This window comes from Lepisosteus oculatus, chromosome 2, assembly GCF_040954835.1.
Source record: "Lepisosteus oculatus isolate fLepOcu1 chromosome 2, fLepOcu1.hap2, whole genome shotgun sequence".
NCBI lineage: Eukaryota > Metazoa > Chordata > Actinopteri > Semionotiformes > Lepisosteidae > Lepisosteus > Lepisosteus oculatus.
Window position 1 is genome coordinate 28661663 of NC_090697.1, and position 245693 is coordinate 28907355.

Consider the following 245693-nt stretch of genomic DNA (forward strand, 5'->3'; position numbering starts at 1 on the left):
ACAACAAGCACCCCAAGTACTGATTTTATTGTCACATCAAAGTTCAGACTACTGATCATTAAAAATCGCATCCCCTCAATTTCACTTTTGGCTTGTATAAACTGATTACCCTAAAGTTTCCCCTTACTTCACCTAATAGAGGAGTTTTTCTCTCCTCCTGTGATCTGCTGATGAAGAATGGTACTGTGTGTCTCCAGGTGGGGCTGCTGGTACAGAATGGTGCTGTGTGTCTCCAGGTGGGGCTGCTGGTGCAGAATGGTGCTGTGTGTCTCCAGTGGGTCTGCTGGTACAGAATGGTGCTGTGTGTCTCCAATGGGGCTGCTGGTACAGAATGGTGCTGTGTGTCTCCAGGTGGGGCTGCTGGAATAGAATTATTACTAGTAGTACTGGTAGTTGTAGAAATAGTAGCAGTAGAAGTAGTTATAGCCTATACTTCTATACTACCTACAGTATATGAGTCTTGAAACTCATGGCTAAACATTGTTCAATTATACAAGAAATAAATTCCAAGTCAATTGAAATTCAGTCAAGATTTCATTTTCTGTAAAATAAAAAGCAATTTCTAAAAAAACTCACATTTTCTGTTCCACTAAATAGCTCTTCAGACCAGCAGCTGGCAAAAGGAAGAAAAAACACATATTGAGTGGCATTACTTAATTTATATCGAATGTCTTAAATTAGAAAGTACTGAAAGGTTCCCTAAGGTATAAAGGACCAGACATTTCATTTATAAAGACTAATTAGTGATGAACACATTCAAATTGTACATAAATTGTAGAGCCATTTCAAGATGTAGTATATAATAACCTCAACCTTGTACAGTTATTTCACAAAAAATATTAATAACAAAGCCTTTGTCACCTATTACCTTTTAATTTCTCAAGTAATAGAGACAACTGTTCTGATTGAAAAAGATATTGTGATGAATACAGTTCTTTCAATTGGTAAATTAGCTTTGATATAACCCTAGTATATTAATGCCTGCGATATGCATGGCACTGTAGTTTAACACTGTATAATACTTAAAAGATCCCCAAATTTCTTAAAGAAAAAAATGTATTGTCAAATCTGTAGTCTAAATCCATAAGTAATAGTATTCAGCCTGAACATTTGTTTTAATTAAAAAATATATATATTAACTGTGCATTGTTTACATTTGTATCGTTTGCATCAACTGGGACATAATTGGAAGAAGGTGAACACTTTTGCAAGGCACTGTGAGGTGAATGCTATATTTTTGTTTATAACTGTTTATATGTTTATATGTTGAATGTTTATAACTGGTGTAGTCATGTGGCCATGCTGCTCCTTGATTGTCTGCTGTTCAGTTTTCTACTGCGCTATTGAGAACATCCTCCAGCCAAAGGTAGGTGCCTGAGGTTGTAAATGAGAAGGATGAATAGAGGAATGAGAAGCTTGTGAGAAAGCAGGAGGAGAGCCCCCAGAGATCAGACTGGTCAGACTGTCAGGCTGTGTCCTGACTACTGCTCTTCATCTCGGTATGTCTTCCTCCCTTCTGCATGGAGTTTCTGTTTGGGGATTAGCAGCCATGGCAAAGAAACACAGACATCCCACCATCCAGACAGATCTCAGCAGATCTCCTACTTTCTAGACAGACCGTAGTATAGACTTTGACCTTTGACCTGCAGCAATCCATGCAGTGCAAAGGGCTTTTCTGATATAGGCGTAAGCCTTAGTGAGAATAAGACAAAGACTAATAGGTTGGAAAGATGGCATAAAGACATTCGGCAGAGGCCTGTCACTCAGCAGGAGGCTCATGAAACCTGAGCACTAGGAAAACCCCACAATGAAAAGAAAACTACTGTGTTAGAAGGTTTGAATGCTAAAGTTCAGCTTAATACAAAAACCCACTCTAACCTATCCAACACCACCTATCACCATGAGTCCCTTTATATACCAGACTCTGTTTAAATGCACCCCTTATGAGAATGTGACTCCCACCATCACCAGTTATTTTATTTAGAAATTAATTCACCTAAGACTTGAGGTCTTATCAAACTCTCATAACAGGTCAGCTGCACCTAAAATGCTCACTAATCCACAAAGGTCATAGATAGGGTGATAGATAGGGGAGTTTATTTGCCATATGTAAATGCACGCTGGGATTCGTATTCACATTGTTCTGTGAGGATATGCACAGTACATAAACAGCACCTCAAAATGTAGACATCACATTACAAAACAGTAAATGATAAATAGTATGAACAGACAATATAAAAACAAAACAATAAATAAGTGGTAGCCAAATCAAAAGTGCATAAAAAGTGATGTACAGTAAGTAGTGGAGTGCCACAGGGATCTGTATTAGGACTGCTGCTCTTCTAATTCATATGACCTAGATTTCAGAATAGTTAGTAAACTAGTCAGGTTTATAGGTGATACCAAATTAAGAGGACGAGCAAACACTCATTATTAGCAGCAGCAGTGTGTGTTTTTCTGAAAAGAAACAAGTAGAGATGAGCTGAAGAATAGAAGAAAAAAACACTGTTTAGGTTAGGGAACTCTTTCATATGTACAGTATGTGTTATTCACACCAGAATAGGCTCCACAGTATATATACTGTAGGCTTGTTTCCAAAGAACAGGCCTCTTTCTTTTTAGTTTTCCAGTACAAAATAAATCTATTTGAGTTCCTTGTACATACTGTATGCAGACACTACACAAGTAGTTTTCCTGCCTTCAGTCCAGTGGCAATATTAAAATCCAGGGGAAACAATAGCCACTTAGAGACAGACTGTACAGTAGGTCCTCACTTTACCTGAGGAAAATTACTGGAATCTCAGTAATAAGCACACCTGGTGGACAAAATGTTTCCTACAGGACAGGTGTATCCATCCGAAGAGTGATTTTACCATGTTTTTACTCCTGGGTTTTTGTAAAGATTGAAGCTGCATCCTGTCGAGAAACCAGAATAACACCAGTATGTTTTTTTCATGAAACGGGATCTTCAAATTTAAGAGGGATTTTATTCTGACAGAGAAAGACTGGAGCAAAATGTGAAAATTAACAATAAAAACCATCTCATTTGCTTTGAAGCATTAGAGTCAAGTTCTGGTTAATTAGGCTTAATTAATTAGGTTGTGACTACTTTGTCAAAATTGATAAAAAGAATCTCTTTTTGTTCCTGATTCAACTAAGATGCCTGAAATGAATTCCCACCATTTCAATAAAATTATACCACAATACATAACATTATTTAACCGTCAGTTTCTTTAATAATAACATCATATAAAAGTTCCTAGACCACTGATTTCATACCATATTTATAATGAAATTAGTCTTGCTATTATAATTTTAAATGAACAGTGTGAAATAGCGAAAATTTGAAACAAAATATAATATGCTTATTCTATATATAAATATACTGTATACTGTATGTACAGTATAGTATATGATATATGTATAAACTGTATATATTATAAAGAGAAAGCTTTAAATGTAGCATTTAAACACTAGAAACGTATTTAATTAGCAATTATTTTGCAGCCATCTTTTATGAGGGGACACGCATTTAAAAGAAGTAACCTATAAAATGCTGTATTTTTTGACAGGATATGATCACATAATGTGATCTATGTGTGAACAATACGTTCTTTCAGCACTGTCCCACAGACATCAGAATGTGAGTATCTGAATATTTGTGATTATCTGAATATTTCATAATATCTGGTTGGGATTAATGGTATGTTGTCTTTATTTTGCGATTACTGTAAAGGCTGCATGAATGCTAAGTGGGAAAAAGATGTGTGTTTTTTTTCTCATTTTTGACTGCACAGCCCTTCTGGGCTTTACATGAATCATTCATGGCGAATGTGTTAGCAGGTTAATTATCAGATATTTTAAATCAAACCCACACAGTCAGTTCAGCAACCTGGGTAGTCACTATTAAAAAGATAACTAAGTGCACTGATATAACTGACAGATACAGGTGGGGCCTTCAGGCAAGAGCAAGCTAACCCATTTCCTGACAGCACTGGGAAATAGTGCTTTTAATCAATGTATGTTACCTGCAACATCGAGCCTTTGTACACCTTGAATGTGATTGATAGACTGCGTGTTTCGATATTTGATACTTTGCTGGCTTCAGTCTAGTGTCAAATGGAACTACTACATGAAATCCCAGAGGTTAAGTGCAGCCTGACTCAGGAGCTCTCAACATGAGGTGTAAACCTCAGCAGTCCTTTGCGGACTTTTTGATCTTATTGGATTTGTACACAGAAGGCAGTCGATGATTCATGCTTCTGGACAACAGGGACAGTTCTGCCTGATTTGTGCAATATTTCTTGGCCTACAATCCATGATTAAAAATGAGTTACTATTGACTTCCCTGCTATTGAGTCTCCATTCACAAACAGTGCTGCACCTTGGACAATATATTTCTGTCTTCACTTTCAAACTGGGACCATCTATTAATTACAGAAAAAAACTATTTGTCAGAAAAAAAATAATAATTCTGTTTTAATTGAGAAAATACTTAGAAGATTTATTTAAAGGCTAGGGTAGTCGGGCCACTTATGACACTGAATGTGAAGGACAATGATTGCTTCTCTATTTTATGACAGCTAGGAGTGCATAATTCAACTCAAGACTAGCTCAAGTGCTTCTACCATAGAATGTATGAGCTTTGTAAGGTTGGCAGTTTGGATAGTTAGCCAGAAGGAATACAACAGATACAGAGTAAATGGGAATCAATGAGATTTTTCATTGCTTGTCTGAAAACCTGTCTTCATAATACTTCATAAGACATGGACTAAAACAAATCACGTGTCTGCACATATAAAAATCCCATACTGTACAGTAGCTTCTGTTTTCTTTAATGCATATTTCATCTTACATTTTTCAGAATAATATATTTTCAAAAATATGCATTATGGTGCACACACCTCACAGAGAAAATAAAAAACCATTAGTAAGATGCTGTTGCTCATTCTGGGTAATGTAGCAATAAACATGCCTCCTGAGCTGACATGTGTTTCTGTCAAGGATTTAAGAAGAAATTTGGCAGAAGCACTATTTCTCCTCCTGGGTACTTATACATCACACACCACAATATGACAAAATATATCTGTCTCTTAGATAAGAATATAAGATTCCTGACCACTGGTGTATGGATCCCAATTTTCCAAATTGCCTTCTACTGTATACAGTACACAAGGTAAGATCATGTCCTTGGAATTATAGGGACATCATGTCTCTTGAAAGAGTTCAACAGCTCCTCTCTGTGTCAGGGGACTGGACTTTAGCCACAAAAATTTGGTTCAGGTTTGTGATGGGGGCATTGACAGGTGTGTGTTGAGTGGTAAATCAATCCCAGGATCCCACCACATTCAAGACACGTGGCTTTCATTGTCATTCACTGTCACTGTCATCGTCATTATTATTCACTGTGGTCCGTTATCACCTTCCTTGTCATTCACTATCACTGGCATTGTCGTTATCATTCTTTGTCATTGTCATTTGTTTAACTGTCATTGTCAATCACTGTGCCAGTAATTCATTGGCCTTGTCATTGACATTCGCATTGATTTTCAAATTTCATTGACGACATCATTATCATTTATTATCATTGTCATGATCATTATCATGCATTGTCCTTATTGTTTGCCATTGTCATTCATTGCCATTACCATTCACTGTACTTGTCATTGTCATTCACTGACATTTCCATTGTCAATGTCATTCATTGTCACAGTCATTGTCATTTATTGGGATTGACATTTCCTTTATCATTCACTGTCCTTGTCATTCTCATGTACTGTTATTGTCTTTCATTATCACTGCCATTGTCATTCACTGACATTTCCATTGTCAATGTCATTCTTTGTCACTGTCATCATCCTTGCCATTATCATTCACTGTCCTTGTCATTCATTGCCATTGACAGTTCCAGTATCATTCACTGTCCTTGTCATTGCTATGCACTATTATTGTAATTCAATGACATTGCCATTGGCAAAGTCATTCAATGTCATTGTCACTGACCTTGCCATTATCATTCACTGTCATCCATTTGCATTCCCATTACAATTTTCAATTATTGTCCTTGTGTTTGTCATTTATTGACATTGATATTTTTCATTGAAATGATATTTTCGTTTATAGTCACTGTCATTGTCTCTCTGGGCACTTAATGATAAGCCCTCTGAATCGACAGTTGCCAGCTCCTTACAAAGAATAATAATCACTTGAAACTTAAAATTATTTAGAAATTGAAGATTATTATTTAGAAAAGCAAAAGTATTGGCTGTCAGGTTTAAAATGAATCAAACGAAAACTTTCAATATTCCATTTCCTAGAGGAAAACCAGAGGTCAGTGAGTGAACTGTCATAAAATGTCAAAACTCCATGTAGAGGAATCACACGTAATCACGCAAATTATGATTTGCAGAGAACCGACCCAATGAAGTGTGCTAATTCTCTTTCAAAGACTGTGCATCTTTTGTGACTGGAAATGGAATAGGTTTTGTATAATAAATGGTTTCTGTAAATTTTGCAGAATATCCAAGATAACTTCTGTGTGCAATCTGTTATGGTTACACCCTCCGCAGATTAGCTTCCTATTTAACTTGGCATGTAATTTGTAAAAATTAGTGCTCAAAAATGAACGGATTGCAGGTGTTTGAATTTAATTTGAATTGTTTAGATTTTAATGAGTTCTATTGCGTGTAACTCATATTTAATTTTACGAAAACCAATTTTGTAAAAAGATTAAATGCTTCAGTCATTACCCAGTTTTTTGTTAACGGATAAAGCACCTCACCAACATACAATTTAGATTAAAAAAAATCCTTTTTGACAAAACCCAGAAAACTGTCAGTAACCCCTTTAAAATGCTTTTTGTTGGTTCAGAAAATTAAAAAAAACAATGCAAAAGCAGATGAGAGTCACAAAGATACCCCAGGCTACCTTTATTCAAAGACTGAAAAACAAATGAGGCACAACTATGTAAAATACAGTTTTAATAGCACAAGCAGGAAAATGCTGGAGTGGAGAGCTAATTGCCTGGAAGGTGTCCCAAACACACAAAGATTCCCTTTACTGGTCTAGTTTCATCAGGTTTATGCTTTTACAAATGAGTACTGTAAGAACACTACAACCCGAGTCAGATGACCAGGAAGTGACAGCTTTCTTTATTTTATGCAGCATGACAGTCACAGTCACCCAAAACATCCAGACAGACCAACCAAGGAGTTCATCAGGAAATACAAGTGGAAAGTGTGACACTGGCCAAGTCTGTCTCCAGGTTTAAATCTGAACTGAAGTCAGTAAGCCATGAGAACAGGCAAGAACCCAAAACTGCTGCATTAAAGGCTTTTAAAAAAAAATCTAATGATTTCATCATGAGTTTGGTGAGCTCAAGGGGTCACAAGGCTTCAAACAGTTATTGCCTGAAAGGGATAAACAAGCAAATACTGAATCTTACAATCTAAAATTGAATTAAAGTGTCCATAATTATTGGAACACTATCACTTTATCACTGGGTTGATCACAAAGTATGTTTTTGTTCTAAAATAATCAGATCAACATGTTATTAATTCCATGATAATAGATAAATTGCTTGACTGCACTTCAAAATGATTTCGACTTTCAATACCTGTGGAGGACACTGTACAGTATATTTTTATAATGTTTTTTTCTCCCCTTTCATGAAACATGAGCTGTTCCTTTAAGGCCTGATGGGATCTGAGTTCAATGTAAGAAAAGCTGGTTGCTAAGAGGTTTGAGTTCAATCTGTTGTTATTCATTGTTTATTTTTAGATCTTTGTTTCGTCAACCTTAACACCTTAGAATATCACACTTAGTGATTCCTTAATGTCTTTGTATCGGAGCGTACAGTACATGCAAAGAAGCATTTCATTGCACTTGTGCATACTGTATGACAAAATAAAGTGAACTGAACTAGAACACAGAGGATGCATCCTTTAAGCCTGATCTCTTGAGTGGTGACAGATGTCCAGACTGCATCCATTACACACAAAAAATCTAAACATAGTAGCCTCGATCTTCTTGCTAAAGAGCATGATCATGCATTAGAGCCCGCTGACACTCTGGCTGTGTGCTCATATGACTATGACAGAGGTGGCTCCACTGTCGTCATTGACTTCCCTTCTCCTGCTTGGCAGAACTACAGTATTTGATCACCTCAGTACTGCGTTTCCTCCACTTAGTGCATCGATGGTCCCCTCACAATCTAACTGAGCTTGAACAGTGCTGTAAGGATGAATGGGCAAACATTGCCAAATCTGGGTGTTGGTACTGATCTAGCTAACCAGAATTATGGCCTTAATTCAAGCAAAAGATACTTTCAGCAAATACTAACTCAGGGGTGTGTACATTTAGCTAGCCCACTGGGTTATCATGACAACAAGCACAGTAGGTGATCATTTGTAATTACTTTTCAGAATGTTTGAGAATTTGTTTTTCATTGGATGAGGGTGTGTTACAATGTGTAAGCAAAGGTAAAATAAATTATATTTTAATGTGTCTGGATTTCAGATTGTGAGGCCACAACGTGTGTTACTTTGGAGAGGGTGTAAACTTTCCATAGATATTATATATCAAAGTGCTAATACATGCAATATATCTCATGTTGAAAATATATACACTACTGTATATATCTTATTGTTAGAGCTATAAGTGACTACAGAAGTCACTAAGGGTCTCTAAGAATCTAGATATGACTGGTAACACCTGTGTAATGTCAACATTTCCAGCTTCAAGGCAATGGGATGTTTAGCTGAGATGTAGGAGGTCCAGATTCAGTGATCAGAACAATCATAAAGTTAACCTTGGTTTACCATAGTTATTAAAATTGTGGGTAAAGGATTATGTGTAGACAGTCCAGAAAGACACAATATGAGAGAATGTTGAAGCAGAGTGTGGAGGAGGAAGACAAGAGACAAGATATCAAAGGTGCAACAGCTCCTTGTTACAGATCTCCTAGAAAGACCAGATTGGAGGTAAATATTTGAACCTCTTTAAGAGACCTTGTTATTCTGTGGTTTTTAGGGGAATCTGATTTCCTGAGTAAAGAATCCCTCAGTTAAAAACAGCCTTTCTTGGTTCATTTGTGCATTTTAGGATAGGGGGCAGGTTGCCATTAATTTGGTTTGCAGAGTGAGAGAGAGAGAGAGAGATTGAACTGCAGATTGTATTCTATTTACTGTATAAGGCAGCTTATCTTTTGGCCTTTGTAGGCGCTATTTAAGAGACAAATACTGTACTTGGTAGCTGTCTGGGTTTTTTCCTGGGTGGTTAGAACATAGAGTACTCTAGGCGTCTGGTACACCTTATTTGTAAATTTGTAACTTGTGTGTTGCTTGTTTATGCTGTGTGTAGTTTAGTGCGTGTATTGTGATTTTCAATAAATTTGTTTAATGAAGTGTGCGTAAATTATTACTCACTTCACCAAAGCTGTGCCAGAGAACACAGAATTCATATACCTCCAATTACACCAACCGCTTATTTCTGATATTTCTCTATTTTGGTAACCCTTATTTGTAACATTATATTGTGACCTATTGTAACAAGTAAAGGTTTATTCCATGCTGAATAGAGCCTTCTTCAGGTGTGTCATCTTGACACGTGTATGTACTTGAAATTCTTTATATTGTTCATATATATTTCCTGACGAATAACAACATCTAAGAATCAGATGCTTTGTGAATGTTTGAGTATTGTAAGTTTAATATGATCTGGCTGAACCCGCTTGGTTAAGGGGCTGCCCCTTGGCCACAGGACTGAGAGGCTGGGTCCCCTGTTCAGAGAGAAGAGTGACCCAAGGGGCAGCTACGGAGGTGTGGATGAGGTTATAGAGGGAGACTGGAGACAAAATGCCAATGTTTGTGGGAGGCATATACTGTATAATAAATGTCAGGCATGATTATAATTTAGAGCAGCTGAATGAAATTGGCTTGTTTGTCATTATCCCTCTTGACCTTCAGTTGGGAGCTTACATTTATTTTGTCTTATGCCCCCTTGTTTGGAAGTCCAAAAGTACCGCTTACCTTGTTTGAATCACCCACTCATTGTGAATTGCGGTCGTGTCCGTACTGTATTTCATTTTTGCCTGTATGCACACTCTGTCAGAGATGTTTCCTCAGACTGCGTGATTCCTAATTAAAATCTGTCCTCTGGGCGCAATGAGTTTCACCAGTGTGACAAACCTTATACTGTGTGATCACATTTCATGAGATTAGCCCTGCAGTCCTTTAAAATAAATCATTTTCTTTTCTGAAGATATTTAATCGAATCAAGGAAATTCAGTCATTCCCTGATATGAAATGAAAGCACTCCAGCTACAAGAAAATATTTGTGTTCATTTTCTTTGGATAAAATTATCCTCTTTCGAGTAAGAAAAATCATTGCACTTCAAAATATCTTTGTAGAATTTGTTTTATTATGAAGGAAGGGGATCAATATACAGTATTATGCCCATGAAATACATTGTTTTTAAGGTAGTTATAGTCATAACCCACTAAAAAAACAAATGTTTAATACATAATCACCATAATAAACATGCATTGTAATTATTGCTTTTGGCAAAATGTAAGTAGAAATTATTAGTACTGTATAAAATCATCACACAGATATTAAATACATAACAATATTAAAGAACACAGTGATTTAAGAAAAACTTTATATAAAAATGATTAACTAGAGAAGTTCTCCCAGATCTTCTTAGTACATTAGTACTAAATACACTTTTTCCCTGAGAATTACATTTTAAAACGTCATACTGCTCTATTATTCAAAACTGTAGATGCGCAGACACAAATTTAACACGTATCTCACGGATATGAAATGGAACCTGCTCTTATGACACACAATAGGCCTCTAAGTTAAATTTACTTTCAGATGGTCATATAATCCCACACTGCAACAAAGATAAAATTCAAAAAGCACAAAACAGTAAAACCTTTAAAATAAAGAGTGGATTTTTAGGTCCCTAACAGTGTCTTGCCTAAACTGAAAATGAATGAAGGAGGAAATTATTAATAGGGGCATAATAATAAAAAAATGAAAACATACTTAACACTGGACATTCCCAATTAAGTTACTACCTGAATTTTCTAACTGCTATGTTCACCTTAGGGTCACAGGGGAGCAAGAACCTATTTCAGCAACCCACAGGCACTCACCATGATACACCCTGTATGGGACACCAGCCCATCACAAGGCATCACAGACACATAGAGACAAACTCACACATTCACACCCATGCCATTTTCTCTAGTAGCTAATTAAGCTAAAAAGTAGATCTTTCAACTGTGGGAGGAAACCTATGCAAACCTAGGGAGAACATACAAACTCCACACAGATAGCAGGAATTAAACCAAGGGTTCCAGCTCTGCCAAACAGCAATGTTAACCACTGTACTGTCCACAGTTTATCTTCAAACAGTGCTTTTATTTTTAAAGAGGTTGCAGAATTGTGTGAAAATACTGTACATAGGACCCCTTTGTACTGATCTTCACACAGGGATGAAAGCAAACCAAGGCAGTAGGACATAACCTGGTTCATGCACGACCTAATTGAAAATTAAAATCACAAACGTTTGATAAGTGAGAAATTTAAATGCAATGAAAATAACAAGTGTAGGTTTTTTTTTCTGCTGCAAAAATCCATTGGCTTAGTAACAGTCTTACCAATGAAAAAAACACCAAACTTCTGTGTTACCCTCAGACCTCAGGTAGAGCACTGTGATCTGCTCACTTGCATTATTAAAATGAATAGATTTCATAATTAATATGGAGTATCTTAAATGATGAGTTTAAATCATGATAGTTCCCTTGGCTCATTTGTCCATTTGTCTATACAGTAAATAAAACAGTACAGTTGCCCAAAGAGCTTACTAGGGCTGAAACAATTAGAAAGACAATTAACATATAAGGGGCTCTTGCTATGTTGTCATTTGCCATAGACAAGGCAGAAGCTTTCTTTACTTATTGTTTTAAAGGGATTAGCAGCCTTTGTCTTTATGGTTATGTCATGGGTGACAGCAATGAGTGTAAAGCAGTGATTTAAGGGCTATGTTTACTGTACGTTAATTATACATATAAAGGCCAGTATTTCTATCAGAGTTTGATGTGTATTTTGTTCTGTTTTGTGTCTGATGCCCTTTCAAGGTCTCTAAGCCAACAATATACACATACTGTACATAACTTTAGAGCAGGTGACAATCAATAAAGACTGAATGGCACTGTTTGTCTAGACACCCATCAATCACCACACAGTCAGAGGTGAAGTTAGATGGTGGGGGGTGCTGAACAAGCTGGAAGAGTCTACATGCAAGACACTGTTTGTATAGCTGTTATTCATTGTGAAAATATTTTATTATTATTATTTATTATTAACATTTTATCTTGTGGTGATATATTAACAATGAACATTACAACAAACAGCAATTATAAAACCAGTCAGTACAGCAACATAGTCTATTAATAACAGCCAGTAATAGCGTATCAATTAATATTGATTGTGAAATTGTTTCAGTTATGAGTGGTAAGTATAGAAACCTAAATTATTGTTTGCATTATCTGCAAATATCAATTACGCCGAAGAAGCAGGAGAAACAGACAGAATAAAATAGCAAAAACCAGTGATGGTGTCCTTCTTCCAAAGATGGACCTCACTGTCACTCTCGGCTGGGACTTCACTGTTCCCCAAGCTCTGTGAAAGACAGAGACTGGGAACTGACTGTACTGGATGTAGGATGTGCCTGTTTTATTCTATTTTGGATGTTCAAAAACTTGCATGCCTTTAATGTTCTTTAGAACGTACATTGCTAAACAAATGAAAATATAGATATTTAATGAATTCTTCTTGCTCGCAATAAAATATAGATGATTACTTATTCAAGTGGGCAGTAGTGGTTAGCATTGTTGACTTGCAGTGCTGGGGCCCTGGGTTCAATTCAGCTGAGGTGCTATTTGTGTAAAGTTTGTAAGTTCTCACTGTGTTCATGTGGGTCTCCTTTGAGCGCTGTGGTTTCCTCCCAATGTCCAAAAACATACTGGTAGGCTGACCTTAGGTGATAGTGTGTACATGTCTGTGTTGTGTTTGTGTGTGCCTGTCCTGTGATAGACTGGTGTTCCGTCCACAGTGTATTGTGCCTTGTGCCTGCTGCTTGCTGGGATAAGCTGTGGCTCCGCTGTGGCCCTAAATTGGAAAAATTGGTAAGGACATGGATAAATGGATCATTGGACTTGTAGAGGTACGTAAGAGTCTGTGTTTATTTAATAATATTCTGCAGATTATGTGTTCCATTTTGCAGAAGGGGTTGCTGTAATAAGAAAAATATATTATTATATTACAAGAACTGAGACAAATGGCTAACAGGTGAGTCTAATTTCTCAGCAGTTCCATGTAGCATTAATGGTGGAAACATAAAAGAGCTGTGAATATACAGCCTTGGTTCCAGCCTGTAGAGTTTGCTTTTTGGGTCTGCCTCTTGAGTTAGAAGACATAAACCAAAGATGAAAACTACAGAGTTGCCTATGATGGCAAAGCAAGCAATTGTGAAGATGAGAGCAGTGAAAATTCCCATTGTAACCATTGCAAAGAGACTGGGCATTGCTAAACCAGCACAGTGGAATGTCTTGAAAATGAAAGAAACTACTCAAGGAATAAGTCATTGGAAAAGACCGGGTTGCCAAGTAAGACGACAGCAGCTGATGACAGAAAAATCATTAGAGCTGTGAGGAAAAACACTAATATAACAACCCAAGAGATGACAGACAGTCTCCTGAGTGCAGAGGTGTAAGTATCTCAGTTAACTGTGTGCAGAAGACTTGCACAGGGGAATTACAAGGGCTGCACTGCATATTGCAAACCTTTTATCAGGACTAAAAACCTAAAGGCCAAAACAGAACTTGTAAAGAAGTACAAAGAAGAGTCACAGCAGTTCAGGAACTGAAACTGAAAGATAATCATAAAAATGTATCAAAGACACGTACAGGCAAAAGTGCGGAGAAAGACTGCAAATGATCCTTATTTTAAGTTAATTTGTCCCGGTATTAAGCACACCTGAAATTGAGGAGCTTGAATACAAAAATGTTTTTGTTCTAACATGATATAACATGTATGGACAAAAGTCCAGAAGTAAAAGCAGATATTCTGTACTTTTGACTCATACCTGTCAGGGAGGCGTTCTTTCCGGACCCTATGCAGACGACAGAATCCGGGGTTGAGTGAGGAAACACGGGGAAAAAAGGCATGTGGGAGTCAGAAATGAAGACAGGGGGCGTATCCATGGAGTGCTGGTGGTCGGGGGAGGTGTGGCCGAGGCAAACAGTCCAGAGATGAGTCAAAAGGGAAATCCAAAACGGCGTGAAAGTCCAAAGCCAGGCGATCCATCCAGACAAACAATAAAAACCAGAACCCGGTCGGGACCAGTGGGGGACAGGCACAGGAACAGAAACTAAAACCTTAACGGTGCCAGGCGCATCCAGGTCCTGGACTTGCCTGGTACGGAAACCAGAACAGAACAATATCCATCTTTTTTTCTGAAACACAAGTTTCAATAGTACATAAAAAGTGACATATTTCTTCTCACTCTTCCTATATTTACAATTAACACTGAACCTTGATATTCTGCATTTTAAAACTAAACAGGAAGCTCTTCTTTATACAAAGGAGAGTAGGAGTGTGGAACAAGCTATCCAGCCATGTTGCTGCAGCCAATAACCTGGTTGCTCTCAAGAAATAGCTGGTTGAGATCCTCCAATCCGGACAAGGTGGTACTTCTTTTATACTGCCCAGTCGTTGTTGAAACCGATACCCTTGGTTCTTCCAGGAAATAGCTTCATAAGATCCTTAGATCAAATTGCTGCTAAATGTTGATGGGGACTGTGAAGCAATTTTATGGGGATCTGAATCTACTCCCAGGAAAGGACAGATTAATGTGTGACTTTGACTTTCACTTTGACTGCAAGTCTGATACATTCGACTCGCCCCTTGTGTCACAGCATGAGTTTTTTCACTTCTTGTGAGCTCTGCAGAAAGAGCAGAGCGTGAAACTAAATTAAAAAGAAACTGCCTTTCCAGGCTCAGTGCCTCCTTGCCCTTCTAGTTCAGCAGTTCCTCTGTCAGCAGTTGTAAATACAGAAAAAGGCCCCAGCAACAGGATTAGAGAAAAATAAAGTCCATGTTGGCCAAGTTCCAGCAGGCAAGATTAGACCAACTGGCACTAAAGCAGAGCCATCTGACCTATATGCCATGGCTGCTCATATTTTCCCCCAAAAAAGTGTAACATTAACTGAGAGCTATACTAAGAGCTTCTGCCATCCACAGACACAGAACTTACTTGCCCCTGCTGTCTGCCATTGGATAAAAAACTCACCTGGCTGACAGAGAGCAGTGATACAGGTGTACTAGTTTCAGAAGCACTGGGAATTCAGTAGTGTAAAAGACAGGTGTTGAAGGTTCATTTTGCTGGTGAATTCTTGCTCGATGCTGAGTTTATCTTAGGTCCATTGCAAATTCTCATGTACAATGACAGTCCAGAGACCCATTTATATTGCTCCACTGAGCATTCACTGGAGCAATTTGAGTTAAGTACTTAGCTCAAGGGTAGAACAGTAGGTACTGCCTGTATTTTTTTTTAGTTTTGTCTAAATTTGGGATCAGTAGACTAATGGGTAGAGACAGTGCGCTCTCTGACAAGTTTGAACATCATCTCCGGAGAGATGCTCTGGAGTTTTGTTTTGTGTCGGTTAAACTATAGTATGGAAAATATTTGCTCGAATGTTGGGGGAGGAATGTACTGTATACTGTAATATCTCAAATTCAGAATGGCTCAGAGATGTGGTGTTTTTAAAACTCAAGGGAAATAAGAACAAGCAGCCTTTGTTCAGTATCTCATTAATTAATAGAAATAAAAATAAGAGGCCATCTGTGCATCTTAACAGTGCAGGGTGGAACACACCAAGGCAGGCCTTCAATCTATTTCTGCAGAGAATGAATAAGACACACTGCAAAAAAAAGGTGACTGTTTCCGTATGTGCAAATGAACATAAAATCAGATTTTTTTCATCTCTGCCTTGCCACTAGGATTCTGTTCCTTTCTGAAAAAAATAAAAAAGAATGCCACAGAATTCATTGCAGGACAGTTAAGATTCTCTTAAACCCATAGGTGCCTATTGCATTAACTTATCTGGATAAGTTAAGGATAACCTTTGATCCTTAACCTCTAACACCACCTGAGTCAACCCACTGTGTCTAGGATATTTCTGTGATGTTGCCAGACACAGATGTCTGGTCAGACACAGTCAGATATGGGTTACTGATAATGGTCCTACTGACAGAATGAGCGCTGTAACCTTGTCATTTCTGCCACAGACTCAAAATGTGAGTGTGGCACTGAGCATGCTCAATGGGGCACATGCACAGTCCCCAGCTCCCCCATGTTAATAGGACATAAAGAATCTTCGGTTTCAGACCAGAAGAGAATAAAGGGAATTTGGATAAACAATTGTAAATTTACTGCAAAATGGCAAGCTGTAAGATCATGGTAGGATTTTCAATATAATGGGTGCTGTTTAATTATTTCTGACTTTTTATTGTAACCTTAAACAACATATTACTTCATCAATGTTACTGGAGACACAGAAGGGTTATTCTTTTGATTCATTTTGGAAAGTCAATGCATAGCTTTCTGAATGGGCCTTACTATTGCCTGTGAAATAGCTGGATATTATGCTGTTATTTGTTGTTCTGCTGACATATGCTTCAATGGCGTAAGGACTCAGGAATGAATCTGCACCCACATCAGATCGACCTGCTTCTTCAATCATTGCCCTGTAGAACCAAAAGAGACAAAAAGCTTCTGAAATGTATTCTCCACTGGTTTTCCGCTATGCAGCAGAAGTGAGTCCGAGACAAGGAAACATGATGTACTGTACAATCAATCGCATACACAATGAACATTTGCTAAGAAACTCAGGCATACCCTCAAATCAAAAGACTGCAAATGTTATTGTTGTATTGGAGGTATGCCATTCAATTCCTAATTGTATCTTGGGTTTGCGTCTAAGACACTCAGAGTGCTTTATCCAAGGACAATGAAATGTTTAGGTCATTCATTCTTCCCAATAATTCTCAGTCCAACATAAATGAGCATGATATCTGTTGTACAGCTTCTAGTGGCTTTCAATGGCAAACAGGAATCAGTGCTTTAAAACACTTTGTATTGCTGGAAACGTGAAGCTAGCTTTGGGCATAATGCCTCAGTAAACTGTCCACAGAACCTGAATACACACTAAAAAAATGAAGCTGTCATTCCCTTGAATTCAGTAGTTGTTCTGGCTTCCTCACGCCAGTGATGTGGTAGAGTCCTAAATCAATTTTCATAATAAATATGACAGATTATATTTTTAATCCATCAATGTGGATAATCATTCTGAAAATATCCGATCATTATTCCAGGCCAGAGCTTCACAGGCTGGTCCTGATGTATGCCTGTGTCTCTTGGCTTTTGTTCCAGCCAAGCTTTTAGATGCTCAGCTCAAAATGTTTAATCAAATGATTTAATTATGCCATTTTATTTGCTTTTAATCCCCTGCAAAACTGGTTATGTCTAGTTGCTTATTGCATTTTGCAAGTACCTTGAAATTTCCAGCAAATCTCAAAAACTGAAAAGCAATTTAAAAAGCCCAGGAAAATGTATTGGGTTAAATTGATGGCTCAATAAAATAACTGAGCTCCCTGGTGGAATGAAAACTAGCAGTCACTCCAGCAACGAGGTTGAAAATGTCTGCTGCAAGTTATGGTTGAGCTTTTCAATCAAGTCTCCAGCTGTACAGTGCAAACCCAATACGTCCGGCACAGGTCTGCACTGTACATTGTCTTTTTGGTGATACGCAGCTCACATGCCACAAAAACGAGCCCAAAATGTTTCATGTCCATGTTTCACGAAGGAGTTACGACCTACTGTGATCAGGAGCTTAATTGCATGACTAAATGCAAACCAACATGCGAAGGGAGAGAGACTAAATATATCCTGACTAGAAAACAGCAGATACTTTGAATAGCTACTGTGTTGAAATCCTTACTAATGAAGATGTTGCAAGTACGTCTGCCACTCAAGATACTATTCAGATTATTACACAAGTAATAGAAAGCTGAAGACCCAATCTGGAAGCTTTTACCCCAGTGTCATTAAAAATTTCAATTTCGTTTAATACTGAGGACATTCTGTAAGTACAATACTGGAAACATGGACATTTATGCCAGCATTTAACAAAACAGACAGACTATGATCCAGAAATCCACATACTGTAGTTATCTTGCTACAGTATACATGTAATGCAAAATACTGTAATCCGTGATTATGCACATATTAGAATCATATCCATATAGTTACAGCCTTAATGGGAGTAATTCATAATTTACAGAGGCTAATTATGCTCTAATCTTAACTAATCTTTTTTACACATTCCATTTATAAATTATTTGTAACACGTAATATCTAAACATGCCTTTACTAGAGTTTCGTTAACTTTTTAAGAGCTTAGTCTCTCAATGATTAATTGAAAGTGTATTAACAGTTGTCATATATTCATATATAAACAATTAATTCATGTTTCAGTTTAAATATCTTGTTTGTTGAGCATTTATAAGTTGTGATTTCCAACCCGTAAAACTAAAGTGCAGTGTCCCAGGTCTTTTACATTTTTGTCCCGGGTCTCAAAAGGCCTTTGACAAAGTAATAATAATAATAATAATAATAATAATAATAATAATAATAATAATAATAATAATAATAATTCGTTTTCTTTGAATTTATACGGCATCATTCATATCAAGTGATTACGATATATGTAGAAGGGGTCCCACTTCATTTACTGCCTTGGTCACAAGACAGACGTTGGGCTCTAGAAACTCTAATTAAGAAAATACATGATAACTTTAGCAATTTAATTAAGAAGGTTAGTTTTAGGGAGGCCAGACTGGACTTCAGCCAGGATACCAGGGTTAAGAAATATACAACAAAGTCTACTGTGACACCATAGTGGACCATTGGATTGGAGATTTTTGGTCCAGGTGTGAGGAGCACCACCTGCTGGTCCTTAATTGGTCCATACATTTTTCTAAGAGGTCACTCATCCAAGCATATACCAGGAGTAGCCTTCTAAGACCTGACAAGATCGGGCTGCAACAGGGTAATAGGAGACTGTTTGAATTATCTCAAGACTACCTCTTTGGCAGCTTCACTCCTTGCAGTTGCAATAAAACCCAACTTCAGCACAGAATATAGAGAGTAATAATTGTGATATACTGTATAATAACAAAAGACACACCCAGGTTTGGGGCTGTGTGCTGGAGCTGGAGTTCTCCTTTGCATTTGTAAATAAAATAGATCATGGTGCCATGAGTAGACTGGCGTCCCATCCAAGGTGTATCCTGCCTTGTAACTGTTGCTTGCTGAAATAGACTATGACTCGGGAAATGGATGTACTGAATAAATGGTACCAAGAGAATATTGCGTAATGATTCAAAGCTAGGGGTAACTTCCGACACCTGGGATGCAAGTAGGACAGTACAGCATGACCAGATTTGTAAAGTACACATCAAATAAAAAAGTTATAGAAAATAAACAATGCTCTCTGTTCAGTTTTGGTAAATGTTAGACAAAAATAAACAATGGAAGGACAGAAACAATATGTGAGCTGTAATAAATGACAATATAGGTGGTATAGTAGTTTCATTACTATCATCAGCATCTAGGCAGTTTATAAAAGCATTTAAATATTGAAAAGGGATCTCGGGCACACTAGCATAACTTGAATGTTGTGCTTAAGCCTTTTTAAACCAGATCTGGAATTTATAGTTCTGGCCTTGACTTTACCAGTAAGTCTTGTTCTGGAGAATGACTGGGGCACAGACTAAAGGAACCTAGTCTTTTCAGTCTCAGTAAGAAATGGAAAAGGGGTGCTCTGTCAGCAAGGTTTGACATAAAGGGAATAAACATGTCATCAGTTATTCCAAATGAAGGACAGTAAGCAGAACCAGGTGGCTGGAAACTGGAATAGGATAGCTCTCAACACATGGAGTCTGGAAAAGATACTGTTTTGGAGAAATTACCCGGACACATGAGGACAGAGGGACTGGGATCTTTCCAAAATGCTTTAAGCTTGACACTCTGAGAGCAAAATCATTTTTTTTCTATTTCTAGGAAATGGGAAATTAACACTTCTTGTGTGCTTTTTATAAGCAATGGGTTTGTCAAATACAGCTGGTGGCAGGAGTAGGAGTTAAGTTTAGTAAAGTTTAATTTTAGTCAGCATTATATTGCTTAGGCCTCTCTCCTGCAGTCTGTAAGAAGGTTCTTCAACTACTGTATATAAAACTGTCACATAACAGTCTGCCTTCTGAATCTCATTTAGTCTCTGTTACTCTTTTCATTTTCTGTTGATTCCACTCTAAGTTTAATAGGACAGTTGAGCTGCACACTGTGTGTTTGGATAAGGCTTTGTCTCCTGACGCTGTGACATTCCCTGGAATAGATTCCCACACTTCACAGCAAAACCTTCCCTCTGATGCAGACTGACGTTAATCCCTCTTGGACTCTACAATATGTAGTCTACCGTTCACACTGTCAAATGATTAATGTAAAATATCAAATTGAGCTCTTAATAAAATGTAAGTAATGTTACACGGAAGATTAGGTATTAGTTATAAGTAGGTTTTAGTAATGTTATTAGAATAAAATCTGTCTCAGGAGACTTTTTTATCAGAGTCCTTAAGTAATTTTCTAGTGTGATTTCTCAGTTATACTTTGAAGAACCCAATTTCTCCTGCTTTATCACTAAAAAAATACAGTAGCACAGATACCATTCATTGTCCACTTTATCTTGTCATTTGACTGCGGTTCTCTCAACTTCTGCGGTTCCTAACCTGCTGGAGTTGACAGAACCAAAGACTCTGTTTTTTAAATATTAAATTGGTATCAAAGTGTTCTTTTTTCTTTTGAATATACAGTATAATTCATTGTGATAGATTGTGTAAATTAATTAGCAAGAAGGTTTGTCAGTGTATCAAATGGCCTCGCAAAAAACATTTACCTTCTATAAAAATACTACTGTTAGAACGAAAAATTAATAATAAACAAAATCTGCTGGATGTACTGACCTCCTACAATGCGACCAGTATTCAAGAATCTGGAGCTGTATCAGACTGTAAATAAAAACTACAATAAACCAAGCATTCCACCCCTAACAGCGAAGTTGCAGGTAGTGAACGTTTTTCATTAACTAAACCAGAAAAACGATTCTCTAAAATTTGATTATTCAGGAAATGTATACTGTACATACAGTAGGAACATAAGAAAGGTAGCAACAAAGAGGAGGCCATTTAGAAGGCCGTTAGTTAGTAGTTGTAGTTAGTACTGTAGCTAATTGAGTCCAGGATGTTTCTTGAAAATAAAACAGGGCATCGGCTTCAACAACATGGCTGAGTACTTTGTTCCATACTCCTACCGGGGAGTTGAGAAGTTCCTCTTGTTCTCAATGTTGAAAAATGTCTATATACAGTAGTAGTTTCCAGAAGTTTCATCTGGTTGTTGTTTCACTGTTCATTCCAAACATGTCCATTGGATTTATCAGTGCGTTTGAGGATGTTGAATACCAGGTCCTCCCATATGGTTCTCTGTTCAAGAATATAAAGGTTCAGTTCCTTCATTTTGAAGTATATTGTTTGCAATGTGGTGACCAATATTCTAAATGGGGCACATTGAACAATTTTAACATAACATCCCTCAATTTCTATTCCATACTTTTAACTATACAGTACTTACCCTTTCCAAAATAACACATTTTGTGGCCTAAAAGCCTGAAATCAAAGCACATTAAATTAGAATGTATTTTAACTTTATTACCACATACCCTCCAAGTGAAACATGAATGCTCTGACATTCTGAAAAGCAACTACAAATGAACACCTAGAAAATGTGGGAGTCACAGTGGCACAGTCGTTAGCATTGCTGCCTTGCAGCGCTGGGGCCCTGGGTTCCCTCTGGACCCCTGTGGTCGCATGGGTTTCCTGCAGGTGCTATGGTTTCCTTCTACAGTCCAATTACATTATGGTGGCTAAATTAACCTCTGGGAAAACTGGCCCTGGTGTGAGTGTGTGTGTCTGTGTCTGTCTGCCATGTGATGGACTGGCATCCCATCCAGGGTGTACCCTGGCCTGTTACTTGCCAGGATAGTCTGTGGCTGCCACACAACCCTGTACTGGATACAGAGGTTAGAAAATGTATAAATGGATAAGATGGATATATGCATAGTTTCCATGGGCAGCATTTCCACAAACCCATACACAAATCCTATGTTCATCTGTGCTTTGCCCTTAAACCTGGTTTTCAGCACAACCAGAATAAGGTCCTTAAAATCTACCTTTAAATCTTTCCAGAAGTCAGTGCTGTTGAGGAAACTTTTTTAAGATATGAACACATAGACAGATACTGTATATGTTGCCTTGCAATAGTTATCTTGATGACGTTTAATTCTCCTTTTTATTTGCTTTAAATCAAATACCTATTAATAGCCTATTGACTATTACTTAATGTGTCTTTGATACTGCTTTTAAATTACAAATTAAATATTAATTAATTATTCATTGATCTCCCTGTAAAAAAAAACATTCAAGTTAAACTGCTTCATTGGGAGCTATTGTAGATATTAAGACTTCAGATCAACGCTGAGGAGCAACTGTAGAACCCAGTGGGTGTGGCTTTACTGGAACACAAAGCAGTCTGTGTGATGTGCCTCCTGCTTGGACATTGCTTGAGAAATTGTGATTATGTTTAGTCTTCAGAAGATATATGAGGAAGATTAAGAGTTCAGGGGAACAGCAAAAAGATTTATTCCAGGACTTAAAGGAGTGTGCTTCAGAATGAGGACAGGCTGAAAGACCTAAACCTGTGTGACTTAGACAGACGTCACGCCGGGGGACGTGGTTCTGAGGGTTTGGACTTTAAAAGGTATTAAAAAGACCAAACCACTAAAAGAAGAAACTGAGTAAAGAAGATTTTTCGCCAACCAAATGGGCAAATAACTAAGCAATAAAATGGTAAAAATCCCTGCATTTCTCTCTCTCTGAGTCCTTGGTTTCACAACAACAGTCATAATAATAATAATAATAATAATAATAATAATAATAATAATAATAACATTGCAACATGTAATAGATTTGGTTTAGTAATAGATCTGGTAATAGATTTTGGTACAGTATTTTCAAAATACTAAATAAGCAGCCTTCCCCGCTTTCCTTTCACCGGTGGTATTAGTTCTTTACTTCAGTCTTTAACCAGTTAACAGGTCACCCTGTCTGTGCTGTAACCAGCCTATGGGGAGAGAATCGGGAACAGAGATCCCAGAAGGACAAGTCTTTCTGCGTGGCTAGTTCCATTTTCTCCTGTTTCTGTAATGTGACGTGTCATGTAGTGGGAGCTACTGTAGTCTGGGCCGTGTCTTTTCAATTGCTTTCCTTGTAAACAGGAGGGGTGAGTGGTGCGCCATTGTTATGTAAATGCAGAAATGAGAATTATCATTCTGCAAAGTTATTCCCAGAGCACCGGCTGTCATCAGCTTCGAAAACGTGCACTTTTCATACAGACACCTACACATGCACACAGTCATGTACAGCAAGGGTAATCCAAATTTTCTTCAGTGGCCTTTTTAATATATTCTGCCAATGAATGCAACACCCAAACACTGGTCTTTATTTGGCTGCAAACCCAAATGTTCTGAACCCTTTTTTGTTTTAATTTGTCTGTTCACTTAGCCTGTGAATTCCTTCTTTTTCCTTCTCTTATTAAAAGGAAAACTTCCATACTCTGTCAGGAGCTCCTTTCCTTAATTTTGTGCTGTATTACCTTGCATAACCCTTCATGACTCCCTTAAAAATGGCTTTGTAAGCAACTGAGTTTTCTACACATTATAGTACGAGCAGTCATTTGGATTTCTGTTCTTATACCACTGTCCAGGAGCTATGCAATGTCAGCACCCTGTATTTGAAATAAAAAAAACTAATGGCCTTCCTGAGGAAAACAAAAATAATGACAAATATAAACTTGTACTCAAACCAAATGTCCATTTTGCAGTCCTCTAATGAAGCTGCCATAAAACTGCTTATTATTTCCATGAACAGCATTCTGTTTAGATGTACCGTAACGGGGAATGATTGAACTTTGTGGTATTCACGCCCCAGAATGGACAAAAATGTTCTACCTGTGCGTGGCCTTTTCTTTTTGATAAAAAATTGTTGTGCAGAAAAAAGTACAGATACCAAGGCAGAGCTGGGATCTCACTTATCTGAAAGCACGGGGCCACTGCTGTGCTGCTATTTTAGAGTTTATCTTGAGTGGGAAACAAGAAATTGTCTCTGTTCAAGATGACCTCTTCATGTCCTTCGTACAGACACTGACATACAAGGCATGACACTGCGTGATTTGTTCTTTCTTTCAGAACCTGCATCCAGTTACCCTGGATACATAGCAAACCAGATTTTTCATATTTAATGCAGAGAAGCGTGCCTGCAATTCAGAGTGTACAGACTGGAGAGTAGGAGCGGAGGGGCAGAACCTGGCTTGAGTCGCTGATGTGTAGTAAATCATCCTTTTGGGAATGAATTGTCCTTTGAGGTGTACTTTCTTCTCAGTACCTAAATCACACCCTTGTTAACCAAGGCTGATCCTCCATTGTTGTCAAAGATCCTCAAGGTAATATAAAATAATTATTAGGATAAGTCATTTCATAAAGTGATATTGTTAACTATGCTTAGAAATACAGTATGCTTCGTGCGGTCTGGATCACACATTGTATCAGATCAGTCCAAGGTGTTATGATTAATCAGTTAGAAGGTAAAGGAATCAGTAATAATTATGAAAAAGAATTATAAAAATAGAAGTAGAAGTTCAATTCTCCTTTTTCATAGAATGGTAGACAATTCATCAAGAGTATTCTATGGAGCTTAATATCAAGGAAAACCTTTAGAACAGGCAGACGTGCTCATTCAAGAAGGCTCAAGAGCTCATTAGTAAGTCCTGATGAGCGTAATAGCAGTGGCCAATAATAACAATTGTACTTTAATGCAACTTTTTATCACAAAGGATCCAAAGAACTGTACAGTACATGCTTCACAGAAAGGGATCATCTTCATCCCCAAAGATAATCCACTGGCTTCTTCCACACACCAAATGGATAGACAAGATCCTCAGATCATTAAGTTACAAACTACAGTACAAAACTAAATGAGAAAAATGGCCTCCTGCTGTTTGCAATATTTCTTCTTATGTTCTCAATAGAGTGCAAGCCTACCTGGAGGCACACAGCACCATTCTGCACCAGCAGCCCCACCTGGAGACACACAGCACCCTTCTGCACCAGCAGCCCCACCTGGAGACACACAGCACCATTCTGCACCAGCAGCCCCGCCTGGAGACACACAACACCATTCTGCACCAGCAGCCCCACCTGGAGACACACAGCACCATTCTGTACCAGCAGCCCCACTGGAGACGCACAGCACCATTCTGCACCAGCAGCCCCACCTGGAGACACACAGCACCATTCTGCACCAGAGGACCAACCTGGAGACACACAGCACCATTCTGCACCAGCAGCCCCACCTGGAGACACACAGCACCTCTGTGTACCAGCAGCACCACCTGGAGACACACAGCACCATTCTGCACACAGATCAGGGGAAAGATAGAGAAACTTCTTCACAATTGAATTAATGGGGTATCTTAAGATGGCCAAGCTGTATAGCTTGTATAGCTGCACCATCAATCCACTTAAGCTCAGCAAGTGTGAGCCTGGCCAGTACCAGGATGGGAGGCCCCCTCTGAAAAGTTAAGTTTGCTACTGGAAGTGGTGTAAGTGGGGCCAGTATGAGACACTCACCATGTGGTCCGTTGGTGTCCCACTATAGGGATGGGAACATGATGCTATAAAAAGGTGCCATCCTTCAGATGTAAAACTGAGGTCCTGACTCTCTGTGGTCAGTAAAAATTTCAGGGCATTTCTCCAAAAGAGTAGGGGTTTTACGTCCTTGCCAAGCTTTCCATTGCCCTTCACCAATCATGGTCTTGTAATAATCCCCATCTCTGAACTGGCTTCATCACTCTGCTCTCCTCCCCACTGTGAGCTGGTGTGTGGTGAGCGTTCTGGCGCACTATGGCTGCCATCACATCATCCAGGTGGGGCTGCACACTGGTGGTGGTGGAGGGGTCCCCATTACCTGTAAAGCCCTTTGAGTGGAGTGTCCAGAAAAGTGCTATGTACTATAAGTATATTATTATTATTATTATTATTATTATTATTATTATTATTATTATTATTATTAAGAAACTGCTAGATGTGATCTTTCTTTCAGAACAGGAAAGAAAGTGTGGAACAAGTTATGTGGCTGAAACCAATACCATGGCCTTTAAAAAACAGCTGAATGAGATTCTAGGATAATTTAGCTAGTAACAGGCCCAAATAACCACTTCTCCTTCAAAAACTCTCTTACTGTACATTTCTATGGGAAAGGTTTTCTGACACATTTAAAAGCATGACAACTGTCTTGTGGTTTACAATGAAGTCTGTGTTTAAAGAGACTGGGATGATGAGACATTAGGGACAATTGGACACTGCAAGGCTGGAATTTCTGGAGGTTTAAAGATGCTTCCCACATTGGCATTTAAATTGACCTTATTTAAAAAAACGTCCCATTAACTGACACTTATATAAAAACACAGGCTGCTCAGGAATAACAGTCACCCACAAATGCCAGTCCTTTAGAACTGACCTTAATAGATAAAACTGGGGGAGGTTATAAAGGGGGTACACTTGGGGCCTGGAGTATTGAGAAGCCTTTATCCTCTATATATAAATCTGTCTTTTTAAAAGTTCGTAGTGTTCACATGTGCCAAAAAGGCAGAGAACTACATTTCCCAAAATGCTGGGGGGAAATGGTCAGCTCATTTCCTGTTTAATGTGCTCCAGCTGTCAGCAATTACAGTCAGTACTTCCTCTCTGGCTTTAAAAAGGGTGTGGAAGACAAGATGACAAGATTGCTGTGATTTGTCTGATGTGGACTTGGTATGGGTTAGTTTTTTTTTTGGAGTTTAGTTTGAGGAACTTCTACTAGCCTTTTTTCTGGCAATGTCATTAAGATCCCTCTGGCTGTGACATGGCAACCCTGGAAATGTAACTTTTCGGTGGTGGATATGGGCATTTTTGTTAAAGGCCTGGGTGCAAGTGAAGCCTAAAAATGAATGATTACATTAAGGCCATGGTGCAGGATGCTACAGCACTCCAGCAGCTGGCTGTAATGCCACATGAACAGGATCAGCTTCTTGAAGAAGAGTGGAAATGCACCCACCACTGCTTACAGTTAAAGATGCAGAACACTGCTGTGGAAAAAGTGATGGTGGTGATGTAGGAGCTTTCCCATCTGTGCTAGCCACTGCCTGCAGAAAATGACTGCTATGGAGGAGGTAGAGGCATATTTGTCTCTTTGAAAACTCATTGGTAAGAGCAATAGCCTCTAGCCTGGTGGGACTTAAGTTTAAAAAGAGCAGAAGGTCTACAATGACCTAAAAGCTGCTGAGACCTGTGACTAAAGGTAGAAAGGAATCATGCCTGCCATACATGCTCGGTCCTTCCAGCCTGGGTTGGCACTCGGATCCCAATTGCTCAATTTCATTTAAGAAAGTGGCTTCAGCCTGAGGTTGACCATGCAGCCAGGTGGAGTCAACAGTCCAGTCATTTTCTGAGATGGCCTTTGCCATAGAAGCTACCGTATAGCCACAGAACCTAGACTGATGTGGGGAGGCCGAACAGAAGAGGATAAACGTGGAGGATACCAAAGATCGGGAACAAGGGATTTGAAGAGAAATATCCCCTTGACATGGAAGTACAAGCCTGGCTTTGACCTACAGGGTTTCTTGGTTAAGAACTGTGGCATAAGGTTAGTGAAGATCCCTGAAGATGGTGGGGAAAGTTTGGAGTGTATTTTGAGGGAGATTTAGAAAAGAGAACAAATGTTTTCTGGGAAATATTGACTGTCAACTTCTGTACAGTAATGTTTGCTGACCAAGTTACTACTTTGTTAGACTTGGGCAGTATGGTTTTCCTATTGTCAAAGGATTTAATCAATCTTTTACAAATTGAGGATGGAACTGGGAACACTTCCTTACAGGTCACCTTCGGCAGCTGATGCTGGCTGGTGTTGCCAAGGTTTGAGGCCGGCCCTGTGAGCTGCCAGGTGGGAGATGTACATTACCTTCTGAAACCTGTGGTATTAAGAGATTTCCCTGACTTCCTGAAACTATGGCAAATTACTGTTATGCTGTGCCCCTGAATGGAAAATGAGACATGGTGAATTAATTGCTGGAGTTTAAATGGCTTATTGAGCAATATAGTAATAAGGGGAATCGGAATGGAGGAGTCCATGGGCAAGAGTCCCTGAAGGGTAAACCACTACACCCTCCTTAGTGTAGCTCAATGTCTGAGTGAAATAGTGAATGTGGTTCCTAATTGGTGGATATGCCTGGCTTATGCTTGATTGAGATGGCCCTGATGAGCTCCTTCCACATGTGGATTGTTGAAGCGGTGTTAATACCACAATACTGCAGCTCATCAAATAGAAACACCATTTAATTGCAATACCCTGATCAGGAAGAATCCTATACTGTTGGTTCTGAAAATGGGTAGTACTATATATTTTTGCAACAATTACTGGAAATTTAAATGCATTCTTCTAGTCATGGGGTTTGCATCAGATTTGAACAGATGAATTAATGGATAAGACCTGGACAGCCAGGTACTGTATATCCCCTTGTTAGATCCTCCTTAAAGGGATATTGGCACTTCCTGTGTAATGGGTAAAAGGGAGGGAAAAACTGCTTTTGTAACCCGAAGGACTCGGTACTAAGAATTTAATGGGTTTCAACTGGAAACGAGCTACTTTACCACCTTTCTGGTTTTAAAAAGGCATAGCAAACAAATCGGTTAAAAGAGCACCTAAGAATTTTTTTGTAACAACTTCAATATTTCTCAATTCAGAAATGCCTTGATGATCACCTTAAGATTGTTTGCTTAAACTTCAGTACTCCAAAACAGTTTTGGCCCAAATGTTGGAAAGGAGGTTTGGCTGAAGTATGCTTGCTGGCCTTTTCACTGGTGATTAAGTTCATGGACAGTAGTGACCCAGCACCACTGAAAACAAAGCCTTATCTTAAGAGTTGTCAACAGCTTCTAGGGTTTGATCTGTATGTGTCAGGTTTAACCCTTATGTACTGGAATGAAGGGATGAATGCTTCAGTTTTGTGTACCTCCACCCGTCTGTGACAATCTCCTTGTAACATCGTAAAACTTCTAATTAATCTGTTCATTCTGTGTAATGTATAACCTAACCAGGTTTCACCATACTATATCAACCCTTCTTAGGTTGATTATAGTTGGTGATTAGGCTAAAGTTTGGGTTGGGTTGGCTAGAGCAGAAGGCAGTTTTCCCAAAGAGGCAGTCTCTCCTGGCAAACTGGAGAGGTGCCTCCACCATGTCTCTGATTTTGGAGGTCATCTATAGATATTTACTCCTTACCTAGGGAAAGGGAGAGCTACAGTCCATCTGTCCTCTTCTGGTCTTTCTGAGGTCTGTAACAAAGCACATTTACCTGAGACTTCTTTTTTTGTTCATATATTCACCTTGTGTCCCTGACGTTCAGGCCCACAGAGGATACTGTAATTTTCTTGATTTATTGTCTATTTATCCATACAGGGTGGAGAGTAACCCAATGGATTCTGTGCCCTCCTAGCCCATGTCTGAAGTGAGCCACTAGGGGGGTGAGTGTAAATTAAATTGCTATTCAACTTCTATTCAAACTTTGAGTAGCTTCCAATGGTTACAAAGTTTGTCTGCTCTGTTGTAGTTGTAGGATTTATTAAACCACTCGCAGATTGCTTTCAGTCCCTCCAGTTTTAGCATTGGTGTATAAGCTGTCAATGTCTATTATGAATAGGAGGACTTCTTGAATTGTAGCTTTTCTGACTTTGACTACCAAGTCAAGTGTTTGTTACTTGGGCAGCATTTATAAATGGGGTTGAGGAAATGGACTCTATACTGTTTGCTGTTGTAAGGCTCACTGGACACTATAGGTCTCCATGGGGGGGGGGAATGGCTGAATGTCTGGGACTATGTGTCTTTGGCCGTATCCCTGGTCTTGATTTGTCTCTTATAGTCTTCAACTTATTTATGTTCTACTAGAAGTTGTACACATTTACGAGATCTCTAGCCCTGTTTGGGGTTCTTCTAAACTAATGTAATGTTCCTGACTTAATACATTGCGGAGGCACACAGAAGTTTCCCCATCTGTGAAGACTGTCGCACTTCCCTTGTCTGCCAGATTAATGACTTGCTTACCTTCAAGTTATTTTAGGTAATGAGTCCCTACTGTATGTGCTCGGTCTCCACAGGGTTTTGCTGGCCTCTTGAATCAGTTCTTGCATGTTTCATAGCTGCGTTTAGGCATGAAGGGGATCTTACCCACCCCCCACCCCCCCCCAAGTCTGCTTTTCTGACCCTTCTTTTGAGCGGGCCTTGCTTAAGAATTAAGGTTAATTTCTTCAGTAAGGGGGTGGGTGTTGTTGCTTTGAGGGTTAACAGTTTAAATGTGTGCAGTGATTCAAAGTTTGTTTAGCTGGTGTGGTGGTTCAGTGGCTTTTATTCCCCTGTACTGTATATGGTAAACTGTCTATAGTTAAGGTTGTATTGGGGACTTGAATTCTTTTCCTACAAAATTCTTCTTTGACACTAAGGTGTAGAGTTGACAGCAGATTGAGGTACAGTAGTAGTCAATGTATTCTGCAGGATAGACTTCTATAGTTTCAGACTACAGGTCTGCCTTGGAGAACTATGAGTGGGATTCTCCACATGTGTATGTATTCAACTAATTTGTCTAATGTCAGCCACTGTATACTGGGAGAAAGTCAAATTTGTGTTCCTGATTACTTAAGATGCAAATGGACAAGTGAAAGTTTATTTCTTGCTGAAATGAGGGGAAATTGGCATCTGAAGCACAGGAGAACAAAGTTGGGAGTGGCAATGAGCTGGGAGCAGGAGAAAACCGGACACTGCTTGGTGTGAAGTCAAAATATACAAACTTAAGGAAGATTAGAAGGCAATCTTCATGTATATGGCCTCGGTGTTCTTGGTCCATTCCAGACCATCATTGATGTGAACGGTCAGGTACTTGTATGAATCTAACTCTCTCCACGCCCCTCCCATGTCTACAGACAAGAGTAGGTTGGACCATCTTCCTCCTGAAGTCCATCGCCAGCTCCTTAGTCCTTGCTATGTTAATTTGCAGGTGGTTCTCCCCACACCACTCCACAAAGCTGTCCTCTGCCTTCTGCCCACCCTCAATACATCCCACACTTGTGGATTCTGAGAACTTCTACAGGTGGAATAACTGAGTTATAAAGTCTGAAGTATAGAGGGTGAAGAGGAATGGGGGGGGGAAGAATTGTCCCTTGAGGAGCCCCTATATTACTTGCTACCTGTTCAGGTAGTACTACAGTCTCTCAAACTAGTCTGCCCATCAGGTAATTGGTAATCCAAGAAATTTATGGAGGTACCCACTTGCTCCTCTTCAAGCTTCCTAGCAATAAGGGCTGGATAGTGTTGAAGGCACCAGAGAAGTTGGGGGAGGATACATGATCCTCACAGTGCTTGTCCAGGTGGGAGTAGGCCCTTTGTAGCATGTAAATGATTCTTCCACACCAACATTGGGCTGGTAGGTGAACTGCAAGGTGTCTAGTAATTGAACTAATCAGGGATCTCAGATGGGCCAAGACCGGCCTCTCTAGTGTCTTTGATGTGAGAGGTCGGAGCTCTATAGTCATTGAAGATGGTGGAGCACCCTTTTTTTTGGTACTGGGACCAGGCATAATGTTTTCCAGAGCACGGGGATTCTCTTCAAGCACAGAATCGGGTTGAACAGGCACTGGAGCACTCCAGCACTTCATGGGATGTAGGAAATGGTCTAGCTAGTTAAAGCATGTGGTGGCACTGATGCCGTCCTCAATGTATTGCCTGTAGAGGTCGGGGACAAAGCCAGAGCAGGAGGGGAAGAAGCATTCTTCTACCTAGCAGGCAAATTAATGTAGCTGGGTCCTATTCTGGTGCCGATGGCAACTCCACTTACCTTCTGACAAAGGTTATTGAATGAGAAAGCATTCAGTGGAAGGATCAATTCTGCAACAAGCTAGAAGAGTGTGGGTGGATCAAGCACTTTGTCTGTAGTGTGTTGAGGGCTGCATGGTGTATGTAGAAATGTGGTCTGCATGGCAAAAATATAACATTAAGGCCATGAAACTGGAAATCGTTAAGTTTGGAGAGCATGGTTGATGTCCAGTGGTCTCACAGGGCTGAGTTGTGAGACAGTTGCATCCTGAGACAATGGGGTGTCCAGGTGTGTTGGGTTTGAATTTTTTTTGGAAAGTAAAATTGAGATACCTGAGGATGTTCAATGATAAGATGGCTTGCCTTCTGGGGGAGCTCCTTGCTCTTGATACCACTTCCTTTTGGTAGTTAGTGATCGGATGCTATGGGAGAGACGGTAGGCAGAGTGTTGGTTAGTTATCTGGAGGCTTCATTGATATGGATCCTTCTCCCCCCCACTCCCTTCCTTGGAGTTGAGGTATCAGATGAACATAGTTATAAAGAGAAGATATGGAGCTGTTAACCATAAATTCCTTGGCCTCTTTGAGGGAGAAAATGGTAGAAATCATCAGTTTCCTTACAACTGAGGTCTGAGTGTTGTACCACCCAGAGTCGGAGTCAAAGGAAAGTGTTAAATTTCAGACAAAACCCTTTAGTACGGATTATAACTACAACATCAGTAAAGGAATAGGAGGTGGTTGGAAAGCCTGGTCTTGGGACAGATCACTGTGAAGGGACCAAATGCTGGTTTGGTGAAAGAAGGGGGAAGTAGCCCAGGGAGGAGGAGAAGGAATAACCAAGATCTAGAGAGATTTAGATGAAGTGGGTCACTACAGAAGTACAGTAGTTCAAGTAGGTACAGCAGCTGTTTTGGCATGCATAGGTTAAAACCTTTACTTGTTCCGATGTATGCTGACACGGCTATCTACTTGAACTAATGGATAGGGAAGATTTGCGTAGTTGTCCATTTATAACTATGGTGTTGCCTGTTGCCTTTATTGATCCAACTTCTTAAGATAACTTAAGATAGGCTGTGAGATGCAAGATTTAATCTATGCTCTGGGGAAGAGGCCAGCAAAAATCAGGCACCTTTTCTTGACCACTAAGACCCGGTCCATGTTTTTCCTTGTTTTGATGAGGCAGTGAGCCTTGAATTACTGTCCCCAGACTCATTGGAGAGGATTTATGGCTATGGTGTGTGGTTGAGCCAGAGGTACTGGTGGAGATGGGGTATGGGTTAGTGCTGCCATTAAGGTTGCTGAAGGAAAGATGGTTAACCATTGGTTGGCTGGCTTTTCCTCCTGAAAGGTGAGTTGTCCTAGTTTCAGATCAGAAGCAGGTTTGCTGGTAGTTTTGCTACATCTGTTCTCATCAATCTTTCTGCTTCACACAAGCAGAACTAAACAAGGCTGCCACCATGCCTTTTGTTTTTGCTTTTTTGCATTGAATATGTGGAATAAAGTGTGTGTATACAACTCATTAATGGCATTTGTGGCGCTTTGAAGTAACTGTCTTTTAATGCAAGAACAATCAAAACTATGCAAGGGTCTGAATTTTGCAAAACGGTCATCCCTGCCTCTCCTTTGAACTTGTGCCCAATTCATTCGTCCACAGTGCATGTAAAATGTTTTTCCATTTCTATTTTCCAATTGCTTGGCATTTCCGTGGCAATATGGTGTCCAAATTGCCCCCAGTAAGCATATCGGGGATAAAAGCATATTTTCTCTCTGAAGACCAGGCTCCACACAGGAGCACAGACTGTTTGCCATGCTATAGTATGTTCATGGAACTACTTCCATCAGAGGATTGGTGTTTGGGGGGGGGGGGAGATGGGTCTTCAAACAAGTTCTAAAAATTTTAATGTGAAATGTAGTTTTACTCATAAGTCACTCCTGTTTTTTTTCCCCTCTTTATTGCTTATGTAAGTTGAGTGCTTTTAATATGCACAAAAGAGAACCAACATGGCAATTTTACAATTGCTTACACAGAACAATTCAGATGCAAGCATTCAGTGAATTACTAAACAAACCCGAAAAAATGTAATTGTCTATCTGTATGCTTTTCATTTATCATAAATGAATGCTCCCAAATGAGGTTAAAGAGTAAATGATTTGGGGTACGTTTCCCCAAAAGCTTTGTAACACAAAGTACTTCATTAACTTCAACTAAAGATTAATTGTTAATTAACGGGTTTCCCAAAACCCCCTCGTAACTAAAGTAGCATGTTAAATTCTTAATAATCCACATGCTCCCTGACCCACTTGTTAACAGCTTAATACTTCTTAAAATGGCTACCTCTTGCAACAGACCGAGATCACCAGGCGGAGCACATTTAAATTTCCAGAAAGTTCTCTGGAAACAGAATACCAAGATTATCTGTATACTTAACCAGATATGAAAATTCAGATGTAATGCATAATTTAAGTTAAATCATTGGGTTGTAGTGGCAGCTTGTATCATTAGCCTATAACGGCTACAATAGCAGAGGGTCTCTGCATTGAACGTACAGGTTATTTGCCATCATGGACTTCTTAAGGACATTGTGGCAAAGGTTCCTGGGAGTGCCCACGATGTCTTCTGACACAGCTGGATTGGCCCAGATGAAGGCAAGAAAGGGCAAGTTTTTTGGATGGCTACTGGGTGATGGCAGGTATCCCCTCCATGCATACCTGTTGAAACTAATCCCCAGATGTGCTGTGTAGTCTTGTTCTTCGGCCACCATCAGCAAAGCTGCAGTGTGGTGGAATGCAATATAGGTCTATGGGGGAAAATGCGCTTCTGCTGTCTTAAATCTGGTGGCATCAGATTTTTCTCCTCTGCAGTGCTGCACTTGGATAGTTGTATGTACAATGCTGCACAACATTGCTGTTAAAGAAGCCATACCCCTTCCCAAAAAAGATGAGGAAGAAGGGATGGAGCTGGCAAATGTCCACATTCCTGATCTTGCAGCAAAAGGTGTATATCAGGTGGGTGTGGAGGCTAGGTAGGCCATCAATACCATTTTTACATCATTTTTCAACAGTTGAAAGACTTTTTGAACTTCACTGTACTTGCGTAATTGCCTATATATTTGAGGAAATAAGCACACTGTGCACAGTCTGAAGGAGTGTGGAAAGTAATACATAATCAAATTTACTAATCTTTATTTAAGAACTGTGGAAAAATAATATAAATATGCACAATTTACAAATTGCCTCCAGGTGGTCTGTCTGAAAAAGTAAAGTAATTAATATACAGTATACATTGGGAAAAGTATGGTCCAGGCATGTTCGTAACTCGCCTTGTTCAGAAGGCAGTATTATTGGCACCAATAGAGGGCAGGCCATACTGTGTCTTGGCTAAAATTCTAGCTTTAATTCCATGATCTGCGTGTGGTGCCTCTCACCACTCCAGAAGCTCACATTTTAGTTGGAGCTTTGCTCTCAAATTGTAGCCTCTCCCTTTCAAGAGCTATTGGCTCTTGTCTACAGTCATTCGCCTGTGGTTCAGGAGGTCTCCTTCAGACTGGAGCCCATCTGAGACGGCCCAGGGGCTGAATCTTTTTGGAACAAGGGGATGGATGCTGGGGCAAGGAAGCATGGGGTGGTGGGGTTGGAAACTCATTCCCACAGACATCTATCCCTCCAGATGTTCCCTCTGTAACAGACCCAAGGATTGCCAGGACTCTTTCTCCTCTGGGGAAAGGGGCAATGTTTTCTTAATTCTGCCATTTTTTCACACAGTGCCTGACCTAGGTTGTGATGTGCAGGAACTTATTCTTTCCATGCCATTAGTCCATCATCCCACTTTCCTTTCTTTTCACTGTTGGAAAGGCTGCAGCGTGCTTTAGTCAACAACATGCTGTCCATCTCATCTTAACAAACAGGCTCTTTAGAAAAGTGTGGTTTTCTTTTGCATTCAACTTGGGGAGGGGAAAAAGGTCTGGTTTTGTACCTATTTATACACTTTCACTTAATTGGTAATTTAATTATGATGTCATGTTTACTTACTTTTTCTTCCCACCAAAGACCGAAAATGACACTATAGAATTGAAGTATTGTCAATCAATTTGTGATGCTTTTTGCCTAGCAAATTTGGGGGCAGGGTTAATGGAAGTACTTTATACTCACTGGTAAAATAGCCAATTAAGAGGTTTTGGGGAAATGCTCAAAAGTAGCATTGTAAAGTTGCTCAAATTTCTATGATTCATTGTTTTTGGGGAAACTCGCCTGTAGTACATAAAAGAGTAACCTGACCTATTCGTTATTCAAAGTGCTGCTTTATTTGGATCTTGCCTGCCGTTCTGCCCCCAAAAAGCCAGAGGCTACTTTTCAGTACAAAACAAACTCGCTGGGCTTGTTCTAGGCATGAAAACTGAGGGCAAATATTCACATTTTTAATTATTTTGTAGCCTATGATCTCTTCAATTCACTCTTCCTTCAGCATAACCCTAACAAATTGACTCGAATTCAGCAAGTCTCTAGTCCAATTGGACACATTATGATTTAACCAATCAAACTTGTATGTTCTTCATGCACCTGCAGTGAAGATGGTGGCTGTCCAAAGAATACTGCTCTGAAATCTGAGGCACCGTTTGAGATGACTGCACCATCCACAAAGTCCAGCTGCTGTGCGGTCAAATATGAACGCCCTAGACCATCTCGGTGACTGTGTTAATAGAGAGATACAGGCTGCACAGGGGTGGAATAATGACCCTCCTTGGTAAGAGGAACCCACAGAAATTTTGCCATTAGTCCTACTGTGCAGTTCCTGACAGCCCTCTGATTCTATGCCACTAGTGGATTTCTGCAGACTGTTGATGCCCATGGCCTTAGCAAGGCTGTTATCTCCAAATCCATGCATTCAGTGACCATAGTACTGCTGTACCATGTGTGCACCTACATTACATTTCCAATGAGTTGGGATACCTTGCATGAAACCAAAATTGGGTTATCATGCTATTGGGGGAAATGCCTGGTGTTGTAGGTGCAGTGGATGGGATGCTCACCCCTATACACATTCCCACCCTCTTGAATCCCAGCTACAGCTATCCTAAAGGGTTCTTGGCAGTGAATGTGCAGACGATATGCAATCAAGAGCTTTTCACAGACATTGTGGCCTGGGACTGCATGATGCCTTCATCTGGGCCATCTCCCGAGTGTCAGATGGCAAAGGATGGTGTTTATTGGGTGCCAGCGGGTATATTGCCATCTCCAGTGTTGAATTCCCAGACCATGGCTGAGGAGAGGTATAACGCCACACACTGGAGGATGCATAGTGTTGTAAAGTGTGCTCTGGGTATTTCAATGCCTACACAAATCTGGGGGGCTTAAAATTTCACCTGAACACTGCTGTGCTGTTAGTGTTATACTGCAAAACATTACAGTGCATGCTGGCATATGCAAAGCAAGAAAGTAGTTGGGGCATGGACTTATTTCACAAGGGAGGCTCAATTTGGTTTGTTGACTGGAAAGAGTATGTAAATTGACAGCTACAACATGTCATGCTATTGTTTTATGGATCAGTTGTACAGAAATCAATGTAAAGCCTATTCATTTTTACTTGATTAACTTGCCTTGTTCTGAGGGCAATATTGGCACCAAAATGGAGGGCCTGTTGAGTTGTGCCCCTGCCAATGTGAGCTGTTTATCCAGGATGTCAAGTTTCTTTAGAAGAACCAGCACCTGATGGTGCCTCTCCCACTGCTGGGGCTCTTGCTTCAGCTAGATCTGTTATTTCTCTAGCTGAGGCCTCTTTCCAGTGTGGTCAGCTCATGACTACACCCAAAAGCATTAGATTGTGCCCAGGGCCCTCTCCCCTGGAGTGAGGTATTGTCTGTAACTGCCCTCCTGTCACGCCCTCTGCAGCCAGGGGGCGCTCCTTCTCTGTCCTGTCCCTAATTTCCGGTCTGCTGTCCTTCCTGTCCCTCTCTTCCTTGGGCTATATATTTCCGGGTCTTGCACTCTGTCCTCGCTCAGCATTGATGTTCGGATGTCCTGAGACCCGCCTAGCACCAGGGCTCCCCACGTCCGCTCCCTGAGGGCAGAGGTTTCTATACGGCATTCCTGAACTCTTGGCACTAATGAGCCCGGGCCCTTTTCCCGTCTCGCCGCTACGCATATGGGTCTTTCTGCTCTCCTGCTCCCCACGGTTAGTCCCTTTGGACGTCCGTGACACCTCTGTCAGTCTTGGATCTCGAGCTGTCTGACTTCTGTGCCAGATTTCTTATGCAGTTTTGCAATGTCATCTTTTTTTTTTTTTCCTCTCTGCGTTTGAGACTGCCTCAAGCTTTTGAAAGCAGCACCTTTTTTTTTCTACCTCCAACAGATTTTAATTCTTGTGAATGTTTCCAGCTGCTTTTCACCATTCTTCCTTATTTATGCAGGGAAGGAACATTTAATTTTGAGCCTATTTATAAATGACTCATTGACTAAAGGATTTTGTGTGTAATGTTTCTCCATCACTGGTTTTAAAACGTTTATACTTTCCGCCTGTAACATTGAGGACATTTTGAATACGTGAAATTGATGGTTTGGTTTTCGATTTGCCGATGCCTTTTTCTATGCTGATGCAGGGGAGAACTAAAAGTACTTTAAACTATTTAAATTTCGGGTTACGAAGCCCTTTGGGGAAACACTCCCAGATTAATCATTTTCAGTGACACCCACCCAAGTGAAATCCTAATTTAAGTCACAAGAAAATGCACACAGATTGTTCCATTTATACTTGGTGAAAGGTCTGTTTTGATAAGTTCTTTTTGCTCCTGGGCAGCACTAAGGTTACGAAGACAATTTGTGTAGTTGTATGCATTTTCATGCAACCATGATTTTTTTTTTAATAACTCTCCTGCCTTTTGTCTTGGATTTTGCTTCCCATTAACTAACCAAAATGCTTATTTCATTTGGCCACTTTCAGGTCACAATTCTCAATCTCATCTGCATTATTCTTGACGTATCCGGAAACTTTGTTCCAAACAGTCTTGCATAGAAAGAACGGTCTCCTAAATGCTTCTCTAAATTCACAGTGATAAGTTTTGTTTTTTTTGTGATTAATCAATGTAGATACTGCAAGTGAGTGCTCTGACAAATCCTATCTACTGTGGTTTAGTCCCTGATTCAAGACGAGATTCAAATTCTTCTGACCTCTTTGACGGTAATAGACTCAATCCCATGAGCAGTTGCAAGTCTAACACAAATAACTATTCCAGTTAAAGGTACTTAATGCTCAAATTCACTATGAATATTGAAAATGGGCAAGAGGGTTACTAGTGACCCTCCTCCTACTAAAAGACATGAATACAAATGAGGTCATTCATCCCAACTACTTTTGTCATTTTAGAATTAGCTGATTAGACAGTTGTTTTTGAAAGGTGACAGGGTATTGGTTTCAACAAACTGGCTGGGCACTCTTTTCCACACTCCACCATTCTTTGTGTAACGATGTGCCTCCTGTTCTGTTTTTAAATGCATTTGACCCTCTCAGATGTCTCTGGGCTTCAGAATATGGGCAAAGTTGCTCCTTTATCAATGACCAAATGCAAAGGTATGTTTGAAAGGGGGCTGCTGGTAAATCGGAACCAGCAGGGGTTCTGCAAGCCAGACCACACAAACATCTATGCGTAATCAGGTGCTGATTCAGGGCTACAACTTGCTGGCATTCATCACAATACTGACTCGATAGCCCAAAGACGGACTACTGCAGTTAACGGTTTAAAAAAAACACGTAACCTTACCCTAAATACAGGTTTGTTGGTTTAGTGGTGTTCATTATCTCGTTATTGTTTGTCCAAATGTAACTCTGAAATAATTACTATATTCCCTAGCACAGCTCTGTGAAACTTGAGAGCTGTACAGCATTCCTCCTGCTCAGGTACTCTGGATTATTTAACATTTTATTTATATTAATCTTTTTTCCTTTCTCCAAAATACTTGCAGAGTTATTCAGACCCCTGAGTCGGTACTTGATGAAACACCTTTAGCAGCACTAACAGCTGTGAGTATTTTTGGATATGTGCTAGGTATCTCTGCTATAGGTTTGCTGTAAGTCCTTTACTGTGATGTCTTTTGCCTACTTGGCTTTGCTCTCTTCATGATCCACATATAGACACTGCTTTGGAGCTGCCTCAGCAAAACATCCCCTCAGAAAATGAATGAGTTTACAGTACAAATATTAACTCAAGTAAAAAAAAAAAACTTGCATATGCCAAACAATCTCAATTTCCATTTGTTTTTCCCTGAAGTTTAGTGCATTATGAAATTGAATTTTGTCCCATTTCTCTCCCCTTTCAATTTCAGTTTTAATTAATGCATTTAGAAATCGGGGAAATTACCTCTTTGTATTCAGAGCTTTGCATCATAATTCCAAATGCACACATTCTGCCAAAGGTAATATACAACCTCACATCAACACTGCAGAATATATTCCTCAAATAGTGGGTGTGGTAGAACTGGAGAATAGCTGAAAACTCATGTGACTTTGTGATAATTACGTTTGAAAGGACTTTTGCAGGGATGATAATGTCCAGCTGTATTATGAGTTGTGGCTTAACTGCTCATCACGTTGATTTGTACATTTCCTTTTTTTACCAAGGGAAGGTTACACTTTGCTCATGTACAATTTAACATTTCAGCAACACAGGCATTAATGAAATGAGATTCTTGTTTTTTAGATGGTCTGAATTGTTTTTTAGAGACTCTTATTCCACACATGCTAAAATGTAATACCCTTAATACTGTACATCAGGTGAAGTGCAAAGAATCTTAGGTGGGTCTTATTTAAAGTGTCCATGTTATTATTTTTACAGTGATGCGGTTATAAACAATTGAGGAAGATGAAACGTTCTTCGGTGTGGCAGCACAGAATTAAACATCAGGTTGGGATGGGAGTTTCTTAATTTGATGATTTGGTTTGTTTACACATACTACCTCTTATATTGCTCTTGATAGAGACAGGATGGGTAGACGGTACCTCTCCTTTTCCTGATAAGAGGTTCTCTAACTCGGTACACCTTGATGGATCCTCTTCAGGAAATGGAGTTCTGCTCCAAACAATCTAACCTTAACCTGACACCATTCCTAAACGTACTACCCAGTCTGCCACCTGTAGGCCCCCACAGGGAAACAACTCTGAACCCAACACCAACCCTTCCACTACCTTTCTCTCCAACACTCCTCAACCCAAATGCCCAGCACTAGGCCTCTGCATTGCAAAGTGCACACATACATGCACAAATGGAAAGCTTGGAATTACTTTGGAATGTGGTGGCAACCCAACTAATCCTCTTCACTTGAGCCTCTGATTTCAGCAGGACGCCTGGAGAGTACAAAAATTGCTAAATTTAGGTAGAAAGCTACCTGGAGTGAAGTTCATACATGCTAGCTCCAGCTTTGAAAACACAAATCCACTAGGACAGTAAAACGAGCATTTCTTTCCCTTAGGAGGAACAATGGGGGGGGATATAAGAGCCACTCTTTGAATATGGAGGCAGGAAAGGTGTTCCCTGCTGCTGGAATCAAACTTGCCTTAAATTACTTGGACATACTAATTCCTCAGGAACAAACCAACCAGGAGGAACTAAATACTTTAAATCAGGTGAAAGAATGATTTACACTGTATGGAGACCAACCACAAGCACTTGTTCTAAGAACGTGTGTTAACAATTTTAAACTAAAGCCTCCCATAGCTCCAAGAAGCACGCAAAGGGATACGACCTCAATTCTACTGTCTACCTTCAACCTACAGTACCAGGATACACTAACAAGCAAAGGGAATATTACTAATCAAGGGACTTAAGTTTGTACCCAAAACAATAATGGATAACAAAAACACAGCTGTACACAATTATATGAAGTATTAAAATTAGTAATTGGTTTAAATTAAAACTCACTTCTTAGAGGGAAATTTGGAACCAGTCCCCTTGGTAGAAAATTCCAGTTGGGATCCCGAAGGGGTGCACTGTTCTCAAGAAATAAGAGCTAATCCTAATGTTTTAGGAAACAATTAAAACTAAATCTAAACCACAAAACATCTGACAACCTCACACATGGGAAAACGAAGACACTGCAAGTAAAGGATAGGACTATATTTAAGGACATGTTTAGGAATTACAGCTAAAGGGTCAAGACCCAGGTGGCTTGCTGCTGTTGGACATTAGATCAAGAAACTTCACTTGGATTGCTGCAATCAATGTCCTGCTGTGTAAGTGAGGATACTGCTAGATGGCTCTTGTACAGGAGAACGTGTTTTCAAGTGAAGCATTGGTTAAAGGATCAAATAAAGCATCTAAAAGCAGTTAATGTCTGTATAGATACTGTACAGTACCTCAGTGTAAGACACTTGTGTACTATGGCTTTCAACTGTACCACTTTCATGCCATTTACTGAATTGGTATTGTCTACTGGGGGAGTGTTCTAATAACATTCACCTAAATAATACACCCTGCCAGCAGAAAACAGTCTCAAAGTTAATTGTCCTGTTCTCAGATTTCTCTATAGTCACAGGTATACACAGCTTTAGGTGACAGAGGTTTCTTTTTAGATTTTAGACAAATCTTGGAAGAGCAAATGCTTCTAATCAGAGTGGACTTTTGCTGAGGTCTGAAGGGTCCCTTGAGCAGAAACAATGAAGTTTACCTGCAGTAGGTAAGATGTAAATTGACGTTCAAGGAGCAGTAGAGAAACATTCTCTGAGCCCTTATTGTGGTTTTGTATAGTAAGAGGAAGTAGTGAAGCAAGGGAGAAGGGAAGGAGTTGAGACTTGGAGCTTGTGCCAGGCAAGAGTCCCTACTTCATTATTCAAACAAAACCTGACCGGAGCTAAGTATTTGAACCATGTAACAGCACTTGCGAGTCTGTGTTTTTAAAGATCTTGAGGTTCCTGGGTAAAAGATTCCTCAAACATCTTTCCTGCTTTATGAATAGGGATATACTGTAGACTCCCATTTTTTGTGGCATTCCAGGGTGCAGAGAGGTTTTTAACTGCAGGTTGCTCTGTGTTTTGTTAAAGGCAGCTCATCTCTGATGTGGGCTTTGTAGGAGTTTAATGCTTAGTAGTAGTCTGGGGTTTTCTGGGTGACCAGAATGTTAGACCTCTGAAATGCTTTGCTTATAAATACTGTACATATACAACAAGTGTTTGTTGTGCAGCTTCTTGTGATCATTAATATTTGTTTAACCAACTGTGCCTGATTTATTACTCCTACAACAAAGCTGTGCCAGTGAACAAAATTCACATACCTCTAATTTTTTTAGCCACTCGTGTGTATTGATAGAAAGCACTTAAATTGGTGTTATGAATGATAATTTTATTTATTGACTAGACTGCTTGGGCAAATCCTGATTTTCACAATTTTTATCTCTGTTCCCCCACCCCTCTTGTACACAGGGATACCATGTACAAGACCCAAATCACATGCTTGATTTGCAGTCAACGGCATGTTTCCTAATGAATGTGGCATCACTCAACAAAAAGGCAATATTTCCCCTTAACATTTTGTTTGATTTTCAATATTTAGGATTCCCCCCCTCCCCCACTTTAGGCACTTTAAAGCACTTTGCATGAAGGCTGATAGCCCAGATGCCTTTTCCAAAATTCAAAAGTAATTAAAGGGCAAGGTGCATATCTCGTCTTAACAGAACACTGCTGTTTATTTAATAATTGAATTAATGTTGATAATGACAACTGGATACAGGAATGACTCAAGATAATTAGCCCATTAACTACAATGTGTTTTAATTGTGCTAGAGCCAAATGAAGAAATGGCCCAATTCCTGTTGCATTGCCCCCAGGCTAATTTTATTTGGCAGTGACTCACTCGTGTCAAGTGAAGCAGGAAGGAAAGCAGGGCTGGTGTTTAGCTTTGCATTTTTGGTGTGAGTAGCCCTCTTCAAGCTCTGTTTTTCAGTTTTTATATACTGTGTATACAGTATATAGTGTGTGGTTTTACTGTCTACATCCAATGCCCTGTACTTGACTACAATAAATACCATCTACTAAGTGCTTGTTAACTTGAGTTATCTAAATCTTTTTTTAATACACTGGATCATTGACCGAAATCAGATTCAGCAGGACCCTGAGGCTCATAGAAATAGCTCACATCTGGGTTTCCTTGTGGAAGCGAGTACTGCTTTATTTTTCCCCCTGTCTGACATCTTTTGTCCTATATTTATCAAATTTACCAGTGAATGCATTTACATGACAAATGCTTTTGGTGGATGTTAGTGGTAATGCATTTAAAATTAGAACAGAGGGAGCTCCTTTCCACAAAGGGTGGTGGGAGTGCATAAGGTACAGTAGGTATTGAAACAGATACCCTGACTTCTCTCAAGAATGCACTGGGTGAGATCTTTGCATACCTGTATATGGGTTGAATAGTCTCCTCTTGTCTCAGACCTCTTATTTTCTTCCCTACAGATTTTCCTCTTTGCATGTTCATCTTCCTTTGATGTGGAATTAGGCAAGGAGTTTTTCATCAATATTTTAATTATAAAGTGCTGCAAATCCAAACATTGTCACTGTAATCCCAGAGGAAAAATCTGTCTACAGTACAAATGTTCCTTTATTCCTCGACTTGTATTTCACAGCCAGAACTGCAACTGGAAATGTTATCCTCTGAAATCCTATTGCAGTACAGATGACTATATAGTTTAATTCTAACTTTTTTTTTTAGTATACGCTTACATGTAATGGAGGTCAGACTTGCTGGTCTATAACGACTTGGGTCATTTTTGTCACCCTTCAAATGGATGGACACATCAATTACAATTAACAAAAAACACGGGCTAACAAACATACTGTACACTCACTCCAAGGCCAGTTTTTCCTGGAAGTCAATTAACCTACCAGTATGCCTTTGGGGTGTGGTAGGAAACATGAGCACCTAGAGGAAAGCAATGCTAACTACTGCACCACTTTGTTGCCCTTTATTACATGTTTACACTAACTTCCCCAGTGTCAGTTTTCCTAAACGCAACACTTATTAATTCAGAAGGACATTCTTATGCATTAAAAACCCACTGAAGGGCTAAGAGTTTAGCAAAAATATTTAGCAAAAAATGCATGTATGTGGCTTTTTCTCTTGGAATGTCTATCCAAGTAAGTTTACTTCAAACTTGTGCTCTGACCTCTCACATCCCTACTGTGATCTGGATAAAATCTCTGGTTTCCTCTAAATACAGCTGCTGGAATAGAGATTTGTTTCTCAGTTTTTGGTCCTTGTGGCATGTTGCACTCCCGAGCTCTGCTTCTTTGCTTAAGCTGAGCGTTGATCTTCTACTTGGTGAGCACCTGTGTGAAATGCTTGTTTAATAGTCAGCCAGTTCACTGTTAGCATCTTCCCATTCTCCTTTATCATCACTGACCCCCTTAACTTCATTCTTCACTATTCTGTTGCTGCGATAGTGCTGACAATAAAACCTTTGCAATTGTTTTAGACTTCATTGCAATATTCCTTTCCATCTCTCTTGGGCGTTCTAACCTCTAAGCCTTGAACCAGGCTACTACAGTCTATAGTTACAAAGTTATTAAAAATGTTTAAAGGCTGAAAATTGCCTCTGGTGGTCTGTGACACGAGTTCTAATTTCTGAGTTGAGAAGCTAATTTCCTTTTTCACCTGTTTCCAATTCAATATATTCTATCTTTAAACAAATTACACTCCATTTTGAAGCATCTTATAAAAATACTTCACTATTCTGTGTTTCTATTTGAGGGATTCAACCTATTGTACCACTGTGTTCCAGATTTGCATTTGCTGAATCTTGGTGAATTGGTTCTGTGCTTCCAATGGGTTTTCTCTGAATTGCTGCTACTCTCCATGGCTTCTGTGACTAGCCACCCTCTTTCTATTTTTCTTTTACCTTTTTAGTCTGCTTTTCTCCATTTAGAGAACTTGGATTCTACTTGTACAGTTTCAAAATCTGCAGATAAGTATACTGTACCATACTACAGTATGATCAGTTTCTGCAGGGTTTTCTTATCAGCCTTGTTCCTCACATTTGATTGCTTGAAAGCATAAGATCAGTTGAAGCATTGTGTATAGGAGTTGAGTAAGGAAGCAGGCATTAGCCATGCCTACTACATCTTAATATCAGACAACTGTCAAGTGTAGAAACTGCAGCAGTAATACAGTACATTAGCTGGATGGGGAAATAATTCTGTCCATGAAAGGGAATAATCTAACCAAGAGGCAACAAAATTAAGTTCTTACTTCCTACTGTATATACTGAAACCTTGGTTGCACTGATAATTGCTGTTGGCCAGGGATTGATGTCGGTTTTCATCAGTTATGTTAAAGTTATTTTAACAATTATCTATTATGCTCTCCTGCTGGTGGATCAACAGTGGTAGCCAATCATTGTCCATCTCCACCTGGCCTTCAGATCTCTCCTCTGCCTGTCCCACCCTTTGAACTGCTTTTTCTGTCCCTCCCAGTCAGGCCAAGAGCTGATGGCTCTCTTCACACGGATTGTGCAGGGAATCTTCTGTATCCACTCTCCACTGGAAACATCACATCTGCTACCCTTTCCCTCTCTAGTCTTGTACTAGATATCTCCCCCCCCCCCCCCCCCCATCTGAAAGGCCTCCTCACATCCTTCCTCCCATGGCACTTGGCTCAGTGAGGTTGATCTTTCTTACATTTGGGGACCACATCACCACAACTGACCTTTAGGATGTTTGAACTCGGGGAGAACTTCAGCCTTCCTCCAAGGTCCACCCTAGACCACTATCTACAAGGTTGTTGGAAGAGTGTCAGACTGTCCACAGCAGGAAGGAGATTGGGAGGGGCTCCAACCTCCACAGTTCCGGCCACATCAATCTTCTTTCGCAAAGATTCTACTTTGTCCATTAATCTCATCTCCACTGCTCTGGTCCTTCCACCCTGCTCCTCCAGGTACTTCACTTCTTTCTTTACCATAGCTCTCCTCTCCTTTTGAGCTGGCTTTTCCTCACTGTTGAAAAGTCTAAGACCTCACTGGGAACACTTGCAACTATTAGTTCTGTGCTGGGTCCTTTACTGTGGGGGACATCCTGAGAAAGTGGGACACCATCAAATTACGAAATGGCCACGGTTTACAGATTTGCTCCAGGGTACTTAAATTAATTTCTTTGTGATCCTGCAGGTTGTTGTAGTGATGTGAGAATGTTAATTTACTGTAAATATCAAAAATTGGAACAGCAAATTGAGAGTACTTGATGACTTTTGAAATCAATCTGAATAACTTAGTCTCAGAAGGATTTATATACCATATACAATAGCACCAAAAATTGCTTAACACTTAATAAAATATGAGTGAAACAATCCATTGTGAAGAATTAATCAATTCAGAGTTAAAATACATTGACTGTTATGGTCTACATAAGTTTTATCATAATGTCTTGTATAAGACATCACTTTCATGTTCTGTTACAAGTCAGTCTGGATTTACTATCACAAACTAAACATCAAACTTTTTTGAAATAATAGTTCAATTCTCCAGGATTATGTAAATGAATTTTGACCTCATCAAGGATGTTTGGCCAATGGATCTTTGTGTAAAACTGAGAACTGAGCTAGGCTCAACTGGTCCAGGGTCCAAGTAGGCAGATGCTCGCTCTGTGCAGGAGCATCCCACTGCAGAGAGAAGAGAGAGCTTTGGGTTGGGCCACAGGCAGCTCTGCAAGAAAGTAGCATCATCTTGATATCAGTCTTTAAATGTATTTAAAGCAGTCTGTGTATTGCCTTCTTGGGTCCTACAGCAAGATAGGCATGTGGGAGAATTCAGTTCTTCCCAGCTATAGCTTGGGACTGAATGTTCTCGGGTATTCAGGATGTTGACACAAGTTCAACTGTCTTATTTTGTTAGTCAGATGAAAATAAGTGGGTTCAGGAACATGAGGTTGCCTCTTTTGCAGAAAAAATACCTTGGGCAGTATTCTGTACTACTTGAAAAATGTCAGTTCAGTTGTAGAGAGATTAGTTGGTGAGTTAACCAAGGGAAAAATACTTGAGTGCTAGATTTTAAAGTGTAGCATCACAGATGGTGATTGGTTAAGATGTTATCAAATACAGTTCTGCTACTCTCCCTGCAGATCCCCCCCTTTGGAGAATCTTCCTTTTGGTGATCAACAATGACTTGAACCTACTATGGTCATGGGAAGAAACCCCCTACAGACTTAATGGAGCCCATCTGTGCTATATTTAATGAGATTTCCAGCATTAGATGCAGCTTTACAATGCCTCTCATCAGAAGATCCTCTTCCTACAGTCATCCGCATTTACAGTGAAGCACCAAGCTGCTTGATCAACATAACACGAAGATTAGTGGAATTTTTCATTAACACTTCAGTGTAAGAGGCCTTGCTATTACAACAGCAAAAGCTGTGTTTAACTGCAGAAGATTGTAATGTGAGCTAGGTTCAGTTATAAGGACTCTGTCTAAATTCTGTGTGAATGTTTGATAACAATGGAGAATGATCTGGTTCAAATTGTATTAAGCAAGGGCTCCACCCTTAATAAAACAGTTTTATCTTTGCTTAATAACCTATATTAGATGAAAGAGATCTGATATTCATAACTCAGCAATCAAATTATAAGAACTTTCCCCACAGAATTCAACCATTTGCTTTACACATTCCCGTTTACCTGATCTCTTTGGGTGACCTTTTGGCTCTCAATGTCCATTTTTTTTAATTAGCAAAGAGTTCTCTCTGTTACAGTTCTATTAATTAAGCTAAGGGAGCAGATTGATTGCACACATTGTATTTTTAGTCATGCATTGTGCAGGAGAGACCAATAAAACTCAATTAGCAACCATAGATGGAAGGTTGAATAGTTTACTTTATACCAGTAAATAGATGCAATTCAAAATGACTTTTTTTTACGTGTACACGTTATGGACCTTTTTTTATTGGTGACATTTTCATTGATCAAAACATTGTAGAAGTTATTTCTTTCCTTACTGTGAAGAGAGTAGCCCTGGGACAGGATAGGTTCTTCTGGAAAGGGACTTGCTGTCCTGCCCTGGAAGGGAGGTAAAGACAGCTGGTGGCAGATCCAGCAACACTCTCAAGGCTCCAGGGCTCTGCCCTCTGCTGGAGGGGGCAAACTCCTGATAGTTTGTACTAGCCAAGCTCTGAAATACACAATTTACAGCCTCGATTTACTTAAAAGGATCAATTTGTACTGTTTGACTTCATTCAACTGTGGAATATGCTGGATGTTGACTTAACTATGCCCTTTCATAATATACCAACCAGCATCATCACACCCACCCCAGGTGAGCTCAGTCCAGGCCTGTGACAATACTTACCCACAACTTCTCTCACGCTACAGTGCACCATACTTTCACATTCCTAATATTTGCTAGGTGTAGGGTTCTGCTCACCTCCTGGGAGGACCGCTGTCTGGCTCTGCAGTAGAAACACTAGACATCTAGTACATCACCAGCTGAGTTTGGAACCAGAGGGGCAGCCCTGCCCCCTCTTCTATCAGAGTCTGGGGAGCAGTCAGGTAGCATCGCCGAGTCTATCAGACCTTTAGTATTCAGCAGAGTCAGGAGCCAGAAAAGCAGCCTCAGTTTCCATCAGGAAAAACTAACCAGTTAGGCAGGTTGCTTCCCTTTCTGGGAAGACTCCATGGTCTTCTCCACATGCTGGTCTTCTTTCTTCACGTATTGCAAACATTTCCACTGCATCTGTCTGTCAGCATTTGTAGCTTAATAAGGCTGCTTTTGCCAGGGGTCTCTCATAGGGCCCTATTGGATGGGTCCACCTCCACCATCTCCATGACACCTACTGCCATCAGGCCAACACTGTCCCTGCTGCTCAACTGCTCTGACTCTCCAGCATTCTCACTCATACAGCACACATTTCTAACACTTCCATACCCCCTGTCATACCACTTCTCTGCTGACTACAGCCAGCAGCCACTTCTGCTTGATACAGCTGCTTTCACTGGGCTCAAGACTCTTTCCAGCAGGAGAGAGTCTGATGATGGGTAGTGTGTGATTATATACTGTAGGATTTCAGCTCCCACTTCTGAGTTCCCAGCTGCCACCCTTTATGGCAATAAGTCATGGCAGCTCGGACCTCCCCGATAGGCATCAGCTGTCCCCATCTTACAGTAATAAAATGCCAAACTTTTGATTAGCAAAAAGCTTGCATACTGTATATTCCAATCATCTTGTTAGTTCCATTGAGGCTTAAATGTGGAATGAAAATCGCAAGGATTGGGAATCCTTGATTTAGGACAGTGATGCTGACCTGTTTGTGAACTATTTCTTTGTGCCTACCGTATACCTTGCCAACATGTTAATATTTAAATGCATTTAAGTTACAGTATATGCTCCACAAGCAAGTGTGTTCAAACTTTTCTGTGATCTCATTCTACAGTATTTGGTCTACAGTATTGTTCTGCAGTGTTGCATTATCACCACCAGTGTCTGGGTACTTTAGACACATGATATGTTGCCTGAGGGTTAACACAATTAGATAAAATGGAAGTTAAACATCACCATCTGCCCATAGTAGCTGTGCATATTCCTCTAATAGCTTGGCCTTTGATTTCACATGCAATGTCTGTAGGCCAGTGTCAGATGCACACGAGAATAGAGGCAAAATCTGCATTCTTCCTTTTCTGTCGCGAGAGGAATCCACATCTAATCAAATTCAAAAGTGCAATAAGGCGACGGGAAACAACACCAATCTGCCTAAGTCAGTTCAGACGGCTATGCTCCGATCTGACACTCTTATTGCCAGATTTGACATAACGTGTCCGTCTCTGTATATCTGAAAAATTGACTTGAATCTTTTATTTTTCATATTCATGCCTTTAAGCAACTCAGGCAGTGAAAGTGCACCAAAATGCCACAGTTCATTTGGACACCGACTGTTTCTGCTTGTATTAAGAGCCCCCAGGGGAGATCAATCTGAACAAAGCTGTGGATATGTGTTTTGACAGTGCACGACTGAAAATGCAAAACCTTATAAACCAGAAATAACATTTAAATGTGTCTACCAGTCGACTTTGTTTATGCAACTTTTTTCTGTCCGTCATCATTTTACAGGTCATGAAATCTTACATTGTGTTCCATCGTCTTGTTCCATAGAACAGGCAGCTTGGCTCTTATTTAATACAGGGATTACTTGGCCTGATTTACACAGTTTTTACATCACTGCAGTGTTTGTATTATTATATTGAACCTCCTTTTATTCTTCATTTCTTTGTCCCAGTCACTGTTTTTTAGTAATAGTTTGCAAAAATCAAATACATGGATCTAACAAAACGACGAGGCACAGCTTTATCTTCCTGAGATGAACTAGTAAAATTGTTTCACACAGCTAACTTGAAGCTTAAATACTGTACCATCAAAAACAAAATGCACTTCAATGACCCTATGGTAGAAATTCTTGAAATATAAAACAATTATATACAATTAAGCAGAGGATGCCAATGTAAAGTACAGTAGTATTGGAAACTCTGGATCTGTTTAGAGCAAGGTACTGTATCCAGAGAGTACATACTGTAAGAGGTAAGGCAAAATAGTTCACAATATCCCTTTAATACAGTTAAAATTGTCAGCCCAAAAAAAGTGATATGACAGACAGGAATGTATCTTGTGTGGATGAACTTGCAGACTTGTACACTTTATTGCTGATTTATATGGGTAGAATGAGCAAGAAAAAGTAACCGTGAGAAACATTGAACCTCTGTGCCTTTGTTACACAATGCACAAATAGCAGTAATAATAATAATGATGACCATAGTCCAAGGCAGACAGATATATTATAGTCCAAGAAGCAGACTACATGACCCAGTGATACATGCTCTTTATTGAAAGAGACTCTGCACAACACTGGAACAGGGAGGCAGACAGCACTTCATGGTACAGGACAGTGGATTCCACAGACGGTGTACACAGAGAAGGGCAAACATACTGAATCAGGTGCCTAACAGCATGCTTGTGTTTCATTTATCAGCAACAGGACTCACCACTGCTTCCCACATCATCCGCAGAGCACCAGTCTGGTTGAGCCAAGCAGACAAGCAGTCCTCCTTCTCAGGCTCCCAAGGACATGGGAAGGCAGATGGTGGTTCAATTATATCATAATTCTACACTACACATACAGTAATTCAACACAGAATAATGAACTGTACTGCTTTTCCTTCAGAACAGAACAAAATTCACCATTGGACACATGTCTTCTGTAAGACATTGTATTTATAAAACAATTACTTGGCTTGTTATTTTTTTTATTAGGTCTCACTTGTTCTTTTTTATTTCACATTTATTTGGTCTTATGCATGTCAATCCTTTGTCAGAATGGACTGTTCCTAATGTGTATATACTGTAGGATGTCACTTCTTGTGAATAAAAAACACAGAATCAGCATGTCTGATAGTCTACCACCAGTGCTGTGCCTGATTGTCATTGGTGGCCTTGAATGACATTGACTGTGCTTTATAACTCTAGCCATTTCTTTGGAGATAGAGGAATGGGGGCACTGTGTGTATGTCCCAGAGAAGACTCTATGAACGTCTTCTGCTTTACAGGAAAAAGGTAATATTCCACCCAGCCTACAACCAAGTCCTAAGTCTTGTAGCCTGTATTATTGATTTAATAATATTCACTCTGACATGGGTCCCCCTCCTTTCAAATATATTTTCAAATATACATGAGAAAAAATTATACAGTATCCCACAGAGTTAACTTCCTTTTTTTTTTCTCCTAAAAGGAAACGTTTAGGTTTTCTCCAATAGCTTGCACAGCACAGTGTAGCGAAGTACAGTATTTGGATATGAAATTACATTAAAAGGGTTTACCTGGTAGAACAGGTTTTCTTACAACTTTTCATCTGGCTCAGTTTTGATATACAGCTACTGGTCAGTGCAATATACAATATAAGCAGCCAAACGTCTCAGAAAAAAAAGTTTCAGATAATTACTGTGTACCACTCATCGTAAACTTCATTTGGGACCCAAAATCCAGCACTGAGCATAAAAACTGTCTAAGTAGTGTGGGAAGGCCAACCCTAATCCAAGCTGGGGTTACAACTGAGCATTTCCGCAATGCGTCTTTGAAGCTCTCCAGTTATCAGATTTGAAAACTGTAACTGTAAAGAAGATTCTGTATCTTCTTTAGACACATTTTCAATCAGATGAATGCTCTAAAAATGGTATTGAAGTGAGAGTGCATTTCAGGGCAATGTAAGGCTTCAGTTACAAGAGCCATTAAATGCTGACTTCAGTTAAACATCTAGCTGCACATTAAATGACACAATTAAGAGAATTTACCCAGCAGAACAGATTTTAACTTTTAATCTGACTCAATTTTTGAATAGAACTACTGAACAATGTAATATACAATAGAAGCGGCCAGAAACGTCTGAAAAAAAAGTTTCAGATGGGAGCAAATTACCACTTGTCCTAAAGTTCACTTGGGACCCCAAATCCAGCACTGAGTGTAAAAACTGTCTCAGTAGTGTGTGAATGCTAACCCTAACCCAAGATGGGGTTTTAACTGTGCAATTCTGCAATGTCTCTGAAGCTCTCCAGTCATCAGATTTGAAAATGTTCCTCAAACCAAAAAATATCAGTCTAAAACAATCAAAACCATCTATACAGTTGTTTTTCATGTAATCATGTGCGATGTGCATATCAAAAGCTGATTTCTGGTAATATCATTCTGGTATGAAAGATAATGATAAAAGCCAATTTGAGAGACTTGACTGGTAGGGGCGACAGTTGAAAAAGACCAGGATTTCCAAAGTGGTTCAGACCTTGGTGGGTTAGGGGCCATTAAACTCCTAGTTACTTTCCTTGTGCTGTCATAATGATGTCAATATGTGATGTGACATCATAATAATCTTAAGTGATGTCAGCGAGGACGTGCCTCTCCTCCAATCAGAGAGTCCTCCTTCACGTTCTGCAGAGCTGTAACGTGTCAAAAGGAGAATCACTGGATGAAGAGGCCGGTCTGCACTTTTCACTCTCCAGGTACAGGGGCTGTTTCACGAGTTACACTGTGTACTTTAGAACATGAAAAGCTGCACTTCTGTAAATTGTGCAAATATATACTGTACATACTGTGTATCGTAGACTACAATGGAGGAAACTTCAGTGGAGGAAAGTGGCTGAAAATAGTTTTGAAAGAGAAAATAGTATTCTAAAACCCAGAAATTATTATTTTGCTTTGCTATTCTTCCGAGCATAGCTTTCTCCTGTGTTACAAAAATCCACATTTTCTTTTTACTTGCCACATAGAATATATGTGTCATATATTTACCCTGGGACACAAGCGAGCTTGTCGAGGTGAAAGGTATTCTTTATATTCTTCATACAATTTCATCACGTGGAAAAGTGTACATTGATGAGCCATTTCTAATTGATTCATCAAAATGTTTACCATTACATTTTAAAATGCACTGTAGCTTGAAGAAGAATTCATTTCCTGCAGCCCCTTCACCCTGCATGCTAACATTTGCCTGGCTCGAAGTTATCAGTACACATCTCTACACCTGCCAGCTCTTCAAGGCATCAGGAAGAGAAGAAAATGAGATTTTAAAATCTCAAAATTTAGTTTGGTGCCAGAAAACCTCTGATTGTGTAGCCTACTGTTTGTGGAAATCTGAGAATTGTTAACAACATAGGAACATTTACAAAGTGGAGGAAATAAGAAATTTCAGATTTTGTTTCAAAATCAACAGTAAAACACGAGCCATAAAACGCAAAAGGAAACTAAATGAAAGTTCATAACTGAGAAAGGGGTTAAGGGACTGTGGAACAAGATACCCAGTCATGTTGTTGGACCCTGGCTTCTTTCAAAATCATCTGGAAGTTTCTTTGGGTCCATTTGCAATTAAGTAGTAAACCTGGTATTGATGATAATAATAACATTTTATATGTTTATTTTTTAAATTCCTCCACAACCATCTGCTTTCTAACAAATACTAAACTATCTCCTTGTTTTAGACATAAAGAGATTTAAAATCTGGGGTTATGAAGAAGTATGCAATACCATACTGCAATCAGTTGATTAAAACCACACAGTAGCGGGGGGATATTCAGTTATTAAATATACTGTATACTTCCTGAAACTTTTAGATTAAAATAAACCAGGCAGATGTGCTTGACTGTCAGTTTCACAACAGTCATGTTTTCTTGAAGAGTGAAGAAGTACTGCAGCTAATTTCACACTGCCTTTCCATTGTCTCTTCAACTCAAAGATTTCATACCCAGTACGCTGTGCTTTTCATGCTTTATACATCTTTATTTGTGGAATTACCCTCTGCTTGCTCCTTTGCAAGCTGCCTATGAACATAACCCCCCACTGTAATCTCTCCCATAGTGTGTCCTTACAAAGGAATATTAATTAATTTGTCAGTTGTTGTGGAGGGATGGAATAATCAAAGGTATTCTATTTTGGGTTCCTTTACTTCAGTGTTATAAGATATTGCTTTTAACTTGTGGGTTTCTGCCTGAGGGGGTTGTTGTCACTGTGTCTAGGACTGGGGAGCCAGGAGTTGACAGAAAATTCCCCCAACCGAGAACTGTCCAGTAGTGGTAATTAAAGCTGGGCCAATAAACAAGAGCATCTGTTCTTATTTACAGCTTTCAGTGTTATTCTACAAAAAGGTTTTAACTTTCAAACGTTGTGTTATTCTCTTCTGTTAACAAAGCAAACGTGCCTCACAAATTGCATTTGATTGATTAAGAAGCAAGGGTTTTGTTTGTTGAGTGAAATGCTGCAGTAAACATTTGAGACAAAGGTGTGCTTAAAACTGCAGGCAGAGATTCACAGAAGTGACAGCTTATCTCATGCCTGTGATACACTCCCCTGCACTTACTACTCGCTGCCAAGCTCAAGCAAAGATGGTAAACTCTGCTCACCTGCATGTTCATCCGATAATGTGAAACGACTTTCCACTTCAGTGGCAGCAGCAATTCTCATTCTCAATGGCATTTCAATTGAGGCTGCAAGAGAAGGGGGAGGATTCCGAAGCTGTTCGCTCAGTCTAAAGCACTAGAAAGTCACAGATTGGTAGCAAGTGGCCAGTCAAAAGTCAGTTTATTATGCAAAGTTGGAAATGTGGAGGAACAATATATTGTCAGATGAAAAAAGAAACAATCTCCTCATTCTTGAACTTTGTATAAATTGAAATAGAGCTGCCAAGAAAGAAAACTATAAAATATTTACTGTAACATAAGTAGGGTGATGTAATTGGGGAAGTACTGCAGGGGTCTGTACTAGATCCACTAGATTCAATATGCTGGTAGAGTTAATAAGCTACACTTTAGTATCGTTTGCAGATGACACCACATTAGGAGGATGCACAAACACCACAGAAGCAGCAGATGAAACTCAATAAGATTCAAGACTGGATAAAACACCTGGCAGATGACATTTAATGTAGAAAATTGCATGGCTTTGCATGAAAATGATAAAAACACAAACTCTAATTACCTGAGGCATAGCACTGAGCTAGAAGAATAAAAAAATAAAGTGTCCATCCTTTGTAAGCAAAAAAATATTTTTTATTCTTTTCTCCGACTTGTACTACAATTGTGTCCTGTGATTAACAGAATATTCTCAGGGTTATTGTGTAATATTAAAATGCCTGTGGAGAGAGCATAGGAGAAGATGTGAAATATGAGTCTTCATTGTAAGTGAAATTCTGGACGAAGCAGCTCTTTATATTCATGACATGTGTCTATGGCTACTGTGAAATGATGGGACTGAAATTGCTCATCCTGTATCTTATGTTTCAAATGCTCAAGGGCATCAGGACTCTTGATGCATATTCTTAATGCAGAATTCTTTACTACAAGACATTGGGGACACTGCTCACTTGAAGTGCAAGGCCTGTGTATTTAAAGTGGATTTTCTCTTTTTGTTTGGTTGAATATACATTTCGTTCTGAGATGCGGCTCTCGCATCAGGACAGAAGAAGTATTGCACAGCTGGCACGGTCTCCTGACTTGGGGGTCTAGGTATCTGGTGGATCTAGCACTGTGGAACAAGAGAATAATTTCCTCTTCCTTTCCTCCCACAGTTGATAGACATCCTGGCAGGTTAATTAGCTTCTGGAAAAAATACAGTAAGCTTAATTTTCAAGATTCAATGCTGATATTGTGAAAGATAAACATAAACCAAAACTGAGCTGTCCTTATCAGCTAACTGGCTAATTAACCTGCCCATCATCAGCTGTGCTCCTCACAATTATTCAATCAATCAATCGTTCATCCAAGAATTCTTCCATTTTCAACTTTGCCATTGCAAACAATTTAACTACAGGGACAGCATACAGAAAGGAATATACAGTAATGTATGATTACATGCAATAATAGAAATTATTAGGACTCAATCAGTCTTTCTTTTCTTTCTTCCAATAGGAGAACTTACCAAAGTCATTTAATAATTGTTTCCAGAGCAACAGTCTGTTGGCAAAAATATGATTGAAGTACTGTAAGTTTCCAAATGTTTGAAATATGGAATATGGGAGTAAAACATTTGTTTATCCTAAAAAAGGGTTGGGCATCAGTCTGGAGGACAGAAACAAGATAAAAACACCAGCCACACAGTCAGCCTGACTGAACAGTGAGACTGACTGGAACACTGCAGGCCTATGGGTATTAAACACTCATTCCCCACATTGCCTGTGCTGAGTGTGAGCTGGGTCTGCATTCTGTGTCACTCTGTGGGATGAACAATCATTCCCTCTGGGAAGTTCTATGGTTTATTTGCTGAATGTTGTCTGTGTTTTTAATTCTTCCAATGAGAATATGATATGTTCCCTCATTTGTATTTAGTATATCTTAGGTACCCCGGCTGATGAAGTTGTCCACAACACAGAAGATGGCAGAGAAATATCATGATATCGGTCGATTTCATCATGCAGTGTAATGTACACTAAAGGGGGGCATTCCTTTTAAGAGAGAGAGAGAGATCAGTTTATTTGCCATATACAATGTCTTGCATTAGGAATTTGTCTTTTCGTATACCCCAGCTTGCTCTCCATGAGACACACAGGCACATTTATTGATGAAGCTACAGTACTGGAAGTTATCATTGTCTATTTTTGTCTGCTAACAGAGTAAAAAAATTATGTATTGGAATAAGATTGTTAAAGACCATCTTTGCACATTATCCATGCATATCTTTCATAAAATCAAGAGTTCTTGTGTTTAAGATGAGTACTTTCTGAGATGTACTGTAAGACTTCTTTTTCAATGTGTCTCACTGGCAGAAAAAACTTGCAAAGACAACAATGGAAATTGCTATTAACACCATTAAACAAAACCATATGGTAATGAGTGTCTCATGCATAATTGAAGGCTGTAGAGTTAATTTTAGCGATTCTTGCCTTGTACATAATCAATATTATTCACTTGTTTACTAGCATTTTTAAACAGATTGCAACTGAGCAGTTCTCTGCTTTCTAATCCAAGCTTCCCATTGTGCATGACAATGTTGAACTGGCTTAATGAACTCTTCTTCTGGGGAAGTGTTATGATTTCAGCTGCTGTAGTAGCATTGGAAAGAGAATCAAATAATCATGCGATGTTGGCAGCATTGAGCAGAATGCTTGATTTCTTCAAAATAGGGATATCAATCCAGACTATTGCAACAGAGTTTATTATACTTTGTGATGTTGAGTCTAAGCATTTACTTTGTTACTGCCCTGATTTCAAGGAATGTGATCCGCTATGATAAATCAACAGCCTGTAATTATCTGCATAAGATTTGCACGTTGCATGTTATTTTTAAAAGACAGCATTTAGCCACACTTTTAGTCTTGTATGGAAAAATGAACATAATAACTCAGCTGACCTTGCAGATTCTCAGAAGTTCCTCACTGCACCCAGATTACCTACAGTAGCTGTCTCTGTCCCATTTAGACAACTGTCTGATTTTTAAATATCCGTTAACTATCCAGGGCATGGCTCTCACTGCTTTTGAAAATTATTTACACCTTTCAAACACAAAAAAGAAAGACATTTGTCTGCACAAAAACAGTGAGACATTTCACATTTTGCTCTACACCTCTTATATAAACAGTTAAGAAAGTTGCAAATGAATGGAGGCCATTCGTCCCATCTGGACTGTTTAGTACTGTCACGCCCTCTGTAGCCAGAGGGCGCTCCTTCTCTGTCCTGTCCCTAGTTTCCGGTCTGCTGTCCTTCCGGTCCCTCTCTTTCCCTTTGGCTGTATATTTCCGGGTCTTGCACTCTGCCCTCGCTCAGCATTGACGTTCGGATGTCCTGAGACCCGCCTAGCACCAGGGCGCCCCACGTCCGCTCCCTGGGGGCATAGATTTCTATACGGCATTCCTGAACTCTTTGCACTAATGAGCCCAGGCCTTTTTCCCGTCTCGCCGCTACGCATATGGATCTTTTTCAGCTCTCCTGCTCCCCACAGTTTGTCCCTTTGGACGTCCGTGACAAGTAGTTACCGTAGGAGCTATTTGCTCCCAGGATCTCATCCAGCTGTTTTTGAAAGAAACCAGGGCTTTGACTCCAACAGCATGGCTGTTCCACACTCCCACAACTCTTCGTTTAAAGATGTTCTCCTGTTGTCAGTATTAAATGTGCACTCATTCTAGGTATTTTCCAGTTGTGTCTCTGATTCAAGTTTCACTGTTCATTCTGAAGAATGCAAGCCATTCTTCTGTGTTGACTTTGTTAAAGTCTTTGAGGACTTTTAATAATTGTATCTCCACTTTTTGAACTTGAACTTTATTGCCATATGTAACCGGTACATGTACTGGTACAATGGTATTCTTGCTTACAGAAAGTCTCTCGATTTGTTAAAACAAGTGCAAAAATACAAAGTGTAGACAGTGCATCAAGACAATATACAAACAAGCAGTAGACAATGTACAAGTAAACAAGTAAACAGTCTGAATGTAAACAATGCAGATCTGTAAACAATGACCAGAGATGTGCGATAATAAAATAAGAAATCATAATGAGGTAGATGGTATAGGTGTGGTCTGAGAGGCATGGCTAGATGGGTGTTCTATATTTAAGACTAAACACTTTCTCTCCTGTAAGCCTGCCAGTGTCTATAATGAGGTTGGAGTGAACAGGAATTTAAGTGATCGCTCTTCTGTAGTGATTCCAGAGCAGCAAAAGCTTTTCTGTAAAGTTATGACCAAAATTGTAAGCTGTGTAATAAAGTAGTGTGTTGTACAATTTTAAATCTGACATTCTTTGATTTAAATCCTGCACTTTTCGTTATATATATTCAAATATGTTCCCTTCTTTTTTTGGTGCTCCCTTGGTCTCTAGAATATACAGTATATACAATGTGTCGATATAAAAACCCAAAGCAATTTTCAGAAGTAGTGTTTTCAATCTTATATTTCTAGTTTATGTTTTTGCTACCTGTATGTAATTTTCTACATTGAGTATAAATGTTATTGTTACATTTGCCCAAAATGTAAGTTTTGCAGCTTTGACACTGTTTAATTTAGTATTGTCTGCGAACTTGACTTGTTTGCAATTTTGTTTTCTTTTCAAACCTTATCTACAGAGGAAATAGATTTTTGTATCACTGATATTTCTTCCACTGCAAAATCTACTTTATTATCCTTGAATTTTTGCCCTTCAATCACACAAAAGCCACCGCTTATATGTATCCATTAATAAAATGTATGGATTTCGTACAAAACTCGGGTGCACATGGAGACTGGGGACTCCTTTGTCTTTTCTTTTTCACTGTAGACTGTCATCTCTTACCATTTTAATTCTGGAGACTGCTGTCTCCGTACATATGTAGTCTTGGGTTAACATTTGTTATGATAATTGCAGATAATTATACATAGGAATAGTTAACATAGGTCATCATCAGAGCTTTCTGTTCCCCTCTAGAAATCCATTCAATGCTGAGACTTTGGATGGAAGCAAATACTGTAGCTATTTGTAGTGTTGTAATGCTCTCGTTTGAACTCCCTGGAAAGTGGATTACAGTCTTCACATATATACTGTATACAGTATTTGAATGACATAATCCCAATATGGTGTTTCTGCAAAGCAAAAGGTAGCAACTATTTTGTAAAACAAAGGGAAGATTTAAGTGATTAGAGATACATATTCCAAAATGGGATAATCAATAATTAAGTAAATAATCAAATTGTAAAGAAATGCCAAGAATATATCCAACTGCGTGGTGTAGTTAGAGGCACTTCAGATCGTTGTAGTCTAGAACAGCTGACAACAATGAGTAATTAATCAAAGTAGACTAAATAAGTATTTTTTAACAATAACAATAACAGCATTTAAACCTGCCATCCATCTTTCTAAAATCCTATATAATGCCTGAACATGCCAAAGAGAAATATACTGGTGTCCTTAATAAAACAGAATAAAATCCCATGCTAAGCCTCTCTTTTTAAAAACACAGGCTCCGAAGCGAATGGAACCCTATCTCCCCATTCTAAAAAATGCATCACACAACAGGAGAGAACGTTTTTAACCTGGGGATTCCTTACGAAGGAATATCAGTGTTTCCTAAAATAACGGACAGCAAGCTTTCTCAAGCAAGGTTAAAATACTTAGGTAGAATCTGGTCTTTTAGGTTGATTTGATTAAGGTGCTCTCACCTGGCACATGTCTCTTCCTCTCTTGGTCTCTCTCTCTTTCCATCTCTTTCCATCTCCCCCTTCTACAGCTGCCTACCTGTCTTTTTTCACTGATGAAGACTTAATAATTTATCAGCATCTTGATTAAGGTAAAACAGAAGATTGCTTTTGATCGATTGTCCCTAGGCTACCTACAGCTCTGGAAACATCTCAGTCTTCTATTATTGTTTCTAGATCCTGAATTTTCTAAAATAACAGACAGCCAGTGAGCTTTGGCTTCTCTTCAACAGACAATTCAATAGCACTAACAATATGCACTGTACTGTATCTTGCCAGACGAAAATGTCCTTGTGTGCACACACAGATTTGTGTGTAAGGACAAAGGGCACACATGTGGGTTGTTGATTCAAATGCAATATGTTTTGATTATTACTGTACATATTTTTCGTGGTCGTGATAGAAGGAGCAATTGAGTATGTCTGTATATACAGGGCCTTGCAAAAGTATTCAGACCCTTCTTGTGGCTCCTCCTTTTGTGCAGTTACCAAGTGATCAGAATCAAAATCAGCTTTATTCACCAGGTACAAGTACATTTCATGAACAAGGAATTTATTGGTGTACATGGTGCTGCATTAACATTCTACATATACTGTACCATCCCTGAACAAAACATCAGACATCATTAAGACAGTCCACATACTGTATAACTAGCAATTCTGCTTAATCAAAAAGATAGCCATAGGAAAGAAGCTGTTCAAATATGTGGTAGTTCTGCTCCTTCCAGAGGGAAGATTATGAAACAGGTGTTAACCTGGGTGGAAGGGGTCATCAGCAATCTTTCCTGCCCACTTATTTGCTCTGGAATTGAACAAACTGTCTTTGGCGGGCAGATGACAGAAAATGGCCCTACCTGCAGAGCAAACAATACATTGTAATTTGCCTTTGTAGCAGGAAAATGTGTTGCCAAATCAAACGGTTATAGAGGCAATGCTCTCAATAGTAGCTATGTAAAACTATATAAAAATTGGTTGAGAGACACCATATTTTTTCTGTTGGTGCAAAAATACATTCTTTCATATGCTTTCTTTGTGATACTGATATTCATGTCATTCATAATATTTATGAATACAAACTGTCACACAAGTTTGTATGTGTTGAATAAGTTTGAGTTTGTATAAGTTTGAGTGTTGAGTGTTGAATATGTAGATATTCATGTCCCATTTAATGGTGTTAGAGGACATAATTCCCAATGACCACCACACTTGCTGCCACATCACTGACTACCAGAGAGAGAGATTTTGGAGACTTTTTACTGGAAATCAATCACTATTTATACTGTGTACACAATTTATAAACATAATATTTTAATCAAAATACAAAAGCTTTAATTCTCAAACTAAGGACTTCTAAGTTTTTAGGTCAGAAGCAGGTTTCTTCTACAATTTACCAGTACTTTGCTCCATCTACGGTCTTGTCTGTGTCTTGACAAGCTTCCCAGTCCCTGCTGATGAGAGTCAGGACTAGAACAGACTGCTGCCACCACCATGCTTGACAGGAGGGATGGTGAGGCACTCATGCTTGAGTGAGGCACTGTGTTGGGTTTGCATTAATTGTAACTCTTTGCATTTAAAACATAATAGTCTAGTTTCTTTTTTGGGGGGGTTGAACATGAGGAGTAGGCTGTGCATATCGCATATAAAACTGCGGGTCTGAATACATTCGGAAGACATTGTTTTCCCTGCCTTCACCTTCATTTGCTCCTTATCTGCTCAATTCATTCATTGGGCATGATGTGACACATGAAACAGTGTTTAACTGTTTAGGTTCATTCCCAATCACTGGGCACTATTGTGTCCAAATCACCACCATTGAACAGATCACAATACTTTTGTAAAGTGCTGTATACTGTATATACAGTACACTCACTTATATACAGTACACAAAATTATATTTTGTTAGTCTCAGAGATGAGCAAGCAGTCAAGAGATTTAGTGAAAATGTGTCAGTCTCACCTTAGAAGGGAGCTCGTTAGTGCAGAGCCTTCACTGTGCTCTAAGTTGCCTGGGGATATTAAACCTGTGTTCTTTCTGCTACTGAAACTGGACGTCAGAAAACATAGAGACACTCACAGAAGAGGTGTAATAAGGTGGCTCGAGCTCTCAGACAGGTCCGGCTCAGAGTGTTGTCTAGCAGATGCAGCCTAATAGGTGGACAGATACAAAAAAAGAGTGGATACTTTAAAAAAAATGACCAACACACAAATGTCATACAGTAGAGTCTGAATACTCAAAGTACGTTTCTTTCTTCTTAAGAAGTAAAGGCATAATAAAAATAGGGCTTCTTTCAGAACTGAGTTTAACAGTACCTAGGGCCTATGAAATTGTTAGGGCCTAAGAAGGAGGGAAACACTAGTGACTAACGAAAAATGAGCTGAAACAACATGCTTGCCATCAATTCTAGATGTTCCAAATTACTAATCATATGCTATCTAGCAGCTGTTCTAGAAACTAGAAGAATCGCAGTGATGGTCGCTTGACTCGCTCCATCAATCACAGGGTTTAAGCATTATAATAGTTTAAAGTGCATCATGTCAATCGACGTAATTCAATTGGCGTTTTCCCCTCTTTTTGCACATTTCGGAGTGAAAGTGCCTAGAGACTATGAACACCAAAATCCAGCACTGTTCCATGCATCTGTGCATTATGACTTCAGAGTCGCAGCAATGTGGTTCCTATCCTGGAAGCATAAGGAGAACTACACTCTGAACAGGATGCCAGGAAACAGTTAGAGCAGACAATTAAAAAAGCAATCAATTAAAAGTTTGGGCATTTCATGACATCTTGTTTTTGTTATTATCTGAGAGTTGGTTATACTTTTGTCTTAAATAGATTGGCAAACCAGAACTTTTTGGGAAAGTCAATGGCACATGTTAGGAAGGTCAGTTTGTCTCAGGGCACACTCGATTTCAAGAAAACAATTTACCTAACTAATGTCTTTGAAAGGTGGGGGAAACTGGAACAGACATACTGTACTGTAAAAAGCCCATGTGAAACCCAGCACCGCCAGCTGTGAGGCACCAGAGCTCATTGACATGCATCTACAGTATGCCACTCCTGGCAGGCCATGAAAACTGTAAAGTTTTCAGGAAACCAAAGACAAAAGAGAGGCAAATGCACACGTCTCCATTCTTCGCTTCATCTGCTGTTCTTTTTATTGAGCCTTCTTGCATTTCCTGTTGATGTTGCTAGTTTTTTTTTTTATTTCGCTTGGCTCACATGACTTCTTTGCACTGCTGGGAAACATGAATTGGTATAGATTTTTTTCTGCAGTACAAACAGGAACTCTGCACCCTGTACAACTGGGGTTATGGAAAAAGATATTAGCTATGGTATACAAAAACAGAAAATCTGAGGTTACATTGGATACATAAAAAATAAGTTAATAAGTTCAGATAATAAATTGTATGAAAATTTGGATAAAGAATTTTCATGTCTGCTAGTTGTGTATCTCCAGGATACAAATGCCAATATGATTTCACCCCATTTCAGTCCCCTTCAAAGCTACTGGGACAGCAAAGTCAAAACTGTTATTTTTGCTTTTTAGTCAAGAAATCAGAATTGAAGATGAAAGATAAGTGCAATATAATACACTGTATGCATTTACTGTGGTTATTCCATTCATACATTTGATCATCTTAGAACATAAACACACTTTACGTATGTTCACCCCAGCAGTGTCAAGAAAAGATATATTTTGGAAAATGCTTTATTGCAGCCATTTTGAGTCCTTGCCTATTCTGACATGATTTATTTCTTCTTTTCTTTTCCAAGACCTAGCAGAATGCATGCTCAGCTGGATTTGAATCTGGAGTCTAACTGGGCCAGTCTGAGATTTTTCACTCGTCTCTCCTGATGAGCTTCTTAGCTGAACTGGTCACGTGTTTTGGGTCACTGTCATGCGGTCTGCTGACATGCCACCCGAGAAGCATTTTCTTCTATGTAAGCGGACATTTTTTTGTAAAGTTCAGAATTCCTTCAGCTGCTTCACTGGTTACATCATCAGTAAAGATGAGTGAGCCATTTCCAGAGGCAGTCATGCATGATCAGGTCAGGCTAAGCCAGACTTCCCATGTAAAGTGAGGGTCTTTGAAACATCTTCAGTACATTTCTTTCTCCATGCTTTAACCTTCCCATTGCTTTGGTGAAAGTTTTTCCTGGTGTGTCATGTATCCGTGAACTAGTGTACCATTGTACTTCTGAAGCACATTCTAAAGCCTGGTGGAGATCATGTCATGTCCCCGATAAGAATGTTATAACAATAATTCCATATACTTATATAGCGCTTTTCTGGACACTCCTCTTAAAGCAATTTGCAGGTAATGGGGACTCCCTGCCACCACCACCAATGTGCAGCACCACCTGGATGATATGACCGCAGTCATAGTGCACCAGTACACTCCCCACACACCACCTATCAGTGGGGCAAACAAAGTGATGAAGCCAGTTCAGATATGGGGATTATTAGGAGGCCATGATTGGTAAAGACCAATGGGACATTTCACCAGGACGCCGGGGTAACACCCCTACTCTTTTCAAGACATGCCCCTGGATTTTTAATGATCACAGAGAGTCAGGACTTCAGTTTAAGGTCTCATCTGAAGGACGGTGCCTTTTTACAGTATATTGTTCCCATCACTATACTGGGGCATTAGGATTCATGTAGACCGCAGGTTTTCCCAGGAGGTCTCCCATTCAGGTATTGACCATCTTAACTTCAGTGGGTTGTCAGTTGTGAGTTGCAGGGTGATACAGCTGCTGGCTTATAATGTGCGCTTTAACATCCTTATCTCTTTTGTTCAGTTAATTCCTTTTTTTTCTGAGCAATTTTGATTTAGCTGCTGCTTCTGGTTAGGCTGCAATACATAGCAACTCCTACAGTGTTGTTGACTTCCAAAGTGCCTCTCCAAGCTGGATGGGGAGAATGGGCCAGAGCAGTATGTGACTGTTTTAACAGGAGGGACAGGCTGGGAGGATACACTGATTTGCTTCGATTGAATAGATAGTGTCAATACGCTTTAATCAGAAGCTTCTTGATCGGTCGTTAAATTCATTAGAATGTAAAACATCAATTGAGCTGAAAGGACGAACAGACCTCCAAACACTTTACAAAGAGTAACAAGTGGGGGAAAAAAAGGTGAGAGTGACAGAACCTAGTGACAGTGAAAATGAAAGCAATTTTGCACATCGAGAACAACGTTGAAGCTTGTCATTTTCACCACGTCTTACAAAAGCACAGCATGAAGCACTTTCTCCAGTTCTAATCCCCATTTTCTCAAGTCTGGGTGTGTGTGAAGGTATGTGTGTGTTTGAGACTTAATCTCAAACAGATCATTTGAAACTTGGTGTTGGGTCACATTAAAGTACGAGCACTTCTGCGTATCTAAAACACCTACTGTACCCCCCAGCTGTGTGACATCAGAACATAAGAACAGTTACAAACAAGAGGAGGCCATTTGGCCCATTTAGTCTATCCATCCCCTCTGACTCCTTCAGTCCTGGAGCTGCTCTGGTTACCATGAAGGTCTGTGAGTGTTCCTGTATCAGCTGATGATCATACAGCTGTTTCCCCTTCTGAAGGTTCATTAGTGTGATACAGCAACTTTTACCAGTGACATGGATATATTTGTGTATCCTAGAATGCAAACTCCTTATTCATTCTTTATACTCATTTTGCTCTGCCAGGGCACTGCAGTGCCATTTTTCTTTCAAACATAAAAAAGCTTTTAAAGACCAAATTACTGCACTAATGGTGCTTTCACATACCTATGATAAAAGCCTCTAAGAATTGTATGGATGTACTGTACAGCACAGAGAAAGGATCATTTGAGCTTCATATATTTAATCATCCTTAAATACTGTTTGATTAATAATTTCAGTAAAAATAGCTCTCATTCGTAAAGACTTTTGATTCAAGCTGAAAGAGAGAAGCCTCTCCCTTTATCCATGACTCCTGGACAGAACAGGAAGTGTACATGTCATTTCCCACCATAATATACTGTACCGAACCATTATACAATGTATTTTATTGTAGATTATAATTTATGCAGGGTTTCTGTATTAAACTTATTTATTAAATATTTTTTGTTTGAATCAAAGTTTCTATTTACTGCAAATGCTACTAATACTAAACAGTAACTAGTAGTATTAGTATCAGTATTCATATTGCAGGCCTACTCTTTCTCAGGGTTAATGCTAACTAAAGCTTTACTAAGAGGCATTAGCACATCAGATCCCTTAAAAGAATATAAATCAAGCCAAGACTGGATTAATGGCACTATTAAGCCATTATTTTCTTAAAATAACATCCTGCAACATCAATAACGGGAATTTCTTAGCTCTCGGAGCCATAGAGCATGTAATGGTGAAAACAAAGCTCATCACTTGCAGTCATGTGAAGCTGGTGACAGCAGCTGTCTGTCTGCGGTCTGGGGGGGTCTGGTGTGCACAGCCTGGCTTGCTTATCTGTAAGTGTCCTACTGTATATCCCACCAGCCAGATAATACAATAATTACAGGACCTATGATAAAAAAAGCCTCATATTAGTTTTCCAATGGCTGTCACATGGTGCAAGTTCTTTATCCTCACTTATAGGTCAGGCTACCTTTTCTTACACTGTATTATTATACGAATAACACAGCAGGTTGATGTGGGTGATTCTTCTATTTTTTTGTCTACTAGATATTTTGTAGACTACCATAACAGTTCCATTTGCCATCATCACTCTTAGTATTTAGAAAGAACTTCAAATCCCTTAGATCCCTGAACTCCTAGATTTGGATAACAAATTGTTTCATTCACCATTGACATACAGTACAGCACACTCTGAGATGGTGCAAAGCTGCCATTTTACTCCAGTGGTTCAGTATGCACCAGTTAGGTTGGATACACATTTGCATGCTCTTGAGAGGGTAATATGCATTAGTCACTGCAGAGGGAGAAGAGTGCTGATCTATTAATTTAAATAGGGCTTGCACTCGCACTTCTTTAGAAAAAAAACGAAACTATTTTTTTTTTACATTTGCATTTATTCATTTGGCAGACACTTTTTACAACCTTCAAAGTTGCTCAAGGTGCATAGGGTGCAGATAACAGTATCATTAAATGACAACAAAGCCAGAAAGAACACTAGTGCAGAGTTAATGAAGAGCTGGGATGTTGCCCAGCGCTGAGGAGTTTCAGTGTGGCCTGACAGACAGGAAGCAGTGACATCAGAGCACAGTCAGTAAGTGAGGAGCGGTCCCAGGCCTCTGGTGTCATGAATATCCTGAAGAGATAAGCTGTCAGTTTCTTCTGGAAGATGGTGACTGAGGCCTCAGTTCTGACTGAGGCAGGTAGGTTGTTCTACCACTGGGGGCAGCCCAGAGAACAGTGGGACCTGGGATCTCTGGCCTGTCGACAATAGCATTGCTGTTCTTAGTGCCCCATCAGGATTGCGGGGTGTCCTGACGCAGTCCTCCTCAAAGCCCTGCAGGTCGACACCAGGGTTGTGAATCTAATGTGAACTACAGCCAGAAGCCAATGAAGAGAGGTGAGGACTGGCGGATCTGAGTCTTTTGGGAGGCTGAAGACTACCTGGGCTGCAGCACTCTCTCTGTGCAGAAGCGGTCTGATGGCACCCGTGGGGAGTCCTGCGAGCAGCTGCAGCCTGGAGGTGGTTCGAGGCAGGGCAAGGAGCTGAGCTGAGAGCTGGTTGTCACAGGGAGAATCTGCAGGAGGGAGTCCAGTGTGTGAACCTGAGGCTCTTGGCAGTCTTGATGGAGCTCACCTTTGCTATGCCCTCTTTAGTTCAAACTTAAATAGATATATTCATACACATGTCAAAAATCAGAACAAAACCACACCATGCCTTACCAGTAGGGGTGGCCGCTTCCATAATTCTACCAAATGACTGCTGAAATAAAAGCGGTCTGCTCAGGGGGGAAGGGTAAGACCATTGTTACATGTGGATTGACTCGCAAGGGCAAGGAAAATCGATACAGTGTGCAGAAGCAAGGAAATGATGCAAGAAGGGATGAGAGAGAAAGTTACTAATGTCTGGTGTGGTGGCAGGGATGTGGTATCAAATTTGAGCAGGCAACTGATGGATATCATAAGAAAGGGTCATGCCCCAAGATGCACTCAGAGAGGCACTGAACAAGATAGCGCCACCCCACAATGCTTTGTGACAGCCGTGCTTTGCGATTTGTCGCCTCAGAGCAGCGTAAAGGACCTTTCGCAAGGTGTCTTCCCAGCGGACTCGCAACATTCAAAGCCAGGTAATGGGCAAGGGGTTGTGACAGGTGCTGAGCAGATGCCAAAGCTCAAAGAAAAGCAGAGTTCGATATGCGAAAGTGCTAAATTCATCCACAGCGCAAAAAAAAAAGCCCATCACGATTAATTGGAAATTCCTTTCGGCAGGAGCCCGGCACAAATGCTGTCACGGCGGCGTTCTCCAAGGTCCTGAACGTTTCTGTTACAAATTAGAGCGACTTCCAAGTTACAAATCAGGAAACCGTGACGGAGGAAAAGCAGAAGCGGTAACTCGTTTTAAGTTGCAGGCAGCGGGCTCCAAGTGTGTACAGTTATCTCATGCCTGTTGTCCAGGAAGAGTACAGGTTCGTTGTCCAAAATGCTTTTCTATAAGAGATATTATCCTATTAGAGATATTGGTAGGTTGCATTTAATAAACGCCAAAACGAAGTAGCTTCACCATGATGTATGAATTGCAATGAAATTAAAATGTTTTTCACGTTGCAATACCGCGGACTTAAATCTATTTCTAAGGGGGCACAGTGTGGTCCCAGAGAAAGAAGTAGTCGTGGAGACGTCCGCAGTGTGAATTTAAGCAATTATAATTAGAGACTTAAGTGGCAACACCTGTGTAATTGCCAAAGCACAAGGTGAGACAAATTACCTGGCGAGAGAGAGACCTCAAGGTGACTGCAAAGTAAATAAGTAAAGCAGATTGGAAGCGCGGCTCTTAATCTTGGCCTAAACGCCGAGATCCTCTGCTGGAGAAGTTAAACTGAAAAAAAAAATCAGTATAAAGATTCTCTTGTTAGGGGCTATGAAATAAAAAGCAGAGGGGCTCGGCGGGTTTTTGTTGCTGATAAAGCGACATGACTTTCCACCACTATCGCGTACACAGCAACACGATGTTAGGTAAAAGGGCCACGCCGTGGACACCCGTGTCGCCCGCTGGCTGGGGAAAATCGGGGGCCGCTCGGGTCTAGAGGCACGTGAGGCACAGCTGTGGCACCAGCTGGCGGCGCCTTCCTGACTGCGGCGGCCGGCGCTTTCTCCGGCTCTGCCCTTGTACCGAAGGGAGACGGGAAGACGCCAACCTCCCGCTTGAGGTACTCGGCGTCTCGCACCTTAAACCAAACGTCACCACGCGCAGCGGCCTTCTGAAAAGAACAAGTATCTAAGCATAATTAAATTTGTGTTTGCGGCCGTTTTGCACTGACGTAAAACTGGGCTGTCCTGCCGAAGTGAGTTTGTTCAGAAGAGCCGCAGAGCGCTTTGTCGTAATGAAACAGACCGCTGTAGCGGTACCCCCACTGACTATAACTGACGGGGACGCGGTCCGCGAAGGTGTTTGGGCTTCGGTCGTGTTTGCCCCACCGGCGCTGCTCGCTCTTTCTCCCCCACCTCGTTCGCTCCGATTCGACGCTGCCTGTATTTCTTTCGCTTCTTCTTTCGCAACTCCGAAAGTATTAGAGCTGCCCAAGTGTCTGCTTCTGATTCCCATCGCTCACAGAAAGAAGACAGCGGATTTAACTTGCTTGGCTTCTTCTTCGGCACGGCTTAGCCTTCTATTATTGTGTGCGATAGCTTAGGAGGAAATTGCTTTGACTCATAATTACACGCGCTAATCCGCTTCTTAAGCACAGATCTCTGACTACGTGTAGCCAGTCCCCTTCTGTCGGAGACAGTTACAGACGTTCGGATTTGCATTGATGTGAATACAGTTAGAAGTGTGGCCAATGTCAACAGGAGTTAATATGATAAACAAGTTAACTCTGTAGGTTACATGTGCAGGATGTGGGGGGAATTCCGAATAGAATGCTAAAGAGGAGTATCGGGGGAACGCACCGTTTCTGTATTCATTTTGTGTGTGCGTGTGCTTGAAGACTTGCGGTCTTTTTTCTACTTTTTTTTTCTCTCCCGTCGTCTTCCCTGCTCCAGCCGTGCTGGTTGTGCCATCTAGAGATCTTCGCGAGCTCACTGCAGTTGTCTGCTGTCTCGCGCGCAGCTTCCAATAGTTGCGCTGGATTCCTGCTCCCGGACTCGGGTCTCCGGCGCGAGGCACGCTAGCTCGCCTGGCTGGTATAATGAACTTGAAGATTAGCGCTTCGACCATGCTGACACTCCTTCTTGGACTCTCGGGCCCGAGTCGCTTTCTCTACAGTCGGCAGATGTTAAACACGTCGGTGGCGTTCTTTTGAGAGCCAAAAAAAACTCACCCGACAGAGAGCGTCCAGAGAAGGTAACGCGTCGGAACAGCGCTGTAAGAAGCATCCCGGAGGTTTGCCGGGGTCCTGTGATTACACCTGAGATTTCTGTTGGAATATACGCACATGGAGTCTCCAGCGAGAGGATTTTAAACCGGATTTGGGGAGCAAACTGTACAACTACTCCTGTTTTGCGGCGTCAGCCGCACTGGTTACCCTGCTGGGTGTCTGAGGCTCTTGTGGAAAGGATGCGCGCTGTGGAAATGGTTTGCGTGTTATCGTCTGGAGATAAGAGAGCATATTGGAGAGCAGTACTGGAGTGAAACAAGCGGGTACTCTGAAACCTCTCTGAGATACAACGGATAGATGTCCGCTTACAAAGGTAAGGGGGAGTGTGTCCGAGCGCCGATACCGGGGCAGAATTCGTCGCTCAGTAGTATTCCGAAATTCTCTGTGAAAAGCTAATTTATAGCTAAAGTGTTGTCGTATACATTTTCGTGCTGTACAGTAAATCCTAATAATGGTGCTTCTAATCATCGTAATAACGAAACGGCAAATGCAACTCTTTTATTTTTAAGTACAAGCAAGGCATTTTTATTCTGTGTTTGATGCCATAGTATGATGTTTTCCTTCATCAAATGCATGTTGAACCGTGACAGATATCCCACGCTGTTTTTTTTTTTCACAAATCACCCCAGTAGCCCGCAGCTGTTCGCAATGCCAAAACAGTCTCTTGACCTACCCCGCGGTGTTATTGACAAGTGCCGAATGTAAAACAAATGAACGAATAAACCACCGGTGTCTTCCCCGATTCCCCTTCGAATTGGTTCTGCACACACTCGTTCTTTCAATGAAACCCAGTTTCGTCAGGATCTGTTCGAAGTGCCGAAAAGCGCAATGGAAGTGTTTAGTAATGTCCTTTTGCAGTTGCTGGAGATGTTAAGATTTACCACAGAACATAAATTTGAAATGATCTTCCTTACTGCCGAATTTTCGAAACCAATTTAACCACTAACAACAAAAATGAAAGACAAACATTAACTATATACAGTACCTGTAATTTACCAGCTGTTTATCCTACAGGAAGAACAGACATGTACAGTATATCCATACCTTTTTAAGGGATTTATATAATACACTAGATTCGTTATTTATATCAAAGCTGTCTGTGTATTATTGAGTGAAATTAAACTAATGAATGAACAAATGTCGGCTTAGTATTGTTTGCTTTAGGTCTGGAGTCCGTGGCAATTAGGACAGAAGTGAATGTGAACAGTCTTCGCCCAGAATAGACTCCCGTCGCACACGCAGATACAGTATAAACGTCGAGAGTTTCTGTTTTCGAGGGGCAATTTGGTGTGGTGTAGAAACCTCAAGGCGGTTTCGGAAACCAGAGTTAAAAGTGCGTGTGAGCCTGTCGAGGGGGCTGGGCAAATGGGGAAGTATTTTGTGGTTGTTTGAAACTACTGTAGAACTGATCGCTTTGAAGACAGCGGTCTGGTGTAACATACAGTAATTGACATCATGCAGCCCAACTTTGTGTAAGGCGACGCAGTGCCGTCCCTTTTAGCACTTCAGGCTTCGACTGGTGCGAGAAGGGACATGTCTTACAATGGTTCGGGTACTTTCACAGAACAGGGGGCTAGCACCCTTTGATGGGACCTGTGCTAGTCCTGGCGTGCTTCAAGAGGTGAAATCCCAAACGCGGGCGAACGGAGTGTGCAGTCTGGGGTCATATGAGCGGATACTGCCTTGGCAAAACCCGACCTCTCTCTCATAGGAAAAAAAAAAGCGGTCAATACATTGTAAACAAACATATCCGCGCTCACAGCCGGAGCTGAACCCTTCCGTGAAGCCTTGGTGTTTAAGCAAACCTCGAGGCTTCTGATCATCCAATTTACAGAGCGTGTTTAGCGCTGTGTGTTCAAACAATAAAAAGTTCACAGCGTGTGATTTAATTTGTTGATGGCTTTTAAATGCGATATAGGCACCGAAGAATATTCCATTTCCAAGATGGTTGTCTGTCGGAAGACCATGGTGACAATGGAAATCAGTTCGAATTAAAGCACCGCGGCACTAACAACAAGCATTAACAGATTCCCCAGCGCTGTGCTTCATCACGTCTGTCACGATACTGGCCTTCATCCCCACAAAAAGTGCGGGATCCTTGTCTGTATTGTGTTAATGATACGAGGAAGGATGCGATCAATGTCACGTTCATGTAATTAATTCATGGTGTATATTATAAACACATTCACACCTCTCAGGTTGTCGTTTTTTTAAAAAAAAGTATCCTCTCAAAGATTCTGCAGAATTAAAGAATGGTGAATGTGTTCAGCATTCCTTCTGCCCACATTGCGATCTCCCCGGTAATGTGAACCCCAGTTTTGACCACCTCTTATTAATCTGACTATCGTTCTCATTAAACTGAAGAGCAGCCTGTCGGGGAGTCGGAGCGTGCTGTGTGCTGATAGCGCCACGGCCATTGCAGGTAAAATGGGTTCATCTGCATTCCAAACGTACGTGATAAATCTTCCTTTCCCGGCCCCGTGGGCGTGCCTGATTTTATGAGGTGGAGAGCTATTGGAAAGGAGTTTGTAACGGAGTTTTTAACGCAGAGCGTGATAGCAGTGTTTTAACCTTTCTTCTCTGCATGCAGTGTGTGTGTGTGACGGGCGATTGAGTAAGCAGTTCGCTTGCTGTTTCTGAGCGCGGTTGGTGTCTCTGAAAGCTGGGTACACAACCCTGGGTCAGTTCAGGTGCGGACATTTTGGGGTCATCGAACCGTTAATTATCAGGTTGGGCTCACTAGATTACTTCCAGTAGGTTTCTTGTTTGTTACTAGTGACTTTCAGTAGTTGGGCCATAATGGAATTGAAATTGAGTGATTCCTTGCTTCAGGAACTGTGTGAAAAGCACAATTTACTGATCAGAAATTTGGATTCAGTGACAAACTGACTTTGCTGTCCCAATACTTCCCGAAGGGAACTATGGATATCATCTTCCTCCACAGATTTATATTCCCAAAATTATTTCTGCATTTTCTAGACCAGTCATTTGTCAAATCTTTTTTATGGAGAAAAATCAAACTGAATAAATTATGCAGCCTTGACTTTGCAATTCTCCCTTATCTGACAGATCTGATTAGCAATCTTTTTCTCAGTGTGTTTTTTCTCCACCTAACAGCTTTTCAGTGAAAGTTTGACACACAGAAAGTGTTGGCTCTTGCTCATTGTAGTCAGCTGGATCTATCAACCCGAGTCATGTTTCTAATTGTCAGTCAAGGGGAAATTCAAGCTTAGTTCTTTTTGTATTAAAAGCTGAAAGACTGAAAACCATGAAGCAGCCCTGCATATTAACAGCAACCTGTTCATGTCCTCTGCTGGACTGCAGTGTGCAGTATATGGACTTGGTATCAAGCTTAGTTTGGATACCTAGTGGCAGTATGATTTGGGTCATGTTGTATGATAAATGCAGCTCCAAAAGTATTGAAGACATTTCTTCTAAACAAGCAAACAAAATACTTCTGTAAACGTCTGATTTCATTCTGCTGCTGCCATCTTCAGTTACATCATCAGTAAAGGCAAGTGAGCCCATTTTTGAGCAGTAAGCAATTTCTCCATGATATTCTGCCTACCAAGCCTCAGAATTGGTTCAGAAATTCAAAGATGAGCCAGGAGAGTTTTCAGGACACATCAGACCAGAAGAAACATTTACCAAAGTGATGGGGATGTTAAAGTGTGGAGAAAGAAAGGAGCTGTAGCTGTCCCAGAGACCTTCACCTGAGAAGTCCAGTGGGTGTACTGTATATATTGGGTGCACTGTACTTGAATATTTTGAATGAGGCTGAATGAGTGAACTTCCACTGGCAGTCTAAAGAAACAATACTTTGTGACTGGGTTTCAAAGAGCCTGTGATCTTACTCCCTCTTTTTATTTGTGCACTAAAAAGAGAGCATGAAAACGACAGTGCTTGTCACAGCCAGAACCAACGTGTGGAGAAGGGAGGAGGAAAAGATAAAATACTGCAGAAATTGCATTTCCTTTAATTGCAATTGAGTTAATAAGTAACTGTTCTCCCTCTGTATCCTGGTATTGTTAGTACTGTAGTTAATGACCCAACTTTCTTGAGTGAGAGGTCACTGGAAGGATGTTGTGAATTTTCAAAGTCTGGGGAAGCAAAGGGGAATGTTTAATTGATGTTTGCCAATTTATTTGTATGCACGTTCTTATCTTGCTTTTGCTTTCACAAAACACTACAACTACCCCTCACCCCTGCCTTTTCTCTCTCAGTGGTACTGCCCTAAAGTACTCTAAAAACACCATAAAATAGTTACAATGGAGCCCCGCTATAACAAGGTTTTGTCTGAGTTAACAGTAGCACCCCAACACCCCACTGTCTCCCCCTTGCCACCCTGGGTCTCAGCAGTCCAGAGCTTCAGATACAGTGCCTTGCAAAAGGTTTCAGAGCTTTCCTATTGAGTCCCATGTGTGCAATTAGCAAAAAATGTATCCACATGAATGCTTGAACAAGGTTTCAGAAGGTAAGATAAGTTAGACAGTATCAGCAAGAATTAAAAAGAAAAAATAATGTCAAGAATGTATTATTATATATCAGCTTAATATTGCATGGAAGCACCTTTGGCAGCAATTGCATCTGCGTGCGTTTCTGGCTCAGTCTCTACCAGCTTGGTGCCCATTCTTCTTGGCAGATCTGCTCAAGCTCGCTCATGCCACCACCATTGCATTGATGTTAGGAGTATAGCTGAATGAGTGAATAATGTGATGTGTTGGCTTTGTATCAGACGTTACACTTTGCATTTAGACTACAGAGTATATATTTTTCCTTATCTGACTACAAAACATTTAGTGTGTGTACTATCACATACTGTGAATGCTTTGTTGCTAACCCCATGCAGGATTTGAGCTGTGTTTCACACTCTGACATACCGGCCAGTTTTGTGGAGTGACTGGGTTACTGTTGACTCATGCACATTTTCTTCCATCTTATTAAACTCTCTAACCAGTTTTCTCCTTGCCTGACTGCTCAATCAGGGGGATAACCCGATCTAGCCAGTGTCTGGGTGGTATGATACACACTCCAGTTCTTAAACATTGACTTTACAGTGCTCAAGGGGATATGCACTGTTTTTGAATTTTATGTATACAGTACCTTTCTTCTGCTTTTTATCCCTGAGTCATTTTGAAAGATCCTTGCTCTTCACAGTGGGATCTTTGATTGCAAAGGACCTTTATAGAGATGGGTGTATTTATTTTGAAATAATGTGAAGCACTATTATTGCACACAGTAAGAGACCACTCATGTAATTGTGTGGTTCATTAAGATAATTTTGTACACTTTAATTTAGGAGTGCCACAGCAAAGGGTTTGAACACTTGAATACAATCACAAGGTTTCCATTTTTTCATTTTTATTTTCCTCTTTTTTTTTCTTTGAATATGTGGAGTAGGCTGTGTATTTAGCCAATTTCAATTGCTATTTCAAAGTGACTGCAAGTTTTAAAGCAACAAAATGTGAAAAGTGCACAAGGGTCTAAATACTTTGCATGATACTGTATATGGTGACTCTCAGCACAGCGCCAGCTGTGTTTTTAACTGCAGCTGGTCCAGCCTACCAGGTCTGTCTCTGCTGCTTTGAGAATAGAGTCACTGCTCAGCAAGAGGACTGAATGTGACCATGAATAGGAATATCCCTATTTGCGGTAATGGACAAACAGAAAGAGACCAGTTCCCGGAGCTAAACAGCCTCTGAACACTGTCAAAATATCTAAAAAGCACCCACATAGGGGTCTAAAGATAATTTCATTTGATACTGTCTGTGAGCAGTCAGATATACTCTGTGATGGAAACATAAGTGGATTATGTGATGGTTAGCATTTTTGGTAGCAGATTTGATAATATTCAAAATACTGCCCAAGCAAATGGAAATGGAAGTGACTTGCTATCCCTGCTCTAGATAGTCATTTAAAATTCTATTTTAATGCTTATGATAAAAGACCGAAACAGAGAAAAACCCTTTCTTTGGCCACAGAGATCAGATTGAGTGTAAAGAGAGTCTCGCCCCAGAGGGGGCGTCTTAGACATGCGTTTGTCAGGGGACATGTAAGTAAAAAAAGGATGAGGAACCTGAACGTATACTGTACTGTAACTGTAGACCCTGGAACTAACGAATACCATTCTCATCGAAAATAGTTTTCAGAATGTGAATCCCTTTGTCACTCCAATGACAGGAGAATAGCCTGTCAGGAATTTATGATTATGGAAGCTAAGCTTGATTCTTGATAGAATTGGGGGTTGACAATTCATCATAACTGACATTTAATAGACACCAGACTGCTTCTGTTAAAAGGGGTAGAATTTATTGTAACTCATTGAGTCGGCTGATACCATAATTCTAATGGAAGACTTATTTGAACAGACTATCAGGGAATCTGGCATGCTGTTGGTAAACAATACTGTCATGATATATCTGTATATATACTGTACTGTATGAACGAGTAGAGGTTAATTTTGCTCTGAAACATGGAAAGAAATAGCACAATGTTTCGGCGGTTGTCGTCTTCATGTGAGCAGCTGACGAATACTCAGCCTTTGGCTTACAATTAACCTGTTTGTTCCTTTGCAGTCTACACATTGATGAAGCACTCCACTTGAACCTGTCTCTGTAATTACATCCTCATGACGAGATATATTCATGCACAAACTCCACCGTTTGTTTCCATGACTCAGCTTATTCCACATTCGTATTTCCGATTATTTCTGTGTTACAAGAAATATTTGCCCATTACACAGTACCAGTTATTCCCTCTAAACTAGGAAGTATAAAAAAAAGCTTGAGCCGAAAATGCTTGCATGTGGCAAGAATTTCAGTAGCACCTGTTTCGTGCTCAAACAAAGCTGCCGTTGCCCTCATGCGTGGCTCTGTGATGGAAGCCAGAAGCTGAAGCTTTTTAAAACCTTGCCTGTGAGGGTGCCAGTGGCTGTGTACCAGTAATGATAATGAACAGCAGGGACGCGACCGTGGTCGGTGCGCAGGGATTTCCACTTTGCATCTGCATTTGCAACAGTTCAGGCAGTGTTTTTACAACAGAAGATGGCTGTGATTTAATGGCAATTTGCACTGTCTCACCAAACACATTTGTATAATCTAGTACCTAGCCCTGTGTCTGTCGCTCTATTACTGTATTTTCTTTTTACTATTACCATGAATATCAAAAACATATTTTACAGATCTGAACCCTGTGGTGTCAAGGGGAAACATTACTTAATATTTTTATTCCTGAATTGACTCCTCCCCCCCACCCCACCCCCGATCATACAGGCTTACAGGCACAGGTCGCTTCTTGTGCTCTGATGTCTTTCCAGTCCTAAGAAAAAACACTATCTTTGCACTGCCTTCAGAGTGGGAATGACCATACAGTCATGCATTCCTCGTTACATTTAACAGTTTTTAAAATGTAAGTAGTAAGAGCTGGCTGGGGAATTACAGCTGGGTGCTAAATTGTGTTTGCTTGGAGTTTGACCAAGATATGTTTCTTCTGGGCCAGATGAAAGACCCATTTAACCAAATGACAGGTTCTCAGTGCCAGGAATACGGTAAATACTGTAAATATGTGGTCTCCCTGGTTGTGCCCTGTGCTAGAGTGGCTCTGCTACTACAGGGGGTGAAAATGGAGGATCAAATTCCATTTTAACAACAACCACACCAAAAGCAAGCTCTCTGACTCACTCGGGAGTCTTGGGCTTATATACAGTATAGGTTACTCACTGTTCAAAGGCAAGCTCAGCTCTGTTCTAGCCAGCAGTAAACAGCTAGGTTTTATGATTGCAATCTGAGACAAAGGAGGGCCAGACCCGGAGATCATGTGACACGGGATCCTTGATGAGTCTCAGGTGGAGCAAGCAGGCCGATGAGAAGCTGAGCAGCTCTTGAATGACATTTCGTCTCCTCTGCATGCCCCTCTGCTCTGACCTGCATTGATTCATTTCTCTGGGAATGGCTACAGCCTCTGGGGTATGTTTTTAATTCACACGAGTAAGCAAAATCCAGGCTATTTGTATTTTTGGCCAACGCAGAGAGAAATTCTACAAACACCAACAGAGCTTGGATTACAAAGATGCAACGTCATCTTGGGAAGGAGGGTCAGTGGTATTGAGAGTGATTGTAGGGAAGGCAGGGGATTATGTAACAATTCCGGTGATATTTATAGTGTTCTCCAAAAGCATTGTGACAGCAAAGCCCAAATAATCAAATATTGTATATCCATGGAATTACACAAAAATAATATATATATATAATGTAAAATGTTTTATTTTAAAGCCAGTGATTTCATTTGTACAAGAGCATTGGGACATACTGTATTTAATTAATGTAAATTTCAGCATTTGGTTGCGTAGCCCTTTGAGGCAATAATTCTATATGCAAGGCAATAATAAGGCATGCTGTCTGCAACCCATTGAGCTCGCCAAGTTCTCTGATCATTTGAGATGCTTCGCTAAACCTTTGCTACAGCCAATTTGAGTTCTTACTTATTACATATTCCTGGTGTGCTCCTAATTAAGTTGTTGCTTCTGCATACAAAATGCATGCTCAATTGCATTTAAATGTGGAGACGGACTTGGCCAGTTTAAGATTTTCCATTAAAAATTATGGAAATGGTTTTAGGTTGTTGTCATGCCGCATGGCTAAGTATTGCCAAACAAGAATGGAAGCACTTTCTTCTACATCAGCAAACAAAAAGATTCTGTCATCTTTAGAATTCATTCTGCTGCTGCCATCATTAGTTATATCATCAGTGAAGACAGGTGAACCAGATTCAGGGGCAGTCTTGCATGACCAGGTCATGACATTGCCTCCACCATGACTTGGTATTTGCTTGGGAGGTACACAGATGAGCCAGGAGACTTCTGGGACAGTTTTATGGACAGATGAGACCAATTTCAGCCTTCACCAAAGTGACAGAGAGGTTAAATAAAATGTTTAGGAATAAAACATGTAGTGATGCTCCAAAGACCCTCACCTCATCTGTGAAGGATCCATATTAGTATCTGATGACGACAAACTTAAACTGTTTTGACCGGAAGGTAAAAATTACAGATTTATCCACTTTAGATATTTCTAATAAGCACACTGAACAAAGACTTTTTTCCCGAGGTCTGGGATCAAGCTATGTTTCTTTTTCAAGGTACATCTTTACGCTAAGGTTTGTGAGAGTGTGGAACCAACCTCCAAGCAATGTTGTTGCAAGTGATACCCTGGTTTCTTTCAAGAAACTGTTGAAAGACCAACTCAGCTCAATTAGCTGCTAGCAGACAGAAGCTATAGAGTCCATCCAGTCCCTTTTTTATGTTCTTCCTCTCTGGGTCAAGCAGCAGTTTTTTTTAAATGTAATCAGCCTTGTCTGGAGCAAGTCCTGCTTTCCTTTTCTCATTTTCCCAAGGCTGGAAGGGAGGCGATACAAGAGTGTTTGACTCACATTTGATTAATTTCCAAACATGTAAACTATCTCTCCTACAGCACACAGTTGTTATATATTGATTCCGAGCAAGTTAACCACTGTTTGAAGAGAGCTGTATTTTTCTTAATGAAATCTGAAGTGGAGAAATTGATTTCACATACATTTGTCAATGTTGATGAATGGGAAATTCAAGCTGAACAATGTCTCTTGAAACAATGAGCTGAGCTGAGCCAAATATCTTTCCCACATTAAGTTGTTTGGTAGTTATTTTCTGTTTGCACTGGAAGTATAAATGGAAGTTTAGTTAAAACTGGTGTTCATTGTACATTGTACATTAATAAGACGTATTGCTTATCCTGTATGAGCAATGGTGTGGTACTAAGACGTTGTAGCAACACATTGCAGTTTGATTTGGAGACTATAAGAAACATGCCTCTTTTGAAGGAAAACGGCAATACATAGCACAGTACTGTCAGAACACAATTCTGAAAGCATACATGCGTACAGCACATAACGCTGCTTGACTGGGTTTCCTCATTTTCTGACAGCCGTGCACTGGCCCTGAAGGATTAGAGAGATGCATTTTTAAAACCCTCAATTAACCTGTGCACATCATAGCCATGTTTGTGCACTTGGCACAGTGGAAAGAAGGGAGTTCACACCCTGGTTTTTCAACACACATTAACACGTATCAATACTTTATGGTGCTGGTTGGCACAGTGCTACCATTATTACCCCCAGTGCTGGGGCCCCGAGTTCAATCCCCTGTCATGGAGTTTGCATGTTCTCCCCATGTTCGTGTGGATTTGCTCCATGTGCTCTGGTTTTCTCCCGTGGTCCACAAACATACTGTACTGTGAGTGTGTGTGTCTGTGTGTGCCCTGCAAAAGACTGGCATCCCATCCAGGGTGTATCCTGCCTTGCACTTGTCGCTTGCCAATGTTCCAGTTCCTCCCCGACACGGTGTTGGATAAAGCAGTTAGGAGTGAAGCGTCTTGTTTCTCGATATAAAGCCTAGTGTACACAAGTCGGAGTGGGCAGTTTTGGCTATATGAGTTCATTCCAGGTTTTCATACAATTTCCATCTTCCACTGTTGTATAGAAATGAAGATCCATTTCAATTTCAAACTACATTTTCCAATCAGGGTTGCAAGGGGGCCAGAGCCTATCCCAGCAAGCAACAGGCGCAAGCCAGGGTAAACCTTGAATCGAATGGCACACAGGGGCACACACAGAGACACCCTCACACCAGGGGCAAAGTTTCTCAGAAGTCGATTAACCTACCAGTATGCCTTTAGACCTGGAAGCATCCAGAAAAAACCTGCGTGAACACAGGGAGAATATACAAACTAAATGTAGATAGTTTCCAAGGTCCAGAATTGAATCTATGGCCCCAGTGCTGTGAGGCAGAAATGCTAACCACTGTGCTAATGTACCGCCTAGGAATGTACAGGAATATACAAAATTTTATGGAAAAATGTCTAACCTGATGTTGTTTTCCAGACATCTTCCCCCTAACTCTTTAATTTCCCTTGAATTTATGGCAATTATAACACGTTTTTCATAACACCGAGATCTTCAGGGACTTACTTATTCTGTTATAGCAGAATTGGCTGCATTTCTTTCCTGTTCCATAAGGAGTTTATCTGATCTCAGATCAGTAATTCACAAATTTGTTACAATCTCACGCAGACAGATAGAAAGCTGCTGCAAGTGTTATTCTATAACGAAACCTTTTCTTAACAAAACAGGAGATGCATAAACCTTTTTTCTTTGAATCAACACAAGACTACGTTACTGTATTGGCGCATTACAAACTGTTACCTAAAGCTCACCTGATCCTTTTAATAGAAAGCATTGTTAATTGTTATTAATTTCTCATCTAATATTTTTTTCTGGTGAACAGAATGTCCCCAAATATTGTGTGGTTGCTTAAATCTACTAGTGACAGAATAGATTATAGCATACCTAACATTCTTACCTCTGCAAAACTATATCCATTGTTCAATTTTATATAAAGTCTTTCAGTAGAATGTGTGATCTTTACATGGCAACCTGGAAACAAGCTGCATTTTCATTATTGTTGCAATTTGTCTAATGCAGGAAAGTACTGTACCCTGGCTTGTTTCCAAATGCGTATTCTGTTTTCCAATGCCTCTAAGTAGACCATGGACTTTGTGAACACATGGAGCAGCTTCTCAGTGGCACTAATAGCTAAATATATGTGTACATATGTCACTGAATTCCTCTGTGACGTCAGCTAAGTACATCCTTAACTTCATGTGAGCAGCTGTCTCGGCTCCTGGTGTCGGACTCATTGTCCATTTTAAAGAAAAACCTGGCAGCTGTTTCTGTTGTCCTGTTTAAAGGGATTTGGGACCTGTCTGGCAGAGCTGTGCCATGTGGCTGCTGTTTTGACCCTTGCCAATCTCATGCCAAAGGGTAACTCTGTTTCTGTAACAGTTATGGGAACATGCACAGAGCGAACCTGGAAGAAACCTCATATCAACAGCAGGACTATGGAAGCCACACACAGGCTCTCCTTGCAATATCGAGGGAGGGGTTGAAAGATACCCTGAGGCTGTTACTGTTATACCTGTAGATACAGAGGTGTGTCCCAGATAGAAGCAGTGTAAATACAGAGTGGAGGAGGGTGATCCACACACCCTATAATGCTCTTAGCCTTCTTTAAAACCCTCTGTGTGTAGAGGGCATGTATGTTAATATGATTGGCCCCAATGGTTTTGCTGCTTATCTTCACTGATTTTCCCAACCTTTTCAAATTAATGGTATGTATGTTGCCAAACCAACATGTGAGATAATCGGTTTAAAACACCTTCTATAAATGAGTTGTAGAAAAAATGTTAAAATAGTTCTGTCTACCTTAATGTAGCTCAGTTTTTTGTCAGTGCAGTCCCAAGTGCTTGTATTCACCAAAAACCTTTAATTACAGTCATTTGGAGGGGTGTGGCATTTTTCCTAAAATCAATTAGTCCACAAAATTAACAATAAGGTGGACAAGACACAGCTCTGAGGGAATCCAGTAGAGTAGTGAAGTGAATATCAGATAACCGGTTCCACACTTCAACTTGCTGAGACCTATATGTTAAGATGTCTGGAAACCATTTTGTCAAGTTACGCTTTAATCTATAGTTCTATTAGAGCTTCTGAGCTAGCAAGAGTGATTGAAAGCAGAGGAAAAATTATCAAATAAGATTCTTACAAATGTCTGCTTGGTCAGGTTGCTGATAAACAATTTGAGTATTTTCTGTATGCAACACACAGTAGTTTACCTTCATTCTGATCAATATGAGGTCAAGACGCTCAATGATGTGTGATACAGTTTTTTTCATAATGATATCAAATAACTGTGGAGGTTTTAAATAAATTGCTCATAACATTAATATACCGTAACTCATGATTCATGATCTCGACTTTGTGCACAGCTGTACATACCTGCTATCCTGTGTGGAGTATATTCTTAACACATTAGACAATCACAGGACCAAATGAGAGCATAGTGACTGCTGCTTATGAAGTTCTTCATGCCGAATTTTCCTAATTTTGACAAAGAAAAGATTTCCCGAACTGAACATAATCTTCAGTTGCACCATTGTAATCAGTTATGATTTAATGACTGCATGACATTGACAGTGGTTTTCAGATGTGATAAATGCAGCTCGAGTATTTTGCTACGTCTCTTTTTCACCAGTACTTACACCATTAAACAGTTAAAATAACTGATCATACCATCCTTTAATAATGATTAATGATGAGTATAGTGTGTTTGTAGATGGTGATAAAGATGTTTGTGTATATTGGAATTACTGGATTATATAACTACAGTTTAAATGTTTTCTTACTCAAGTTGTTTCTCAGCATGGTCATATGACACTAATTTGTTAAACACTGGGAAGATTTCACAATTGGATTATTACCCTTTATTATAATTTCACATAAAGTACATGATTCCAAATTTCTTTTCTCTATTTCATGCTTTGAGTGGTTTTATCCCTAACCTGCAGGAGAGTCTGGCAAATAAAATATTACTTTTTTCAAAATCTAAAGATTCCAAATTCTTTGTGATAAATGATCATTACTATGCTATAGAATGGCACGGTAGTTAACAATGCTGCCTCACAGAGCTGGGGCCCCAGGTTGAATTGTGTGTGGAGTTTTCCTCCCACAGACATACTGGTAGGTTAATTGGCTTCTGGTAAATTGGCACTGGAGTGAGTGTGTGTCTGTGTCTATCCTGTGATGGACTGGCCTGTTCAGGGTGTATCCTGCCTTGTGCCTTCTGCTTGCTGGGAAGGTTTGCTATGATCCTGTATTGGATAAAGCAGTTGGAACATGGACCGATGGATAGAGTGCTGTCTTCCACTCACAAAGCAAAGCTTTCTGCAATAGTGAACTGCAGGTTCAGATTTGCGAATATCTTTAGAAATGCTGCATGCTTTGTTTGGTTTCTCTCTGTACTCAATTCTCAGAGTTTACCCATGACGACAGAATACCTTTAACAAGAAACACAGTAATATCTGTCAGCCTCACAGACCACACACACAATACAGTTCATGCCCCTGTCATTTTACACAAAGCTTAGACTACACAAGCAAACGTTCACAGAAACGTATCTTCTGTCTGCTGTCTGATGTCAGGGTGACATTCGTCATGCTCCATGCTGCTGTGTCCTTTCATTTCAAATTGATTTTGCTCAGCTAATCAGTCCCATTTCTCAAACTGTTCGAAGAGGCCACACACACAGGTGGAGAGCCTACAAAGCAGTGTGTTGTAAGCATACTTCTCTATACTCCTAAAAAATAAGCAAACACCAATGTCACGAACAGCACATTGACCGCATACAATGTCCTGTTGCAGAGGAACATTGCCAGTGACAACATCACAATGCCTTGACTGACATTATCCACAGGATGATTTTAAGCTTATAAGCCATAAGTGAAGTTTGTATCTCACAGAAGTAGTCTGATGTTTAAAAGGACCTATAATATCATACTTGGAGTTAAACGGAAAGCTTGTTGAGTGGCTTTCAAGAGATAACATTCACATTTCATTGGGTTGTCTGCTCTGTAAAGAAACTGTAATTTAGTGGGATCTGAAGCTTATCTAGCAAGGGCTTAAACTGGAGAATGGATGAGCCTGTCAGTTCCAGAGTGTTGCTGAAATACGGGCTCACAGTGGCCAACTCGGATATCATGTCTTTAAACATATTTATATTGCCACACCAGGTCTCAAATGACCCAAACAAGAGGGTAAGAAGAAAAGTCTTCTACTGATAATGTAATAATTTATATACACATTTCCCATAAATGCAGTTAGAGGTGAAAACTGAAAATCTATTAAATACATTTGAGATTGTCATTTTGAAGGATTTCGCAATATGCAAGTGCATCTGTCTCGGGAACTACAATCATGTTTCGTCTGTCATGTTGAAATGGAGCATTAACTCTTGTTTTTTTTATGCCACTCTGCCATGTGCATTGGCACTGGTAAGGTTTTGCAGTTCATTACCTTGAACGGATGTCTTGGATACAGGCTTTTGTTCCATATTGTAGACTGATAAGAAATCAAAAACAGCGTGTGCTGAGGATCAGAATTTCAGTGATCGCTCCTGCTCTGCTCCCCGGTTTCCTGAGCTTACCTGCCGACAGCGCAGGGGGCCGGAGCAAACCTGATGGAACAGGAATGTGAGACACAAGCAAAGCGAACGATGTAACGGGCACACGTACAGTAACGCAAGCGGAGTGAACGATGAAACAAAAAAATGTGACCGGAACACGATGCGCCATGCTGTACTGAATTCCTTCAGTGCTGGACTGTTTCATTTAAATGGTTTTCTAGACCATTTAGGCTCCCACCTAACGCAATTCATAAAAATAAAAGGATAAGAAAACAGAAAAAAGGACATGGAAAATGCATTTTAGGATTGGTATTTAAGCTATTGAAATTCACACTACTACCATCCGGGAGACGCCTTTGTGTCCTCAGGTGTTACAGTAACTGACTCAGGAAATCGTTCATTCCCTCTGCAATCTCATTCTGAAACACTGTAAAATAACTCTTATCTTCTGAAACACTGTTGTCTTCTTTGTCAGTGATGTTTGTCTGTTTTTATTTTATTGTTGTGTTGGACCTAAACGTCCCCCAGGGGATAATAAAGCCTGAAATGACTTAAATTGAATTGAATAGGAATCAATGGAGCAAAGCTCTGACACGATTTAAACTGATCAATAACAACGGTCTTGGCTTGTTCCATTCATTCCGAGTCTATATGTTCTGAATTTACACATTATTCTCAGTTAATCTATTGTAGAAACAGTGGGCTGGGTCTAGGAGTTGTCCTTTGAGTGAGAAATCGCTCGCACCTTGATTCACACCTTCCCAATGTGACCCTTTATTAAAGTGGCCCTCTGTGGCCAAGTGCCCCAGTATCCATGGGAGGCTGGAGGAGTACTGCGTTGGAGCCTCTTCTTGTAAAATCATGTCCTGCAGCAGCTTCAAGGCATCGGACAAAGAAAATCACAGCAGTTGTGTTAATTGACTAGATGACGTCACGGCAGTAGTGTAACTGGATTAATGAGAGCTGAACCTCTGCACGTCTGTGTAATCCTTGTCCAAAGGGGTGATAAGAGAAACACTCACAAGCGCTAAAGCTGTAGCCTTGACACAAGCACTTGATCAATGGAGACAAATCAATGCAGAGTCTATTAGTTGGGGATTTCAGTTTCTGAACTTCCTGTTACTGTAAACAATGCATATAATAAAATGATCTCATTGATATTCACACTGGAAGAGCATAAAGACCTCACATGGCTCGAGATTAACAATTTACTTTGTGCAAATGGCCTCCAGTTTCCAGGAGCTATTTTGAAGGGGCCATTTGAAATGCAGCTGAAGTCTGAGACATAAGAAGTGGCCCTTTCCTCCAGCAGGTTATTTAATCTAAATTTCAAAACACTGCTAGAAAAAAATGGTCTTCCAAAAACTACTTACTTGAAAGGGAAATAAAAGCCATTCCATTTATTCCATAAGCACCTAGGAGTCTGACCCTGACCCCTATAAACACAGACCAGGACTCCCAGAAGGAATGGATACATTAATATACAGCACCTGGATGTGAGCTCATCAGAAAAACCTTATTCATTCCTTGCCCAGCAACATTTACAGTACATGTGTATACATACAGTACGTGTTTTTGTACATACAGTACAGGCACACATACTGTATACCAAATTGATTGATGTAGTGTGCGCCTGCACCAACATTTTCTGCAATAAGACATTGAAAAGCTTTTGGAATAGATCCTTTCAGACATATTTATGATGAGAATTAATGTGACTTCAACTCCTTCCAGTGCTACAGAACACTGTGCACTTTGGGTCAGTCACACAATGCAACTCACACAACTACAAGGATGAAGTACAAATTAAAGAGGTTTTCCAGAGGGGTGTGGAGGTGACAAAGGTTGACTTTCAGTTTCACGCAATGAGTGAATAGAGGAATATTATAGGAGATTTGATTGATATCTCTATCATAATGACAACGAAACAGGAAAAGTAAAAAGAGTAAAAGCTTGTGTGAATAATTAATGATATATAATAGTTGTTATAATATTATGATTTTCTACATATAATAAGTGTGCCAACAAGCCAAGCCTAATGGATAATATGATGGGAGAGAGTCCGTAGCTCCCTTGTGCGGTTCAGCTCAGAGAGACTGAGGGAGAATCTGTTTCACACTGATAAAAAAAGAAACATTGTATATCCTTTGTTCTTCAATGGCCATGTCAAACACCGCAGTCTTTATTTAGCTATGAATTCCCAGGTCCTTCTTTCACTTTTATGTGCTTTTCATTGTGAATTAATAGAAAATTGGAGTCCGAAATAAAAGGACAGCTAGTAATTTCTGTGAGCTGTTTTTTTTAAGATTCTATTTTAAGCCTTGGATCAACAGTCACTGGTTACATTTTCCAATTGGTATATGTGAAAAAACAGAAGCAAATTAATGACAGAGCATGCAATTCCACTTTTTAGAGCAATAAAGCACACGATGTATTCATCTCTTGCTTAGTAGTTTAATCCCCAAAGCCCCGTCTGCATCGGCCTGTCTGTCTTACATTGCAGCTGTAGAAAAACAGATCTGCAGGAGCTAGGCAAGTCCATGATTTAGTTCATGAGTGCTATTATTACAACATTCATGTGTCAATAGAAATGCAGACATGTACTGTACATATGCAGTATTCTATCTATAGGCAGCCTGTATCCTCTGTTAGTTAATGTTTTAGAGCATCCAAACTTCTACTTGTATGAATGAATGAGAATTAAACAAACATAAGCTAGATTCCGAACATGTACACTAAACAAACCATATTCATCACATGTAAAAAGCCAACTATGTTTCAGGCACATGGTGCAAAAACCTAAAGACAGTCTTTCACTGTCTATATCCAGATCATCTGTGTTAGATAAGCACAGGGAACTTGCAGGTTTTTAACAATTTACATGTTGAGAAGCATCTAATCCAAAAGCTAGCCTGAGATCTCGTGAGACCAAGACTAGATCTGACTGTAATGAGCTCTGATTGCTCAGTCCCAGCCTTAGGATTAGTCTCAGTTTAAATCTGTTCATAGAAGAAGAGTTAAACCAAACTCTACTGACATTTTCTGACATTGAACGGGAATGCAGAGATCAAGGGATTCAACTATACTTATTTCTTGTGTCGTTCTTTTCTAGTCGATCTTTTTCACTGTCATTCAAGTGTGAGCGGCTGTCGCTGAAGACCATCCGTTTTTGAACGGCTGCATGTCACTGCATCATCTGCAATCATTCTGAAACTTGAGGCGATGATTTTCTTTCCTCCCAACTATGATTATTCAGATGATCTGGACTCCGCTGAAGAAGCTGTTCTGAAATGCTGAGTATTTTCAATTTTTTAAAACCTTTTCACCCTCTAAACCTCCCCAGTGCACCGCCCGGTTCTGATTTTCCAAACTTCTCTGAATTCTTCCGTTCTCTTTCCCACCCTCAAGAGAGAACAGCACACAGTTGTGTGGGAACTGAAGAGGGCAGACGATTTCTGAATCGGTGCCATGAAACCGTGCCCTGAACTCACTGCGGATTTCTTGCAGAGTGTGAGGTGCTGGTGCTGAATGGCTTCAGAGGGCGAGTGCAAAGCTACCGTGTGTTGGTTCACCTGGAGGGTGATACTGTGAGGAGCTTTGGAATCTTTAGCTCTAATAGGATCTAAAAATAAGCTGCTGCTGTTCTGCGTCGCGCTCAGAGTGAGCAGCTATAGGCTCATTGCAGACATAGCCTCGGGTGTGTGTACAGTATCTCTCTATAAAGAGCAACGCAGCCTTGTTTTAATAGCAGCGCTGGGGCCAGCCTTTTGTCTGCACAGCCATGTGAACGCTGTAAACATCTCTTCCCCTCTTAAACTCTTCCTTTCTCAGTCTGTCTCCCTGTGCTTTCTACAGTGTGTATCCACACACACGTTCTTCACTAGCAGCTTCCTAATCAACCTGAATCTTGTCATGCTACTAAACTGCTATAATTTAGGTTTAAATAGAGTGGAAGTGTTAAAATTAATTAAAATTAACAGTAGATCCGGCAGCCATGTCCTCAGTCTCATTATAATGTACTGTAACTGGCAATTCTCTGCCATTGATGCCATTTTTACGTGTTAGTGTTTGTGCAGAGAGGGGTACAGGGTTCTTTCTGATAGGTTCCTCAGTTGAAAACTGTCGGAAAATAATCGACAAAGCTCTTAATGCCATGTGTTATTAGCTTGGAATTACATTTTTGCATGGTCCACATCTAGAGACTTGTTTTGCTGCAGGTTTTTAGAACAATATGATATTGTGCCTGGATACTGTTGCTTCACACTGCAAAGTTCTGGTTACTACCTTTGCCTAAGGATCAAAAATCAACTTAAATGCAAATACAAACCTAAACAAAAAAAATACTCATTATTAGGGACTACTCATTATTTCATGTAGTCCCGCAGTGGTGATAAACATTTACCCCGCGTATAGAAACAGAGATGTTTCTGAATGAATGAGATGGGATTTTGTAGGCTGCAGGCCCTTTTCAGGAGAGATCTAGCAAACACTCTCCTGAGTTGATATCACTCATAAAGATAATGATTTACATAAATTAAAATGTTATGTCAAAAGGAATGTGATCAGCTCTTTGCAGATGCCATTTTCGGCAAAGAAATTACTAATGAAGCTTGCATTTACAAACACAACTACAGAGACAATTTAAAAGCCTAGCTTTAAAGTAGCTTCTGATTAAAATTACATTTTGAAAGAAGTGAACTTAAGCCTTTGCAAAATGTTTCGGCCCATCTTGTTTGCTTGGCTAATGGATATGAAAATCTCATCATCCTAGTTTCTGAAAATCAAATGCAATCTGATCAGTTTAAGCAGACACTCAACTCCCATACCTTTGAGGAAAAAAAGTGCCTGAAGCTGCTTTGTACATTTTCAGAAAGTTTTCAGACAGCTATGAAGCCACCGATCTGTCTTAAGAATGCGAGTGACCCAATCCCAGAATTCTTGGTTCCGATCCAAAGGTGAAAAAAAGTGTCTTTGTGGGTTGTAATAGTATTAGAGACATTTTTCTTGACACAAATGAAAACTGTGGGTTTATGCCAGTATTATGTTCTGTATGAGGATGCACCTCAGTTTTGCAGTCATGTGCCTCTGTTTTGCAGAGGTTTTATTGTGTGCCTGTATTGTCTGCCTTGGTTTTTGTGGCTACGTTAGTTTTGCAATGTATTGTAATATTCTGACACTCCAAGGCATGAAATCACATTATGCTTTTGCTCCCACTCTGTACTTTTTGTTCTGTTCTTCAAAACAGTGTTACATCTACAGTATAACACATCTAATGTAACTACTGTATTCATTCCATGAAACGAATAAGCATTCACAAATGTAAGAGTTTTTGCTTAACATTGAATGTAATGTGTTAAATTAATATATAATTATTATTACTAATTAATAATACTAATATTAATTTTCTTTTTGACTTTCAATACCTTTACTATCTTTTTCACCTTTAATGTGTCACTGTGGTGACACAGTGGTAAGAATTGCTGCCTCAGTGCTGGGACCCTGGGTTCAGTTCTGGGCTTAGGGTGCTGTCCGTGTGGAGATCTTCAGACAAGATCCAGACAAACACGTTGACAACACAGAAAGTAGAAACACAATGTAATTTCATTCATCATTCATTTCTGAACTTTCATTAATTTGGTGTTCAATATTATAAATGCCTTCAAAATGCTTTCCCAGGTGCTGTTTTCTTCCTATAGAACAAGTCCTGGTGACAAGAGCTCACCTCTAAGAGCAGAAATCAGGTTTCCACCAGTAGGCAAAGAGTTCAAGCACATACAGAGCTAGTCAGTCTGACTCTTAATGTGGCTGTCTATTCAACCTATCGATCTGAGGTCGATGACAAAAATAACTACATTTACTATGATATGGCCATCCGTCCACCTGTTATCAGGAAGCTTCTTATCTCAGTGAAGGTCAGAGCAAGTCAGAGCTTTTTTTTATTTGTAAGAACTGAAGACAGGTCACATACAGTACGAGAGGATCCATTGATCTCATCTAGCCCTTTCAGTAGTTAATAGTAAATTGATCCCAGGAACTAATCGAGCGTTTTTTTGGAAAATGCCAGGGTATTGGCTTCAGCAACTTGGCTGGGTAGCTTGTTCTGCACTCCCACGATCCCCTGTGTAAGGAAGTACCTCCTATTCTCCATTTTAAAGCATAGTTTCCACTTGTTCCCTCTGGTTGGTTTTCACTGTTAGTTCTGAAGAAATCTGATGGATTGACTGTTTCAGTCGTTGAGGACTATGAATATTTAGATAGATAGATAATACTTTATTAATCCCATAGGGAAATTGATGAATTGATTAATTGATTTGTGCCCTCCTTGTAGAATTCTCTGTTTAAAACTAAAAAATATATAATTTATCCCATCACTTTTGTTTTATCTCAGAAGCACAGGGCAGAAGGTGGGATTAACAGTAGATTCCGGCACTCCTCTTGAACTCTCTCACAGGTCCTTTAATAGACAATTAATTATCAATAATTCAGGAGGTCAGGTGTCAAGGTGGTCAAGGTGGAGGACAGGCGTGGTTTAAACAGTGGGCTATACTTGGGTAAGTCTTTAAGGATGGGACTGTCAGACCCCACACACACACACATTTAATAGGGTTGGAGACCCCTGGTTTAGAAAACTGCCAAGGGAGGAGGTGGAACATTGTGCAGGTGGCTGGGATTAAAGACTGGAGATACAGGTCTGAGAACAATTTTGTGAGCCTTTTTGTGATTTTCACATTTTTCATATTTGAAACCTTTAAAGTTAATAAATCTTAATCTATGTCCTGATAATAGTAATACAATAATATTTCAAGTTAATCTGATGATGCAATATTCAAAATGCACATGTAACTTTCAGGAACTGGTGACGCCCCCTTGAGCAACACTGACTACAACTAAACCGTTACTGTTGAAACCGTTGATACCCTCCCCAAGTGTATGAGACTTCATAAAATGAAATCTGGGAAATCTGAGAGGCAGTATCTGATTTATGGAGTAGTCCCTTAATGAGAAGAAGTGAATCCCACTGGCCTTTTGGAGATGCCCTGTCAGGGTTCTGTAAGATTAAAGAGAAACAAGGAGACTCAAGGAAAATGCAGAGAATTTGCATCTGCATCTGAAACATCACAGCACAGGTCACAGCCAGTAGCTGAGAAGTCTAGGGTGTCAGAATTCCTGTGCCACAGGAACAGCAGCTTTCCTGAAAGGTGAATAAGAGTAGGTGGTTACAATGCTACGTTTCAAGAGGCTTGTGGGGATAATTGGAGCATATCGGTGGCTTAATTATGGGGAAAATGAAAGAATAATCATTCTCATGACCAATAAACTAAATATAAAAGCAGCCTTTTGTGCATAGAAGTAGCAAGCATTTTTCCAGGCCATTATGGCAGTAAAGGGGTAGTCTTTGTTCAGTGTCCAGTATCCAGCAGCGAACCTCATTGATTTCAGCTGATTTATGAGATGCGCTAAGAAAAAACAGAAATACATGCAGGCAGTTTTACTTAATGTGCAGAAACACTGGCACTCAAGATCTGCAGAACACATGGTGCGCTACATCGAATTTGGGAGCAGTAATCACAAAAGGAAACTGCTGTTATCAAAGCCTTCTCATGCCTATACTGAGTGCGAAAAGTTTGTTTCATGATTGCATTTTTCTTTGGTCGATTACTGCTCATGCAGTCGTCTTTCTTTTGTGGGGGCTACTGGCATGAGAGCTAGTGCTGTCAAGACAGTCATCGCTGCTGGATCCAGGGCTGGAGAGCCTTCTGTGTGGAGTTTGCATGTCTTCTTCATGCTTGTTCTATGTTAAAAAAGTAAGGATCTTCACGGAGCCAGTTCCCAGCAGTGAGATGTCAACTTTCTGACAGGACTGCATCCTCCCAGACATACTGTACTGTATCTGCTTCCAGAGTGAGCAGACAGGGATAGACGCACTCTTTGCTCATAGGTCTTGGTTTGCGTCAAGGGAAAACCATTCCATGTCCTCATGAAAGCCCTTATCCCAGACAGACACGCACACTCTTATAACACTTCACAATAATCCATGTGAGGAGCTGGGAATTTCAAACAAAGGGAAAAGTACAAACTGCATGAGATCCATTAGACCTTTAAAGTAGCAGTGTCACTTTCATAAGTGCAGCAAATCTAATATTCTGCAAGGCAAATATTCAGAATGCAAAGGAACAAGTAATAGGTTTATTCCATGCTGAAAAAAAGAAGAAAGAGAACACAACATTTGGCCGTGGAGCCTTCTCCCACCTGAAATATTCAGAATGACTTGCAAGTATTTTAGTATTTTCCTTTCAACTTGCATTTCTAAATTAAATTACAAAACTATTCAAACTCTTACATGACAACAGCACTGCCACCTTATATTGAGATCTTATCAAAAGCTGGACCTGGTCAGTACTGGGCTGAACCTCCACTGAAAAGCAATTTGCTGCTGTAGATGGGGTTGGTCGACCAGCACGATTCCTGGACAAACACTGCTCTGATTTCGTAGTTTGACTTTCCTGAAGTAATCCCTTAATTCAACTGGCAACCGGTGCGGCCGATTCTCACTTCTCCAACTAATCTGCTGTGCAGGGGGGCTGCTGATATAGAATAGCACCAAACGTGATATAGGCTTGCTATAAATAAAGGGCTTTGGAATCTTTTGCAATGGAAAGCACAATATATTTTGCAATGTATTAATATCATCACAGCCAATATCGTCTCAAATTTCACAAAAGCTAAAAACGTGTCATCCTTCCACTGCACTTTGTCAGTAAAACATTCTGGTCTGTTCTCAACGTGATCAGTTTCCAACTACCATACAATCTCTGTCAGTGGAGCTATCCTGCATCTCTAGATTCGTGATACGCAGGTAGATCCTTAACTGAGAAGTCCAAACAGACTGCTGTTCGAGCAGATGGCCCGATTCTTTTCCAAAATGTGTTTCAGGTTTTGGAAGTACAGAGAGCCACTTAGCATGTGCAACCCACAGAAAAATGGGTAATTCTGAAAATAAACAAGGGAAATTACAGTACATCCTCAGTATTTTTAACAAAATATTAATTAAAACAAATAACGTACCATTTAACATTAAATTCTGTAGTTACATATGCATTTAATATTTAATGATGTTATATTTAATTCGAAAAACAGTTACTAATGTAATGAAGGTTTAATTTACTAATTACTTTGTGTACATTTGAAATAACTGTATATATGTAATTATTTTTATGACAGTAAATATATAAAAATACATTTTTATATCTCCTTTTTACATCTGATGCAACTTGTGAGCACCTACTGTATATATACAGTATCATATTTATTTATAATATTATAATATATATATTATAATATATTTACTAATATTATATTAGTACATATGATAGAGCATAATAGTTTTAACGTAAAAAATAAAACATCATTAGTTTAATCAAGGGTAAGTCATTAAGACTTACTAAAGAAGCTGCTTAGAGTCCTTTGGAACAGAGTTTAATATCTGAAACCTGTTCTAAAATGTCCTACACTCCTGTTGTGTTTTCTCAGAACAAATTAGACAATTCAAATTAGAGTGTTATTGTTTTATATCCATAATATACAGCAGTTAATGAGTAATTTATTTGTGCATTACATTTTTTCTTTGAGACACACTAAACCACCAAGAATGGTAAAGTTGTAAGGAATACCAGAAAACAGCTGGCAAAGTTAAGTGCAGTACCCTGTCTCCCAGAGTTTCATAAAGACACGAACAGTAATGGTAGGGAAACAGTATCAAGTGACAGGAAATAAAGACTATTATATAGTCAAACCATGCGATGATGCCAGTCTGCCCAGATTCTGGAAGAAAAAAATATGTAATTTGGCCTGAAAAAATCCCTAGTGTAGTCCTTTTTAAAAAAGTACACTTAGTATTATTTTACATTGAAAGTTGCTGCTGTATCATCTTTCATTAATGAGTGAAGTATGAAATGTATACAATAGTTTCACTATGCGCTCCTTTTCTTCATCAGAAACATCTGCTCCAGGATTGAAATTCGATTATCTGCAGCTCCTCCCACAGTTCATTCTATTTTTTTTTTATGTTTGAACATATTTCTGCTTTATTATCCTTCATTCCAACAGACTGGTAGGTTAATTGGCTTCTAGGAAAATTGGCCCTGGTGTGAGTGTGTGTGTCTGTGTCCTGCAATGAACTGGTTTCTCATCCACGGTGTATCCTGCCTCGCAGAGTCATTCTCAGAACACGCTCTCTGCTACTGTGACCCTGAATTGGATAAGTGGTTATTGAAAGTGATATGAGTATCATGTCATGTCATTTTCCAAACTGCTTTACACCATACGGTGTCACGGGAAGGCTGAGGGGGGAAATTTGGACCGGACACCAGGATAACTCCATACTCTTATCGAAAAATGTTCAGGGATCTTTAATGACCACTGAGAGTCAGGACCTCGGTTTAACGTCTCATCCGCAGAACGGTGCCTTGTTACAGTATAGTGTAAAAAGTTTCCTGTTACTATACTGGGCTATTAGGACCCACACAGACGGCAGGGTGAGCACCCTCTCGCTGGTCTCACTAACACCACTTCCAGCAGCAACCATAGGTTCCCAGGAGGTCTCCCATCCAGGTACTGACCAGGCTCAACCCTGCTGAGCTTCAATGGGTAGTCAGTAGAGAGCTGAAGGGTGATATGTAATGATGATTCTTGATCTTAGTCTTTTTTTGTGCATATATATAGGCTCCACTGAGAGCAATGTAATGAAATGGGGCTCTCCCATTTGGGACCCAAGCTCTATAACATGGAAAAAAAGAAACACTATTATTATAACAATTAATGTTTGTAACATAAAAGTAACATTACCATAATTTCCATTACACAGTTTCAATTTCCTGTGTATCCAACATTGTTTTTTTTATATCATTGAACTGAAAAGCTCAGAAGGGGAAATGTGAAAATGCTTAACAGAATATGTTTTTTCTTCTCTCATGTTTTTCTGTGTCAGTAATAATAATAATAATAATAATAATAATTCTTGACACTTGTCAATTCTTGACATAGCGCTTTTCTGGACACTGACTGCAGGGTGAGCACCCCCTGCTGGACCCACTAACACCACTTCCAGCAGCAACCTTAGTTTTTCCCAGGAGGTCTCTATCCAGGTACTGACCAGGCTCACAGCTGCTTAGCTTCAGTAGACTGCCAGTTGTGTGTTGCAAGGTGACATGTTCTTGCTATCACTGTGTTTTGTTTGCCCTGGTGGAGTATTAATCATGAGGAAGCAGCTCATTTAACAGAAGAACCAACACAACATACTGTGGCGTCATCACTGCAGGTCAGGACAGTCTCATTTATCATGGTATTGTGATACCATGTGGTAACATAATAACTGAGCTGGTGCTATAAGGCATCCATTCTGGAATGGTCAGAACTGTGCTTTTCCTTTAATATTCAACAGAGCCATGCATTCATTTTGAATGATTACATAAAAAGACAAAAACACAGGCTTCAATCATGCAGATTTTATTGCAGTCTATAAATGTTCATCAGCGCCTTGTGAAACAGCAAATCTGATGGGGTTTAAAACCACATGTTGGTTGATAGAAAGGGTTGTATGCTTAATTCATACAACCTGTTACAGGAGGGGTTTTGCCCTGTGTGATCAGTGATGAAATGGTGATTAAAAAGAAGAGAAAGTCACTGGGCTCATCTGACTCATGTGGTTGGTCACATTTCATTGTCCTCTTCTCTCCATTCTGTACAACTTTCCACTAATAAATATTCATATATATTTATATATGCTATTTATATTTATATGATGATTTATACCATATTTCTGTTAAATATTATTCTATATTTTATTTATGTGTGCAATGTCATGAATAATATATAATACTGTGTATCTGAGATGCTCAGAGCATTACAGTGGCATCACCCCACTGGCCTCTCATGACCAGTGTTGGAGAAAATTACTTTTAAAAAGTAACCTATTACAGTATGTAAGGGATTTCTTTTCAAAATGAACAAGAATTTTGGGGGAAATAATGCTTACTTTTTGAAAGTGTTGTGTCTAAAAGACCCCTGCCAGAGCCTGGCGTTTTGCTGTATGGTGTTTGACACAAACCTATCATATACAGTATGCATCTTACAAAGTGAGCTTTGCAAGGCTATGGTGTTTTTCTAATAACAAGTTGGAGTTACAGTATGAATTATTGCAAAGTAAATATCCATTATCTCTGGCCGTATTGCAATGCTAGAAGCATTCTGATTCCTCTCTGCATATGTGATACATAAAGTACATAAAGGAACAAGTACAGATTAATGCCACCCTGAAAAGTACCATAAGAGAAAAAAAACACACAGTGACAGTGTGACGCAGTGGTCAGAGCGCTGTGACTGAAAGGCCGTGGGTTCGAATCCTGTAGGAGACACTGCCATTGTACCCTTAAGCAAGGTGCTTCAATTGCTCTGGTCAAATACCCTGCTGTAGAAATGGGTGCAGATGTATAGTGAGTGGCTTTGGATAGAAGTGTCTGCTGAAATTACTGGTTCTGGTTAGTCCTTGTCAGCTGTCTACAGGAGAAAGTGAATGCAGGAAAGCCTACAAGCTTAAAAGAACTGGATCTTTGCTGATTGTTTAATGCTGCTGAACCCACTCTTATACGGTCATCACTTTGGCTCCTGATATCTTATTTTTACAGGTGTCTTTGAATCCTGTGACACAGGTAAATGGTGGATTATTGATCCAGGAAGGTCTTTTTCCCTCACTACTCTGCCATGTTCCCTGCAGCAGTCGACCTGTTTTCCCAGAGTAAATAAAAAGGCTTTTTCTGCTAGAAATACAATAAATCTGATTTCTGGAACAATGTTTCAGTGAGAATGTAAAACAAAGGAAATATTCAATCAGGGATTATAAGTAATTGTCACACCTGAGTAGACACCAGCTCGTAGCTCTTGGTCAACCTGGGAAACCATAACGTCAACACCATCGCAGACTTTCTTCCCAGACCCATCAGGACACATTTGGGTCGCCAGTCAGTGAGCCCATCCCCCTGTCAATGAGACACTCAATATTCCAATAATATTCCAAGAAATCTGCTGGGTTGACTTTAGACTTGACTTTGTATATACAGTATGTCTTTGTGTAGGACTCGGGTATGTGTCTGGTTGCTCTTGATACACTTTTAACCATAATATCCATTGATTTAAAATCTACATTGCCTTTGAAAAGACAGTTGCAATAATGTACCTCTTCGTGGAATTACAAATTTGTGCACATTTTTAAAGACGTTTCACAAAAACCCGACTGTTCAAACTGAACATTTTTATGGGTAAGAATGCAAGGAAGGTTTGTCACCAAAAGAGGCAAAGACAGGTTTATAATCAACAAAAACATAAAAATAAAAATATATAGTATTTTTCCTCATTGTTATAGAAGTAAAAAAAAAGCTCAGATGCAGACAATTTAATAAGTCACACAATTAGTTGTATGGCCCTTGTCTGTGTGTAATAATATTGGTTTTCATGATTCCAGAATAAATACTGTACACTTATCTCTGTAAAAACCACGGCCAGGGAATGATTCAACCATGAAGACCAAGGAGCTTTTAAAACAGCTCAGCAACAAAGTACACAGATCAGGAATAGTGTATATAAACATTTCAAAGAAAATTATTATCTCTTAGAGCCTGGCGAACTCAGTTTTTAAGAAGTGGAAGGCAGCCAGACACTGTCTGGATCAGCCTGTCTCTCCACACTGATCAGCTGGGCAAGGAGGAAACTGGTGAGATGCCACTGTGAGGCCAACATCAACTTACGAAGAGCTATAATAATTAAGAGTGTAGTAGTAGTAATAATAATAAAGTCATAAAGTATCGGACCTTAAGGTCCCTCAGTCAGGTTTTTGATCTTTTTCACCCATAAAAACATTTTGAGCAAAAATATATTCATATCAATTTTAACTTACTAATATGAGACATCGTTGGTAGGGGGTGAATACCTTTGCAAGGCACTGAAAAAGGTTAAAAGTGAAACAACATTCTGGACCTGTTGATTTGCTTGAACCATGTGAAGCAACTTGTCACCCTTGATTACAATACTACTAGTATTACTTTTCATAATAATGATAAATCCTTGTCTGAAATTCATGCTGTTGGTTGGCACAAGGGGGTGCAAGGGACTGACTGGAGCAAATGTAATGTTAATATCTCACAGCATTATAATAAAACTTAAATGGCTGCTTATTTGCACCATGGAATCGAGCCTAGTGTGTGGAATTGAATCTCCCTGTGTGAGCCTGGTATTCATCAGAGTGGGAAGACCTGGATCAGCTCATCATAGTTTCTCTGCAAGCGGTATATCCTCAGGCTTTCCATAGCTCATTTAAAGCTTTGATTTGAAGCAAACACAACAAAATGTATAAAAGGCCAGGAATAAGAGTGTTTTCTAAAATGCAGGAGGCGAAAGCCTTGCAAACAATCAAGATGAGAATTTGCATTTTCAAAATGCCATTTACCCTGTGGCACCATACGGCTTTGCATTATTAGACACAGTTTTCAGCAATGAGGCAGTTGCTTGAAATGGAATGATATTTCACCAACCTAATGTTATCCAAAAAAGAGGCTTCCGCAATTCAAATGATAAGTATGTCATGGTGTATTTAGAGTAGGCAGAAATAGTCAAACCAACGTTAATGCTGACATTCTGAGCACTCCTAAAGTTTATATACGGGCACTTTTTAATAAGTGAAAAGATGTTTGATTCTACATCCTTACATCAGATAGTAATAAGCAGGTAATTCTGTTAATTTGAGAGTGTTGCGTTCTTATTGCCACTTCTGAACCTGAATAATATTTTGACAAGAATGACAAGAAAGGCTCCTATTCTCTAATGAAATACATCTATGGCTGTAGCATGGAGTGTTCCTCACTGAGTATAGGCCAGCATCAGCATGGTTTGACCAGTCTAAATCAATCAACAAGACTTGTATTGTTGTAGTTATTTTCAATTGAGAGTGGGGGTTGCATGCTTAGGCAGAGCTGCCAACTTAGGGATTTAATGATATTTAAAGTGCAGATTAAACCTCCCAATGACACACATGCTTCAATCAGTCGCAGCTGATTAACAGGGTGCTCATAAATCCTGGAACCTGTTTCCAGCCTCACCGCAGAATGGGAAGGGATGATTCATTTCGTGTGCAGGGTGCGTGGCAGTGGAGCAGTGGAGCGGGTGTGTGCCGGCCCGGGGGTGTCAGGTGTGTTTCCAAAAGAGTGTCTTCTCTAAAGGATCTTGTACTGTACTTCTACCCCCAGAGCACAGCAGAGGTGGGGGATTAGAAAGCAAAGCTCCGAATTAGGTTAATTAGGGGAAAGACACCTGACTGCTCTCTCACGTGGTCGGAAGGGAGATCTCCCAGATGCTGTTTTTCTTAGAGCGCTGTGCCCCTCATGTTACCCAGGAAAGAGAAACACATGCCTGCATGTTATGGGCACACTCTTGTAAAATCACACAAGAAGGCAAAGTGGAGAGAATATTCTTGGAGATGCAGATGCTTTACATTATATACAGGTACAGTGTATGTATTTAAGTAATGCGCTACACATGCAGTATACTGCATATGTGCTACAGTATATGTTACATCAATTTAGTTACAACACTACAGCAGTACTTGTACTTAAAACTTGCAAGTGTAATACTTAAGATGCATAGGACTAATGTTAACATTTTTTAAGGAGAGCTTCTTGAATATGAGCTTTGTAGAAGCTTATTGCATTTAGTTTGGGGAAATGCCCTAGTTTATAAAGCCTTTTGAAATATCTTTATATACTGTACAGTATGTATTGTGGGGAAATAAAAAAGTACAGGATTTCTTCAGCACACATGTATCTTTTTTTATTGTCAAAGTTCTTCATAAGAGTCATGTGTTTACAGTGCAGAATTTCCAATTTAGTACATTATACTTTGCATTCAACACAAAGCTTGGCTAAACAACTGTCTTTAGTGACCATGATCGAAACAGCACCGTTACTGTATACTGTAGCTAAATTGTGACAATAAGTGAGAATAAAATGCTTTTTTCAACATTTTTAAACCCTATTTAAGGCCTGGTTAAAGGCTAGTAAGGAATTGTGGATTCAAAATGGATTCCCAATTTATGACTAAGCAACCCAAATGGATTTAGAAGTTTTGTTCTAAAGACAAACTAGCACAGTTCAGATAAAGGAAAAAGATCAGAAGGACTATATTGGCCACAATCTAAATGAATCCATCCCTTGATGCACTGAAAAATTAATACATTGTTTCAAATGAAATGAATCAAGCCAAATCCATTTTTAAAAGGCCCACAGTGAATAGAGCTCAGTGCTGGAAATGCCTAATGGAATACTTTGTGTTCCACTTTGTCTTTTTGGGCCACTTTACTGTACAGCATGTGGGAGCAAGCTAGCATTAGTGTTTTTGTACAATTCTATCGTATGTAACTCTCCATAGGCTTTGCAGCTATTTGATTATAAATACTACATATTTTGGGTTGGCATGGTGACGCAGTGGTTGGCATTGCTGCCTTGTACCACTGGGGCCTTGGGTTCTTTTCTTGGCCTGGGATGCTGTCTGTGTGGAGTTTGCATGTTCTCCCCATGTTAACATGCATTCCTCCAAGTGCTTCACTTTCGATTCCAAATATGTACTGGTAGGTTAATTGATTTCTGGGAAAATTGGCCCTGGTGTGAATGTGTGTCCAGTATGTCTGTGTGCGTCCTGTGTTGGACTGGCATCTTGTCCAGGTGTATTCTGCTTTGAGCCTGTTGCTTTCTGGGATAGGCTCCGGCTCCCCTGTGACCATGAATTGGGTAAAGTGCTTATAAAATGGATGAAGGGTATAAAGGAAAATACTACAAGTAAAAGAAGGGAGGCCACCAAGAGATATTCCATATGTTTTACCTTATAACAAGACAGTTAAAACAATTAATCTTTGTATCCAGGCTAAATAAATAACTTTATGGACTGTAATATATAAGCATACAGTATGAAGTTTAGGTATGAAAAATAAAGCAAACTGTGAATGTGTCCTTAAGCAGATGTTTTAAGAAAAGTGTCATTCAGCCCATCTGGCCCATTTCGTACTTTGTAACAAATGGATCCCAAGATCTCATCCGGCTGATTCTAGAAAGAAACCAAAGTATTGGCTTCAACAACAAGACAGGGTATTTTATTCCACACTCCCACAGCACTTTGTGTAAAGAAGTGTTCCTATTTTCAGTTTGAATTGCACTTCTCTGTGGTTTCTGGTTAGTGCTTCACTGTTTGTTTTAGAGAAGGCTTTGGGTTTGCTTTGTCAGTGCCTTTGAGGGTTGTGAATATATGAATCAGGTCCTCATACTTAGATAAGATGAGGGAATGACATTGCATTATATGAAGGAAAGTGTAGAAAGCAAGATTAATCAGTGGTCTGAGCATGTGGTACAGTAGAGTAGGAAGAATCAAATTTGCAGTAGGCATTTCTTTTGTGAGTACATTTCTAATAAAGAATAAAATAATCTACTGGGTTGCATTGTGAGTGTGAGAAACATGATTAAAGCTAATTTCCTGAGTCCATCAATGCATGACAGGGTAAGATTGTCCCTAATTAGGACTGTGACAAAGATCACTGATGAGGAGATACCATCAGACCCATCTTACTTAAAAATAAAGGTAATAAAAGTGTCACAAGCATGAGGTCCTGAATAACCTGCTACCTGATCTTACCAGGAATTGTCTTCTTTTTGGATCATATGTTTCTCTACATCCCTTTGTGTTAAGAATGCCTTTGTTGTATAATTGGCTGCATTTCCTAATAGGTTGAGTGGGGAGATGTGCCAGTGTGCACTGGCAGAGAAAGAGCAAGTAAGGGTTAATTCCACCCAGAAAAGACACAGCGTTTCAGCTGTTGAGCCTTCTTGAGCCACTCACAACTGAAGAAGACTGGACTGCCAGAATAATTCCATATGGGTGGAATAAACCTTTACTTGTTGCATTTCTAAATGTACTCTACCTACCACAAATTGTTCCAGAAGCCGCCTTTTCGCTGTATTATTAACTAACTTAACTACAGGATTTGCAAAACTGCCAAAGAAGATATGTGAGCAACCTGATCACTCACTCAATTTAACATAATGCAATTACACGGGTAAAGTCTTACATAACATTACCTCCAGGGTAAATCACAGCTGTTAAGGTGTCTTTACTGTATTATGATGCGCTATCAGCATTATCTTTGCAAATTGGTTTTTCGACATTCTCAGAAAGAAATGCAAATGAAGCCTTTCCTTTTGTAGTTAATGGGTGGTTTTTACATCATTTTAATAATCACATTAAAGTTATTAAAAAGACATGGCTGTGGAAATAGGAATGTTGAGTCATAGTAAATATCAATACAAATATGGCAACTGCAGAAAAAAAGCTTCAGAATATGAATTAACCAGGACACATTACTCCGTACTTTGTGTGATCAGGCTCTGTTTCTTTCCATTCACTGTGTGAGGATACCGAATGCACACATACAGTATCACAGTGTTGTTTTTTTTTTCTTGTCACTCTTCACTGTGAGAAATGCTCTGTGATTAGACAAATATTCTCCCCCCAAATAGCAAATCAAAGCCCAGAATTCCCAAACCATAAAAGCATAAACCTACTCTCTTAGCAATCAGCAGGTGGATAGAAATCAGGACAGCTCCCAATCCTACTGAGGGAGAAATCTCAATAGAGCTGCAGCCCAGAAAGTAGTTTCCTGTCACGGTGTGAGGAATAGTGAGTCTCTCATATAATAATAATAATAATAATAATAATAATACAATGTTCTAGATATTAGTAAATGTATTGCTAATTTGTAAGGTTATGGCAAAACTGCAATCCTCAGAAATTAGTGGATTTCTTTAAAATCAGCACTGAAACATACCAGAGAACAAAAGTGAATATTATGTAGAATTTTATCTAAAACTAAGAAAAGAACGAATTTCTTTACACAATGGGTGGTAGAAGCATTGAACCTGTTTGTGAAGCAGATTCTCTGGTTTCTTCGAAGAAACAGCTGAATGAGCGCCTGAGATCTATTGACTAACGCCAAATGGACCAGACTGGTCGAATTGCCTCTTCTCGCTTTCCTTCCTGTAACTTTTCTGTCATTGGAAAAAACAAATCCCGATATTTCAGTTTGTCAATACACTTAAACTAGTATGGCTCTAGTTTTGACAGCTTATTTAGACTTCCACCTCTTGCATTTCTGGGTGCATCGCTGCACTGATGGTGCTTCTATGCGCAGATACTGTATCTGCTGTAGTATCGGTATCTGCTGCTGTGGTTATCTGTTGGAATGTTGTAAAAACGCACCACATGGCAATGACATTCTGTAGAAAACCCCATATTATGCAGAGAATGAGCATCTGCTGGCTGTCGCTACAATACATTTTTAACTTAGCATGTTTTCAAGGATGCCTGGAAAAGAATAAACCTACTCTCTTAGCAATCAGCAGGTGGATAGAAATTGTTTTACAGTAAAAAAATAATCATCCTCTGACTCAGTGGGACAGATGTCCTTTTCCCGTCAAAATGCCAGGAGCCAGTTTTCCAACTTATGTAGCTCAATAGATTACTTTCTTTCTTAGGCTGCCAGACTTTCCTCCTGATAGCCTGTAAAACAGCAAAATCCTCTTGAGCTGGGTGCTAAAAGGCTGACAGCTGGGTTTATTTGTCTAAATAAGAGTCCCCAGATTAGGCTGGCATCATGATTTCATCCAGACGTTGGTAGGGGGGAGCTGTAAAGACATAGGAGATGCAAGGACTTTGGCTTAAACCCATAACTCAGACATTAAATACCTGCGTGGGCCCGTGTGCATCTGAAGATCAGCCAAGATATTACAAAGGAAAATTTAGATGGTAGATAAATGTGCAAGCAGTGATTGTGGCCTGTCTCTTATTTGCTTTCCTGCTTCTTACTTTTGCCATATCTGTGAATGTAGCGACCTTGCCAGTTAGGGCAGGATCATAACAGACTAGATCACAGACACAGATTGTTTGCTGTTCTCTATAGGCTCACTGGACAGCTACAGTACATCATTGAAGCAAGTAATACAAAAGCACAGCTGAGTTTGAGGCCACTATAATACTGGAGTTCAGGGTCCAAACACTGCTTTGCTCTTTAGAAAAGGTGAAAATAAACAGCTAACAAAAACATCGTGCCCTAACGGTACTGAAGATTCCCTTCTTTCTCTGGCCAGATGACATGCAGAAGCTTCGTTGTCTTAAGCCCTAAGCGTGACCCTCACACAGAGCCGTAGCAACGGGTTCGAGCTCGTCCTCAGCCTGATGTGCTCACTACACCGCAGCCTGGTCCCCCAAGGAGATCTTGTCCCTGTGTGGAGACTGATGAAGCTGTTTTGAGTCCTGTAGTGCAGAGCAACATTAATTACCACTGCAGAAAGGCAAAACAATAGCTTTCTGGAACTTCCTAGAATTTGCTCCACTTTTTTGCTCAGATGTAACTCTGAGCCTTGTTACAGGAGTGACGCTGCCCACCTCTGAAATCTTAACAGTGCAAAGCTCTATGGCAGCAGAGTACCTGTTGCAGGGCTCATACAGACACTCACACCAGGGCCAGTTTTCCCAGAATCCAGTTAACTTGTGTGACATCACGTGGGGGATGTTCAGTGTGGAGGCAGAGCCCTGGATGAAGGGCGATGCGTTACTATAGGAGGGCTCTTTAAAAACACCCTGAGCATCCCCTGAAAAGAGAGAACCTCCACCGGCAGTCCCGGAGGGGAATGTAGCCGAACGTAAGACCACTGTTTTTTTTTCTTATTTACTTTTCTTTTTTCCTGTCCTGTCGTGTATCTATCAAGCCGACCTTTTTCAGATGTCGAGTTTTTATTTTGTTTTGGATTTCTGCTCCCTGCTCTTCCAGTCTGGACCCTGTCAAATAGACTCAGTCCGTTCTGGCTACCGCCCTGCTGAGCGCTAACTCTTTTTCCCAGGCTGGACCCAGTTAAATAGGGTCAGCCCAGCCTGGATGTCATGGCGCACAGCGGCGAATTTTTCTTTTGCCTTTTTGTTCTTCTTTTCCCCCTTCCTGTGTTATTTTCAGTTCGCGCTAACCTCACGCCGGTGCTTCCGTCCCTCAGACGGGGCATCGGCTAGGTGTAACGGGGCATGGTGGCAGGTGTAACAGTGCGGCTCCTCCCACTTCCGCACTGTTACACCTGCCACCATGACTTTGGAACACAGGGAGAACATACAAACTCCACACAGACAGCACCCCAGGTCTGGAATAGAACCCAGGGCCCCCCTGCTGCAAGGCAGCCATGCTTGCCAGTGGGCCAATCCCCGCAGCACAAACAAAAAAGCATTTCTGCTGTCCGTTCAAAACAGATAAAACCATACAAGCTGCACATACTCAGCATCTGAAAGAAGCAGAATAATAACAACATTTAAAATGTTGAACAAAAATTAATGAAAAACCCAGTGGTGTGGGATGAGAGAGCAGGATGTCATTATTACAGGCTTACAGCAATATTGCACGAGTCAGCAGTTCTGATGCTTATTCTAGAGAAAAACAAACAAACAGCATGCAAATGACAAGCAAGAGGTGCTGGCAACACTAGACTCTTCATCCCATTTGATATCAGAGGCTGATGAAGGTGACTGCAAACAACTCTGGGCTTGATTCTGCTTTATATTTATATACCAGGAAAATAAACACATATGACAGGTTGATATTGGACTAATGTGTAATGTGTGTGTCCAATTGCACTTACTCAATTTCAAAAGCCTGCATTATTCATGCTTCTATATACGAGCTTCCTGTGCAATCTGTGTCATTGCTTAGGTTGTGGTACTTTGTCAGGTGCAGTGTGACTGAAGAGTGCTGAAGTCAGAGACAGGGAGGAGCTTCTCCAGCAGAGCTGTTGTAAGGGTGCGCAGCTGTCGCACGGGAAGGAAAAGGGAAGATGAGTGAGATATTGTGGGGAGTCATGTTTCACATCTCCTGAGGTGGACAGGAGCTTTCCACTTCCTTTAATAGATCCTGGTGTACTGCTTTTATCGATGTGTTCAGTTCCAAAAGCCACACACAGCTGACTTCTAGAGTTTGGCGCCATTTAAAATCCAATAGGACTGGCCATTAAGGGGGCAGCTCTTTAAGGTTAATAGTCTTCATGCTTCAGATTCACTCATGCCCCAGCGATGAATCAAATGCATGCCATCTATTGTGTATGTGTATTGTTTGTGAGCTTCCTATCAACAGCAGAGTGTCGCGTTGTTATCTTACTGAAGTTGCACACACTGATATCTGATGTACTGCAAAGGAAGTGATTAATTAAGAGGAAGCGCATGAGGAAAAGATGGCGATGTCGCGTTGACATCCAGCATTGTGCGTGCCTTGAATTACTACATATGTAGGTTCTGAGGTCATATACAACAGAATCTGAAAGAGTTCAAGCTCAGTAAAAGCCTCCATTGCAGAACAAGCCCAACACAGTCTGCTCAGGCCACATGGTGCAGACCAGAGCAGCGTTTAGCCCTCCCAGCATGCCTCTGAGTGCTGACCAGAGCGGAGTATTGCCTGCCATGCGCATAGACTGTCAGGAGAACTGCTGATCGAGCCAGGCTGCTGAGTTGTAATGGGTAACAGGGTTGGGGCATTGGTTTTATATTGAACCCCAGGAGTCAGTTCTGCTCTCTGTCACACACACCCAAGCACACAGCTTCTTCTTGACATCCAAGAGCCAGCTTCCTCTGCCCCTGAGAACCAGTTCTGTTTGTACTTCCAGGAAGCTCATTAATAATAAAGGTTGAAAATGTAAGACAATTGTAATTAGTAGTGATATTGACTTGAAAGAAAGAATTTACAGCATATTCCTCTGAGACTGTGATACTCAGCTGGGATCCTGGAAGACCCTGGATTTTCTTGGTTTTGTTTCAGTTGAGGGCACAATCACCAGTGCTGATTGGCGCTTGTAACTGATCTGCTTGCTGCTTGAGAAGTTTTTTCTGCTCTTCATTTTAAAAATCCTTGTAGCTCTAATTGCTACCAAAGGTGTGCTTCTCTAACAGCGGCGCCCACATCTAAATACTTATGCAATCGACACATTTAAGTTTTTTTTTATCTTTAGTTTTTGCTGACAATTACTGTAACTCTTCTTAGCCCTTGAAGCCTTCAGTCTGAGCGTTTTGGGGTTTGGATAAAATATAAAGTAGAACAAATGTGCGTGCATCATTTTGGAATTTACCTGTACTAAATTGGACATCATAGGAAGGGTCTGAATACTTTTGAAATGGACTGTGTATGTAGTGTGTGAAGGGGGAATCACTTTATTGATTTAAAATAACCTTTCCAGTGACAGTTTTCATGTGATATTGATATTGGCCTCTTTTCTGTTACTTCATTGTGAATATCAGCACGGCTCAGATGACCTACGCTCGTCAGAAGCTTGTTTTTGGTGACGGCTGTGAAAGCAATGATGGAGTCTGGTTTCATGAACCTGTGCCCTCATTTCAGACCAAGCTGTACTTTACAAGATACCACCCTAAAGGTATATCAGTCATAAAATGAGACCTATTAAAACACAGCACAAACGGTTACAAATGAGGCTCTTTGCTAGGTAATTGATCAGAGAATTTCATCCAGCTGTTTCTTGAATGAAACCAGGGTATCAGCTTCAGCAACATAGCTGGACAGCTTGTTCCACACTCCTACAACTCTTTGTGTAAAGATGTGTCTCCTGTGCTGATTGGAAAATGTATCCAGCCGTTTCTTAAAAGAAGCCAGGGTATCATCTTCAAAAGCATGGCTGGGAAGCTAGTTCTAGATCTGAACATTACTAGTGCCGAAAGGTATGCAGGGATCGTATCAAATTAGAAAAATCCTTGCTTTGAATTAAAAACTTTATTTTTTCAAACCTGATTTTGAAGCTTGGAGTTTTGACCTTCATAATGGAGAATTCTGTTTGTTATCAGAGAATAGCCCAAGATGTTCCACTAACAATAGTAACACACAGGACTTCTAGTTCATTATTGCACTTGACAGTAAAGGCAGCCTGGGACAGTTTCTGTGTGCCTTTGACATGGGTTTTTACACTCTACAGATCTTGGCTCAAGTCCACTAACTGGGTTGGTCAGATTTCTGCTGATTGCATTGTTGATTGCTGTTCTGTCCTGCACACCTCAAGGAAGTAGCACCTAATTCTGTCCTGTTTCAATAGTTAGTCCACTGCCTTTCAGGTGCAATTGTACCCATGAAGTTCCTGCTGTAGATTTTGATCTTATCTTTCCAGCAACACCCCTCTGTTTTCACAGAAGACCTTGCTGAATTAAAAATGCCTTTGCCTAGTATACAATGCTTGTAAACTATAAGTATAATATTCATGTGCATTTGTTAAATTTGTAACTGGTGTCATTTTCATTGAAAAATGTTGTCATTAAAACATAATTTAGCTTTTGCATTGATTGCATTATGTGTTTTTGGCACAACTAATAAGGTTTTTGTTGGATGATTACAGAACTCTGTATGGTAGTTATAAAACAAAACTGCTGTGTGTATTGCCAAAATAGTACTGTAAAACAACATTTTTAAAGTTTTGATATTTTACCCAGCATACTAATGGTCATAAATCCACTCAAGAATGAAGCTGAAATCTGGCCATTAGCATGTTGTGCTTCAGCTTTGATGAGCCTGATGCTTTCAGAGGAAAAGATGAGAGAAGGGCTCTGTAATCAGTGCTGGAGTGTCTTCCTCAAAGCGCATTAGACACCAGTCACCATATGAGCCTGGAGGATGATCCTGTTAGAGCTAAGAGGAGGCTTGGTCAGAGCTTGCCCAGAGATTTCACAAGGCTACCCTGAGCTGTAAGAAGTGCCGTTTGCTGCTACAGTAAGTGCCTCTCTGCTCCCCGTGCTACAGATTATCTCCTGCCCAGTATGGTGCTGGCTGCTGTCCTGCTCATCGTAGCCGTGACAGAGGCTGTCCTGGCTTATAAACTGGCGCAGTGAGGTTCTGCCATCTCAGCCAGTCCAGGAGTTTCCGGGCACAAGCCTGCTGACGAAAGGGTCTGCTCTCTTCTCTCTTCCATTGCGGATAATGAGATCGGTCTTGAATACAGCCCCCCCCGCTTCATTTAACGACAGTCCTGCCTGTTTTACACTGTGTGTTTTTGCCCACTTCAGTGGGGAAATGTTCGCCTTCTCTGAAGTGCGCCAGCGCCTGGGCGATCGAGTGGATGGATCCTGGGGTGAGCTTCCAGCTCTGTAAAAACACAGCAGTTATACAATTATGACTAAGTACTCTGTCATAATCCTGAAGGTTGTAATGAAGTGTAAAATGTACATTTTTGGCAGAGCTATTTTTAAAAAGGCAATCTCTTTCCTATATAACATATAATATGATCACATCACTTTTACTAATTGCTTATCCAATTCAGGGCTGTGGGGGAGCCAGAGCCTATGCTAAAAACACTAGGCACAAGACAGGATACACCCTGGCCTAAACACCAGTCCATTGCAGGGCAGACAGAAAACACACTCAAACCAGGGCCTGTTAATCCACCACTAGGTCTCATTAAGGGAGGGGAAACCAGGGAGAGCAGACAAACTGCACCCAGAGAGCACCCCAGGTCAGGATCTGAACCCATGCCCCAGCACTGTCAGGCAGCAATGCTAACCACTGTGACACCATAAACACATGTCATGAAGTATTGTAGATATACAGTATAGCACTCTCTCTGCCTCTGTAGTCTTGAATTGGTTTTCATATGACGTCAAACAACCGTCACCCAAAATTCTTGAGAAATGCTGGGACATCATGACTTACTGTATCAATGCGCCTCAGGAGCGCCTGATCTTGCTGGGGAGCAGTTAGCCAATATCCACACTACGCCCGTAGGGGGCGCTGGAGAACACGTGGAGCTTTTAAAAGGACAGCGAAGCGCAGCGCTCCCGCATTCTTGGTGCCGTTAGAACTCTAGGAGAATGACTGTCTTCCCTAACACGCCCCGTCGGCTGGAGAAAAAAAACAAACGAGCCTTGTGAGGTTTTCTAAAAAGGAAAACAGCGTTCTCTAAGAAAAATAATAAGGGGAATTCTAGGGGCTCCTTTGCTTGGTTCCCGATTTGCATGTTTCATTTTCATGCAAGAAGAAAACTCTCCTGCAGCGATAGCTATGCAACAAAGTGACCCAGGAGACTCTGTAAAACGCTACTGGGTGTATATTTCTGAATACTTGCATGATAGGCAGCACATTCCTTCCGTGGAAACTGCAATGACGCGCTTTGTTTCACTGTTTGAGAAATGACTGTGATGCCTTAATTCACAGGCGGTGAGAGCTGTCAGCCAGGAAAAGAGGGGCGCTGCATTTTTAACGCGTAAAGTAGGCAAGCGCAGAAAGGTAGCAGAGCTCCGTACTGTCTACTCTCTTAGCGATGCTCAGTGATGTTTTTATTTCATGAAGTCGGAATGTGCATTTAATTTGGCACAGCGGTGTACGTTCATTTTAATTTGCCTTACACGCAATGCAATGCAGTGTGTAATAGAGGACACTGAAAACTCTCCGTGTCTTGGTGCGGAAATTTCGATTTCCTGTATTGCATATCCATTTTAGAATGGAAAATTAGTACTTCAGATGTATTATGTGCGACTTTTTTTGGGGGGGGTGGACGTCGTACGCATAATTATGGACATCGAATATTCACAGTTACTTCACTGAGAGTCCGAAGTATCAAATGTTTCAAATGAAAGTAAATTGTTTTTTTCAGTTACAAAATATTAAACTATTATGAATCTGTTTTTAAAATTATTCAATTTTAAATGTTTTATGCCTGGAATCTAACAGATGTACAGTACCTAATTATTATCATAGACTGTATTAAGCTTCTTGAGGTAGTAATGTATTACTCGCTGTAATAGTTTTGGCAGGAAAACCTGACAGTCTGAACAACCCATAGACATGTTTATTATCGTATTAACAATAAAAGGGATCATCCATCCTCCATCCATTTTCTAACCAATACAAGGTAGAGTCTTTGTGAATGTTACACATAAATCCAGATGGTGTGTCTCCATGCCATTCTTGTCTGGGTTTCTGTTAAAATGACCACAGGGGTCAACCTGCAGTATCCCAGAGTTTACAGTTTATTGTTATTAATATCACTGAGCACAATATTCCTCATAGGGTGAGATTTTAAAAATCTTTACACCATAGAGTGAAAGGCATGTCTCAAAGTGGAACAATCATGCCCTGAACACCCAAACCTTGTCAGAACAGATTTTAACTCAAGGATCAAAATCCTTAGTACAAACAAAAAGAACATAGAACTTGTTACTAATATCCGTGTCAGATTCCACCCAAAGGCAGTGGCCTATACTTTTTTTCCCCCTCCTCAGTCTTTTCTGCTTTCCACTCAAATGAAAGGCAAACATCAGTTTTCTAAACAAGCACTTTTTGTGAATGTGCATTTAAAATGCAGAACACTAGGTGTGACTTTACACAAATGGTGGTGAGGGTATGGGACAGTGATGCTGTTGAAGCAGATACTCTGGTTTCTTTCCAAACAGCAGGATGAGATCCTGATATCAGTCAGCAAGTAACTAATGTACCAAACGGGCTTGATGGACTGAATGGCTTCTCTTACTTGTAACCATAAAGGAGAGAAAGAGGAGTCAGTAAGCACCTAGGGCAGTGCATTCAGGGTGGATACAAAGGGTTTTTCATGACCATTCCACTGTTTAGTTGAAAGCCTTCATTTGATTAGTTCAGAAATAAGAATTTTAAAAGGTATACAGTAGTGTAAATGTGATCTTTATACTACATTGGAGAACATTTAACATCACTTTCCTTAATCTAAATCCTACACTTTTAATTAGCCTTGCATTAACGATGAAACAAGAATACAATAAATGACAATACACTTGTCAGCCTCTTTTATTGACTCTCTACATTGTCTAGAAAAGAAATGTGTGTCAGCATGATGAGCACCTGAGTCCTTCAGAAGCAGCTTCTTCTAGTTCACTGTAGTTCACTGTCTTCCCACTGTATTTGGATCATATGGCTCTACAACCTGCATGTACTACTGTACACTTGTGTACCACTAAGATTGTACACAACAATGTAAGAGAAAGCAGAAAATGTTAGAACGTTCTACAAGAGTTTTAGCAGCTACGTGTTTCTCTGTTGTGAGCCATAAAGGAATTGTGCAACTACGAAAGACTAGGACAGAGTAGATAAGAGCAATTAAAAAGCAAGGAATGTAAATGTTCTTCATGTAAATGTGACATTTATAAGAAAATTAAAAGCTCACTGTCCGGGGCTTGAGAAAAACAGGAGGTCTTTGATGTCTACCAACATGGCTCTTCACTTGGAATCAGGCCAAGAGTTTGATTCCCCTGCATACATTACACAACAGTCTCTCTTATTATTATTGATTCTTTGATTAGGGTTTGCAATCCAGACAAGTCCTAACATTTAACTGATTTGAATTGCCTTCAAAAACTAAACAAAAGAAAATTCAGCCTGCAGAGCGACTGCCTCTGGAGACCAAGGGCTAGCAGGAGACGGCAGAAAACTCCAAATCCAAATGAAAATCATCAATGGCTTTCTACACGAACAAAGAAAAAGACTCCCGCACAGTGCTCTGTCCTTACATGCTCAAGCAACACCTGGTTCCCTGCCTTCACAAGCAGATAAAGTGCTTTTACAGGGATAGAGCACAGCAGGAGGTCTTCCAGATGTCCTGTGCATTCTGCCATATCTTCTACATTTCTTGCACTGCAATAAAACCTAGTGTGTTTTGTATTAGAACACATCAATGGCAAACTGTCCACACCCTTAATAAAAGCTCCAATAAACTGTCTGTCTTCAGCCCATACACAGCATGCCGTGTTAAGGAAGAGGCAATAAAACGCCTGGGAGTCACGAATGTAATGAGTAAAAAGTTTAGGAAATAAGCGTATTTCTGAAGTCTAAATGGAATAATGTAAGATAATCATACCCTGAACTGCACCCCTAAACCGAACACTAGTGGCAGGGGACTGTAATAATTTTTGCTATAAGAATTTGCTTCAATTTAAACTCCTTCAAAAACAGTACATAACGTGGTTTAATAACTTGCATCATCCTTTACAACCATATACTATGTGCCAATGACATTACAGTCTCATAATTACTCATAAAGTTTCACAAGACGTAGTTGTCATTTGAAATCTACGAGCAGGACACCGGCTATAGAGAAGTCAGGTGGAAATGGTGGAAGTAGCCATGAAGGGCTGGAGAGCCGACCAGGCCCTTCTGCACTGTGTTTTGAGACCAAGCCAAGTTGGTGGAGATCTGCAGGTTGAGGACAGTTTCCACTGCTGTGCTCTTGATACTGATTGGGGTGTGACTCCCTCTGGGTTTCCTGAGGTCCACAATGAGTTATTTTGTCTTTTTGACATTCAGGGCCAGATTGTGGTCAAGACACCATCTTGTAAGATACTCCACCTCACTCCTGTATGCAGACTCATCGTTGTTGTTGATCAGCCCAATAATAGTGGTGTCAAGGAGTACAGCCTAGGACTGAGACAGCAGCCTGGAGGAGCTCCAGTGTTTAGGATCACCGTGTAGGAGTCTGGCCCTGGTGTGACTGTGTGCGTGTCTGTGTTTGTGTCTGTGTGTGCCCTGTGATGGTCTGGTGTCCTGATGTATCCTGCCTTGCGCCCCTTGAATTATAGGCTTTGGCTCCCCACAGCCCTGGACTGGATGAAGTGGATGGAAAATGGATAGATAGTATGAAATTAGCAATAGGAATTCAAAATAAATAAACAATGCAGGGAGTAGTAAAGATACACTTCACCAAACTCCGAGATTCATACAAAACTCGCTTTGGTGCTCTTTTGTGTGAAATAGAGCCTTGACCAGACAAGACTCCCATGAGTCTCCAGGCATGCTTAACCCAGTCTAGAGCGTTTTGTATCAGCAGCACATCACTCTGTCAGGAAAGGAGCTAACCAGCTCGTGTTACTCTTTATAATCCCACAGAGCACATTCTACTTCAGTACCGTACCATTTCCTAAATGGAGCTACATCTTCCTCCCCCAAGCACTTTAAGAATCTAATTGCAGTGAAGGCGCACTTACTCACAAGACCTCATTTCAGCTCCGTGCTGTGCTCTAGTTTGAGTGGCAATGTACAGTATTCCATCCCTCAGCGTCTCAGTGTAGGGTGGACATTTAAAACAGAGGAACAATCTCACTTTCTTTCTCTCAAATTTCAAACAGGGTCTGCTTTAAGTACGCCTGCAGGAGGCTTTCATTGCCTATGTGACGAGTGACGCTCCATCTGACCCAGAGTGGAGTGGATTGTGGTCGCACGCTGGCTCGATTCCACACAGCTTCCTAGAGAGCGGCGAACTCTGCTACACAACACAGCCAGCTGCACAGTTCTAGATTTCTGCATAGTCCTGGGTTCTAGGGGGCGATGACACCACAGCAGTGAGCCCTGCTACACCTGCATGTTCACTAAGTGAAGTTAGCTGGCTAACAGCAAAAACAGCTGTTAAATCAAGTGAACTTAAGAAGTGCTGACATAACAATTCAGATCATTGAAAGAACATTTTTTAAAATAATGGATTAAATATTTTTGCTATTAAGCATATTGATTTAAATTAATTTCAGGCATGACCAAATAATGCATTATAACAAGACCGCATATTCAATCAATTTTTTTTTCCTCAAAGTTTGGTTGTCTGGGATTAACTGCCTTGCTGCATTTCTGCAGCCTAACCAGTCAATTTATCTATTAATCCAATTATTTCACAATTATATATAATGGACAGTATATAGGACTTTTTGTGAGGTTGTTTACAGCTAATTATTCAAAACACTGTGTCACAGTTATTGAGTTCTTTGAATTAACTAATTTTCTGAGTTAATTAAATAAGTAAACAAACTATGTACAGTAACTGCAACAGGAAATCAGAGATACTGTACCAGGCCCTGCAGGTGTCAAGGTCCTGACAACGAGATCTAGTGTTGGGAAAATCATCAGCAATCATTCCAAATTAAAAAAAACGTTTATTTTATTAAGTGCTACATACAAGATAACCTGGAGATCTGTTTATTCAGCAGGACATTAAGTGAGTAATTTGGGTCAAGCGCCTTGCTCAACAGCAGCAATCCTGACACACTGGGCTGTAGAACCCTTACCACTCCTCCCCAGGGAGGCTGTACTGGCATGGCCAGGCTACAAGCATCACCAGCTCAATCCTATATTATATCAGAGATGAAAAACCCTGATAGTCCAGAAGGGTCTGCAGGTCACTGTTAAATCACCAGTTTCAAAGATCTGGGACATTATATTGTGATCCATTAAACAGGTGATTGTTTTAATTATGTACTGTAAGTTAGGACTAAAAACGAAGTACTCTTCAGCCCTCAAGGACTAAAGTTCTCTTAAATGGATAAATGGCTTGCTTGATTTATCAATAGCTAACAGGGCTGGGTAATCTTTAAAAACAAGTGTCCTATAAGAATAACTGGACAGGGGCTCCAGGAACAGGGTCCAGACCTATGTGTTGTATAAATATACAGTACTATATTGTGGCATACATAAATTGGAATTTCCATAATAAAAATAATATATTTAAATTCAATATATAATTTCCAGCCAGCTTATTCTTTCCTTTCTCTCATACTGAAATGAGCTCAGCAGCGAAACATCAAATTAAATAACCATGCATTATTTAGTAGGCATTTTAATTGCTAATTTATATGTTAATAAATGTAGCTCACTCATGACTTAGAACAGAGGTTTTCAACCCTCTTATTAACCTCCCTTTTTGAAATTCTGTGAAGTAGCCTGTTAGAGGTGTCTAACAAAGGCGAGGCAAGGTTGAAATCTGTGATCCCACTATTAATTAAGCAGATAAAAGCTTTCTTGCTTCATTACCTTACTATTTAAACAGTTAAAGAAAAAAAGAATAATAATTGCTTGCATATGTAACATATTCTATTCACCTCAAAAGATGCCGTTCCCACCTGGAGACACACAGCACCATTCTGCACCAGCAGCCCCACTGGAGACACACAGTACCATTCTGTACCAACAGCCCCACTGGAGACACACAGCACCATTCTGCACCAGCAGCCCCACTGGAGACACACAGCACCATTCTGTACCAGCAGCCCCACTGGAGACACACAGCACCATTCTGCACCAGCAGCCCCACCTGGAGACACACAGCACTATTCTGCACCAGCAGCCCCACCTGGAGACACACAGCACCATTCTGTACCAGCAGCCCCACTGGAGACACACAGTACCATTCTGTACCAACAGCCCCACTGGAGACACACAGCACCATTCTGCACCAGCAGCCCCACTGGAGACACACAGCACCATTCTGTACCAGCAGCCCCACTGGAGACACACAGCACCATTCTGCACCAGCAGCCCCACCTGGAGACACACAGCACCATTCTGCACCAGCAGCCCCACTGGAGACACACAGCACCATTCTGTACCAGCAGCCCCACCTGGAGACACACAGCACCATTCTGTACCAGCAGCCCCACTGGAGACACACAGCACCATTTTGCACCAGCAGCCCCACCTGGAGACACACAGCACCATTCTGTACCAGCAGCCCCACTGGAGACACACAGCACCATTTTGCACCAGCAGCCCCACCTGGAGACACACAGCACCATTCTGTACCAGCAGCCCCACTGGAGACACACAGCACCATTCTGTACCAGCAGCCCCACTGGAGACACACAGCACCATTCTGTACCAGCAGATGAGAGGAAAGATAGAGAAACTGCTTTACAATTGAATTAATGGGGTATCTTAAGATGGCCATGCTGTATAGCCAAGGGATTGTTAATGACCAAGTAATAAAGACCTCATTTTAAAGTCTCACTCCTGCAACGGAGTTCCCCCAGTCACAATATTGGAGAATTGGTTCGAAAAGTGTGGTCTATAGGAAAGAGCACCACCTACTGGTCGACCAGCAACATTTACAGCAGCAACCTGGTTTTCTTAAAAAAATGCCCCACCAATTGTGTGTTCTGGAAAATGCGATAGGTATCCTAGATTCTAAATTCAGTAGATTTTGTTGAAGATAATTTATTTATTGATTCTGTTGTATTGGAATGGCAACATTGTGTAAAAAAGGAGGTAATTAGAGTGTCCCCTCTAATATAACTGCATCACTATTTTGGATTTCACTCGTAGAAGTGAAAGCTACATGTTGGTGACACAAGATGCCAAAAGTAGTAAGACGAGGTTTGTACTGGGGTCTCATTCTCATCACTGAAGACCAAAGCTCATTTCCCAGTAACACTTTCCTGGCACTCAGCACTGTTCAACCAGCATATCTGGACACTCAATGAGAACTTTATTTCCAAACACCAGCAGCAACACAATTAAAATGCAGAGGTGAACTCTTGCTATATACTGTAGCTCTAATTAAGATATAAAATATGAAATATAAAATGTATAGAGCAGCTGTACTTTTGTCTCTAATCAATTCACATTTAGTTTGAGTCGTGATCTTTTTCACATTCTTCCCAGTTTTGTAGTGTTTGTGGTATTTAAAGAATGCACTCCAGCTCAAGCGACAGAAATCCATTAACAAGTTCATTAAAATTTAATGGATTAATAAAAGGTAGGCTTAATTGTAACAGTGGGCATCGAGGGTCAGCTAGATGGAGCCAAAATAACTTAATAAACAGAAAGCTGCTGTAAAGCACCGGCTCTCCGCTCTTGGTCAGGGTGTCATTGTGTTAGCTGGGTGTCCACTTGAGACCTGTAAACAAGACAAAATATGAATGCACAACTTCAATTAAATCATTTCACAGCACTTAAAGAAAACATTGTTATTTAAGCTGTTTCTTTCAATGTCCAGCTCGATGAGCTCCAATCAGGACAGGAGGCGCTTCTTTACACAAAGGGTGGTGGGAGTATGCCATGTTGCTGATCTGATACCTTGGCTTCTTTCAAGAACCATCTGGCTGTGATCCTTGTATCAATCAGCTACTAACTACTGAACAGACTGGATGGGCCAGAAGATCTCCATTCTTTTGTAGCCGTGCTCCTGGTCTGACAGCAGCCCAATACTGGGAAATAATTCAGAACAGACATTTCAAAGTGGGACAGATGGAGGAGCGCGTGAGTGTGTGTGTGTGTGTGGAGTGGGAAGGGGGCAGCAGCACAGCAGCACAACAGATTCCAATTTGTGAGAAGAATTGGTACAAGACCTCAGCCCCCTCCTAGAATTACAGTGATTGTTATAGCAGGTCGATAATAAGATCTTGTGCAAGTGCTATAATAGGCTGTGGCATCTCAGGGGGAATTTTATCAGGGTAATGAATTCCTGCTGAAGGAGACCTGTGTGGAAAGTGGCGGCGTCCCGGGCTGATTGCATTACTTTCACTTGATTTTTCCCTGGTCCCTCGCTATGAGGATCTGTGCCAGGTGAGAGGCGGGAGAGGGAGAGATGAACAGGGCTGTGCCAAGACCCCCTGAAGGCTCACTCTGCACTGCAGGGTCGCAAGAAGTCACAGTGCGGGTCTGTTAAGGTTCGAAGTGAGTTTTACATGGTCACCTTGTCACAAAAAGCAGCTTTTACAAACTAATAATAAACTTTATATACCTTTAAAAGTAACATCTCCAAGCTTTTTACTGCAGGTGTAAAAAACAGTTACGAGAATAGCAATTTACAAAGGACATGTACAGTATACTGTAAGGACATATAGGAAAAACAAGAGCTCGGAAGTGCAGTAGAAGATACAGGATCATTAGAAAAGGTATCAGACATAGACACTGATTAAATAAAGGCCTTTATGAAAAGAAAAGTTTTGAGTCTAGATTTAATGCACTCAGGGTAAGTAACTCCATGATATCCTTCAGGATGAAATTCCAGAGCTCAGGGGCGTAACAAGAGGCCCTGTCAGCCACAGGAGGTAAACTTTACGTGTTATAATATAGAAGGTACTGGGTGTATGTAGAACAAGCCATCCCCTTCATACGAGCTCAATGTGTTCTTAGAAAACAGCTCATAAAATGAAAACTTTTAGAATGGCAATTCCTGTGTTATAATCTCTGATTGGTTCCAGACCTCAAAAATACTTCCTCAGATACCCAGACATCACTTTAATACAGCACAGAAGATACCAGAGTATTCAAACAATAACATTTCTGGTTAATTATTCAAGTAACACACTTGAAGCCATGAGCTGATGCATAAACATCAGGTAGGAAAACAATGAAATGTCTGCTCATTTAGAGTACAGTAATTATAGCATTACAGTCATTAGCAAATGCATAAACATTAAGCACTATCCTGTACTACAGTACATGCACTTAATATAAAAATGTATATAACAAGTTATATGTATATATAAAAAGTTAAAATATCATAAAAAGTAAATTCCTCATCTGAGAAGATGCAAGAAAAGAAGAATCTCTGAAGCCCAGCTCATGAAAATCTGCTTGTTAAAGTAAAAACAATGGTAGGAACTACTATATCACATATAAATGAAAACTCGTATAGAGGTTGCTCATATAGCGAAGGATTCGAGTTTGAGATTTCCGCACACAGCACAATGGTTATTCTCACCTTCCAGTTGCTGTGCAATGCTACATCCTCTCTCTGCAAACATTCCACACAACATGTGTCCCTCTCTCTGGGTCAGCATGCACAGAGTTGACTATCACTCCTGTCTCTCCAGTGTCTCTCTCTCTGGCTCAGCATGTGCAGAGCTGACTCTCCTGTGTCTCTGGCTCAGCATGCACAGAGTTGACTATCACTCCTGTCTCTCCAGTGTCTCTCTCTCTGGCTCAGCATGTGCAAAGCTGACTACCTCTCCTGTGTCTCTCTGGCTCAGCATGCACAGAGTTGACTATCTCTCCTGTCTCTCCAGTGTATCTCTCTCTGGCTCAGCATGTGCAGAGCTGACTACCTCTGTTGTGTCTCTATGGCTCAGCATGCACAGAGTTGACTATCACTCCTGTCTATCCTGTGTCTCTCTGGCCTAGCATGTACAGAGTTGACCACATTAATAATGAAACCTCTCAAATCAACCTCGATAGCACATGGACTTGATCAAGCAGGCAGCCAGACTTGTAGATCACTCACTGTGCCAGCCAGCAGCCTACTCCAAGTCACTGGAATGGGCAGAGTTAGATCTCATATACAAGTGTAGCTAGAGAGCTGTGAGTTGTGCTACTTCTAGTAGCATTACCAGTAGCTGTAGAAGTAGGAGCAGTAGTAGTAGTGAGAGTAGCAGTAGCAGTAGCAGAAGTCCAGTATAAGCAGTAGCAATAGTGATGGTAAGAAAGGAATAGCAGCAGTGGAAGTGTTAGCAACAGTGCAGTGTGAGATACAGTCCACATTACATCTGTGATTTATTGTAACACTTCAACAGGGAGCAGGAACCAAAACAAAACAGATATGATGTGTTTTGTATCTAAGCCAAAACAATGATGCCAACAATATCTTTAAATGTCTCTTTAATGAAGACATTTCATTTATGTTCAGCCTCTCTCTGCTTTGTAGAGAGATGTGATGGACTGGCCTTCACATCGTGGTCCACAGAGCTGGCCGTGTCCATGGCGTACCTTTAGAGCTAAACTACAGGATCTAGTTTCAAACCATAAGGAAATAAGATCCTAGGGAATAGGAAACATGGAAATGAGAAAAACATCTGTGGATTTAGAACTTTTAATAAAGTTCCTCATGCATATGAATGCTCAAATCACAAGGGGTAGACATTAGGAGAAATGTGAGTTGTTGGATTGAGAATTGATTATTGAATAGAAAACAGACCATACAAACAAGGAGGGAATACTCAGACTGGAGCAAGTTAGTGGAGTATCTACAGGTACCTGTATTAGGACCATTACTCTTCTTAATTTATGTCAATGATCTTGATTCCAATATAGTAAGTAAACTAGTCAATTTTGCAAATAATACCAAGATAGGAAATTAACAAACACTGTTGCAACAGTAAATTAAATTTAAAAATATTTAGTAGTTCTAATTCAGCTGATGATGTTTAATATAGACGTGCTAGGTATGGCATGCAGGTGGCAAAAACCTAAACTAGATATACAGTACAAACCTGATACAGGTACTGTATTAAGGGACTGTCCTACGCTGACAGGCTGAAGAAACTGAGTCTCTTTAGTCTTGAACAGAGAAGCCCATGAGGAGACCTGATACAAGTATTCAAAATTCACAAAGTTAACTCAGCAAATTTCTTCATATTGAACTGTGAAACACTAACCAGAGGACTCTAGTGGAAACTGTGTGGAAGTGTATTTAAAACTGAGAACAGGAGGTACTTCTTTACACAAAAGGTGGTGGGTGTATGGGACAAGCTGCCCAGCCATGTCATTCATGTTAATGTCCTGGTTTCTGTTAAGAAGCAGTTGGATGAGATCCTGGATTCAATTAACTACTATCTACCAAGCAGGTCAGGCAGTGCGAATGGCTCTGTTCCCTTGTACCCTTTTTTATGTTTTTCTTTCTGCTGAGGACTGAGAAAACCGATGTGTTGACTTTTTTTCTCACAGGTGAAAGAGTGACCTAATGCAGAGGAGTGCTACGACAGTGTCACATGACAAGACACAAAGGGACCTTGCATCTTTCAACATACAGTAGAAGAGAAGAGAGAGATACCCAGTCATCATTCCCAGGCAGTGAGACAGGTAGGACAAGTGCACACAACAGAACCTGTGTTCAGTTTCCAGTTGTTGGTGTCATGCATACAGGTCACAGCTATTGTAATTAAGAGTCTGTTGATGTGCGCTCTCAGATGATAAGCATCAATTCCTTTTTTAAACTATTTCTATTTTTATGGTACTATGAATGTACTGCACACTGTACTAGATTTTACAAGTGGACTCTTTGTAGGAATCATGAATCATCACTCTAGCTAGATAGTTTTATAGGAAGTGATTTGAATCTTCAATTCTGTACTTTTTTTAATGCAAGCAATAAGTCACGAGTTATTGCTGTGTCCAATAGGAGATGAGCATTACTTGAAACTGATTTCTAGTCTTTCTCTTCCAAGGGTTTTCACAGTGTGTGTCCACCTTAAGTTAAAGAAAACATGTTATTTCTATTGCTGTTGTTCATTTCACTGCTCCTGTGTATAATAGTTGCAACAATGACGATTAAGAGCAGGTTTGGTTATGTGGACGTGAAGTAACTACTGTGCAACGTAGCTGTCTTACAACTTACACATCAATTAATTGGTCATGACATAGTTCAATTAATTATTCAGTAAGCTGACAGCTAAGCCTGAAATGGCAGCATGATGAGTAATCCTGATATATACTCTGTCTCATTTGCAAATGGGAAAAATGTTTTCATATGAGCTTCCGGCCTTGACACAGAAGATAAGCATAGACTCCATTAATACATATGAGAGAAAGAATAGGGATTTATTGATATACCTGGTTTTCACACTTTGTTTGTGGGACAACTGCCTGGCTAGAGAAGGAAGCCTGTCTCTATACTCAGCTCAATGTAAGGAATCCCCAATGAAAAGGTATGCGGATCCTATGCAGATGCAGGAGCAGGTAGATATCCAAAACAGGCGTACAGTATGATCCGAAACGTCAGGCGAGATCGTGGTCAAAAGGCGAAAAGTAGTTTGAAAGCCAGGAGATACGGAGACAGGAGTACCATCCAAAGCAGAAGGCTAGGTTCAAGGTCGAGGGTAAAAGGGTAGTTCAGAAGCCGGGAGAAGTTTTGCAAGTGAGGTACAAACAGTCTCTCTAGAAGACTCAATACCGAGCAGCAGGAAGCGGGTTTGGATTGTTTAAATAGCGCTGCCTGTAGGGCGTGTGGTAATGGATTAACATGTGCGGCGGCGCTTGTTATTATCAACCTGCTGCTGGCACTAGTTAGCTCTCTTGTGGGTTGATCTGGGCTGGCTGGCGGTCGTGACACTCAAGGGCTGCTGTACTGGACATGAACCTGTTGATGGTGGACAGGTGTCAGCAGGAGGAATTCTGGGAAATAATGGTCTAAAACAGGTACCCAAAATCTAATCCTGGAGGGCTGGATCCTGACACTTTCAAAGGTCTCTCTCATCCATCACCTGATAAAGACCAAGGAACGATGTTACTGGTGGCCGATGAAGTACATTTAATTATGCTAATTTATTAAGTACTTTAAAAACTCTGGGTCAAGAACAAATAACATTGTGTCCCTCACACAGACCTTTGGGCATTTCTAGGTCTTAAGTCTCATATTTATACCCTAGAGAGCTAAATGACAGGAAAAAGGGTTTGTCCTGAACTTATATTTTTGTACATAATATAATCCATTTGCAATACTCTGCACATACAGTAAGTGTGCGTCTTGGAGCTTTTGTTCTCTAGTAGTTATAATGCAGTTTAGAAAGCTCTTGGTTGGATGAGCAGAATCATGTGACCGTATTCTGGCAGTTGCTAACATAGTTTAGGTACTAATGAGCATCTTCAAACTGTACAAACTCCTAGGTCTGTACTTTCCTGCTTTCTCAATTCTGTGACTAACAATTGTTTCCATTACTCCAAAGAACTAGGACTGTATTGTCTTGTGTTGGTATAGAATCATAGTGATTTCATTCTTCATATGTACAAACCTACAGTATGAGCTATAAACACAAATACTGTGTCAGTGCCATTCCAGGAGTGCTGAAACGGCCCAATGTGACACTGAGCTTCTAAAACACTCCTGAAAGGCAATGCACTTATTTTACCCAGTATGCACGTGAAAAAGGTCATTTGAAATCCCCTTTGAGTACCCCATATTGAACTGACGTTTTGAGAATAAATATGTGTACATTATATCCAGCATAATGTTAATTTAGGATGAATCTGGTGGTGATTAAATGTTCTTTTTTGATAAATGGAGCAGGTGATCTCCAATTCTCCAATATAGTCTGGCCACTCTCAGACTGAGTTCCCAATTCAGTGTGCAAGAGATGCATACAATACCTCTGAGCTGACCTACATAGACTTAGAGATGTTCCATGGGATGACTAATCATTGTGGTATTTACTAACACGGCGAGTGTTTGTGGGTTTCTCTCATCCTGGCCTTCATGGTCTCAGAACATAACAAAAAAAAACATTTACAAGCATATGACTTAACTTGGTGAATTATTCTGTACTCATTCCTTTTTTAAACTCTCCACTGAGACAGGAAGCTAATAGCAACCTAAGAGCAAAGCTTCACAATGCAATAAAATAATGGTGACCTGAATGACATTTCAATGAGAGGTTGATTGAGCAGACTATCCAATATCTTCAGCATAGAAATTCACTATTCTAGTGTCCTTTGTGACTTCAGTCACTGAAGAATGAATGAACCCAAAGTAAATTGTACTCTTTTTTCAAAGCAGCTAATCAGAAATGTTCAAGAAGCACTCTCAGTGCTGTGTTTTCATTGTCTCCTTACAGAAAGCTCTGCTTTGAAAGTCTGTTAGTTTTGTAAAAAGAGAAAGGCACCAGTAACCTTGATCAGGTGCCAGAAATCTCAACTTTGCCCACATGCCTTTAAGCTAAACTTTCATCACTTCAGGATTGTACATTTAGATACATATTTTATGTGGAATTTGTACTCTTCTGCAATGTGATGACATGTGAGGAAAGATTTTTTATACTTTTTGATAGTCTATCACAACATCATACCTGCTTACATGTTGGTTAGGCTCATAATTGGCTACCTAAAGTCAAATCTCCATCGCCTTGGCTGTTCTTTAATTTGAGAATGTCCCAACTACACAAGGTGTTCAACAAGGTACAGTGCTGGGAATTTTTCCAATTTCGTATTTACCCTTTGCCTTTCGATTAGAATACTCACCATCAAGGATTTCAGTTTCCTAATTATGCTGAAAACATTCTGATTTTCTTGTGCGACAATGCTTTACACTTTAGGCATGTCTGTCAGATATTAAGCTATGGAAGCAGCAGAACTTTCTTCAGCTAAATCAGTGAATCAGCTAAAAGCTGGTGATATAAAATAAATATAAAGTGATGATGAAAGTGTGAAGTCATGGTGCTACCTTTTGACTGATTTATATTAAAAATGTCACAAGGGCATATTTTTTGCACGTGGCTACAATTCTTTGGATACAAATAAGCTCTGCCCATCTGTTGTACGTGTATTTATTTCATCAACAACAGACTAGTATAACACCTTGTTTTCTGGGGTATCTTCATCTTTAAGTCCATTTCAGATTCTGTGGCTTGTGAGCGCTGTCATTTGCCGAAGGGTTTGTCTGATAGGTGGAGGACTCCAGTGCGGTGAGTGGTGGCACCTTGAGTGCAGTCAGTTTTAGGTGGATCTGCACTGTCTCAAAGGCGATAGATTTCTCTGCAGAATCCCAAGATTCTAAATGTTAATGATGAAGAAACACAGCACTGCCAGACTCATCATTCTATATATACAAACAGACAGCACTGATAAACAGGTTCTTTAATTTGCAGTTCTTGCAGCTATTTTATCAACTATAAATGGACTAACTGACAAAAGACTTTACAAAATTTCTCTCACATAAGGATTAGGTGCAGACTTTTTTCCATTATAAGTGAAGCAAAACTGGCTTAAGGCATAAGACTTCCATCATAACTCACAGAACCACAAGGCCATCTCAAGTGCCAAAGGAACACATGAACTGATTGTGATTCATCCTCATTTGAAACACAAGTGTGACATGCAATATCAGGCTGACAGCTTTAAAGGTTAAGCTTGGGCTCTGACTATGTGTGAGACAGATGTATAGAGGAGGCTGTTCTAAAATAAAATGGCTTCTGTGTGGAGGTGTGGGATGGAATTACTTTAAATCCAGAACAACTGCGCGGTAATACATGACTGAAGACTCATTTTCAGTTTGCATCTTAAATCGCTTAGAAATCGTCATGATAAAGACTTTGTAAAATGATACATTGATAAGTTATCCTATTAGCCAGTGTTGTATATTTTGCTGTTGAAAATTGTTGAAAATTTTAGAAATGATCTTGCTTTAATACCAAGCAGGAAGATTAACGTGTGCTGAACAAGTATGGTACTTATAGAATATAATATTCATTCTCACAAAATTAATCTTTGTAAGTTCTGGATGGATAATGACAACCAGGCCACTTTCTTCCCAGCTGTTCTAAACCATAATTAAACCCAATATTGTCTCACAAATCCTCTTCCTCCCCATCTCCACCTGCCCAGCTGCCCTGGTTCACTCCCGACTTCCCTGTCCTGCAGGCAGGAGGGTGGACCTCAGCCAAATGGGTTAAGTTTAATCTCACTGCACCTACAGTAAATACCTTATAAGGATCCTCGAATGTTCATTGACACTATTTCTCATGAAGTGTTATTGGACAGGGGCGGCACAGTAGCACAGTGGTTAGTATTGCTGCCTTGCAGCTCTGGGGCCCTAGGCTCAATCCCTGGGGTGCTGTCTGTGTGGAGTTTGCATGCGTTCCTCTGTGTGCTTCCACAGTCCAAAGACATACTGGTAGGTTAATTGGCTTCTGGGAAACCTGGCCCTGAGGTGTCTGTGGGCATCTTGTTATTCAGTTGTATTTGACAATTCAAGTACCGAAGGTTGTGTGTGAATGATTGCTTCTCACAGGCAATGCCACTGCAGGTTAGCAGCTCTGGGAAAATGCTGGAGCCAGACCTGTGTGCACAATTATATCTGTGTTTTTTAGGAAGGCGACAAAGTGATATGAATGTTGTTATACTGCCTTCATCCCAGTGAATTGCATGATGATTTACACTGCTGCCTCACACCAGGGGGTGTTGGATTTCGTGCAGACCTGTGGAGTTTGCTTGTTCTTTCCTTGCTCCAGCCTTCTGCCCAAGGCTTCCAGGAGAGGCCTCAGGATGACACTGCCTTTACCAGGAATAAGCAGTCTTCTGATAGAGAATGGATGGAGTCACAGAGAGTAGCATGGCCTTAATTCCCAGCACACGTGCTTTATGAGACAATATTAAATGGGCCCTGCACAGTGAAGTCAGCTGGGAAAGCTATATTGTCTGATAAACGTATCAGGCGGTACAGTAAGTGCTACCTACAGCAACTATGGCAGCCTGTAAGCTATTATCTTTTCTTTGCTATTTTTATGCAATATAATTTGCCCACCAAATGATTTGCAATACCTAACTGCTGGCTATCAAAGTCTTTTTCATTACTTCTTCAGTTAAAAGCACATGAGTCTGAGTTTGAATACCCGTCTCTGCTGAGGAATGTGCACGCCGAACTCCAGGCATTGCTTTGCAGGAGGGAAAACTATTCCATATGTGCTCCAGGTGTTTTTACTGTAAGCAATCTGTGAGTATGGGAGCTGTAGAATAGGACAGACGATAGATGATCCTCCGTTCTTATTAAGGGCTGATGCTCAGCACTGAATCATGCAGCAGCTCCCAGAGGCTCCTTAAATACCTTGTGGACAGTCAGGCTGTGAATCCGTGACCAGCATTTTCCCAGTGCCTGAAAACCCAACCAACCACGCAGGATTAATACAAAAAATAGCAATGATTCAAAAAATATCTGAGCGTACTCCCTCGCTTCATCTTAAGTAATCTAATTCATGCTCTGCAGAAGGATGCATTTTGTACCCTTTTAATTTTTCCTTTTCATTTGAATTCATGAAGTAGAAAGGGGAGGGAAAATTAGTGGAAAAAACAGAAGTAGTGTTGCTGTTTTTATGACAGGCTGTGTTAGTGCTGTGCTAGAAGGAGCAGAACAGACTCCTATGGACAATGGACTCCTACCTGGAAGGTTGTAGGTTCAAATCCCAAGTGAGACACTTTGAGCAAGATACTTCAACTGAACAATTCTAGGAAAATGTACACCTGTATGTACGTATTTGTGCAACTATAAATGATAGGAAAATAGTCAGAGATGTGAAAGGGACAATCCTATATAGGGGCACAAAGTGACTCTCCTCGACCAATAGGTGGCACTCTTCCCTGAGGACCACACACCAATTCCACATCAGTACTTCAGTGTGGTGAACAATATTTGATTGCCAAGCCCTGGTCCTGCAGTCACTTTAAAAGAGCACTAACAGTATGATACAAGTACCGCATACGCTTGTCACCTCTACATGGGGCAGGGAGCCAATCTAAATCAAACTTTTCAAATAAAGAAATGAGACTTTAGCCAATGTCCATGGTAGCATACTTCATTCCTTCATCAAATATACAATAATCCAGTATATTACAATAGTATACACATACTGTATACAGTATACTCGCGTTTTAGGAGGTGTAGTAGCTAGGTTTCTGTAATAGTGCATATACCCCAAATCGTGTATAAACAGAACACCTCTCTTAGATCATCTTATTCTCCTTCCTTCGACAAGTGTAAATGTATTCATATGTGCATATAAATTAAAGTAGTATTTACAGTATTAAATAATAATAAAATGCAAAGAACATAGCAGATACGTAGCTCTCATGAATAGCCTTCTCATTGTCTCTAACTACACAAATCAAAGACTCATTCTTGCCATACACACACACCAAACTGGTTACCATCATCTCACACCTTAACTTTGTAAAAATCTCAATTTTTCACTCATATCAGGTATTTTCCTGACTTGCCTTTCATAAGAATAAGAATAAATTAATGCGACACATCTGAAGTGAAGTGTCTTTGTTCGAGTTGCTTGGAAGGCTGGCAGAGCTCACCCCAAATTGCTCAGCCTGTTACTGTCTGAGCACCTGATCAACACACCCACGGGCCACATGGTGCCTGTTGACACCAAGTCTGCCTGCCGCTCAGAGAGAGGGTGGATTTACACCTTACCGTCTGCTATTGCCCCAGAAAGTAAAAGATCTTCGAGTGAAAAGGAAACTTTTAAAGAAATTTCTTTACTAATTAAGTAAGAAATCCATCCTAACATGTTATGGATATTGCATGCCAATGCTCACATGCCCTTTACATGGATGAAGTTTACACAGCATTCCAGTTTGGACAAGTGGGTGACCTTTATAAATACAGTAGGTAGATCCCTGAAGCTACAGGTGAAGGCAATCGTTTAGCAGAAGAATATCTCAGAGGCACTCGATTCGGCTCTATTATTATATAAATAGAGTATATAATAATAATAATTAATAATTGCTTCCACTTATATAGCGCTTTTCTGGACACTCCACTCAAAGCGCTTTACAGGTAATGGGGACTCCCCTCAACCACCACCAATGTGCAGCCCCACCTGGATGATGCGACGGCAGCCGTAGTGCGCCAGAAAGCTCACCACACATCAGCTATCAGTGGGGAGGAGAGCAGAGTAATGTAGCCAAATCATAGATGGGGATTATTAGGAGGCCATGATTGGTAAGGGCCAAATTTGGGAAATTTGGCCAGGACGCCGGGGTTACACCCCTACTCTTTTCGAGAAACGCCCTGGGATTTTTAATGACCACAGAGAGTCAGGACCTCGGTTTTACGTCTCATTCGAAGGACGGCGCCTGTTTACAGTATAGTGTCCCTATCACTATACTGGGGCATTAGGACCCACATGGACCGCAGGGTGAGCGCCCCCTGCTGGCCCCACTAACACCTCTTCCAGCAGCAACCTTAGTTTTTCCCAGGAGTCTCCCATCCAGGGACTGACCAGGCTCACACCTGCTGAGCTTCAGTGGGTTGCCAGTTGTGAGTTGCAGGGTGATATGGCTGCTTTATATACTGCAAATACAGCTAAATATGTGAAATGTAGCTTAATTTGCAACAAGCAACATACAATTTGCATATGCTGGTAAATATGCATCTTCCAAAGTGGATGTTATTGAGACCAAGACATTAAATTGCACATCATCTTGCATCCCATCGCCCACGGAGAGCAGCCGGAGCCAGGATTATTGTCTGTCAGACGAAACGATGCATATATTTCAAAGCGGAGAGAAAGAGGCCTGTGCAGCATCACAGGGACAGCCTGCTGTAAGTTCTAAACATCGCGCTGCTGGGAAGAGCTTGTCTTGTCTCGCCAGCATGGCTGCCTTTCCAAACTAGACTCTGAACACTGGCTGTCTCTCCTTTATATGAAGTTGAGAGCAGAAGAGGCTCTCTTTATTCAATTAATATTTGACACAGGCTGGGAATGAGGGTAGTTTTAAGCGGTTCAGCACGATGTCATAAAATACCAGGATTACCACATTCTAGCCCGACCTCATCAGTCAGAACCCCAAAAGCTGGGTCTGGTCTCAATTAGCATTTCAAATGGCAGCCGGGTACATTCCTGAGCTAAAGGGAATGCAATACACTAAGAGGCTGAAGAAACTGGAATTCTTTCATCTTAAACAGAGGAGACGACTATGTGGGGAGCTGATACAATATTTAAAATCCTCAGACACGAACCAGGGGGCACAAGAGGACACCACATGGAAGTGTGCTTAAAACTGAGAGCAGGAGACCTTTCTTTACAAAAAGTTGTGGGAGTGTGGAACATGCTCCCCTCCCATGGGGTTGAAGCTGATTTCTTTCTGAATCCTGGTTTCTTTCAAGAGAAAGCTGGGACGGTTGACAAACTTGGCTCTAGCTATCAAATTAGATGGGCCAAATGCCCTCCTCTCATTTGTAACCATTCTTATGTTCTTAGGCTGCTGCGATGTGTCTGTGGCCCAATAGGTGATTCTCTTTCCTTCTGGGCCAGAATCTCACATCAATACCCCTTATATGGTGACTGTAGGAGGTGTCCTCCTTTGGATGTCATACGGAGGACCAAACTATTTATCATTAAAGATCCCAGAGCTGTTTGTAAAAGTAGAAGTGTGCTGGTGCTGTGTGTCTCCAGGTGGGGTGGTGGTGCAGAATGTTGCTGTGTGTATCCAGGTGGGGCTGCTGGTGTAAAATGGTGCTGTCTGTCTCCTATTTGCAAATATTTTTATATATCTATCAGAATATTATATACCACTGCACTATACTGTGCTATACTGATGCAATGGGTATGTACACTACAGTATATGCATTTAAATGTATATAATTTGAAATGACCTCAGTGTACTAAGTTAGGCCTTTGCTAGGATGTTTTCACACACACCCTTACCAATGTAAATATTCAACAAATCTCAACAAAATTCAAATTCAATTTTTTGCTGATGTTTAATGGACATGACTGAAGTGGACACACATACAGTACAGACATTAACAAATTAACAGCCTTGGCACTTGTATATCAGATCACGTACATAGTGAGCAACATCCCTTCAGTTCCCTGTGCAGTGACAGCCATTAACCCGAGACGAGTGCTGGAGGTGGCTGATTATGCTGACTTCAGAGCAGAGCCCAGACATGAACAGGGTCTCATTAACATCAAGAGCAAGGCAGCTCACACAGAAAAAAAACATCACAGCACACGAGCCAAAACTAAGCATCTCTAATTCAATTAACCAGGCACTTAATTCATTTAGATGATTAATCAAAGTTAATCATTGGCTTTAAAAAAGTCTCCGTTACCAGAAGCAAAATCAAAAAAGTGCCACACTGATAATAAAATGTATTAAAGGACTTCTGATATGAAAACGTAATTTTCATTTTCACTTTGGATTAAAACATTGGTTCCTAGTTATCTGAGCTCACTCATGTGTGCAGTGTTCCAAGCTGGTTGATGTGTTTGGCATGTCTTCATCTACATCAAAACTGCTGACAGTAAAGTGTTCAGCCCTGCACATTGAACAGCATAGCAGTAATCATTACAATACTAATCCCTTGTATTTACATAGTGCCTCTCATCCTGAAGGATCGCAGAGTGCTTCACATACAGAAGGAGACTCTCTTCATCCTCCACTGAAGTGCAGCCCCCACCTTGGTGTCATGCAGCAGGTATTCTGTACCAGCAGCTCTACTGCTCAGAACAAACTTCAGATGAAGTGCTGATTTCAAAGTCCTGGCTCGAATCACCTGCAGATCATGGAATCCTTCCAGAAACCATTATTGATCTGGGCTAAAATGTGCATATTGAACTGAACAGCACATTTTATAGTATGTGTATAGATCAAGTGCCTTTCCAGAGTCCCTGATTCCATTTGATGTTCACAAATATCCATGGAGTTAAAGTCATATATGACAGGCACAGCTCTGCTTTAGGTGACATTAGGGAATTTCCCATTGGCCTTTACTAATCATGGCCTCCTAATAATCCGCATCAATGAACTGACTTCATCACTCTGTTCTCCTCCCCACTGATAGCTGATGTGTGGTGAGCGTTCTGGTGCACTATGGCTGCTGTCTCTTCATCCAAGTGGGCTGCACAATGGTGGTGGTGGAGGGGAGTCTCCATTACCTGTAAAGGGCTTTGAGCGGAGTGTCTAGAAAAGTACTCTATAAGTGTAAGCAATTATTAATTAATATAATTATTAATGGAGGGAAAGGCAGACTCTAGATATTCTAAATGTGAACGCTGGCATACAAACTTGGCTTGTTTTGGACGGCGAGCTTCTTGCTTTTTCTTCAAATCTGCTTTAGTAACACTTGACTGTGATTGTTCCTGAGGAAGTTTCCTTCTCTGTGAAAATAAGTGTAAACGCACAAACAGTGGACGAAGAAGAGACTGTCCCGAAATGAAGTGACTTTTTACCACAGTGCTGTGGCCTGGTCACCTGCTGTCATTGTGTCTCTATAGGGATATGAGGATTCTTAGTCTGGCTCTGCCATATCTCCCTTATCAGAGAGGTCAAGCTTTCCACTCCACTCATGGGACTCCATCCAAAGGAACAGTGCGGAGGATGCTATCCCTCTTACTGCCTGACACTGGCACCGAGACTGTTCCTGAGACCTTTTGCATGTATCCACTCTTGCTGTCTCTTTGTCTAAGTGAGCCTTTGGTCTGTTGAAACAGGGGCTGTGATAAAACGGTAATCGATGCGTTTGCTGACAAAGGCTGGGATGTCGCTTTTTTTTGTACAAAGAGAGAAAGACAAACCTTCTAACGGAACAAGTAAAGGTTAATTCCATGCTGAGAAGTAGAAAGAAGAAACACTTCTTTTTCAGCTGCTGAGCCTTCTTCAGGTGTTATGGTTCTCCTCCCTGATTTTCAGTGTAGAATTATCCTTCATGTGCTCCTTTGAGGCCATCGCATGCTTTAACTTTATTACCGAGTTCATTACATTTGCTCAGTTTTCCTCATTGATTTTTAAGTCCATTTTGCACTGGCTATAAAACTGCAAAGACTCATGCATTTTCTATATAGACAGTATGTCAGTGCTAAATTAAAAATACTTGCAGAGGCCTGCATGAAAGAAGGTGCAAATATATTCTTTTCTAGTAATGGTACTGTAGTTCCTTCAGCACGCATCCTGTAGTGTCAGAGTACTCAGGAGACTCAGGAGACCTAAGAAATCCTGATCACACCAATCATACCTTATAAATTAATACTTTTAGAAAGAGACAAAGCAGAAGCAAAGAAAATCAGGTCAGAGAGGTTCTAATCTTAATCTTACATTTGGATAAATTAACTGCCAAGCTTTGGTAGAACATTTACAGTATGTGTTTTCCAAACAAATTTCCCAAACCAAAAAAGGTGGTCTCATATATTCTACTGCTTTCCAGGATTCCCTGACACTGTAAACTTCCATAGCAACACAAAAAACACAGACTCTAGTCATGATATTAGGAGTCCCAGTCAAAGACAGCTCTGCGTCTGTGTACAGCTACATCTTGAACAGGAAATGACTTTAGTTCAAGGTCTGAAGCATATCACACTCTTTGAACATGAATGCATAAATACTTCATTTTATGAATGTGAAGGCATGAAGAATGCATGTTTCACAAGTCCCGCCAGCGATCGGATTCAGATTTAGGGAATACCGATGTACCAATGGATTTTCTATGGCCAGAGAAGGTGAGGGAAGTCTGTCCCACATTCACAGAGTCAGCTACACTTTGCTTACTCTTGAGGCAGTGAGGGCAGTTGTATCATTTGCCTGGCAGATACCTTTTATCCAAAGCCCCCGATACAGAAGATGAAGAGCAAGATTCTATAATATGGATAATAAGAGAAAATGAAAAACTATTACTTGTTCACCATGGGCAAATGAAAGGATAAAAAACTCAGATGCAGATGTGAATACACAAAGCATGAACAATCAACAGTGGTCAACAGCAATCAAGTCAACAAGTTTAAAATGTTCAAAAAAGTTTAAAAGTACTGTATATTTGCTGGAAAAATGCTATTTTTGGGATCATCTTTTAAAAAAAGTATGTGTTCTCTTTTGCTCTAGGTCAATAATGTGCTAAATATTCATTCATTGGTCTCCTGTGATTGAAGATGATTGTCTTCCTTCAGCCTGAAGTTGGCCAATCAGGCCAAAAGGCGATCCTCAGTCTCTAGCAGGGTTAGTAAGTGCAGGTGTCGTCTCAGGGAGTATGAGGTGGTCCAGTCATGGTGAGCTCTCTCTGACACTCTCACTGTGCTTCCTCATTCTGACATCTCAGAGTCTCGAAATCCTGGGAGACACCCTCCCTCCATCTGCTTCGGTCAGGGGGCATAAACTCCCAGGAGCCGATACTGATGTCATATTTCTATGTTTCCTTTTACCATCTATTTGAAACACTTCTTCTCCTGAGGAGGAGTTTGCTAATAACCTCTTACCATATCTTAAGTATAGAAATGAAAGCAGAGCACCTAGGTGCTAACGAGCGTTTTAATAGTTATGAAAGTACTACACTACAACACAGCAGTCACAGCAGTCTACATGAAAAAAACTGCTGTCTTTTTGCAGTGCAAATGTGGTTTCTAATGCAACAGGGTTTTGCCTATTTTTAATCCTGTTATCCTTGTTTTTTCTCAGATTTTATCACATGATACCACAGTGTAAATAAGTGTGGTTATGCAGTAAGTGTAAAGAACAGCATACTGGTTTGCTGTGCATGTGGTCAGGGTTCTGGAGGTTGTAGGTTTGAATGCCTCGCGAGACAGGGCTGTTGTAGTTCACATCATCAGAGCTGGTCCAGTAAAATACCCAGCTGGAGAAGTGACTTCATGTGCAGTACATCACCAGCTACTGTACAGTATGTTACAAGCAGCGCTTGTTTAAGCATTAATTGATCACTTAGGCAAGTAATGTTTCTGTGAAGGGAACTCTAGTCTTAAACATGTTCTGATTCTTGTTCCAACTGATCTTTAAATTACTTCATTCTATGGGCTACCTGTTTAATTGTACACAGATAATTAACTTTCCAGGCCTTTAGAAACTGATGCTTTAATATGACCTAGAGTATAAATCCTGCTGCACTGGGGCCTGTCCAGGACCAGAGCTGCAAACCCCTGCTTTAGAAATTTTCAAGAAACAACATTTTAAATCTTACTGTATAGTCACATGATGGTGATGGTGACAAATCCCAATGAAAGCCACTGAGCTCATTGCATTACTATATCCAGACTATAGCCAGCTCACGGAAAAGAGAATGTCTTTATACTTTACAAAAATTAGTTGAAAGCAAAATGTTTCAGATGGCAAACTTTTTTTTCCTTTAGAACAGCAAGAATATTACCAGCGAAGAGTGTCTTGCCCAGAGCTGCTGACACCACAAAAATAAAGTTGGTTCTGCAAATATATTGAATAGGAGAAGGTTCATCACCTTTTCCATGCATACTGTATTTTTCTGAGCTATATATTTTTATGAATATTACAAAACACATCGGGTGATTCTGATCTTAAAGGAAGGAAATGCCTTTCATATCCACAGATATTTTTGTAGTTTTAAATAGGTACAATAATAGAGGTACAGTATTTCTTCACAAGAAAACTTTTAAACCTTTAGTTTGGGCTCTCTAAAGAACAGGAAGCATGAAGGTGAACCATATTGCATAATTGTGTGTAGGAAGATTTCTCTTCATTTCCCAACTGGCAGATGATGTTTCATGTAGACAATTGCAGGGTTTTGCATGCAGGTAGTAAAGCTATAAACTATAAAAATAATTCAGAGGGAGTGTGGAGTGGCCTTGTTTATAACTGTAAAATATCCCAATTTATTGTGCTTCAGTTTCTGTGTCAGTTTCTGTGTCCAAGTGCCTCAGACCTTAAAGATTTCCACCTGGCCTCCAAACAGAAAAGAAAGAAAAGGTTCAGAAAGAAGCCTTGTTATTCATTGCTTTCCATCTTGCTTAGCATGTGATTATGACTGGCCAGCCCAACACTACAAAGAACACCTGTCAGAGATATGATGCACCCATCAGTCAGGAGATCCCTGAGCCCAGGGTTGGAGACTCTTGCATTGTCTTGCATCATGAGTTTGCTGTAAATTCTTCATATAATGGCTTTAGTAATTACAATGATGCTTCATGAAGAACCTGTGAACAATAATCATTGTGTGCAGACATTTGTGTGTAATTGATTTTTTCCCCATGTTTGAGATTTAATTTGCAAGAGTTTCATCATGGTCCGTGTTGACTGGGGAGTGTCACGGGATCTGGTCCTGACTCCCGTAAAGTGCGTTGTTTAGGACCCTATGCGGATGGTATAATCCGAAAGTGGCTGGAGAAGGACATTAGGGAAAACATGGTGAGGAATAGATGACGAACAGAGGGAGCAGGGGGGAAATGTAGGCAAACAAGTCCAAGGGGAGTCCAATTGGGAAAAAAACAGGGAGCAGTCCAAAATCCAATACCCGGAGATCCAAAGCCGAAGACGAACACAGGGAACAGGAAACCAGGAACATAGAAGATAAAACCATAATGGAGCCAGGCACTATGAGCCTCGGACTCAGATGGTCAAGACGCCATTGTGAAGCCGGTGCTGTCGGGTCTCTCCTGGACCCACTGGTAGCCGGGCTTCCAGGCGTCCGTCTTCTAAATGCTGAGCCCTGAGCTTCAGAGGCACGGGGTTTAAATAATAAAAGGGAAACCAGGGACAGGTGTACGTAATAACGAAACAAAAATACAAAAGGGTCGGAGCGCCCTCTAGAGGAGGGATGACAATCGTGACAGGGAGCAGTTTTGTGTACGGTTAAGAAATCTTCTCTGAGTTATCTGTCATCTCCTGGACTGCAAACTCCTGTGCTACACTTCTCAGAGATTATACCTTAGATGAGTAAGGCAAGGGATCATAAATATGGAAGGTGATTGCTTAAATTATCCAATACATTTTATATTAAGGGGCATTTCATGGTTAAGTGATTTTTCAAAGGTTGCTGAGTATTCAAGAAAATGGGAGCTTTCTGGAAACAGCATTTTCTAAAAAGCTTTTTGAAGATGTCTGCTGGCCCTTGTTTCCATTTATCTTGAATCACCAGCGAAACAGGTTTGATGATCTGAAGCTGTCTCCCAGCTCTCAAACAGAAAAGGGGTGAGAACTGAGGAAAGATGTCAAGGTCTGACTGTTAATATTCCTGAAGAATCCAAGAGCATAAATGTTACTAGCAATAGAGTGCATGGTACCAGCAGATCATTATTTGTGAAATGATGCACTGCAGACATCAAAGGCAATGCATGAAGACTGAGAACTGGTTATCGACGACACATCAGTGCCAAGATGATGTCAGATGTCAAGATGTCAGATTGGGGGTAATTAGTGGAGTGGCACGAGAATCAGCAGGACTGCTAGCCCCCCTGACTAGTACCAGCAATCTAGCCATAATACGTGTACTGTAATTATTAAACGACCAAAATCGCAAAATAAGACAAAGGCAAATTTTAATCAGTCATACAAACAGGATATAAAGAGACTAGGGGAATACCAGAGAGCACTGACCGATTGGTTTAGTGGTAAATCCTCCCCGATCACTCCTGATGTGCAGGTGACGTCTGCCCAATCACACCCGATCACTCACTGATCACACCCGAATCACAACCGACTTACAGTGGGCCTCTCTCCAAACACACTTGACATACATGTAATCACCTGACTTACAGGTCAGATCTTCCCGATCATACCTGACTTACAGGTGACTTCCCCCCAAATACACCTGGGACGCAGTACAGGTAAACACAGGAAATGTAGACATTAATGAAAGCATTCATAAACGCACTGCATAACACCAATAAAACAGCCATATATCTATTAAAGATTAAAATCACAATATTTGGGAAATTAGCCTTGTTTGTGCTGTTTTTAGGAGGAGGCAGCTTCACGGATTTGGTAACTAGAAGGCGCTATATCACAAAAGGGAAAACAGCAAATGCTAACTTCAGTGGTACAAATGTAGCACACAGAGATGTGGTGGGGATGACAGTTTATTCACAGATCTTAGAACCAAAACGTATTGTTATTTCTGTGACTTTAAAGCATACAAGAGAGAGCACGTAACTCACCTTACCCTCCCTCTGGACGGGAGGGCTCTAAGAATAAGAAGCAGTAACAAAATGACCATAACATTAATTACAATTCAGCCTTAATTGACCTAATAAAACAGACACAAGAAGAGGAGTTCTTTTGGTTTCTGAAACAAAGCGCCTTTTAATGAATGCACGGAGAACGATTGAACTCGTGTTCAAAAGATCAAAGACACAATGGTGCTTGCTCTAATTTCTTTTTTTTTTCAAATTAAAAAGAAGCCCGAGCAGTGCCTTGGCACCCTCCCTGAAAAATCAATGCAAGGCAATTTAGGACAGCAGTTCATCGGGGTGTTGGAGGAGCTGTGATGTGCCTGTAATAAATATAGTCAGACCTATTTGAGTTTCTCACCTTGTGCTGTTTCCCTTCTCTCTCTGAGTCCCTCCTGCTGTGAGTCCACATTTCACCTCACGTTATTTTCAAAAGCGCCTTTCACAGAGCCCACAGCCGATGACCAGGAGGTGAAGTCAAGCAGGGAAATAACGCAGACACTCTTTTAAGGGCGAGGTTAAGAGGTGTGTGTCTGTCTGCACAGAGAGAGGCAGCTGAAGGAGATCAGGAGAAACAAAACCCAAAAAGAGTAATTTAACAAATGGACAAAACTTGTCAGTACTTGTCTGTCACCTCTCTGACGTTGCTTTGTTGTGTTTGAGATTATGAACAATTAAAACGTTTAAAGAAGAACAAATTTTATTAATCAAACAATCACACTAAAATAAATCCTAGGGGTTTGGTAAACCAGTATCAAATAAAATAGCGATATAATTAAAAGGTTTTTCGAGCTCCAGTGAAGAACATTTTACTAAGAACTATTTACTAAAAATATGTGAAAGTGCTTTCAAGAAGGAAGGATTGTTTAAATGTCTGTCAAAGTGCCTGGCATTTGAAGTTGATAATATGTTTCTTCTGATATGCTCTATGGATGGCTAGCTGTGTAAATTGGAGCTGTCCTGTCCAGGATTTGATTGCAGCTCAGATCTTACCAAAGCTGGATCTGCTCGTTTGTAGTTTAATCATAAAAAAGCTGACAGCTTCTACCAGCAATTCGGGTCAAGTCCTGGAAAACCTGCAGACACACTGACCCTCCAGGACCAGGACTGGACACCCCGCAGACACACTGACCCTCCAGGACCAGGACTGGACACCCTGCAGACACACTGACCCTCCAGGACCAAAAGTAAACCTGGAAAATGTCTCAAGAATCTTGCAGTTTTGCAGGATAAAGGCAACAGAAAACCCTCTTTAACAAGATGAAGCCACCTTGACATACTCATTTTGTTCCATAGGCAACACGACATTGAATGTTCTGACCTGCACTAATAAACACCTGACCGTTGTCCATGAAAGCTGGTCTAAAGCTTACAGGTACAGTATCTAGTTATAGCTGCTGAGTCTCTTATCCTATAACAAAGCCATGACATCTGTAGAACAGTGCTGAAAAATCGCTTCAGGTTGCCTTTCCCATCACTGATGTGGAGTTGAAAGACCTTATCAATACCTTTGTTAAGAGTATTAGTGTCTATTAATCGAAAGGTCAAGCGATCCGTTTTAACTGTTAAAACAAGCCAGTTACAGAGAGAATCTCCTGCGAGCTCTAATAACAGAACAGTGGGAGACACGATCAGCTTGTGCAGTTTCCCTTGGTGTTTGCTATACTGTGGTGGATCGTGAGCAAAAACACACTGCTCAGGATTAAATATGAGACTGTGATTGTGATTGTTTCACGTTTTTTTTTAACATGGTAAGAATTGACAATTAGCAAATGACAGTAAGAGTCAGTCATGCTCCTGATAATTTTAATTATAGGGTTTATTTTCTGCTCTTTGCCTTTGCTGGGATCCTTGTGGAAAGACACCGTTTAATCAATTGAAGCACGTTTAGAGTACCTTCATTCTTCACACTGGCGTATTAAACGTTGCCGCCTGAGTCACTGAGCTTTGAATATTCCTCTATGTCCCTGAAGGACAGGGAGGCTATTTTTGGCACCTCTCGCACGCGAGCTCACTTGTCTCAAAGGCCTTGACTGGTGTATTTTTTTGGAAGATGGTGAAAAAAAGAAAAGGCCTCTGGAGATGAGAGGTTGTCTTTCCAGGGAGGAGACACCACAAGCAGGTAAATACTGGATCTGTTATGGAAATATTTAGTCACATTTAAACAGGGGAAATACCTGTAACTGACCACATGATGCAGAAGATATGGTTTCATTTTCCAGAGCCAATTATCCATAGAAAGTGTTCTCTCTCGATAGGAAAACACATTTCCACAACTCCTGCTCCCATGAGTGAAGACTCCTAAACACTGCTTCAAATCTTAGACACATTAAGCATTTCAGTTGTGTCGCTTAAATATGGTTTAACCCCCCAAAAAATTTAATTTAGTTCAAACCCAAGGAAATTTAGTTCTGCCTTCTTGTAGACTTCTAGAGCCTTCTGAGTGATTAGACCAGTTAAGGAGTTTGCCCAAATGAAGGTAAGACGGGGTCGAGACTGGTCCATGTCACTAGCTGACCATATGGACTTCCTGAGTGACTTTGTAAAGATGCTTGCAATGAGTGCGGGATGAGCTCAATGGTCATGGGGTCATAACTGGATTATGTCAATAGCTGATTGTGACTGCAATTCCTCAAATGGTGGAGTACAACTGGCTGACTGTGGCCACCTGGGTGTAGCTAGCACACAGTGCTATAAGTGAAAGACATGCTTCTCTTCTAATGTCAGTGGTTGGCTGGAAGGTGGGCATGTCAGAGGAGAGCAGACAGGATGGATAGGGAGGTGGAAGTGTCATGGGGAGGGCAGGTGGAAATGCATGGGGTTAGAAGAGAGGAGACAGGGTTTGGGGCATGTCGGAAGGGTCTGTCTACACTTCCTCATTCTCATCCATGTGCAGTCATGGGGTTCATGGCTGAGAGCAGAGTGGTAAAAAACAGATGATTGGCTATTCAATCATTGGAGGTTCTAAATTTTAAAAAAAGCTCAAATCTCCAATCTCCATGTCTTGAATGTGGTAAATGAATCTCTTTTTGAACATCCCAATGTCTATCCTGCTTTTAGATAGAAAAGAAAAAGAAAAATACTGAATCAAATGAACTACAGCCTTAGAGAACATTGTACAATTTTACACATTTCTTCCAATCTATTCAGTTTAATATGAGACCTTAGACCTGTAGGAATACTTCATTTTCTGAAATATTTCATATTCTTTTTATCTGTTTTCTTCTCATTGTTCCTTCACTGGTGACAAATGAACGGGTTAGACCTCCTGTCCTTGTTTCACTAGTGAATGTACATCACTTGCCGAGATTTTGCTTCATTTGTATCTGAAGTTCCTGCAGATTCTCTTTTATCTACACTAAGTGTGTATTCAGGGCACAGTGGTGCAGTGGTTATAATCACAGCCTTGCAGCTCTGGGGTTCTGGGTTCAATTCTTGGGGTGCTGTCTGAGTGGAGTTTGTATGTTCTCCCTGTATTCATGGGTTTCCTCTCAGTGCTCCGGTTTTCTCCCACAGTTCAAAGACATGTTGGTAGGTCAATTGGCTTCTGGGAAAATTGGCCTGGTGTGAGTTTGTGTGTTTTCATCTGTGTCTGCCCCATGTTAGACTGGCATTCCCTCCAGGGTGTACCCTGCCTTGCTCGTGTTGCTTGCTGGGATAGGCTCCAGTTCCCATGTGACCCTGAATTGGATAAAATAGATGGAAAATGAATCGATACATTGTTTAGCTCCTAAAGTGCACTGTTCAATGTAACAGTGAGAAACTCCCACAGACTTACAGTAGGTTAATATAAAAGTCCCAACATTAAATACTGGACCTGGTTAATGCTCCCCACCTAATTAGTGAATATGTGCTGTCCAAAGCTTAATGTATCTATGGAAAAATCATGCTTCTGTAACATAGGCAGCAACTCAGTTAGTATAACAAAAGTAAATAATTTGAAAGCATGATCAATAAATAATTGCATTTCAATCCAAAGCTTTGCACTGCAGTCAGTAAGACAGATTGTTAGCCTAAAGCTGTATTTTGTAATGTTGTTATGAGCATTTCGGTTTGATCTATCAGTTTTGATTGTTAACCTTGTCTCTGCAGTGAGTCCACCACTGTAAAACTTCAGGAAGGGCAGCACGTCACACACTATTGAACAGCACAGAAAGGCCATCATAACTTCTTTTAATCCAGGTAAAATAAACAGAATATATAACAAATTGTAAGACAAAATGATCAGCTACTGTACTGTACAAATCAGAGAAGGTGATTCAACACACCTGGCTCATTTGGTTGCTAGTATCTAATTCATCAAAGAATCTCATCCAGTTATTTAATAATAGGAATATATTATTAATATAGTATGTCATATAATGTAATTTACCAAACTGCTTTATACCATACGGTGTCATGGGAAGGCGGAGCCTACCTGGCAAGCAACGAGCGCAAGGCAGGGTACACCCTGGGTGGGGCACCAGTCCATCGCAGGGCAAGCGCAAGCCAATCATACATGGGGACAGTTTGGAGGCCATTGTAAAGGCTGAAGGGGGGAAATTTGGCCCGGATATTGGGATAACTCCCTACTCTTATCGAGAAACACCCTCTTTAATGACCACTGAGAGTCAGGACCTCAGTTTTACGTCTCATCTGAAGGACGGATTAATATAGTATATTAAGGATCTTATATACTGTATACTGTATAAATCTATAAAAATAAGATTATTTTAATCAGTCAAGTATTATTGAGCCCAGAAATCTAAGGAGAATGGTGCTAGAAGCAATGATAAACTGACGATCAGCACTTACAGTTTCATCTCTACCTGTCCTGTTTCTCACAAAATGACAACACTCATGGGTAAAATTGCTTGCACTACATGTTTGCCTTCTGAGGGCTAAGCTGCAACACCTCAAAACCAGATTGCTTGCAAATCCAGCTCACCACGGGCTGTTCTGATGATTGATTTCAGAGTCTGTCCCATGTGCGTGAATTTTGATCTGTGAGTCGGCGTCTGCAGGTCATACTGGAGGACGTACCCTTCCTCCAGGGCAGTGAGGAACACTCGTTCTTTGTCTTTGCTGGAGATTGCACACGACTCCACAGGGTGTAGAATGAAAAGGGTGCCAACCAGCACAAAATCGGATCAATTCCAATAAATCTCCACAATGCCTTGCATGACATCCTTGGAAAGACTCAAAGATATTCGATACAATCTTGTGGAAATATCCTCACAGACAAAACGGCTTCAGAAATAATGAAACATACCGTCTTACCTTAGCATCTGTAAGATACCTGACATTGACAGAAAAATGTCACTGCTGTTAGCACACTGCAATAAAAATCTTTTCATGAAGACTATTTCCGTTAAAAAATATTTAGCTTTTTTCTTTATGAATTTTACATTCATCTGTAAGGTTTAGGTTTCTGGGGAAAATAAGGTGCATTAGATATTTGCAGTGGTACAGTATATACAGATCTTATTTATTATTCTCTTCATGTTGCTGTGACTCAGTGTGTACTTGACTGTGGTCAGCCAGAGCTTCTCTCTCAATCTTAGAGGGTCACAGAGATCAGGAGGTTGGGAAAAGCTTGTGGGATTTCTTTACATTCAAAGATAGAGTCATTGTCACTGAATATACCATAATAAAGCATACAAACATGGCAGCTTTATTGTTTTATGTGACATTCAGACAGGGAAAAGGAAATAAATCTCATTGATGTTAAGTTAGAAAAACAAAATCCTTTAAGTCATCCTTGGCCCTGCAGATGTCTTCAGAGTGAACAATGATACACAAGCCTGAGACCACAAGTCGAAACTATAGGAATACGCATTTAAAATTGAAACTTTTTACACAAAGAGTTGTGGGAGCACGGAGCATGTTTTTGAAGCTGATACACTGGTGTCTTTCAAGACACAACTGAAAAACATCCTGCAACAGGACAGGAGGTACTTCTATATACAAATGGTTGTGGGAGTGTGGAACAAGCTACCAAGTCGTGTTGTAGAACTTGACACCCTGGTTTATTTAAAGAAATAACTGGACAAGAGCCTTAGATCAATTAACTATTAAAACACTTTTTTGATGGGGCAAGTGGCTTCTCATTTGTAGCTGCTGTTATGTTCAGCACAAGGCATTAGGTTTGCTACACTCATACACTAAGGACCACTCTGCACTATATTAGTCAAATCTGCTGGATGAGAAAAATACCAGCATGTTTATATATAGTTGGACTCAAAGTGTAAAAAGTGTAAAACAATGAATTCCAGCACTTTGGAGTAATTCTGTAATTAACTCAATTACATATACTTGAAAAAAAAAGTCAACAGACATTCCTGGTCTGTTCAAAATATATATTGCAAATTTAAATTTTTAAAGCATCAATGCATTATATATATATATTTCTGCTTGTATTTTTTTAAAGGGTGACCTGTTCTGTACCGAGTAATTGTTACTCATTTAAAATTCTCTGCTGTTCTGTACAGTAAGCCCAGCTTTGCATCCCTTAAGCACAAGATGTGCATCTCTGTAGAAAAGAAACCAGAAGGAATAAACTACTGGTTTATGAGATAATAATAGAATTCTTCCTGGAGAATGAGAAGGATGTAACAGATATACAAAAAGCCTTCTTTTCTTTTAAAGAAACAGCAGAGTTTCTAATAATTAGAAACAAAGCCCTCAAACACCATCTTGTTTCATGAATTAGTCTGATTGTACGATTATATCTTCTAATCAATGGTAATATTACTCGTGTAGGATGTCCTTGTCACTATGATTGTTGTACTTGATTAAGACTGCTGATCGAGCACAAATCAGATCAAGGGATCTGAAGACCCCAGCCCTTGATGATTTTATTGAGCAGATTACATGTCATCTTGATTACAAAAGAGTTACTCTTACAAACTAAAGCAACAGCTTTAATGCTGGTCCTAGGAACACGGATCCAAAAGATTCGCTGAAATATGAAAGAACAAAAAGCAAATGTTATTTTCCTGACAGAGAAACAAAGGTGCTTTAACACTGCAGTGAATTTCTGAAGGAGCTCAATGTTTTTCCTTGAACTCATCTTGTGAAGTGTAAATTGACTGGTGCAAGCTGCAGGATAGTCATCAGAGACTCTTTCTTTTACACCGAGCAAAACAGAAAGAGGAGAGGTACAGTACAGGTGTGTTCAACTTTCTGTTGAGCTCCTTTCAGGATGGGTAAAAGATCTGATGTACTGTATAATATACAGTATACTCTTCACTTGTGTCTAAATTGTTTTTTTTTGTTATGCTTCTTAGTTCACTATAATGTTGTTTTGGTACATTCAGTTTTTGTCTTTAAATAAATTAAAGTAGAGGGAATTTTAATATATGCTCATATAAGTGTATGTTCTTTTTTGATTAAGCAGCTGAAGTGAAACAAAGCTTTTAAAGTAATTTTGCATCTGTGATTTATGGCTTATGTATTTGTGGATTTCAGGAGGCAGCTCAGGCGTTGTCAGTGCAATTCACAACAAGAGGTTGACAAATGACCAAAAAGAAAAAGATTACATTATGTTCTAAACACTCTGTAAACCGGAAAATGTTTTTTTTTTCAGAGCCTAAAAAGGTAATACTTTGCTAGCATTTTTTATCACTAAAACACAGGTTGTGAGAGTGAGCTGCCAAAAAAGGCAGCCTATACTGTATCTACAGCATTTCATTTCAATCAATCCCCCCTTTTTAATTCCTGGTAAAGGACATGGACACAACCTATCCCTCAAGCATGTCTTCGAACAGTAGGGAGAGACTAGAGCATCACACAGCCCAGGGGAGAGGAGGAGACAAACAGATGTTATGAATGAGAGCATTTGGACCCAATGAACTTGCTTATTTGTGAGTAGTAAATGGAGGCCTTTAGAAATGAGTAATTTTGTAGTATCCAAGGTTTCCATCTTCAATGACTTTGCAGGGCTGTATATTCAATGCACCCACTTCTTTTTGTGTAAAGAATTGACTCTTACATCTCCCCAATTATTACATTATACTGTAGATTACTTGTCGGGTTAGATACAGCATATAACCTGATGCAATAATAGATCAAGTGCCTGGTTTCGTTTTGTTATCACTTGTAACTGTTTTCATTTTTAAGAAGCCTGTAAAACGTGCAGAACTCAGGATCTGTTTCCACTGAAACTGATTCAGTCTTTCTAGTAATTTAACTGCTCACATGTCAGTAAGCTGGGCACAGAGAAAGGTGATCTGAGCAAAGAAAATGAAATTCTTGTACAGCGAGGAATTGTTTCTAATAAAGCCATGCCTCAGTGCTTAGATGAGTTTCTGACATATTATTGTGCTTGAAACTATAACTTTTTTTTCTAATTTGTTTCCGTCTCATTCCATCTATTCAGCCAAAAGTATTTGCCAAACCAGCGGAGATTTAAATAGGTTTGAGCCAGTCAGTGAGTATACTCAAAAGGCAGCGTACTCTTAAAATCAGTTTAGATCAGTAACGACTCTCTTTCATACATCAAAACTGACAGCCCTGCTACTGGACAAGCACTGGGACTAGACACATCAATCTTGTTTGCAAGATATTGAAACATACATTTTTGATTATTATGGGAAGTTGTTATTCAGTAGACCTCTGTGAATAGCGTTTCTTAATCCCAAACTGGCAGTGGTTTTGCAAGTTATGCAATAATGTCAAGAGCAGTAAAAGATGAATTCACGCAGTGAAGTCTCTAATGATTTATCAGCTTCCATGAGCACTATATACACACATGATGAAAAGATCACTGAGTGGCGTAGCGAGTGCGTGTCTGAGCTGGAACTGCAGAGAGTACAAGAAAGGCTTTCTTCATTGCACTGCTTCTAACTAACTAAGTTGATGACCTCATCTATTAATTTCTGGAAAGATTTCATGGAATCTGCTTCAACAGCAAGGGACAGTGGAGTTTACTTCAGACCTCCTGTCACCCTTTGTGTTAAGAAACTCACAATCCCTTAGTTTTCATTGCTGCCCTGGTCTCTATTCGCCTGGAAGATTTGCTAGATGAACTTTTCCAGTATCCTTTCTGGATTTTGAATACTTCTGCTACCTGCAGGAGCTCCTCCATCACACAATCCAGTCAGATCTTCCTGAGCACTGCAGGAGCTCCTTCACACAGTCCAATCAGATCTCCCTGATCACCGCAGGAGCTCCTCCATCATACAGTCCAATCAGATCTCCCTGATCACTGCAGGAGCTCATTCAAACAGTCCAATCAGATCTCCCTGATCACTACAGGAGCTCCTCCATCATATAGTCCAGTCAGATCTCCTGAGCACTGCAGGAGCTCCCCCATCACTCAGCCCAGTCAGATCTCCCTGATCACAGCAGGAGCTCCTTCACACAGTCCAATCCGATCTCCCTCATCACTGTAGGAGCTCCATCACACAGTCCAGTCAGATCTCCCTGATCACTGCAGGAGTTCCTCTCTTCCTCTATACGTCCACAAGGCTGAAGGAGAAGATCTCTCAGGACTGACTGTCCACTTAAAACTGTACAGTATGTCTCACAATTCACTACAGTTGTCACAGAACTGAATTTCTTCATCCTAAAGGAGATCTATCAGGACTAACTGTGAGCTCAAAACCGAATAACTCACATTTCATTTGCGACCATAGAAATGTGTTTCTGAGTAAACAAGAGAAAACACTTAGTGAAAGGAGCCGAACAGAGCTAAATGTTTCAGACTTTTTCCCTGCAGTGTAGAATCATTTACGGAGGAGTGAGTCTTTAATAGTAGTGAAGTGTATTAATGGAATGGGATTTTAAGTGTTGAGTGTCAGGCTGGTACTATTGCTAGCTCTAGGTCCTGCAGTATCATAAACAGCTGGGCAGAAAAGTACTTTTATAAAATTTCTACCCTGGTAATACATCCATGCCATTAATGTATTACAATGTGATTCCATATGATGCCCTTAGTCGCAGGGCTGGATCTAGCTTTTTGTGGGACCTAGGCAAGACCTTGAAAAGGTGCCCTTCTCGATCATGATGTGCACAAATACTACTATCATCAGCTCCCAGCACAACCTTATTTTACCACTAAGAGCAATCAAATAAATTAATTATATAACTAGAAAACTTTTATTAACCAGCTTTGAAGAGCACATAATAAATCGCTTATAAACAAGAACACGAGGCACACATTTTACAAAGATGACGTACTGTATTTAAACGTTGAAAGAACTAAAAGGGGGCATTAATAACAATAAATACTGTCAAACAGGATCTCTGTTACTTCCAAATTTGAGCAAATTGTATCTTTAAAAGTACTGCACTGAAACCTTTGTAGGAAGGGATTGCAGAAATTAATATAAAATTAAGTAAGACGTATTTTTAGCTGCAGACCCTCACAGCGTGTGAGCGATTGGGAAAACGTGAATCGTTTCACTTTTAGGAAAAGACCTCCAGATGGCTGTATGTCTAGCTTGAACATGTAACACGAATTACGTGGAACAGACTCAAAACCATATGAAGTACAAATTATTACATTCTTACGCATATCGTGCATTATTGCAATAACTTACTTAGACCTCTGTTTTGAGACTGCTTATGCTGCTCTTATTTTCTGCGCTTCAGAAATGTCACATACTCGATTATGATTTATGATATCATTTTTAACCGGGCTTCCATTAGTATCATCCACATCTGGAACAGAGAGAGCCACAGCAGGGAATTTTTCACTCACATTTGAACATGGCAATAAAAAATATGTTTTGTTGCACATTGAGGGGTCCCTCTGATGGCACCTGTGTCTCAGGCTGGCTCTGCATAGTCCACTAGCTTCTACAGGTGGTGGGAGTCTGCAAGTCCTCCATTCAAACCAGATGCGAAGTGGGAACATGCGCTTGCCTGCTAGTCCCAGGACACATGCAGGGCGGAGCGGTGGCTCTGTGGCCAAGGATCTGCGCCTGTGACCGGAAGGCTGCCGGTTCAAATCCCGCGGCCGGCAGAGGAATCCTACTCCGTTGGGCCCCTGAGCAAGGCCCTTAACCCCAACTGCTCCAGGGGCGCCGTACAATGGCAGACCCTGCGCTCTGACCCCCAGCTTCTCTCCCTGTCTCTGTGTCTGTGTCTCCATAGAGAAAAGCTGGGGTATGCGAAAAGACGCATTCCTAATGCAAGAAATTCTGTAGGGCTAATAAAGAAACATTATCATTACATGCATGTGAACCTCATGTGGACAGGGCCAGAACATGCAAGCTCCTCACAGATGACACCCCAGACCAAACCCAGGCCACCAAAATGCTTGCTCACCGCTTACTTCCCAACAACATCCAGAAAGCTAAAGCTACAATTGCTTGCCAGTTTCCACAGCAGCGAAAATAAGAGTAAAGGAGTCAACTGGAAAATGTAACTTCTCACAGCACATCTCCATTAGCATGATTGTACACCTGAAGGAAATCTCTTTGTCCATTCAGAAACTGTTAAAGAGAAGAGTGGGATTATTGTTATTCTCTCATCGCTTATGACTGTTGTTCAGATAATTGGATCATCTTTCAAGTGTGTCCTATAAAATCCGGTCAGAAAACGGCCCACTGTACAGAGAACCGTTGCAATAACCATTAACAGTGTCTTTTCGTGCGTCTGTAACAAAGCAGACTTTCTGCGAGTTCTGAATTCTACAGTATTTCAAAAACCATTTGATGGATTTCATTTTGTGGGGTAAGCAGTCAGGTGGATCAAATAGTGGTCGAGGCAAAAAAGGTCAGAGCAAGCTGAAGCAGGCTGGCCTTTTAAAATGTCACAACTTCTGCTTGTAAGAGATAAGATTTTCCCTGGGTTTTCTTCGAGATGCACTTCACTCAATCCAGCTGTGCTACAGTTGGGTGGATTGCCACTTGTTTTTATCCTGGAAGTACCAGCTGGAGTTCTGGATGTGTTAAATACTGATTGTTCAGTTGGAGTTATATGAAAGAACCGAAAAATAAAAAAAAATAACTGTGGGAGCACATTCACGTCAGTTTCCTGTGAAATGTGCTGGGAAACGTGGGAGTTAATTATGTGGCATGTTAATATCTCTTAGGGAGGACGACGTGTGACAAAGGTGAAAGGTGGGAGGGGACGCCATCGGTTGTTTTTGTTTTTATTAATGGATTTATCTCACGGCTTTTGGGCCCAGAGAACCTTCTGTGTGGACTTTGCATGTTCCACCCATGCTTCAGTGTATTTTCTCCACCATGCACTGACTGAGTTAATTGGTGTCTCTGTATGTGTGACCTGGGATAACACAAGCTCTTCAGGAATAAGCAGGTTTGCTGATAATGTATATGTATATACTGTACACTAATCTTGAATTTAGGGGTTATAATCCAGAATGAGATGGTTAAATGGGTGTAAATTATCTTAAATTCAAACTACCTTTCTTCAAGTCTAAGACTTGACAATCCCACTCTTCAAATTCCACAATCTGCACAGCATGTTGAGTAATGACAAGAGCCTAAGGAAATGCTACAGTACTGCTGGATACAATTGCAAGTCCTCAGAATGAAACGCTATATATTTTTCACTGAAAGTACTTTTTAGAAGAATTTGACACGAGCCATTGTACAACCAGCCATGGAAAAATACGAAGGGATGTGTTGAATCAGGAAATATATACTGTATGTAATTTTTAGTACCATTTTATTTTCCTCAAAAACACTTTTATTACACAACATACAATTTAGAGGTTGGTTGTCGAACATTTTTCAGCCGTATTCTAAGTCTTGTTTTCCATGTGCTGTATCGTGTGCTTCGGTCAGCCCATTTCACCTCGGGCCAGGTATAGCCTCCATGCCCTTTTCCTCACTTTTTATTCTGGAACCCTTCAGCTAGATCTGGCAACAGGAGACAGGTTTCTTTGCATTTTGATGAGTGCAGTCGAAGATTATTAAGGCAATATTTAAAAAACCATAAAACAATATCCATTTACAAGAACAGTAGTAGGAAATGTAACTGCAAAATGTGGATTAAACACCAAGACATTTAGTAATCAGCCAAAAAAATAAAAATACATCAATCAAACAAAATTCCCTTTCATCTATTACTCCGCAACCCCTGATATTTGTTTTCCCTCTGAAATTTCACTGATTGTATGTTTGTCAGGAATCTTTTCTTTTCATTTCATTGCTCTTGATCCATGTGCTCATCATTATAATTTACTTGGCCTAGTTCTGCCATGCAGGTGGCACAGTGGGAGGGGGCAGATTCTGTGTGGAGTTTGCATGGTGTCCCCCGTGTGGGCATCCTGTAAACTCTCCTAAACTATGTATAAATATAACACAGAAGGAAAACTGATTTAGGGGGATCTGTAGGATTTTATTTTCACTTTGACATTATAGAATGTTTCGTGTGAAAACCCCCTAATTAAATACATTATGATTCCATATTGTAACCAAATCAAATGTGAAAAAGTCACAGGGGGGCTAATAATTTGATAGCCACTGTACTGTATGTTTTGTCCTTATCTTGGCTTTTCTGGTAACACTGGAATTTGGCTAGGATGATACTTGGTTAATAAAAAGGTCTTTCAGAATGATGGCAATTAGAACGTGGCAGGAGAAGATATATTTGTATCCCTGTTTTAGCACTTTCTGGAGAGGTCTTCTGTAAGATTGAAACTCGTTTCAAAACTTCACTGAGATGCGCTGTGGCTTCTTGCTTCCATATATTTCTTATTGTTTTCTTTTGACTTTAAGTGTCTTCAGCATTTGAGATGTAAAATAATCTCTTTCATCACAGGTTAAAATAAGAACCTAAGAGTTTACCAAAGGTTCCCCTGAGCTTTCATCTCGAAGGCATATTTTTATACTCTATTTTATTAGCTTCAGGCTATCTTGGGTTAATAGAGTGAGAATTTTTAACTCATAATTAGCAAATTGAGGATATAACTGGTAAAACCGATTTTTTTTTCCATCTCTAAAAGCCTCACTCTATTCTGAGTGTGGCTGAATTTTGATAAATTTCTTTTAATTTTCTCAGGGGTCAGACTGTATAGACAGACTTAACATGAAAACAATAAGATTGTCTCTATGAACTTTGCAGTTTATTGTGGAATCATTATTTATTTACATATCCATCTTTTCATTCTGAAGAGCCAGTACCTGCTACTCAAATGGAAAGTGAGTTAAAAAAGTATTTAATTTCAGATTTATTAGCTCTCTGAAATCAGTGTGGAAATGGGCTTTTCTGAAAAAAAAAAGCCTAACATCAACAATAATTTTTAGTTTTCAAACTAACATAAAGGCTGTTATATAACGTTCATACAATGCAGAAACAAGCTTCAGATGTAGCAGTATACTGTACATCATAGGAAGCATTCTAGCAAAAGGAGCTGAACTTTCATTAACCAGAACATACAGTATACTGTATGGGTCACAATTTCTCAGGGCAAAGTTTCAGAACTGTACTCCAAATCAAACTCAGATTTAATTTCTCATGCAGTCTCCCACAATAAGATCGGGAATGTGTGTGTTAAGGAAGTGGTGCTCGTGAGTGATGTGAATTTCCCTCACACAGTCCGAGAGAACGACTGCTTCTGTTCTTATTTCGTCAGAGTGCTTACAGGAGGGAACAGCACTATCAATCTAGACCAGTCCTTTTAAACAGTCAGGATAGAGGCAGGAGAACCATCAGGGAACTGCGATCTGTGAAACTGTGAAACTGTGCTGGCAGAGTCCAAATTCCAGATTTACGATTTCAGGAAAGCAGACTTAGAATGACCAAGACAGAATGTAATAGCAGCCGACATCAAAGGGTAGAGAACAGTGGCCCACTGATGTAATAAATCAAGATAAGAAAGAATATAAAAGGAGGGAAACCACTTAGGAGAACAGGATCTAGATAAATGGAGTATGTAAACTTTCTTGCAAGTAAAAAAGAATGTCAGTACAGTCAAAAGAGAAAACGATAGTGTGCTGGATTGGAGGCTAAAGTTAGTGTTATATAGCGAAGAACAGAAAACAAAAGTAAGACAGAAGAATGTCTTAACGTTAAAAATGGAAACATGTTGGATGATGAAAGGTAAATAATTGACAATATTATCTTACTCAGGTGTTTGCCTAAAGAAACAACTGGCTGAAGACTAAGTTCTGTATTAAATACTATCAGTGTAGAAGAGACAGAAGACTTTCAAAATTTGAAGATCTTTAGACAGCAAACTCTCCAGACCCTGAAGCCATTCTACCAGATGTGCTTAAAGAAACAAGAGATGTGATTCACAATCTGTTAACAAACCTTTCCAGCAGTCAAGGGTCTAGACAGGGATTAGAAAATTGTTAATACTCATATTTTAAAAGGACTAGAAAACTGATCCAAGTATAGACCAATACATATTATTTCTATTACATGTAAAGTTATGGAAATGACAATTAGACATAAAGTAAAGGTTAATTCCTCTGGCAATCTCAGGCTGAAGTACTGTATAATCAACATGGAATTAGAAAAGGTATGTCTTATTTGTAAGTGTTTGTTTGAACAGGTAACTGAATAATGAATACAAACAGAAAATATGACATATTTGGTTATACTGTTACTGCTATTGAAGAGTATCAGGATCTAGAAACAACGATAGAAAAATGCGGTGTTTCCGGAGCTGCAGGCAACCTTAGAAACAATAGGAAAGGAATCTTCTGGTGTACATTAATTCAGACTCTGGTGAATTATTAGGTGTTCACCAGTGAGAAACCCAGTACCAAAGCCAGGTAGGCAGCTAGAGGAGGGTGAGACACTGGGTAGCAGTCTGCGGTACTTCTGGTCGGTCAGCACGTAGGCCTCTGAGACACATTTTGTTTGTAAATAGAATGTAAAGAAATATGGTGCATGTGTGTAACAATGAGTATTGTCTAGTTATTGCTATCATTAATATTTGTTTATCCATTTTTGCCTCTGAATTTTCCAGAGAATAAAGAACTCAGGTGCCTCTAACTATATTAACTGCTGGAGTATATTCTTAGCATATCTTTGCAGTTTGAGGGATCTCATTATTAAACTTAATTATTGATTATCCTGTATGTTCCATGTTATTTACCCATTATTTGTAACAGTATGTATATTTTCATAGCCCCTGTATTTATAACTATATATTTCAATTGTGAGAAGATTTTTGACAAAGCCCTTCATAATAGTTCGAGTACAGATACAGGGAGGAGGCATTATAGTAAATGCATATAGTTGGTTTGAATGATTATGGACAGAAACTGAGGTGTTGTAGTTAGTGGAGCGTCTGGGGATCAGTATGAGGTCTACTGCTCATCCTATTTTATATCAATGAGCTATATCCCGGTATAGCTAGTACACTGGTCGTCAAGACTCAAAATTCATGACTCAAGACTCATTGCTTTCCTACTGTATTTTGAACCCTGATTGTAACTGTGCAATTCTGCTGTCCCCTCTCATTGTGTGCTTTTTTTAACTATGAAGGGCTTTGAGAAGCCACTTTTAAACAAAAAAATCTTATTTTTACATAGCGCTTTACTGGACACTCCACTCAAAGCGCTTTACAGGTAATGGGGACTCCCCTCCACCACCAGCAGTGTGCAGCCCCACCTGGATGATGAGACAGCAGCCATAGTGCACCAGTACGATCCCCAGGGCGAGGAAAACAGAGTGATAAAGCCAGTACATAGATGGGGATTATTAGGAGGCAAATGGGAAATTTTGCCAGGATGCCAGGGTTACACCCCTACTCTTTTTGAGAGACACCCTGGGATTTTTAATGACCACAGAGAGTCAGAACCTCCATTTTACACCACATCCGAAAGACAATACTGGGTCTTTAGGACCCACACAGACCGCAGGGTGAGCACCCCCCTACTTGCCCCTCTAATACCTCTTCCAGCAGTAACTTACATTTTTCCCAGGAGGTCTCCCACGAAGAACTCAGAGGACGAGCATTTAAAACTGAGGACAGGAAGCACTTCTTTACGCGAAGGGTTGTGGGAGTGTGAAAAAAGCTACCCAACTATGTTTTTGAAGCCAAAACCCTGATATCTTTTAAGAAACAGTACTGGATCAGATTCTTGGATCAATAAAATACTAAATGGCCCCCTCAGTTTCTATAACCTTCCTTATATTCTCATGTTTTGCATGCAATTTACATGTACAACATTTGAGATAAAATATTCTCTCTGGTACCTAAGGAGCATGATCTGTTCAGTGTTACCTATTTATAGCCTGAACAAATTAGGGCAAAACATAATTAATCATAACACAATTTACATATTTACTTATGCTTATATTTTTGAACATTTTGGACTTGTTATATAGATTGTCATTTAGCATTCTGGGTACTTTTGACAGAAATCATTTTTAAAATCAGACCCAGAGAACTGCAGCTCATATGGCAGCAGTAGGCCCATCAGGAAGGGCTTGTCCCTGGGGCAGGGGCTGCGTAATCACCCCTTCCTGCAGCTCCACCGCAAGGCCTGTCAGCACCACGGCCTTTCAGACAAGGCTCCTGGGCTGAAGAGTGATTTCTAGTTGAGCAGATTGGGTCAGATTCTTCTAAAAGCACAGGGGGGTTATTAAAGTGTATCTTATTCAAATAAGGAGCGACTGCTGTGGGTTTCAACCCAGGTAATCAGTGTAACTAAACACTTCGCATGCCTGTGACTGTCAATCACTCCACATAGCGCATTTCCCAAGCTATTGTTTGAATCCTAATGCGTTCCAAGGCCAGATTAAATTATATGCAGTGAAGCAGGAAAAAGAGGCAGCAGAGAAAATTCAGATAATTGAAAATAGTTTAGAAACAAGCCTGTCTTTGGGAATTCATGCAATTTATTTTCAGATGTATTGCCTAACTGGATGTTTAGTGTCTCTATTCTCAATCTGTGTGTATGTGTATATGCACGAGGGCAGCATGGTGGCAGAGTGGTTAGTATTACTACCTCACAGGGCTGGGGTCCTGGTTCTGTTCCAGGCCTGAGGTGCTATCAATGTCGGGTTTGTATGTTCTCCCAGTGTCCGTGTGGGTTTCCTGTAGGTGCTCTGATTTCTTCCCACAGTTCAAGGACATACTGGTAGGTCATTTGCCTTCTGGGAAAATTGGCCCTGGTGTGAGTGTGTGCAGGCCTGTGTCTGTGTGCCCTGTGATGGGGCTGGTGTCTCATCCAGGGTGTGCCCCGCCCTGCGCCCGTTGCTTGCCAGGATAGGCTCTGGTTCTCCAGGGGTCCTATATTGGATAAAGTAGTTACAGAATGGATGGACATACACATTAAATATATCAATCACCAAATGTCCAGTGTATTTGAAAAAATATCAGATCTTTATTTTTCCCACTCTTCAGGGACAAAAAACACCATGTAAATTCAAAAGATGAAAATGAGAACTCTTGTTATTTTGTGTATCATACACAATGATTTGCGAATAGCTTTGACCATTTTCTTGTCCTTCTCTTTCTCTGACATACTGTATTTAGCAGCTGCAGCCCTGAGATACCTGTCTGAGGCACTGGCTCGTATGACACATTTGTCATTGTGGGCCCTGTGATTGTGCATTCGTTGATGCACTAATTTACCTATCTTAATCCACTTTATTTTTTAATTACCACTTTAGAATTATACAAACACTTTGCAATTCTGGAAAGGCATGCTGATATTGATCTGATTAAAAAATATATATTTTTGCTCCTGTATTTTCCATGAGGAAGAATGATAGGTCCATAGGTCTCAGTCGGGCTGCTGTTCCTTCATCCCAGAGGGTTAAGCCTATCAATCAAATAAACCAATCAGATTTCATTATGTATTCATTCTGCTTTACCCGAGGACAGCTAAACCACCGACAATGTTGTAGCTGGTAATCTTCATTGTGCACAATCAGTGCCTTAGCTGAACTGTGTCACTGAATCTCAGCAGCATCACAGTTTTGCGAAGCTATTCCCTACGCCCAGGGCTCAAAGCAAAGCAGAGAAAGCAGTCCCACTAACACTGAACACAGAAAGATTGCGATTGTGTGCAACCATCCTATACTGCCTGTCCTTAACCTTTTTTTACAAACTTGTTGAGAAAAGGTTTGAAGTATATTACACATAGACATGCACCAAAATGCACAGGTTACTTTGTTTTTGCATTAACCTGTTTAGATGTCTATTATACGAGTTTCATCATGTATTGATGTTGCTTTTAATCACAGCATGTTCAAGATGGTCTAATTTTTTATGTAAGAGCAACATAAACAGTTAAGTGGCTTTTTAGCTGCACTTCTACAGCACAACACTTCTTCATACTCCCATCTTGTTTGCTGGTAAGAACATGTGACTGCAGAGGGCTTGTATTAGTATTCAAAGATGCTTGCATACTGCATTAATTCCACTCTGCCTTTTACTGAGAATTAAGCCAACCTCTCACACTGTGAAATGTATATGCAGAGTATACAGTATGTGTACTGAAATGGACTGGTGTCCCATCCAGGGTGTACCCTCCTTGCACCTGTAGTTTGCCAGGATGGGCTCTGGATTCCCCTGTGACTCTTTTTTGGATAAAGCAGTTTGAAATAGAGGATGGATGTTCAATACATGTATATACATATACAAATTGTGGCAACCCAGTGCTGTAACAGGGGTTTTAAAATAGGTGGCTCCAGGCCATCAAAGATACCAAGCACACAACTGTAAAGTTCAGTGTGCTGTTAGAAATCCAAAATACACAACAAGCAATACCAAAACAAACGCCTAAGCTGCTGTCTAAACTTCTGTTCAAAGACCCTAACTGAGCTGCTGAACTGCCTACCAGCCCCAAACAAACATGTTACAGAAATGGTCTCTGAGACTTGTTTTAAAAATTCTTCTGAAAAAACAGTCTCTCTCTCCAAGACTCTTCACTTTTTAAGAATTTCAAAGCATGTTTACAAAAACTTACAAAATCCACTAGTTCATTCAGTCCGTGGTCAGTTCTTTTCCCTTCTGTTAATGGCAAACAAAGGGGTGTGTCTTTCCTTTGCCCTTTGCCCCTTGGCCTCTGACCTCTGACCTCTGGCGACTCTCTGAATACCATAAGTCTTGTTTTTCTTGACACCCATTTCACAGCTGAGACCTGTTGCACAGTTTCTTGTAGAATGTTCAGGTCCTATTCTTTTCTTGCCATAAGCCTTCTGTACTTCTCTCCCTCTACATTTAACCTCCTCTGAATTGCTTCAGCCTCTTGCAGCCTGGCTCTCAGCTATTTCCAGCTGCTCTACTGAGCCCTCGTTCTTCTCTCAGTCTCGTTCTTCAGCTGCTGCACAGCCTTCCTAAGGCTGTCACTGAACATCTCCATGCCGCTCTGCCTCTCCTCCAGCTGCTCCATCAGCTGAGAGAATTTGGCTTTCAGATGATGCTTTTCATCTGCCAGCGCTGACTTTCCCAAAATGTCGCTGGCCAGCTCATTGGGTAATGTTTCCTTTTCAGGCTCAGGCCCCTTAATACACGTGTTGAAGCAGTTTAATTTTTCTCCTACCGCTGATCTGCTGGTGCAGAATGGTGCTGTGTGTCTCCAGGTGGGGTTGCTGGTACAGAATGGTGCTGTGTGTCTCCAGTGGGGCTGCTGGTACAGAATGGTGCTGTGTGTCTCCAGGTGGGGTTGCTGGTGCAGAATGGTGCTGTGTGTCTCCAGGTGGGGCTGCTGGTACAGAATGGTGCTGTGTGTCTCCAGGTGGGGCTGCTGGTGCAGAAGGGTGCAGTGTGTCTCCAGGTGGGGCTGCTGGTGCAGAATGGTGCTGTGTGTCTCCAGTGGGGCTGCTGGTGCAGAATGGTGCTGTGTGTCTCCAGGTTGGTCCTCTGGTGCAGAATGGTGCTGTGTGTCTCCAGGTGGGGCTGCTGCTGTAGAATGGTACTATGTGTCCTCTGTAGTAGTTCAGGTGGGTAGCTGCGTCAGCATGCGTAAGCTCCAAAGGAACAAGTAAAAGGTTTTTTCCATGCTGAAAAAAGAAGAAAGAAAACACAACATTTCGGCTGTGGGGCCTTCTTCAGGTGCCTGTTTCCTCTGTCTGGGTCTTGCTATTCACCTGACACACCTACAGTATAGGACCGTATTGGACATTGGCTCTGCAAGGTGTGAGACAAGGTACACAGAGAATCAAGCCTTTATTTATTGGATGTTACAGAAATCTTGAACCTGTGCTGGCTCTGTTGAGCACTGCACAAAGCAATGTGATCCCTGGGTTTGTACTTGGCTTTTGTTTCTCATTTCCTCTCTGTATCTCATTCAGACTTTCTATGCTTCATGGGCAGTTTTAGTTTTTAGCAGTAACTTCTAAGCCTACAACACAATTGTAATTATGTCACACTGGACGGCATTGCTTGGGTCTTGCACTGAGCTCTGCTTTTGAGCTGACATCGCAGTTTGAAAGTGACGGCTTTACACTAACGAGGAGAGCGCTAATGGAAATGCAATGGTGCGTTTTCCAATTTACAAAACTATATAGCCTTGCTCTTCAAATCATGTGCAGCGTGCCTGTTAATTAAAACACAGAGGAACTTGTTAAAGTACACGGGATTAAATGCTCTCATTAAAAACAGTATAAGAGGACGAATGGTAAACTTTTAAATGTTCTTTTCTGCAATGTGATCTCCATTTGTGTTTACTATAAATACATTGGAATACTCATGCATCAGCTGAAATTTCCAAACAAAGCAAAATTCATTTTATAAGTTGCATTTGTAGTATATTGTAGACATCCTGTTTAGGACAAATAAAAATGTCATGTGTAGAATTAAATGCCAGCACAAATCAGCAGGCACTTAAACTCACACTCATGCATGTCATGCAAAATGTTAGTGGAGCTTCACATCGTTTTTAGTGACTCCTTGTGTTTGTACTGTGTATATGTAGTACCTTTCATCTCAAAGGATCCCATAGCCTTTTATGTCTAGGAAGATAGGAAGAGACACACCATCCACACCTGGGAGACTTGCAGCACCATTCTGCACTAGCAGCCCCACCTGGAGACACACAGCACCATTCTGCACCAGCAGCCCCACCTGGAGACACACAGCACCATTAAGTACCAGCAGATCAGGTGTAGAAGAAAAATGAAACTGCTTCAGCAGGTGTATAAAGAGGGAACTGTAGAGAGGTCAAGCTGTACACAGATCACAGATCACAGAAATAAAACACCTAAAGCCATTCTTCTGAAATAAAAGGAAACCCTGTTCCTGTGTTCCCAGTTCTGAAGCTACTGTAGAACAACAATTAGTATCATATCAGCATCAGCTGCTTGGAACAAGAGGCAACTTATCAAGAGAGCAGAAGCTTTAGACACACTGACTTTTGCCAAGAATGCGGCTTCTGGAGGCTTGGTTAGTAATAACAATTCTGGACAAAGTCTGACCAGCCTTTAAACAATAGAGCTGGACAAGTTTGCCACATGATAAATAAACATGCCAGATGCCTGAATGAAGTTCCACATACAGTATCTGCTTTCAATAACCATTCAGTCTGAAACAGAGGCCCCAAGGCAAGATACCCTCGGAAGAGATGCCATTCAAACCCAGGGCTTGTGTTATTTGAATTATCCTACTATATTCATTTAATATAATAAAAAGTGAAATACCAAAAAGACAGCACACAAGGAACGTGTGTTTAAAATCGAGAACAGGATGAGATCCACCAAACAAGACAAGAGCAGACACTACATTAACCAAAGGGTGGTGGGGGTATGGAACAAACTGCCCAGCCATGTTATTGAAACTGAAACCCTGTTTCAAGAGACAGCTGGGTAAGATTGATTCTCAGATCAATTAACTACTAACTATCAAATGGGCCAGATGGGCTGAATGGCTCCTCTCGTTTGTAGCCATTTTCACATTCTTAATACACATAACCAATTTTTTTCTCATATATGGACGTGCTCTTAATAATCCATTGGCAAAGTCAATGAAATTTGCAAACTACATACAAAGAATGTTTGCAAACTACATACAAAGGGTATAAAAATAATCCATATTATTTTTATACCCTTTGTATGTAGTTTGCAAACATTCGTCCAGCATCTTGTTTTCCCAATGTGTGTTATTTTTATAGGCATTCATGAGCACAGTAGGATATCATATCACCCCTGCTGGCCTTCATCTTTCTCAGAGCTCAAGTGCAATCAAGAAAGAACCACCCTGCTGGCCTCAGTTTTTTCACTTTCCTTTAGTACTCATTCCTTCAAAAGGTGTGCAGCATTGCAGACCACAGTGGAAAACTTCCACTTGTTAAAAGTCATTTGAAATTCACAGGGAAAGAAAATAAAACTCAATTTCATGAAATCACTTTGGAATCCCCTTAATCTATTTACGCCACACGTGAACCATTGACAAGGATTACGGTGGTTCAAGGGATTTCAAGAGATGTGAGCTGAGTACCAAAACCCCAGCCCACTTGGAAAAGGAAATGAAGGGGATTCACCTCTGAAAAAAATAATATCAAAAGTATATCTATATACTGTATATGTTAGTAATGCAGTTAATGTAAAGTACTGCCATTTACAAGAGCCACTGTTCTGTATGCATTGTGCCCCTGACTTAGTGAGAATGCAAAATCAAAATTCTGGTATGGTCTTCACAAAGCCTGTCTTAGTTAACTGCTGTTTTTTTTTTTTTGCCAAAATAGCAGAGAATAATTAGCAAATACAAATAGGTATGTTTTCATCACTGACTTGAAAACTCATCAAAGCCTGTGTGCCCAAAATTCTTTGAGTCCTAGAGAAGGAAATAGAGGCACTCTGGTTCCTCTGGAAAGAGCCTGCTGAAGGGCTGTTCAATCGAGAATCCACTGTCAACAATTCAAGATATTCAGTGCCATCCCACAGCCCCCTCTTAGAGAAACTCGTCCAACTTTTTAAGAAGTGATGGTTCCAATCATACACACAAAGAACAGCAAACAGCAGGAGTTGATGGAATTCTTGCTGAAATTATTATGTACAGTAAAAAGGAACTAACACCACACCTTCACACTCATCATTCAGATTTGGAATGAAGCAATCCCAGTTCCTCTGGACTAGTCATGTATTGACTCCAGGTCCAAAACAGGACCTCTTCACCCATCTTAGTCAAAACAGAGACACCAGTAGAAGAGAGACGTTTAAATAATGATGAAAGCTAACATGAGGAAATTTGAAGAAATGTGACATCATGAGAAATATGACATCAGTGTTAACAGTGTCTGGTAAGGAGCCTGTGAGACCTTGAGACTCACTTAGAGACTCCGAGATGTCGGAATGAGGAAGCACAGTGAGAGTGTCAGAGAGAGCTCACCATGACTGGACCACCTCATACTCCCTGAGACGACACCTGCACTTACTAACCCTGCTGGAGACTGAGGATCGCCTATTGGCCTGATCAGCCACCATGGGATTCATGGATGACAACTGCCAGATAACTGTCAACAGTGATGAGGATGATTTGCTTAATTACATAAAAGTTTGAAATTAGGAAGCAAATGAGTTCTTCATGAATTCAGATAATCTACCAACTGTAACAACCACAGTGCAGAGTGGTCCAAGTTGTGCAATTACAACAAAGCTGTTCTCGTATAGTTGTCTGTACCTAATAGAAAAATATTCTACACACCATTATCGTCTGCAGGGTCAGGGTTTCCTCCCCGGAGTTCATAGCAGTACATCCTATTTCAACTTGCCACGACCTAGATGAGGCGTTATGAATTTCAGCCTCACACACAGATGCTGTGTGCACTGAAACATTAAACAGTGTGTTCACAACGCCTATTCATGGACCAAGTCCACAACAAACCTTGGTCATGAATACTGATGGTGCACAGCAGTTTGCCACTCAGGATTATTTTCTTCTTTAGCTCTCCAAAAGTAATAGATGGCAGGTATTACAGGCTGCAGATTCTGTTCCTGTTGCTTTGATTTGGAGAACAGTCATTTGCAATTTGTGATAACCTATTATGCTCAGTCATTGTGATCAGGTTCCATTTGTAGAATGACACAGACAGGCTGATGTGTGTGTATTTGGCCCCACAGGAGCTGCAGTGGAATAATAGATAGGACCTTGGTGAAAGTGCTGAGCTGAAGGTAATAAAGGGTTTCTGTGAGCCTGTTACAGGAGCAGGATATTTTATCTTGGCAGAGCTCTTTCAGTTGCATGTTCCGCTTAAAGGCTTTTGAAACTACACATTTCTACACATGCATTTTTATTTCCACCATGAGGGGCTGTTGTGTGTACATTATGTTTGATGCCTGGTGCCTTTGTGATACTCGGGGCACACAGGTGATTCTGGGGTAGTTCTGGAGTTAAATCAGAGGGTATTGGTGCAATCTGCAGTGCATTTAAGACTGAGAACAGGAGGCATTTCTTTATCCAGAGCTTTGTGGGAGTGTGGAACAAGCTGACAAGCCATTTTGTTGAAGATGATATCCTGGTGTCTTTCAAGAAACAGCTGGATGAGATCCTGGGATTAATTAGTTCCTAAATAAAAAAAAAGGCTCAATGGCCCAAATGGTCTCCTTTATTGGCTCTCATGTTCTTATGCATTTCCTGTGGCTGCACAGTGCTCACCATCTGTGTTCATTCCTGTCCTGTACCTGATGCTCATACACAGAGCAGCCCTTCATTTCGATTTTCTAGATTGTTTCTTAGGAACACTGTAGCCAGACTAGCTTGGGGATAGCAAGATCTCCTGCCTGAGCTCTGTTGATGATGATGATAATAATAATAATAATAATAATAATAATAATAATAATAATAATAATAATAATTGCTTACACTTACAGTATATAGCACTTTTCTGAACACTCCACTTAAAGTGTTTTACAGGTAATGGGGACTCCCCTCCACCACCAGCCATGTGCAGCCCCACCTGGATGATGTGACGGCAGCCATAGTGCTCCCCACACACCAGCTCGCAGTGGGGAGGAGAGCAGAGTGATGAAGCCAATTCATAGATGGGGATTATTAGGAGGCCATGATTGGTAAAGTTCAATGGGAAATTTGGCCAAGACGCCGGGGTTACACCCCTACTCTTTTCAAGAAACACCCTGGGATTTTTAATGACCACAGAGAGTCAGGACCTCGGTTTTACGTCTCATCCGAAGGACGGTGCCTGTTTACAGTATAGTGTCACTATACTGGGGCATTAGGACCCACATGGACCGCAGGGTGAGCGCCCCCTGCTGGCCCCACTAACACCTCTTCCACCAGCAGTACTGACCAGGCTCACACCTGCTGAGCTTCAGTGGGCTGCCAGTTGTGAGTTGCAGGGTGATATGGCTGCTGGTACAATAGGTAATGCGAGACCAGAAGGAAGCTGCTTCTGGAGAGCCACAGCTCTGCTGATTTATGGGCTTAAGGGTCATTGTGAGAGATCTGACAAGCATATAAACTCCTTCTATCTGAGAAACGAATTGATCCAACTGAAGCAAAAAACACAACACAGATCACCAGGATCAGCACTGGTGCTCCTCTGAGTTCGAAAATAAGAACATAAGAAAGGTCACATACAGTAGGAGACAAGGCCATTCACCCTCCAGATTAATTTGATTTATGTTTGAAAGAAGCCAGGGCATCTACTGCAAGCTTGTCTACTTTACTAACTTCCAGAATCCAGTTCACTGAAATACAGTGTTTTAGGAAGAGTTATGGTCCTGGTACAGATCTCAGTGGCACTGCACTAGTTATATCGACATGTGTGCATGTATGTGTGTGTACAGGTGTGCATGGGCGTGTGTGTGCAAGTGTGTTTGCAGGCTTGCATGTGCGTGTGTACGGTATGTGTATAGGCATGTGTGTGAAGTGTGTCTTTGCAATGGAAGTGTGACCCTTGTCTCTAGGTCACCACGACACTTCTCCTCTCCCATAGAGGATAATGCCTGTTTTATAATTGGTTTTCGACACCAAGGCTGGTAGAAAAGGCATAATCAGGCCAAGAGAAACATAAAACCATTTAAGGCGAAGGGAAAGTTTTCAACATATTAACAAGCAATCAATTTTGTGTGCTGAGGGACTGTCACTGAGCGGTGAGCCATGATGCAGCAAGACACTGCAGGAGAACAGCACAACCAAGCAATCAGCACTCTGCTGCCTCGTCTCCTCGATCCATCACATCCCAAGTGAAGAGGGCACATGCACTAACTCTGTGAGCACGGAAGATTTGATCTTCTTCATGTTTAACCCCGAATTATCGGTGTGTTGCAGCTGCAGTGGCTGAGAAGCCTGTCGCGAGGATTGCTAGACTGCTGGGAGATGGTGAGGCACCAGCACTAACACCTCTGCAGAACTATGTGAAGGATGAAAACCTGAACAGAGCAACTCCTGTCTCAGTGCTGCACACTTCTGCTGTGAGTAAATCATGATCATGTATCCTCAAGTGTCAAGAACATCACCATTGTATTCTGATTATAATCTGAGAGTGCAGAAGTACTTTTTATTTTGGAATCACCATCACCTACCCAATCTGGAATCACTAGTTGTAAGTTTTTCACAGCTCACAGCTATGAATCCTGGAACTGCACACCAGGGAGAATCTCATTCGACACACCCGCCACTCAGCCCCCCTCTCATGACACGCCCACCTCCTCTCCTCTGACACTCCACATCACCCCCTCTCCTGACACACCCACCTCCTCTTCTCTGACACTCCACATCACCCCCTCTCCTGACACGCCCACCTCCTCTCCTCTGATACCCCACACTACCCCCTCTCCTGACACGCCCACCTCCTCTCCTCTGACACCCCACATCACCCCCTTTCCTGACACGTCCACCTCCTCTCCTCTGACACTCCACACCACCCCCTCTCCTGACACGCCCACCTCTCCTCTGATACCCCACACCACCCCCTCTCCTGACACGCCCACCTCTCCTCTGACACCCCACACCACCCCCTCTCCTGACACACCCACCTCCTCTCCTCTGACACCCCACACCACCCCCTCTCCTGACACGCCCACCTCTCCTCTGACACCCCACACCACCCCCTCTCATGACACGCCCACCTCCTCTCCTCTGACACTCCACACCACCCCCTCTCCTGACACGCCCACCTCCTCTCCTCTGACACCCCACATCAGCCCCTCTCATGACACGCCCACCTCCTCTCCTCTGACACCCCACACCACCCCCTCTCCTGACACACCCACCTCCTCTCCTCTGACACCCCACACCACCCCCTCTCCTGACACGCCCACCTCCTCTCCTCTGACACTCCACACCACCCCCTCTCCTGACATCCCCACCTCCTCTCCTCTGACACCCCACATCACCCCCTCTCCTGACACACCCACCTCCTCTCCTCTGACACCCCACATCACCCCCTCTCCTGACACGCCCACCTCTCCTCTGACACCCCACACCACCCCCTCTCATGACACGCCCACCTCCTCTCCTCTGACACCCCACATCACCCCCTCTCCTGACACACCCACCTCCTCTCCTCTGACACCCCACATCACCCCCTCTCCTGACACACCCACCTCCTCTCCTCTGACACCCCACACCACCCCCTCTCCTGACATCCCCACCTCCTCTCCTCTGACACCCCACATCACCCCCTCTCCTGACACACCCACCTCCTCTCCTCTGACACCCCACATCACCCCCTCTCCTGACACGCCCACCTCTCCTCTGACACCCCACATCACCCCCTCTCATGACACGCCCACCTCCTCTCCTCTGACACCCCACATCAGCCCCTCTCCTGACACGCCCACCTCCTCTCCTCTGACACCCCACATCAGCCCCTCTCATGACACGCCCACCTCCTCTCCTCTGACACCCCACATCAGCCCCTCTCCTGACACGCCCACCTCCTCTCCTCTGACACCCCACATCACCCCCCCCCTGACATCCCCACCTCCTCTCCTCTGACACCCCACATCACCCCCTCTCATGACATCCCCACCTCCTCTTCTCTGACACCCCACACCACCCCCTCTCCTGACACACCCACCTCCTCTCCTCTGACACCCCACACCACCCCCTCTCCTGACATGCCCACCTCCTCTCCTCTGACACTTACATCACCCCCTCTCCTGACACACCCACCTCCTCTCCTCTGACACCCCACATCACCCCCTTTCCTGACACACCCACCTCCTCTCCTCTGACACCCCACATCACCCCCCCTCCTGACATCTTGTCCTCTGACATGCCCATCACCTACTCTTTCTCTACTAACACAACCACCTCCCACCCCCTCACCTCTCGGACACCTCCACCACTGCTCCTCTCTTCTGGCATGCCCACCTCCCACCCCTGTCCTTGGTCATATATTCATCCCCTTCTTTTCTTGCACGCCCACCTCCAGCCCCTCTCAACGGACATGCCCACCTTCCAGCCAATCAACTTTCATCACATTGCCCCATTCTGAAGGATCGGTGGTGATTGGAGAGGAGATGTTCCATGTCCATCGCTGACAGCACTGCGCCCAGGCTGCCACAAGGGGTCATTGACAGCCTAGAGAGCTCTGCCAGTCATGCGCCAATAATGGAGATTAATTAATCATACACATGTCATTCTGGAATGTCACTTTCTGGCTGAGCAGAGCAAGCTCTCTCCACTCTCCCTTCTTTAAAACAGCAAGGCACAGTTGGGGTCTCGGATCGCACCTAGTTAGATCGCTTAGTTTCTCATTGGAGAGCACAGAGCTTAGCTGATGGGCAATAAGTATCTTAAAATGGATTATAGGTGAAGCAAATAAAAAAAGCTGAACATAGTTGCTGGCGGGTGTTGTTTTTGTCATTTACAGTAAAGCCTTATTTAATATTTTTAGGTCAACACTTGAAAGCATGCAGTATATTTTATTGTATTATACAAAAAATGAATACTGCAGTTGCTGTGGTTTCACTGACCTGTCAGCTTCAGGAGAAGAGTAGCTGGAGTGAAAATGAGATCAGACATATGGAGACAAAAGACTGTTCTTCTTCTCATGTTTGATCTTCTTTAAACAACTTCTGCCTGACGTGACATCCTAGTTATCGTGGAATGCATATTTTCATTGCCCTTCACAGCAGCTACTACCCTTTCACCTTTCTGAATTCCCCATGTGAAAGTAAAAACACTGTACACAGACCTTAAGAACACAAGCAGTTAGACAATTCAGGAGCAGAAAATTGTAATATGAGTTTATCACCAAAGCTTCTGGTGGATTACCATAAATTAAAATGGGAAGGTACAAGGATACAGCTGATGTTTCTATTGCAAGACAGACACAACTGTAGAATTTCTCATTTTTGATTAGAAGTGTAAACTAATTTGTAATTCATCAAAATGGGACATCATTGGATGGGGTTGGATAGTTTTGCAAGGTGCTGTAGGTCTTTATTAAGAAAACATCAGTGATTCAGACAGAAAATGGAAAGGAAAGGAAGAGTAGATGGTTCTATGCATTTGTACTCAGGGGGGAATATTCTAAACTAATTGGATAGAAAAAGTAACAGAACTCAACATGATTCATTACAGATGAAAGTAAAGAGAAGGAGAGTGAACAGAGAGTGGGAAAAATGCTTTTTAAATGTGTAACTTAGCACAGGGAGGGCTGGATAGTTCTGCTTGAAGTTTGGAGCCTAATTGTGTGTAGTGCATTTCATTTCTGTTGAAGGTTTTGGTTAACTGAACAGATGATGCTGAAACCTTGGATGGTCTGCCTTATTATCATATTTGAGTTTAAGACTAATCTAACTACAAAATAAAAACACTGTGTTTGAGATACAAAACAAATATCAAAACAAAAAAATGGGTCTGAATGTCTTTGAGATATTTGGGGGCACTCTGAGAGATACTGTAAAGTTTTTGTCTTCTGCTTCAGCAGATAGTACTGGCAAGGACATAAAGATGCAGAACGTTGTAGAGAATTAGCCCTGCTGGGCAGAATGCAGCACTGTAACGTATCCTAGTGCTGTGTTTGCCTGCTACAGATGTCTGTGCCTTCTTGTGAATCATTACACCTGATTGGTACTTGACAGGGCTTGATGAGTAGCATGTGTTATATATGACAGGTTTCAGTGCCTAAATTTCAACATATTCCCTAGATACACACTGATGTATTTCTCCTCCATCCATCTCTGCCCAGTAAATCCTCATTTTCAGCACGGTGATGGAAAAAGCACATACAGTAGATGGAGCAAAATATCACATAATGCTCCAGTACCACCTTTCTCAAATTGTACCTGTAGTATCATCATAAACCAGCTCTATGTGATAAGGCAGACTGAATTGTTTCCTGTCTGGTATTCACAATGTCTGGGGTCACTGAGAAGAAGAAAGTATTTACAGTGCAGATGGCTAAGAAGTGTCTCCACGTCTTACAGCCTAATTGGCTTGTCTTTGATCTCGTGATCCTAATTAGCACCTACTCCCCAGGAGTGGAATCGGGGAACAGCAGGGTGGAGTACGACCAGACCGGGGTCTCCGTCTGGGGGTCCCCCTGCAGCAGGCAAACTCGCTGCCCCCTGATCCTGAACCTTGTGCATCAGACACAGGACGTTGAAAAAGAGTGATGTGGCCCACAGAATTTTACATTCTGATTATTCATAATGAAAAGATTTCTGGAAAAAGCCTTCTCCTCGTCAAGTGCCCCTAGAATAGAAAGAAGGAATTAAACATTCATCTCTGGATCATTACCCCGGCCTCGGCCAGACACCAGCTGCTTGTCACTTCCGTGCTGCAGCATGTCCTCACGCCACAGTCATTATTAAGTACAGTAATTAAGAAATGGAATCCCAAATGTGCTTTATTCAGCAATACGTGTAGTTTAGAATGCAAGTTCGGAAGGGATGACAACAGCCAAGCTCAGTAGGCCCCAGCCGTCAGTAATTCAGAATCATTCCTGACATCATTTCCTCCCATCGAAATCATGAATACTATATGTCAGCCCCTTTTCCCCCTCTGTCCCCCTCCTCCATCCCTGGAGCCCCTTGGTCACCCCTCTCTTCGCACAGGGGCCCTGTGTTTAGGAGATTGGTTCTCAGCCAAGTGGGTTAAGACAAAACATTTACACTGACTAAACTAGTCAATAAACCTGTTCAGCACACTTAATTTTGGGGTTTTAATATTCCCAGTGAGCTAAAATGTGGTGCCCTCAGTTACCCACCAAGACTGGCAACTCAGTGTTCTTCAAAGTGAGGCATCGATCAATCGATGAATGTAATGTAGCCATGAGCAACATTTTTCTGTTCTCCCTTTCCTGGAATAATTTTTCAAGCAGTGCACGGTTTCAAAACGCAATATGGAAATGTAAGCTATCACTGCCCGGAAATGTACCCAACAGCAATTGCACAGCAATTTTCTTGTGAAAAAGAAATATTTTTTTTTTCCCTATAACCGTTTCCGTGAAATGCCCTTTTAAAGATTAATCAAATAGTAAAATTCTTGGCTGCTCAGTTGCCAAGAAGAAATTGAATTGCAATCCGCTTTGCTTCGTTTTCATGAATGCAATTCCACAGTGATCACCCTGATTCAGGCAGGCCACGGTGTCGGGCAAAGGTATCCACAGGTGCTTTGTTTTGTAAAGCTGATTAGGGATTCGGGAAACTTGATAGGAACAGTTTGACATGCTCTTGCAAAAATGTAAAACTACATAAATTCATCCGGAGGATAATGCTGCCACGTTCTAGTCACTAGATTAAAAAATCTTGCTGGGGAGAGAGCAGCTGTGGTGGAAGGGCTTACTGTCTGTCCCCAAGGGAGAGGAAAAAAACTGCTTTGAAATTTCACCGTGTGACTAGAAAGCATTGGTTCCAGATGAAAGCAGAAATTAGACGGGAAAAACAGCAAGTGCCAAGAAGCGCCAAGTTGTGCATATTGATTTGAAAGGAAATTTTAGTATTTGATGTCTCCGTGTTCCTTTTCCTAGATCTTTCATTTAAGTGGAAGAAGGAGTAGAACCACCAGGAAAAAGATGATAAAAGCGTAGGGTTTACAAAGATATAAACCTTTAAAAGAAGGAACTACAGTGGAAGCAAGCTAGGAGAAGAAAGCCATTACTTTCTTTAGTCTTAGTTTGTGAGTATATAGCATGTGGGATTCTCATCACCTATATGGGACATATTTTTAAATCATTTGAAGCTAATTCTATGTAATCAAGGCACGCTGTGTACTGTATATCTTGGTTATGGTACCTGTTCCATCTTGCACAAAACCCAAGTCTTCCAAGTCTGGAAGCTCTGTGGCATTGGTGCTTTTGATTATTTCTGTAGAAGAATCTTGTGAATAAACCTCAGTCAGCAGTTTTTTTAATTCATGTCAAGAGTTCGATAACTCTTGATATGAGCTCTAAAAACTAGCTGGGCCCCAGATTCCTTTAACATTTCTAGTGCACTTGAAGATATTGATCTAGAAATAATACACATATAACTGGGCCCGTGGAATAGCAATTTTGATTCTGCTATTATTAAGCTACCTGAAGTTTTAAAACTTGAACAGAGAAGACTACGAGGGGATCTATTTAAGAGTGGCAAAGACACTGACAATGTCAACCTAGTGGACCTCTTCAGAATGAACGGTAAAATACAAACCAGAGGACACAAATGGAAACTACTAGAACATTCATTTAAAACCAAGCACATCTTTACACAAAGGAGTTGAAGAAGTATCTTATAAGCTGCTCAGCCACGTTGTCCAGAAGCACTTCTTTTAATAAAGGGCATTGGGACAAGCCTGTTGAGCCATGTTGTTGAAGCTGATACCCTGGGTGTCAGGAGCAGTTCTTTCTGGGCCCTATGCGGACGACACGATCCGAAAGGTGAAGAAATAATAGGGAAAAATATCATGCAGGAGTCGGTCAGGAGACAGGGGGGTGTGTCCGAGGTGAGCAGGTGTCCAGGGGAAGTGAGTCCGGGGCAAACAATCCAAGCATAAATCCAAAAGGGAAATCCAAAATAGGAAGCAGAGTCCAAGACCAGGGGATCCATCCAAAGTAATTTAAAAACCAGAACCGGGTCAGGACCGGCGGGACAGGGAATCAGGAACAGGAAACTAAAACCATAACGGAGCCAGACGCAGCAGAAACGGGATTCAATGAGAAGCCCCGGGCAAACGCCTGCATCTGGCTTTAAAGGTGGAACTAAAGAGGGGCTGGAATAAGGAACAGGTGTGGGGAATGGGACAGAACGAGGAAGGGCTGGAGCGCCCTTAAGAGGAGGAGTAACGATCGTGACACTGTGTTATTTCAAGAAACAAATGGATCAGATCCTAGGATCAATTAGTTTCTAATGAGCAGATGGAACTGACCAGCCTCCTCTCAGTTGTGACTGTTCTTATGTTTGTGGTTTAAATCGATGACATGAATGCATATACTTCATGGTGCCATTAATTAAATTAATGTCCATCATTTCTTGAGATTGCTGCTGTGTTAGGAGGTGTGATAGTGTAATATGTGAGAGAAGAGAGATAATTCTAAATTCATAAACCCAGAGAAACATGTATTGGTACTGTATACTCTGATGCTTTTTTGGACTTTTTGGCTCAAATGCCCCATGGTGTGAAATGGGATTTCAGTCAAAGGTCCAGCTTCACAAAGATGTGCTACACGTGGTCTCTGAGTCACTAAAAATGTTTCCTTATGTATGCTGGAATGTTTCTGCATTTCCAGATCTCACAGGTCTTTTGGAACACCTGGGCTGTATTGCAGTAAGCATACTGTACCTAAACCACTTCAGAAAGATATGCAAGGCTCATCAAGGCTCTTTGAACATGAGTTTCAGTGATCATCGAACTATGCAAGAAGGCAGAGTTTGGGCTCCTATTGCAATAAATAATTTTAATGATGTACCTACCTCAGCAGTTCCCCAAGTGTACGAAGATCCATCTGAATAAAAAAGGATAAGTCAGATGTTCATATTATTCTGCTCTCTCCTCCAGATGTAGAGACCCCCAGGTGCAGTAGGATACAGGTGGATTTAGTGTTTAGCCACACTTATTGTTCTATTTTTGTAAATTGCAGATCTTGGAATTTGTGCTTGGAAGTATCCTTCAGAAATGTATTCCCTCTATTGTACGTAAGGGGTTCTCAGTCCTGAGCTCAGCTCAGCTCTCTTCCACAGATGCTTAATTAAGCTAAAACGTTGCTTGGTTGGAACTTTTGGGAGGTTTAATTTCTAGTCAAAGGTTGTAGATTTTGGGGTGACACAATGGTTAGTATCTCTACCTAGCAGTGCTAGAGTACTGTGTTCAATTCCTTGTTTGTGTGGGTTTCCTCCCACAGTCCAGAAACATACCGTCACGGGTGTGTTGTAAAGACCCTATGCATGATGGTATAGTCCGCAAGAGTCTGGAGACGGACATCAGGCGAAACACACCAGGGTTTATTCGGGGAACACACACAGTGGGCAAAAACAGTAATCCAGTGCACAGGGAAAAACTCAAAAGCCAACCAGGTCCAAGCAGGTCCAAAAAGGGATTATCATGGCACAGTCCGTGATCTGAGAACCGGGAAATCCGTCCAAGATTTAGACAAAGGTAACATCCTCGGGACAGAAACAGACCATGAACACGAAAAATAAAACCTTAAGGAGACCAGGCGCTCCGAGCCCCGGGCTCAGAGGTCAGGACGCCAGGGTGAAGGCCTTTGCCCTCAGGCTTCCCACAGGCTTGGTGGTAGGCAGGCCTTCAGATGTCCATCTTCCAATGCTGAGCCAAGAACTATGGAGACACCTGGCTTAAATAACACAAAAGAGACAAGACACAGCTGGGGATAATGAAACTAAAATCAATGCCAAGGAAGGTAGGAGCACCTACTAGAGGATGGATTACAACTGTGACATATACTTAATTAATTGACAATGGTTAATTGTCTTCTAGGAAAACTGTCCCAGGTGTCTGTGCGTGCCCTGCAATGGACTGATGTCCTGTCCAGTTTGAATTCTGTCTTGCACCCATTGCTTGCGGCATACAGTAGGCTCTGGCTTCCTCATGACCCCGAATTAGATGATGCAGTTAGAAAGTGGGTGGGTGGTTGGAGATTTTAAATCACTTAAGAAAAACGATAGTTTAAACCTCCTATAGATTTAGGAACTTAAATCAATTAAAAAGGTCAAGTTAAACCTACTGTAATATTAATTCTATTAATGAGTCAATTATTTAACTGAGTGCTCAGGTGGAACCAAAACTAGTAAGTGGTTTGATTACGTGATTGGGAAGGCCTGGTATTGATCACTACTGTGACCACTGCAGGAGTAAGTTTGTGAACTACACAAGGTCACGACAGCAGATATGTCCTCCACCTCTAATGTATTTAGTGACATTTCCTTTGCCTGTGCTATTGACATACACCTGGGGTATCTGTGTGAGTATGCAGGCAATAATATTTATTTTAGGTTGGCTCCTGTTGTTATGGAGGCAGTCCCTCAGAGCTGGCTGCCAAGCGCTCAGTCTATGAGGCATGAGAAGCCACAGGAGAGCAGTTAGTGTGTGTGTGGTCTTTGGGGAGTGCCTTTTACAGCTTATTTGTGTTTTCTGACAGAGTATGAAATTCCCAGTATTCCTCAACTCATCCATACTGTTAGAAAACGGACTCTAAAAACATCCTCCAGCTCCTGCTCTAAATGTTGTCTGTATAAAGAGGTATTTATGCTACTTTTTAATAATAATAATAATGGACAATCTAATCTCTATTTTCTAATAACACGCATCAGCAATTCTGCACCAGCATTCATTCAGCCAATCTAGTCCTCTTGGTAATTAGTAGGTTATTGATTTATGGATATTGCTGAACAATATCTTGAAAGAAACCAGGGTATTTGCTACAACAACATGGCTGGGTATGTTGCTCCACACTCCCAGAAGTGCATTACAGAAGTGCCCAGAAGTTCTCCGTTCACCTGGGAACACACAGCACCATTCTGCACCAGCAGCCCCACTGGAGACACACAGCACCATTCTGCACCAGCAGCCCCACTGGAGACACACAGCACCATTCTGCACCAGCAGCCCCTCCTGGAGACACACAGCACCATTCTGCACCAGCAGCCCCACTGGAGACACACAGCACCATTCTGTACCAGCAGCCCCACTGGAGACACACAGCACCATTCTGCACCAGCAGCCCCACTGGAGACACACAGCACCATTCTGTACCAGCAGCCCCACTGGAGACACACAGCACCATTCTGCACCAGCAGCCCCTCCTGGAGACACACAGCACCATTCTGTACCAGCAGTTATTCTTCATCAGCAGGCCCAACTGAGAGATTGCTTTTGTGCTTCCCCACATATTACCAAATAAACTTCCTTTGCCTAGTTTCTTACCACAGAGAAAAAGTGTTTTTGCATTTCCCTAACTTTTGTTTCTTTGCTTTTTACAATCCTCCTTTTCAAATTTGCAAATTTGATTTGTTAGCTTACTGTACCAAAATCAAAATAATTGAACTACATCAGAAAGAGCAATGAACCCTGAACAGATTCCTGCAAAAAAGCACTGCTCGCATCAGCCCAGTTAGAGGTTGTACCCCTCACGATGTGTTTATGGAACTTAAAATACATGGGAATGTATGTTTTTTGTGGGTGTTACTTTCTGACTTTATCTGTCCTCTGATGGATTGGTTTTCTCTTACTACAAACAAATTGGCTTGATCTTCTCAGTTTTCGGGAGGCATTTCTCAGGTTCAGCGATGGTGCGTTCTTTTTCTTTGGCTGCATGACACCACATGGAGTCATCTGTATTTTGTGCAACATTTTGTGTTACCCAGTTTTGCTTCAGTTTACAACATGAGGGAACTACAACAACTGAACAGATTTTGGGCCATTTTGTTTCATATGTGCTCAGTAGAAAATTGTTTGCACATAATGGTCTTCTGCCTCAAACACCCTTATGTTGCAAAAGGAAAAACAAGTATGAAAATGTTGCAGCTAATCTCAAGACAGCTTGGAAACAAAGAGTGTTGCATCAGAAATGTGACAGAGGATGAATCAATGACAAGTAGGGTTTGATTGCAATCAGAAACAAAGTTTGTGAAAGTGTTTGCATGCCCTTCAAATGGCAAGTGAAATTCAGTCCATCAAACCTTCAATTTTCAAAGAGATTGACTCTATAATTGAATTTTTACAGACAAATGTAGAACCGAATCTGTTTAATCAGGCTTTGTGTATTAAGCTTGACAAGTCAGGCAGAGAGTTTTCCCTTTACGAATCTTATAAACACAGAAATTGTATTATTTATGTATGAATTTAAACACTTGCGAAATTACTGTCACCCATCTACACAGCCATTTATCCATCCTTGTTGCTAAGCAAGTCTTTGCGGGTTCTGGTGTCTTTAAAGGGCAAACCAGTTGCTATGAATCATGGGAAGAGGAATGTTAATTAGCTCTGGCCATTTCACAAAGCCTGGACACAGAACCGTCTAATTACTGTTTGCAAATGTTGAGTCGGAATGACTAGCCATGGACAGATGTGTTGTGTAGTGGTCCATTCATTCATATCTAATTAATATTCACATCTGTATGGCTGCCTATCTATCTATCTCATTTTCCTCCTTCTCCTTTACAGTTTTCTATAACAGTAAAATTCTGTTCCTCCAGAAGTTCAAATGCACTTAATTAAGTTAGAATGCTGTGTCTCATCTCCAGAAAGAGGATAAGGGTGAGCAAGAGATTTCATTACACAGTTATATCACTTACCAGATGTAAATACAATCTGTAAGCCACTGTGCTCAAACATCCATACCCCACTAAGTAAAGAAATTGAAAAAATGAAAAAGCAAGGGAATTTAAGTAATATAAAACGCCAAAGGCTTAGAAATGTCAGTTTTTTTACGTAAATTGGCATTTACAAATTACAGATAAAACTATTCAAAAGGAATCAGTTCTTACTTTTCCATAACAGAAATATTCAGTTAGCTTGTTTTCAATCCATTTTATTTTATATACACCCATCAAAATGCTTTACAGGAAAACAAGGCAGACACAATAGAGACAGGTCATTAATGATGATAACAACAATATTATTACAGTTATTATTATGATTAGTAATAACCAAGATAAGAGTTAAAGGTGCTGACTGATTTTGAAGAGCTCGTATGGGCTGAAAAACCAGTCCACAGAGTTGGAGCCATGAAACTGAAAGCCCAGTTCACAGTGTTCAGGACCCAGCTTTGAAAATAAGAGGAGTTCAAAGTTCACAGAGTGTGGGTGTGGGTCTATGAACAGTTTAGAGACATAATCAAGAACCAAACCATTCAAGCCCCTAAAGGTGAGCAGCAATGCTTTGATTTTTTTTGCTGAAATCCATAGGGAACCAGTGCAAGGCAATTAAAAACAGAAAATATACGCTCATGCCTTTTAGTTTTATTTAAGATCTAGGCAGCTGATTTCAACCTTGTTATGAACATGTTTGGGCATATCAGCCAGCATTGCATTCCAATTATCAAACCAGAAAAAGATAAAAGAAGACATTAGCTTTTCTGTGTCAGGCTGGGGAGAATTGGAATGGATAAACACAATGTTACTGAAATTAAAAAAAGTTTCGTTTGCAATATTGCTACAGTACATGAGCTTCAGAACGCAATCTAATAGCTGACAAAGGTCTAGAGCTCTGGACAAACAGCACCAAGAGTTTAAAAGAAAAATCTTTTGTTGCCTCCATTTTTTAACATCAAATCGATGTAACAAGATAGTTTGTGATTAAATTCACATTATGGACAAAAGTTCGGATGCCATCAGATTATTGTGTATGAATGTGAATTATACATATACTGTATAGTACATTAAAAATATATGATTTTTTTTTGCCCAAACTATGATAAATGGGAATGAAAAGCAAATCAGCTTCTATTAAAATTCCATTGTGCAGAAAAATCAACTGGACTGGTGCACTCTCTTTCCCGTGTTCTGATTTCATGTGATTTACTTTCCATGATTTAAATCTATTTCTTTCAATTTGAAAGCTCCCCAAGACATGTCCATTTGTAACAAAATGTGAAACTGTCTTTGGGTTTTTGTTTAGATCTTGTTTTCAAACAAGAAGGAATGAAACTGGCATCAAGTATTCTTCCTCTCATGGCTCTGCATGAAAGGAGAAACCCTGACAGAACAGAACTATCTATTTCTTTCAAACTCTTGCACATTTGTCATTCAAGAGCTAACAGATACATTTAAGGAACTGAGTGACTTTAGTCATGAACAGAGAAGACTGTGAGGGGGCCTGATACAAGTATTAAAAATCCTCAAAGACACAAAGTCCACAGTAAAACATAAACTGGGGAATACAAGTTTAAACTACATGGAAATGAATTTAAAACCTGATACCTTGGTTTCTTTGAAGGAACAGTTTGATATGATTGTTGTATTAATTTTCTTATGTGTATCACCAGTAGGAGGCAATATAGCCCCCCTGCTCCTGAGCCATTAAATTGGTTAGGATCCACAGGGTTTTCCTCACATTTCCTGCGTTTTTCTTATCTACACTTCCTTGGAGATCATTTTGTGATTTAATGGATAGTGATCGCCTCCAAATTATTCAAAATATTATATAAAATATTTATTTTTTTATTTAGACTTAAATTTGTATAGTGATGCAGTTTGTCCCATATTAGAGCATGGCATCACTGTGTCTTGTTTCAAAACCACAGAGATCCGATGTTTTGTGACTGAAAGTGATAGAGGCGGCTTGTGCTCCGATGAATCATTCTCCTGGCTGTGTTTATGGAGCAGGACGCACAGGTGTTCGGTGTTTCTGTGTTCAGTAGACTGGAGCTTCTTGTCTCTTTCCTTTACAATTGCAGTGGAATGTATTTTTATGCATTATAATGCACCATAATAAGCAACTGTGTTGCCTCCCTTCAACATTAGGTGTGTATCTATCTGTCCATCCATTTGCAACTCACTTTATCCACTTCAGGGTTGTGAGGAAGCCAGAGGAAGCCACAGGAAGCCAGCCTGTCCCAATAAGCAACAGGCACAAGGCAGGATACACCCTAGACAGGACACCAGTCCATCACAGGGCTCACACAGACACAGACACACACACTCACACTCACACCAGGGCCAATTTGCCCAGAAACCAGTTGACCTTTGTCCTGGTGTCCTGAGTTCGATGCCCACTCTGATATCTGAGTTTGTATGTTCTCCCCATGTTCATGTTCAAGATATACTTGCACTGATGTACTAAATGAGTATTTCACTCCGGTGTTCACTGAGGAAGAATCAGCACCAAGCCTTAGGCAGCAGAAGGACATGGTTCTGTATTTAAAGTGGGACTCAAAGAGCTTGATCCAGTATAGAGAGCCCAATTGCTGGACAGACAGGTGGCTGAGCTGGTGTGCCTGCAGACAGACAGCAAGCATCACTAAGACTCGAGGGAATGGAGCAAATCTGTTGCTGTGGCTATCTAGGGCACTCAGAGCATGGTGCAGGCAAGCACAGTGCAAGTCCTTAGTCTTAGCAAGTATATCTTAGTCCTTAGCAAGTATATGAGCATGGAGAGAACACACAAACTCAGATATCAGACTTGGCATCGAACTTTAAATCTATGAATTGGCTTCATTACTCTGCTCTCCTCCCCACTAAAAGCTGATGTGTGGTGAGCATTCTGGCGCACTATGGCTGCCGTCACATCATCCAGGTGGATGCTGCACATTGGTGGTGGTGGAGGGGAGTCCCCATTACCTGTAAAGCGCTTTGAGTGGAGTGTCCAGAAAAGCTCTATATAAGTGTAAGCAATTATTATTATTATTATTATTATTATTATTATTATTATTATTATTATTATTATTATTAGTCGTATAGACGAGGATCAAAGCTGGGGAGACACTGTTGCAAAGCACAAGGGTGAATCCGGGAGTTGTGATCGAGCTTCAGTAAAGTTCAAAGCCAGAGGCATACCCACACAAAGCCAAAAGTGATCTGGGAGCACCATAGAGAGACAAAGCAGGAGTCAGAGTACAGACAAAGCCAAGCAAGGGAATAAGCACAAGACAGCAATCAAGAACCAACAGCTCCGACATATAAAACACATTATAACTGTCTTATTATAAATCTCAGTCTCTCAAGACAGGGTGCGTAGCAGAGACTGGAGAGCTGCTAGTGTAGAGCCCTTCCACAAGAAGACAAGACATTATAGACCAATAACTCTGACTTCTGTTACATTACAGGCACACAAGACAGGGCTCGTACCACAGACTCGAGAAGTCAACTAAATTGCATGACCAGTTTGTCAGAATTCTTTTAACGAGCTACAAAAGCAATGGATGTACGCAGAGCAGATGATGTGCTGTATTTAGATTTTCAGAAATATTCAAAGCTTTTAATAAAAAATATTTCTCAAAATGCAGCCAAGCTTACAAGTAAGAGCTACGGTAGGTGAGTCTCTTGGATCAATTTGCTAATAGGAAGCCAGCTTCAACAACATGGCTAGTTGTAGATGGAGGGAAGGGCCTCCTCTCATTTGTAAAAAGTCGTCTGTTCTATTCTTTATTGAAATAAGGTGCAAGATCGGGATTTTCTTGTGTGTGAATCTAATTTCCCCCCCAGACTGCTGCAGGACATTCAGTGGAGTGCTGTCAAGATTAGGCTCAAGGGTGAAGGCTATAGACATGCTTGGATATTGTACAGCAGTGAAAGCTGTCTCAGCGAGACATCAGAGAATTGCAAAACATGGTTTACTCTTATTAAAAGTTTGTGCTTTCTCTTTAGATTACTATTGGCACAAGAGCCGACAGCGATGGCAAAAGTGTGGATGCAGATATGCATGTATAAGAAAAAAATACCTTGTGATGCATGCATAATGTATACTGTACATGCCACAAGAAGATAGATGAAGTTGTGAAATCTTATAAAAAGGCATCTTGAGCATGGACAGAATGTCACCGCTGAGTGTAACCAGGAATGTCAGATTCTCAGAGAGCTAATGCTTAATTAAGGCTAATGTATCTTGGTCCAGCACAATTTCAGGCATTGACACAGCACCGTAGGAAGTTCAATATTGTGTGCTTGTGTCACATGTGTGACTGCTGCCATCTTTATATCCGTGAGAGTGCGGCAGGCATGATAAGTGACTGCAGTTACAGGTGCCCTGCCACTATACTGAACACTGATCTCATCAATTACCGAAAGTGGGGATTAATTCTTTAATTAGTGTCTTACTGGCAATGGAGTCAAGAACTTCAGATTCTCATATGATGTTAACTGGGCTTTTGTTTGGTTTATAAACGGCATGCATAGCCCTTGTCAGGATACAACTGCTCTGTTAGTCTGACATCTGTTCGTATTGGAGTGAATTGTACAGTATTTGAATCTTCATTTATTTTACATTGGGTCTTGCTTGATTCTCAACTTTATTAAGTGGTGATTATTTTTTTTTTATTTTGTCGTCAGACCTAATAAGGCAAGCGGTGCTGTTTCCATCCATTTTCTAACCAGTTTATCAAATACAGGGTTGTGGGGGGAGCTGGAGCCTATCCCATCAGCTCCAGCTAATGAACCCACCAGAAAGTCTTTGGACAGTGTGAGGAAACGGAGCATCCAGAAGAAACCCATGTGAACATGTAGAGAACATACAGATTTCTCACAGATAGCACCTCAGTAATTGAACCCAGGGACCCAGTGCTGTGAAGCTGTAATGATAACCACTGCACTACCATGCTCCCCAATCGTTCTGTCTTCAGTTATAAAAACTGTAGTAATACCACTTCTATCACTGCTACACAATTATAAAAAAGTGAAAAACAGCAATTATTGTCTTCTGGATTGTGGGACTATCTGTTTAACACATACTGTACCTTTAGCTCTGTTAAGTTTTTTTTTTACGTAGATTCTCTTCATGGTCTGAAAGCAGAAACACAACATGAACAGAATTAGACATCAGCAGCTGTTACATTGTGAAAGCCGAGGAAGAAATGCTTTTTGTCTAAGTCTTCTGGCCATATAACTCGTCTGTCTGATATCGAGATTGGATGCGTGGATCTGAAGGTGACTGCTTTCTGCATTTCCCCTCGGGTCTAGATTAGTCTGTGTAGAAAATCTCATTAATTCTGTCCTGCAAAAAAACAGGGGCTCAGTTCCATGACACATCAGTCATATAACAAACATAAAAGCTAAGAAATGCCCTACTGTAGATGTCAGATTCCAGCATTAAGAAGTGCGTTGCACCTGGATTTGGTAATGTCTGAGGTTCTTGCGAACAATTTCTCTTTGACCTTGCTCCACGCACATTCACAGTATTAATTTAGAATATTTCGTAAAGTGTTGGTCAGCCCATTATAAAAATGATATGGCCACGCTTGAATTGATCATTTAAGCAGGTGCATTCTGGGACTTTCAGGAATGTCCCACCCTGACTGGCTGATGGAATCTCGTTGGAACAGAGAAGACCTGGTATACATATTCACAATCCTCCAAGTCACTGACAAATTCAAGTCAGTGGACAATTTCAGAAGGAACAGAGAAACATGAACTGTAGAACAGAAGTGGGAACAACATGAAAGTCAATTAAAACTAATAAGAGGAGGCACCTCTTTACACAGAGGATTATGGGAGTGTCTAACAAGCTCCACAGCCATATTTTTGAAGCCAGTGATTTGATTATTGGATGAATTATTAACGACCCAACAGGCCAGAGTAGCCTCTGCTAATTCTCATATCCTAAGAGACCTAGACCCTCCTGTAGGTCCAGGTTTAACCCTGAGGTCCCCTGCCAGCAGGACATGGTGGCGCTGTTGCAATAGGGTTCCACTTTCCCACAATATATTGACCGGAGCAATGTGCTTTAATAAAGAGCTCTGTACTGCCTTGAGTCTGCTTGATTACTGGGCCCTCGGCTAGGACACATCCACAGGACAGGAAGAGGGACAGGGCCATATCAGGGATACAAAATCCAGGGCTCTGAAAAAAGACTAGGAAACGTCAGGGAACAACTGCTCTGATGTCCTCTCATTTGGCCTCAAAGATGACTTCTCAGTATGTAGTCTGGTCTGACATCTGTTCATGTCAGATTCAACTGTATTTGAATCTTCACTGATTTACATTGGGTCCCGATTGATTCTTGACTTTTTTTCCTTGAAGTTTATCTCTTCTAAATGACTGATTAATCACATCAAGGAGAGCTCGAGCACCAGCACTCCAATGTTTTTAAGCTAAGTGTTAATTGGAGAGGTGAATATATTACAGGATTAATTCTGGACTTTGTTAACAATGCCACTTTCTTCCCTAAAGACAGTTAGATAACATGGCAATAGCAGAAGTGCAATATTCTGCATCTCAGCCCAAAGAGGAGCTCTGCCTGCTGCATGTTTGTAGAGCAATCACAATCACACCTGAGCACCGTTAACCCTTCATCATTAACTGAAAACCTTGAGCAGACCTTTCACTGATAGTCTGCCCTGACTGCTCGCCTGTCAGTGACTGATCGATGACTGAGTCAGGATCTTCAGACTGAGGAAATTCCACCACCTTGACTGACTCAGCTTAATGTGTCTGATATCTGAATATGATACATTTCCTGGAGATTAGTTTAACATGAATTAGCCTTTACACAATATGACCTTCCCATGAAATAGCTTTTACACTCCAGCTCATTATCTGAAATCATTATGGCAAGCATAAATTAGTACAGGTACAGAGAATGACTTTGAGATACAATATCACATAATCATGGTACATGCATGGCCCCTGTTTGTGTGCAATTTTGCACGGCACTGTATCAGACCTGATCTTACACTACAGCTTCTGAAATTAAACACTCTCAGCTAAGGGGGGTTATAACTTCTTGGTGAGAGACCTGGAAAACATTTCAAGTGTGTGCTGGCTTGTGACACGGTGAGTCCCTGATATACTAATCCAGAGTACACCCACATCTCAGGAGACAGATCTACAGGTGGGCTGTAGGCTCAGTTTTGTAGGTTCGGCCTAATTGTTCACTGTACAGAACAGCCACTTGCAATCTCAGGAGATGATGGGAAGCAGCTGGAACGAGACCTGATTTGTTCCCAAGCAGACAAGAACAGTGACATTGATTTTAGCATTAAGAGACCAGCCTGTTTCATCCAAGTGGCACAAAAGTGTTCCCAAACACTCTCAGAGCACTCAGCAAACCACAAAGGCACTCTCTGGACTTTCCAAGATCAGTGACATCGACTTGAAGAACATGCCATGCTCATTGACCTGCTCAATAACCGTGCCTTGCTCTCCGACACATCCAAGTCCAGCTTCAAAAAACTCTACCACCTGTCCACTGAAATCATATTCAGCAGAGTGATGTGGCAGCAAACTACAGACCAATTGGTGTTTTGCCTATTTTCAAGGAAAGCAATTAAAAAGTTAGAGCTAAAGAGCCAGATGACCTACTTAATATTGCAACAGTATTACTGGATATTATCAGCTTGGGTTTAGAAAAACTATGTTTAAATTGCCTAAATGCCTGACTTGTTTGAACAAGTTGTGATGTGGTTCTCATTTTTTCCGTCATCACATATCAACATTTAAATATTTTTCACTTTACATTGCAGAAAAAACAAATATCTAGAGCTGTTACTAAGTTACTAGACCTGTTCCTGGTACTAAAGCGAGTCTAACATTGAGCTTTAATGAAAATGTCGAGCACAAATTCAGAATTAAATGCTGTAAAAGGAGATTTGTTTACACCTGGCTTATAGCCGTGTGTTTCTTTTTCGTGTGTGTTCAGATTTGTAGAAGTTACCTTGTTTGCTCTGGCTGTAGTGTACTGTAACTGCACGCCATCATCTATTAGGGCAGAGCGTGCCCGTCCACGCGAGATGCTTGCTCTGGGTTACTGTCTAGGGCCATGTCTGTCTGGGGAGGGAGGAACAGGGCAAAATCTATGTTTATTCCTCGGGGAACTTTTCAGGAGGAAAGCATTTTGTAATTTTTAGGCATGTTCCATATATTTCTTTTATCAGTTAGTTATAAATTCTATAAGAACTATTGCTTGCCTAAATTTAGTACATGCCAATTAGTTAGAGGTTAGTTCAAGCTACAGTACATTACTATTGTATGGACCCTGTGTACTGTATGTTCAGACTATGATAACCAGATGGACAGTTTAAGCCTTATCTGGACTGCATTTTCTACCTGGAACTATTTTGGCTTGATTTATGCTTTTATCTTTTTTTGTCTCCAAAAGTTTTTTCACCTTCACAGCTCTATTTTGGACCCTTATGATTTCAGATATACAGTACAGTATAATAATTTTCTTTTTAATTAGCTACTGCATAGTACATTTTTATTTCTCTTGGACTGCACCTTAATACATCACCTTTACCACTGCATCACCCTGCGCTTATCGTCACACAAGCAACTATAAAACTGGCCAGCTTTGTGGAGAGAACAGGTTATTTTGGATTCATAGACATTTTCTTCCATCTCAGACATTGAGCTCGATTGATTTCACATCCCTCAACAGTTTCCTCCTTGCACAGCTGTTCAGTGTGGAGAGACCTTTATATACTCTTCTCCTGATCTGCAGTTTTCTGAATAAAAACTTCAATGTTTGTTTAGATATCATTTTAAAATTATCCTTGACAACGCATGTCCATAACCTGAAAGGTGTAAAGAAAACACACAGTAGATTTAGCTGAGATCATTAATGGAGTACAGCAGGGATCGGTGTTGGGGTCACCTCTCTTTTTGATTTGAACTTGAACTTGAACTTGAACTTTATTGCCATATGTAACCGGTACTGGTACAATGGAATTCTTACTTACAGAAAGTCTCTCGTTTGTATTTGCATTAATGAACTGGATTCAAGTATAGTTAGGAATCACTGATAATAATAATAATAATTGCTTACACTTATATAGCGCTTTTCTGGACACTCCATTCAAAGCGCTTTACAGGTAATGGGGACTCCCCTCCATCACCACCACCAATGTGCAGCCCCACCTAGATGATGCGACGGCAGCCATAGTGCGCCAGAACGCTCACCACATGTCAGCTACATGTCAGCTATCAGTGGGGAGGAGAGCAGAGTAATGAAGCCAATTCATAGATGGAGATTATTAGGAGGCCATGATTGGTAAGAGCCAATGGGAAATTTGGCCAGGAAATCTACACCCCTACTCTTTTCGAGAAACGCCCTGGGGTTTTTAATGACCACAGAGAGTCAGGACCTCGGTTTTACATCTCATCCAAAGGACGGCGCCTGTTTACAGTATAGTGTCCCCATCACTATACTGGGGCATTAGGACCCACATGGACCGCAGGGTGAGCGCCCCCTGCTGGCCCCACTAACACCTCTTCCAGCAGCAACCTTAGTTTTGCCCAGGAGGTCTCCCATCCAGATACTGACCAGGCTCACACCTGCTGAGCTTCAGTGGGTTGCCAGTTGTGAGTTGCAGGGTGAAATGGCTGCTGGCTGATCAATTAATAAATTAGGAGCCAGCTTCAAAGAGCTGCCCTTAGGTTCAATTCCTTGGGTGCTATCTACGGGAAGTTTGTATTCTTCCTGTGTTTGCGTTGGTTTCCACCAGGTGCTCGTGTTTCCTCCCACAGTCCAAAAACATTCTTGTTGGTTACTTGGCTTCTTGGAAAATTAAAACATGTTTAAATTCACATTTAATCGGGAAGATATTCTCTTCTAAATTTGTTTAACAAATAAAAATATTTTTAAATGTTACTGAGTAATATGAGTCTGTACATTGCTTATTTGTGAACTACAGTCAACTCAGTACATAGTGTAGTACCTCTTACAAAATATATAATCCAGTATCCTTGGTACATGCAACTTATATCTTAAAAAAAAACAATTGTTCCTACTGTTCTCTTATTACGGATAAAATGGTACCTCCTGTGGTTAGATTCAGAAAGATAGATTTAATTTTACTGTTCACACAAACATGCACAAAAAATACACATACAATCAACTGTAAATAATCAACTTTTATTTAGATGGAAAACTTCCACCACCATCACCCCCTCCCTCCCCCCTCCTCCCACCCCCAGCAACACCACTCCCAAGGAACAGTCTGAGAGCTGTTGTCATTGTTTACACCAAAGCAATCCTATTCATTGCCAGTGCTTCTTTACAATAATCTGTGCACAGCAAAGATACGAAAGCGGACTGGTAGCCAGTCTCCTCGTAGTAAACAACTAAGTACATTAACAGTTCAGTGTGTCTTACTAATGCAGAACTGAGGTGGGAAGTGCCACCCCAGGGTCCGACCCCTGTCCTTGATTTCAGTTGAACCATAAGGTTCCTTGTGTACAGTCATGAGATGGTCCGCCAAAGAAGGTGCTATATCTCAGCCAGCAGGAAAGGGGCACACCTGCGGTGGGTTTCATTGTTTGTGCTGTCTGTGCTGTAGGTGGGCTGGTCTTCTTGAGCATCAGGGGATCAGACCACAGTGTTTCTGTGCAGCGGAGATTCAGCAGTCACAGAGCAGTCAGATGACCTCTGGTTGTTTTTTTCCTCCCTTACTTTTATGGGCAAACGCTCCCTGTGCGGTCTGACACAGAGCAAATGGGCCATTTTCACGACTTCCACAACCATGTCGAAAATCCTCCATTAAAACTTTTTTTTTTTGCTCAGAATTTTTTTTTGTTACTCTTCTCCACTTTTCCCAGAGACGATAATGATTTTTTGATGCATTGCTGCTTGCAACTGAGCGTGTCACCAAGGTCTGCGTATTTCAGTCTGGAGCAATAACAAAGGAAACCATCAGGGGAAGCAAATGCAGCAGAAAATCACTGTGCCTGCTTAACACCCCCCGTCCTGCAAACAATAGCAAGCAGCACTCTCCCTTCATTAATCATTCAAGTGGGGGTCATGGGGTGGGGGTCTTTGGTCTAGGAGTGTTATATTCCTACAGCATGTCTTACTGATCTTAATTCAATAGCAGGAGACCACTGCAAAACAATGCCCAGGGGCGCCCGCCTTGTCACAATAAGAAGGGCCATCAGCTGCTTCAAGAGAATTTCCGGTTAAATAATAAAGCATTCAAATTCTGAGAGACAGCTTTGCATTATTAATGTCGCTTAAGCACGCAAGATCACCAGGCTTAAACTCCATTTGTCACAAAAATATTCTGAGGAAAAGAGAAAAGAGAGAAATCAGTCCTGACTGCATTTATGGACATGTAAGACTGACTGAACCGAGATTCTTAACTGTGCATCCCGGGCAGTCTGTTTCCGCCATGTGAATGGGCGGCGTTGTTCCACACCCCTGCAACTCTCTGTGCAAAGACATGACTCCTCAGCTCAATCTCTAATGAATTCCCTCTTGGAATTCCACTTCGGTCATTTCTCTAATAGGTCTCAGCTAATTCCCTTCTAGGAGTTATTAACTCTAAAAAGTGAAACTCCCAACAAGCCAGCTGTCATACAGAAAGGCAGCATAACCTCAATTTGGCTGTTTTGCTTTGCACTAGTTGGAAAGTAAGGAGGATTTCCCCTGACAACTCGCCCGGTTCTAGGCTGGATGACTTATCCCATCCATGGCCAATGTGACTTTTACTGTATGTAGAAATGTTTAAAGGTCAAGCTGCTCATGCAAACATGCTTTGCATATGATAGAATATAATTTGCATGTAATTCAGTCAGATTGTAGGATTGTGTTGCACATGAGCATTAGACTTGCTCAAAATGTTTCTCAGGTGGTTAAATCACCGCAATTTTCTTTGCACAGAAACCACGGCTGCTCGCTGCTTTCTTCTGATAAAAGCTGCCTCAGTGCCGAGGGCCGCTGGGACTGCTATCTGTTACCGCGTGCTTGTTTAGAGGAGTAAGACGCCTCTGAAAAAGGTTGCTTTGTTCTCCCAAAGATATCTGCTCGTTTACATTATTGCCCCCAGGAATGCAAGGGCTCGTCCCAAGAACAGAGCAGAAAGCTTGACTGAGCCCGTCTCGAAGACAGAACCGTGACACACTGTATAATCTGCTCCGAATCACCATCCCTCCAGACAAGGCTCTCCACCCTGATGTTTCTTTCTGTTAGGCTGCTCATTTAATTTAAGAAAAAATTATTTCCAATTTTAAAGTTGTTGAACTAGACAGCCTTGTGTTTCGATTGGTACTTATTTGATACTAATTGATACAAGACCGAAAAGTCCATTTAGAGCTCACAGGAGCTGAGGATGGTTCATTCTACAGGGAGTGAAGAAAGGAATGAGAGAGGAGAGAAAGAATGCATCTCTTTCTGTATTGTTAATTGCTATATAAATCTGTAAAGCGCTCCGTGGTTAACTGATCGACTGATCGATCAATTGATGAGTGGGGACTGCTTCAGCCCAAATTCCCTGCGCTCTGGTCTTTTTTTTCTTTCGCCTGCCAGATGTCAACGCAAACAGTGACAAACGGCTTTTCCTCTGTCCGCTGCTCTTTCGAATTTTTTAACTTGCTTTGTCTCCAGGGTGTGTTAGTCCTCTTGTCTGTGTTTAAATGAAGCTGCACATGTGCATAAACATATACTGTAGATAGGTACACAAGTTACAAATGAGAAGGGGCCATTGGTTGGTTGGTTGTTTGATTTGGTGACTGGCACACAAGGATAAAAAGAATCAGTAAGGAACGAGCCAGTTGAAGGCAAGGTCTTGACTCCGTGAGTGTACTGTATAATGTCTCTCTCTGAGCTCATGGTGTTGACTTGCTCATCTCCTATAGTGTCTCGCTCCCAGTGCTGGCCTGCTCTCCTCTCCAATCCCGAGAGCCACTGTATCCGTCTCACCACCCGACAGGAAGACCCCGGAGTGTCACACACAGGCCCAGAGGCCCTTTAGCAAGGAGGCTGAATTGTTTAGTTGATTTAAGAAAAAGAACTTTGAAAGACCTTTTTTATCAAGGCTACTCTGACTCCAGTCAGGAATGCAAAGTGCAGTACGTATTGTTACAGCTTTAGGTGACTAGGAAATTCAATTCAATTCAAGGTGCTTTATTAGCATGACTGATGGGTACAATCAGTATTGCCAAAGCAAAGGAAAGTAAGGATATTTACATTAAACAAAACAAAAAATAGAAGGAAAATAAAATCTACAGACATATTACAGACATTTACAACAAAGACATATTATAAAATATTGACATATACTGTAGGTGGCTAGAGCATATATTATAGTTCCCTCCTCCCTCTCCCAGTACGATTGGGACCCGTTGTTATTCTGGGAGGTGTGGGAACTCTGGGATTAGATTTCTGAATTTCGGGAAGAATGTTTCTCTAATCCCAGAGTATCTGTCACAGTGCAGTAGGAAGTGCACCTCTGTCTCTATTTCTCCCCGCTGGCAGTGGGAGCGCAGCCTCTCCTCTCTGGGCAGCCAGGTCTGCCTGTGTCACCCAGTTTCTATGGCTAAGTGTCTCTCAGAGTTTAGATAAAGGGTGTATCATCAGGCAGTATAACACTTCCAGCTTCAAAGCAGAGGGGATGTTTGCTGAGATTTGGAGGGTCCCTGATCACAGACTGTCAAATTTACCTTGGTTTACCAAGGTAATTAAGTTGTGGGTTAATGATTGTCAATGAGCAGTCCAGAAACATACCAATATGAGATCACATTAAGAGCACAGAAAAGGGAGAGGAAGGACAAAAAGAAAGGAGGAGAAGAGGGCAAGGAGAGAGGAGAGAAAGAAGACCTGAAGAGAGGAGTCAGGAGGAGTTGGGACTTGAAGCTTGCGCCAGGCAAGAGCCTCTGCTTTTTGTTAATCCAGACAAAACCTGACTGGAACTTTGTATTTGAACCAGAGCATGCTGTTCAGTGTTTTTTAAGGGAGTACATGGTAACTCAGTTAGAGACATTGTGGGTGCATTTTTAGAATTGGGAGGTAGGCTCGTATTTATTTTGTGGCATTCAGGTTTGCAGAGAGAGAAATTTAACTGCAGGTTGTATTACAGTTATTTAGAAGGCAACTTATCTCTTATTGCAGCCTTTGTGGGCATTATTTTAGCATTCAATATCTGTTAACAATCTGAGGTTTTCTGGATAATTAGGATGTTAGGTCTCTGAAATGCCTTGTTTCTACATACTATAAATATAGTAAATTATGTGTTGTGTGTTTTGTTGTGTGTAGAGTCATGTTTGTCTTGTCAATGTTAATAAACATTTGTGTGCCTGGATTATTATTCTTTTCACCAAAGCTGTTGCAGAGACGAAAGAATTCATGTGTCTCTAATTATACCAACCCCTCTGGCATATTCTGGAGAAATCACTAACAAGTTGGGTGTTTTGAATATTTATTTTACTTATTAACTAAACCACTTGGTCAATTCATGATTTTCAAAATTTTTGTAACCCTATTTGTAACAGTATTCTTTAATAAAGAGGTAGTAAAGAGACACTTATAAGTGCTACTGGTTTTGTGCTAAATAGAGAACATTAGAGACAAGTTATGACAATTGCACTCTCAATGGGCTCACTGCACTGTTGAACTCTCAGTGACGTTGTAAAATATGTCTCATTTTAAGCAAGTTATTGCTGCTGCATTCATTTTTTACATTCCAAGATGTTCAGTGGACTTTGCTCTTTGCTTAGAGACAAGTCGATCAGCTTGACATGTAAATCAAACTGCTGACAAGCAGAACCACTCAGAATAACCTTAACTGGATAATAATAAAGAGTAACAGCTAGCAGGTAATAGTGGTGTTAATCCCTGCTCTGGGTTTGATTCCAGTTTGTCTGTCTGTATGGAGTTTGTGTGTGTTCCAGATTCAAGATGTGAGGGAGAAATTTGATTGGATACTCTTAACGAGGGGGTCAAGGCAAGAAAGAGATGCACTATAGGGAAATCATACTATCCACTGAGGTTTGTGACCAGTCTGATGTTCTGCTTTTTAAAGAACAAACAAAAGGAGGTCATTTGGCCCACCTGCCCCCTTTAATATGTAGTAGTTCATTGATACCAAGATCTCATTCAGCTGATTTTTGAATGAAGCTAAAGCTTCGGCTTCAGTCATATGGATGGGTGGCTTGTTCCACACTCCTACGACTCCTTGTGTAAATTAGTGCCTTCTGTTCCTGGTTTTGAATGCACTCCAACTGAATTTCTACTTGTGTTGTCTGGTTTGTATTTCACTATTTATTCTGAAGAAATCCACTGAATTAATTTAAGTAATATCTTGGAGGAATCTGAATACTATCAGGTCTCCTCACAGTCTTCTCTGTTCAAGACTAAAGAGACTCAGTTCTTTCAGCCCGTCAGTGTAGGACAGTCCCTTAAGTTCAGAAATGTATCTGTTTGCTCTTCTCTGAACTTCAAAGTAGCAACATATTTTTTGTACAGTAACCTGGTGACCAGCAACTACCTAAAATCGACATTTTGAAGCAGTGCTTCAAGTATTCATAATGCTTGCACGATCTATCAGCAGACTCTCAGGGGATGCCAGTCGTGCTTATTGATGTTCTAAAATATTCTACTGACAATTTACACCAAAGGAGGCAACTATAAATAGAGGCTAAAATTTTGTTTCCGAGCACTGAACCGTCAGTAGTCAGCACACAACGTGAGTTATTCAAGCATCTTACAGGCTGTGGGGATCTGATAAACAGTAACAAAGCAGCACATAGCACATACTGTAGGACTGTCCAGACAGATATGCAGCTGAAGAGCGAAGCCACAGTGCAGCACAGGTGTGAGAAGATTATGATAGTTCCAGCAAAAAGGGAATGAACTCGTGATGTGATTTGATTAGGTTTATTTTTTGCTCTGTTGCACAAATGCAAATTTATTCAGCAGATGAACTTTTTTTTCCCTCCAGAAGAATTTGTAAGAATGAAAAAATGATGGTGTTTCACAGCCTCAGCTGGGCGCAGTTTTAAGTGAAATTTGGAGGACACAATTAATTTTTCAGGTCCAAAAGCAATCTGATCTCCCCTCACTTGTTCTTTGCGTCTAGACCCAGAGCTTAATTTCTCTGACTGTTGAGTATTTGTGTTATCTACTGCAGTGTTAGAGAAATTGAATTAACCAGGGAGGATTTCTAATAATGCAAAAGGAAGTTAGTTTGCATCCTGCTGACCCAAGCTGGTTGCATGGCATTACAGTGAAGAAAAAAGCTCCTACTGTTTCACCATCTGCTGACACCACTGCTGGGAAGGCAGGAATGTTATGCTGTAGCTTTAAACCCAAATTTCAATTCCTAATGTCCTGACTGACAGTCTGCAAAGGAAACCTCCTCTGTGATTCTCTTTATATATGTTGCCATGCAGATCAATCTGATACTCTGGCTTCTTTCAAGAAATAGCTGGGTAAGACCCTCCAGTTAGGACAGGAGGCACCTCTTTACACAAAGAGTTGTGAGTGTCTGGAATAAGCTGTCCCAGCCATGTCATGAAGTGAAAACCCAGGCTTCTGTCAACACAAACTTGAGCTTGATGGGATCCTTAGATTAACTATTTAATAGCAGCAAAAGGTAAATAGACCCCCTTGTTTTGTAATCTGGCTTGTGCTCCTACAGTGCATGTTTATGCATATGGTATGTGCACAGCAGCTTTCGTTAAAAAAAAAAACAAACATCTGTGACATCCTGGAAATGCCACGCAAGTTGAAATATTTGTGAAAAATCCGCAGATAGAGGATAGAGGAGAAGCCGTTTTTCAATGTCAGTTTTTTTTTTCCATTGACATCTGGCAAGCAAAAGAAGAAAACAGATCAATCCATCAAAGCCTCATCTGTGGTATTTACAGTAAGTCCTCTGCCTTGTGTGAGCCCCTTCCCCAGAGCAGCAGGGCTCCAGGCTTCACTGGGGTAATCACGTCTCTTTGTGTATTGAACGTCATTACAGACCACTTTTCGTTTTAAGCACACCACATGAATTCCCTCATATCATCAGGATATGTAAATTTGCAGTTTCACGGTTCTCTGTCTTTCTCTTGCATTCTTGCAACAGAAAGTGAGATTCAAGCGAGTAAAGGCAAAAAGGGAAGTATTGGATTCTTTCTTTTTTTTCCACAGCTCAGCGCTGTCCTGCTGCTTTTGACGTGCTGAAGTGCAGACAGGGCGTAGCAGGACCCAGGGTGCAAGGGGGCCCTATGGCAGAAAACTGCATGATATAGGTAAGTGGGGCAAAAGCCTTTTGGAATATAGTTCATTTTCTAGATAGGTTTGGCGAAAATTGCTGCTATCCCAAAGAAGAGCTACATGCGAGCAGTTAGTTGTAAGACTTTAATGTCAGAGTCCTCTGGACTTGCTCAGTTCTCACTACAGCAATCCACCGTGCTGTCAGAAGAGACACAGAAAAAACCTAAAATGTTCGTTTATCTTGTCACGTCCCTGGGCTGTCCAGCCAATCACCAGCCTCTCTGTACACAAGAATGCCAAAACTTGTCCTCCCTCCTCTGCGAAAATATCAACTCTGAAGGCCGCTGCTCGTGAGAATATTGGTGTATAAAAATTTCAGCTCTAGAGAAAGCGGTATTGTTTAGCAACACTATCAGAAAGCAAGTGGCGAGAGAAAAGTGATTGTTCCTCCAAGGCCCTGGCAATCACAGGAAGAAAAATTTCAATTGAACTATTTCCAATCCTTCCCACACTGGCCAATACAGCTTTAAGTCAAATGTAAAGAATTAGGGGAGCTCCAGAACCAATTTTCTTGTCAGATATTGACAGGCAATAATCACCTAACAGTACAGACTGATTGTGATGCCGATACTGGTGTTTAATTTTAAGGAAGTGTAGGGGTGCAATGAAGGTTTGAGGTGAGTTATAAGTTGTGATGAAAAAGCCTGTTTCTGGAGAATATAGGAAGAAGACACACACAAGCTGCACCCCCCACAGGGCATCAAATTCCAGCAGTGTCACAGAGGGTTTTATAGTCTGAGCACAGCCATGGCCAGCCTGTGTTATTACCATGAATGGGTATTTATGAGTTATCATTACCAATTGCATTGGAATCATAGACAATGCTTCCATTAAGGCCTGGTGGCTATTCCTGCAAATGTTATCCCCCTCACTCCCCACCCCCCTTCAGTTATTCCAGAGATATTGCGTTCAACAGCAGGTGCCTGTTTAAAATGCACTCAAGTCAGGTTAGGAGTAAAAGTCCCAGGTCAGGTCAGGTCCTATTTCTACAGAAGTACTTAAAACTACTAATATAAAGTAAAATGAAATGAGGGCAGGGCAGTTCAGTTGGAGTCTAGTTGGTGTTTCTGCCTCACAGCTACTGGGCAGAGGTCCCAGGTTCAATTCCAGACTAGTGTGCCTTCTGTGTGGAGTCTGCACATAACACGAAGAAGCTGCTCAGTGCTGTGTGGGAGGAAGGATGATCACAACAGCTCTGGGTATTTGAAGGGTGTTGACAATTGCTGTATTCATGGGACTGGGGCCCAGCTCCTTGAGTGGGAGAGCTTAACACTTATCTAAGGAATCAAGGGACCTGTAAACCTAGTGCAACAACAGCTGGCAACATGGCTGGGCAACGTGTTCTCCCACAACCCTTAGTGTAAAGAAATGTCTCCTGTTCTCAGTTTTAAATGTACGTCTTCTGGTTCGTATTTCACTGTTCCTTCTAAAGTCTTTAGAACGTGGCTGACAGTATCAGTGTTTTTGAGGATTTTGAATACTCGTATCAGGTCCTTTCGTATTCCTCTCTATTCAAGACTAAAGAGACTCAGTTCCTTCAGTCTGTCAGTGTAGGACAGTCCCTGTAACGAACAGTTCTTTCCGGACCCTCTGCGGACGACACAATCCGAAGAAGTGGGGAAACACTAGGAAAACGTCATGCAGGAATATGGGGCTGAAAACAGGGGGGCGTGTCCAAAGTGCCCTGGTGCACGGGGGAGGTGTGGCCGAGGCAAACAATCCAAAAGTAATGCATTGAGAGAATCCAAAACACAAAAATAAGTCCATAGCCAGGTGATCCATCCAAACAAGGAATTAAAACCATGAACCGGGTCGGAACCTGTGGACAGGGAACGGGAACAGAGATTAAAACCTTAACGGGACCAGGCGCTTCCAGGTCCCGGACTCACACGGTGCGGAAACCAGATACAGAGCCAGGTTGCACAGATCAGGTGCACAGAATTAAGTCTAAAGTGAAAGGGCTGGAGCACCCTTAAGGAGGAGGGACTATAATCGTGACAGTCCCTTAATACTTGTATCAGTCTCCTCACAGTCTTCTCTGTTCAAGACTACAAAGGTTCCTTCCCTTTAAACTGTCAGAGTAGAGCATTCTTCTGAGACTAAGAATGTACTGTACCTACAGTAGTTGTTCTTCTCTGCAGTTGTTACCATCATAAATAGTGTTCCCACTAGCTCTGAAACAACACTCCTGTGTGGCTCATGTCTTCTAAAACCTAGCATCTACAGTTTTGAAAAGAAGGTGAGTGAATTCCACATATTAAATCATATTGACTGTATACTTTACATATAATAATAATAATAATAATAATAATAATAATAATAATAATAATAATAATTGCTTACACTTATATAGCGCTTTTCTGGACAGCCCACTCAAAGTGCTTTACAGGTAATGGGGACTCCCCTCCACCACCACCAATATGGAAGACCTCTTTTCATTCAGACTGTACCTATGGTAATGACTGTGCGTTTGTAACAGATGCTGTGTGTGTCAGTTTGTTATTTTGTTCTCTCTATACGTATATACAGTACATATACTGTATACAGTCTAGCTGTTAAATCTGAGAAAGTTTCATGCCACAGTGTCCATTTCAAACCAATACGTAATGCTTCCTACTGAATTACAGTAAAACTGATAACTGCATATTGGATTGCTCTTAGAGGGCTCACCGATTTATTTTCAAAATCCGATCGAAAATGGACAAAATTAGTTATTGCATCAATGTGGATCAATAAATCAGATTGTTTTTCTGTTCCATAGATTTATCCATAAATAAGTCTCTTTTATTCCGCAAGATGTGCTTACTGCTAACACGAGTGCATTTAATTTTCACGGAAAAGGGGAGAGGAGTTAAAGCTGTGACATACAGTATATCTTCTCTATAAATATTAATGTCAACACTCAACGCAACCAAATCTTCATACTTCACACAGGTTCATTGAATTTTCAAGCACTCCTCTATTGTAGATTTGCAGTAGCAAAACTGCTTTACCTCTCTCTTTATGCTTTTATACTGTAATTATATTCCCCAAATTTTTCAACCTACAAGTAGGCATGAACTCAAATTCACAGTGGAGTGTAATGTAAAGTGCAGCTATGTGCCCATGCATTCTTTTTGGAGTTTTTCAGGAAATTCAAAATGAATTAATTAAAAGTGGAATTTAGATTTGTTCAAGGTTTTACTGTGTCGGTTTGTTGAGCTTTTAGTTTCCTAACTTTGTGAGGTACAATTCAGAGTATTCCACTATTATACAGCACTTTGAGTTGCATGAAAATCACACATACTGTATACATGTAAAATTATTTCTGGAGTACAATTACTGTTGTGCACTTGCATTTCATATGACATGGAAATTTAAAGCCATTTTCAGGTAAGAGAACTCATATTAGCTCAAATCAAAGTTTTATAATCAAAGGAGCTCGGTGACTATTTGCCTACAGTACATACAGTAGTTACAGTAGTTCTGATTAAAATAATGCATTGAACGTTTTACAACTAAAAATAACAAGAAATAGCTTTAACCAGGTAGACTTGCCATCATTTTGCAAAATATCTTTTGTCCCTAAAAGAATTTTAGGCACCAGTGCTGTGTGTCTAATCTTAGAAAACAATGATTCTCCTCTCTTGGGAAGACAGTGATTGATGTTGTGGCAACTCTGCTGGCATTATCTCAGTCATACCACTTCCATTTGCTAAACCTAGGATTCTCAGTTACATTTTGAAGAGTGTTTCTAAATAGAGACACAGACTTATTATAATTATAATTATAATAGTGATTATAATGTGCATGTGCACCTAGGGGCCTATAGCACCCTGCAGCTCTCAACTGGCAGCCCACTGAAGCTCAACCAGGTTGTTCCTGGTCAGTACCTGGATGGGAGACCTCCTGGGAAGCTATGGTTGCTGCTGGAAGTGGTGTTAGTGAGACCAGCGAGGGGGCGCTCACCCTGCGGTCTGTGTGGGTCTTAATGCCCCCGTATAGGGATCTTTTGGATATCTTTTGGATGAAATGTTAAACCGATGTTAAACCAGGGTCTATCTCAGTGGTCATTAAATTCCCCAGGCGTTTCTTGATAAGATTAGGGAGTTATCCCGATGTCCGGTCCAAATTTCCCCCCTCGGCCTTTACCGTGGCCCCATGTATGATTGGCTTGCACTTGCCCTGCGATAGACTGGTGCCCCACCCAGGGTGTACCCTGCCTTGCGCTTGTTGCTTGCCAGGTAGGCTCCAGCTTCCCGCGACACCGTATGGTATAAAGTGGTTTGGTAAATGACGTGACATAAGGGCATCAAAGTGGATAAGCCAGGAAATGTTTCTTATTCACACTACAGCTTGGTTCCTATAATGTGATAATGTTCTAATAATGTGATAATGTTTTCTTTATTAGCCCTACACAATTTCTTGCATTAGGAATGTGTCTTTTCGCATACCCCAGCTTTTCTCTATGGAGACACAGACACAGAGACAGGGAGAGAAGCTTGGGGTCAGAGCGCAGGGTCTGCCATTGTACGGCGCCCCTGGAGCAGTTAGGGTTAAGGGGCCTTGCTCAGGGGCCCAACGGAGTAGGATTCCTCTGCTGGCCGCGGGATTTGAACCGGCAACCTTCCGGTCACAGGCGCAGATCCTTAACCACAGAGCCACCGCTCCGCCCTATAGTCCAGACATCAGCAGTCTGAGACTAGGCTTTGCCATTAGCTGATGTTCACTATTTTGATGTATTTTGATTGAACTGCAGGGGATGGGTGAGCTGTAGTTACAAGTGAGAGGAGGCTGTTTAGCCCCATCTGGCCTGTTTGGTACAGTAGTTAGCACCTAATTGATCCAAGCATTTCATCCAAATGATCTAATGATTAAAGGAAGTCAGTAGTGCTTTCAACAACATGATTGGGCAGCTGGTTCCACTCTCCCATAACACCTATTGATCTCATTTTCAAATGTACTTCTACTTGTGTCCTTTGGGTTGTTTTGCACTGGTGATTCTAAAGTTAACTGAGTGGACTTTATTGCCTGGTTACAGTAGTGATGCCATGGCTTCTGGGCCCCTGTGAATTTGCGGTGGTACCAGCAGGAATTATGTCAAGCCATCTACACAGTGGAACTGGCAATGTGACACAGAGACCAATAACGTGACAGCTCAGTTCTCAAAAGGAGTCGTAGATTACAGGTTTCTAGAACAGGAGGCTCATCTTTATTCAAACCAGCTACCCAGCACCCAGCCATGTTGTTGAAGCCAATACCCTGGCTTCTTCCACGAAATAGCTGGATGAAATCCTTCATTCTTTACACAAAGGGTTGAGGGAGCATGGAACAAACAGCTGGAGAAGAGATCCTTAGACTAATTAACTGCTAATTACCAAATGAGCTGGGTGGCTGAAAGGCTCCTTTCCTTAATAATACACTCAATTTATATAGCACATACTGTACAGGTATATCATCACAGTAAATTTCAATGTGCTTCACATAAATGATAAAGCCAAAATAGAAATAGAATAACTTAATGATAAAAATGAAATAAATAGGGAATTAGTTTCTAGTATTAGTATTAGATTATATAATAGTATTATAATATTTGTATTTGAAGCTGTTAGACGGGCTGACAGAGAAGGGTTTTAAGATCTCTTTCAAAGGTTTCAGTTGAAGCTGCTTGTCTGAGATGATATGGGAGGCTATTCCACAAACAAGGAGCATAGACGGAGAAGCACAGTCACCACTCACACTAGTCCAGCTGAGATGAAATCAAGGTATGAATTAACCTTTCAGTGTCTGCAACATTAACAGAACACCTAAGTCAGGAGATATCTTTCAAATTGAAATGTGAAGCGTTACAGACGATATAATCTGGAAATGTGAGAGAGCCATCACTTCACATCCATCTTCCGGACCACTGAGGACAGAAGATTAACGTGTCTAACGGCGATGGGACAGGTACTAGTGTTGGTGATCTGGTTAGGTGTTCCTGTCAGTCTGGCTTCTGTTTTAGTACTATTACGCTTGAGAAAATTATGGCTCATGCATATCTAGATCATCTCCAGACAAGTCTTTAAAATTTCCACGGCTGCAGACACATCAGGTTTGTTGTTAATATACAATTATTAATTATATGTCTGTGAAAGTTAATAATAATAATAATACTAAGAAACTTTATTTTATATAGCGCCTTTAAAGGTGGCTTCTCAAAGCGCTTTACAGAATGACAACAACAATAAAAAAACAATATACAAGATAAAACACAATTACAAATACAGAGGGGACCATGGATGGTGGTACTAAGAAAAGCAGAGGAGTGAAGAATGGAACCAATTAAGTAAAGGCTCTTTTAAAGAAGAAGGTTTTGAGTCTGGATGCCCCAAATATCTGACCCAGAGGGAGCATGTACAGTAAATGAGGAACAGAATGGGCCCCAGTACTGAGCCCTGGAAACACCACGAGTCACTGAAGACATCTCTGATCTTGTTTCCCCAGTTGAAATAAACTGCAACCTGTTGGAAAATCATTTCAGAGCTGTGTCTTGCAGTCCAACATAGTCTTTCAGTCTCCGTAGGAGGAGAATACTCTGAAGGTTGCCGACAGATCAAGTAGGACAAGACTGGACCCATTTGTAGATCATTAGAAACTCTAACAAGGGAAGTGTCTGTGCTGGGTCAGGGTCTGAATCCTGACTGGAATTTTTCAAAGGGTTAGTGGGAACTCATGAGAAACCATAGTTGAGTAGCTACTGCTTTCTTGAGAACCTTGGAAGTGAAGGAGAGGTTGTAGACTAACCTGTAGCTGGAGAGTAGGCTGTGGTCAAGGACAGATTTCTGCAAGAGGGGAGTAACACCAGCTCTTTTGAGCAGAGTCGGAAACATTTGTGTGGTTCATTCTCTGTGGCAGTTTAAAGGGCTTAGCGCTGAGCTGAGCTAATTGACACCTGGTAGCTACACATTGGGGCTTCCGACATAAATTGTGGGTGATTTAAAGTTTCTGAATTGACAAAAAGTGTTCTTTCACATGGGTCAGACCAGGCACGTCCCCAGAGGCCTACATGTCTGCAGACTTGTTCACAGTTTTATTTTACACAGTGGGCGCTATTAACAAAGGCTGTGCACTTGGAACATGTGGTGCTTTACAATAAGCTCGAGCCGCCCTTGAAATGAGCAGTGGAATATCTTCCTAGGAAGAGAATGAATAGCTGGATGAGAGAAGTGCTCTCATTCGCTTCCCAGTGCCTTCCGTGGCACACATGCATCATGAGTGATTAATTCCTGAGAGCCGATACAAGTGGGAGGTTTGCACTGCGGGTAGCACATGCGCTTTTGTGAAGCCCAAACACTCTAGGTTGCTAATTTGTCTAAATTAATTTCCATAATTACTGTGGTCTAAGCCTCTGTACCTGCTCCCTCACAAGAGAGGCAGGGAAAGCATAACTGATATTACAAACATATCAGTTTGATCTTTACCGCAAGCGTGGACAAAATGGCTTTTTGAATGGATTCTTTGAAGAATTTATCCCTTTGACCCAGACCTCCCCCATTCGTTAGTGATTTCCGTATGTTTAAAACGGAAGCATTCTTTTCTTTTCTTGTCAGTTCTTTGTCTTTACCCATGATGATGGATAAAAAAAGGTTTTGCAACGTATGATACTTCTTTTTTGTACCCTGGTGAAACAGGAATTCCAAAGTAAAATTCCTTAGGGTTAGGCTGCATTTAAATAAGCAGAATTTCATTGCAGATTTAATTTTGTCTGATTTTTAAAACAAAATGTAGGGATCCAATAATGTTTTTACTCCAATGGTTTTGAGAAAAAAAATGTACTGCTCGTTTAAAAAGGCTGTTTTAAAATAATTGTATTGGAATTCAAGCCTGTAGTTTTATAAAATATAGATCTGTGCTGTTTATGTTATACTATTTTATCAAGAGTGCCAATCATTCTTAAACCAACTGTATATATGTATATTGTTTCAAATAGAGGGTTACTAAAACAGAGAAATATAGGAATTAATAAAGTAGGTTAATCAGTAGCTAAAATAATCATAACCTCAAAATTGTAAAGATTTTGCTAAGAATATACCCGCATAGTTGGTATAATTACTGTATAGGCACCTGGGTTTTTGTTCTCTGGCACAGCTTTGGTAATAATTCAGACCCAAATTTAATGGATTAAACAAATATTTATTAGTAATAACACAACACAATCTGAACATACAGCACACAAGTTCCACTACTTACAAACAAGACATCTTGAATGCCTACGACCTGACAAACTAGAAAAACCAGAGATTGTTACCAAGTATTTAAATCCTATAAAGTGCCTAACAGGCCTAAAAATAGAAATAAAAACTGCCTTCAGCACCAAACAGATGTTTGAATGACTAGTCACATCTCACTCTCTTTAAACCCAGATGCTACAAAATGAATGGGAACTTATCTCCCTATTCTAAAATAGATACCACAAAGGAGAAGACTGTTTTTAACCTGGGGATTCTCCGTGTAGGAAATCAGAGTTTCTCTTTAACAGGTTCAAATACTTAACTCAGATCTGGTCTTAAAGGTTGATTGGAGCAAAGATACCCAGCTCTCCATCGTTCTGTGCCCTTCTTTCTCTCTTCTCTCCATCTCACTCTGCCTACCTACCTCCACTGTTCCTCAAGTGTTGATGACTCTTAAATAATTACCAGGTCTTAATTAACCAAGCTAAACCAGACTGTTGATCAGTGTGTCTCAGACTCTCTACAGCTTAGTAAACACTTCAGTTCCTGTCTTGCTTTGAAGCTCCCCAGAACTGCACACAGGCATTAGCTACCTGCTTAACTACCCTGCCCTAGCTGGAACAATATGTATATCTGTTTATGCATATATACATATTTAAACATGCATTTAAAGTTCTGACGATAATATCACTTTTTTTTTTTGCCTACTCATTCCAGAGGGAGTTCCTTAGACATTAGAATAAAAGTTCTCATTCAGAAGCCATTTTGTTCTAGCAATGTGTTTTCATTTTCTCTTTTCATCTCGGACATTTTAAAAATGCTGCAATTTAAATGCAGATTTTGACATTTGGACTGGAGAGATGGGAGGGTGGAGTGGCCTTGCTTATAACTGGGGAAAACTTTATTGTTATTGTTATTGAGCTTCCATTTCTGCGTCCAAGTGCCTCAGACCTTACCTATTCCCACCTGGCCTTCCACTGTTCTCTAAACTGCAAAGAAAGAAAAGGGTCAGAAAGAAGCCTAGTTTTTCTTTCCTTGCCATTTTGCTTAGCATCCAATTATGAGATTATTAGGAGATTACAAGAAATGTATCAGTCACTCGATTTGATCACTTCACTTTTATACATTCCTAATACATCCCTTATACATTCCTAAAAAGACGTGTGAATAACAGTTAGCAGCCGTGGCCAGCTGCTTCACCCTCATTGGGACACATCAGCGTGGCACAGCTTAGACTGGCCAGTCCATAGGTACACAGAACACCTGTCAGGGATATGGTGAGTGTTATCTAAAATTATTTAGAAAACAAGACCTGGCAGGTGAGGTTTAATGTCACAAAGTGTAGGAACTTGCACTCAGGTAGTAAAACCATAAACTATAAGATATGAAACACAGAGATAGAAGAGACTTCTCAAAAAGACTTTGATGTTTAGAATGAGATGCCAGTTCAGTTTCGATATGACAGAAAAGCATTTCTAGCTTCAGTCTCCCCCTAAGACTTCTTAAACACAGTCTCTCTACAAAACTCTTCACAAACACTCTTCAAAAATCTCAAAACTCAACTCACAGATTTCTCTGAGTTCCTCGGTCCTTGAACATCTGTCAAGATACATTCATGCCTTCTCCCTAGTGAATTTGCACCCAAAGGATCTGCCTCCTGTTCTCAAGATAGCAGAAACATCCAACCCAGAAAGCTTCCTGATTTTTAAAAAATATTAACTGATCAGTTGTCTGCCAGTAATTGGTCAGGTAACTGAGGGCACCGGTTCTGGGGAATGTGGTCCAGACAAGGGCAGCCATCTTGTTAGAACCTGCAGCCCTCTTACAGGTACTATGTACAAACAGCTTATCTTTTCACCAGACACAGATCCCAGTTCACATCAAGCAAAATATTATTTCCTGCAATATTTCAAAACTAAATGAGCCTTGTTCTCTGAAGGGCACTGATCCTTCAGAGCACAAGGGAAGGTTCTTTATAACCAAAGGACGTTTATCTGAAGTTTTTTGAAACCTAAAAATCAGATTATGGTTTCACACCCCTAATATGCTCCCATAGGAAGAGTTATGACAGCAATGGGTTCTGACCTGACTCGAGTACATAAAGTACAATGGCTTTATGATCAGAGAGGCTTCCTTGTGGTTTATTAAGCAATTAAAGTTGAACACAGCAGATAAAGGAGACTCTGCCAGAGCAGAAAGGTCAGAATTGTTTTCCTCCAGTGAAAAAAACATGTCTTTCAAGACATGAGCCTACCTGATTGATGATGAAGCAGGAAATAGAAGCTTTGTAATACCTGCCTTTAAAGTCTGTTTTTCTTCATACTTTCAAAGGCAATGAACTAAACTCTAAAGGGTTAAAATACAGTAAATACAGTGAAGTTATGGGTGAAAGACAGGTGATCCCGCCTGGAGAAAAGTACCATAAGTGCACGGATTGAGACCTCAAGAAGTGGAATTATAGAACAGAGAGCTGTTGCTGTTTCCGTGCTCCTGGTGAGAGATCCCTCTTTGCGGCTTCAGCAGTGGGACTCTGCACCCAAAAAACACCCAGTAAAACATCAACGGTCAACATCTGCTGGATCAATTCACATGGAGCTCACAATCATGAGGCCAATAAAAACATCTCTTCACAGCTAAAGAAAATTAGCACTTCAGCTTTTTTAAACTGCTTATGATTGCAGGAAGACATTAATAGTAGGTCTTTCCTCATCTTGAAATGTCCCCTGGGTTCGTTTTTGACACACAATTGTCTCACCACGGTTAGCAGCTTTGGGCCCTGGGATCGATTCCTGGGGTGTTGTCTGCATGAAGTCTGTATGTCCTCCCCATGTTCACTGGTGTGTGTGTTTGTGTCTGTGTGTGCCCTATGATGGATACCCTGCCTTGCACCTGTTGCTCTGGCTGTGTGCTTCTAAAATGTAGGATGGATGTATACTTGTAAAAACATTCTAATTCAAATAAAGAAAGGGAAGATAATTCTCTACAGTTTTTTTTTGGTTACCAGTAATATGTTTGTTAAATGGAGCACAAACAAGTGTTTCATTGTGCTGTTTGTAGGGGGGCAGCTTCACAGAGCTGGAAAGGCTTTACAATTTAGCAGCGCTACTTCCCTATAGGTTGATCTGCTCAGATCACCGAAAGTAAGTAAGGCTGGGTCTGGTCAGTCCTGGGATGGGAGAGCTCTATGGAAAACCGGACTGTTGCTGTGGTACTTGTGGACCAGCAGGTGGCACTCTTCCGCTTGGAGCAGCAGTTCTGAAACTAATATACAGTATAGTAACTGGGGAAACTGTGCTGCCCTGTGGATGCAATGTTAAAGAAAGGTCCTGACTACCAATTAAAGACCTCATGTCACTTCTTGTGAAAGTAGGTGTGTTAACTTTCTGAATTCAGCTGGTTTCTTCATCCTGTGTGCAGTGGGGCAGCTATGTGTCTCTAGGTGGGGCTGCTGGTATAGAACGGTGCTGTGTGTCTCCAGGCTGAGCTGCTGGTGCAGAATGGTGCTGTGTGTCTCCAGGCTGAGCTGCTGGTGCAGAATGGTGCTGTGTGTCTCCAGGTAGGGCTGGTATGTAAAAGGATCTTTTGGGAGGGAAGCAAAATTACCAAATTATTGTAACCGTAACTTCCTTCAGAAAAAAAAATGTTTTAATAGTTACACCACACCACTGGAAACCACAGTTTGAAAGGAAATATTACATTTGTAATGCACATGGAACAGATGTTGTTCTGCGTCTAATTTATCTGCTCAGTCTTCGAGTTGATGAGCAGCAGATCAGTAAGACAGCAGCATCAACAATCAGCTTTTCAGTCCCTTCTACAAAGGGAGTTCTAGCGGAAGAGGTGGCAGGGTCGAATCACAGAGGCTTAGAGGATTTGAGAAAGGTTAAATCGGACTGCGAAGGTGTCACTTTTCTTGGGTTCAGCAGCTTGTCAAAACGAAATATTGAATTGTTTGGTCAGGCAATGCATCTTACACGGTCTCCCAGCACTGTGTACTGCCTTCTCGGAATTCTAATATAGAAAAACAAATAGAAAAAAAAAACATTCAGTGCCTGGGGCTGGATATAATGTCACGCAGACGTCTTCGTGAGGTCAGTTATAATAAAATTCTGTTATCTCTAAAACCATTTCCTTATTTAGTTTTTTTTTTAATTCCTTGTATTTGGTCATTTTACCATAACGACATACAGTAGACAAGGACGTGTGCACTGTTAGTGTTCAGAAAGTTAGGAAACACGCCAGAGATACACTATACTCGTCCCAGGTGAAAGAAGCGTTACTAGAGGCTGAGTCCTCGTGCCTTCCCCACGAGTCTCCCTGCCTGCCAGGCGCCTCCTCCGTGCTCGCAGCCCGCAGTTCCGCCGCCTCAAGCCCACCGCTCCGGCTCCGACACTTCTCTGAGCCAGGGGGAGCCTGGAGGCCCGCCGAGAGGCGGTGGGAAGCTGCCTGCCTGTTGCTGATAAGAGCCGGTCCTGCGCTGTCTCTTGCGTCGGGGGCTCACCGGCAGACAGGTCTTCCGTGAGATAAGCTGCGTCTAAATGTGGCGTTAAGTGACTAGGCGGCTCGCAGGCAGGCAGACAACAATGGTGGCCGGGCGGTTATTGTGCTGTGAAATACGAGGGGAATTATGTTCGGGAATATGTGAGGGGAGGACACCCACCCTAACAGCTTCTTCCTCCACCGAGTGACAGCTCTGCCACAGCAGATCAAAGAAGAGCAGTTCTGCGGACCCGTTAAAATCGAATAGCTCATTAAAGAAATAAAGGTCGCTACGATCGTTATTTGTATGAAAATATTTTTTTTTTTTTCTCTTACGTGACTGGTATACAGTGAGTTGAGTTAGGAGCATTTCAATAACTTTCCCTTCTGTTACTTTCACAAATACAGTGAATTTCCCCTTCCCCTATCTTTCTGAGGGGTAAGTTACAGTAGGTTAGTGTTATACAGTATTTGAACAATCAAAAAAGAGGACATAATGCAAACGAATGGCCGAGGTACTGTACCAGTGTCTGTTAAGGTATCTACAGTATTTAAGAGAAAAATCCCTGGATGTTTTAAGACATTTTGTAAATTCTTCATGGATGGAGTATTAAGGACCAGATGGTAACTCTAGGTAAGTACTTGAGTAAAAGATCCACTTTTCTAATACTCAAATATAAATTGCACACATCCCCAATTAAGATCATCTCAATACCAGCCAGCATCTTAAGCCTCTGGGGTAGAGTTCATTGGGGTCACCCCTGTGTTTCTCCTTCTGTGAATAGCAGCCTCTGTCACATGTCCCACTCAGAGACATTTAAAAAATGGATTTTCAAGGTTTGAAAGTGTTTTGTTTTTGCATTTTGGCCAAATGTGAATTTAAGTCATATACTTTGTAGACAGTGTGGAATATTGGTGAGGGGCTGGGATTTCCCCTGTGGGGTTGCTGGTTCACAGAACAGGTTGTGTGATGCTTTGCACTTTAGCAAACTCATTTTTCCATCAGTGACTTATTGGGTACCATTTAACTAATAATGCAAAAAACATCCAGATCAAAGAAAAAAATAAAACACTTTAAAAGCTGAACATTTCCTTTGTCGAAAGAGGAAATCAAGAGCCAGAACACAGTGCCCACTTACAGCTGTTGTACATTTCTGCAGACGGCTGTTTAATATTGTAATGCATACGGACGACATTACAGGTTGTGCGACCGGCTTGCCAGCGCGGTGACGTCACCGCCCTTCCCTGTGAATAGCAGGGACCTTGGCGCCCAGGCTGAGGGGAGATCTCCCTTTAGCTCAGCTGGCTGGTTCCCTGTTGATTGATGCTGGAGGCCCGGGTTCAAGTCCCAGCGGTGAAGGGCTGACCTGATGTTGGAGCGGTGAGGGTGAATACCCACGTACTGTAGCTCAGCATCTCATCCCATCATCAACGACTGTGAGGTTGCACCTGATAGACACACACTCAGAGGTTCAAAGGTCAATATGACATAGAGTAGGATGAGCCATCATCATTACCAGAATAAGGATAGACACAGAACTCGCAGATGCCTTTTGGGCTTACTTGAGCTTCTCTCCAGTTCTTTTCAGCTCTCTGGGGACTGTCAGGCAAAGGTACAGGACTGATTACCTCTTACTGTCTGCACAGGCTGGTCTGATGGTTTCATGCTCTGCTGTGCAATTGTTCAAACCCTGGGGCTGTGGGCTGGGGTTTAGTAGCTAATTGTGGAGAAGGAAAAGAGTCAGAGATTTCAAACAGCAAATAGTCAAAGGATCTAGTCAAAGCTTACAAATGACATCACATTTTTAACTACAAGCTCGTTGGAGTTAATAAGTAAGATAATGTAAAGCCAAAACCTCTAAGCCAAGTCGCAAAAATTATTTTGAGCTCACAATGACATTTTTTTAATTATAGCTAAAAGCTCTTCAAACACAGGTAATGAAAAGACATTGAAAAGACGCATTAATCAAAGTCATTTAAAAGTCCTGCTGGTTGCGAGAGAGGACAGCATGATTCACAGAACAGAAAGAGCCCCGCGACTCCAGGAGTAATGATTTTAATAAGCTGACCTTTACGTGGACAAAAACTCTGTCAAAGCTGTTAAATCGCATTACTGTTCCTGTAACACTATGCAAAATTAAATTGCCATTCAATCAAAACATTTGCACAAATATGAACAAGTATTTGTGGTTAAATGAGAATATCTGTAATAATTTATCCCCTTGAGGTCTCCTTTTAAGCTGCGGTTTGAAAAGCTTTGATTAACTGCGCGTTGCTTTAAAGCACTGATACTGTAGCACTTGAATAGGACACTAGCCTGTTTGGTAGTGAGTGGCTAATTGATCCTGGGCTCTCATCCAGCTGTTAAGTGAAAGAAATCAGGATATCAGCTTCAACAACATGGCTGGGGAGCTTCTTCCACATTCCCACCTCCCTTTGTGTAAGTACTGTAGGTGCTCGTCTTAAATTGAACATCCACATGGTTTATCTAGATGAGATCATGCTACTGTAGCGTGTTCAAATCTTTCAACTTAACATCCCTTGATTTAAATTCTCAGTTTTTGCTGCGTTTCCTAACCTCTTGTTTGCCCTTTTGTTTGCCTCCCCACATTGACTAGAAACACCTCATTTTTCGACAATAACAGTCTTTTTCGAGCTCCCCTGCACTTGTCTCCACCTCTGTACTTGTTCTTTGAAATCAGTTCCAAGTTTGAAATTTCACTTCAGGCATGTAGATTGTTCTGGAGAGATCTTCTCCATGCTTTCTGTGACAATACCTATACAAAATGCTGGAAACGCTATATTTCAGCGGCTGTTTGTAATTCACTTGACGGCAGCATGCCCTGATCTTTCTTGCTTGAAATCCCATATCTCTGTCTTCCAGGCACTGCTATTCCCTATTGACTACGCTGGAAAACTTTGGCAGAACTCATTTTAAAACTCAGCGCACTGCAAGAACTATAAATGCTGCGTACGGCTGCGAAGTGAAAAATGGAAAATTAAATAAAAAGAGGAATGCAGATTTTACAACAGATGAATTCTATTATGCCTAGGCTTGTTCACTGTAACAGATCACTTAAAATTTAATTTGCCTTGAGAAATTTCGCATTTTAATATTGCTGAAAGATGCACTTATTATTTTTCTTTCCTATTTTTACACCTGCATTCTGTAAAGTTCAGGAGTCCACTTTTTTTTTAATGCAAAAAAGTATCCTAATTTTGTCTTAGAAATTCTAAAAGAAAGGAGCCATACAGCCCATCCATATTTAATAGGTGGTAGCTGATTGATCCCAAGAGTTCATCCAGCATTTAAAGACACCAGCGTATCAGCTTCAACGACATGATTGGGTAGCATGTAACACACTCCAACTACTCTTTGTGTAAAGAAGTGCCTCTAGATCTCAGTTTTATATGTACTTCACAGAGTCTCCTCTAGTGTCCTCTGGTTTGTGTTTCATTGTTGAATCCGAGGAAGGATTCATAGGGTTGACTTTGTCAGTGTCTTTGAGGTTTGTGAAAGCTTGGATCAGTTTCCCTCGTATTTTTCTCTGTTCAAGACTAAAAAAGATTAATATTTTTTCCTGCCACTGTGAGACATGGTTCAAGGCTAAAAAGGTGTAGCTCTTTTAGCGTGTCAACATAGGCTCAGCATAAATCAGCATAAACTGATTGCTATTTCTATTACCATCAAACCAATTTCCACTCTAAATTGTAAGTCCTGTGAAATGCTGTGCATGCACCATTGGGAATGAATCCAAGTAGAAAGATTTATTTCTTTTCTCTTCCTTTCAAAGTCTAGTCTTAGTTTTGGCACTTGCTGATATCTTCCACTACACAATGTAAATCTATTTGAAAAAAAAGTTGCAGAAATTGCAAAATCATTTAATTAGTTAAATAAGAACAAAAAGTTATAATTTTGTCTCACCCTTTTTCTCTATTCTATTTTGTTTCTTACTTTTATATTGCACTTTTAATTTCTAAGGATCACAAAATACTTCACAGATCTGCTTTACTGAAGTGCAGCCCCAATAGGTGGCACACAGCAGCCATACTGTCACGCCCTCTGCAGCCAGAGGGCGCTCCTTCTCTGTCCTGTCCCTAGTTTCCGGTCTGCTGTCCTTCCTGTCCCTCTCTTTCCCTTGGGCTATATATTTCCGGGTCTTGCACTCTGTCCTTGCTCAGCAATGAGGTTCGGATGTCCTGAGACCCGCCTAGCACCAGGGCGCCCCACGTCCGCTCCCTGAGGGCATAGGTTTCTATACGGCATTCCTGAACTCTTTGCACTTATGAGCCCGGGCCCTTTTCCCGTCTCGCCGCTACGCATATGGGTCTTTTTCCGCTCTCCTGCTCCCCACGGTTAGTCCCTTTGGACGTCCGTGACACATACTGCCCCACCTGGGTGACACACAGTGGTCATTCTGCTCCTCCAACCGCCCCACCTGGGAGACACACAGTGGTCATTCTGCCCCAGCTGTCCCACCTGGGAGACACACAGTGGTCATTCTGCCCCAGCTGCCCCACCTGGGAGACACACAGTGGTCATTCTGCCCCAGCCGCCCCACCTGGGAGACACACAGTGGTCATTCTGCCCCAGCCGCCCCACCTGGGAGACACACAGTGGTCATTCTGCCCCAGCCGCCCCACCTGGGAGACACACAGTGGTCATTCTGCCCCAGCTGCCCCACCTGGGAGACACACAGTGGTCATTCTGCCCCAGCAGCCCCACCTGGGAGACACACAGTGGTCATTCTGCCCCAGCTGCCCCACCTGGGAGACACACAGTGGTCATTCTGCCCCAGCTGCCCCTCCTGGGAGACACAAAGTGGTCATTCTGCCCCAGCTGCCCCACTGCACAAAGATCAAGAGAAGAGTGAGAAACTGTTGCACTAGTTTAATTAAGGAGATAATAGATTCCATATGGAGTATTCCATATGGAAAGGACTATAATATCTTTTAATATCTTTTTGGTATGTTGTTTTGGTATGTTGTTTTGATAGATAAATCTAATTTATCTATCAAATATGTGTGAACGTATGATGTACAGTACACAATGCCTTGCAAAAGTATTCATCCCCTTCCAACAATATCCCATTTAGTTGTTACAAATAATATCTACACATTTTTCAAATTGCATATTTTCAGTTAAAACTTGAATGCTGAAACTTACCATGTTTATGAGGGAAAGAAGTTAAATGTCAGCAAAAACGACAAAAAAAATTAAAAACCTATGCTAATTGCACACATACCTTACATACCTGTCTGCCAAGAGTTCCCATTATTTATATACTGTATATGCAGATGTATTAAGACATAGTCGTAATCAATTCATAGTCATAATATGACTTACTAAATGTATTGGTGGTGAATTTCCTTTGTTTTTTCTTGGCCATTGATCGTTTGTGTTAATTCCTGGCTGGGCTCGTGAGGCCTGAAGTGACTGTTGTGTGTCTGTGTCATGACTGAGGGGGACCTGAGCCAGGACTCACCAAGTGGAACTGCACAACTGGCTACACAGACCTGGGGTGTTCTCAAAGAGAGATGCATTGTGGGAGTCACGTCAAGCAGAGAGTTGCCTGTTGATGGACAGAGCAGAGCACGCACAGTCCTGCTGCTCCCCCTGCTGGTGCTGAGGTGTTGAACTGGTGAACTGGTGGGATGTTGAATTGGTGGTGTCACAGTGTGACGAAAGAAAAGTTGAGAAATAATGAGTGGTCACACATTTTAATGGGTAAGCATGACATTTAACCTGAGACAACTTGCTGATCTAACACTAAACTGCAGAACTGAAGCAACATTTCACAGATATGACAACTGGCTATGGCGACCTTTTAGACACAAGTTTACCCAACACAATTCTTATAATAAACCACAAGCTATACAGTAAGTACAAAACAATTATATGCTCAGCAAAGACATTAAGATAAAAAAAGATATTAGCACAAGTTATCTGAGACCTTTTTTACTCTGCCAGGTGTCCGTCTGTGCCACAAATTGAGCTCTCACTGTAGCAGTGATCTGTCACAACAGCCTTTCAACTCTTCACCTGCTCTTTGGCATTGACCAATTCCCCCATTGTGCTGCTCTTTTGTGATTGTCATGATGAGAGCTATTGAGTCCAGTCCTTTAAATTAAAAATGCTCAGAAACTTAAATAATTCAGCTTGCAATTTCAGCAAAGAGGGTGGTGATCCCAAGCTAATTCATCCTGTCCTGTTCCTCCTGTTAAAGATGTTGTCCAGTTCTGGGTGCAGTAGAGCTGTCCTGTTCCTCCTGTTAAAGATGTTGTCCAGTGCTGGGTGCAGCAGAGCTGTCCTGTTCCTCCTGTTAAAGATGTTGTCCAGTGCTGGGTGCAGTAGAGCTGTCCTGTTCCTCCTGTTAAAGATGTTGTCCAGTGCTGGGTGCAGTAGAGCTGTCCTGTTCCTCTTGTTAAAGATGTTGTCCAGCCTGGGGTGCAATGGAGTTGTCCTGTCATGAAGTGTCCCAGATTCAGATATCAAAGCAATCGTAAAGTTGGCCTTGGTTTACCTTGGTTAATTCAGTTCTGGGTAAGAGATTAAGTATCAATCATTAGTCCATGTAGAAAGCATAAAACAGACAGGTAGGAGAAGAGAAGGAGAGATTAAACTGAAAAGAAGAGAGAAAAGGAGACAGAGGAAGAGGGAAGGTCGGATTGGAGCTAAGGATTTGAACCTTGTTAAGAGAGCTTGCTATTCTATGTTTTTTGAGAACTCTGATTGCCTGTGTAAAGAATTGCTTGGTTAAAAACAGCCTCTCCTGGTTAGTGGGTGGAATTTTAGAATAGGGAGATAGGTTCCCATTCATTTGTGGCATCCAGGTTTAAAACTTGAGAGATTTAACCGCAGGTCGTATTCTGTTTAGTTTAGAAGGCAGCAAATCTTTTCTTTTGACCTTTGTAGGCACTGTTTAAGAGTTAAATACTTAGTAACAGTCTGGGGTTTTCTGGGTGATTAGGATGTTAGGCCTCTCGAATGTGTAGTGTATAAACGTCTAAATACTGTAGCACTACGTGTGTGCTGTATGTTTATGTTAAGCATAGATACACTGTCATGGCTAATAAGTATTTGTTTAAACCCTTTTCCTGATGACCTGGCTGCAGGAGTGGTGTGTCCCTCACTGGCACCACATGCCTGTTAGTGCCCAGGCAGACACACAGGACTCAGACAGCTGACTGACTAATCCCACCCTGCCAGGCATTCCTCGGAGAGTCCTGGCCACAGCTAGTGGCATGACCCAGTCTCGAACCCGTGACCATAGAGCTCCACCTGCACTCACACCAGCTCCTTTACTACAGTAAGTCACTCAGAAGGCCCCACACACTGATTATTGGTTTGCATTTACATGCTAGAAAAACAAAACCTAAAAATAATCTGTTTTTTTCCCTTCTTCAGAAGCAGAATCATAACTGATTTACATTTTTATGTTAATAATGCAAAAGCTTCTCCGCTCGTGCCTCTTTTGCCGATACATTATCTTAAAATAATACCGGCACACAGGAGGCCGCTGAAGAAACACTGCCACACTTGTCTAGTGAGAATGATTGGTAGTCATCTGAGCCCTGCTGCATAGCAATGAGCTGCCTGACTGCCTGGGTGTCTACTGCTGTCTGTCAATGGATTTAAAAACAGCTGCTTCTCACATCAAGGACTGGCAGTGTCTGACAGCTGTCCGCTCAGTGGCTCTCTCCCCTGTCTCAGCTGCAGGGCGACTGTGGAGCACAAACACTCTTCTGTGCTCTTACAGCCCTGAAGGTCACTCTGCTTTCAGAGAAAGTGCATTCTCTCTCTCCCTGTCCCTGCAACCGGATCTATACTTCTTCCAGCTTCCTGTTCCGCACTCTACAGTACTCTTCCATAACCTGCCTGAGTATGGAGAGACAGAATGCTTACATACAACAATGACACCGATATGCCTGTCTGATTGGAACAGAAGCTGACACATAACAACAGGAGAAAGGTTACAAGGGAGAGGAGGTCATAAGACCCATCTGGTCTGATAGGAGATAATTGATCCCAGAAACAAATGCAGCTGTTTGCTGAATGAAACCAGGGTATGGGCTTCAACAATGTGGCTGAGTGGGCTTGTTCCACACTACCACCAGCCTTCGTGTAAAGACATGCCCAAATCTTCTCGCTTTTAAATGCACGTCCATGTCCATTTCTACATGTGTCTTCAGGTTGGTGTTTCACTATTCGTACTGAAGGATCTCTCTGGGCTGATTTTGTCTGCCAGTGCCGTTGAGGATTATAAATACTTGTGTCTGGTCTCTGTTTGCAACAAAAAAGGTTCAGTTCCTTTAGTCTGGCAGTGTAGGACATTTCCTTGAGCTCCTGAAAAAGGTTACACATATTCTTAATTTACACATCAGTCAAATTTTAATATTTGTGTTGTGAGATACTTAAGACCCATAAAGGAGTGCCATGCAGGTCACAGAGTACTTCTCTAGGTCAGTGTAGCTTTGCCTATACTGGGCACCTGCCAATGGGAAACTTTTAGTTTTATTTTTCTGTCAGTCTTAATAGGAATAGGTGTTACTGTCATTATGAATGTGTCACTTTTAATGCTGCCTCACGTCTGTCTGTAATACGACATGTAGATTCGTGACGGTGGGAGTGACATCGGTGGGTTAAAGGCATGGCAACAGCATGCTAGTGGCTCTCTTGTATAATTACATTGTATCCAGGCCAGTACTCACTATGCCTGCCTCTGTCTGGAGTGAGGTCTTCCTCAGGTGTCTGTTTAGGATGTAATGGGGAATGTAATGTGATGCTTGGCTATCCTGCCCAGCAAATCAATGCTCCTAAATGTGGTCCTGTCCTTTTATGCAGCAGAGGTCGCTTGCTAATCAACTGGCTTACTTACACTTCTCTCCTTTCAGATGAAAGCCATTTGCTCTGAGATCTGCTTTTACACATGCTCATTCATCAGGGCTGCTGCTCTTTAGCCTTCATCTGGCTGAGCGAAAGCCTTTTATGCGATCAGCACTCATTCTCTCTCTCTCCTTTGACTTGGCACCTGGAGTTATTGTACAGTCAGGGGATGTTTTAATGTGACTGCCGCCAAGAACTGTCCACTCAACTTGCCTGGTTGTGGAAAAAATAGATCTGCAGTGTTGAATCCCATACATCAAATCTGTGAGATCTGCTCAATTATAAAAATATAAGAAAGGGTCATTCAGCCAATCTAGTCCACTTGGTAATTAGTAAGTTATTGATTTATGGATATTGCTGAACAACATCTTGAAAGAAACCAGGGTATTTGCTACAACAACATGGCTGGGTATGTTGTTCCACACTCCCAGAAGTGCATTACAGAAGTGCCCAGAAGTTCTCCGTTCACCTTGGAACACACAGCACCATTCTGCACCAGCAGCCCCACCTGGAGACACACAGCACCATTCTGCACCAGCAGCCCCACCTGGAGACACACAGCTCCATTCTACACCAGCAGCTTCACTGCAGAGCAGATCAGGGCAAGGAGAGAGAAACTGCTGCACATCTTTACATAGGGTCTGCATGAAATATAGTGATTTATACAGAGAATACAGAGAAAAGTGATTTCACAATAGGACATGGGACCCAAATAAACAATTATTTGAAGTTTGTGACGCATTTCCTATTTACTCTGGTTAGTAGTTTGAAAAAAATTGTCCTTGTACTTAAACCATTATTAAGACACATTTCATGTCACTATCATATTACATAGGCCACTGAGATTGCCATGTTCATGATATCATATATAAAAACTACACTTAATGTGAAACTAATTGCAGATTTCAACCCATTTAATTTGAAACCTTTGCTTTCAGCATTATAATAACTCATTGAAAATGGACACCTTTTTTTCTGTTCCTTATTGTGACCAAATCTGAGACAATGATTTAATGGGAGTGTCAGATGAGGGCAATAAGTTTTCTTGGAAATGAAACCAGGTATTTGGGGTCCCAAGCGAACACAGTATGCCCAGACATTCCAGTTTCGTACCCATGTCATTGGCTGACTAACACTAGGATTCTCTAATCCTTTAGGGAGCCCAGGGTCGAATTTAGCCAGGACACTGGCGTTAACCTTCCTGCATTATAGACAGGCCTGGGGTCTTTAATTAACTGAAACAATCAAGCAGATTATGACGTATGAGATAACCACTGCATTTTGAATTTGGCCCATTTAGAAAGTGCTTTTTTGGGAGTATAACTTTATGTGAATGTTAGCACATTCTCTTTATACAATTGTTGATGACAATCACAGCTCCTGAGTGACTTTCCTTGTCTTGGTTTGCGGCAGGTCCCTGTGTGTGATCTACCATGGACAAAGTGCTCTGCAGCCTCCTGATTCTGGGATCCGCAGTGATGATGGCCCGCGCATGTCCCAAATACTGTGTCTGCCAGAACCTCTCCGAGTCTCTGGGCACCCTCTGTCCATCCAAAGGCCTCCTGTTCGTGCCTCTAGACATCGACCGCAGGACTGTGGAGCTACGGCTGGGTGGGAACTACATCATCCGGATCACCCAGCAGGACTTTGCCAACATGACGGGCCTGGTGGACCTCACACTCTCCCGCAACACCATCAGCTCCATCCAGCCCTTCTCCTTCGGCGACCTGGAGACCCTGCGCTCCCTCCACCTGGACAGCAACCGGCTGACGGAGATCCGCTCAGACGACCTGCGGGGGTTGGTCAACCTGCAGCACCTCATCCTCAACAACAACCAGCTGAGCTGGATCTCCAACGAGGCCTTCGAGGACTCCCTGCTGACGCTGGAGGATGTGGACCTCTCCTACAACAACCTCCGCGGAGTGCCTTGGGACTCCATCCGCAAGATGGTCAACCTGCACCAGCTGAGCCTGGACCACAACCTCATCGACCACATCGCCGAGGGCACCTTCACTGACCTGCAGAAGCTGGCCCGGCTGGACCTCACCTCCAACCGGCTGCAGAAGCTGCCCCCGGACCCCATCTTCGCCCGGTCTCAGAACAATGTGGTGCTCACCACCCCCTACGCCCCCCCTCTGGCCCTCAGCTTCGGGGGCAACCCCTTGCACTGCAACTGCGAGGTGCTGTGGCTCCGCCGGCTGGACAGGGAGGACGACATGGAGACCTGCGCTTCCCCTCCCAGCCTGAAGGGGCGCTACTTCTGGTACATCAAGGAGGATGAATTCGTCTGCGAGCCGCCTCTCATCACCCAGCACACCCACAAGCTTCTGGTCCTGGAGGGCCAGACGGCCAGCTTGAAGTGCAAGGCCATCGGCGACCCCACGCCCGTCATTCACTGGGTGGCGCCCGACGACCGGCTGGTGGGCAACTCCTCCAGGGCGGTCGTCTACGAAAACGGCACTCTGGACATCACGATCACCACCTCCAAGGACTACGGGACCTTCACCTGCATCGCTGCCAACGCGGCCGGGGAGTCCACCGCCTCCATCGAGCTGTCCATCATCCAGCTGCCCCATCTCAGCAACGGCACGGGCCGCCCCTCCCAGCCAAAGTCCCGGCTCTCCGACATCACCAGCTCGGCCAAGACCAGCAAGGGCGAAACCAGGAGTCCGCCGGAAAGGGTGGTGTCGGTGTCGGAGGTGACGGCGGCCTCTGCCCTCATCAAGTGGTCGGTCAGCAAGGCCGCCCCCAGGGTGAAGATGTACCAGCTGCAGTACAACTGCTCTGACGACGAAGTGCTGATCTACAGGTAACAAGGGAACGGGGGGGTCACAATGTGTTGTGTGGATTTAAAACAGCGAAAAGCAAAATCATAGCCTAGCATCTCAGTTTCCTGAACAGAATAATTGTCAAAAGGGGAGAAAGGTGCTCTTCAGGGTGTTGTTTTCTGTTTGGCACTCTCTGTGGTGATCATCATCGTCATCACATCATCACAAATGTCTCTGGGCTCTTTAAGTGAATAGCACATGAAATGTGAACCTAAAAAAAAATACATGGGAAGGGAATGGTTCTGCAATAGCATTGCCTGAGATGTCTGTGGTTAATTGCATTGAAGCGCAAACATATCACTAACAGATCCCCCAGCTCCTGTCACAGAAGACATGTGCAACATCACCGCCAGGTCTAATGCTCAATCAATAATGGACCATGCAAAGTGTTCAGTAAAATGTCCTTTGTTCGGTAAAGAAGATATGTTAATAAATATGTCAACAAAATATAAATCACTTTGTTCCAAATATAATTTTTAAAGCTACTTACTGTCTGTCACCTGGTTACCGGTGTCACGTTTAGTTTAGTTACCCCCGTTTTTCTAGTAGTAATCTACATTAATTACCTCCAAGACGTGGTGTTGTTACGGATACAAAGACAACATAACAAAAATAAATTAAATCCACCATATATTTGATGGAAGAGAATACCACTGTGCCACCACCATTTAAGGAAAGAGGTTTTGTTAGAATTTTGATGTAGCCACTGTACATGCCAAGTACTGGCCCACTGACACCACTTACAGCAGGAATCTCGTTTTCCTTCAGGCAATGGTTTTACCAGCTATGATGGTAAGATAATCAGGTTATAAGTCGGAAATACTGTGATTTTGGGGTATTAACTGAGGTGTTTTTGGTAACCCAGCAAACAGAACATTGCACGAGTCACACCTGGATAAAATACTGTAAAAGCACGTACTGTAAATAACATATGAACATAGACACCTACTGTAAGTCATACAGTGTGTAGTCTCTTCTAGCTCAGTGTTTCCGATTCTGCATTTCAAATTTCTGATTTACGGATTTTGAATACTTGAATCATGTCTCCTTGCAGTCTTCTCTGGTCAAGAATAAAAATATTCAGTTCCTTCAGCCTGTCAGTGCTGGACAGTCCCGTAATACTTGTATCAGTTCTCTTCTCTGTTCAAGACTAAAGAGACTAATTTCCTTCAGTCTGTCAGTGTAGGACAGTCCCTTAATACTTGCATCAGTCCCCTCACAGTCTCGTCTGTTCAAGACTAAAGAGACTCTGTTCCTTCAGTCTGTCAGTGTAGGACATTAGTTTAAAAACAGTAATGTACCTAGTTGCTACTCTGGGAACAGCATTATCCTTTCTGTATCGTGGTGACTGAAATTGTATACAAAATTCTACTTAATGCCTCACTAGTGGATGGTGCAATTTTATTATAACATCAATTGATTTAAATTCTGACATTCTAGTACTTGATCTCACAAACCAAAGCTTCTGTAAACCAAAGAGCCCTGTTGTAAAATAGGTTTGTGCTTCAGGATATGTAAATTAAAATGCCAGAAGCATTCAAATAGTATTTAAAGTGGTACAGTACAGTAGGTGCCATATTTTACTGCTACTGTAAGTCACCCCTACTGTGTCACTGAGCTCTAATAGGAATGAGCCCTGTTGAATATATTTTACTATGTAACAGCTAAGGTGTCACATGAGACACCTTATGATGATTTCATATCCACCTTATTCTAAAACTTGCCTGGTTGGCTGTTTACTTGAGAAAAAATAGCAAGGTCCCCTGAGGCCTTTTACTGGCCCGAAGCTTGAATTTATTACTAGGATCAGAATTTTTAACTCTCATAGATGAATTCTGTTTTTCACACACATGCGTACACACTCACACCTGCACAAAAACTCCATTCTTTCTTCTTGCTGTTCCATTCCAGCGGCACTCCACACAGGCTGAAATTTTTTTAGCGAGAGGAAGCCAACGGAAGTCATTTTCCTGTGGCAGGACACCCACACATTTACTGTTTGTCATGGTATCTTTGTGTGGAGGTTCTCTCAGATTGTGACCCCACTCGGATAGTCATACAGTACTTACAGGTAAAACTCACGTGCTGTGACTCCCGGTGAGTCAGTGCAGGAGTGTGGAAGGATTCCACACAGGTTCGTCACCCCGTTATTCACAGAGGGGCTTGCGAGTCCCCGGACACAGGTAGCTGGGGGGACTGAGAGAGCTACAGACATCTGCTGCGCTCACAGGAATACAAGAGTAAAACCTTCCCTCTGTTTTTACAGGAGGAGGAAGAGGAAAGGGTGAGCTTTAAAGAGGAAAGCAGAGGTCATTGAGCAGAACACTACAATATTTTCTGCTGGTTATTGGTGGAATGCAATAGACAGAATACCTGGATTAAAACTTCATTTTACTAATATGCAGAATTTCCTTTTCCTTCACTACCTGCTCACATGCTGGGGCACCTAGATATGGTGTAAATCATGGAACAGTACCGGTGTATTTTATTTGATTCGTTTTAATTCAACTATCTCCTCACAAATGCAGCTCACTTTAAAAACACTGCGCATGTGCACCTTGACCTGAGCGTTACTTAGAGCTCACCGCATTCATTTATATTCAAGCAGCATCAACAGATATTTGAATAACCTCTTGTAGCCTTCCACGATCAGATTCCTGCTGAGTAAATGTATTTGTACAACTCACTATGTCACCTACATCTGTCCTGTTCTGAAAACTGATTAAATTGTAGGAAGATCCGGCTAATTAAAAGCCCTCAGACTATGAATGAATTTCAATTATCAGAAACACAATTGAGTCCATTAAAAGCTGCCTGTCATTCATACTAATACATTAAAGGCATATTACCTGTTAAAAACAGATCTGTAATTACTTTAACTAGCCATAGTCAAATATTGCATTGCAGGCCACAGATGTTAATTTCTGAACTGTTGCAGACCTTTCATGTTTTAAGACGTGATAAGACGTCCCCTTGGTAAAGCCGCAGGCACTATCTTCTGGCACAGCTGACGAGCTGGATGAAACAATCACCTAATTGGCAGTTCTCAAGCAGGGCCTTTCGTATCCTACCAGACATTGCTGTGGACTCCAGGACTGATCTGAAGCTTTCAGAAATTCCAGTTTCCAATGCAAATGAAAACAGTTCTCAACTTGAAAGCGGGGATTAAGGGCATAACATAATACAGTGATGCTAATTGAAAAGGCTGGCCTGATGGATTGCAGTCTAAATGCAGTTTACAAAGTCCTATATTAGTTATGGACACAGACACAAAGGTGACTTCCTTTCTCTGGGGACACTGAGACTTTGAGTTCGGAGTTGTTTGGTTCAGAGTCCCAGCACTGCTTTGATCCAAAAAGCCCTATCTGCCTTGTGGACAAGACGTTTTGGGAAAACTGGGGGATGACAACAACCTCATTTCCAAGCCTTTGAGATTGTTACCTACCCCTGCATTTGCTAACCTGGTGGGAGCAGGAAAGCAAAGCCCTCCTCACCATAGTGTTAACCAGGAGTTCTTTAACACTGACTCCTTCTGGTCTTCAAGACGGCATAAGACTGAGGGATGAGAAAATGTAATTCAACCTGTGTAAAATGCCAATGTGAAAGAGCATTAAGCATAAGAACAAAAGAACTGTTAGAAACGAAAGGAGCCATTCAGCCTATCTGACCTGATTTTTAGTTAGTAGTTAATTGATTCCAGGATCTCATCCAACCATTTCTTGAAAGAAACTAGGGTATCCACTTCACCAACCTGAAAGAGGAGCTTGTTCTACACACCCACTACCATATGTGTTCAGAAGCCAGGGTATGGGATTTCATATGTCAACTCATCTGGTTTCTTGTACTATTATTGGCAGATGTGGTCCCTTAACTTCAAATCATGCCACTTCTTAATCCATCACCTTGATGAACAGAACTCATAAATAATTCAGAAAAAAAACACGCTATGTCAGCTCCTCTCCTTCCATAGAGCCTTGGTGTGAATTTTTCATACAAACATACACTCTTAACCCTTACAGGAGCCTCAGCTACTCATCAATGTGCAGTAATGTATTCTACTGGTCAGGGAGTATTCAAAGCCATTGTACAGAGATGAGAAAGGTTACAAATGAGAGGAGCCATTCAGTCTATCCGATCCCTTTAGTAGGTAATAGTTATTAAACCACGGATATCATCCAGGTGTTTCTTGAATGAAACCAGGGTCTTGTCTACAACAACATGGCTGGGTAGCTTGTTCCACACACCCACAACCCTTTGTGTAAAATGTGTCCTGTTATCAGTTTCCACTTATGCCCCCTGGTTCATCTAGATTGTCTTTCTACACATGGACAAATTAAAGTATTGAAAAAAAAGTCACTTTCATATGTTCTTTCCCTCTGAAATTATCTTTTTTGTGCCTTTTTTGTTAAAAGGCTTCACAATGTGTTTCTGCAGGGATGCTGGAGATAATACATTAAGTGCTTTTGAGTAAGAAATCCTGGCAGACCATTTAACACTCCCCTGTGTAAAAGGAGCTGGTGGTTTTTTTTTCATGCTTTAAAGTGTCCATTAGTTAGCAAGATTTTTCTTACTGAAGATCTAATACACTGGCATGGATTCAAACAGCCCAAAAGCACTTGGAGTCACATTGTGTTTTTATATTTAGATGAAAATGAATCAGAGCCATGACTAAAAGCAGTTATAAAAAACATTAATATTAGAAATTAAATAATGCAGAAATTAACATGGGATTTTCCATGAATTGAAATCTATATTTAATTCAGCCATTGTATGAATAACAGTCTCTTAAAAAAGATTTCAGAAAGAAAGTATCTATATATTGTGAAAATCATTACTTTCATATCTAGTGATCTCATGTGGCCAAGTAAAGTTTATAAAATAATAAAGATTTCCAAATGTCAGATTTGCGAAGTCATTCTGCAATATAAAGGAAATTAATGTTAACTGAGAAAAGTTCTCAGTTCTGGATGTGTGTTATCTAATCATTAGCAGTTCTACTTTGTTATTAAATATTGAATTACTTAAATTAATTAACATTTTCAACACAACCCCAAAATCCATCAACCCAGCACAGACAACTAAGTCGACTACAAGAGTATTACTAAGTACGAGACTACAATTCTTTGTGCAAAATGACCAGCAGGTCATTTATTAAATCGCTAGAAGTGCAAAATGGCATTTTTGAAAATTGAAATATTGACACGAGCCTGTTGTACCCATTACCTTAAAAAAGGTTTCTTCCTGAACCTGAGCAGAAATTAATTTGTGGTCAGCTACAACAGGATAGCATTTATCCGTAGCAACATGCAGTACATTTACTGTATACAGCTGAGCTGCAGCAATACAGGAAAGTACAGTACCTCACCTAAGGGTGGAACAGCAGTGGTTCACTTGGGATTTGAAACAGCAACCTTTCAATTTCAAGGTCCACCTCAACTACTGTTCCACACTACTGCGAGAGTAGAGCAGTGAGGTGTCCTATGCTCTTTTTCATTCCTCATCTTCCTACGATGTGCATAAGATAATAAGAAAGGTTACAAAAGAGAGGAGCTTTACAGGTAATGGGGACTCCCCTCCACCACCAGCAGTGTGCAGCCCCTCCTGGATGAGGCGACAGCAGCCATAGTGCGCCAGAACGCTCACCACACACCAGCTCTCAGTGGGGAGGAGAGCAGAGTGATGAAGCCAGTTCAGAGATGGGGATTATTAGGAGGCCATGATTGGTAAAGGCCAATGGTAAATTTGGCCAGGATGCCAGGGTAACACCCCTACTCTTTTCAAGAAATGCCCTGAGATTTTTAATGACCAAAGAGAGTCAGGACCTCGGCTTTACGTCTCATCCAAAGGATAGCACCTTTTTACAGTATGGTGTCCCCATCACTATCCTGGGCCATTATGACCCACAGAGACGGCAGGGTGAGCGCCCCCTGCTGGCCCCACTAACTTCCCTGCTGAGCCAAATGAGGGTTTATAACTTTCTCATATTCTTACCATGGCTTTGTATACTCTCTGACCAGAAGAGCACATTTCTGTGTCAATCACATGGCGCATCAGACTATAGCTGCGCAGTGATGAGTAGATAAGTCTCCTGTAAATGTTAAAGACTGTTCATTTGCATGAGAAATTCAAACCGAGGCTCTACAGAAGCAAGGGGAGCTGAGACAGCTCGTGATTTTGTCCAAATTATTTATGAGTTCCCTTCATCAGAGTGATGGATTGAGGAGTAGGATGACTTGAAGTTAAGGGACCACATTTGACATGCCAATAACGGCGCGAGAATGACAACACTGACAGAAAGCAAGCTGACTGCAATTACAATGTCTTCATATTCTGCCAAACTGCCAGCACATAACATTAACACCCAGTTAATTACCTAAATGAGTCACATGGTGCACATGTTCTTGTGGTGCTGTTTTAGGCAGGAGGTGTTTGATGAGATACAGAGATTTTGTCGTCAGCTGTGTATGGTTTCCAGTCAGGTTGTGCTATCTTTGTTTAACCTTTAATGTGAGTTACAGTAGGTCTTTGCATAAACTTTAAACAATCCAAAACCCTATGTGATATTATGTTACAGATTACACAAGCAATTTGATCACCTACTGTATGATGTTTCATTCCAACTCAGTTTAAACCCTACCTGAGACTGAAGTGGTGTTGGCCACACTCATCACATGAGGTCTGATGAAGTTTCAGCTGGTTCTCTTACTTACATCTTTGTTATGTATCTGGGAAATATGCACACAGTGACTTTTTACACTGGATTTATGTGCCCTGTCTGTATTTTCATGATTTGTGTGACTGTGACCCCTGGATTTACTTCCAGATTAAGATTATTAATCTTAATTGAAGACCCTTAACAAAGTGATCGTGTGACAACACAGCCTGGCTGTAAATCCAGGGGTCACAGTCAAACACGTCATGAAAACTGTTTTGTCACCCTATCACTTTGTTAAGGGGTTTCAATTAAGATTAATAATCTATAATAGGTTATAGTAAGTAGATAGTAATGATAATAAACAGATTCGAGTGATCATTGTAATAGATTACTAGTGAATAGATTAGATATTGTTCATTTGTAGTATATTACTAGAAAATAGATTGGACTAATAATCTGTAATTACTACTTGATGATAAAAAGGCCTGACAATTATACAGTATGTGCTACATGAAAATATAAATAAAAAAGGGTTTGTACAGTACTACTGTTTGATCAGCTTTGTAGAATGCCTTTTACAGTAACCATGGGTATTGTGGATGTAATCCTTGAATATTATCAAGATCAATTATGTACTTAGTATACTAATAAATATATTATATTATATATATGTTAAACTTCCATCCATTTTCTATCTGCTTCATCCAATTCAGGGTCTCAGGGTCGCTAGAGCCTATCCTAGCAAGAACTTGACAGAATACACCCTGAACAGGACCCCAGTCCATCTTAGGGAACACACAGACACAAACACCTACACTCACACCAGGGCTACCTTGTTATGAATAAGATACATATTTTTGTCGGAAGGAAAGGCTTCATTATTTGTCCCACACAGAGGCATATTGCTGAGTTATGTTTGCAATTGAATATACAGGTTTTTAGAACGAAATGTTGTAAATGGGTTAGGCAAGTGGATGTTTCTCATTTATTGGTCTGTGAATTGGCGGTTTGGTCTTGGTCAGTGATTCTCTCTCTCATCGTGTCCTTTCAGGATGATCCCAGCATCCAGCAAAGCTTTCCTGGTGACCAACCTGGTGTCGGGAGTCCAGTATGATCTCTGCGTCTTGGCCATTTGGGATGACACAGCGACCACCCTGACCGCCACCAATGTGGTGGGCTGTGTCCAGTTCGTCACCAGAGAGGACTACCCTCAGTGCCGGTCACTGCACAGCCAGTTCCTGGGGGGGACCATGATTCTGGTCATCGGTGGGATCATCGTGGCCACGCTGCTGGTCTTTATTGTCATCCTGATGGTCCGATACAAAGTCTGCAGCAGCGCCAATTCTGGGAAACTCCCCGACGTGAGCAACACCTACTCCCAGACTAACGGGGGACACAACGTCCACAACGGGGTGCTCCCCCAAGTGAACCCCAAGGTGGTGGTACGAGACGAGCTGATGGAGTTCAACTGCGGCTCCCTGCAGAGCAGCTTGTCATCCTCGTCCAGCTCGCTGGCCAGCAGGGACTGCGATGACTACAGCCTGCACAGCAACAAGAGCACGCTGTCCAACAAGTGGAGGCCGGTCTCCTCCAGGTCCCGGCCCAACCTGGATCACCTCCTGGGGGCCTTCGCCTCTCTGGAGCTCAGGGCCCAGAAAAGAGAGGCCGGGCCATCCGAGTCGGCCACCCCTACTCTGGCCCCCCATTCGGATAAGGAGCCCCTGCTGGGCCGAGGGGACTCCAAGCTCAAAAGCCTTCTCACATTACCTCTGGAGAGCAAGCCCAAGCGCAGCCACTCCTTCGACATGGGCGACTTCACCACCACGCAGTGCTGCACTTACCCCAAAAAGATAAGCAACATCTGGACTAAGAGGAGCCTCTCGGTCAACGGGATGCTTCTGCAGTACGACGACGGGGACCTGGAGGAGAGCAAGGCCAACTACGACAGCTCGGAGTGGGTGATGGAGAGCACGGTTTAAGCAGATCGGTGTAGTTATTCTGGAACCAGGAGTTACTGAAACCCTGGCAGGAGGGGCTCCCCAGCTCTGTATACCCACACCGCATGAAGACCATTCGTGTGATACCTGTTGGCCTTCTGTCACGCGCAAACCCTCAGTGGGATTTCCACAGCTCATCAACCCCTGTCCGTCTCCATCCTCCATCTCTCTGCACAGTTCCAGGATGTCGCTGCCCTAGCCATAAGAATGGATTGGCCTGGGAAGCACTGGCAGAAATTAGATTCCCATCCAGCAACCTGGAATAAAATCGTTCATCTGATGACTTGGAGTTTTCCAAAAGGATATCAGTGCCCGGCGGAGTATCTCCCGGGATTGGAATTCCCGTTGGATTGAAATACTTGCGTCTGAAAGCTGCCCCTTATGTCCCTACCAATCCAAGGAGACGTACTGCAGAGAAGAACTGCTTCAAAGTGGATACAAATTGTTAGGTTTTGAAAGACGGATGTTCAGAGGAATAACATATATTGAATGAAATTGGATATCGGCTACTAATGGAAAGGGACGAAGTCTGGCGTGAAATGCGCCTCGTCAGGGAAAGAGGAAAACGTGTACAGTGGATTCAGATTCCTGCTTCTTCCCAGGAGACTGTAGGAGTTTTAATTCGTAGAGATACGAGAGAGAGAGGATAAGCATGCGCCTGCTCATCTCCTTGAGCCCCTACACGGCCTCTCCGACATTCGATTTAGAAACCAGCTGCTCTTTCGTGGTCAGGCGGGACGTCCCGGGTGGAATGAGAAATCCGTTTACCAGAAAACAAACCGCCATGAATCCCAACAAGGGTGTAAACCTCGCAGTTTCTCTAATGAGGAAGAGAGGTTCTCACATAAATCGAACAACAACAAGGCTCAGAAATATATATATATATTTTAAATAGATTTGTTTATCTGGATGTTTATTTTTATTTAACTCTTTCAAACTGGACAGAGGAAAGATAGCTGAACCAGTGACCTTTGGAATACACGAACCTGACACTAGAAACCATGAGGCTGCAGCACAACTGGGCTTACAATGACATGAAAACTCTAAGATAGAGCAGGTTTTGTCTAATAACATATCCCTTCATAGATTGAAATGAGAAAAGCACAGGGTTCCTCAACACTACTGCTCTATTTTTTATAATCTGGATTACCTTGCCAAGAGACAAAGGGAACATTTCTTCGTCTGGCAACATCCACAACATCTTCAGTATCTCACTCAGTATGCTGAGTTCTTTTCAGTGGACTTATATACAATATATTTTTTCCATTGGTTTGTTAATTAATTTGTTTTGGTTTACCTTGCATACTGTTCTGTATATTGCACATTTTGTACAATAATTAAGTGAGTACGTGAGGTGAGAGACTGTATAGCAGTATTTTTCTTTTTCTTTTTGGAAAAAAGCGAGGAGGTGCTAAAACTGAAAGTGTTCCTAAAACGAGTGTGTACTTGATCTTGCCTAGTCATGTTCCTCACCCAGAGTTGTAGAAAATGTTTCTGTGGTCCAAACTTTTTTTTTTGCTACAAAGAAGGATAAATATCAAGAATTCCTAAAAACCACAATGCTTGTGTTTTTTTTTAACTTCACCCCCAAGGTCTTGATTGTCTTATAGCTGGTGTGTCTTCCTGTCCTATTACAGTAGGTTGTTTCCTCTACACTGGTTCCATGCATTTTATAGGCCTCTATATCTGTTCATCGTTGGATTGCACAATACTGGACAGATCACACAGATCAAGCAGCTAAATTGATCCAATTAAGCAAATAATCAGATTGTGATTTTTAGGAAAAACCTAGGCAGCATAAAAACCAGAAATGCTGATAAGGCTTTTTCCAAATGAACAATTATTACAGCTTGAAGCAATAGGCTGACCTGTCTGAGCAGCCTAGTCAGGGAGTGTGCTGGGCTCTTCTGTTTTTCAGGGTATTTGAAGGTGTAAGCGTGTGTTTCAGCTGTGCCAGCACTCAGGGCTCTAATGGGCACGGGTTCAAGAGTGGCATAAAGCTCCAGCTCTGTAGAAGAATTTGGAAAGAGCTATTCCAGGTCACCTGAAACTGAAAACTTGAGGTAAAAGACATTGCAATAAGTGCAAAAAGGCATAAAGTATATTAGAGGCATATAAGGATTTGTGGTATATATATTGGCATATATATTGTATGGTATTTTTTTATTTTTTTTGCCCCTGGTCCTGAAGTGTTGTCTTGAAAAACTTGTGTCAATATATACAGTTTAACACCAACCTACGGTATCTGAAAACACAGCCGAGAGTCAGATGAAATGTCAGCAGAGGACATGTCTTGGGAGGAAGCTTGGGCAACAGAGCCCATTGGATCTCACTGTAATGTTAAATACATTACCTTTAATTAAATTAATTAAATCAATTATATGGGCAGTAGGAATGCTTATGATGTCCACCCACCAGAACACAGCTCCAGGACCAGTGCCAGATCATTACGGGAGGAGACGAGATCTTTTCTCCATAACCTTGGGAAAAATGACAAGTGAAACTAAAACAGTTGTCAATGAAAGAGCACAAAAATGTGCTGATCTTTCATCAAGTCTTTAAATCCCATTTAAATTTAAGCAACCAAATTGAATTAATAAATGTGCCTTTGCAATTTAGTGGACCCCTTAATACAGTAAGAAATAGTGTATTTTAAACACATTCTGTATGGAAATCACGACTGGGGCTGGTCAGAGCACTGCAGGCATTAATGTCCTTCTGGTGCTCTTGTTGCTTTAGAAATCTTTAAAGCTGCATTACTGAAGATAAAGATACACAGCAGCCTACTGTAATAGACTAGAACTAATGTTATTAATTAGATATATGTACAGTATATGAAATGTGAATATTTAGAAGAAAGCCGGTAAGGGAGTTAACACTGCTGTCTTCCATTTTTGGGGTCTTGTCTGCTTTGTATCTACTAAAGGTGCCTTGAACCTCTTGGAACAATGAAGGATATGAAGCATTCAAAATATTATTTTAAGTCAAGGCGGTGATCTTCAGAACCAGTGAAACACAAACCTACGTGGAAGTGCATTTAAAACGAGGAACAAGAGGCAAGTCTTTAGACAAAGGGTGGTGGGAGTGTAGAACAGGCTACCCAGCCATTTTGGTTGAATTAATATACAGATTTCTTTCAAGAAACGGCTGGACGAGAGCTTTGGTTCACTTTCCAAACAGGTTGAATGGGGTTAATGGGCCCCTCTGGTTTGTAACCGTTCTGATGGTCTGTGAGGAGTTGGCATACTTTCCCCAGTGACCCTGCGGCTGTTTGCCAGGTGTTGGAAGTCCTTCTGCCTTCCTTCTGCTGGCAGGGTTAACTCTCAAGTGTCTCCTGTGATTGGCTTGCAGAAGAGGACGCAGCCCTCAGCAGGAATTAACAGCTGTCTGATAATGAACAGCTACTGGAAGTGTACTGTACATGTGTTTAGCATATGTGGAACTTTAATTCAATGGAATAGAATCAAGGAAACATTTTTAAGTGTTCAAAGTGAGTGAAACTTGACATTTTATTTTCCCTTATCTAAAAGTAATCTAACCAAAAATGAAAGTCTACATGATTTAATTAGATTCATTTTACAATATTTGAAAGGGGCACTAGAGTTCTATTCTACCAGAATGCAAGTTATTTTGTTTTTTAAATTGATTTAAAACAGAAACAGATGCTTACTGTATACACACATTATAAACACAAATTGCAGGCACTAGACTGTATACACACACTACACAAATAATATAAACACACACACTGTATACACACACTATAAAAACCCCGCACTGCAGGCACTATAAACACACACTATAAACACACATTGCAGGCACTACACGCATTGTAAACGTACACTTTATACACACATTATAAACACACACTGCAGGCACTACACACAGATTGTTTATACATGCTATGTACACACACTGCAGGCATTACACACACTACAAACACACACACACAGTATAAACACACTGCAGGCACTACACACACTGCAGGCACTACACACACACTGTATACACAAACTGCAGGCATTAAACAAACTGTATACACACAGTGCAGGCACTTCACACAGACTGTATACACACACTATAAACACACACTGCAGGCACTACACAGACTGTATATACGCACTATAAACACACACTGCAGGCACTACACACACTGCAGGGACTGAACACACACTACACGTAATGTATACACACACAGCAGGCACTACGGACACTGTATACACACACTGCAGGCACTACACAAACACTATATACACACAGACAGCTGTACTTGACCCGGCCTGGTTCAAGCATTCCTCAGGGTGAGGTAGTTGGGGTTCCCCTCAAAGGAGAAGAGGGGAAGGCGTGGAGCTCTGAATGGGCTGCCAGGGCAGCCATGTGACAGGTTTGCCCCCCCGATTAGTTAGCAGATTAGCAGAGGGATTTTTACAGATCAAGCCTCCACACCCGCCTCAGCACTGTCCTTATTAGAAATCAAGGAGACAGGCTCCTGGTGTGCCCTGCAATAAGACTTTAATTCATATAATCTGTCAGAAAAGGTGCTTACACCAGCAGTGCATGAGCGTAATCTGAAGAAATCTGCAGGGAAGCATGTTTTCAGCAATGTAGCCGTGCTGTTAGAGAATGTGGGTTTTCTTTATGACAGAAGCCATTTGTTCCAAATGAAAAGGCACAGGCAAAGGAAAACCAAAACAAAAGGCATTATTAAAGAAATAGCAAAGTATTGAAATTCCAGTAAGGAGAAAAATCTACTGTATAACTGAGCTGAGCAGAGCTGGCTAGTTCTAACCCCACCCCCTCCTCTCCTCGTCCTCTCATCTTCACCATGAGGAAGAGGGGCAGCAAGGTCCTGTTTGTGCAAGACAACTGGTCAACTAACAGGCATGCAGGCATGGCTGTAACCAGGGGTGTGTCTGGAGAGCTGGTGATCCACCTCTCAGCTTCACAGTCCACATTACACAGGCACAGCCCAGTGACTGATACTGAGAAAACAGACCTTTCTGCTGAAGGGGCAGAATTCAGAATTATACATGCACACACCTTGTACAAACACAACTGTACAGTGTATACACACTCTATACAAGCACTATTACGCTGTATATACACACACTACTGTATGTACTGTACACATTTTGTATACAATCACTATTACACAGATTGTATATACAGACACCATATACAAACACTACTGTATATACACACTGAATACAAACTATTAGACACACTGTATATACATACACACAATATATAAGCACTACTACACATACTGTATATACACACTACTGTACTGTATACACACTATTATACTGTAGATACACACACTATTGCACACTATACAATACACACACACCTTATTCAAACATTATTGTATATACACACAGTATACAGGCACTACTGTATATACACACTGTATAAAAGCACTATTTCACACACTGTATATACACACATTATCAAAGCTGTATTACACACACTGAATACAAACCCTACTACACATACTGTATATACAAACTACTGTATATAAACACACTGTATACAAACACTACTGTATACAAGCGCTATTACATTCACTGCATATACACACTACTGTATATACACTGTATACACTCACACAACAGACATTACACACACTACACACTACTGTATATTCACACTGTATACAGTACAAACATTGCAGACACTATACACACTGCAGGCACTACACACGCTACACAGACTACACACAGTACTGTATATACACATTGTATACACATACTGTACAGACTAGACAAACACTGCTGTATATACAGTACACACACTGCAGGCACTACAATAAGAAGAAAGGGTTTCTCCTGAGTGCAGGACATACATCATTGCCTGATTGATGTCGTCTTGCCTCTCACAGCCTCTTAGTTCAATAACACATGGGTGCTTCTGGAGCTGCTTTCATTACCATAGACCTGGCTAAGCCTTGGTCCTGTTCTCTTCAGGGTATTGGGATGAGATCAATACTATGTAGCTGAAGTTCTCTGAAGAGGTCATGAACCGATACTCTCTGTACCTCCACTACTGAGCCTACGAGCTCCTCCTGAGTACAGTTGTACCTGTCTTCTATAGCACAAACTATCTGATGCTCTACAGGCACAACTACAGTGTGCCACATTAGCCTTACAATCATTGTACTGTGCTACTCACAGAAATGGAAATGTTTCAGTCACATGATAAATATGTACATTTCACAAGGAATAACAACACCCAAGAGTAGTGTCCTGAAAGGATTCTGGAGTGTTTAGTAAGAATTTGGCTTAACTTCTTTAGCTGAGGGTTGACCTCCTGGCCAGAGGAAGAGGAGGCCAGGACACCCCTGCGGAGTGACCAAGGGTCAGATGCACAGGTGGAGATGGGGTGGAGGTGGGGCACATGATGGAGAGAAGGGGATCATGGACAGTATTTACAGTGTTTTAGGACAGGAAATGACAACAGGAGTGATTGCTAATTACTAACAGCCAAGTCTGGTTGAACTTGGTTATTGTCGTCCCTACCAACCTTCCCTTACAGACTCAATAAATGAAAATGTCCATTTTGATTTGTTAGAGTATTCTCTTACTATATACTGTATATATTTTAGAAAAAACAACACCCTTTCAGATTAGGGTGTGGGTTCAGAATGTAAAATTAGTTATGGGTATGAATATTTATTAGCTTTTAATCACAATGCTGTGAGAGATGGAACTGTCATTCCACCTTTTTACCTATAAAAGCTTAGAAATGCAAAGGAATATAAAGCCAGTTTTGTATATTTATAATGAAAATTAGGAAATTAATGGTCCTATAATTCTGGTCCCTTTTAGTGTGATTCAAGCATATATCTCTCTGCCACACATGTCTATCCAATTACACGCTGACCTCAGGTTCTGTTTCCTAAGAAGAGAAAATCCAGCCTTCCCACCTCAGCTCACCTATCGGTCTTAAATCCTACCAGGAAAAAGGGTTTCTCTGGAGCCAGGGCCTTCCTGACTAATCCCCAGGAGATTCTGAGCTTCAGGGACGTGGGGAGAGTTAGGAAGTCAATTTGAAGGGAAATGGATTGCACAGGGCTGTGAGCTGCTAATCAGAGCACTACAGGTTCAAGTCCCGAAGCAGGTTTATGGACACGGAGGTTAGGAGTGTGCTGCACCCATTTCTGTGGCACAAATTTCCCATCCATGTATTTGAAGCAAATTTCCCTGGTTTCTTTTAGGTCAGCTGAATTAGATCCTGAGATCAATTACCTACTACAGTAACTACCAAAACGGAGGATGGTTAAGTTGCTCCTCTCGTTTGTAATCTGTTTTAAGAGTACACTAAGTCATGCTGATTCTGCAAAAAAAAATAGTTCCAAAACAATTAATAGTTTTGAAAAAAGACAGATGTTACACTATCTGTTGAGACGCTGTTGGTAATTAACAAGTTTTGAGTTATGTAGAATTCACAGAGTATGTCTCCATTAAATGAAGAAAGTAGTTTGTGGGAGCGATAATTTTGCTGGAAAAAGCAATCAGGCAATGTAATGAATATTCAGTAATCCTGGAAGTTTTGTATTGGAAACTGAAAATAAACAACTAACTGTTTTCCGTGAGCCAAGATGAGTCACATCACCATGGCTTCAATTATTCCACTTGGGCTGTTTCTGTTACTTGTTATAATTGTGTATATGTCAGGTTTTTATTATGGATGTTACAGTAGTTCATCATTTTGTCTGACCTAATGAAATCCACAGTAAACTCTCCCATATCCCTGAGCTAAAGATGTATCTATGTAATTGAAAGTATTCTACTTTAACAGCTATTCAGAATATTTTATTACATGATCTCATTTGGACACGGGCCCAAAAAACAAGTCTAATTTGGTTCTACGGTAATGAAAATACAGCCTTTTCTATACTTGGAGAAATAATCATACTTCCAATTTATGGCTATAAATGGATTTGAAAACTATACATGCAAAGCATACTGAAAAGCATACTGAAGATTCCTGACCCTCATTCAGAGCTGTACTGCGTTTACTAAACTATAAGATGAATGTGCTGTACAGTACGTGTGTATAGGTGTATATATAGTGTCTTGCAAAACTATTTGTCCAATTATGTCCACTCAGACTGAACACACCGCGGGCAAAAGACGTGTCCACCAAAAACTGCAAATTAAAATCCAAAACCCAAATATATTGATTGCAGAAGTATTTATCCTTTAATCAAGACTTGGTGGAAACACCTTTGGCAGCATTTACAGCTGTCTTTTTGGATAAGATTAGCAATTTGTTTTACCTGGCATGATGCAATTTTCATCTATTCATCCATGTAAACTTGCTTCAGCTCAGTGAGGTTGGTTGGAGTTCACTGACAGTAATTTTGAAGTCTTGCCTCGGATTTCCTGTTGGTGTCAAGTCAGTAGTGGACTGGGCATTCACTTTCTTATTCTTAGGCCATTCCGGACATAAATGTGTTCAGTCTGACCATTTAAGTCGTGACTTAATACGGTACAGTATATGCCCTTTAACAAATGTGCACATACCATTTGTACTTGAACAAAATAGGAAGTCACTGGAAAAGAGTGAATATATTTGCACTGTAAAATATACTGTACAGTACTTTCCAACAGTATTGGGATAGCAAAGTCACAACAGTTATTTTTGCTTTACAATCTAGCAATATGTAGGTGTGAAAACGACATTGATCTGCATAAGTTATAATACAGATAATTCCAATCATATTTGTAATCATCTTAGAACAAAAACGTACTTTGTGTCTGACATAGTGATTTCACATGTCCAAGTATAAAAGTCAGTATTTGGTTGTTTGGCTGTTTGAGACACCAACTGCATGAAGTCTGCAAACCACACAAATCATTGTGTTCTTGTTTATTTCTGGGCTGTCCTGACTCTGATTTATTTCCTCAGCATGTAAAATTCTGGCTTGATTGGAATTAAATCTGTGGCCAGCGTAAGATTTTCCACTTGTTTCCCCTGATGAGCTCCTTGGTTTCTCTGGCTGTGTGTTTTAGGTCACTGTCTCGCTGCAGGGTAAGAATGGAAGTACTTTTTCCTACAAAGCAGACAAAATGTTTCTGTTAAGTTAAAAATTCATTCGCATGCTGCCGTCATTAGTTACATTATAATTAAAAATTAACGAGTAAGTTTTAGAGGCGGCCGTGGAAGCCCAAGAAATGACATTTACCTCCACCATTAATCAATTAACACATTAATTAAGGCCCGAGAAGCAGAAATAATTTGACTTCTTACGTACTTAATTGACTCCATTAAGTCATTAATGTCTGAGTTAGAATTAAAAGCAGAAATAAACACCTCTCATGAGGGTCAGAGTTGTCCATCCCTATAAAATATACCGGATTTTTCATTTCTTTTTATATTTCTATACAGTATACAATACAATTCCTGTCTGTTTTAACTACAAAACATTTTGGTTAACAAGGGAGACTTTTAAAGCAATTTAAATGACATCAGGCTATGCGCAGTCACTCCCCGTTTAGCATTACAGACTGGTGTTCTGTGCACTCTAATGAGAAAAACTCTGTTCATGTTTTATTTCACACTGAGATCATGATTAGTCTAAAGGCCTCAGCAGGAAAAAGGAGAATGTTAAGGCTCTTAAAGCACCTAAGAAAAACTCCCCTTGATTCTACCTGCTAGTTGGGGTGAATAATTGCTGGCCAAGCTTCCCTATGTCCATGGAGCCCATTTGTCTGACTGAACCAGACAGATGTAGTCCCTTCAGTGGTGCTTGTGAAATCACTCTGCTGAGATCTGAACAGCCCCTGAACTGGATTAAGCCTAATTTGCCAGCACAGGCTGTTACAATGGAGCTCTCTGCAGCAGTGAGCCGACTGCGCTGGGCCTGCTCACTGGGCTGAGGTGTGAGAGCTGGCTTTCCAAGGTGTGGCCCAGCGGGGACTGGGTGATCAGCAGCCTGCACTGACCCCGAGAGCCACATGGAACCTTACTCCTGTTGCCCTGAGAAAACCGACGAGCCACCACCCAATGAGATCTGATCCCCCCGTGAAGAGGAAAGGCTGAGTTTTCGTACCTCAGCAGACAGGACAGAACGAGGGCGGCTTCCCGTCACTGGCTCCTCTTCTGAGGACGTACAGGGCTGACACCGTTTCATCGTCATCGTTCATCACAACACAGGAGTCCAAGATATTCTTCTCCTTCAGAAAACCAAGCAACGGAACACATTGGGAGGTACAGTAGCTACCAGTATCTTTAGTTTGGAAATGTTCTGTAACCCAGCTACAGGTAGGGTAAGCATTCCCACACTACTAACACATCTCTTGCTCTCAGTGCTGGAACACTTTTAATTGTGTATTTTCAAGAGAAACTCAAAGTATAACTGTTGTCAACATTTCATGATTCATGTAACCCTAAGACTACAGTACACTCTGATGGGTCCTCATGTAAAAACAATTCTAACAGTGTGTTTCAAAAGGTCCAAATATACATAAAGAAAATTAATGGTAATTATTATTTTAGACTTGTATTTTAGGTTTGGGGAACATTTCAAAATCTCATAACTCTTTGGCATCAGATACAGGTTCTGGAAGTGCTCAGTTGAAACCCCAGCCAGGGTTAGGGTTAGCATTCCCACACAACCTAGACAGTTTTTATGCTCAGTGCCGGATTGTGGGGCCCAAGTCAACTTTAGGACAAGCCATAATTTCATCCTTTCTGAAACATTTTCATTGGAGACTTTTGGCTGCTCAAGTCATACAGGGCACCATTCAGTACTAGATCCCAAAAGTGAATCAGAACAAAATTTGTAAGAAAACACATTCTAATGAGTAAACACATTTAATTGTGTCATTTCAAGGCCAACTAGACGTATACTATAACTCCACTCAACATTTTAAGGTTCTTGTAACCTTAACCCTCCAGTGGCCAGAAATGGAGCCTTATTTGAAATAACAGTCTACTTAAATAGTATTTTTCACCTGTTGGAAATTATGCCTCAAGAAGACAGATTACTGAAGATAATGCATTTCCAGGAGCTTTTATTAATCCTCTTGATTGTTTTACGTTCAAATATTTTGGTTTGGAGAACATTACAAAATCTGATGAATATGGAGCTTCAGATACAGGTTCTGGAACTGCTCAGTTTAAGCCCCAGCTAGGGTTAGGGTTAGCATTCCCACACAACTTAGACAGTTTTTACGCTCAGTGCCGGATTGTGGGGCCCAAGTCAACTTTAGGACAAGTCATAAGGTGATCCTTTCTGAAACTTTTTTTTCGGACACTTTTGGCTGCTTGAGTCGTACAGGGCACTGCTCAGTACTAGATCCCAACATTGAGTCAGAACAAAATCTGTAAGAAAACACATTCTAATGGGTAAACACATTTCAATGTGTCATTTCAAGTGCAACTAGAAGTATAAATGCAGTCAACATTTAATGGTACTTGTAACCCTAACCCTAAAGTAGACTTCAAACGATCTTCAATTATGGATGATTCTGACAGCATTTTTCACCTGACTGAAAATGTGCTTAAAGAAGATTGATTGTTGAAGATAATGTATTTCCATGAGCAAGTATGAATGGTTTGGATATTTTAGACTCGTAATTGTTGGGTATTGGGGAATATTTCAAAATCTAATGACAGGGGGCCTTCAGGATCATATTCTGGAAGTGCTCAGTTGAAACCCCAGCTAGGGTTAGGGTTAGCATTCCCACACAACTTAGACAGTTTTTACGCTCAGTGCCGGATTGTGGGACCCAAGTCAACTTTAGGACAAGTCATAATTTGATCCTTTCTGAAACTTTTTTTCAGACACTTTTTCGTACAGGGTACTAGATCCTTAAACTGACTCAGAACAAAAGTTGCAAGAAAACCAGTTCTAAAGAGTAAACACATTTAATTGTGTCATTTCAAGTGCAACTAGAAGTATAAATGCAGTAACATTTAATGGTACTTGTAACCCTAACCCTAAAGTAGACTTCAAACGATCTTCAATTATTGACCATTCTGACAGCATTTTTCACGTGATTGTTAATGTGCCTAAAGAAGATTGATTTTTGAAAACATGAAGACATGATGACGTTGTTGCATTTTCTAGAGCTTTTATATATGGTTTTGATCATTTTAGACTCATAATTTTTTTTGATTTGGGGAATATTTCTAAATCTAATGACAGTGGGGTCTGTCTTCTTAGACACATTGCATAATTGTTCAGGTGAAACCCCAGCTAGGGTTAGAGTAGGCATTCCCACACAACTTAGACATTTTGTATGCTTAGTGCTGGAGTTTGGGGCCCCAGTCAACTTTAGAAAGTGTCATAATTTGATCCTATTTTCACCATTTTTTATACTTTTGGCTGTATTGTATATGGCACCATTCAGTAATTATACCCCAAACGTGAGTCAGATCAAAAGTTGTATGAAAACCAGTTCTAATGGGTAAACACTTTTATTTGTGTCATTTAATGTCCAACTAGTTGTATACTGTAGCAGAGCTAAAGCATCATTAATCTGAAGCAGATGCATTGAACTGGCACGGCAGGTACCCATAAGTACCCGTAACCTTCACAGACCTCAATTTTGAACACAATGCTTTCAAGTAATGCTTTTTTGTATTTCTTTCATTAAATCTTACTAGTAACTATTCCATATTTCTCGAAATGTGCCTTTGTTCCTTTTGGATTCTGTGAATCTAAAGAGGTGGAACTTCTTTAATGAATCTTTATGGACAAAACATGCGCAGGACAGCCTGTTCCTCACGCGCGCAAAGGACGGGATTTCGCCGTTTTCACAGACACGTTGATTTACAGTAAGCACAATCAGAACTACAGCCTACTTAACTGCAAATCAAACAGACACTTAGGCTTATCTAGTGAAGTGCTGAAGAATGAGACAGTCATTACCAAGGCGTCCTCGTAAATTCGCAGGCAAGCGGGAGATTGCGGTGACCTAGTAAACAGTAGAGCCTGGAGCTATCTGACTAACTCGCAGCCTTCTCTGATCCCCAGTGGGTGGTCGCTTACAACTACAAACCGGCAGTGCTGCTGTAAATGAATAGCTCTTAATCATTGGACTGATTTTAATGCTCCGGGGGATCCGGTTCCAAAATTAATACCAACCGAATGCCGTATCAAACGCTGAAAATTAAGATTTTTAAAGGGGCATTGCACCCAGCGATAAAGCCGACGAGTTTTATGCCAAATACTAATAAAATAATAATATCCTAGCTGCACCCGGGGAATGGCAATGTGCAACATGAGGTAATACTGCTTTTAATCAGAAAGATAGATGTGTAGATCATAACAATAAGGGCTATTTACTGTACCTTGCGCTGCTTTGGACCTAAACCCAATCGTTTTTCTTTTCAACTGCAGGTGGAGTCAGAAGGAGATCTTCTTTTCTTAGGAGGTACTGTAGGGTTCGACCAGCACAGAGCTCCTCTTTCAGAAGGGCAAGGGTAGTCTGTCTGAGGAGTTGGGAGCATCTCTGCAGTGGGCACAGTGGGATCCTGCTGGCTAGCAGTTGTGATTTAATAATAATAATAATAATAATAATAATAATAATAATAATTGCTTACACTTATATAGCGCTTTTCAGGACATTCCACTCAAAGCGCTTTACAAGTAATGGGGACTCCCCTCCACCACCACCAATGTGCAGCCCCACCTGGATGATGCGACGGCAGCCATAGTGCGCCAAAACGCTCACCACACACCAGCTCTCAGTGGGGAGGAGAGCAGAGTGATGTAGCCAATTCATAGATGGGGATTATTAGGAGGCCATGATTGGTAAGGGCCAATTGGAAATTTACAGCATTAATTACATTTTGCATAGCGTTTTGCCTTCAATGCATAAACCATTGCGTAATATGCTTGGAGTAATATTTGCAGTTGCATTGGCAGCAACATGGGAAATGTTACGTGCCATTAGGTGGCCCGTAGGTGGCACTCTTCCTCCTGGTCCAGAAGTTCCAGTCCAATGTCCAAGTATGATAACATGAGAGACAGTTCTGTTTGTCCTTAGTACTTGACCATTAAAGATCCCATGACACTGGAAGAGTAAGGGTTTGTTAATCATGGTCTCCTGGCTAAATACGTCTCTGGGTTTCCCCTGATCCGCTGGTGCAGAATGACGCCTGTGTGCCTTCTTGGTTGGACTGCTCTTCAGTGGGGAAAAAGGTGAGTCCCCTCCTATCCTATATCTAAACTGCTTTGGGACCCTTTACATTGAAAAGCACTACATAAATATTATTATGTTGACAAAGAAAACTAAAAGGCTGACAGGAACTATATAAAGAAAACAACCCTGCAGATGTTATTCAATATCATGACATGAAACAGTGCATGAAATAGTAATTAAGTAGTATACAATAATATTTATGATTTGAGCAATTTCATAATATATGCACCACTGCCCCTTGTACGGTTCAACCCCATTGTGCCAGTGAAGAACACAGAACCAGAAGTGTGCTATTGTCCTGCTGCAGTGCTGTATACCGTAAAGAATGCGTGAGTGTGTGAGGAGCAGACACATCACTCCTCAGTGGGTCTTAAGTCCAGGGAGTCAAACCCATTTGCTATGGGGGATCAGATTTAATTAGACTATAAGGTAGAGTGTCAACATTCAGGTTTAGTGCTGAATAGCCAAATTCTAATACAACCAAGTCCATTCCTATGCTGTCGCATAATGAACTACAGTATACAGGACTGTGGTAAATAGGAATCCGCTACAGATTCTCCTTTGTTGCTTGAGAAGCAGGGGATCCTGCACATAAAGCTTCCTTATTAATGGACTTTGATGACAAACAGACCAATCCAATGCTAGTCCGAAATGAAGGCTCACCTAGATCCCCCTTTGTACTGATAGTAACAGTGGAGCTCTCCTCGCTCAGTGGAACTCGTTTGTCCAGTCCGCCAAAAAACGCCTTCTTTCTTACCAGTGGCAGACACAGCTCATGTACAATCAATGCTGTTGCTCAGAATACATAGAGGTAATACTTTTAACCTAAAGTGAGTGGTGAGGGTCTGAGCAGACAAGTCCTGCTCTATGGGAACTGGTGCTCCTACACAGCAGCAGCCAGCTCCTTCCTTTCCTGGTGACAATGCTACGCTGTGAATGTCTCGTCGTCATCCGACAGGTCCTCCCTCTTTTCACATACCACATGTGGCTGCCCTGTTGCACCTCTCTTATAGGACAATTAAAGTACTAAAACCTTGGCT

General features: G+C 41.0%; 1 protein-coding gene and 1 long non-coding RNA gene across 3 annotated transcripts; both read left to right on the top strand.

Moving 5' to 3' along the window:
* The first annotated feature begins 27086 nt into the window (after nucleotides 1-27086).
* Nucleotides 27087-52337, top strand: LOC107078053 (uncharacterized). 2 transcript variants are annotated; one of them, XR_001479028.2, is made up of 4 exons: nucleotides 27087-27115; nucleotides 28212-28277; nucleotides 29793-29857; nucleotides 52167-52337. It is a non-coding gene; the product is annotated as an uncharacterized lncRNA (long non-coding RNA). The 2 variants fall into 2 exon arrangements; XR_001479030.2 differs by having other exon boundaries at nucleotides 27100-27980.
* Nucleotides 52338-71328: 18991 nt separating this feature from the next.
* LOC102685582 (leucine-rich repeat and fibronectin type-III domain-containing protein 2-like) lies at nucleotides 71329-232215 on the top strand. Its single transcript, XM_006626113.3, has 6 exons — nucleotides 71329-72643; nucleotides 124926-125060; nucleotides 168711-168853; nucleotides 197331-197431; nucleotides 220428-221823; nucleotides 229549-232215. The coding sequence occupies exons 5-6, from the start codon at nucleotides 220448-220450 to the stop codon at nucleotides 230474-230476; spliced, it is 2304 nt and encodes a 767-aa protein (XP_006626176.1). The 5' UTR covers nucleotides 71329-72643; nucleotides 124926-125060; nucleotides 168711-168853; nucleotides 197331-197431; nucleotides 220428-220447; the 3' UTR covers nucleotides 230477-232215.
* The last annotated feature ends 13478 nt before the right edge of the window (nucleotides 232216-245693 follow it).

What these genes read in the sequence shown, in the direction of transcription:
- LOC102685582 (XM_006626113.3), top strand. Translation starts at nt 220,448, where the DNA reads ATGGACAAAGTGCTCTGCAGCCTCCTGATTCTGGGATCCGCAGTGATG. An exon ending in GACGAAGTGCTGATCTACAG is followed by an intron (nt 221,824 to 229,548) that starts GTAACAAGGGAA and finishes GTGTCCTTTCAG; the next exon opens with GATGATCCCAGCATCCAGCA.